The 243,793-nt window shown below is 38.5% G+C and overlaps 1 protein-coding gene, 2 long non-coding RNA genes, 1 other non-coding gene and 1 pseudogene across 8 annotated transcripts; 3 read left to right on the top strand and 2 right to left on the bottom strand.

Moving 5' to 3' along the window:
- Positions 1-1,272: 1,272 nt before the first annotated feature.
- Positions 1,273-12,684, top strand: LOC123848512 (cytochrome c oxidase assembly protein COX18, mitochondrial). 4 transcript variants are annotated; one of them, XM_045881034.3, is made up of 6 exons: positions 1,273-1,790; positions 2,951-3,051; positions 5,147-5,310; positions 6,805-6,929; positions 9,058-9,126; positions 11,766-12,684. In XM_045881034.3, exons 1-6 carry the CDS (start codon positions 1,449-1,451, stop codon positions 11,937-11,939), a joined length of 975 nt encoding a protein of 324 aa, XP_045736990.1. In that variant the 5' UTR covers positions 1,273-1,448; the 3' UTR covers positions 11,940-12,684. The 4 variants fall into 4 exon arrangements, with proteins under 4 accessions (XP_045736990.1, XP_045736989.1, XP_045736988.1 ...); XM_045881033.3 differs by having other exon boundaries at positions 1,274-1,790; positions 6,808-6,929; positions 9,019-9,126; XM_045881032.3 differs by having other exon boundaries at positions 1,274-1,790; positions 9,019-9,126.
- LOC123849041 (U4 spliceosomal RNA) lies at positions 4,168-4,308 on the bottom strand. Its single transcript, XR_006791900.1, has one exon. It is a non-coding gene; the product is annotated as a U4 spliceosomal RNA (small nuclear RNA).
- A 3,690-nt stretch (positions 12,685-16,374) lies between the features above and the next one.
- Positions 16,375-89,407, top strand: LOC123848513 (uncharacterized). 2 transcript variants are annotated; one of them, XR_010409417.1, is made up of 3 exons: positions 16,375-19,342; positions 80,268-80,470; positions 88,900-89,407. It is a non-coding gene; the product is annotated as an uncharacterized LOC123848513 (long non-coding RNA). The 2 variants fall into 2 exon arrangements; XR_006791811.2 differs by lacking the exon at positions 16,375-19,342 and adding an exon at positions 47,512-48,005.
- Positions 89,408-100,476: 11,069 nt separating this feature from the next.
- LOC123848514 (uncharacterized) lies at positions 100,477-166,443 on the top strand. The gene is made up of 3 exons (XR_008506592.2): positions 100,477-102,859; positions 165,226-165,438; positions 165,938-166,443. It is a non-coding gene; the product is annotated as an uncharacterized LOC123848514 (long non-coding RNA).
- Positions 166,444-217,063: 50,620 nt separating this feature from the next.
- LOC123847615 (large ribosomal subunit protein uL23-like) lies at positions 217,064-217,547 on the bottom strand (annotated as a pseudogene).
- Positions 217,548-243,793: the final 26,246 nt, after the last annotated feature.

Here is a 243,793-nt window from a genome sequence, read left to right as displayed (position 1 = left end):
GTTTCCACTTCGAAGTAGTCACTAGCTACCGGTTGCTTTTGTTTTTTGCTTTTTTTAAATATTTTTTAAAGATTTATTCATTTATTTGAAAGAGAGAATGTGAGTTGGGGGAGGAGCAAAGGGAGAAGGAAAGCGAATCCTCAAGCAGACTCCCCACTGAGCACGGAGCCTAAGCGGGGGCTCCATCCCAGGACCTCCACCGGATCCGCTGTGAGCCACACAGGCGCCCTGGTTGCTTTTTTTTTTAACTTAACAAATGCATAGGGAGATAGATTTGTACGTTTTTTCTTTTAAAAAGGAACAGCACTGTATAGCGTAAATTGGGATATGTGTGTTTAAACACATTTCAAAATTCGTGTAGGTGCGTAATGAAACAAGAACCATAGTTGCAATTTAGCATTATCCCAACATTTGCCGGAGGCTTGTTTTAACCAGCATTTTATTCCGCACAACACAATTTGGGCTCTAGGTTTAGGGCTGACCCTTACGTAATTAAACTCCTTCACTCCATTCCAGTTTGTATACTGTTGCCAGGAACACAGAAGTCAAAACTAGTCCGTATAGATTTGGCGTATTCTTTTTAAGCCGAAGACGCTTAATGTTACTGTTCAGGCTCTTGAACCTTTATATAGGATACATGTAATCTCTAGTGAAGAATTGACCTCCCTACCAGTGATAACGCCTCAAGTAAGAAGATGGCATAGTACCCTGGAGTTTTGCTCTTTATATTGGAAGATGAAACACTGCAGGACACTCAGTTTGCAGTTGGGTTTAAAAATGTTAACTGAACAGATGAGCCAATTAAATCTTTATACCACAGATTGAACTATGCCTACTGCATAATGGATGCTCATTAAAACTCAGGTCAGCCAGAAACGCATGCCTTTCTCCAACCTGGCAGTTCAGCAACGTGTTGATTCTTTGGCAGTGTAATCCATTTCAGTCTCCAGCAGAAGCAATCCGATTGCACGTAAAGAGGTGGGGGACTACCTTCTGGTCACAAAAACCACCTACCCAGTTTAATCCACTACAAATCAAACGACTAGTTTGAAGTAGAGGAATGCAAAGGCACACGCTTAAGACCGACTTAAAAAGGCGAGAGCTTCTAGAGACCGCCCAGTCGGGTGCGAGGCAGCAAGCCCCGCCCCTAGCTCTGCAATTCCGGTCCGGCCTCTGAGGAGCTCCAGGCCCGCAGCGGGGAAGTTTCGTGTCTGCGCTGTAGGCCTGCCCCGTGCCGCGTGGGAAAGGCGGGACTTTCCTAGCAACTGCGTCATCGCCAGTGCGACGCCAGACAGCACTGCCTTGACTGGGAAGGTCAATAGTGCCCGAGGGAAGGCGCGTGCCGACTTTTCGCCTGGGGTTACGGGCGCGTGCGCGTGGCTTCCCTGGCAGAGCGGAGCCCACAGTAATCTGTGAGGTCCGTGGTTTGGCTCAGCCCTGGCGCAGACATGCTGTGCCGGCTGGGCGGTAGGTGGCTGAGGCCGCTGCCTGCACTGCAGCATGGGGCCCGGGACCGGCCGCTTGCGCCAGCCTCAACGGGCGGCGTTAAGCACTCTGCTCTGCCGGTGTGGGCGGTGGCGTCAGTCTCTGCAGTTGGCTCCGGCGGCCCTGGCAGCTGGTACGAGGCCCTGGCCACGTCGGCGCCGGTGCATGGCACGGAGGAGGTGCTCCTGGGCGTGCACACCGCCACAGGTCTGCCCTGGTGGGCCTGCATCGGTCTCACCACCGTGGCCCTCCGCGGCGCCGTCACGCTACCCCTGGCCGCCTACCAACACTACATTCTGGCCAAGGTGAGGGGCACCAGCACCCTGCGCATCCGCTTTGGCGGTGAGGTGTGGTAGACGTCTACCGGGGGCTAAAATCGCCGGGTGCTTCCGGAGTGCCTAGTGTAAATCATCGTGACCACTTTCTTGCTAAGAAATTTAACTAGCACTGGATATGTGAATTAAGAGATGTTTGGTGACACATGGACTTGTCATTTCGTTTACCCTACTGGGTTTGTGCTCAAAGCCCAAGTGGTTACTAAGCTTGCTGTTAGAGAAAGAGAAATAAAGGAAGCGGTAGCAGAGTTGTTGTATGGAGAAACCTGTAAAACTGCTGTCTTAAAGACTGTAACAGTCTGTATGTCTGCAGCATCTTTTGTCCCCAAGTATTCCAATTCATCTTTCTTACTAGAAAAAAACTGCTGAGCTAGCCATTTGCAAACTTGATTTCCTTCTTCAGGCTGTACCACCTACAACTCTGGTAAGTCGCAGCCACTTGGACTTCAGTGCTTCTATCTCTTCTGTGGAATCGGTATAGTAATACCGTCCAGGCCTACTTCACAATGTTAAGAGATCAAATCAGATAATATGGGTTAAAATATTATTCAAATGTGAGACTTCAAAAATAATGGTTTCCATGTTTTCAGATTATTATAGGGGATGGGGGACCCAGAAACAAAGGGAATCATCACCATTGAGGCAGTGAGGTACTTTACAGAAAGAATTCCCACAGAGCAGAAATAAATGCAAACTTTTTGTGACTCTGTGGCTGTCAGAGAGCATATTAAAAACTTAATTAATAATAGACTTCTGTTTTTTCAGTTACCATTACTCAGAAGTCCAAGGATGAAACACTAAAGTATAGGGTTCAGTTCTTATTTAATCCTTATAAGAATTCTGTGAAGTAGGTGCTATTAAACATTTTATATATGAGGGAACAGGGTTTTAGAACTTAAGTAACTTGCCCAGGATCACATAGCTAAGAGTATAAGCTGGAATTCGAATTTGGTTGTAACTGAAGATATCTTACGCAAATTTAACACCTTATCCTTAGACTTAAATTTTTTTGAGATGATCAGTAAACCACATTTTTCAGTGAGTTAGAAGAATAGAGGGTAAAATTATGAGTGGTTATGAATAAAGATCCTTTATGTGCTCGTAACAAATTCTACTTTTTCTTTAGCTAGGTGGAAAATTTACAGCCAGAAATAAAAAACATTGCAAGGCATCTTAACCAAGAAGTTGCAGTTCGTGCAAATCAGTTGAGATGGTCCAAAAGAGTTGCCAGGTAAGCTAATTCTATGAATATAGACTATATATATATGAATGAATATATACTGCATAAGTGATTATATTAATTATAGGTTTGGGTGTTCTATAGCTTTAGCAGCAAAGTAGTCCTTCCACTCCTTAATATTTTAATAAGTTTGTGTGGTATGAGTTTTTGTATAGTGAAAGCAAGAAATGGAGAAACAGAGCAAGTTCCTTCTTGAGGGACTCCAGCGTCCTGAAAAAAGACCTGTAATCAAATAATGACTAAATTAAGTACTATAAAAAAGGTTATGTACAAGGAGTTCAGTCATAGTGGAAAGTCAGGGAAGGCTTCATGGATGAAGATACTGTGCCACTCTGTTGGGATTTTAGTCAGTAAATGATACAGATTATTTACACACTTGACCATTTTGGAAAGAAGGGTACAGCAGCCCATAAGAAAGGGGAGGTAGAAAATGTGAATGCTCTGGTAGAAGAAAGTAGATAGCCAAGGTGCTGTCTGTCCACTGTGGTTACCCTGTGTAGTTGTCTGTCTGGGCTCTTCGAAAGCCCTTAGAAGGTGCTTGACCATGCATGCTGCAGTTCTGTGTCTGTAGTCATCCATTGGGAACGTCTAAGTCCTCCTGCTTCAATCAGCCTAAGTTAGTACTTAGTCAAATTATAATCCTTACCAGGCTGTGACTAAGTGTTCACCGGTTCACAGCAATGAGAAAAATAAGGGCTTTATATTATGTATATATAATATATATATGGTTATTGTATATTTTTACCTATATGTGTATAAATGTGCCAACTCTCTTCAATATGAAATTGCTTTTCTCTTTAATGTTAAAAAGATCTGACATTTAAAAAAATCATTATGGTAGCTTAATATCTTCACTTAATAAAATAAAAGTTGACAAACTTAACAGTTTTGAAGTTTTACTGATCAGAGAAATCTAAGAGTGACAACTCCAGGCCAAAAGAACAGATTAGTAAGCTGCTCATCTGAATTATAAATGCAGCCTAGACACGACTGGTACCTTGTTTATGCAGCATTGGCAGGATGATTGTCCAGACACATCCTTGCACAGATAGATGACTTTCTAGGAAGACACATCTAAGAGTTTCTTGGATTTTCAATGGAACTGAGTCTTGTAGGGTTAAAGAGAGTTTGTCAGGTGGACAGCCAGGTAAGTGGACTGTCCACACAGATGACTTAATGACTTCCAATTAGCAACAATCACGCCTCGGATAAACCTCATTGGCTATGATACTGCCACTGCGCAAAGCTTGACTTAATGACTTCCAAAAGCATGCTGATGTAGAAGTCTGATTTATTGGGTAGCCTGTGCGTGTAGGCACCAAATATACAGGTGTCTGTAGAAGAGTAACAAGAGATAAAGTTGGAAGAGTAGGCAGACTCTAAATTATAAAGCCTGGAATGTCTGTGTACTGTCTTAGTGCAATAATACACTATAATTCTATTGGCTTCAAGTGCCTTGGATGTCTACATTGTAAAAGACATGCTACAGGAGATTTAAAGATGAGTAAGATCCAACACTTGATCTTCAAGGGGCCTATGGAAAGTGGGACTTAAGACGAGAACGGGAATAACGAATAAGGTTAACAGAGAAACAGATTAAGAAAATCTTCATAAAAGAGTTGGCTGAAGGATGTAAACCATTTTGATAGGTCAAGAGCATACATATTACAAAACCACATTGCTACAAAAAGTATATTCAGGGATCAAGTAATTGAGCTTGGCTGGAATGGAGGGATTTGAGTTAAATTTGCTTTCACCTCTAGAATTTTTGATACAAACTGTAGTTATACCATGCCAGTAGTAAAATTTCGCTTATTAAAACCTAATTAGCCAAAGACCACCAGAGCCAAAGCTTGTAGTTTGATAATGTCAGATTTATCAAATTGCTATGTAATTTGTGTACATGCTAGACTTTTTTGCCTTTTGTAAGGCAACCCTTTAGTAAAATCTATGACAACTAAAAATCCGACACAAAATTTTAGCTAATAACCACAACATGGGTGTGTTTGTGCTACAGGTATGAAGCACTATTAATAGTCAAATAATATTTTCTCCTTTCCCTTTTTCCCCCCTTCCCTCAAACTAGGCTCACTTATCTAAAGAATATGCGGAGGCTTGTTTCAGAGCTGTATGTTCGGGATAACTGCCACCCTTTCAAAGCCACTGTTTTGGTCTGGATTCAGTTTCCCATGTGGATCTTCATGTCTGTTGCTCTCCGGAATTTTAGCACAGGGGCAACACATTCAGAAGGTAGTTATTATAGAAGTCTGTTTCCCCCAAATAAGTTATCTAACATTGTCTTTGTACTCTAAAGAAAAAAAAAAAAGGCAAAAAAAAAAAAAATCCCTATGCTTTTCATAATTAGAATGTTTTTACCATCTTTCTTACAAGAATATAGATTTTAAAATATTAAGTGTAAGCAAACTAGCCGTGTTGAGAAAACATGAATGTAAGAAGGACAACAGTAATACAGTTGACCCTTGAACAACACAGATTTGAACTGGGCAGGTCCACTTACAGGTATATTTTTTACAGTCCCACACTGTAAACGTATTTTCTCTTCATTATGATTTTTTTTTTTTAATTTGGGGGGGCAGAAGGATAGGGAAAGACAGAACCTCAAGCGGACTCCCCGCTGAGCGCAGAGCCCCACCCAGGGCTGGATCTCACAACCCTGAGATCATGACTTGAGCCAAAATCAGGAGTCAAACACTTAACCGACTGAGCCACCCAGGTGCCTCTCATTATGATTTTCTTAATAACATTTACTTTTCTTTAGCTTTCTTGTAAGAATACAGTATATGATACTTACAGCATATAAATGCTATTGATGAGGCTTCCAGACAACAATAGGCTTTCTGTAGTTCTTGGAGAGTCAAAAGTTATGCAGAGGGTTTTTTTTAAGATTTTATTTTTAAGGGGCTCCTGGGTGACTCAGTCATTAAGCATCCCTTCAGCTCAGGTCATGATCCCAGGGTCCTGGGATCAAGCCCCGCATCGGGCTCCCTGCTCTACCAGAAGCCTGTTTCTCCCTCTCCCACTCCCCCTCTCCCCCTGCTTGTGTTCCCTCTCACTGTGTCTCTCTCTGTCAAAAAAATAAAATCTTAAAAAAAAAAAAAAAAAGATTTTATTTTTAAGTAATCTCATACCCAATGTGGGGCGTGGACTCACAACCTTGAGATCAAGAGTCACCCGCTTTACCACTGAACCAGCCATGCGCCCCGTACACAGATTTTCAACTGCTCAGAGGGTCTGCACCCTTAAGCCCTGAGTTGTTTAACGGTCAATTATACTTCTTCATGGAAGTCATAATAAAATTCGTGTTACAATTCCATGATTCAGTTTCCTGGCCAAGAATTTTTTCCATTTATAAAATTAAGGGACCAGAAAAGCATTCACAGTTATAAATGTAAACATTTATTAAGAAACTATAAACTAAAGCATTTGCTTAAAGGCATTTCCAACCAGAAAATATCTGAACAGACTTGAAAGAAAGTAGCCTATGGACAAATAGTTATATAAATATAAGTTTGAAAAGAGTACTGCTATGTATCTTTATGCTCCTACATCTGTTTGCTACAGAGAGCTTCTTCTTTCTCAGTACAGGAAAACTAATTTATGTTGTGGATTGAAAGTGAATAAAACCAATGCAAGTCTTTAGTGTGAAGGACACCTTATTTGATTTAGACTACTAATGTGTTGTATGTTTCCTTCTGCTATGTTTTATTTATAAAACTGTCTTAGCAGGTTTTTCTGTTCAGGAACAGTTAGCTACTGATGGAATCCTGTGGTTTCCTGACCTCACTGCACTGGATTCTACTTGGATTCTGCCTATCTCCGTTGGTATCGTCAATTTATTAATAGTGGAGGTCAGTGGTTTTAAATGAGATTTGTTTGCCATTTAAATTATTGGGATTTTTGTTGCTGTTCCAACATCAAATATAAATGTGTTTGAGTTGGTAGTGATATTCTAGCTTTGAGCCATAATTGAGATTCCTTGGTTTCTGGTCATAGATCAGCTGTTGGCAAGTCTTAGGCCAGTTCCTTAACCTCTCTGGGGGCCAGAATGCTCAAAATTAAAATGGAAGAGCTGAATTAGAACACTTCTAAAGTCTCTTTCAGCTTTACAGTTACATGAATCTAATACACACAATTTTGTGATTTGTTTTTGGTAAAGACAGTAATTAAAATGGTTAAGCAGTCTGGTTTTATTCTCACATTAGATTGGTATTTTGTGTATATGTTTAAAATGTAAATTTGCAAGTAGGAAACATAGTATCTGACTTTTTTTTTTTTTTTTTTTTAGCTGTATGACCCTAGAAAAGTCAGTACTTCATGTGATGGAGTAGAAAAACACATACATATAAAACATGATCTGTCAACTATGTCTTACCATTATCCCATGCTGTGTTACTCAACAGTTTAGGGGAAGCAAGCCTTTAATTGTATAAGGAGCTATTCTCAGTTGAGTAGACCATAGACTCTTTGAACTAGAAGAAACCTTAGAAAAGATCCTTAGAACCTCATCTCAGAGACCCATCACTGGTCTCTGTTTCAGAAATCAAATACACCCCTTATTTATTTTTTTTTTTAAGATTTTCTTTATTTATTTGAGAGAGAGAGAGAGAGCACAAGCAGGGGGAGCGGCAGAGTGAGAGGGAGAAGCAGACCCCGACGTGGGGCTCCATCCCAGGACTCCGGGATCACGACCTGAGCCAAAGGCAGATGCTTAACTGACTGAGCCACCCAGGTGCCTCAAACCCTTTATTTTTTCAAATGAGAAGAATGAAGATGATACTCTAATGTTTTGGGTTAGGGTTTCTTGAGAAAAGACTCCATGTGTAGTCTTAAGTGTGTTTCCCTAAGGTCACCTAGCACCATTGAATGTGGTTGGTACTTAGTGAATATTTGTTAGAATGAAGAAAATGATCAGCACAAGGTCACAGTGAATTAATGTCAGTCTTCTAGTCTTTCCTTGTACCAACTAACAACCCAGTATACGTAAGTTTAATAAAAACTTATTCTTGGGACGCCTGGGTGGCTCAGTCGGTTCAGCATCTGCCTTTGGCTCAGGTCATGATCCCAGGGTCCAGGGATCGAGTCCTGCATCCGGCTCCTTACTCGGTGGGGAGTCTGCTTCTCCCTCTGCTTGCCACTCCCCCTGCTTGTGTGAGTGCTTGCTGTCTGTCTCTCTCTCTCTCTCTGACAAGTAAATAAATAAACTATTTTTAAAAAAAAACTTATTCTTACACAATATACACCATGTGCCAGGCACTATTTTAAACAATTTATGTGAGTTAACTCATTTAATTCTTAGACTAATCCTGTGATATAGGTACTAATATTATACCCATATTAAAGTAGAGAAAGCAAGACACAGAAAGGTTAAGTAACTTACACAAAATCGCATAACTATTAAATGCAGGGCTGCCATGTGAATCTAGGTAGTTTGGACCTGGAGTCTGTGCTCAAAATCATTTCATTATTCTATCTCTTAAATAAGTTATTTATAAGTCATAACTGCTTTTCCTAACCTGGTTCTTCCCCTTATTCCATATAGCCAGATCACAAACCTTTGAGATTCCTATTACGATCCTTCTTTATGCCAGCCACTGTGTTTAAGTACCAAAACAAGGGTAACGATTCATACATAGCACCTATCTTGAAAGGACTTTCAGTCTTACAATCTTTAAAAAACATTGACTTGTAAAAATTATGCTCTTTAATATAGCTGAATCCCCTTTATTGCTATTGATTAAAGCTCCATTTAATAATTCTGCATAATTATTAAATTTTTCAGAAACATAGATCGTCAACTCTACATTTATCAATGTTTTAATTTTTTTGCTTCTATTAAAATATAGGTGGAGGCCAGTCAAAAACAAATTGTATTTTAAAGCTTGTCTGATTTAATATGCTCAATAATTATTGTGTGTATTTATTATTCTACCCTCTCAGATTTTTGCTCTGCAAAAAATTGGAATGTCTCGTTTTCAGATATATATTACATACTTTGTTCGTGCGGTATCAGTGTTGATGATTCCAGTTGCTGCAACCATACCTTCAGTGAGTAAGCACCCACATTGTGTGTAGCATGTGCTAAATCTTCTCTGTGCTTAGACTGGCTAGGATTCTGTGTCTTCTGTTGAGCTTCCTTTGACTGCTAAGTCCCTTATTGGTTTCCGAGTTTCTGTAGTAATTAATATCACCAAGTGACACTTCATATTTTTGGGGATTAGTTAATCTTCCTTTGTGTGAATGTGAGTTAACTCTCAAACTCCTTTTTCTTTCTTTCTTTCTTTTTAAATCTTGCACAGTGCTTTAAACAGTATTTGTTCTGTTTGATTAGTTGAAATACTGAATTCCTTCTGTCTGCATAGACTGGGCCAAGGAATTTAGCTCTTAAAAAAGAAACAAAACTTTGTGCCAAGTCCATATGGGATCATATGTGATATTATTTAACCTCAACAATTCAGTGAGGTAGGTACACCTGCCTCCATTTATATGTCAATACACTTTGATAGAAATAGAAAAAAAATAGTTATGTTTGCAGTTATTTCACATTTTTAGCCTTTTGCTTATTTCCCAATGATACTTAGTGCAAAGAGGGCAAAAGCTGTCTTAGGTATTATCTCTCTCTGCTCAGGGCCAACACCTTGACCATGAAGTCGAATTCATTTACTGGGGATAGATAGGGTTCATTAGCATATATCAAAGTACTTCATTGTCTTAGGAATCTGAAACAGTGCATTTTCAGCATCAAAAATGTATTTTTTAAAGCTGTCTCTTGGTCTAATACTGTCACTAATCCTGTGTAAAATAAGTCAGTTTCCACATTTCTGAAGTAGACCTCATAATGTCTGTGAGAACTAATAAAGTAGCATCAAGTGCTTATTATAGTACTTTTCATGTGAAAATAGAACAGTGCAGATTCACTGCATTTCTGGGGAGAAATAATACCAGTTTATATATTATCAGGAAACTCCCTGATCAAATGAAATAGGAGCAGTGAATTTTCAGTGAGGGATTGGGTTTAAAGTGAATATCAGAGATCTCAAAAGCAATGTCTTAAATACCCCAAGTTTATTCTCTCAAATATAGGAAATTCCGAGTTAGGCAGTTTAATGTAGAGCTGATGTGGCAGCTCCATGAAGATACATGAGGAACGCAGCCTGCTTCTCTCATTATGTTCCACCATCCACTGCCTGTAATTTCTGTCCTTAAGGCCACAGTTTGGTCATGGTGGCTGCTGGAACTTATCTTGCAGGAATGGTAAAAGGGTACTTCAAGGCTCCTTTAAGGAGCCTTGACAGATGTCACACCAAACACTTGTGCTAACATCCTAGTTATCTGGGCGACACTTGGTTGCAGAAGAGACTGGGAATTAGTCCTTTTTTTTTTTTTTCTCCCTGATGGCAGTATACCCAGATTAAAATGAGAATTTTACTACTAAGGAAGAAGAATTATTCTTAGGCAGTTCATAGTCTACCATAGTTGGTTTCAGAGTACTTTTTTCGTACTGGATGAGTCAAATGATGATGATGGCTAATAATCAATATTGACTTCGTGCCAGGCACTGTTTTAAAAGGTTTACATGTATTAGCTCATATAATTCATCCAGTGTGCACTGAAGTAGGTGCTATTACAGTCTCCACTTTAGTGATGAGGAAACAGACACAGAGAGGGTAAGTAGCTTATCCAAGGTCACTCATCCATTAAGCGACATGTAATATCACTCAATTATCTAAGACCCATCCAGGCAGTTTAGCTCCTGCCCGTAACTACTATGCTAATCTGCTCTGAGGATGTGGTACTTTCTGCCCCGAAAAATTTGCTTTGGAACAAATCCAAGTGCTTAATATAGGCCACCTACTGTGCTTACCAGTCTGTGTGAGTTATCTCCCTTTTTCCTCACAGCAGCCTTCTGAGGCAGGTATAGTTCAGTCCCCATTTTATAGATGAGGAGACTGAAACAGAAGGAAAATAACTTCCCTGCAGTCAAATAAATGGAATTCACATTCAGGCAGTTCAGCTCCAGGGCCTGGACTCAACCACCACAGGCTCATGCCTCTGGGGCCTGATCACATTCTGATGCCAAAGAAAAGTTTGCAACTCCCAACTGTGGGAATATTTCAAAAGGCTATAGAACTTAGTCAACCTAAATAAATCACTCTGAATGGAAGTACAAAAGAAAGTTGAAGATAATGCTGAGACTGTTCATCTCTGAAAAAGGCAAAGATAATTCATTCCTAAGAAACCAGTTACTGGGAAAATTTGGGGTGATAGATCACTATATAGAGGAAAACGGGGTCTAGGGAGCCTAAATGGCTGTGCCCCCAGTACCCCAACTCCAGTATAGCAGCTTGTCAGGCCTCTTGATGGGGAAAAAGGGTGCTTACTTGCCAAAGAGGGGAGGGGAGATCTCTCTTGAGCCTCTGCCTGGGCGCTGCTCTCTGTCATCCACTTGCTATCATGAATACCTCTCCTCTTGGCTTTCTTTTCACTTTTTAGTCCTTTTAGCCTTCTTTCTTACCTAGTAGAATCGTCACAGGTATCAGATAGCTGCCACAGGTCTTGTTCAGTCCCTGTCCACGGTTGCTTCCCCACGTTGTCATTTTCTCTTGTACTGCCTACCCGTCTCTGGACGTCAGTGTCCTTGCAGAGTTGAGAAGTACTAACATTCATGTCCTTTCTTCTCTTTCTAGTCGATTGTGCTCTACTGGTTGTGCTCCAGCCTCATGGGCCTTTCACAGAACTTGCTGCTGCGCTCTCCTCGGTTTCGTCAACTTTGCCGAATACCGTTGACCAAGTCAGATTCAGGCACTCCTTATAAGGACCTCTTTGCTGCCTTTTACGCCAAGTTCATTTCAAAAAAATGACATGCTTTCCATTAATTTTGAAACAATTGCCAGTGTCATTATCACAATATATTTAGGTTTAGAAATTCAGATTTGATTTAATTTATCTTTAAAACCATGAACTGTGTAAAGTACTATGGGTTAAAATATAATCCAAATATATTTGACAATACTTAAAATCCTTTAAGTGCTAGAAATATATGTTTAATTGTATCTTAAAAATACAAAAGTAGAATCAAAGTGCCTTGTTCTGCTTATAAAATTACAACTTGGTAGAGGTGCCAGAACTTTGGAAAAAAGGATTAGATACTGAATGATGTCGAATTATACTGACCAATCTCATACATTAAAGTTTTTTAAAGAGAATACAGTGAGGTGATTCTTAAAATTTTGGAGATGTGGAGGATCATAGACCCGTTTGCACGTCTGCTAAGGCTATGGTTTTCTTTTCAGAAAAATCCTGGGACTCAGAACATGGGTGCCTTGGTTGATGAGCCTCCCTTCCCATGCCCCGAGGCTTTCTGGTAATTCCTGGTTGAGAAATCTTATTCTAATGGAACACACAATGATGATGAGTTAATGTGTGACTTTTAAAAAATGGACTTGAGATACATGCAGTAGAGTAATCCTTAAAGGAAGTACCTAATATGGTAGGTGATACTGCCTTTCAGCCCTGCTCTGAAAGAATACAAGAAGGGTACATTCCTTTTTCTGTATCTTAAGACTGAAAAAAAAAAAAAAGACTGGACTAGAGTATAGCACTAAGTACTGATAGAGCCCAAAGTGGAAAATCTTAAGCATTAAGTTTGTTTTAGTCAAAGGAAGAAAAACTGAAGGGCAGCTATCTGTTATGGAGGTGATTTTATAAACTTCTTTATTTGGAAGGATTAAGTATTCTAATGGGTTTAGACTATGGTAGATGGAAAAACTAACAGGTAATACAAATTGTGGATCCAGTTTTTTGTTTGTTTGATTTGAAAGGATGATAAAACTAATGTGTGGTTGGGATATTTATGTCATTTGAAAAGATTATAAATTACAAGTTTTCATTGAGTTGGAATATGAAGCTCATTTTTGAGAGGCCCTGTATCCCATCTCGTGTTTTACAATAAAGAAAAAACTAAAGCAGAATTAGTCATTTTTTGAATAATGTCTATTAAATCTTAGCCATTTTGGTTGTCACCTCACCGGGTATTTAAAGGTAGCTCTTGGGACCTGGTTCTCTTTTCCTGACTTCCCAGTCCTGGTTCGTGACTGCCCTATTGAGGTAACTATCTTTCTAATCACAGTGAAGGAATTGAAGCCTCCATACAGTAAATCCTCATTATTCTCAGACTTTGTATTTGCCAATTTGCCTACATGCTAAAATTTATTTGTAACCTCCAAATCAGTACAGGGCTTTTGATGTCATTCTTGGACAAACATGGAGTGCCAAAAAATTTGAGTCATTCGAGGTATGTGTTCCCAGATAGGTCAAGCAGGGCAACACTGTGGCTTGTTTCAGCTGTCAGACTGTATAATAACCAAGTGTCCTTTTCATGGTCTAGTGCCATGTTTTTTCTCATTCAAGGGCTTTTTGTTGGTGATTTTGCTATTTAAAATGGCCTCCAAGTGTTGTCACGCTGAAGTGCTGTCTAGTTTACCTAGGCACAAGAATCCTGTGGTGTTCTTTAAGGAGAAAGTAATACCTAAATAAACTTCATTCAGGCATGAATTACGATGCTGTTGGCCATGAGTTTACCATTAATGAATCAACAATATATTGTATTGATGGGTTGACAAAAATGTGACAAGAGGCTCACAGAAATGTACCCCTGTAAATTCTCTAGGAGCAATGGTTTAGTGTTGACTAATTCAGAGTTTGTGGTAATTTTATAGAATATAACTACCCCAGATAACAAGAATTGACCTTTCGGAACATGTACAATCAGGGAAGGAAAGGCAGAAATGTGTGTGCTGGTTGTATTACACAAAAAGAGGAAAGAGAATTTGAGAAAAATTTTGGCTATCTCGAACAAGTTGTCTCGCCACATGTATCATTGGGTACTGATTCATATATTTTTCTCATAATGGGATGAAGGAAATCAGCCCTCTTCCCCCCATTTTACTCAAAGAAGTTTGTCACTTTCTGAAAGTAAGAAATAAAGGAATGCTGTGACTCCCTTTTCCAGTAGGTGAATCTTCTTTCCATGAGCATGCTTTACCTTGTTTACTTGGATTCCCCTCGATTTCTAAATGTACATTTAACATCTTTTTTCAAGGGATAGTTTACCTTGTTTCCTATTGCTTTCCTGTTTTCAGACATTTTGAATTGCTTTGAAAATGTATGTAAATTTATTTGAAAATACAAGGTCCGGGCGCCTGGGTGGCTCAGTTGGTTAAGCGACTGCCTTTGGCTCAGGTCATGATCCTGGAGTCCCGGGATCGAGTCCCGCATCGGGCTCCCTGCTCAGCAGGGAGTCTGCTTCTCCCTCTGACCCTCCCCCCCAATGTGCTCTCTCTCTCTCTCTCGAATAAATAAATAAAATCTTTAAAAAAAAAAAAAAGAAAATACAAGGTCCTTCCTCCCATATCTCAAAATAATTTCTGGTAGAGCTGAAGGTGGCTGGGATCTTAGAAAATACTCATGAATAAAGAAAACTGATACATTATGAACTGAGGTGAATTAGTCACCTGACTTCAAGCTGGTAAATATTCCTCTCATTTCTTTCTCCAGGCAGATTTTTTAGTAAATAGCAAGTCATGGTTCAGAAATCCCAAGTCTGTGGTCTTTGATCTTATTTCCCCAGCAGTTTGTCATAGTCAGGAGCACTTCCAGAGCCTAAGATTAGGGGAGGTGGGTAGTGGATGGGAACAAGAGGACACACACACACTGTAAAGATCCCTTGACAACTTCCTGCTGGATGCTTCTCCCTCCTCTGCTGCTGAGGGACTGGCAGAGCTCTGTCTTGGACCCTACAGAGTTCAGGAAATCTTTTTTGTTTTTTTTTCAGATGGAGACCATAGTCTATTTGTCTGTGACACCCTTCCTCCTCTCTTGAAAGGGAGTATTTTTTTTTCTTTCCTCCAGGTGGGCCTTATTTTTGTCTCTAGGCCAGATTCACTTTTTTATCAGTGTGTCTCAGCCCAAGAGTTAGGAAAGGAAACTCCCTCCTGGATCAATTTATATTCTACCATGATACCAGTGCTCAAACATGTGTTAGGAGATGGAACTGGCATAACCAAACAACCCAAGTTTTCCCTGGAAGCATTGTAAGAAAACCTGAAGAGTCCTATCTGGGCCAGATGTCACAGGTGGGAAGATTTAAAAGCAAAATCCTTGATTGCCACCTTCACAGATAACGCAGGAGAGGTTTCCAAACCTCTTGGAGAGCAAGCCTTGCTAAGGTACCTTTAGAAGTACTCAAGAACTAAAAACCAAACCTTCACATCTCAGAAGAGGTACAGCCAGTTCTCCTAGACCATAGTGGGGAAATTGTTTCTGGGGAAAAGTGGAAAAAATGAGGGCCCAAATGAACCTCCATAATTTCTCTATTTTCCACCTGTGCTTAATTCATCCACATGTCTTCATAGGTTCCTCCTCTGAGGATTCCAGGAATATTTATCTATCTATCTATCTATCTATCTATCTATCTATCTATCTATCTGTCTATCTATCTATCTGTCTATCTATCTATCTATTTTTGAGAATCACCTTTTAAATTGCTTCAATACCACATTAAGCACCAAAAGCAGTAGGAACTCAGATCTTAGAAACAAAGAATGTTGTTTGTTTTTCCCCTGGGTGATAAGTGAAGTTACCACAGAATGCAAAATTTAAGATTTCAGGTAATGACCTATGAATCCATGCAAGAATTTAGGTTCCTGTCTTAAAGCTAAATATGCAAATGTGACATAAAACATGAGACTAGTTACAATAGGCCATCATTATTGATGCTCTCTTCTTTTATGAGCTGATTCTACCAGGACACAGATTATCTGGAAATTATAGGAATCCATAGAAAGTTTTCCATTTGAACCTTATGAATATAGTTTAAAGTTGTAATAATGGATATTTTTCTAATTATTGTTTTCCTTATATTTTTAAATACCGAATTTCGTGGAATCAATATTAGCTTTGGGACATTTGAATTTGTGAAGTAATAAAACCATAGATATTTCTGAAATTTTAGATTTCTGTACTGTGTTTCAACAAGTACAATAAGAATTTATATTCATATATGTTTTTAATGTATTCATACATACGAATTTTCATCCATGAACATTTCAAGCAAAACCTAAGGACTGAATTTACATGCATTTTTTTTTTTTAAGATTTTATTTATTTATTTGATAGAGACACAGCGAGAGAGGGAACACAAGCAGGGGGAGTGGGAGAGGGAGAAGCAGGCTCCCCAAGGAGCAGGGAGCCCAATGCGGGGCTCAATCCCAGGACCCTGGGATCATGACCTGAGCCGAAGGCAGACCCTTAACTGACTGAGCCACCCAGGTGCCCTGAATTTCCATGTATTCTTTGTAATCATATGAAAGACAAAGATACCAGGTATAATCTAAGAAAGTGAAAAACTAGTAACTAGGGTCAGGCTAATGCTAATTGGGGGAATCCTTTATTTTATTTTATTGTTTGTCATGTTTTGTATTTTCATGATATTGGTCAAATTATTTTACGTTTGTATAATTCTTTTATTGTTTAAGATGTTTCTGTATCCACATATTTTTTAAAATTTTAATTCCAGTATAATTAACATACAGTGTTATATTGGTTTCAGGCATACAATATAGTGATTCAGCAATTCTGTTCGGGATGCCTGGGTGGCTCAGTTGGTTAAGCATCTGCCTTTGAATCAGGTCATGATCTCAGGGTCCTGGGGTTGAGTCCCACATTGGGCTCCCTGCTCAGTAGGGAGCCTGCTTCTCCCTCTGCCTACCATTCCCCCTGCTTGTGCTCTAGCTCTCTCTCTGATAAAAAAATTAAAAAAAGAAAAAAAAAATTCTATCCATTTTTCAGTGCTCATCACAACAGGTGTACTCTTAATCTTTAATTGGGGGAATCCTTTTAGACCTGTAAACCGTGGTATGATAATACATAACATTAAGGTGGTATAGGGATGGATCTTAATATTACAAGATTTGTAATATGGCTTGGAAAAAGCAATTAAATTTAAAAAGCTTGGAAGATCAGGATAGTACTTAGCAAATTTTTTAAAATAATGACTATATAAAAGTACATTGATTTTACTACTCCTAGAAATTAAATAATAGGTGAAGAATTAGCTTATTCAGCCAGAGAGTATGCATATGAATCATGTATTTATAACTATGTAGTCCGTCATTAAAAAATGTACATAGATCACATAATTATGAAATAAGATTGTTTTGCAGATTCTGGAGACAGAGTTTTTTTGCGTGTTTTACATCATCTCAAAGTACAGTAGACCCGGGCGCCTGGGTGGCTCAGTTGGTTAAGCGACTGCCTTCGGCTCAGGTCATGATCCTGGAGTCCCGGGATCGAGTCCCGCATTGGGCTCCCTGCTTGGCAGGGAGTCTGCTTCTCCCTCTGACCCTCCCCCGTCTCATGTACTCGCTCGCTCTCATTCTCTCTCCCTCAAATAAATAAATAAAATCTTTAAAAAAAAAATTAAAAAAAAAAGTACAGTAGGCCCTTCTCTGTCCTGGCTGCAGCAGACAGCCATAAAAGAAAGCCACCTTGTAAGAGCTTTGAACTAATCACACTCCTATAATGCCAAGAAACAAAGCAAACTGAAACCTCATCAGATAAGGACGGACACTGCCACAGAGAGGGAGCGATTTGGTGAACAAATTTACTTGAGGATCATTAGTGGACTGTAGTCTAAAAGCAAAAGGAATTATTAGAAAATTTTTAACTTGGGGCGCCTGGGTGGCTCCGTTGGTTAAGTGACTGCCTTCGGCTCAGGTCATGATCCTGGAGTCCCGGGATCGAGTCCTGCATCGGGCTCCCTGCTCGGCGGGGAGCCTGCTTCTCCCTCTGACCCTCCTCCCTCTCATGCTCTCTCTCATTCTCTCTCTCTAAAATAAATAAATAAAATCTTTAAAAAAAAAAAAAGAAAAGAAAATTTTTAACTTTATTCAGTAATTGTATTCTCTTATTAATATTGCAGTGTTATTTTGGAACTTATTGTTAGGTAAAACATATAATGTCTAGTAGGTATCTTAGTTTTCTTTGGATGCTGTAACAAATTCCTTTATGCTGCTTATGCTACCAAAGGGAAAATATTATTGAATGTATTTTTTGGAGTTTTTTTTTTTAAACATTTTTAAGTGAAGCATAGTTGACATGCACATATTAGTTTCACGATATTGCAACACAGTGGAGATACAGAAGATACTTTTTTTTCAAGTTTTTCTTTTAAGATAGCTTCAGGGATTGCCCCTGAGTAAGAAACTGGCCCCACAGAGGGTCCTCTCTCCCCATAGTTCTCCACCCCCACACCCCCACAGATATGAAGCCTAGCCTTCATATCTGTTTCACCTAAGACCTTCCACGATCTCAATTAGGAGCAATACATAAAAGCATTTTGATCCTGGTTGATTCCCATCTCTAGGAACCCCAAGGCTTGGCCAATATCACAAGAGAAAGAAAAAGTTACCAGCTGAGATATGGCAGCAAAATCCCCAGGAATCCACTAAATCAAAGTGTGTTCATACAGAGGCCTTGCCTAGTTCTTAGAACAGTAACTTTTTGCTTTGCTGTAACTTGAGCATGAGGGAGATACTGACACACTATCCCAAAGAAATAGGTGCTGAGAGAACCTTGGCCCCTAGTGTTCTACCACTGACTGCCTTCTTGACCGCCTTGTATTTTGGTAAGTTTTACAAAGTAGCCTTACCTTTAGTTGCCTGGTCCTGTACTGCTGGTTTCATTTAATAAAATGGACTTCTGGGTGTTTGGCAACAAAAGCATTAAAGGACAGACCTGAAATAAAACTAAAAGTGCTCCAAGAAAACAGTCACTGAGTTATTCTACCTAAGGTAACGAAAAGAAATTTCTATCCTTGAGAATCTCTGCTAACTCCAGAGGGCCAAGAATTTCATGAAAAAGAGGCCTCTTGGAAAGTGCCCAGTTTCTATCTTTTCCATTTTGAGAAAATATCACAGGTGTGCTTCTTTCTCTTTGTATCCCTAAAAAGGCAATTTACATTTGTTTTGCCTTGGTTGTGAAGGCAGCACTGAATTTAATTTAGCTCTGATTTTTGTCTTCTGGCTAAATTGTAGCTCTCCAGGGAAACTTAAAAATATGGATTGTGAAATATACCTAACCATATTCTTTTCATTGCAGCTGCATTTCTGCATGTTCCAACCATAGCACAAATAATTTGAGGAATTTCTTCTAATTATAACCTCAAGCTTCCTGGATCATCTTTGAGTGATGGATGCTTCTGAGGGTAAGGAGTATTAAAAATACTCTGAAAGAATTTGCAGTTTCATATTCCATGCTATTTAAAATTTATCCTATGTGTTGCTACAGGTAAGAAACTCTCAAAGTTTTATTATAAAAGCTTCAGTTGTGCTTGAGTTTTCAAATACAAAATGGTCTATTTTGGAGTCCAAATTAAAAACTATGGTTCCCATTTAAAATTATAGTTGCAACCAAGTATAAATTTTGAAATGAATTATTTTCTTCCTCATCCTTAACTCTCACCTATCTGATAGTTATTTTACTTAAAATACAGCTGATCCACATTATTCACAGATTCATATTTGTGGGTTCATCTACTCACTAAAAGGCATTTGTAATATCCTCATGATGCTTTTTCTGGTATTAGCAGACATGCATGCATGCTCAGAGCAGCCAAAAATACGAATGGTGGGGCGCCTGGCTGGTATGTGACTCTTGATCTCAGGGTCCTGAGTTCAAGTTCCACACTGGGTATGGAGTCTACTTGAAAAAACAACAAAAAAACCCAAACTGTCCAATGCTCACACTCAGCTGAGATCAAATGAGGTGACGCTCTGCCTTTTTGTTTCACTTCGCGTACTGTAAATAAGTATCTTTCTCACGGTCTATTTAGTGCCATGTTTTCCTCATTTTTTTTTTTTTTTATTGATGATTTCTCTGTTTAAAATGGCCCCCAAACACTAAGTGTAAGAAAGGTATGGTGGTCTCACAGAGAGAATATGTATGTTCGATAAGTTTTGTTCAAGCATGAGTTATAGTGCTATTGGCCAGGAGTTCAGTGTTAATGAATCAGCGATATATATTAAATAAGATGTCTTTAAACAGAAACACACACATAGGACAAGATTATGTCTTGATTGGTTGATGAAAATGTTACGAACACAGGCTTACAGGAACCTAACCCTGTGTTTCCTTTAGGAATAACTGTATTGATGCTGGATGGGCAAGGCCCCGAGAGGGCCTCAGGCCCCTCTCCAAGAGGGTTCTTGGCTTTGCACAAAAAAGAATTCAAGAACAAGCCATTTGGAGAAAGGGACAAGGATTTATTAAATATATAAAAGTAAGAAAGGAGCTGCTTCACAGACAAAGTTGTTCTGTCCTCCCAGGTGAGGAAGAGGACCCCCCCCTTTGCCTCTAATGAAGGTTTTTTTTTTTTTTTTAAGATTTTATTTATTTATTTGACAGAGAGATAGCGAGAGCAGGAACACAAGCAGGGGGAGTAGGAGAAGCAGGTTTCCCGTGGAGCAGGGAGCCCGATGCGGGGCTCGATCCTAGGACCCTTGGATCACAACCTGAGCTGAAGGCAGACACTTAACAACTGAGCCACCCTGGTGCCCCTCTAATGAAGGGTTTTATAAATTTTTTTAAAATTAGCTAACTGGATAGGAGGGGCTTACTCTTTAACTTTGGGTTTATCACTTACATTGGGTGGTTGGTTTTTCCAGTGTCTTTGGGTTGTGGAATTACCCACAGGGAGCAATTTTAAGAATGTCCAGCTTTTATGACTTTTACTGTCAGAGGGAGTGGGGTCTTGTGGTCTTCAATGAGTTGGATCTCATGACTCTTTTTATGACCTGCTGACTTTTAGGTTAAGGGTCAGCCTAAAAACCAAAATGGCTTTACTTTGATTGACTTGCCCAAGCCTCCTTTGCCTCCTGCATTAGTACAGTAGTCACGAATTCAGTGTTCCCAGTGGCTTTACAGAACAATACTACCATGTGTAATGAAAATTTACTATACTTCAACCTGTGTCTAGGGTATGATATTCATATGATAGTCTAAATCAGGGGTCCTCAAATTATGACACTGGGGCCAAATCCACCTCACCGCCATTTCTTGTACAGTTTAAAAGCTAAGAATGGTTTTTACATTTTTAAATACTTGAAAAAATCAAAAGAGTAATTTGTGACGTACAAGAATGATATGAAATTCATATTTCAGTATCTATAAATAAAGTTTTATTGGAATACAGCTGTGCTTATTTGTTAACATATTTCTGTGGCTTTCACCCTTCAGCTGCAGAGCTGACTGGTTGTCACTCTGCTCAGCTCACTCCAGTTTCAGTGATGCAGCTTTTATTCCACAGCATTCAGAGTGCTGTGTGTACCGCCCTACTCTGACATTTTATTTATTATTTTAACCAGTTCATATTCAGTCAAAATAAGAAACGTAGACTTCAGATGTCATGCATTTAAGGCACAGTACAGTGTGGATTATGGTATCAAATTAGATGGCAAACATTGTGTTTATTATGCAGTGATACTATCATTGTGCTAAAAGTATACAGTATACATTGACATTACCAGGCATCACGGTATTCCCAATTTACAGGAAAGTAATGGTTAGAAAAATAGAAAATTTAAAATGGGACAGCTCATTATAGCAGAATGGTTTTAAAAGAAAAATTCCAACTAACGGAAAATTCTGCTTCTCTCTACTACCCTCAGAACGCTTCTAGCCCCCAAATATGTGTATTTTTTCCCCACAACAAGCAATTCTCGCAGTTCTCTGCACCAATTGGGTGTCCTACAGTTCAGTTCCAACACTTCCTCGAGTTAGTGTCAGATTGCACAGGTTAAGAGCTCAGTCCCATAAGACTGCTGCCCCTCCTCAGACACCAGTCTCAAGTAGTGGATCTTCAGGTTACCCACAGCTTCTGTCTGATTTGGTTGCAAATCGAGGGTTTCCATAGCCTCTGCCTTGGGTTCCATAATATGCTAAAATGGCTCACAAAACTCAGGAAAGCACTTAGTATTATCCATTTATAATAAAGGGTACAACTCAGGAAAAGATGGATAGAGCAATGTATGGGACAGGGTGCACAGAGCTTCCATGCTCAGTATGGAGGCATCATTATGTAGGCACCATTGATTAAATCATTGACCACTCATTGGTGATTGAATTCAATCTCCAGCCCTGCCCTCCTGTGAGGTTAAGGGATGGGGCTGAAAGTTCCAAGTTTCTGGTTACCTTGTTGGTTCCCATGGCAACCAGCCCCCATTCTGTGGTTATCAAGGAGGGGTTTTCCTTTTTTTTTTTTTTAAGATTTTATTTACTTATTTGACAGAGCGCAAGGACAAGTAGGCAGAGCGGCAGGCAGAGGGAGAGGGAGAAGCAGGCTTCCCACTGAGCAGGGGGCCCAATGCGGGGGCTCAATTCCAGGACCCTGGGATCATGACCTGAGCCGAAGGCAGACACTTAACCAACTGAGCCACCCAGGCACCCCAAGGAGGGGCATTCAAAAATTGCCTCATTAATATACATTTAGGTGTGGTCAAAAGGGCCTTTTTATTATGAATAACAAACTCAGCTCCTTTAAGAGCTGTTTCAGGAGCACAGAAGGCCAAATGTAACAAAAGATGCTTCTATCACTTTTCACTTAAGAAATTACAATGAGCGGGGTGCCTGGGTGGCTCAGTCCTTAAGCATCTTCTGCTCAGGTCATGATCTCAGGGTCCTGGGATCGAGCCCCATATAGGGCTCCCTGCTCAGCAGGGGGTCTGCTTCTCCCTCTCCCACTCCCCCTGCTTGTGCTCCCTCTCTCACTGTGTCTCACTCTGTCAAATAAATAAATAAAATCTTTTTAAAAAAATTACAAAAATAATTACAACAATTTTAGAAACTGTGTGCCAGGAACCATGGATGAAGACCAAATATGTGTTTCTTATTTTATCACAATATCACAGGGTTTTAGTTGATGAAATTGGCATTTTGCTCAGACAATGGATTATTTAAAATGGATTCTCGTTGGTCAGATTAGTTGTATGAAGGCATTTGGATTGATTGAGATGTATTTAAGGGACATGCCTATATTTGAATGAATAGGGGATAAGAATCTGGTAAATCCTCAGGGATGGTCCTGAGGCTTAATCTGTATAAATTATTCTGTTCCTTCTAAGGATAACAGAATCCTGCCGGTATTTAGTCTTCATACAAGATGGGATGAGATCACCTAAAGGGGAGGGGCAGGGTTTTCTTTGAGTTCAGAGCACAGAATTTTGAACTGTTTTTGTCTACACACCCTGCCTAAGGCACTGACATTAACATCCCACACAAAAATCGATTACTCTAAATAAAAAAGCTGCCCTTCTCTCCCTACCACCACCATTGTAAGCAAACTGGGGGCTAAAGATAGAGAAAGGGAGGAGATAGAGATGGAGGGACTCCTTGCATCTGGAGAGTGCGGGATTATCTACCACTGTGACATGGAAGACAGAGTAGCTTTTCACCAGGTGATGACAATTTGTACTCTGCAGGCCATAGATAACTGGATCTGGGTTGTTCATGTAGCCCAAGTAGGACCATCAGAGCTCTCTAAAATTTGACCTAAGAGATACGAAGAGACCAGGTCAATTGGGTAAGTGATTCATGCTAGACCAGCCATCACACCAGCCTAAACCCACAGGCATTATACAGCGAGGATGTTACTTAGAAAACAAGGGTAGCAGAGAAGGTTTACATAAGAAGAGAAGAGACAAAATAACACCATCTTGAAAAGCTGAGACTGAGAGACCCCACAGTCTACCCCCATAAGAGACAGAGTGGCCAAAATTCTAAAATTTGACATTGCAACCACTCATTACTTTCCTATTGCTGCTGCAGCATGTTACCATAAACTTAGTGACTTGAAAACATACAAATTTATTATCTGACAAGTTCTTGAGGTCAGAGATCTGACGAGGGTTCCATAGGGCTGTGTTCATTCTGGAGACCGTAGGCAAGAATCTGGTTTCTTAAGTTTTCCAGCTTCTGAAGTTTCCTTGGCTCCTGACCTGCCTCACTCTGTCCTTTCTTTCTGTTGTTGCATCTCCTTTCACTCTCACCCTCCTGCCTCCCCCTTATTTTTTTAAAATTTTTTTATTATTTATTTTTTTATTTTTTATTTGACAGAGAGAGACACAGCGAGGGAGGGAACACAAGCAGGGGGAGTGGGAGAGGGAGAAGCAGGCCTCCCGCTGAGCAGGGAGCCTGATGTAGGGCTCGATCCCAGGACCCTGGGATCATGACCTGAGCTGAAGGCAGACACTTAACTAGACTGAGCCACCCAGGCGCCCCCCCCTTATTTTTTTTTTAAAGATTTTATTTATTTATTTGACAGAGCACAAGCAGGGGAAGCGGCAGGCAAAGGGAGAAGGAGAAGCAGTCTCCCTGCTGAGCAGGGAGCCTGACTCGGGGTTCCATCCCAGGACCCTGGGATCATGACCTGAGCTGAAAGCAGCCACTTACTGACTGAGCCACCCCTGCCTCCCTCTTATAAGGACTCTTGTGATTATATGTGGCCACCCTGATAATCCAGGATAATCCTCCCATCTCAGAATGCTTATTCACATTTTAATCCTCCCATCTCAAAATGCTTAGTCACATTTATTGATCTTGTTCTTCAGGTCCAAGCACTTTTTGATTCAGATCTGTGGAGATGAACATGCTTCTCTATCTTCCACACCACAGTGGTAGATAATCCCGCACTCTCTAGATGCAAGGAGTCCCTCCATCTCTATCTTCTCCCTTTTTCTATCTTTAGCCCCCTGTTTGCTTATAATGGTGGTGGTAGGGAGAGCAGGGCAGCTTTTTTATTTAGAGTAATCCCTCCAATTTTTGTGTTGGATGTTAATGTCAGTGCCTTACTGCACTGGTGTGTTCTCTTCCTTGGGCAGGAGGTTATTAAAATGCCTTATTACCAAGATAATCCTGACCTTGATCTCTGATGCCGTCCATCTCAGGGAGACTGCCCCATTCTACCACATGTATAATGAGCTTCCAGTGGTCAGTTATTTTTTATGTCTGTAATGTACAAATGCCATAATCTGTCTTGCCATACCTGGTGCTACACCTGAGTGACAGGTATCATCTATATATAATATATTGGCTGCAGGAGTCACATCTTAGTCAAAATGGTCAGTTCTCTTTGGCCTGAAGAGTCATTCCTACATGAGCTCACAGTGTTCATTTGCTCCCCTACTTACACACAGAATGCTTGCCTTCAGGCTTCCTCCCCCAACAGGACCAGGATAGAGTGACTCCACTCCTCCTCCAGTGCCCATGGCCTTCAGGGGTCATCAGGAGAGAGAAGACAAGGCGAAAGGGTAACCTCAAGTCAAAATAGAGAAATTAGAAATCCAAATTCTTGAAGAAAAAATAAAAAAACCCACCTGTAACTCCCAGATGTAATATCTCTAGTTCTCTAAAGTGAATGGGACAGGGCCAGTGTTTGAACAGAGGTCTAAGGGACTGTGTTTGTCCTTGGCTGAGATCACGCTGCCCCACATACTTCACAGGGCAACAGTGTAATTGACAACCACTGTGGGAAAGTTTCAGATTTGCCTCTTGAAGGTGGTCTGCTGCTTAGAGTCTCCTCTTGTTCTTCCAAAGACTTACCAAATATAATGAGATTGTTTAGATATACCATTATGTCCATGGAATTTATATCCCCAAGCACTCTCTCTAGCTCAGCTGCTAAAAGAGATACAACTTCGAGATTTGGTGTTTTTGTTCCACCTTAAGTAGGGTTAGCACCTTTTTTCTGAGCTAGACCTTTATTTTATTTTAAGTTTCTTTTCTTTCCATAAGACTTCTGTTGATTGGTCTATAGGGTTATTCTTTTATTTGCAGGTATGTTCAGATACTAAATGCATACTGCCCTCTGTCTAAGGCAGGCGTCTTCAAACAGGTCTAAAATGGTGTCAGTTCAATTGGTCTGAAGGGTCAGGTCTCAGGCCTGCCACCATCAGTCAGTCCTTTGTGTGCTGCTGGAAGAAAGTGTTCTTTCTTGCATTCTTTCAGAAAGAAAGAATAGACCTGGGGAGATATTAAGTCAAAATGTTCTTACCTTATTCAGTATCCTGAAGCAAAAAGGCTTTCCCCTCTCCTTCTCTTGTAGACAGTAACCACGCAGAGAGCACCATTAGCATAAATCTTGATTCGAAAATGCTGGGCCTAAGAAGAACATTCTAACTTGGGGGGAGGGGACAGGGCATAAACTTTTTATTGAGGTTTACAGGAAGGGGCACTTGACAATTAGGTAGTTCTGAGAACTAGGCAAAGATGTTCTCCTAAGAGGGAGGAATAGTCTGTAGAATAGTAGCTATGGTTTGGGCAAGTTGGATTTGATCAAGAGGAGTGGAGAACAGTGAGGGGTTAAGTCATTGTGTAGGAGGGAGTAGAGAAGAATAGTGGCAGGGACTCAGTGGAAACTTCTCAGTTCTTCAGGGTCTCTTGGACTATTTTTAACATAAAAGAAAACAAAAATGTTTTGCAGATAAAAAGAAGGCTATTTCATAATATTTTTGCAAGCATTATATATTCCCTTTCCTTGTAGCATAGGTACCTCTGGCAGGGACATACATATCCCTGTAGTATATTTTTGAAGAACAAGAAACCGTATTCACAGTCTACCAACTCATTTAATTTCCATGCAAGGAAAGAACTGTCATATGGTAATAGCTGAGTATCCCAGTGTTTCCCATAACAATAGGATGAGTCCTCTGGGAAAAGACCCATTTCTTAAGTTTAGAAATGCCGCTACCACCAATCACCACAAATGCCACTACTAACATCCCCGCCACCACCACTGAGCACCTGGCTCAGCAGTTAGAGCATTTTGAATTCCCAACATGAAATACTAATCTATTTTAGCCAATTTGTCACATGCCATATTCTACATATATCGTAATTTTGCAGGCCTCCAAAATCTAAATACTCTGACATTAATGCATTATTAATATGGTTTTTAAGTCAGCAATTTTTTCTAATGAAACAGTTTTTTTCTAGGATACTCCCTAAAAAGTGGAGGGACTTCATATTACTAATGTTCTTTCTCTTTAACACATATCAGATTCAGTGGTGGATAAATGATGATGGGTAAATTCTAATTGATCATTTACTTTTCCATTAGTTCGATCACAAAGCCTCTTCTTATTATAATGGATAGCAGCCTAATTCAATCTAACTTCGGCAAAAAGGGAATATTCATGTAGCTATAGAGTCTATAGGTAATGTTGGTTTTCGGCATGGGTGGTCCTGGGAGCTTAAACAGTATTCTCAAGACTATTTTCCTTTATCTTTCAACTTTACTTTCCCTTTGGTTGGCCTGATTCTTGAATCTCAAATGGAAAATACGGGCACTGGTAGCTCTAGGCTCATGATATCCCTTCAGTTAGTGCTTTTTATACTTCTAGAAAATGTTCTAGGAAAGACTTTGATAGGCTTGCATAGTAGGTGGAATAATGGCTTCCCAAAGATATCCATGTCCCCATTTCTAGAACCTGTGAATATGTTATCTTACATGGCAAAAGGAATTTTGAAGGTGTGATTAAGTTACGGCTCATAAGATGGGTGATGATCCTGGAGTATCCAGATGGGCCTGAATTAGTCCTAGGAGGGAGGCAGGAGGTCAGAGAAGAGAAAAGATGCTAGCTTTGAAGATGGAAGAAGGGGGCCATGAATCAAGGAATGCAAGTGGCCTCTAGAAGCTGGAAAAGGCAAGAAAACACACTCCCTCCTAGAGACTCCAGAAGAACACAGACCTGAGGAACCATTATAGATAATGATCTTCAGAACTATAAAATAATAACTTCTTTTCTAAGTCACTAAGTTTGTGGTAATTTCTTACAACAGCGATAGGAAACAAATACAGCTTTTGATGATTGCCCATCCCTGAAGCAACTGGTCAGACCTCGGTATGGGAGTGTTAGGATAGTACACTGCTCAGATATGGGTTATGTGCACTCCCAGAGCCAGGGCTGGGGTAAGTCCAACCTAAACCATATGCATGGAGTTTGGGGAAGGAATGAATCCAGCATGCTTCTTAGCTGCTCTGCAGCATGCATATACATACATGTGTGTGTGTGTGTGTGTTTATATATTTATAGTCTCATGATCTAATTAGCAGTCTCTTTGTCCTCTCTTGCTGAGTGATCAGGTGGTATGAAATTTCTCAATATTCTTTAGTCTTATATGAAGGCCACCAGTCCATTGCTCATCAAGGCCAATACATTTGTGGCATTTAACCCACATATAACTTTGAAGGCAGAAGCTGCCAATGTTTCATAGCCCTCTTCTGTTTATAGTTCTGATATATTTTATTCTTACTCCTTATTCTTACCACAGCCCATAGTTTAGATTTAGCCCATCTGAGAACTATTTTGTGCTCCTGACAAATACCTTTAGCTTTCTCTATCTAGTAGCATACAACATAAGCAACCTTACCTCTTCCCCTGACGATCACAGGCCATCACATTGGTTCTGATATAATCACTGCATTTCTATCCCCTGGTCAGGTTGTGTGGATGGATCTTCTCTTTCTAGAAGTGATCCAGATTTCAAAAACAAATTATTAGTCTGATAATGAGGCTCTATATACTACTTTCCATATATTGCAAGAAAACTCAGTATTGGGTTTGCATAAGGCATGGTTCCAGTCTTCTCAATTTATATACTCACTTACTGGTTCCAGTGACCAGATCATAAATGATATACTATTTCTCTTTCCCTCTGTCTGAAAATTCTAAACCCCCAAACCACTTTATTCTGGAGCCACTTCTCTTGGTACCATTTTGCTAATATTTTGGCTGCCATGGTGGATTATCTCTTAGCTCAGTTCCTTTTTATTATTTGATTCAGGTACAACTGGACACTCAAAATGCCCCTGGAGACACCCCTGTGGGAAGCCGTGAACTATAACTCGGTCTCTCTGCCTATTATCTTGGGGGTGGAGGACTGTGATGGTAAGGTGAAATTGTTAAAAGAAAGGCATTTGTTCCAACATATGGTTTTTTTCCACTGGAGAAATGCAGGCATTTAATTGATGAAGGAAATTAAATGTTAATTGATGAAGGAAAGCATGCCCTACCTCTTTCTCAGCTGGAAAAACACATAACAGAGTTGCAAAGGAAGTCCATTCCATTCTTAGTTTAGGTTTGCACTATATTTTAACCCATATAATATCCATAGGGGGTGAGAATTTAGGAATGGCTTTATTTTACTCATTTCATTCTGCATTCATGTAAGTGAGCTTTCACTTATAAACTCTAGGAGGTGGCTATAGGGTCTCTCTTCTGGACTCTCCTTCTTGAGCTATCCCCATAGACCTTGATCCTCATTAACTACTTCTCTTTCATCCCAATCCCAGCCTACTCTGCTCTGGGTGCCCCTGAAATAGGTGTCCTTTTCTGTTCCACAAGATTTCTGTGCTGGACAGAAGATAGGAGAGGTAGGTAAAAGTGCTAGTCTGACCTGAAAGTAGAATATAAATTTTAAAAACATCTGACACTTTATATTATAGACATTTAACTCCTGTCAGCACATCCCTTTTCTCTTACATCTTATGTTAAGAGACTGTCCTCTGCCCACCAGACAGCCACCATTCTATCACCTAGGTGTAGAAGCCTTCAGCTTCCAGGAAGTAGGGGTGGGTGGAAGAAAAACTCATCTCACTATGGGTTTTGTTGTTTTTTTTTTTTTAAGATTTTTATTTATTCATTTGAGAGAGAGCATGAGCAGGGAGGGGGAGGGGTGGAAGGGGGAAAGGGAGAAAGAACCTGAAGCAGATTCTGCATTGAGCCCAGAGCCCACACGGAGCTTGATCCCACGACTGGGAGACCATGACCTGAGCCGAAACCAAGAGTTGGATGCTCAACCAACTGTGCCACCCAGGCGCCCCAAAACCTCATCTCACTATGTTAAAAAAAAACAAGGTGGTATATGTTAGTTTCCACAACTTCCTGACACCAATTTACAAACTTCATATCCTCTATCTTCCCCCCTCTTTCTCTCCTGTACTCTAAAACATAAGTCTTTTTTGTTACCCATTTTTGCTTATCATTAGTTATTCCTCCAGCAGGGACCTCTGCTTAACTTTATGGTGCTCCTCCATCATCCAACACTCCTTAATTCTGCACCTCTCAGTATTTCTATGTCATTCTCTCTCTCCTTCCATCTCTCTTCTCCCACTCAGAGTCCTTTCATTTATAAGTCATTCTTACCAGCTGCCTCCACTCTCTCATTCTTCACTCCCTCCCACTTTTCATCACTTTGACCTTTGGATTTGTGCTCTGGTTTACTAATTTGTTCTTCAGCTGTGTCTGTTCTTCAGGCGCATCTACTGTGTTTTATTTCAGTTCAGTATTTTAAATTTTAATTATTCTAATCAGTTTTTACAACAGCCTATTTTGCTACATGGATGTGATATCTCTTTTATTAATGCTTCTGAAGATATTAATTATCCTTTAAAAACCACTCTCAGTTTGTTGTATTGTTTTTTCCCCTCAGGAGTTAGTTCTGCATATTTAGGTTGATGCTTATATTTTAGGGTGTGATTTTCTTAACTATTTGGTTATTCTTGGTTGTGTTCTTGCCTTTGACTTAACTTTCTCTGCTAGCTTCTGTTATTGTAGAACCTTCCAGTAATTGTGAGGAAAAGATATGCTATAAGGTAGAGGGTGTCAATAACAAGTCTTCTACAGAGAGTGCTCCTTGTGCCTCTTGGGTGTAGCTGGCCACTCAAGACACAGCTTTACTTTGTGTGTGGATATGGCAAGAAGACAGCTGTCTGGGAACCAGGAAGTAGGCTCTCACCAGGCACGGAATCTCTTGGTGCCTCATCTAATCTTGAATTTCCCAGCCTCCAGAACTGTGAGAAATAAATTTCTATTGTTTATAAGCCACCCAGTCCATGTATTCTGTTATAGCAGCAGAATGGACTAAGACAGCATCTGAGTTGGTGTAAGTCAAGATTAGAAAACTCTCACCACCAGGCTTCTTCAAATATTCAGGAATCTACTTAAAGCAGTCTGTCTGAGACAAGGACATCTGAACTTTGAAATGACTGGAATTGTTGCCCAGTTTTTAAACTTACAGTTATGCTCAGATGGCAAAGATGTATCAGAGGCTTATCAGTAAGGATATTCATTTCTGTGTTGTGAAATTAGAAATATCTTAAGTTTACAAAAAGGCAGTTGACTCAGTTTTTTTTCTATCTCCATAATGTAATACTGTGCAGACACTAACAAGGCTGATGGAAAAGATAATGTCATGGAAATATTCATGACATAATTAATGGGGGAAAAGCACATTATAGAACAATATGTGCAGAGATTCTTTAAAAGCAAAAGTTAAATGCTTATACAAAGGAAAAACCACAAAACATAAAGTATTTTCAAAATGTTAAGATTTGGTTGGATTTATATAGCCTTTTCCATGAAGTTAAAATTCACTGAGTGAAATGTATTACTTTTGTCATCATAAAAAGTGTTATACCCATCTTTTCAGAAACACATCTATTTGGATAAAGCAAGAACCTATATAATCGCTCTAGATCATTAAATAAGATACTAATTATTTCTTGAACACTTGTGGTTTTAATGAATTGATATAATAATTGAAGTGATTAATTAAAGAAGGAACTAAAAACAGTAGAGTGGAGTGGAGACTAATGATCAACTTACGGTGGAAAAAAACCCCAAATTCTAATGTTGAGCCTTTTATTCTTTAAATTTTGGTTGGTGTTTGTATATAGCAAACACAGGGTAGCGATTGCAGCAGTGGGTAGGTGGGCTGCAGACAATGCTGAGAAAAATATTGCAGAAGTTATTCTCCAGTGCTAGAGAAATCTCATTGCTCACCTTGCGGGTGTCTTAGGCAGATAGCCCAACACTGCCCACTAGTGATTTGTAGGAACAAAGCATCAATGCCAAAAAAGGGTAGGTGTTTTTGTCTAAGCTTTTTTATACCTAAGACTTTTGAATTATAATGAACAATTTTTTATGCTTATAGAGTTTTACAATTCATAATAAACATCCTCTTTATTTTATATATGAGAAAAACTGAGGAGGTAAATGAATAGCCTTAGATCCCACAGCTACATCGTGACAAAGATGGGACTAGAACCGGGGACTCCATTGTCCCTTGCCAACATAATTTTTGCCCATCTGAGCTGCCTCAGCTTTAAATTAGTTTGCTGGTATCCTGGAAGTCCAAGGTATTTGTCAAACATATTTCTGAACTGCAGACTCAATTATGCATCGGAAGCTAATAGCTCCTCATTAGTTTCAACTCTCCCTTAACTTTGCCTGGTGATCTGTGATACTTTGGTTATAGATAGGCCTTTGAACTTGGGACACCTATTTATTTATTCCAGTTAATGTTACATAGGTAAGATGTGCAGATGGTTAATTTAAAACATCACCCAGATATTTGGTTATTGCTAATGAGATAAAGCCAACACGTGAAGGCTGAACTTTCTGGAAATGCATTCCTTGTCCCTGATAGCAATGGTAACCGACAGGATCTAGTATCATTTATTGCAGACATATTTTCATTATTAAAAGGGCATGTTGTTTATTGAGTTAAGCCTTGTGGTTTCAGTTTCTTGATCTCCTTGACACCCAAAGGTAGAATTGTGGCCTTTATGTCATGCATTTTCTTGTGAACTAGGCAGCAAGTGAAACCACAGAGGTGTTAATAAATAAGATGGTGATACAGTAAGTCTAACAATTTGACAGGATGTGTATATCTGCACATCTCCTCTTCATTTGGTCTTACTCCCTCCCCTTGACTGCATTTAGGTATGAGAGCACTTTACTTGATTAATTTTCAAGTCTGTGACTGGAAGGAAACTCACCTGCATTTTGAACTGATTTGTATCAGAGTTCACTGAAATGAGAGACTTATGATTAATGCCTCTAGGTGGTGCCTGTGACCTGTATTTGGATTCAGTAGCTTTGTATGTCAGGCAGAGGAAGAACACTATAAAGGAGAGAAAGAGAGAGAGGGGGAGGGAGAGGGAGAGAACGAGTGTGTGTGTGTGTGTGTGTGTATGTGTGTGTTCCACTTTCCAAACTCTGTAGGGAGGCAGTGTTAAAGACCAACGAGTGAGCTTGGGTACCCTACGTGATTATTCAGTCCTCATTTTCCCAATATCCTTTGTTTTTTCCCTCCTTGGAAAGAGAGTTCACAAAGTTGACCTAAATAAGGGGGTGAAACCCAAGGAGGAAGTTTGGAATTTTTAAAACTTATGACTAGCAATTTATGTTTTTAGGGGTGATAAAATGACTCTTTCATGTATATATCGCATATAAAATTTGTCTAATGAGCATACACAGTAGGCATTCTGTTAGCATTTTACTGTCTTTCTTTGTAATGCATATGCATAGCCAGTCTTTTCCTCTCCCTTTATGTTTTAGCCCTCTTCACTGCAGCTTGGGGAGGTTGATTTGATCACTCAGGTGTTTTTTCTAAGTTGACATCATGTGATCAGAGGTTCTGTTAGTGTTACAGTGTAACTAAGGTGAATGTCCATGTGTCACTTTAAAAAGCAGAGCTGGAAGGACCTTTAGAGATCAGCAAGGAAAGGAGTTTTCAAATCTTTGGTTTTTGTGATCAATAACCTTTCAAGCACAGACTGCCTAATCACATCTTGGGCTTAGAATAATTAAACAAACAAGGTCATGTAAGTCTGTAATTAACAGAGCCTGGTCAACTGTCTCCAGATTTCACTGTCTTTCTACCATATCCACTCTTTCAGTTGATTTCAGTGGATTTTCAGTGATTTTATAGACCCCAAATTTGGGGGGTCAGTTTAGGATTGGCAGTGTTTTACTTAGTAAGGACATTAAAGCCACCCCTAATATCATGTCACCACTGTTTCATGGAAGGATTTTTTTTTAAGATTTATTTATTTATTTGCGAGAACAAGAGAGTGAGAAAGAACACGAGCTGGTTGGGGAGGGGCAGAGGGAAAAGGAGAGAGAGAATCCCAAGTAGACGGGCTGGGTGTGGAGCCCAACATAGTTTGAAACGGGGCTTGACTTGGGGCTCAGTCTCAGGACCCTGAGATCATGACCCTGAGATCATGACCTGAGCTGAAATCAAGAGTCAGATGCTCAACTTACCTGAGCCACCCAGGTGCCCCAAAAGAAGGGATATTTTAACACCATGTGGGTAAGAAGGATTGAATCTCAGAATCGATGGCAATCTTTTAATTTAATAATTTAACTTTATGTAAAACTCTGCATTGTTCATTTTACCAAGGACAAATGAGCTCCTCTTAGTTTGTTGGTAATCCATGAACAGCAGTGGAGAACTACTGATCTAGGACAATCTCTTCATTTTTTGGATGGAGAAATTGAGGTCCAAATAAATTAAGTGATTTGTTTAAGGTCATATGTCTTGCATGTAGCAGAGAACTGAGTTTTTCTTATTAGTTCAATAGATAGAAACTTGGATGGCTCTCTCCCCATTTTTCTCTTTTTTCAACTTTTGCTGAGTGAAGTACACACACAAAAGCTAAGAAGAGGCAGTATATATCAGGCAGAAAATAGACCCCATAATGAACTTTTCAATTCTGTGATATAATGGCATTTTTATTTTTGTGAAATCTAACTTGTTTCTCTTTTCTACTTGTCCTGTTTGCTTCTTTTCCATTTTTTCCTTCCCTGGCTTCATAGAGGTATATAATTGAAAAATAGAAGTGGGTATATTTAAAGTGGACAACATGATGATTTGATATGCATACACAATGTGAAATGATTATCATAATCAAGATAATGAACATACCCATCACCTCACATAGAGACCATTTTTGTGTGTGTGGTCCATTTTGTTTCTGAGTCCTATTTAGAAATACATCAGTATGAATTCAAGGGAAAGGAATAATGTTTACTGAGTACTTGCCCTGTGACAGCGATTTTGCTGGGTGTTTTGCATGGTTATTTAATCTTTGCCTGTCTCACAGCGACGACTGAGATCTGGTGAATAGCATTAAATGCCAAAATTTTCCACACCATTGAGTTTCCTCGTATTTGTTCTTTTCTTTAGAAATACAGAACATACAGAACAGTATCTTCTTGCCATCTGGAATTAATGATATTATTGCCTATGTATCTACAAATTGTCCCTTGTTTTTCATTTTACTATAGCTCTGGTCAAAAGAGGGGCTTTTTAGAATTACCAAACAGTGCTGGTGGAGGGAACTAAATCTAGATGAGCCACATTTGTATGCAAATTAATGAAGGAGAAGGAGAATCAAGTCATTGAATGCCATTTCATCTTTTGAAATCATTTCCCATATAGAAAAATGGGTGAAAATTCCCAAGTAGCCAGTCTTTACTAATATGACCACCAGGGGGTGTTCAATACTGTCAGATTTTGGTGGTTCTGTCTCCAGTAGAATCACAGCACCACAGGTTTCCTGTAATTACGCCTTTTCTCTCTGTCCATCCTTTCTTCTTCAGAATGTCCATCCTTTCTAGGCAGATATTTTATCTTTAGTGTGTTGACTTTTGGAGCTTCAATAATATTCCATGGAAAATAAATAGTCCTCTTATGAGATTAGACTATACATTATATATCAAGTATTGAACTTACTGGTTACCTTGACCATTGCTTCTCAAGATAACCTTTCTAGAGCCTTCCATGAAATGATATAGGATAAACATGCCACAGGAATGCCCTCTGCCTCTCACCTCTAATTTTCTCATTTTCTTTGGTTCCAGCCCATCCTTTACAGCCAAATTTAAATTCCTTTCTCCTTAAGAAAATGTTTTCTGGCTGTTTGACTCTAGGGAACTTTCTTCTAAATTCTTACAGCATTTAGGGGTCAGTTCCTAATTCCCCACTTAGTCCTATATTGTCTAACACCATTAACGTCTTCATTGCTTTCCTTCCTCTGTAGGGTTAAGAACTCCTAAAGGAGAAGCGATTGAAACCCTTCTCCCCAGGGCACAACGGTATCAGAGTGAAACTAGGGTCTCAATGACAGTGGTAAAACGTACATCAGGCTCCATCCTCACCCACTGTGTGGGAACCCTAGCTGCCCCGGATTCTTCCAAACTAGCTCTATGAGTCGGCCTGGGTTTCCTTCCACGGGCGCATCTCAGTCAGTTGCTGTCAGGACGAGTTGGTGCCCCTGGCCCCCCGGCAATGATGCTATTGTTGCTGCCCCCCAAAGCCTCTAGAGTCTCTGCTGTGCAGTCTCAGTGCTGCCCATCAAACTGGCCCCCTCTCTGGCTCCTTTTGCAGGAAAATATCTTAGTGTTTGTTGCCTTCTATTCACCCTTTTTATAAATGAAAAGCCGTGTTTTATTTTTTCCCCCCAATTTACAAAATCCAAGGTCCTTGAAAGGTTTTAAATACAGAAATGTTTTTCTCTATGTTGAGATATAAGTGTATGTGTATGTGTATATACTTGTGTGTGTTTACGTTAGACTTTTTGTTTTTACAAAACAGATGTATTACTGTATAATTTAAATAATTTATTTCACAAAAGTCTGTGTCCACAAAATAAAACAATCTGTCTTTGAAACATCCAAATAACAATGGCTTGGGCACCAACCAGAGGAGCAAAGAGTTCATGCTTTTCCCTGGGTGGTTTTTTTCCCCTAGTGTCCTGAAACTCACCCAGGTCACTCACACCCCTACCTCAATTCTGTCTCCTAGTTGCTCACCTGCAACTAACTGCAGCCCTGAGGGCCATAGGCTGCATCCCCCTAAACCCAGGAGAATTCTGCCAGGAACTCAGCTGCCCCCAGGCATTTCCTCAGTGTGGAGGCACCACTGTCATGGTGTTCCTCAGACCCTACTTGCTCCTGGTGAAAATATCTACGGATCCACACTTTGAGGTGTGAAAGAGGATACTTCTCAGCATCCTGCTTCATGGAGGTGCCCACAAAAAAAATGCCTGCCTTAAGGTGGACAATTTTTGATTTACTTGATTCGTTGACTCACTCATTTTTTTCTTTCCTTCAAGGAAAATGTTTGTTGGGTACTAACTCCGTGTCAGGGACAATGCTAGAGCTGGATAGACATTTCCCACCTGGTGTCCTCAGAGGGCCTGAGGCGGGTGGGGAGTGGTGGTGAGAGTCTGTGTTGGAACAGGTTCCAGCATTAAGTACACACTGGTCCTGAAACCCACATTCCCTTCAGTGACTTTGGCCCTAGGTCTCAGTTCTGGTGATCTGTGGCCTAAGCTTTCTTATGTGGGTTTCCTTGTGGGCAGCAGCTTATCTTGTTGACATCTGGCTTTGGTTTAGATATCTCCCATCCTAGTTCATCAGACAAGTTTTTATATCTTTGACTCTCAAGAGTATGGCTTTGGGATTCGTGTCATTTTTTACCAGGAGGCACCTTTTATTTCATACACATTTATAAAAGCAGATAGTTCTACTCAACTCCACCAAACAGACCAGAGCTCTAAATTCAATTGCTATGTTGAGAGAGAAACATAATTCTTTTAATCTACAGAATCTGAGCTGTGAGTCAGCTGTAATATCCTGTAATAACTATATATATATGTAATTTTGAATTATTCTCTCCTCCTCCTCCTCTTCCTCCTAACTTAACTTTATATATAATAAATGCTAGCAGATATTACTAAATATTCCTTGAAAACAGATTTCAAAACCTGTATAATCACCCATTGTGTGAATGTCCCATAAATGATTTCACCATATTTTTGGGGAGCTTGTGTTTTGTTTATAAATTTTTGCCGTTATATAAAATGTTGTGATGAGAAACTTCAGATATAAATCTCAGTCCACATTTGTTTCTTTAGGAATGGCTTTTATGAGTAGAATTACTGGGTCTTATTAAACAGGAAATTTTCTTTCCATTATTTTTCACCAATTTTCCTTTCTCAGTAATGTATGAGAACTATCCCACTGTATCTTTACTAACAATGACTTTTAGCATTTATTATTTTGGCATTTTGATAGAAGCATTGTTTTAATTTATATTTTTTGGTTACCATTGAGAATGTACTATTTAATATGCCTGTTGGCTATTATATTTCTATTAGCTTTAATGCTTTTCGTGATGGTTTGTGAAATTGTTTTATATGGTAAGCATAATGGCCCTTTGTCATAATTGTGCCAAGAGTTCTTTCTCCGTTATGTTGTCTTTTCATATTGGCTATAGCATTTTTGATAGGTATAAACTTAACATTTTTATATGTCCATTTTTTTCATATTTTTTGTGATATCCTAGCAAGTATCATTCACATCCAGATATCAGCAAAATATTCACATATATTTTTCCATTTAATTGTTTTATTTTAAAGCATTTTAAAAACATGAAGTTTATTAGATTTTATAGAATAGCCTCTTTTTTTTTCTCAAAGGTTGAAGTAGTATACCTTACATTCTTTGTTGAATGATTAATTTTTCCTCTTGTCTTATGATGTTGCCTTTGTGATATATTACGTTCTTTTATGAACTATGGTCATTTTGGGTTTGTCAGTTTTGTTTGACTCTTCGTTTGTCTCTTTCCCAGTACAACATTGACTCAATTACTCTGATTTTAAAATAAATGTTAAGACTCCTTTATTACTGCATTAAAAAATTATTCTGCATTCTTGTCTATTTATAATTCTAGGCTAAACTTAGAATAATTTTGTAATGTTATCCAGTTAGGATTTTTCAGTACTCCATTTGATAACTTTTTATGGAGTCCTTCACTGTGCCAGGCATTCTTATTCTAGGTGCTGGGGTTGGAATGCAATTGTGTACAAGATAGGCAATCACTGCCGTCATGGGGTTCCCAGTCTCTTCGAGGAGAGAGATGATAGACAAAAACAGGAGTAGCTATATAGCGCAATGTCAGGTGGTGAGAGGTGGGACAAACAAAAAAGCAGGGCAAAACAGAGAATTACGGAGATGGTATTAGGTAACGTTGTTCGAGAGCATTTCTGTGAGGAGATGGTATTTGAATAAAGTGAGAGAGAGTGCATGGAAAAGAGTAGCCACAGGCAGAGGGGTCACAGGTGCCCGGTGGTCAGAGGAACAGGAGGAAGACTTATGTGATCCGAGGGAGTGACGGGTGTGGTGATGAGGTCAGAGATGTAGTCAAGTGCCAGATCATGTGCAGCCCTGTAGGGCCTGGAAAACACCTTGGATTTTAGCCAGGGAATGGATGTATTTTCAGAATTACATTTTTCCATTAAAGAGAAACCATAAGAGACTCTTAACTCTAGGAAACAAACTGAGGGTTGCTGGAGGGGAGGTGGGGGGGGTTGGGGGAACTGGATGGTGGGCATTAAGGAGGGTAGGTGATGTGATGAGCACTGTGTGTTCTATGCAACTGATGAATCACAAAGCTCTACCTCTGAAACTAATAATACACTATATGTTAATTGATTGTAAATTAAAAAAAAAAGAAAATATGTCTCTCACCATTTTTTCTTTTCCTCTTATTCCCTCCACTTCCTTCTTTTTCACACTTTATAGTAAAAATATGTCATGTTTTGAGGCACCTGGGTGGCTCAGTAGGTTAAGCTTCGGACTCTTGGTTTTGGCTCAGGTCATGATCTCAGGGTCCTGGGATGGAGCCCCTGCCTCAGGCTCTGGGATCAGCAGGGGAGTCTGTTTGGGTTTCTCTTCCTCTCCCTCTGCCCCTCCCCCACTCTCTCTCGCTCGCTCTTTAAAAGTAAATACATAAATCTTTTAAAAAAATGTCATTTTTTTATGTAGTTCCTCATATTTTTAGGGTATTTCTAGATATTTTATATGTGTTTAATAGCACTGTCAGTAGAATATATATTCTATTGCATTTTTCTAACATACTTTCTGGTATACAAGAAAATGCGGATATATGTTGTATCTTAGACTTGAATACTAAATTTGAGATTTTCAATTAATTATCTACCACTTTTGTGTAAACAATTTTATTTATTTTTATTTTTTTAAGGTTTTATTTATTTGAGAGAGAGCACACATGCTTGCCCATGAGCTGGGGGAGGAGCAGAGCAGGAGGGAAAGGGAGGGAAAGGGAGGGGGAAAGAATCTCAAGCTGACTCCCTGCTGAGCCCAGACCAGTCAAGGGCTTGATCTCATGACCCTGAGATCATGACCTGAGCTGAAACCAATAGTTAGACATTTAACTGACTGAGCCACCCAGGCACCCTTATGTAAACAGTTCTGATTTCATCTTCTAGTATAATGATAATTTGTCCTCTCCATTAGCATAGCTCTACTAGATCAAGGGTGATAGTGGGTAGATATCTTTGCTTATTTATTATTTATAGAAATGATTCTAAATATATGTTTAACATAAGGTTATTATTTTAAAATATTTGCACATTAATTTCCTTCTAGTTCTAGGGCTTTTTTTTTTTTTTAATTATTTTTGCGAGAGAGAGAGAGAGAGAGCACGCGCGCCTATGAGCATGAGCGGGGGTGGGGAGGCGGCAGAGGGAGAGGGAGAAGCAGACTCCCCGCTGAGCAGGGAGCCTAATATGGGACTGGATCCCAGGACCCTAGGATCATGACCTAAGCTAAAGGCAGACGTTTAACCGACTGAGCCACCCAGGCACCCTAATTCTAGTTTTTAAGTTACTTTTTTTTGCCTTAAGAATGGGTTTCTGACATTCAGATTCCTTGTTAGTTATCTTCTGATGATTGTATGATTTTGTTCTTTGACTTGTAGGTTTAAGGAAAAATTTATAGATTTTCTAATATTAAACAAGTATTGGACTCTTTAAATGTTATTCGATTATGTTAGATGTTTGCTTCAGTCTCCTGATCAATTTACTTTGTTTTTACTTTGCCCTTTTCTAATCCATATAAGTAAGACTGATTTATAACTTGTATTTTGGACTCTCTTTGGTCACCTTTGCTATTTTGGTCATACTAGCTTAATAAAATGAACTGGATTACTTACCAGTAAAAATATCTGGTCCTAAAATCTTTTACTGGAGATAATTAGGTAATACCTTTTAATTTCTTCAAAGCTTATTCATTTTTTCTTGTTTGATATTTGATTACATATATTTTCCCTCTCAACCTTTTATTTCATTGAGATTTTGAGATTTATCAGCATGGACTTATACATAGTAATTATCTAATTTCAGGAAAATTCCTTTTCATTGTAAGGCCCTTCCTGTCCTTGTGATTTAGGCATGAGAGCACAGAGAGGCAGGATTGGGGCAATCTGAGACTAAAATTGGCTCTACTCATTTGTCCTTATTTCATTATCTATGAATGAATATATTCAGATGGAAGCAAAGGGAGGCAAAAGTAGATGTTTCATTATTCAACATGGATTTCAAAAAGATGCATATTCTGAATATTTTAACACCACAAGGGCTGGTACATGATGTAGACTAGCATGAGATTAAGATTGAGGGTTTTGTTGGCAGACCGCCTGGGTTTGAAACCAGACTTCATCACCGACTGTTTGACTTTGGGAAAATTACTGTGCTCCTCTGGGCTTCAGGTTTTTCGTTTGTGAAATGAAAATGAATTCATCTACTGATTCAACAAATATTATATTTATTGAGAGTAGGCACTGTTTTAAGATCTACAAATTCAGCAGTAAAAAAAAAAATACTTGATCTTTGAGTGTATCCTACTTGGAGTTCTTGGGCTTGTTGGATATGTAGATTAATTTTCCCCAAATTTATTGAGCTATAATTGACGTATAACATTGTGTAATTTTAAGGTGTATAATGTATTGATTTGATGTATTTACATATTGTAATATGATCACCATGATATTGTTAGCTAACACCTCCATCATGTCACATAATTACCATTTCTTTTTTGTGGTGAGAATATTTAAGATGTACCATTTCAGCAATTTTCAAGTGTACGTCATAGAATCACAATGCTGTGCATTAGATCCCCAGAACTTATTCATCTTCTAAGTTTGTACCCATTGACCAGCACCTCCCTATTTCCCCTACCTCCCAGCCCCTGTTAACTACCATTCTACTCTTTGTTTCTATAAGCTCAGCTTTTTTAGATTCCGTGTACATCATACAATATTTTTCTTTTGTGTCTGACTTATTTCACTTAGCTAATGTCCTCAAGGAACATTCATGTTGTTGCAAATGAAAGGATTTCCTTCTTTCTCATGGCTGAATAATATTTTATTATGTATAAATATAATATTTATATATCATTAAATATATTTAATAAATAAATTTAATATATTACAGAAATATACTAAATATGTTTAACATATAAATACATACACATATAAATATATTTAATTATATATTTAATACATCTTCTTTATCCATTCATATATCAGTGTTCACTTAGATTGTTTCCATATCTTGGCTACTATAAATAATGCTGCAATGAACATGGAAGTGCAGTATCTCTTCAAAATCCTGTTTTCATTTCCTTTGGACATAGACCCAGAGTGGGATTGCTGGATCATATGGTAGTTCTATTTTTAATTTTTTGAGGAACCTCCACACTGTTTTCCTTAGTGGTGGGACCATTTTACATTTCCACCAGCAGTACACAACGGTTCTCTTTTCCTCACATCCTCACCAAGGATTTTCTTGAGGATAGCCATTCTAACAGGAATGAGGTGATATCTCATTGTGGTTGTGATTTGCATTTCCCTGATGATGAGTGATGTTGATCAGTTTTTCATACTTGTTGGCCATCTGTGTGCTTTCATTGGGAAAAATGTCTATTCAGTTCCTCTGCCCATTTTCTAATCAGATTGTTTGCTTTTTGCTATTGATTTATATGATTTATTTGTATATTCTGGATATTAACTTCTTATCTGATATGTGGTTTGCAAATAGTCTCTCCCATCCCATAGGTTGCCCTTTCACTTTGTTGATGGTTTCTTTGCAGAAGCTTTTTAGTTTGATGTAGTCCCACTTGTTTATTTTTGCCTTTGTTGCTTGTGCTTTTGGTGTCATATCCAAGAAATCATTGTCATATCCAAGACTTATGTCAAGGAGATTTTCCCTATGTTTTTTTTCTAGGAGTTTTAGTTTCAAGTCTTAAATTTATGTCTTTAATTCATTTCAAGTTAATTTTTTGAGTGCTGTAAGACACTCAATTTCATTTTTCTGCTTGTGGCTGCTTGGTTTCCCAGCACCATTTATGGAAGAGACTATCCTTTCCCCATTGATTATTCTTGGCTCCCTTGTCAAATAGTAGTTGAACATTAGATCAACTTTTTTTAAAAATCGAATTTGAGAAGTTATTGGCCACTATTTCTTCACATTTTTTCTGCCCCTTACATTCTATTCTTTCCTCTGTGATTCCTATTGTACATACATTGGTAGCTTGAGAGTTCCCACAGCTGTCAGAGGCTCTGTTCATTTTTTTTCATTCATCTTCCTTTCTGTATAATCTCAGATGACCTACTTTCAAGTTTTCTGATTCTTCTACCAGTTCTACTATGAAAAAGCAGTTGAGAGTCACTTTGATGTGGGCACTACTTTACCTATAATGTATACGGAAGGCCTCTGAGGAGGCGACGTTTGAGTTGAGGCTTGGTCATAATAAAATCTGTTTCCTAAAGATGGTGGGCTATTCTCCAACTGAAATGCAGACTCTGCTTCCATGGGTTGGAGAAGGGTTGATCCTTCCCTGGGCATCTCCATAAACCAGTGCACTTGATGGGAATTTCTGTGTTCCTACTTTAGCTCTCCAGATGTGCAAAACAGATAAATATTCTAGTCCTGAGAACTTAATTTTTTTAATAACTCATTGCCAGTTGTTCTAAATCCCCTTCCATTTGCAAAGGAACCTTCATTATTTAGGCAGTCTTGAATTTTTCATGGAGAAGTCGGAGGACTTAATTATAGTTTCAACACACGTTCGCATGCTTGGAACTATTCAAAACGAAGTCAAAGAATTTTGAGAATTTAAGCCAAGATACTTATTTCATTTTAATAATATTGTGACTTGATGTTTATTTTACCAGTAAATATTCCCATAAGTATCAGGTAATTGGGCTTTATTCTATGGCCTGAAGGCCAATATTCCTGAACTTGGTGAAACCAACTGAAAAAGTGAATTCCAAAGATGGACTTTCTCCATGGAAAATATGTTGCTTCCAGCCCTTGGTATTCACACCTAAGGCCTGTTGGCAGCTGTTCTTTGGCCAGCTGAAACAGGCATGGTGGTACATAAAGGCAGTTTCTATGGAAACCTGAACCCAAATGATATCGGGGCTTTGAAGATCAAATTGTTTGGAGAGACCAGTGAAGGTTTCAGAACTTTATTGTTCTCCACAGAAAACACTATAGCCAAGACTTTGAAATGTTTTCTTCTCCAGGTGCATTAGAACTATGTGCACAGAAGAGAAATTTCTAGTTTGCTCATGAATTTATCTGTTCTAATTATTTTACCAGGTATTTTACAACATCCATCTCTGCCATAAAAAAAATTATCTTCCGTTTTTACTTTTCTCATCTTTATTTTAATAAATAGGTGAAGCAATAAGACACACAGAATATGCTGAGCCTATAAATTTGGTAGCAGATATTGATTTCTTTTCATAAATCACGGATAATCTATTCAGTATATTATTTTTCCACACACTCTTCTTAATATATACAAATGACCATGTTGCCAGATGCACATACAGCTAAATTGCAGTTCTACCTGTAAAGATTCCTTGTTTCTTTTTTTAGTATTTTGGTACAAACCCCATTATCACAACACTAGTAGAAATTAAAGTGGCAGAAAATATTTTCCCATGAATGTGTCTTCCAAGAGTGCATTTTGTTTTTTATTTTGTGGAGCTTGATTTAGACTTGTTTCTTCTGATAAGTTCCCATTTTATAAAAGTCCTAATGAATGACAATGGGGCATTTTCTTCTTGGCTGGTGGAGACTGTCAAGATAAACTATCTGAACATACCACATTTGTCTGTGGGGATATGCATCCTTGGTTTCAAGGATTTTAGAGTCAACTGGATAGATTATGGTTAGTTGCAGTAGTCAAAAGCATCATATTCATCATGAAAACTGGATATATTACACCAAGATTTATAATTATATTAATCTGTACACATGAAATATGGAGAGAGGGGATGGTATAATTTGAAGAAGCTCTCTATGAAGTATTTATTTAAACTTTCAAGGCCTTTCCTTCTCACAGACATCCGGAACCAAAGTAATGAAGCTATCTGGACTATATTTACTAAAGTCTACTTTTCTTACCATTCCTGAAGGGAGCATGCCATCTCTGCTCCTCCTCTCTGAGACAGATCCATTTACTGCCAGCCACGTTTCCAGGCTAGTTCTACACATTTTCTTTACTTTTCACTCCTACTTTCTTCCCTCACCTGTGGGAGTGCACAATTGCCAGAAATCTCCTCGCATCGTACTTGTTTCTTCCTTTCCCCACCATAAAGAAAGGACTTTTGACTAGGATTGTGATATACCTCAATCAGGGATTTTACCTTCTCTCCATGCAAAGCATTATGTTTTAATAGTGAGCTATAACTAGGGTTTAAATCAAACTGGCAAACTTGCTGTTTTCCATTTAATACAGAAGAATCATAGGATGAAAAGATATAGAAAGGATTTTGGAGAGTATCAGTATTTTGCCATCATTTTTCACTAGAGGACTTCTATTGCAGAGGAAAAAGAGCCAATTCAGCAGATGTATGGAGGCACAGAGAAAGTTCCACTCAGAATGAGCATAATATATAATGTCTTTGAAGTTCACTATTTTATCTTTAAGTATTTCTGCAACTTTAAGTTGATGTCAAATTATATCTTTACTTGTTTTCTAATAAAAGTAGTTTTTAAAATTACTTACCATTAAGTATAATGGTCCCTATTTATCCTTCACCTTTGTGTAGCATCTAGCACATATCCATATACCTTGAAGAGTTTGTAAACACTGATACAAAAAATACAGACTGGACAATTATGTCCTATGGTAGGTGAGTGAATTAAGATTTAGAAATGTAGAAATTTGCTTTAAGATCACCATAGTAGAATCAACATGAGAATTCAAGTCCAGTGACTTCCAGCCCAATGAATTTCTCATAAAACTCAGACATATGTTTCAACCTGATAACTTTTTCATCTGGGTTCCTAAGAAACTAAGGTTCCTGTAAGTCAGGAAAAGTTTTGGAACCTGACTGACCCTATTTAGCCTGGTTCCGTGCTATGTAAGTATACCTGAAAAACTACTGTAAGAGTAATTGTGCATCTGTATATGCCTCTGTCAGCAGCCTTGCTCAAAAGGGGAGATGCAAGGACGTGTGTGTGTGTGTGTGTGTGTGTGTGTGTGTGTGTGTGTGTGTGACAGTAGATGAGAAGGGGACTGGTGAGTGGTGGTAGTGGCAGCAGGGATGGGTAGCATTCAACACTATATCATCATATTTTCTCATTTTCTGAAACCACGACTCTTTCCTGAAACCCATTAGACTGGTTTTGGCTTTAAGCTGCTGAAGGAAAGCATTATTATTTTTTTTAATTTTTATTATGTTATGTTAGTCATCATACAATACATCATTGGGGTTTGTTCTCAGAGTCCATAGTCTCTCATGATTCATCTCTCGCTCCAATCCCCCCCCCTCATTTTTCCCTTCCTTCTCCTAATGTCCTCCATGCTATTCCTTATGTTCCACAAATAAGTGAAACCATATGATAATTGACTTTCTGTGCTTGACTTATTTCACTTAGCATAATCTCCTCCAATCCCATCCATGTTGATGTAAAAGTTGGGTATTCATCCTTTCTGATGGCTGAGTAATATTCCATTGTACATATGGACCACATCTTCTTTATCCATTCATCTGTTGAAGGGCATCTTGGCTCTTTCCACAGTTTGGCTATTGCGGACATTGCTGCTATGAACATTAGGGTGCATATGGCCCTTCTTTTCACTACATCTGTGTCTTTGGGGTAAATACCCAGAAGTGCAATTGCTGGGTCATAGGGTAGCTCTATTTTTCGATTTTTGAGGAACCTCCACACTGTTTTCCAAAGTGGCTGTACCAACTTGCATTCCCACCAACAGTGTGAGAGGGTTCCCCTTTCTCCACAACCTCTCCAACATTTGTTGTTTCTTTCTAAGGAAAGCATTATTTAGTGAGAACTGCAGGGGCTGATTCTTGTGGAACTCATGAGACTTAGATTTGGCTGATATCAAAATTTTCATAAGATTTTGAATTTTCAGAGACATTTTGTACTCTACTTGTGAGATTGATATTAATAGTCTTGTTCTCTGTCTCCCAGATAAAACTCATGGATAAAAAGAAGAATTTCATTTGTTCCACATGGAAGATACAAAATATATTTGAGTGACTGAATAGATGGATGAATCTGTGGATAATCATTAATCAAACTTATGTAGCATTTTCATGACTAAGGGAAAATATGCTCTTCTAAACTAAATTGATTAGAAGAGGTTAAATTATGTCCCTTGAAAAATTATAATACAAGTAAAATGTACACACTCTCACCAACCAAGCAGAAATAAGGAAAACCCTTATTGCTTCCTTTCACAGATGAGATTAGAGAGTTCTGGCTCCTCTCTTTGGTCAGGTGAACTACTCATAGGTATTGATTATGTGAATGCATTTATCAAACAATCCTGGACTTCTCAGGATACCTATTTCAGTGCCAGCCACCCAGGTAGAAGTTGGGAATATAAAAATAACTAAGGTCAGTTGGCCCCAAGCTTCTTACAGTCCAGTGGAAAGACAGCTACGTGAATAATAACACAACAAAGTTTCATGCTGGTGATAAAACCAGAAGAGGGATTGCATTAATTGCTGTTATCTTGGGGGGCTAAGGAGGGTTTCACTGAGAAGATAAGTTGAAATGCAAGGATGTATAAACACTTTCTTCCAGGCAGAAGAGGGGAAAGTGGAAGGAGGAAAAGTGATCGTTGGAAGTGGGAGAGTGCCATGATCTATTGGGGGAACGACAAAGAGAAAAGGTAAGTGCAGGTCAGATTGAGAAGGGTGCTTATGGCATGCCAGCATAAACCTGGGAGCCAGCCAAAGTTTTCAACCAAAAAAATACATTGAGTGGGTTTGGGCTCTTTAAAAAGATATCTCTAAGAGGAGCTTGTAGAATTGATTGGGTGGTGTGAAAAGATTGGAGAGAAGGGGACCAGTATTACCTAATTCTGCAACTCTTTCTTTCATACAGACTCAAAAAAAGTTGCTAAAAATAAAGGCAGGTTTTAGAAAAGCTGATTTCATCTCTTGACTATTAGGCAATGTGACAATACATGGAGACAAGTTGCATGCAATGAGGAGAAGTGTAGGTGCAGGAAATGTGTGAGAAAAGACTACAAATCTCTTTAAAACAAGACATTCAGAAACAGTGATTTTTCCAGGGATGCCTGGGTGGCTCAGTTGTTAAGCATCTGCCTTCGGCCCAGGTCATGATCCCAGGGTCCTGGGATGGAGCCCCACATCCGGCTCCCTGCTCAGCAGGAAGCCTGCTTCTCCCTCTTCCTCTCCCTTTCCCCCTGCTTGTGTTCCCTCTCTCGCTGTCTCTCTGTCAAATAAGTAAATAAAGTATTAACAAAAAAAAAAAAAAAGAAAGTGATTTGTCCAAAGTTGTAGGGATGTTGGAAGCCATCACAATGTGATCCCTTAGCCATTTAGAGAAGAGTTTGAGAGCAGCGAGAAGACATAATGTAGTTTATTCCATATAATGTAATATTAAGTGAAAAAATATCCAGATAGAAAACTTTTTTTTTAAGTAGATGTACTCCCTGTCCTCCCATACTCACAGCCTCCCCCAGTATGAGTATCCCACGTAGAGTGGCATGTTTCTTGCAGTTGATGAACCTGCACTGATACATCATTGTCACCCAAAGTTTTATGGTCTACATTAGGATCCACTCTTGGTGCTGTACATTCTGTGGGTTTGGGCAAATGTACAATGACGTGTATCTACTATTACAGTTTCTTACAGAATAGTTTCACTGCCCTAAAAATCTGTGCTTTGTAAACTTTTAAATAATAATCATAACATTTTAAAGACATATATATGGCAGATGAGAATTAAATTCAGCTGCATGTTTTAAGAATGCTGACTCAGATTTCCTGCTCACGTATAGATTCATATTTCTTGCTTGCCCACAGGGCATACTACTGTCTTTTCCTATGATCTGGCGCTTTACTAGATCACTCTAGGCCCATTGGGCATGTTTTATCATTTGACCTAAATAACAGTGAAATAGGATTACTCGTGTCAGGAGATAGTTCTGTTTTTTCATGAAAATTTACAATTCATTAAAACTTACTATATGCTGACTAACTGAACATAATAAAAAAAAAGTGGGGGATGAGGCTTCACTTGATTCAAGAGCAGTGAAATAAACGTGTTAAGAATGTCTAAATAATTTCAATGTATTCATATTTGTGTTGGGGGAGGGCAGTCATTTAGAGTCCCAGACTCTCATATCTCCCATACTCTCAGACCCTACAGCAGCAGTGTGAATGTGTTAAGAAATCCCAGCACACCTGTTCTCCACAAAGCAACTATGGTAGTGTTGTGGTGGTATGGAGGGGATTGTATATGTGAAAAATTAGGTTCTATGATTTTTTTTAAAAAGTGTAGTTATCTAAATGGGAGCAAAAAAAATTGAGACTTTTTAAAAATTTTTAAATGATTTTATTTATTTACTTGAAAGAGAAAGAGTGAGCGCAGGAGTGGGGGGAAAAGCAGAGAGAGAGGTGAAGTAGAAGGCTGGATCCCACAACCCCAAGATCATGACCCTAGCCCAAATCAAGAGTCAGAAGCTCAACCAACTGAGCCACCCAGACGCCCCTTAATTTTTTATTTAAATTCAATTTAGTTAACATATAGTGTATGATTAGTTTCAGGGATAGAATTTAGTGATTCCTCAGTTGCATGTAACACCCACTGCTCATTACATCAGTTGCCCTCCTTAATGCCCATCACCCAGTTACCCCATCCCCCATCCACCTCCCCTCCAGCACCCATCAGTTTGTTCCCTACAGTTAAGAATCTCATGCCTCCCTCTCTGTTTTTATCTTATTTTATTTTTCCTTCCCTTCCCCTATGTTCATCTGTTTTGTTCTTAAATTCCACATGACTGAAATCATATGGTTTTTGTCTTTGACTGACTTATTTTGCTTAGCATAATACCCTCTAGTTCCATCCATGTCGTTGCAAATGGCAAGATTTCATCCTTTTGATGGCTGAGTAATATTCCATTGTGTATATATACTGCATCTTCTTTATCCATTCATCTGTCGATGGACATCTGAGCTCTTTCCATAGTTTGTCTATTGTGGACATTGCTGCTGTAAACAGTGGGGTGCATATGCCCCTTCAAATCACTATTTTTGTATCCTTTGGATAAATACCTAGTAGTGCGATTGCTGGGCTTTAGGGTAGTTCTATTTTTAACTTTTTGAGGAAACTCCATGCTGTTTTCCACAGTGGCTGCACCAGTTTGCATCCCTACCAACAGTGTAAGAGGGTTCCCCTTCCTCTGCATCTTCACCAGCATCTTTTGTTTCCTGAGTTGTTAATTTTAGCCATTCTGACAGGTGTGAGGTAGTATGTCATTGCGGTTTTGATTTGTATTTCCCTGATGCCGAGTGATGTTGAGCATTTTTCATATGTCTGTTAGCCATTTGTATGTCTTCTTTGGAGAAATGTCTGTTAATTTAAATTAATTAAATTAAATTAAAAAAACATTTAAAGGGAAAAAATGGTGCAGATTAAAAAACATTCTAGGAAAAAAACCCTAATGATCTAAATAAAGCCTATCTCAGACTCTCATCATCGTTTGATCCTTTTAGTTTTGGGAGTATGCTCACTGGACCAAGAGAATAAAAATGAAGAATAAAATATTGTTCAGTAATGAATGGGGCAAAAAAGGATTTCCATAGCATTCTTTAAATAGGAATGATAGATTTATCTGAAGATAGATGGACAGTTGTAGGGTTACAGCTGGGATAGACCATGTTCAGGGGTAGTTTTGGAAAATAAAAGGCTGATAATTTTAATTAAATACAAAATTGGAAGGTTAAAAAAAGAGGAAATGATTGGTTCTGTTTTGCTGCAAGAAAGAAACGGAATACTTTTCTTTTGTTTATTTACCATCCACTTTCCTCTGAATTAAATATGGGTACAGTTGTCTTCCTCAGAGACATTGGACAGACACAGACATTGGAATGCCACTTTTTGGAATAATTTCCATTTTTTGGTAATGAGAAAGCAGGAAAGATTTGGCTATATGGAAATTTATATTTAGCTATAAATCCAGTATCTTTATCTCTTGATTTTTAAAGGCAGTGGTGAAAGGAAGCACAGCATATGGTGAATTATGAATGAAGACATGAAAGGACTTCTTGGTCTGATTTGAAGCCAGTTCCTCCCCCCCGACCCCATTTCTGGAGTTGTCTTGAGTCCACTATAAATATGACTCTAGTGAACCATACAAATATGTCCTTTGGAGTGTGGTACACGGGCTTAATATGTATTCTATCCCTGAGATGCTTTCATGCAAATAAGAAGTGCTACTTAATAAAAATCAATGTGTACAAGGGTATAAACTAAATATCAAGTCTTCAAAATTCCTTCATGACTTAGATTACCAATGATGACTCTAACTCATTATTTATGTAGCAAAAGCATGTGGATATGAGTATGTGTGAGCAGCCCTAGAGGAGTGGAGAGAATCTTTCTGTTCACATCAAAGATGTTAGGGTATCAGGGACTGTTATCAGGACTCCTTCTCCAAGACTTTTGGGGAAAGCTAATTAACTAACTAGCCAACTAACTAACAACGGTGAATGGATTCACTGAACTGGACACTTTGTTGTGAGTACTTTTCTGAATATACATTATACTTACCAAAGTTTACAGTAAAAAATAGTGGAGAATGATTAACAGGCACCCAAGCAATTAAGAAAGACAATTATTGATTGCTAGTTTCTGGTGAAAATAGGTAGGCAACTCAGATGGAGATAGCTAACAACTGGTCCTAAAGCTTAGGATCTGGTTTGTTACAGGGGAGAAATGTTTTTGAGAATATCAATTTATATATACTCTCCAACATAGCTCTGGGTGAATGTGTCCCACATTCCACCAGGAAGGGGACTGTAAAAATTGAAAGAGCAGTTTTGCCCTTTAGTTGCCAAACAAATACTTTTACACTTGGGGATGGATGCTTTTATGCTGGAAAGAGGAATTTATCAAAGGTGAGATAGGCGAATTAGTTAAAAAAGTGAGCCAACAATGATGGTAGAAGCATGGCTGCCAGGAGAAAAGAATGCAAGTGACAGTAGCAAAACCAGAAGTGGTTGGAGGATATAATCCAAGGAGAAAATGATCCCTGCAGGACTGAGTGAGACCGAGAAGTGTTAAGGATTTGAAAGAATAATCCAGAGCTCAATACTCAAACACCACTAGGATTCTTTTTTTTTTTTTAATTTAAATTCAGTAGCCAACACATAGTATATCATCAGTTTCAGATGTAGTGTTCAGTGATTCATCAGTTGCATGTAACACCCAGTGCTCATCACATCACGTGCCCTCCTTAATACCCATCACCCAGATACCCCATTCCCCCACCCCCCTTCCCTTCCCTAGCCCTCAGTTTATTTCCCAGAGTCAAGAGTCTCTCTCTCTCATGGTTTGTCTCCCTCTGTGATTTCTTTCCATTCCATTTTCCCTCCTTTCCCCTGTGATCCTCTGTGCTGTTTCTTATATTCCACATATGGGTGACACCATATGATAATTGTCTTTCTCTGACTGACTTATTTTACCTAGCATAATACCCTACAGTTCCAGCCATGTCGATGTAAATGGTAGGTATTCATCCTTTCTGATGGCTGAGTAATATTCCATTGTATGTATGAACCACATCTTCTTTATCCATTCATCTGTTGAAGGACATCTTGGCTCTTTCCATAGTTTGGCTATTGTGGACATTGCTGCTATGAACATTGGGGTGCAGATGCCCCTTCGTTTCACTACGTCTCTATCTTTGGGGTAAATACCTAGTAGTGCAATTGCTGAATTGTAGGTTAGCTCTATTTTTAACTTCTTGAGGAACCTCCATACTGTTTTCAGTGGCTGCACCAGCTTGCATTCCCACCAACAGTGTAAGAGGGTTCCCCTTTCTCCACATCCTCACCAACACTTGTTGTTTCCTGTCTTATTAATTTTAGCCATCCTAACTGGTGTAAGGTGGTGTCTTATTGTGGTTTTGATTTGTACCCTGATGACAAGTGATGTGGAGCACTTTTTCATGTGTCTGTTAGCCATTTGGATGTCTTCATTGGAGAAATGTCTGTTCATGTCTCCTGCCCATTTCTTGACTGGATTATTTGTTTTTGGGGTGTTGAGTTTGATAAGTTCTTTATAGATGTTGGATACCAGCCCTTAATCCAATATATGATTTGCAATATCTTCTCCCATTCCATAGGTTGCCTTTTAGTTTTGTCGACTGTTTCCTTTGCTGTGCAGCAGCTTTTTATCTTGATGAAGTCCCAATAGTTCTTTTGCTTTTGTTTCCCTTGCCTTTAGAGACATGTCTTGCAAGAAGTTGCTGCGGCCGAGGTTGAAGAGGTTGCTGCCTGTGTTCTCCTCTAGGATTTTGATGGATTGCTGTCTCACATTTAGGTCTTTCATCCATTTTGAGTCTATCTTTGTGTATGGTGTAAGAGAATGGTCCAGTTTCATTCTTCTGCATGTGACTGTCCAATTTTCCCAGCACCATTTTTTGAAGAGACTATCTTTTTTCCATTGGATATTCTTTCCTGCTTTGTTGAAGATTAGTTGACCATAGAGTTGAGGGTCCATTTCCATTGCTGTATGTGTCTGTTTTTGTGCCAGTACCATGCTGTCTTGATGATCACAGCTTTTTAATATAGCTTGAAGTCCGGAATTGTGATGCCTCTGTCTTTGGTTTTCTTTTTCAGCATTCCCCTGGCTATTTGGGGTCTTTTCTGGTTCCATACAAATTTTAGGATTATTTGTTCCAGCTCTGTGAAAAATGTCGATGGTATTTTGGTAGGGATGGCATTGAATGCACCACTAGGATTCTTATCTATACACTTGATTGTCTCTATAACTTCCTTCTTCCCATGATAGCCCTTCTCCTACAAGTGACCTGGGAAAACAGGGATCACATTCTGATTGCCATTTTAATTGTCATCAAATCTTGGTTGTGTCCTGAATTGGAATGATTTCAGAAAATAAGGTTTATATTTTAAATTAAAATAGAGTATGGAGAATGGACTTTATTTAAAATATGTATGTGTTTAATAAATATAAATATATTTTATATATTTATAAATAAAATATAACATTTATATTATAAATATACTTATTTAGGGTATTGTGCTAGGTGATGAGTGGAATATCAGGAAATTAGGACCTAGTCTTATCTTTCAAGAAATCTAGTGAAAGAACTGGTAACTATTAATCTGCTTCCAGGTTTTCAGTTCTAGATTGGGTGGTAATTAGTGTGGTGAATTATTCAAGATAGGTTAACTGCTGTAAAAACAAAACAAAACAACTCCCAAATTGAACTGCTTACATATCATACTTTATTGCAGATCGGTGAGGGTGGAAGGATAATTTAGGACCTTACGCTCCTGTTCCATGCCTCTATTTTTTTTTTTAAGATTTTATTTATTTATTTATTTGAGAGAGAGAGAGAGAAACAGCATGAGAGGGGAGAGGGTCAGAGGGAGAAGCAGGCTCCCCGCTGAGCTGGGGGCCTGATGTGGGACTCGATCCCAGGACTCTGGGATCATGACCTGAGCCGAAGGCAGTCTCTTAACCAACTGAGCCACCCAGGTGCCCTGTTCCATGCCTCTAACATCACATAGGGCTTTGGAGTGTTCTGTTGGATCCTCTGCATTCAGATAGGGGCCAGGACTGGAAGATTTTTATAGAGGCTAAGCCTGAATGTCACTTCTATATTCTAATGGCTGCATGGCCCACTGACTACAAGGAGGTCTGAGAAATGCAGTCTTTCTGCATTCCCAGAGGAAAACAAAGTGGGATCTAGATGATACACAGCATAGTCTGTGCCATCAGAAGGGATCTCTCAGGCTGACCTTTTCTAATTTCTGGGAGATTGAATTGGAATTGGTCATCAGCCATTAAATTTCCCACCTCTTAAATGAAACGGAAGCAGGGAAGACAATAAACACTTATCAGATAAGTCAATTAGCCCTTAAACAATCTACTGAGATGGGTATGTTTCTGGATTACAGAAGTAGTTACTGAGGCTGGGAGAGGTAGGCAGCTTGCTCAAGGACACCTAGCTAGAGATCAGTGGAATAAGTATTTAGATCCACATGTCTATTTCCAAGGCATTTATTCTCTCATTGTCTCTGAAGTAGAAGTTTGGCTAAGGATGAACAAATATTTGTTGAATTAATTAAAAAGATAAAAGAAGTTATACAGAAATGCAAAAGTAAGCAATGAAGAAAAAAATTTAAGAAACATTTATGGGGTTTAATAATTTTTTAAGAAAGTAAACGTGTGTGCTTAGAATTATAAGAAAAGGTACTCAGCACTTAGCTATTGTCCCACACTAAATTAAACCTAGGGAGCAGTGATTGGTTCTTTTTGTTTTTTTGAACCATTCATTCATGCATTCAACAACTATTTAATGAAAGCCTAGCGTGTGTGCTTCATGAGAATCAGGGATGAAGAAGACAAACATAGTTCTTTCACGAAGCAAGCTTATACACACATGTGCCTTAAAAACCACTCTCATGTAGCTTTTGTTGTGTTTGGGTAGCCCTTTCCTTTTTTTACGTGCTGCATTGAAATCTGCTAAGTAATATCTTTGTTCTTTTCAAGCCAGTGGGAGAACTCCTTCTTATAAAGTAGTATTTTGAGAATTCTTTCTGTGGGGAAGCACAGTAGTAAGTTGTTCCGCATTACTGAAGGCTTCCAAATACCAGTCTGCTTTTCTAGAAATTGTTGGATGACTCCTCCCAGGCACAGGGGGGAGCTCAACATTTAAGTATCATACCAAAAAGCATCTTTGGAATGAGGTGGTTCAGTAGGTTCTCAGAGGTCGAAATGTGTCTTTTCAGCTTTGCAAAATCAGCTTCCTTCACGCTTATATTCCTCCTTCTCAACCAAATGCTGTGATTTTGCACTTGCTAAACTTATCTGTGGCAGAAAGGAGACTGTCCCTAAAGCTGGGTATAAAGAGGAGGAAATGTCAGGCACTAGGCAAGATATTTTCATTAACTCTGCAGCTAGTGAGTCCCTGAAAAAAAACCATACAAGCAAAATTCAACATTACAAAAGAATTGTCATTATTTGTTTTAAAGATAAGATTCTAATTATAATTTTAATACATATTGAGGTACTAAAGTAATCTATAATACCATTTTTTTTTTTTAAAGATTTTACCCATTTATTCATGAGAGACAGAGAGAGAGAGAAGCAGAGGGAGAAGCAGGCTCCCAAGGAGCAGAGAGCCCGATGCGGGACTTGATCCCAGGACCCTGGGATCATGACCTGAGCCAAAGGCAGACGCTTAACCGTCTGAGCCACCCAGGCGCCCTATAATACCATTTTTAAGTCACATTATGTTTAATATACTCAGTAGCCAATGTAGATAATCCTTCTAGATATAGGCTGTCTCTTCCTGAAGTTTTCTAAAATGTCAGTTTGGAAAAGCACTTTTCTCCTATTGAAATAATAATCAGATGTAATTAACATTTCTGTCGCTTTTACAAATTATTAAATCCTACCAGCATTTCTTGAATTTTCCCAGAGTCACTTTGTTTTATTGTATAGTTAAGTTATTACTTCTTTTTCAGTCATTCAACAAATAATCATTCAGCATTTCCTCTGTCTCAAGTCCTGTACTATTTGCTTGGGAGCCATCTATGAGCCAATTGGAAAAAGTCCTCATCCATTATCTTGGTTCCAGCAGAGGGAGATAGACAATAAACAATAAAGGTATTAGGTAGATGACATAGTTCACTTATTTCGGGGTAAGCCTCCTTCATTGAAAAGATGACTGTAGAGCAAAATCTTGAAGACAATGAAGAAATGGCCCAGTGGATACATTGAGGGAGAGACTTCCAGACAGCAAGAGCACTCCTTGCAAAGGCCCTGAGGCAGGAGGATGCTTGGCATACTTGAGGGACAGTGAGGAGATGAGTGCCCAGATCAGAGAGCCAGGGGAGATGAGCTCAGAGTGGTAAAGTGGGCTGGATGGAGGGATTAGATGGGTGTAGGCCACTGTAAAGATCTTGGCTTTTGTTCTAAAGGGAATGAGGACTCATTGCAGGTTTTATTTTCTTTTTTAAATATCTATTTATTTACTTTGGAGAGGGAAAAAGAGAACAAGCGGAGGTAGGGGCAGAAGGAGAGGGAGACACGCAGACTCCCTGCTGAGTAGGGGCCCAAAGACACTGGCTTGATCCCAGGACCGTGAGATCATGATCTGAGCCGAAATCAAGAGTCGGTGCTTAACCGACTGAGCACCCAGGTGCCCCTCATCGCAAGTTTTTGACCATAATAGGAACATGATCTTTCCCTGTTTTCCTCTATTCTTATGATTGTTTGCTTTTGGACATTTTAATAATATTTATAATAGTGTTATTAGTAGTCTCATTTTTATAGTTGTTATAGTTAGTAGTCTCTAGTCATGAGTAAATTCACATTTTTATCTGGTATGTTGCCTACAAAATGCAAAACCAGATATTGTGACAGCTTAGTTATGTAAACAAACGATTCTTTTGTTCTGTGGATTCTAAGTGGTTAGGGAATTTTTGTGTTCTGATTGGTTGACTTTGTGACTCAGTTTGTCCAAATATCAGCTCTGATGCACATTTGCAGAGTGCAGATTTTAGTAACCAATCTTACAGTGAAGTGATGTCTGTAAAAAGATTTTATTTATTTGTCAGAGAGAGAGAGTGAACACAAGCAGGGGGGAGTGGCAGGCAGAGAGGGAGAAGCAGACTCCCCGCTGAGCAGGGAGCCCAGTGAGGGACTCCTTCCCAGGACCCTGGGACCATGACCTGAGCCGAAGGCAGACGCTTAACTGACTGAGCCACTGATGTTTGTATTATTGTATAATTTTTCTGATTCTTTTTTATCTAGATTGATCTCTGAGCATTTACATTTTAATAAACCCCCTCAGATGAATGCATTCTTCCCGTACACAGTGGCTCCCTTACATGTTTGCAAATATGAGCAAGTTTATATTTTGTATTTGATGGCCACTGCCCGTCTGTCAGTGAAGTGTGTGACTTCACATTCTGTATTTTCCAGCTAGGTTCGGAGGGTGTTTTTGGATCTTGCCCTAGGCCCGTGGTCTGGAGAGGTAGTGGCCTGGTTCACCTCACAGTAATGGCTCATAGTAAGGTGTGTGGACTGAAGTGCTCCTGACTTGGAGCACTGGGCCTGTCCAAGAAGAGAAGTTTAATTTAATATAATTCCGTTTTCATAGAAGGAGTCGAATGATTAGAGTATTGAACTAGGTCTTAGATATTTCTAGTAATGGAAGCAATTTTATTTTGGTAGCTGGTAAGATAAAGTGGTGTAGGGAAGGAAAAAGGTTTTCCCAATCCTCTTAGGATACCCGGCTTGGTCTGAAAAGTAAACTGATAAAGACAGATTAATAGGATAAAAGCATACTTATCTATTAACTTTTTACATGTATATAGAAGCCCTTACGAGAGACTGAGTACTGGAAGAAATGACCAGAGCAGGAAGCTTTTATACCTTTGAGGCAAAGAAACAATAAATTTGTGAAGAATTGAGGAAACAGAGGGGTTTGGGCTTGGGGTAGTCCTCCTGGGGCTAGGTAGTTCTTATCTTCCTTAAGTAGGGCTAATTTAATAAGGTTTGTTTACAGATTCCTCTGGTACCAACTCTGGGCTGATAGGAGTTTGTCTCTAGTAAAAGGAGAATTTATTTTCTGCCTTTAGAAAGTAGAAAACAGGGAGCTTCCCCCCCCCCCGTATTTACTGCTTAATTGCCTTTAATTCAAGATAATTTTTATGTTAAAGAGGCATATTTTGAGGTGACATATTCTGGTTTCCTTTGCTGACAATCCCTGTACAAGTCTCAGACAAAGGGTAAGAGGAGCCTCAGTCTGCCCATCTGCAGGCCTTAGGCCAGAAGCGTGGAAGCAATCCTTATGGAACCATATAGAAAACCATATGGAAATATGGTTCAACCCTCTCACCAGGAGTAGGGGCTCCATCAAGGTCCAGAGGTAGTGAGATCATCCCAACTCCTTAGCCTTGTTCTCTATGCATATATCACTTTTGAGACGCTCAGACGCTTTTGATTTCAAAAGAAATTAAAACATGTTCATGGGCTTCTAAACCTGTTGTGGACCCTGGGCACTGAGCTACTACAGGACCTAATGGGTAAATTGGTCCTGACCCTCCAGGGATGGCCCTTGTTGTGGAAAGAGGTTAAGGATTCAGGATCCTGGTCTCAGCTAAGTATACTCTGATAATCACTAACAAGTTGAGCATGAGAAGAGTCTAAAGGATTAAGCAAGATCAAGCTTCCATAGATTGTTAAAAAATAGCAGAATCTTTTAACAACTGTGAAGGGAAGTGTTTTTGTTGCTGTTCATCTTTTATCCCAGTTTCTTTCTTTATGCAATAGCTGCAATGAATTTGTCTTTTGCCAAAGTATAACTACATATAAATGGTCAAGGGGTAAATAGGAGGATTTTGGGAATCAGCACCTGAGCCAAAGACTTTTCTACCTCCACTCCTGCAGCATGGGATATTTTAATTGACTAATAGACTGATTGAATCAACAAACACTGAGCACTTTGCATATGCTTTTTGTATGGTGTTAGGGTCATGGTGAGCAATATAGGCATGCTCCTTGATCTTAGGGCATGTAGTCCTGGGTTGGGGAGGCGGGTGGAGAGGATTAGACAGAGATGAGTGATGGACAATTATAACACAGAGTGTTAACACTTTATGGAAGGAGAAAGTGAGGGTTCTGAGAAAGAGCATGGGAAGGGAACTTAACCCAGATTTGCAAAGCACAGGGGCAGATCAGGCTCTCCAGATAAAGTGAAATTGGAATTGAGGACCAGCAGGATAAGTAGGAGTTAGCAAATGATGAGAAGAAAGAAAAGGAGGAGAGGGAAGAGAAGGAGGAGGAGAAGTTGGGAAGATCTTAAGCAACCAGGAGAGAGCTTAAAGAGTGCAGTGGGAGTCAAGGGAGGGGTCAGGGGAGAACCAGGACACACTGGAGAAACTACAAGGAGTTTGGCATGGATGAATCATAGAATGCATGTGGGAAGAAGAGAAGAAGCTGGAGAATTAGGCAGAAGCCATAGAGGCAGGGTCTTGAAGGCCCTTTATTATAAAAGTATCAGGGAGCCATGAAGGTTTTTTAAATTTTATTTAAATTCAATTAATTACCATATGATGTATTATTTGTTTCAGGGGTACAGGTCTGTGATTCATCAGTCTTATATAATACCCAGTGCTCATTACAACACATGCCCTCCCCAATGTCCAACTCCTAGTTACCCCAACCCTCCACCCCCCTCCCCTCCAGCAACCCTCAATTTGTTTCCTATGAATAAGAGTCTCCTATGGTTTGATTCCCTCTCTGGTTTTGTCTTATTTCATTTTTTCCTCTCTTCCCCTATGATCCTCTGCCTGTTTCCTAAATTCCACATATGAGTGAGATCATATGATAATTGTCTTTCTCTGATTGACTTATTTAACTTAGCATAATACCCTACAGTTCCATCCATGTCATTGCAAACGGCAAGATTTCATTTTTGATGGCTGCGTAATATTTCGTTGTGTGTGTGTGTGTGTGAGTGTGTGTGTGTGTGTGTGTGTATACCACATCTTCTTTATCCATTCATGTGTCGATGGACATCTGGGTTCTTTCCATAGTTTGGCTGTCGTGGACATTGCTGCTATGAACATTGGGGTGCAGGTGCCCCTTCGGATCATTACATTTGTATCTTTGGGGTAAATACCCAGTAGTGCAATTGCTGGGTCATAGGGTAGCTCTATTTTCAACTTCTTGAGGAACCTCCATACTGTTTTCCAGAGTGGCTGCACCAGCTTGCATTTCCACCAACAGTGTAGGAGGGTTCCCCTTTTTTTTTTTTTTTAAAGATTTTTTTTTTTTTTTTTTTTTAATTCATGAGAGACAGAGCGAGAGAGAAAGGCAGAGGGAGAAACAGGCTCCCAAGGAGCAGGGAGCCTGATGCGGGACTCGATCCCAGGACCCTGAGATCATGACCTGAGCCGAAGGCAGACGCTTAACCATCTGAGCCACCCAGGCGCCCCTAGGGTTCCCCTTTCTCCGCATCCTCGCCAACATCTGTTGTTTCCTGACTTGTTAATTTTGCCATTCTGACTGGTGTGAGGTGGTATCTCATTAAGGTTTTGATTTGGATTTCCCTGATGCCAAGCGATGTTGAGCACTTTTTCATGTGTCTGTTGGCCATTGGGATGTCTTCTTTGGAAAAATGTCTGTTCATGTCTTCTGCCCATTTCTTTTTCTTGATTGGCTTATTTGTTCTTTGGGTGTTGAGTTTGAGAAGTTCTTTATAGATTTTGGATACTAGCCCTTTATCTGATATGTCATTTGCAAATATCTTCTCCCAGTCTGTCGGTTGTCTTTTGGTTTTGTTGACTGTTTCCTTTGCTGTGCAAAAGCTTTTTATCTTGAAGTCCCAATAGTTCATTTTTGCCTTTGTTTCCCTTGCTTTTGGTGATGTTTCTAGGAAGAATTTGCTGTGCTTGAGGTTGAAGAGGTTGCTGCCTGTGTTCTCCTCTAGATTTTGATGGATTCCTGTCTCACATTTACGTCTTTCATCCATTTTGAGTCTATTTTTGTGTATGGGTTTTAAGCAGTCAAATGATATGTTTATGTTTGCATTTGAGAAAGACCATCTTGATTATAAAATAAATTAGAAAGAAATAAAAGTGTGGGAGGAAGGAAGGGAAGGAATGAGAAGGGACCATTATCATTAATTCAAGTGAAAGAAGATGCTGATGACTAGAGGTACACTGATGGCAATGGTTATGAAGGAAAACAGATGTATCTGAGAGAGTTACTTAGTAGCTCTTATTGACAGGACTTGTAATAGACTGGAGGTGGAAGCTAGGGATACCATTTAACTTAATGGGAAGAAATAGGGGCAGAATTGAAATAAAGATCACAGAGAAGATCCTCTTTGCAGGTTAATACTGACCACAGACTGTTCACATCTTGGTATGATACCCTATAAAACTGCTGCCCAATTTGGTCTTTGTTATGACCACATTGATGGAAGCAGCATATCTAGTGACAGTTACCCTCTCTTCTTCTTCCTCTGCTTTTTACCCTATAACCCTCCAAATTTTTGTCCCAACTCTCATCGCTTTCTAGAAGAAACAGCCCTGGAATGCCAATCTCATGGGACTGTGTTTCAGCAGGAGACTTGACCTGCAGTCTCCGGCGGCACCTTGCTTTGGCTCTTGGATGAGAAACAAGAATGTGCTGTAGTTTATTTGGGCATCACCTGATTTTTGAATTAGCCAAGGAACACCATTGCCTCAGCAATTTGCAGAGAAAAGCAGATTGTTACTAAGGTGTCACCGTTCAACCCCGAAAGCTGCCAAACTTGCCTTCGTCTGGACTAGAAGTGATTCCATCTCTTAGGCTAATTTTAGGGACAAGAGCCCTGGAATGGTGGGGAAGAGGAAGGTGTGTGGAAGTTTGAGCGACAAATCCTATCAGATGTTCTCTCTGAAGAGGATGTTCTTCTCTGAAGAAGATTTTTCTTCTTTTTTTACACATACTCTCCACCTCCTCTAATTGTAAAGCCATGCAATCCACAGATGTTGGCTTGGCAAGTGTGACGATGCAGTCAGAAAAGTGAAGCAGCAGAGGGTTCATTTTGCCAGGTACCAGGGCATGAGTTTTCAAGGAAGCAATACCTTCCCAGTGCACTGGTGAACAGTCAAAACATTTTACCCTCTCTCCTCGTTTTTCCTTTGGGGTGCTAGAAAAGGGTTGGGTTGGAAAGACTGCAGAGGCATTTTTCTGTAGAACAGCTGAGGTCTCTGTATCATGTCTTGTGTTTGGTTTGGTTTTTATGGGTCCACAGTTGAAATACAGAAAAGCATAGGTGCCAAAAGGATTGAAAAGTCATTTGGAATAAGAATAGGAGCTTGAACATGACCTCATGGGAAGAATGTTGCTCAGTGGAGACAAGTGGGAAACTTACATAGATGTGGGGGGCTGACACATTGTTCACTTTCCAGGGGAGGATTGGTGGGGCAGCATGCCAAATGCTGGTAAAAATGTTCTGGAGGGCAGGGCGCCTGGGTGGCTCAGTTGGTTAAGCGACTGCCTTCGGCTCAGGAGTCCTGGGATCCTGGGATCGAGTCCCGCATTGGGCTCCCTGCTCTGCAGGGAGCCTGCTTCTCCCTCTGACCCTCCCCCCTCTCATGTGCTCTCTGTCTCTCTCATTCTCTCTGTCTCAAATAAATAAATAAATATAATCTTAAAAAAAAAATGTTCTGGAGGGCAAACCTTACGTGGCCTGAGCATTTGGAATTTTTTGTTGGCTTCTTTCTACTGCTATATTTTCCAACTCTTTGGGCATAGGAAAGCTCTTTCCATTCCCTTGCAGGCTGTTAATTCCCTAATATGTAGGCCTTTGTCTCATTGACTAATTCCAAGCCAAAGGTAAGCAAATGAGAAATTTATCATCTCACAGTTCTGTGAAGATTGGAATTCCGGTGCCACAGGCCAGAAAAGTATCAGAAGGGAGGAAAGAGGCGGGGAACTGATCCTTCCCTAGCCCCTTCAGAGGGAGCATGGCCAAGCTGACACCTTGATCTCAAACTTCTGGCCTCCAGGAATGTGAGACAATACGTTTCTGGTATTTAAGCTATTCATTTTGAGATACTTTGTTACAGCAGCCCTAGGAAACTAACACACCATCTGAACCCCTTTAACAAATTGAGTGCCTGAATCTAGCTTCAAGAGCCTTTCTTGCTGCCTCTTTTGCAAATGTTTTTTTACTAGATCATAAAGATACTAGCTCAGATGGAGTCTGTTTACAGTATCACTCCCAGTGGTTATGTTTCTGTGTGTACTCTGCATTTGTGGTTAAGGTGAGCTTTGCTGAGTTACATGAATCTAAGTGTTTCAAAATGGACCTCAACATGAACTCTGGATGTCCTTTATTTTTGAATCAAGAGAAATAGTCTTTAAAAGATTTAAAAAATACTTTTACATTTTTAGATAGATTTCAAGGAATCAAATGTTTCCCACATTAACTGTCTGTTAGAATGAGTGTAATTGGGCAACCTCAGATAAGTCATTTACCTCTCTGAGTCACGTATTTTAAAAATGGTGGTAACAACAGTTCCCTGTTTCATCAGAGAGTTGCTTTAAAAAAATCAAACTAAAGAGTGTGAAACTGCAAAATACTATATACTTGTGTTGACATTAACCAAATTTATGATTATGGTTTTATTTATAATTTGCACTCTGCATTCATTTAAAATAAACTTGAGACATAATGAAATACAGATAATTAAAATAGAAAATAAAATACAAAACCATCTAGGGGAAAGAGAACACAAATATACCGTAAGTCCTAAACTAAAGTAGTATGGTGGAAACTGCCTTAGCAAACAGGTAAATTACAATTCCCAGCCTTCTTTGCAGTCAGATGTGGCCGTGTGATTTGGTTCTAGCCACTGGGTCCTAGTAAATGGAAATGATCTGTGCCACTTCCAGATTTGACTCAGAAAGCGTCCCACAGGGTGTTTTTCACACCATAACCCATTCACAAAGGATGGAAAGGTGACCTGAAGACCAGAGTGATCTTGGAAGCCATGTGTTGAATATGGTAGAGGTGTGTTAGCCTAGAATGCATGTGTGAGGAGCGGATAGAGCCTTTCTTTTCTCCAAAGGTAGTAGAAGTACCCGCCCTGGGCTCCTCTCTGAGTGTGTAATGAACCTCTGCTGTCGTTATATTTTGGATCTGTTTTGTTATAGTAGTTTAGTTCAACTGATACATACAGTTACTGTATTTGAGTATTAAATTCAGCTTTCAACATTTCTAAATCACAGACTGCTAAACCTGGGACACCTTAGAGATCTAGTCCACCCCACTCATTTTTCAGGTTATCATCTTTCTCTGTTAGTCCTACAGTGTCTCTAGATTGCCTTCAAAATGAAATTCAAAATCCTTAACATGGTTCACAAAACATATTCTGATTTCTCCCTACTTTTCCACCTTGTTTCTTGCCATTATTTATTTTGCAGATACTTCTCCAATTAAACAGAAAAACTTGCCTTTCCTCTAACTTTCTTATTTCTGGGTTTCTTGCTGTCCCTGAACTGCTTTCTTTTTTTCTTGCCTATTTTGAGATTATCTCAATTATCACCTCTGGAAAGCTCTTCCTAATTCTCCCTACTCTCCTCACTATTTATCTTATATTTTCTTGTATTTTCCCACAGCACTCCATGCTGTTCCTATAATACTTACTTTGCTCTATTGTAATCGTTGGTTTGATTTAGGGACTTGTCAACTAGACAGGAGTTCATTAATGGAGAAGACTTTCTTTGAAACTTTTTTTTTCCCCCCCCTGGGAAGGTGGCATTTTATTTTTATTTTTTTTATTCTTATGTTAATCCCATACATTACATCATTAGTTTTAGATGAAGTGTTCCATGATTCATTGTTTGTGCATAACACCCAGTGCTCCATGCAGAATGTGCCCTCCTCAATACCCACCACCAGGCTAACCCATCCTCCCACCCCCCTCCCCTCTAGAACCCTGTTTGTTTTTCAGAGTCCATCGTCTCTCATGGTTCGTCTACCCCTCCGATTTCCCCCGCTTCATTCTTCCCCTCCCGCTATCCCTGGTTTCTACCACAATACCTAGAATGTTTTGTTTTGTTTTGTTTTTAAAGATTTTATTTATTTGACAGAGAGAGACACAGCGAGAGAGGGAACACAAGCAGGGGGAGTGGGAGAGGGAGAAGCAGGCTTTTCGCAGAGCAGGGAGCCTGACACGGGGCTCAATCCCAGGACCCTGGGATCATGACCTGAGCGGAAGGCAGATGCTTAACGACTGAGCCACCCAGGCACCCCAATACCTAGAATGTTTTTCAAATAAGTGAGCAAATTATTTCAGCAATATTTATTGAGTGCTTCACATGTGCCAGGTTCTTTAAGTGCTAGGGATCTGAAAATTGACAAGGCCCTGCCTTCATGGAGATTACAGTCTAGTGGAGGAGATAGACATTAAACAGATAATCATACAAAAAAATATGACCTTGGTAATGCTGCACATATACACATATCAGCCATTAGTAATGTACTGTCTGATTTCTCAGCACTTGACTACAAGAAATTTGTGATTTGGCACTCAAAATTACCATAGTTTCAGATGTTGCAAAATTATTGAATCCTGTAAGTAACAATCAAACCTATCACATATTGAGCCCTTATTATGGGTGAGGCACTTCAAAAGGATTATCACCTTAAGATTTTGTTGAATCCTCAGGAAAACCCTCTCAGTTATAGACTATTATTACAGAGGAATGAATTTATAATTATGGTCTCTAGACCAAACTCAGAATCAGAACCATCTACCCAAAGGTGTAGTCAGGCACAGGTTGGGTTAGTTTTCAGCCATGACTTGTACCAAGCTCTGATCTGGGTAATACCCAGCGTTGTCTGGAATTGATCTACAACTTGCTTTTCTTCACAGAGGGAATTAAAAAGTGAGCTATTTCTTGGATCTAGTGAAATTTCAACTCCAAACCATTGGAATCTGTGTATTCCTGTGAGTACTTGGGGAAGCCTGGGAAAATGTACCTACATGTGAGGGTTTACTGCATGTTTCCTCCCCCACCTTTCTTTTCTTTTTTCCCCACTGTCTCATTACAATCATCCCCCATTTTCAGATAGGAAAGTTGGGGCTTAGTGGGATAATAAGTGCTATATCCAGAGATGTGATGTGATTTGCCTAAATTCAGCTATGAAAAATAAAGCTCTGTTTTCATATATATAAGAATCAATGACTTATAGAGACAATTAGAAAAAATATAGGCTTATAATTTCAGATGTTTAAAAAAAGGAAGCAGTCAAGTTTTTCAGGTGATACATTTCTGGCCTTTAATTGTAGAAGAAATTGTTTGGAATTTTATGATCATTCATTCATTTACATATGGGAGTCAAAATGTTTCCTGGGACACTGTCCTTGCTTTGGATTAGAATGGAACAGATATACCAGCACATGTAGAAAAAGTACTAATTACTATGACAGAGTAGCTATTATATATTATGAACATGCATAGAAAGTGGTAGCTATATTTCCATGGATGGTCAGGAACAGTGTTACTGAGGAGGTGACATTTGATCTGGTCTCATTAGTTTGAGTAGAAATTCGTGGAACTGAGAGAGAGAAGGTATATACAGAGCAGAAGTACAGAGTGTGCAAGAGCTTGGAAGTGTTACAGGGCACATAGGAAAAGAGCAAAGAGTTGAGTTTGCTTATTATAGAGGATGCATGCTGGGAGAGTGGTGGTGATGAGAGAATGGCCAGAGGGAAGGTAGACCAAATCACAGAAGGCTTTGTGGGCTATGACTAGAAGTGCAGATATCATCTTATGTAAAATATAAAATGTGAGGTTAATGAAAACATCTAAGACAGGGAAAGGACATAAATATATTGGTGTTTTCAAATGGTAACAGTGAAGATAGGAAAGCAGAACTGCTTTGAGAAGGCTCTTCTCAAGAAAAATTTAGGAGATAGAAACTATGAGAACTAATGGCAAAAATAATTTAGGTGAGAAGAAGAACTGGAGCTGTGCTTTCCAGTAGGATAGCCGCATGTGGCTATGTAAATTAACACTAAATACATTAAAAAGTCATTTCCTCAGCCATACTAGCCACATTTCAAATGCTCTATAACCATGAGAGTCTTGGACACCACATTGGGCAGCACAGACACAGAACATTTTCATCATCACAGAAAGTTCTATTGGGCAGCACTGGATTAAAGACTGTTTTAAATTTGGGCAGTGAATGACAATAGCACTTAAATAGGGAGTATAAGAGAAAGTTGAAAGAAAAAGAAAAGGACTTCCATTTTGACACAATGCATTTAAGATATTGTTGGGCATCCAGGTGAAAATGTTAAGCAAGCTGTTGGAAATTAGGTCTGATACTCAGGATTAGAGACAGATATTTCAGGGCCTCCAATTTATAACTACAGGCTGAAGCCATGGAAGTGGTTTGAAAAGAGGACTAGGAATACCCCCATAGACCTCCCTCACTTAAAGGGAAGCAGAGAAATAGTAATACAGTATGAAAAGTGATCTAAGGAGGGCAATTTGAAAAGGCAGAGAAGAATTCTGAGGGAGTGATAAAGTCAGGATTGACAAATTAGGCAAAAATGTCAAAGCTGGGGTACTTGGGTGGCTCAGTTGCTTGGGGTTCTCTCTCTCCCTCTTCTTTTGCCCCTCCCCCCCACTCTCAAATAAATAAAATCTTTAAAAAAAATGTTCAAAGCCTTAGAGCATCCAAATAGGATTAACCCTAAAAAGACTCCTCTGGTTTGGAGGTCAGGAAGTCATTAGTAATCTTGCCTATAGTGGTTTCAGTGAGTGGTGGGAGAAGAAACCAGATTTCAGCAGAGCTGGAATGAAATTGGTGTACCTGGGGGAGGGGTGGTATAGAAGAGACCAGCCCTCCCTCCTTTGACAAATTTGGCTGTGAGGATGGCAAAGAGACGTAATTATCTTGAGGGACAGGAAAGGATAAAGAAAAATTCTTATTTTTTAGGAAGTGTGAAACTTGAATTTTTTTTACCTGTAAGGAAGGAGTGGGCAGAGTGGAAAAGACTTAAATGGCCTTGGAGTGAAGGTATAAATACTGAGCCAAGTGTCAGAGATAGTGGAAGGAAAGATGGGTGAACCTTGGGAAGGGAAAAAAGATACTTCTGTTTCTCAGAGCCAGGATGGATGGAGAGAGTGATTAATAGTTGGGGGTGGAGGTAGAGAAATTTGGAACTGTTCACATCTTAGTTTTGTAATGTAATGTTCTCAACTATGATTTATAGACTATACAGAAATAGTATGTATGTGGCTGATATTGAACCTTGATAAAAGCCAAAGGCATGTCAACAGTGTGTAACTCAATTCGTATGATTTTGTATTGGGGGAAGCTAATGAAGTCTAAATGGACAATTTTCCAGACTGGAATGACTTATAGTAAATCCATTAAGCTAGCTTCTGATATGTCCGTGTCTAAATAGGACTTCTGTAGAATAGGTTAATAATCAGCTCAGGGTTGAATTTTGTGGTAAATAAGCTCCAAGGAAGACAAAATAAATAAATGAATAAGTCTGTACTTAATACATCAGAGTCAGACTGCAGAGACCAAATACAGAAAATAAAAGAAAACCTAAAACACTAACAGAGAAGAAAAAAACATTAACTACAAGGGTAGTTAATTAAATTAGATTTGCAACAGACTTCTCAGTGGCAACAATAGAAGACAGAAGAAAGAAGAGAAATATCTTTAAAGAAAACATAGTTGCCAATCTAGTATACCCAACTAAACTATGATTTAAGGGCAAAGGTAAAATGAAGACATTGAAAAGTAATCTTGAAAGAATTTACTAGTTAAACATTCTCATGGAAAAAATGACTCAAGAACACACTTTAGGAATAAAGACTTGTGAATGTATAGAAGGAAAATATGAGAAGCAAGAGGCAATGTGATAAAAAGAAACTGGTAAATATGGCAGTATCTACATAATCGCTAACTCTATAAAACAATAAAAACAGTACTGATTAGTTTAAAGATAAAACATATGTGGAGGTAAAATACTAAACAATAATAATGTGTAAAATAGGAGGAATGTGAGTAGAGTGAAAAGTTCTGCAGACCTTTTATTACCCAGGAAGAAGAGAGAGAAATTATTTCAGATTTTAAGTCAAATTATGCATGTAGAAACTATAAGGGTAACCACTAAAGTTATAGAAATAGAATATATAAAATTCAAATAACTCAAAATCTGAAAACAAAGATCAAACTTAAGCCAAGTAAGAGAATAAAAAAAGAGAGGTGTAGAGAATTTTTCATATTGTGCCTACTGGCTCTTTTTTATTTTACTTTAAAGATGTTTCACTATCAGTTGTGAATGTCTTTGAGTTTACGGGTTTAGGAAAAGGGAGACTATGTAGTTTCCTCCATACCTGTGACATGCCAGCCAACATAGTGCTAAATGTTAGTGTCACATAGTGTCATTTTGGTGGTGAAATGATCATATACATAGAAATTCCAACAGAATTAAGAGAAATCTATTAGAACTGAAAAGAGTTCAGCAAATAGGTATACGACCTATTTATAAAAATCAATAGTATTTTCCTATGCAATTATCCACTAGAAAATATAATTGAAATATGATGCTTTTTATAATATTACCCAAAATGAATAAATATCTAGAAACCAACCTAAAAAAGAAAGCCAGTATCTTTGTGTAGAAATACTTAAAGCTCCATTAAAAACATAAAAGAAATTTTGAATAAATGGATAGGCTGATTTAATGTGGTACAGATGTCAATTTTCCTCAAACAAATCTACAAGCTCAATACAATTCCAGTCAAAGTTCCATTTATATTTTTTGAAGAACTTGAAAAATCTTTATAAAATCTGGGAGAATAAAAGTCTATGAATAGCTAAGCCACATTTGAAAAAGAAGAGAAAAGAGAGAGGATTTACTCTATCGGATATTAAGACACTTGACAATTATGTGGTTTAAATTTTTTTTTAATTATTGGTTATGGAACAGACAAACAGATCAGTGAAATGGGATATAGACTCAGAAATTGAACTGCGTATATGGGGAATTTATATAGCTGAGAGATAAAGTGACATATTAAAAAAGGATGAAAGAACAGATTATTTTAGCGTCACTGGAAAAATCCTCACATACAAAGAAGAAATTGGATCCCTGTTTTACACTGTTTAAGAGGCAATTCTGCATGAATTAAAGACATCACTTTGAAGGTTAAAAATTCTAAAGCTAATAGATAAAAATATTTATAGAAACATTTATAGAAAAACAACCACAAAAAATAGGTTAAGGATATGAAAAGGCAATATAAAGAGGGAAATCTGAATGGCTAACAGAGTCATAAAGAGCAATTTCAAATGTTGTAATCAGAGATGTTAAAGCGACAGTGAGATGCCATATTAAAGCTATCAGAACAGCAAACATTAGAAATGTACATACAAGTATAGGTCAGGATATGTCACAATAGATACTTTAATGTTCTCCCATGGATATGTGGAGTGGTATGTTCATTGCTGTTATGCCATATGGCCTGGCAGATTCTTGGGTGTTTAAACCCAGAGAATTTATTGCACATATCTATGAAGATACATATAAGTAATGTTAAAATAGGAAATAACGTGTGTGTTAGAACTGATGAAAACATAAAATATTTGTAGAGAAGAGAAAGTAGGGCAGCAGGTTGGTGAGATGTCTATAAGCTTGTTTATTCTTTCTTTTGGGTTTGAGTTTTGACGGAAGGCTATAAAGCCATCTGGATAGGTATGGGGGAATCAAAGTGACTAGGCTGTCTGTGCAGATTTTTATGCAAAGCCTTGCCTTTGGCCTGAGCCACATCTAACATGGTGAGAGAAGGAAATAAACACAGATGGAGGATGGTGTCTAGAGGAATGACCCTGAGGTCTTGTGCCTGATTCCACACTGTAGATGATATGGGGGCAATGAGAGGACTGGAGACATGGGCTTAGGACAAAGAGGCAGCAATGTGCAGGGACGTCCTGAGAACAAACTAATGGCTGTGCAGTGGGTGTCTGCATGATGCTCTGTAGGGCTAGGAGTGATCAGCCACATTTCAGGAGATGTCATCATAGAATTCCCAGGGGCCAAACCATATCCAACTACTTCATAAACCCAGATACCAAGAAAAGGCATAAAGACCTACAGGTGAGGAATGTAAGCACCCCTTCCTCTGATAGTTAAAATCACAAGATTTCCCTCATACTCACAGATGACATATTGGAGAGCAGAAAGGGGGAAAGGAGGTTGGCTACAAAGATGAATAACTTACCCCAAAGAGAGTTAACCTGAAAGAAATAGTTAAGCAGGAAGAGATGTCTTTAATTGGCATGGGAGATTAGAGCAGTTTTAAAATAAGATGCTGTGTTTCCCCCCCTGCATATCTGGGTGTGAAGTTTGTGGCATGACCTTGTTACGTTGCCATATGAATTGTCATTGCACCAAATTAAGTATGGGATTCAAGCAGTTCTTTTTCACACTTGATCTAAACAAATGGAAACCCTGTGGAGCAGATTACAGGATGATTCAGAGCAGGAAACACACTTTCACAAGGAAACAAGAATCATAAGGCCATGGTAATCGTGTGTAATGGGTTCACCCACGACTATTAAACAGAGGCCATTGTGGGATAAAAGCAGCTTCTATGACTCTTAATGGTTTTGACAACCTGAGAAACTTGAGTCAGCCTCACTCAGGTGATTTCAGGACTCCAATGGCTTTCCTCATGCCCCCGCCTTTTTTTTTTTTAAATCTCCTGACAGATGCTACTCTTTGCTTTTTGGTTCTTGGCTACTGCCTCTTTTTTTCCCTTAAAATGCACATACCTTAATTTAACACTGATTTAAAGCAGTTTTCCCCCATTTCTTTTTGGTCACCAAATTTTCCTCTGATTATTTCTTCCTACCTTGTTTTGAGTAATAATGTCTACCAGCAGGGAGAACTTATTATAAGATAGTTGTTTCTCATTCTTAATTGATCAAAGATAAAGAACAGTTCAATTTAGAACTTCTGGTCTGCTTATAGAGCTAGCCACTACCACGTCACTGCCTAAGGATATTCTAGGCTTACAGTTTCCCTTTATGCTCATTTATCACTTCCGAGACCTCCAAAATGGAGACACAGTAAACGAATAAGGCAGTACAGTATAGTTTGGGTGAAAGACGTGACTGGTTATTGAATGAGTTCATATCCTAGTTTTGTTTTTCACTTAGGCAAGATACTAAACTGAGCCTCATTCATTTAAAAGATGTCGGAGGGGATGTGGAGAAAGGGGAACTCTCCTACACTGTTGGTATGAATGCAAGCTGGTGCAGCCACTCTGGAAAACTGTATGGAGGTTCCTCAAAAAGTTGAAAATAGAGCTACCATATGATCCACAATTGTACTACTGGGTATTTACCCCAAAGATACAAGTGCAGTGATCCGAAGGGGTACATGCAGCCCGATGTTTATAGCAGCAATGTCCACAATAGCCAAACTGTGGAAAGAGCCAAGATGTCCATCGACAGATGAATGGATAAAGAAAATGTGGTATATATATACAATGGAATATTACTCAGCCATCAAAAAGGAATGAGATCTTGCCATTTGCAACGACATGGATGGAACTGGAGGGTATTATGCTGAGCAAAATAAGTCAATCAGAGAAAGACATGTATCATATGATCTCACTGATATGAGGAATTCTTAATCTCAGGAAACAAACTGAGGGTTGCTGGAGTGGTGGGGGGTGGGAGGGATGGGATGACTGGGTGATAGACACTGGGGAGGGTATGTGCTATGGTGAGCACTATGAATTGTGTAAGACTGTTGAATCACAGACCTATAACCCTGAAACAAATAATACATTATATGTTAAAGAAAAAAAAAAGAAGATAGTAGGAAGGGAAAAATGAAGGGGGGAAATCAGAGGAGGAGATGAACCATGAGAGACTATGGACTCTGAGAAACAAACTGAGAGTTCTAGAGGGGAGGGGGGTGGGGGGATGGGTTAGCCTGGTGATGGGTATTAAAGAGGGCATGTATTGAATGGAGCACTGGGTGTTATACTCAAACAATGAATCATGGAACACTAAAAAAACAACAAAAAAAGATAAGACTTTCTGCATTATTGTGGGAAAATTTAGATGGTTCAATATGTGTAACAGTGAGGAGGGGGAAGCTATTTAATTTCCAATATTTAGGGTTATTTTACCATAGTTTTATCTAACTCTAGCTCTGTAAACAAGAAGTTTCCAAATAAGAAAAAAAGGTAAAGTTAATAGTTACTTGAGAAGTTTGGGTAGATTCTTTGGTGGAATTCCTCCCAGAAAGTGAGAAAATGAATGACTCAAGTGAGTAACAAATGTTTCTCAAAGTAAGGTAGTTTCTAATTTTTTAACAAATCGGCTGATAGATCATTAAGCAAATTTGGGTGATAGACCGCTGTATTAGTTTCCAGGGCTGCTATAAGAAAGTACCAAAACTGAGTAGCTTAAACAACAGAAATTCATTGTCTCGTAGTTCTAGAGAAATCTGAAATCAAGGTGTCAGTAAGGCCATATTCTCTCAGATCTGTGGTGGAGAGTCCTTCCTTGCCTCTCCCAGCTTCTGCTGTGTCAGTAATCCTTGGCACTCCTTGGCTTTAGGTGAATCATTCCAATCTCTATTATCAGATGGCTATCTTCTTCCTGTGTCTTTACCTCATCTTCCTTCTGTGAGTGTTGGATCCAAATTTCGCCTTTTTATTTTTTTAAAAGATTTTATTTATTTATTTGAGAGAGAGGGCACAAGCACGAGCTGGGGGAGGGGCAGAGGAAGAGAAAGGGGGGACAAACAGACTCCCTACTGAGCAGGGAGCCCAATGTGGGGCTCAATCCCAGGACCCTGAGATCATGACCTGAGCCAAAGGCAGCCGCTTAATCAACTGAGCCACCCAGGTGCTCCTCCCCTTTTTATAAGGGCACCAGTCTTATTGGATAAGGGGCCCATCCTGTTCCAGCATGACCTTATCTTAACCAATTATACTTGCAACAACCCTATTTCCAAATAAGGTCACATTCTAATGTATTGGGAGTTAGAGCTTCAACATATGAATTTTGGGGGACACAATTCAACCCATAACAAGAAGAAAGAATTCTAGAGGAAAGAAATTGCTAACTCATAGCCAGAGAACCTTGGTAAGTTTGTATATTCTGTTTTCCTTTAGTCCCGAGTCAATAAAAATTGGGGGTTCAACCGAGGCTTTGGGTATTCATTGCTTGTTGGAGAGCTGTTTGGAGGCCGGGTAGGTCCATCAGAAGCATAATTCCTTTCCAGAGGTGGCTTGGCATATGGAGCTCACTAGGGGTAAAGGCAGTCGTAATGTGTAGATGAGCCAGCAGGAGAGGTAGACAAGTCCAGACACAAGTTGAAAAGAACCTTTCTATTATGGACTCACTTGCCAACATATTATAGAAAGCAGTTCCTACTGGACCTAGGGAAAGCGCCTTCTCAATAGAATGTGACCTTCTCCTTCCAGAATCACAGATTTATGAATTTTCCTGTTGGTTTCTTTATTTTTATCTCCCTAGTTGCTCAGAGGAAAATCAGGGTAATTCTGACAGTAGAACTTTCAACCTAAGGCCTTTTATTGCTCCTGGGTTTGTGGTTTTGGGTATTACTCATACATTTACATCCACAAAGTAACCTTGAGTTGTTGAAATGTAGTCTTTAATTAATCAAGTAATCTAAGTAAAACCTTCCCTGTTAGGCATTTCTTGTATCATTTTTCCAGTGAATTTTGAAACTGGGTTTCCAATAATTTTCTGATCATGAAGGATCCTCTGGCTTCGGACTCACAGTAGAAAAGTTCGTGGAAAGCCTAGGGTGTTAACTTCTTTCTGGGCTGTATTCCAGCTGGTTTTAAATCACTCTGCTTGCTTTGGCTTTACCACATTCCCTCTTTATGTGGGTGTTATAGGAACCTTCACTAGTGTCCAGTAAAACTCACCCCTCGCCTCTCAATCTTGCTACAAAAGGTTGGAAAAAACCTGGTGGTAATCTTACCTTAAAACTCGGGCCAAAGGATAGACAGAGGTAACTGGAGGGGAAGTGAGGTGTGGTGGTCATTTTTCACACTTAACTGTTTGTGAGGAACAATCAGGAAAGAGCTCCACAGAGGGAATGGCCCTTATGTAGTGAGCCCTCTGGAGGAAATACGAGTCCCATGAGAATTCGAGGTTCACCTAGATGTTTAAGAAAGGATTAGTAATTCATGTGTGCTACCAGCCAAAGGCAAAAAGGAAGTTATTCTTGTGTTGTGGGTGGCCAATGTCCATGGAGCTATGGGATTATCTGACAGAGATAAATAACAATGAAGAAAAACAAATGAGGGATTATTTCTAAGCAGACAGCTCTACTATTAAGACATCTAGGTAAGCAATGAGCACATAGGGGGATGTTCAAGTGTAGAGAGCATCACACCTCTCATAATATATTTTCATTAAAAAATTATTTTACCTCCCTTTTATAATTATGAAGGTAATACATGTACGTTGAAGAATAATCAGACTGTATGGGAAGAAAATTAAGGAACTTAGAAAAAATATAAACCTACCACAATTATTTTCATCATTGTGCATTACCTTCTAGTTTTTGTCTAATGCTTTCATTTGCCTTGAGTTGTAATCTGCTTAATATTAAATCATAAACATTTTCCCGTGTTGTTACATAGTCTTTATCATTCTCATTTTACAAGGCAATATACCAGTTCATCGTATTGCGTCTGTTAAACCATTTTCCTATGGTGAGATATTAAGAAACATGTACTTTTATGGATAAGTTGAATTATATTCTTCATAGATGGTATTTTGATTCATTGCATTTGGGGGGAATACATTTTCTAGGAACCATCTTGGGTTCATTAGACATAAGAATTTATTAAAAATGAGAATTACCCAGTACCTGTTCCACCAGCCATTTGTAGAAGTTGATACCATGGAGTTGGTATTCAAAAAAAAAAAAAGAAAGAGAGAGAGAGAGAGAAAGAAAGAAAGAAAGAAAGAAAGAAAGAAAGAAAGAAAGAAAGAAAGAAAGAAAGAAAAGAAAAGAAAGAAAGAGGAAGGAAGGAAGAGAAAGAAAGAAAGAAAGAAAGAAAGAAAGAGAGAGAGAGACAGAGAGAGAAAGAAAGAAAGAAAAGAAAGAAAGAAAGAAAGAAAGAAAGAAAGAAAGAAAGAAAGAAAGAAAAAAAGAAAGAAAGAAGGAAAGAAAAAAGAAAGGAATGAAAAGTGCTCTTTGGGTGTCAAAGAGAGTCAAAGAGAAATTTAAGGCGTTAGTAGAGAGATTAGTGACTATAATAACGTATTTCTGTGTTCTGGATAGGAAGGCATTCAGCATGGTCCGTGCAAAATGAAGCCAGAATTAATTCCAAGTAGAAATGCAATTAACGTTAAGAAAACTTTTCTTGGCATTATAAACTAACACATGTACTTTTATATGCTGCAAAGTTGAAAAAAAGTTAAAATTCTGAAGTATTGAGGCCACAGCTATAAAAAATTAAGGTTTTAAACTAGATTTATGAAAGTAAGAAAATATATGTTATGGTATGCTAAATGCTATTCTAAATAGTGCTGGCAAATGTTCAACTTCTGCCAATGTGAACAATTATTTTTGCTGGCCAAAACAGTTCAAACAAAAACAGAAGTAAGCCACCATTTCTTAACATAGTAAAGTTGAAAATTTCAAACATTTAATGGAAATTATTTTCACGTTTATTTCATTGGTATTCAAAGGAAGTAGTAGCAATTCCTTAAAAGTTTGTGTTTATAACAAAAGTAAATTGCTAGTGTAAAGTTATTTGGAGGTTAGAAGTATGATAAATGGAGACGGTTTAGAAAGAATCAAGTATATCTATTTTAAAAACATTATTATTAGCTTCTTCCTTCTTTGGCCCTCAGACTGTGTAAGGGTCTGAAAAGGATGCGGTGAGTGGACTACCAAATATTCGCTCTTTTTTCATGTTTAACAGAAACTGAATTGTTCTCAGTGACTTCCATGGATCCAGCTAAAATACTTCCCCAGACTTGCTCACAGTTTGGGGTAGTGGCATGACATTTCAGCTGATGAAATAATTGACAAAAATCTCCTAGATTCTACTTCTTTACTCTTCTTTCCTTCTTGTTCTTGCCTGGAAAGCACATAGTGAGGTTGAAGGTAACAGCCAACTGGACACATCCCACAGTAAGGATGAGGAATTAGGCTACGTAATGAGAATGAGGAGTGAAAAGGAAGTAGGATCCTGGGGCACTGATGGCACCATGGAGCCACTGGGCTGTTTGTCTCTGCACTTTTTTATGTGAGACAAATTATGCAAGGCTGTTTGGTTAAGCCACTGTCATCAGATTTCTGTTACATACAGTGCACACAAATGCTAAATGATGCAAAGCCCTTGATATAGCCTCTTTTTGTATCCTGTACTTTTTTTTTTTTTTTAAAGATTTTGTTTATTTATTTGACAGAGAGAGATAGTGAGAGCAGGAACACAAGCAGGGGGAGTGGGAGAGGGAGAAGCAGGCTTCTGCAGAGCAGGGAGCCTGATGCGGGGCTTGATCCCATGACACTGGGATCATGACCTGAGCCAAAGGCAGACGCTTAACGACTGAGCCACCCAGGCGCCCTGTATCCTGTACTTTTATTTACAAACTATCCATAATGGATAATAATGTGCTTAATGGTTTTTGTCCTCAAATACTCTTGAGTTATTAATTACATTAATGACAATATTTGTAAAGCATTCTCTCTTGCTCATCATTGTATTAAATGCTTATAAGTTTCTGACACATTGTGTGCACTTAATAAATATATATTTCCAGGTAATTTGGAAAGCTGTTTTGATTCCAAAATGCACACCCACACACCCACACCCCCCCCACACACATGCACATCTTTACATAAATGTATGTATGTGCAAACATTCTATATAAGTTATGTGTTTTAAAACACTTCTATGGCTTTGAAATACTTAGATATTAAAGAAACACTCTATGAGAATAATTGTCACTATTTCTTTTCCAACTAGGTTTTGTATATTACTGTAATGATGGACATTTATGTGTCTCACTGAACTCTAAGGTCTTAGGGAAATGTAAGGGAACTGATGTGGCTGAAAGGGAGATAAGGAAACAGTGACTTTAAATCTCCAGCAGCATTTGTCAGGCCACCTGAATAAGCATTCTGTAAAAACAAAACAAAACAAACACACAGGATTTTAAACTCAAGGAACTTTTGGAAATACAGCATGTTACACCATCTTTTTCCTGGTGATTTATGGGTCCATTAAAGTTGCCTACAGTAGAGAAATCTGTTTACAATTGTGTAATCTGGCATTTTCCAATCTTATGTGCCATGAAACCCTTCTATTCAAGTTATTCCTATTAATAATGCCCAGTGGAAATACTTCTGTGACACATACTCTGGGAAACCCTGCAATATAGGGACCAGAAACATGAAAAATCACCATTATTCTGTGGTATTGATCTAGATTTTTTAGTGCAATTGGTTAGTAATCAGCAATAAAACATATGACTTTTGGAAAAGAGAAGAAAAATGAAGCCTTTTACAGAAGACCGAAATACCTAGTTTACTATAAAGGTGAGACATTTATTTTGTTCCTCATTTTAGCTCTGGTGGCCAGAGTATCTATGTGTAACACAAATGTGTTCAATAAGTTCTTATTGATGGAAGGAAGGCTTCATGGGAGGAAGGATTGATGGAGAGAGGGTAATGAATCTCATGGGATACCAGTATTCTAGAGAAACACCCTGGGGAAGCTGCCTAAGAGCCATGGTTTGATAAGCTTTCTGGAGACTTGAACATGCCTCACATATTGCTTTTTCTCCAAATTCTCATTGCTTAAAATTTTGAGTTTTGCGCCAATGACAGAAAATACGTGTACTTGATATCTGTCAATCAGAATTTTCTCAACATAGTACTCCAAGCAACTACTACCAGTTGATTGGCATAAGCAAGAGAGCTAAAATCATTTCTAATATAATAGCTGCCATCCCTAATGTAAGCCTTAATATTCCTTTTTCCCCAGTCAAGTAACTTATACTTATTTCATAATCACTAGCCTCATGCCCCTAGCATTATCTGAAGACAGATTATTTACTTTTTCCCTCAAGTACTATTGTGGTGGTTTTAAAATGACCACAAATTTCATATTTATCTTCACTAGATGGAAGATAATTCCTTGTCCACCTAATGTTGGCTGGGGTAGACTTAGTGAATCTCTTCTAATGCAAAGAATATAATGAAAGTGATGGTGTGAGACTTGAAAGACAGGATATAAAAGACACTGTGACTTCCTGCTTATTTTTTCTCTTTCTCTTTCTCTTTCTACTTTTCTCAAGCTCAGATAATTCACTGTGGAGGAAGCTAGTAGCCAGGCTAGAAGCCCATGTGGTGAGGAACTGAGGCGTCCCACAGACAGCCATGTGAGTGAACAATCTGAAAGTGGCACCTTCAGCCCCAGTCAAGCCATCAGATGAAACTGCAGTATCAGCCAGTATCCTAACTACAACCTCCTGAGAGGCTCTGAGCCAGCGCCCCCCAGGTGAGTGACTTCTGGTCTCCTGACCCATAGAAACTAAGCAATACATGATTCCTATTTAAACCATTAGCCTTCCTAATGGTTTAAATAGGAATTTTAGGAGTTAGGAGCTTTAGGATAATATTTAATATATAAATGGATAACTAATTCAGCAATTTGAAGAACTTTTAAAGAATTAGGACTCATTTACAGCCGCTTTTAAAACCCACCCTCCTCTACTCCCAATTTCTCCACTTCAGTATGACCAAGTTAGCTAGTTTCCATCAATTCCTGTTTTTTTTGTTTTTCTTTCTTTCTTCTAAAGCAAATGTCAGAAAGTTCTTTTAATACATGGCCAGATAGTAAATATTTTAGGCCTTGTGGGCAATGTGGTTTTTGTCACAACTACTGAACTCTGCCCTTGTAGCATGAAAGCAGCTGTAGATAATATTTAAATGAATGAGTATGGCTGTGTTCTAATAAAAGCTTATCTATGGACACTGAAATTTGAATTTCACATAATTTTCACATCATGAAGTATTATTCTCCTTTTGATTTTTTTTCAACCACTTAAAAATGTAAAAATCATTCTTAGCTTATAGGTCACTTAAACCCAGGCAGTGGGCCAGATTTGGCCCATGGGTATAAGTTTGCTGATTCTTGTATTAATAGAATTCTTGATATTTAACTGTCACATAGTGCCCAAAATAAATACATATTTCAGACAATAATCATGTGACCAAATTATGGTTAAGGGGATGTAGGTGAAAATGATGTGTGCAAATTCTGAGTCATGCTCTTAAGGGAAGTGGTGGACTTCCCTACCCTTCCCCCACCTTTATTCCCTTTTCCACTTCTCATTGGCTACAGTGAAGATCATCTTGGACCATGTAGATGACAGAAATGTCCTTGGGATGGTGGAACAAACAGAAAGAGCCAGCATTTCTAGCTTTGGATCATGTTGAGTCATACTGTTATAAGGGTGAGAAATAGACTATGTTTTTAGATCCTTTTCACACCTCATCAAATGTTAGTTCTCACTAATTTAGCTGGTTAGTCTTTGGCTACCATCTCTTAAGTAATAACGTTAATGTGTTATACGTTCAAGAATCACTGCAGACAGTGGTTAACAGCTATGTGTGGAATTAAAATTCATTCTAGGTTACTTATCAAGTCAGAGTAGCCTGGACATAGGATAGCTTTAACTTTTTTAAAAACCCAGAATTTCTAAAAAATTGCAGGTATTTGCCTTTTCTTCTGATTGTTGATTTCCTGCAATTGGACCTGAACAAATGTGCCTTTGTATCCCTTTTCTCCCACTTCTATCATATTATGGCCAAGAGTGGAACATTATTAATCGAGAGAAACATAAACAGTTCACTCTTTATAATCCCTGAGGAAGAATTAATTCATATTGTCCTTTGTGGAGCTTATTTATATAAATGAATGGGTTTAAAATCCACCCCCCCCCAAGATCCCATGGTTCTATGGATTTTCTCATTCATATCACTGAAAGAAAATGTAGTCATAATAGATATACTTATTTTGTAAACACTTTTTTATTTTCCATAGCAGAACTTGGGGGTCCCAGGCTGTGAACCACAGTGAACAAAAATCCCACAGCCAAAGTCTGCAAACCACTATGAGAATCATCAGCCATCACTTGGCAGCACCAAAGCATCAGGCATTGTCCAAACACAATTGTTTGAGTTCTTGTGCCGACACAGTGTTTCCCATTCATCCGCCCACCGTGCCCCCCTCCACCCCCCCGCACCGCCACCCCTTCTCTCCCTGCCAAAAACCCAACTCGGTTTAAGTAGGCACAAGCTTCCAAGTCCTGGCTGTTAGTGTCCCCAAGAGATTTCAGGGAGATGCACCCTTGGCTGAGGGTTAGAGCCAGAGGTCAGGCAGTGAAGGGAACAGTGTCTGGGTTTTGAGAACAGCTGGAGCTTCGGAGGGAGAAAAGCAGTTTGGCAAATGAGGAAAGAATGTACTTGTCACTTCAAGAGGCAAGAAACTTGGATTTCTCTCCTGCTTCTGCCAGCAAGTGTTTATTGGAAAGGAGAGTGGTGGTGATGGCAGGTGAGTTTTGCTTAGGACTTGATGGAATGTTTCATGTTTATTTTACCTTTTCAAAGAGCAGATAAATGTACAAATCCCACAGTATAACTATTCTGAATTCTGCTCTTGTTTTTATTGGATAAGTGAGTGTTGTTTTCAGAGTTATTTTTAAGAATGCTGCCCCTGGCCCATTTTGAAACTCTGCTTGCTTTCCTTGTATGTGAGCTAATATTTGTTGTAGGGATTTTGGAGAAAAGTAGCAGAGGGTATTAAATGGAAGGTGAAGGCCTAAGGGAGAAAAAATGCTGTTCTGAGAACATAAGCTGAATTTATGGATGGGGGAATCAGATGGGCCTGTTCAGACAAAATAGGGACGTGTTAGCTGATACCAAAGGTGAGCTTATGAAAAGTTTGATTGATGAAGTTGGGGGCAAATAAAGTTTTTAAGATGTCATATTCTTTGGTTGTGTCTTGAGTTCTCTGATTTTCTTGGATTCTTATGGAAATGGATAGAACAACAGAGACTATTTTCTCTCTCTGAATTCCCCTTGTTAGACTTGGAAAGTGTCACCTAATTTTAAGTATCACTTACAAAATGAACAAGAAGTTCAATATTAATATTCAAAAAATAATAATTGTTACCATCTTAAGGTCTCTTATCTCCCTTTCTCAATTCCCAACATTTTTGTCTACTTCAGGATTCTTCTTTTAACTGTATCTGCTGTGTTTTTCTTTTGTTGTTGTTGTTGTTTTTTAATTTGGCAGTGAGAAAGTTTGTTAGCTAGGTTTGGGGGCACAAATACATCTAAAGTTAAAATAGGGAATCAGTGGGAGTATTGGAAGGGCAACAAATATTTCTTGAGTTCTGTCTGTGTGACAGACCCCTGTACTAGTTCCTTTTCTTGTAAGAATCTGTGAAGTATAAAATATTATGCCCCTGTTAAAGAAAGGGAGACTGAGGCTCATAAAGGTCCTCATAAATTGCCTGATATTATCTGATGTTCTGTTAAATGGTAAAGTCAAGGTATCTGGATTTAAGCATGATTTTTATTCTGAAGTCCATATTATTTCCACTGCCACACTTTTTCTACATGATAAAAATCTGGGTTTATTATGTTTAAATTGATTAATCACTAAAAACTGATTGGTCACAAGTAATCTGTATATTACTCTTCTCTTGCTAGTGCGTTGTGATTCTAGGTAATGAGACTTAGTTGCAAGGATGCAAGGGACCACAGAGTCTTCAACTATATAGTCCCTTTGTGTCCCCAAATTTTCCCCAACTAGTAGTACTTCTTGAGAGAAAAATAATACACCATGGTCTATTTGTCACTAACCACAGTGAATTTCCTGGCCTGGCAAGGTTCATGCAAGCCAATTCAGAGGTATGGTCTCCTCCACATCAAACTGTGTGGTAGCCTAACCTTTAACTTGGGTACTCCTCTCTGAGGCCAAAGTGCCAGGTTTCACTCAGCATCCATAGAATGAATCGTAGCAACTGTTTTCAAAGTATCTTTTGGGCTGCTCTTCTTAGAAGGGGCTTGTGAGCAAAGCAGGAACTTAGAATTTCATAGACTCCTTCCCAGCACAAGAACAGACAATGGGCATGTGAAGAAGTCAGTGAACTTCAGGGAATATCCTTGTAGCAACATCTTTCGCAGTCTTCTTTCTCCATTCACCAGTATCAAGAACATCACCAGTGGGTTGATGTATTGTTGTTTTTCTTTTTAATTTTTAATTTTTAAAAATGTTTAAATATTATTTCCTTATCTATTAATTAGATTTTTCATTTTAATTCCAGTATAGTTAACATACAGTGTTATGTTAGTTTCAGGTGTACAATATAGTGATTCAACACTTCCAGTCAACACACGATGCTCATCACAAGTGCCCTCCTTCATCCCCATCACCTATTTCACCCATTCCCCCCACCCACCTCCCCTCTGGTAACCATCAGTTTGTTCTCTAGAGTTAAGAGTCTGTTTCTTGGTTTGTCTATCTTTCTCTCTCTTTTTTTCCTTTACTTGTTTGTTTTGTTTCTTAAATTCCATGTATGAGTGAGAGCATATGGTATTTGTCTTTCTTTGACTGACTCATTTTGCTTAGCATTATACTCTCTAGTTCCATCCATGTTGCTGTAAATGGCAAGATTTCATTCTTTTTATGACTGAATAATATTCCATTGTACATATATACCACATCTTCTTTAGCCTTCATCTATCAATGGACATTTGGGCTGCTTCCATATCTTGGCTATTGTAAATAATGCTGCAGTAAACATAGGAGTGTATGTATCCCTTTGAATTAGTGTTTTTGTATTTTGGGGATAAACACCCAGATTGCTGGACTGCAGGGTAGTTCTATTGTTAACCTCTTGAGGAACTTCCATACTGTTTCCCACAGTGGCTGCCCCAGTTTGCATTCCCACCAGCAGTACACAAGAGTTCCTTTTCCTCCACATCCTTGCCAACACTTGTTATTTCTGTGTTTTTTATTTTAACCATTCTGACAGATGTAAGGTAGTTTTACTGTAGTTTTGATTTGCATTTCCCTGATGATGAGTGATGTTGAGTATCTTTTCATGTGTCTGTTGGCCGTCTATATGTCTTCTTTGGGGAAATGTCTGTTCATGTCTTCTGCCTGTTTTTTAATTGGATTACTTAGTTTTTTTGGTGTTGAGTTGTATACATTCTTTATATATTTTGGATACTAAACCTTTATCAGATATGTTATTTGCAAATATCTTCTCCCATTCAAAAGGTTGTCTTTTAGCTTTGTTGGTGGTTTCCTTTGCTGTGCAGAAGCCTTTTATTTTGATGTAGTCCCAATAGTTTATTTTTGTTTTTATTTGTCTTGCCTCAGGAGACATATCTAGAAAGATGTTGCTATGGCTAATGTCAGAGAAATTACTGCCTGTGCTCTCTTATAAGATTTTTATGGTTTCATGTCTCATATTTAGGTCTTTAATTCATTTTGGGTTTATTTTTGTGTATGGTAGAAGAAACTGGTCCAGTCTTATTCTTTTGCATGTAGCTGTCCAATTTTCCCAATATCATTAGTTGAAGAGACTGTCTTTTTCCCATTGCATATTATTTCCTCCTTCGTTGAAGATTGACCAAATAATTGTGGGTTTATTTCTGGGTTTTCTATTATGTTCTATTGATCTATCAAAAACATGTCTGTTTTTGTGCCAGTACCATACTGTTTTGATCACTACAGCTTTGTAATATAACTTGAAGTCTAGAACTATGATACCTCCAGTTTTGTTTTTCTTTTTCAAGATTGCTTTGGCTATTCAGGGTCTTTTGTAGTTCCATACAAATTTTAGGGTTGTTTGTTCTAGTTCTGTGAAAAATGCTATTGGTATTTTGATAGAGATTGCATTAAATCTATAGATTGCTTTGAGTAATGTAGGTATTTTAACAATATTCTTTCAGTCCATAAGCATGGAATATCTTTATATTTCTTTGTGTCCGCTGATGTATTGTTTTGAGTGTCTACTTTGTGCTAATCATGGTGAGAATATTAATAATTTTTAGAAATTAGAAAAATACTTAACTCTCAGAGATTGTCACTTTGCTGTGTTCACAAATATAGTAGTCAACACAAATACTGCCTAAGGAGTCGCTCAACCACTATAGAAATGTAGAAGTATTTCTTATAATCCAGGATGTTTAATTAATCAGAAATCTTATTTTCCAGGCATTCTGAGTAATCAATACTTCCTATCATTTGCACTATGACACATCTGGGTTGTTCAGTACACTTTATTCTGAATCTTTAACATTATGTGAGATATATACAATAAATATGCATTTAAATAGTCACAGCAGTGATCATAATAAATTCCAAGTGGGGATGGTGTGCTCTAATTCTCATGAATTGAGGGATAATACTTCTATATTATTGTTTTCTATAGCGAGACCTAAACACAGCTGCATGTGTCTGGCAATTTAAAAGTTTCAGTACACTGGGGCACCTGGGTGGCTCAGTCAGTTAAGCATCTGACTCTTGATTTTGGCTCAGGTCATGATCTCAGGGTCTCATTGATTGAGCCCCACATTGGTCTCCACACTCAGTGGGGAGTCATCTTGAGATTCTCTCCCTCTCCCCCTGCCCCTCCTGCTGCATGCTCTCTCTCTCTCCCCGTCTCTCTCTAAAATAAAAATAAATAATCTTTTTTAAAAGTTCCAACAAACTAATCCTTGATAATAATACTTATTTCTCTTAAGGATTAAATAACTGGAAGTTTAATTTTGCAACTACATTTAAAAATAGCGTATATCATATAGAATTGCTGATATGGGTACAGTAGAACTTTGATATTAAATCTACTGGATAAAATATGTAAAAAGATTTGTCTCTTGACCAAACTGTACTTATAGGGCAAAGTGGATCAGAGGAGTTATCCAGGGTAACACAACTCTACAGGCTCACATTGCTGTTGCTTTATTGTAAAACTGAATCTATTATAATAGATATACTTTTATGTGTCTAAAATTGAAGAACCTGTTTATAGATATTATACTCCAATGTGTTAGTTATTCACTGAATTATTAAATAAAAGAATATTTATTAAAGGACTATTTTTAATAGGTTTCCTAGTTTGGGAGAAGATAATTTGCAAATGGTATATCTGATAAGGATATAAAGAACTTATATAAAGAATTTGCACAACTTAACACACATAAAAAATCGAATTAAAAAATAGGCAGAGGGCGCCTGGGTGGCTCAGTTGGTTAAGCGACTGCCTTCAGCTCAGGTCATGATCCTGGAGTCCCTGGATCGAGTCCCGCATCGGGCTCCCTGCTTGGCGGAGAGTCTGCTTCTCCCTCTGACCCTAACCCCTCTCATATGCTCTCTCTCATTCTCTCTCTCTCAAATAAATAAATAAATACTTTAAAAAATAAAAATAAAAAAATAAAAAAATAAAAAATAGGCAGAGCTTAACTATACTTCAATTAAAAAACATGGGCAGAGGACCTGAACAGGTATTTCTCCAAAGAAGACATACAGATGGCCAACAGACACATGAAAAGATGCTCAACATCATTAATCATCAGGGAAATGCAAATCAAAACCATGATGAGATATCACCTTACACCTGTCAGAATGGCTGGAAAAAAAAGACAAGAGATAAGTGTTGGCAAGGGTGTGGAGAAAAGGGAACCCTTATGCAGTATTGGTGGGAATGTAAATTGATGCAGCCACTGTGGAACATAGTATGGAGGTTCCTCAAAACATTAAAAATAGAAATACCATATGATCCACTAGTTCTACTACTGGGTATTTACCCAAAGAAAACAAAACACTAATTTGAGAAGATATATGCACTCCCATTTTTATTGCAGCATTATTTACAATAGCCAAGATATGGAAGCAACCCAAGTATCCACCAATAGATGAATGCATAAAGAAGATGTGGATATATACACAATGGAAAATATTACTCAGCCATAAAAAGAATGAAATCTTGCCATTTGTGATAACGTGGGTGGATCTAGAGGGTATTATGCTAAGTGAAATAAGGCAGAGAAAGACAAATACCACATAATTCCACTTATATGTGGAATCTAAGAAACAAAACAAAGCAGAACAGACCCATAAATACAGAGAACAAACTGATGGTTGCCAGAGGGGAGGATGATGGGAGGATGGACAAAATGGATGAAGGGGAGTGGAAAGTGCAGGCTTACAGTTATGGAATGAATAAGACATGGGAATAAAAGGTACAGCATCGGAGGGGATAGTGTCAATGGTATTGTATTAGCATGGTATGGTAACAGATGGTAGCTACACTTACGGTGAGCATAGCATCAGGTATAGACTTGTTGAATCATTATGTTACACATCTGAAACTGATATAGCATTGTGTGTCAACTATACTTCAATTTATTTATTTTTTTAAATTTTTTTATTTTTTAAAGATTTTTTTATTTATTTGACAGAGAGAGATACAGCGAGAGAGGGAACACAAGCAGGGGGAGTGGGAGAGGGAGAAGCAGGCCTCCCGCGGAGCAGGGAGACCGATGCGGGGCTCGATCCCAGGACCCTGGGATCATGACCTGAGCCGAAGGCAGATGCTTAACAACTGAGCCACCCAGGCGCCCCCTATACTTCAATTTAAAAAAAAATATAAATGTTGGGTATATCAAGTAGTCAAAACCAAGTCTGGGCTTTTCTAGGACTCTGGATTACCACCAAATGTGGTCTGGACCTCGCCTTTTGGCCTAGGTACTCAGTTTTGTTAATGCTTGAATTTCCTGTCATCCAGGAAACAGAGCTTAGCAAATCCACCAAAGCTTTGTGTATAGCGGCATAGCAGAGAGATTAACCATGTGGGTTGCTGGAGATAGATTGCTTGATTAAACCTTGACTTTGCTTTTTACTAGATTTTGAACTTGGTCACAGTATTTGACCTCTGAGTCTCAGTGTCATCATCTGGAAAAGGTAGGGTAATAATAGTACCTCATATATTACGATTGTAGTGAAATAATGTGAATAAAATGTGAAGTGTGAATGAAATGATGCTTCTCAAGCACTTAGCCCATTTCTGGCAATACTAACCACTCAGTAAATGTTAGATGGCTACAATTATGTTGTGGATTTTCATCGTTTTGTTATTATCATGACTATTTTTATTATGTAAAGCAGAAAGTTAATATATAAATTTATAATAAAACGTAGTATAGTACCTGGAATGCTTGGGTAGCCTCTCAGTAGTACTTAATTTCTTGGTTTAAGGATAATTTAGATATAGAACCGGTAGTTAGAAAGCTGTCTGATTAATGAGGTCAGAACAGATGAACATAGGGGAAGGGAAGGAAAAATAAAATAAGATAAAAACAGAGAGGGAGGCAAACCATAAGAGACTCTTAACTATAGGAAAAAAAAACTGAGGGTCGCTGGAGGGGAGGTGGGTGGGGGGAAGGGATAATTGAATGATGGGCATTAAGGCGGGAACTTGATGTAATGAGCACTGGGTGTTATATGCAACTGAGGAATCACTAAATTCTACCCCTGGAACTAATAATACACTATATGTTAACTAAATTGAATTTAAATAAAAAATAAAAAATAATCTTTAAAAAAGATTAGCTTATATACAAATTAAAGCCTAATTTTTTTGTTTATTTGTTTTGTTTCATTTTTTGCTTTTAGCTGCCATTACCTCACCTTAACATAGTAATCTCTGGTTATCCCTGCTGGTAGAATGCTGATTGGCCACTATATTTATTGAGGTGAAATTCATATAACATAAAGTTAACCATTTTAGAGTGTATAATTTATTGGCACTTACTATATTCATAAGGTGCAAACGCTTCCTCCTAGTAGTTACAAAACATTTTTATCACTCCAAATAAAACCTCATACCCAGTAAGTAGTCACTCCCTATTTCCTGCTCCCCCTAGCCCCAGGCAACCACCAATCTACTTTCTGTCTTTTGGGATTTATTTATTTTGGATATTAAATGTAGATGGAGTCATACAATATGTGACCTTTTATATCTAACTTCTGTCATTAAGCCTAATATTTTTGAGGTTCATCTGCACTGTAGCCCGTATAGGTACTCCATTTCTTTTTATGGCTGAGTAATATTCCGTTGTATGTATAGACAATATTTTGTTTATCTGCTTATCTGTTGATGGTCTTTGATTAATTTTTAAAAGTAGAAAATTACTTAATAAATACAGCCCAGTAGAAAGATACTTTCTTTTTTTTTTTTTTTAAGATTTTATTTATTTATTTGAGAGAGAGAATGAGATAGAGAGAGCATGAGAGTGGGGAGGGCCAGAGGGAGAAGCAGACTCCCTGCCGAGCAGGGAGCCCGATGTGGGACTCGATCCCAGGACTCCAGGATCATGACCTGAGCCGAAGGCAGTCGCTTAACCAACTGAGCCACCCAGGCGCCCAAAAGATACTTTCAACATGGGATTCAAAAGCGAAAATGTTAGGATCATGAAACATAAGTGCTACATTTACCTAGCAACCATTGGATCTCCAGTGACTAGTACAGAATGTGACACACAGGAGGGACTCAATAGATATTTATTCTATGCACGAATGAATAAACTACTGTAGTATGATGTTAAAAACTGACTTATAGGTAGAATCAGTGCTCCCCATTGCACAAAGCAGAGGGTGAGGGAGCTCATTGATAGAGTCCCTGCAAGCCAGCCATAGAGGCACAGAGCAGTAGGGAGAAAGGGATCTGGAGGGGCAAACTAAGAAAGCCATCATATGCACCAAAAGTCACTCACGTCAGAGAGGGGCAAGTAGCTGCATCTCTCATCTTATCAGGGCCATAGAAGAATGAGTGATGAGTACCATACACTTACCCATGCTTGTGCTTTCCTCCATTAAACCTTACATTCTGGTTATAATACAGGAAAGCCAAAAAAGTAATATATAACAACTAATGATTTTAATTAGTATACAGTTACAATTTTGGAAATTGCTGAAATTTAAGATCCACGGAGTGACAGTAATGATGCTAAATTTTAAGAAAAATTGAAACTTGCCACACTATATATATCATATGCCCTGGATCTGATTGCAAAGAAGTAAAATAAACTTTATAGAAACTGTGCCAGTTTAAGGAGTCTGGGAAAGGATCCTTGCTGAAAGAGCTCACCACGCATTTGCAAACATAAATCAACTTTAAGACAAAATTTTCCTTGAATGTGGTAGTTGAAGAATGAATTTTCTTTGTTAGCCTATTTATGAGCATAATCAGAATACTTTCACCACCCAAAGCACCATTTAGTTATTCTCAAGATTATAATGAATTTACTCTGCTTCAGGATTGCTTTATGTCCTACATGCTATCATTTTTTTTTAAATCTGGGAGTAATACTTTTATCTGGCTAGCATAATTCAAGATTGGAACATAAGTGCTTATGCATAGTTTTCAATAATAGTTTTGTGATTTATGGACTTGCCAGGAATTAGATGAGGTCTTCACACCCAGCAGTTTGACATATTTTATTAAACAATATAAAAAATTAAGAGGTGGGGAGACAGAAACATATGTGAGTAGAAGACAGGAAAGTAAGTTCTATGAGGAATGGCTAAAGCAATGAATATAATTTAACTTAAAGAAGGGGTATTTGAAGAAAATGCTGACTAACTGGATCTTTCTCTTTATTGAGCACATGGGATAATGAACTTAATCAGTATAAGTTAAGAATATGAATACTGGATTCGAAGAGACTTAGGTGAGAGTCCCATCTCCAAACACTTATTAGCAGTCTATATAACTTTGGGCAGTTTCCTTAACTTATCTGATTTCGGTTTTCTGATATGAAAAATCAGATATAACAATAATTATCTGATAAGGTGGCTGTGAGGATTAAATGAGCTCAGCTTTGCACCCTGATGCACAGTAAATGTCCACGAAGCTATTTTTATTGTTCGAAGTCAAGGACATTTAAATATTGGACTAGATCATCAAAGGAATGGATGCTTCCCTTGAGAGCCGTGAGACTATGAGGGGGTCCCCTCTGCCTGCAAGCAACATTCTCCACATAATCCATTTATGTATTTTTCTAGCTCACAATCCTAGCAGCAAACTATAAATAAGGAGCAGCTGCTGTAAAAATCCTTTTTACTCTTTCATGTTGGCTTGCTATCTCTGGGAAGAAAATTTTTGCTATTTAAATTCCTTGTTTGTCACCCTGAATGTGGGTTGGAATCGGGGCCTTGCTCCTGATGGGGCTATACCAAAGCTTCCAGGGGGGAGCCACTACTGAGAGGTAGTCTGCTCTTGATGCCCTGCTCTTATTTCTCAGGCAAGCCTCACACCTCAGTAAGACAGATCAACTCTGCCTGATACTTTCTTTAAAGCCAAGGGTGGTTACTCTGCCAAGGCATGGGCCAGGGACTTGACATTCTCCAGGAGCAATCTCCCCCAGTGACTGTCAGAGTTGGTGGATGAGTTCTTGAGCTCCTTTACTCGTCAGGTGAGACATTTTTCTTTTACACTGTTTTCTCATAGGACTCCACCCTGGGCACCCACGTGGGATTCACTTTTATTTGCCGCTTCCTCTTTCTTGTCTCACTTCACCCACTTTCCTCTTGGTGTTTTGGGGATTACCTCTCAAATAAATTGCTTGCATTAAAAATTCTTGTTTCAGAGTCTGCTTTTGGGGGAGCCAAAGTGAGGCAGGGTGTCAGTGGCTATCTTTCATGATTTGTTGATTTGTGTTTTCCAGCTTTACTGAGATACAATGGACACATAATTGTGTAAGTTTTAGGTGTATAAAGTGTTCATTCGGTACACATATATAGTGTGTCTTTCATCTTTTCAGAGCAGTGAACATCAAGATAGAGATTATGGGAGATTTGATGTGAATGGGAAAGGATGGGATTTACTGGGGCAACTGAGAAGATGAGTGTCCATTTACTTTAATTACAAACATCTTAGTAAATATTAAGTGCCAGACACTGGTCTAAATCCCACTAGCATAAAAGATGGGTGCTGTCCTGGACAGATTCACACTCTTCTAGGAAAGACAATCCTAGCAATTCATCATTAAATTCCAAGATGATCCAAGACTTAGAAAGCTGAAAACAAAGTGCTAGGGGAGTACAGAAGAGAGAGAAGCTCAGAAGGCTGACGGAGATGTACTTCACATTCACAAAAGGAGTCTATTTTTGCTAAAGGATGAGTAGGACTTTGGTGGACTCAAGTTGGGAAGTGCCTTTGAGGCAGGAAGAGCAACCTGCACCAGCATAAAGTTTGAAGTTGCATGGAGTGTTTGCGTGGACAGTTGGAGAAAAGCTCATTGTGGGGTGGAGAAAAGGCAGGAGACCAGGGTGAGAGAATGTGAAAGGTCTGATTATGAAAAGTCTTGTCTCCTTCAACTGTAGAACAGATGACAGGAGAGGGAAGGGCTTCATGCATCAGAAAATGCAAGTGCGATGCCTTGTCCCAGCACTTCCTTTTCTGCATGTCTCTAGTGCAAGAAGAAAAGAGAGAGAAGAGACTCAGGAGAGAGGCTGTGTATTTTCAGTTACATTCATTACTGATTATCACATGCCAGACACTATGCTAGTGTGTCCTTTCCAAACCTTATCCCATTTCATCCTCATGGTAAGCCTGTGAGGTAGGACTATTAAGCTGTTTTGCTGGGGAAGACACTGAGGCTTGGAAGAGGTCCAGAAAATTGTAAGATTTGGCATCATGACTACCCGATTCAAAAGCCCTTAAACACTGTACCGTACTACTTCTCTCTTGGAAGAAGCAAATGTAGAGTGGGCAGAAGCTGCTGAGGTCACCTTTCCAAGATTGGGGTGACAGCTAACTGAAGGCAGAGGCCCACTTGCTGAGTTCTGCTCATCTGGAGCCCCAAAAGTCAGAAGACACCAGAAGGAGTAGCCATCATGTTGAAAGGCATTTGTTTTGTTATTTACTTTGGCGAAGTCTCCAGAAAATATTTTGGATTTGGAGTATTTGTTTTTTCATTGGATTCATCCTTAACAACTGCTAAAAGCATCCAACAGACGACAAGAGAATAAAAAAATCACTTCAGCCACCAACAGTGGCAATGCCAGTGCCACAGAGCAAGTGACTGTTGGCTTTGGTTAACCATTTCCTGCACTTGCCCTCATACAGCACTGTCATAATTCTGTAACACCTCAGAGTTGGTCTTTTCTTTTGCAAAAGTAAACAAAATTGTGGCTTTTCTGCTATGCTCCCAGCATTTTTGAACTACGTAATTTTTGTGAACTTTAACATTTGTCTTAAGAACACAGTTACTTGAATGAAAATGTTTGTCATTAACCTGTCATTTAACACTTGAGAAAGTTGGGCCTAATTGGTGTGACTTAAAGTTTTTTCTACAAAGGGAATTCTGAAATCTAGATAGATGAGACATATAAGATGGATCCTATGTTTTCGTAAATAAATAATGGAAACCAGACATATAAATGGTTTTGAAAATTTTAAGCACTGTGCATTCTCTTGCTATGCTAGAATAGAAGAGGGAAGGAGTACGGAGACAATCTAGAAAAGGTCAAAGTACTAAAGTACTTTTTTTTTTTAAAATAGGCTCCATGCCTAGCATGGAGCACAACACAGGGCTTGATCTCAGGACCCTGAGATCAAGACCTGAGCTGAAATCAAGAGTCGGACACTTAACCAATTGAGCCTCCCAGGTGCCCCCCAAAAGCCAAAGCATCTTTTAAACATGTGACTGAAGCATTAATGAAAAAGCTCTAAATTTCAGAATAATCAATTATTAATCTTCTTCTAGATTAACAATCTTATTTTTAACAGAAGTCTCACAGTGGGGGCACCTGGAGTGGCTCAGTCAGTTAAACGTCTGCCTTCAGCTCAGGTCATGATCTCAGGGTCCTGGGATCCAGCCCCGCATTGGGCTCCCTGCTCACTGGGGAGTCTGCTTCTCCACCTGCCCCTCCCCCCCCATGCTCTCTCTCTGAAATAAGTAAAATCTTAAAAAAAAAAAAAAAAAAAGGATTCTTACAGTGGTCAGTGCAATGTAAAACTATTTTTTTTTCAAATAAAACATTATTTGAAACATCCCATTTCTGTAATGGATGTTAAAACACCCACATCATCCAATTCCCTAAAAACTGCCACCCACAGTTATAAGACCATAGCATATGGGGACTGGACATTTTGAGCAGTGATTGTTTCGGGCAACAATCTTATAAAAAGGATTTAAGTCATTTTTCCATCAGCTACTTGACCCCTGTCTCTCTGTTAGAACCGGAACAATGTTTACTCTGTATCAGACTCCCAGTGGTCTTTGAGAATCAACCTGAAAATGTTAACTGGTGATGCTTGATGGCTATTCCTCTTTAGACTGAAGAGGGGAAAATCTAATGCATTCATCTAAAAACTTTATTTGCTATGGGAATTTGCTTTGGCTAATGCAATGTTTAAGACCTGCTGGTTCACTCAAAGGTCAAGGAACATTTATGTAAGGAATCTTCAATAACATTCTTTCAGCTTGGCGAGCAGAGAATACCCTGATGCCAGTTTTCCCCTCTTTTGAGTATTAAATTTGTGTGTGCCTTCATTTAAATTCCCACTGAATAGTGAAATTGTTTTCAAAATAGACAGATAACATCATGTAAAGTTAGAGCATTTGTTTTACTTTCATTTCCTTTTCAGTGATTTTTTTTTTTTTGGTTTATCAAAAGCACTGTTTTTGAAACATTGATCATAACCAAAGCCTGCATTATGAAAACATCTTTTACCAAACAAGTCAGTTTGCATTAAAATGCTCCCTAAGAGGATGTTTACCTGCATTTCCCAAAGTATGTTCTGCAAACTTCTAATTCTAAACCCTGGTTATTAGGATGGTAACAGTTGTCCTTCAATGAAAATATTCCTTCTGTGATTAAATAAGTTTGAGTGACTCTAGGAACAGGGTGACACAGCTTGCTTTCTTCCACTTCCAATTTGAAACTACTTGACTCCCCTGAGCCAGGTATCTGTTGAGCCTGTGGGCCTTGGGGTGTGGGTGAGGCTTTAGGCACTGTCAGCTCCTTTTGGTGAGAATTGGTACAGGGCTTGCCTGGATTACAGAGCACCTTGTAAGCACGTGGCAAGCACAGGGCACTTAATCCTCAGAAAATCTTGGGGGAACATCCACCTCAGTTTCAGGTGAGTGTGCTAAGTCTCCCCTTCCCTAAGTGTCCACAGACCAAGAGAGAGCTGAAAGGCTAATTTGCATCTTCCCTGCCATTCAGAGTGGGAGATGACAGGGAAATTCTGCAGGACTGGTAACCTATTTTTCATCACATGCCCCAGGTCCTGAGAATGCTTTGCCTATCACTGCCCATGGGTCTCACTGCCTTTTATGCTTTCTCAACAATAAAATCCAAGTCCCAAAGATGCTACAAAGAAAGATAGCAGCCTAGCTGAGAGCCATCCAAGAGAGAAGGAACAAGTGGATCTATCAGAACAAATGCCACAGAAGTACAGAAATAGAAGCACTGGGGAGGAGATTCCGGTTCAAGATGGTGGTGTAGGAGGCTACCCGGCTCCCGACCTCCCATGGACAAACCCAGCCTGCAGCTACATATGGAACAAATTCTTCTGGGGGAAAAAAACAAAAAAACCTAAAAATTATCTGAGCAACTCCTGTGCATCTGGTGAGTGAGAGAAGTCCCACCTCAAAGCAGGTAGGAGAAGCTAGGACACAATCTTGCCATAAGCCCTGTCCCCAGTGCAGTGACCCACAATTGGGAGGGAACTCCAAACCCTGAGTTTCCTCCTGAGGAGGAGGGGTTGAAACCCACACTGGGCACCACAACTTTTAAGACCTGAGAAACAAGCCCCAAAACATCTAGCTTTGAAAAATACCAGGGCTTATGTCCATGGGACCCACAGGCTGTGAGGTTCTGAGAAACAGCTTCTGAAGGGTTTGACCACTTGGACTTACCTGCCTTGGGGCTCAGTGCAGAGGCAGCCGATAGAGAGGTACCCAGACTTTGTGTTCATGAGGCTCATTTGCTAATTTTAAGGCCTTGGTCTGAGGGGCAAGCATCTAATTCATTACACATCTAGGGGCCTGCTGGCTGGTGGGTACCGTCTTCACCCTCTTCCTCTGCCTCCCTCTAGCCAGCAGGCACTATCTTTTTTTCTTTTTTTACTCTTTTTATTTATTTTTTTCCCCTGCAGTCACCATCTGTATGCTTCCCTTGTGTCTCATTATGGCTGGCAGGTGCCGCCTTCTTCTTCTTCTTCTTTCCCCTTTCTCCCCAGCAGGCAACATTTATATGTTCTCTCTCTGCCTCATTCCAGCCAGTGGGCGCCATCTTGGTGCTCTCCCTCTGCCTTACTCCAGAGCATCAGTATTTTCTGGAAGGGAGCTTTTACACGTGTCTGGTGCGCCTGGTTTTATAGGTGCCAACCAGGGGACACCCCTTGATCACCTGGCTCTGGAGGCCAGGCGTGCTTATGATCCTGAGTCCCATGGGACTGTACAGATCAGAGAGACAGTTCTTGGCAGGCTACCACTCCTGGGTCACTGCACAGACAGCAAACAGAGACACACTCCAGTCTTTCTGTCAGAGAGGCCTGCTTGCTTGTGCTGGTCCTGGAGCTTTGGTCTGAGGGGCAGGAGTCTGGTTTAGCACACAACTAGAGGCCAGCAGAGGTGCTCTCAGGGAATGGAGACTGATGAACATCATCCTCGAACTCTTCCTCTGCCCGTATCTCCCCCAAACAAGATATGCTTATCTGGTGCCCTGATTTTTGCAGCTTGCCACCAGGGGACATCTGTACATTGCCTGACTCTGGTGGCCAGTGGGGCTTACGCTTGCAGTCCCACAGTACTGTATATATTTGCATACTTTAAAAGCTGCTGCCTGAGGGTCTGGCTTGTAATCAGCTAGATGGAAATTATGATGGAAAAGATAAAATATTGGAGGGTAAATCCAGGAAACTGAACATATGGGTAGTAGGTATTCAGAAGCGGAAAAGAAAACAGATGGAGGAGACACTGTCAAATTCTAGGGGAACGTTTTTCAAGGCTGAGCTGTCTGGAGTCAGCAGATTTAAAGCACTCACAGGGTTCCAGGCTGAACTGTTAAGAAAACCCAATTATTTTCTGGTAAAAACTTCTTACAGTCTTCCAGGAAGAAAGATTAAATTATCCACTGAGAAAAAAGAATCATAACACCACTAAAATACCATCTGTAAACAAAAGAAACTAAAAGACAATTGAATAACATCAGAGAAAAAGAATAATACCTCAAGAATGCTATATCCAGCCAAGATATTATTCACCTGAATAAAGACATTCAAGGATAGGTGACAAAATAGAGTCATCCAAATAACCTCTCTGAGAAAAATACTTGAGATAGTCTAACTGAGATATAAATGAACTCAAATTAAGAACGCAAGCCAGAAGAAAGATGAAGAGGACAGGAATAAATGATGAACAATGAGCCTTGCCATATGAACAGATTCACTCATTCAGTTGACAGGTATTTACTGTGTGCCTAATACGTGCCAACATAATTGTTGACAAGGGGGATACTGCAGTGAATAAGATAAACAAGAATTAAATCTTAATGGGTGAATATAATCTATCTGAGAATAAATAACATAATGTTTAATTAAAGATGGCTGAAACACAGGGAATACATTGTAATGGGTTTTAAAATAAATACTAAAATATGCCCACAAAGCCTAAGAGAAGGGGGTGGGGAAGAATGAATGCATTATGAAATCCTCATGGGGGAGAGGGAAATGACAGGTGTTGGGGACTGGGAGGGTGAAATTAAAAATAAAGAACTTTTTCTACTGGGGAAGAGTGACAAAGCAGTTGTTTTAATTGCAGATATCAACTGTGGTTGGCTAGAATCTAAAGATGACTTTAGACATCTCTTGCCCTAATCTCTTATACTGAACATCGTGTGTGTGATTCTGTTATCTTACATGGCAAAGACATTTTGCAGATGTAATTAAGGTTGCTAATTAGTTGGTTCTGAGTTAATCAAAAGAGAGATCATCAAGGTAGACCTAATGTAATCACGTGAGCACTTTTTTTTTTTTTTTTAGGGAGGGAGGGACAGAAGGAGAGGGAGAGAGGATGCTAAGCAGATTCCATGCACAGAGCAGAGCCCAATGTGGGGCTCAATCCCACAACCCTGAGATCATGACCCCAACCAAAATCAAGAGTCAGACTGAGCCACCCAGGCCCCCCAAATCACAAGAGCACTTTAAAAGCAGAGTTTTCTCCACCTGATGGCAAAAGAGGAAGTCAGATAGATTGAAAGCTCAGGAAGGATTTGATGCACCATTGATGGCTTTGAAGATGGGAGGGGCCACATGCAAGAACTGAAGGGTGGTTTCAACCTGCTGAGGATGACCTTTGGCCAACAGCCAGGAGGTAAATGAGGACCTCAGTCCTGCACAGGCAAGAACTCGATTCTACCAACAATGTGAAAGGGCCTGGATGCAGGTTCTCCTCAGACCTTCCAGATAAGATCCCACCATGGCCCTCACCTTGACGTCTGCCTGTGAAACTCCAAGCAGAGATTCCAGGTATCCAGACTTCTGACATATAGAACTGCAAGCTAATAAATGGATATTGTCTTACACTGCTGAGTTTGTGGTAATTTGTAATGCAGCAATACAAAACTAATATGTCAGCTTGTGAAAATATTAACTGATACTTGACCTTTCTTACATCGTCTTGATGCTTTTGACTAATCACAATTTTATAACAAACTTAATTTAATAACAGTTAAATAGTTTATAATAATTTGATAACGAATATCTAAGCTGAAATAAATAATAAAGTAATGTATTTGGAAGCCCTTTATAGACCATAGAGTGGCCTATAGTCTCTAGAGGCATATATAGAACTTTAGGAAATGCATACAGAGCATTATTCTTGAGTTTGTTGGCTGTTTTCCCTCAGCATGACACTTAGTAACATTAAGTGTGTTAACTCAAATGGAAAGTGGCCTTTAAGTTAATACGAAGTGTTTTCATGCAAACCTATAATTAACACAGAAAAATGTTAAATGCCTTTTACAGAGATTTGCCTGGTTAATAGATTTTTCTCATGCTTTATTACTGTTGTCTTTTATATTTAAGTATATATTTTATTTAAATTTTCATCCTGTCATTCTCTTATCATCTTCAGCTTTGTTTTCACTGTAATGGTTTATAGCCTCCTCAATTTTTACAAATGCAAATTAACCTTATTATTATTTCTCTCTGGAATCTGGAGTATAGTATTTCTTAAATAACTAATATACAATTTCTGGGTTTACCTAATCTCATGGCTCCTTAATTCAAAGACCTTCCAAAGTTATCCAAAGCTCAAGAGGTAGTGTGAAATGGCAGAAAGAATACTGTACTATATTAGAAGCTGGAGAACTGAGTTCAGTCTTCAGACTTCCATTAGCTAGTATTGCCATCTTTGGCAAATGTCTTCTCTTCTCTCTCAGGCTCTACCTTTTAACATTTGCAATTCAGATCTCCATTTCTTTCTTTCTTTCTTTTTAAGTAGGCTCCATGCCCAACGTGGGCCTTGAACTTACGACCTCGAGATCAAGAGCCTCATACTCTACCCACTAAGCCAGCCAGACACCCCTTCACATTTCCAATTCAAAGGAGTGACTTCCACACTGTAGAACCTGAGGCCCTTCTTGGAGGTCCCCACGTTTGCTCTAGAAATCAGTCAGGAGCCCGGGGGGGGGTGGGGAAGGGCTTGTGAACGTCTGCTCCTGTTTTAGTTGGTAAAGTTCTTTTATGCACTTCATGTAGTGGCTTCTGTATCACATTTCATTTTGAGAAATAGCTGTATAGCTTTTCAAAAATGAACACCAGAGTATTAGATGATTTCTAAGATTTATCCTGGTTTAAATACAAGTTCCCTCCTCCACCTGCATTTTCTTTTCTGAATTCAGTAACTGAATAGATTCAGATAGCAAGGAGTATACATTATAGTATATATCAGTCATACCCCTAGAAACAGAACCAACAGGGTGTGTTCATCTTGAGGCATTGGCTCACCTGATCACAGAGGCTTTATGCATCCAAAATCATCAGAGTAGGCCAGGAGGCTACAGACTGCACTTTGAGCCAAGGAAAGAGCTGTACTTTGAGTCCAGGCTGTTGACAGAATTCCCTCTTGTCTGGGACAGGATGGTGCTGGTGAGGGTTTCTGTCTTTGTGCTCTTAAGACCTTCAGATGATTGGATGAGGCCCAATCCAAAGGGTAATCTGCTTTACCTGAAGTCCACCCATTTAAGTGTCCACCTCATCCAAAAAACTCCTTCACGGAAGAAACATCCAGGAGAATGTGTGACCAATTTCTAGGCACTGTGGCCTAGCCAAGTTGACACATACAACTAACCAACACATACTATGAAGGGAAGAAATAGGACATTATAGCTATATAATTACTCTCTTGCCAATGAAGAGGAGAATATACACTAATAAAAGATAAAATAATGCATTTTATTTTGTGGAAGATGACAGAATTAGAAAAATCAAAGTTCCACTTGGAGAAGTAAAGCATGCTATTTTGGGCAGCTAAAATGACTGTGGATTTTTAAGTTAAATTGCTTGGACAAAAATTTCTCCTCTTTGAGTAAATGTTGGGCATAGTGTTATAAAGAAATAGCTCCTCCTAAATGATACCTATTTCTTTCAGTAAAGAACTGTCTCTGTGTTCCTTAGACATCATGGATTCATGATGTCCCAGTCTTTACTTCATCTCTATTTCTAAGTCTCTGCTTCCTATATCTGCTTACTCTTTCCCTTTGTCATTCCTCCCATCTTTGTTCATTTGTTGCTACTGTCTTCAGCAACTTTTCAGTAAATCAGGGCATTCTGAAGAAATAAATGGACATGCTCTTATAGATTGTTCTATGTAAAGAATGTATGTATCTTTTTAATATTTGTTTATTGGTAATTGTCTTTGAGGCAAAACAAAGGGGCAAGGCACATTCATCTTACAGAACAACAGAGAAATGGAGCATTTGTTCAAATTTAGTGATAAACATAATGAATTTATTATTCAAAAGGTTCCCTTTTCTCTGAGGGCCAAATGAAATTTACATAATTTAGCAATGTATATCATAGAATAAAAATAGGTTGTGTAGTACTGTAGCTCCCCTTGAAATAGGTTTTCCCCCACAGAATGACATTTTATTGCTATTTTTTTAAAGATTTTATTTATTTATTTGACAGAGAGAGACACAGCGAGAGAGGGAACACAAGCAGGGGGACTGGGAGAGGGAGAAGCAGGCTTCCCGTGGAGCAAGGAGCCCGATGTGGGGCTTGATCCCAGGAGTCTGGGATCATGATTTTGGATGCATAAAGCCTCTGCAATCAGGTGAGCCAATTCCTCAAAATGAACACATCCTGTTGGTTCTGTTTCTAGGGGTATGACTGATATATAGATCATGACCAAAGGCAGACCCTTAACTGACTGAGCCACCCAGGCACTCCATTTTGTTGCTAATTTAATTATTCTCTTCTCTGTACCTTAAGAGTTCTAGTGCTATCCGGATGTTAAATATGCCTTAAAGAAGTGTTTCATTATGGCAGGACGTAGTTGCTTATAATGACACCATAAAGCCAAATTCCCAAAGCAGCAACAAGGAAGTTTCTTAGGCCCTCCTAACAACTCATTCGTATTCTTTCAACATGATTCCTTGCTTATATGCTGCTTCCTTGTGTTGGGCCAAGGTTATAACTGATTTATCTATTTTGCAGCCTCAGGTAGAGACTGATATTTTATCTCTAAAAAAAAAGATGATGAATGAGACTTTCAGCATTTTTTAAAGACCGAAAAGATTGGACATAAAACTCTGGAATAGAGAGTACAACTTTTTCATGCTTCCAAAGTAAGTAAATGCAAGGAAAAATACTTGGTCAGATTGAGTTGTGAAGACAACAGTCTGATGAGCAAGAGTGATATTCCAACTGTCAGGAAGTGGCCAAGGAGCCAACTCAAAACATCACCAGCTTTTAAGAAAGACACCATCACCTGTTAACTATATTGATTTGAGGTTCCTTTGGAGATGAAAATGGTATACTCACAGTTATCTTTGAGATTGTTCTAGAAAAAAAAAAAAGAATTTACCCATTGCCAGAGGTTCAAGGAAAGAGGAGCCGATCTTCAACTTGGCCACTACTGATGGGAGCTGAGCAGCTGTTTTTACTTTAGAAAAGGCATGTTCTTTCCAACACACCATAATCCTTCAATATTATACCCAGTTTGTTTCACTCAATTACATGACTTGTTCATCTCTTATAAGCATTAAGTTATAGAGAGTTTGGAAAGTAAGAAATTTACTGAAGATTCAGAATCAAAAAAAGATCATTCTTTTACCTACTGAATTTGTCATGTGTCTCCTCAAGTTGTTTTTTCTATGCTACTTTGTTCACCATTTAATTGCTTAAAGCATGGGATAAATTGTTATTCCTGAGAATATCATCATTATCCAAATAAGAAACTCCCAGAAGATTACTCTGGAGCAAGTTTTCAAAATTTTTTAGTCCAGTGATGACTGCAACAAAGTAAATATAGATCATCTACTTTTTCTAACCTTACTCATCCTTTTCTCCTAAACTACCCTTACCTGAATCAAGGAAATAAATATTGTTTCTTATTTTAGTAAGATTTTATTCAATATCACATAGAAATTTTAGCTTGGAAGCCAGGACATAAACTTTTAGGCTACATATGGCCACTTTTTATTGGGACCTGGTCTCAGTTAATGCCCTATAACTTGACTACTAGGTTAGAATGAAAGCAATTTGCGAACAAAAATGCCACATATTCAGGTACTTCTTAAATAAATGTTCTTTAGAAAATAGGTACAAAACATGGGGCACCTGGGTGACACAGTCGGTTAAGCATCTGACTCTTGGTTTCAGCTCAGGTCATGATCTCAGGGTTGTGGGGTTGAGCCTCGCATTAGGCTCTGGGCTCTGTGTGGAGTCTGCTTAAGACTCTTTTTCCCTCTCCCTCTGCTCTCCCACCCTCCCAAATAAATCTTAAAAAAAAGAAAAGAAAATAGGTACAAATCATTTTATATTCTTTGCTTGGTAAGCTTGATGCAGTCCCAGCTCTGTGTCCTTTTAGAAGCTTTGGCTGCCTCATTACAAGAACAGTTTGCTCAAAGCACACATCCATCAGTACAGAGGCAGGAATAACGCTACTGAATTCCTTCTAATCCAATGGCTCAGATCAAGCCTTAGCATTCCCCATAGGGGTGCAGCTATAGTCTGAATTTTATAGAGTAATTGCTTGCCTTAGAGTTGAAGCTTAAACTAACTGGCACATCCATAATTCCATATCATCTCTGCTGAATTATTTTAAAGTAAATTACTAATATCTTAACACCTTTCCAGATTTCTAGTGATGATGATTACCTGTTGAGGGAGTAGATATCATATGATCTGTCTCCTAGTCCAAAGCAGGAGTTGCACTTAAAATATCCATGTGTACAGGTATCTGTCATATCCTTAAACTTCTGTGGGCATTATGGAGGAAGTAGAGACTTTATTAGTGGGTTGGTGGTTATTATACTTTAATTCTTTTGCTGAAACTCAATTTGAGAGGAAAAACATGCCAGTTTTCCAAACTTAAAAAGTAATGATTAATAAAGGACCATGACTTACATTACATAGAATATATGGATATGTGGTCATAATGAAAATGAATGTAGGGGTAAAAAAACCTCTTTGCTTGCAGCAGCTCAATTGACTGGCTTTGAGATTTGTTCTTTTATCTTTTTTTTTTTTTTTATTTTACTTAACATTTTATTATGAAAATTTTTTAAAATATAGAAAACGTCAAAGAATTTTGCAGTGATCCCCCACATAGTCACCACTTGGATTCTACAATTAACACCTTAGTGTACTGGATTTATCACACTTCTATCCATCCAGCTAATCCCCTACCCATCCATCAATCCATTTTATTTTTTGATGCATTTCAAGGAAGTTGCAGACATCAGTATACTTCCTCTCAAGTACTTCAGAATGCATAACATTAACTAGAGCTGTGAAAATCTTTTTTTTTAATTTATTTTTATTTTTTTATTTATTTTATTTATTTTATTCTTATGTTAATCCCCATACATTACATCATTAGTTTTAGATGAAGTGTTCCATGATTCATTGTTTGCACATAACACCCAGTGCTCCATGCAGAATGTGCCCTCCTCAATACCCACCACCAGGCTAACCCCTCCTCCCACCCCCCTCCCCTCTAGAACCCTGTTTGTTTTTCAGAGTCCATCGTCTCTCATGGTTCGTCTACCCCTCCGATTTCCCCCCGCTTCATTCTTCCCCTCCCGCTACCTTCTTCTTCTTCTTTTTTTTTCTTAACATATATTGCATTATTTGTTTCAGAGGTACAGAGCTGAGATTCAACAGTCTTGCACAATTCACAGTGCTTACCAGAGCACATACCCTCCCCAGTGTCTATCATCCAGTCACCCCATCCCTCCCACCCCACCCCCCACTCCAACAACACTCAGTTTGTTTCCTGTGATTAAGAATTCCTCATATCAGTGAGATCATATGATACATGTCTTTCTCTGTTTGACTTATTTCACTCAACATAATACCCTCCAGTTCCATCCACGTCGTTGCAAATGGCAAGATCTCATTCCTTTTGATGGCTGCATAATATTCCATTGTGTATATATACCACATCTTCTTTATCCATTTATCTGTCGATGGACATCTTGGCTCTTTCCACAGTTTGGCTATTGTGGACATTGCTGCTATAAACATCAGGGTGCACGTACCCCTTCGGATCCCTACTTTTGTATCTTTGGGGTAAATACCCAGTAGTGCAATTGCTGGATCATATGGTAGCTCTATTTTCAACTTTTTGAGGAACCTCCATACAGTTTTCCAGAGTGGCTGCACCAGCTTGCATTCCCACCAACAGTGTAGGAGGGTTCCCCTTTCTCCGCATCCCTGCCAACATCTGTCGTTTCCTGACTTGTTAATTTTAGCCATTCTGACTGGTGTGAGGTGGTATCTCTTTGAGGTTTTGATTTGGATTTCCCTGATGCTGAGCAATATTGAGCACTTTTTCATGTGTCTGTTGGCCATTTGGATGTCTTCTTTGGAAAAATGTCTGTTCATGTCTTCTGCCCATTTCTTGATTGGATTCTTTGTTCTTTGGGTGTTGAGTTTGATGAGTTCTTTATAGATTTTGGATACTAGCCCTTTATCTGATATGTCATTTGCAAATATCTTCTCCCATTCTGTCGGTTGTCTTTTGGTTTTGTTGACTGTTTCCTTTGCTTTGCAAAAGCTTTTTATCTTGATGAAGTCCCGATAGTTCATTTTTGCCCTTGCTTCCCTTGCCTTTGGCGATGTTTCTAGGAAGAAGTTGCTTCGGCTGAGGTCAAAGAGGTTGCTGCCTGTGTTCTCCTTTAGGATGTTGATGGACTCCTGTCTCACATTGAGGTCTTTCAACCATTTGGAATCTATTTTTGTGTGTGGTGTAAGGAAATGGTCCAGTTTCATTCTTCTGCATGTGGCTATCCAATTTTCCCAACACCATTTGTTGAAGAGACTGTCTTTGTTCCATTGGATATTCTTTCCTGCTTTGTCAAAGATTAGTTGACCATAGAGTTGAGGGTCCATTTCTGGGCTCTCTATTCTGTTCCATTGATCTATGTGTCTGTTTTTGTGCCAGTACCATGCTGTCTTGATGATGACAGCTTTGTAATAGAGCTTGAAGTCCGGAATTGTGATGCCCCCGGCTTTGCTTTTCTTTTTCAACATTCCTCTGGCTATGCAGGGTCTTTTCTGGTTCCATACAAATTTTAGGATTATTTGTTCCATTTCTTTGAAAAAAGTGGATGGTATTTTGATGGGGATCGCATTGAATGTGTAGATTGCTCTAGGTAGCATTGACATCTTCACAATATTTGTTCTTCCAATCCATGAGCATGGAACGTTTTTCCATTTCTTTGTGTCTTCCTCAATTTCTTTCATGAGTATTTTATAGTTTTCTGAGTACAGATCCTTTGTCTCTTTGGTTAGATTTATTCCTAGGTATCTTATGGTTTTGGGTGCAATTGTAAATGGGATCGACTCCTTCATTTCTCTTTCTGCTGTCTTGTTGTTGGTGTATAGGAATGCCACTGACTTCTGTGCACTGATTTTATATCCTGCCACTTGACTGAATTCCTGTATGAGTTCTAGCAGTTTTGGGGTGGAGTCTTTTGGGTTTTCCACATAAAGTATCATATCATCTGCAAAGAGTGAGAGTTTGACTTCTTCTTTGCCAATTTGGATGCCTTTGATTTCTTTTTGTTGTCTGACTGCTGTGGCTAGGACTTCCAATACTATGTTGAATAGCAGTGGTGATAGTGGACATCCGTGCCGCGTTCCCGACCTTAGGGGGAAAGCTCTCAGTTTTTCCCCATTGAGAATGATATTCGCTGTAGGTTTTTCATAGATGGCTTTATGATATTGAGGTATGTACCCTTGATCCCTATACTCTGAAGAGTTTTGATCAAGAAAGGATGCTGTACTTTGTCAAAATCTTTTTCTGCATCTATTGAGAGGATCATATGATTCTTGTTCTTTCTTTTATTAATGTATTGTATCACATTGATTGATTTGCGGATGTTGAACTAACCTTGCAGCCCAGGGATAAATCCCACTTGGTCGTGGTGAATAATCCTTTTAATGTACTGTTGGATCCTATTGGCTAGTATTTTGGTGAGAATTTTTGCATCCATGTTCATCAGGGATATTGGTCTGTAATTCTCCTTTTTGATGGGGTCTTTGTCTGGTTTTGGGATCAAGGTAATGCTGGCCTCATAAAATGAGTTTGGACGTTTTCCTTCCGTTTCTATTTTTTGGAACAGTTTCAGAAGAATAGGTATTAATTCTTCTTGAAATGTTTGGTAGAATTCCCCTGGGAAGCCATCTGGCCCTGGGCTTTTGTTTTTTGGGAGATTTTTGATGACTGCTTCAATTTCCTTAGTGGTTATAGGTCTGTTCAGGTTTTCTATTTCATCCTGGTTCAGTTTTGGTAGTTGATACATCTCTAGGAATGCATCCATCTCTTCCAGGTTATCTAATTTGCTGGCATAGAGTTGCTCATAATATGTTCTTATAATTGTTTGTATTTCTTTGGTGTTGGTTCTGATCTCTCCTCTTTCATTCATGATTTTGTTGATTTGGGTCATTTCTCTTCTCTTTTTGATACGTCTGGCCAGGGGTTTATCAATCTTGTTAATTCTTTCAAAGAACCAGCTCCTAGTTTCGTTGATCTGTTCTACTGTTCTTTTAGTTTCTATTTCATTGATTTCTGCTCTGATCTTTATTATTTCTCTTCTCCTGCTGGGTTTAGGCTTTATTTGCTGTTCTTTCTCCAGCTCCTTTAGGTGTAGGGTTAGGTTGTGTACTTGAGACCTTTCTTGTGTCTTGAGAAAGGCTTGTATTACTATATACTTTCCTCTTAGGACTGCCTTTGCTGCATCCCAAAGATTTTGAACAGTTGTGTTTTCATTTTCATTGGTTTCCATGTATTTTTTTAATTCTTCTTTAATTTCCTGGTTGACCCATTCATTCTTCAGTAGGATGCTCTTTAGCCTCCATGTATTTGAGTTCTTTCCGACTTTCCTCTTGTGATTGAGTTTTAGTTTCAAAGCATTGTGGCCTGAAAATAGGCAGGGAATGATCCCAATCTTTTGGTACCGGTTGAGACCTGATTTATGACCTAGGATGTGATCTATTCTGGAGAATGTTCCATGGGCACTAGAGAAGATTGTGTATTCCGTCGCTTTGGGGTGGAATGTTCTGAATATGTCTGTGAAGTCCATTTGGTCCAGTGTGTCATTTAAAGTCTTTATTTCCTTGTTGATCTTTTGCTTAGACGATCTGTCCATTTCAGTGAGGGGGATGTTAAAGTCCCCCACTATTATTGTATTGTTGTCGATGTGTTTCTTTGCTTTTGTTATTAATTGCCTTATATAATTGGCTGCTCCCATGTTAGGGGCATAGATATTTACAATTGTTAGATCTTCTTGTTGGATAGATCCTTTAAGTATGATATAGTGTCCTTCCTCATCTCTTATTACAGTCTTTGGTTTAAAATCTAATTTGTCTGATATAAGGATTGGCACCCCAGCTTTCTTTTGGTGTCCATTAGCATGGTAAATGGTTTTCCACCCCCTCACTTTCAATCTGGGGGTGTCTTTGGTTCTAAAATGAGTCTCTTGCAGACAGCATATCGATGGGTCTTGTTTTTTAATCCAGTCTGATAGCCTGTGTCTTTTGATTGGGGCATTTAGCCCATTTACATTCAGGGTAACTATTGAAAGATAGGAATTTAGTGCCATTGTATTGCCTGTAAGGTGACTGTTACCGTATATTGTCTGTGTTCCTTTCTGGTCTATGTTGCTTTTAGGCTCTCTCTTTGCTTAGAGGACCCCTTTCAAGATTTCCTGTAGGGCTGGTTTTGTGTTTGCAAATTCCTTTAGTTTTTGTTTGTCCTGGAAGCTTTTTATCTCTCCTTCAATTTTCAATGACAGCCTAGCTGGATAGAGTATTCTTGGCTGCATATTTTTCTCATTTAGTGCTCTGAATATATCCTGCCAGTCCTTTCTGGCCTGCCAGGTCTCTGTGGATAGGTCTGTTGCCAATCTAATGTTTCTACCATTGCAGGTTACATATCTCTTCTCCCGAGCTGCTTTCAGGATTTTCTCTTTGTCTATGAGACTCGTAAGTTTTACTATTAGATGTCGGGGTGTTGACCTATTTTTATTGATTTTGAGAGGGGTTCTCTGTGCTTCCTGGATTTTCATGCCTGTTCCTTTCCCCAAATTAGGGAAGTTCTCTGCTATAATTTGCTCCATTATACCTTCTGCCCCTCTCTCTCTTTCTTCTTCTTCTGGGATCCCAATTATTCTAATGTTGTTTCGTCTTATGGTATCACTTATCTCTCGAATTCTGCCCTCGTGATCCAGTAGTTGTTTATCTCTCTTTTTCTCAGCTTCTTTATTTTCCATCATTTCATCTTCTATATTACTGATTCTCTCTTCTGCCTCATTTATTCTAGCACTTAGTGCCCCCATTTTTGATTGCACCTCATTAATAGCCTTTTTGATTTCTACTTGGTTGGATTTTAGCTCTTTTACTTCTCCAGAAAGGGTTTCTCTAATAACTTCCATATTTTTTTCAAGCCCAGCTAGTATCTTTAAAGTGATGATTCTGAACTCTAGATCTGACATCGTAGTAATGTCCGTATTGAGTAGGTCCCTGGCAGTCGGTACTACCTCTTGTTCTTTTTGTTGAGGTGATTTTTTCCATCTTGTCATTTTGTGCAGAGGAGAATAAATTAATGAGAGAACAAAATGCTAGCAGAGTAACCACATCCCCAGAAAATATACTCTAAACAAATCAGAAAAGACCTGAAGCAGTGGGATAAGAAAGGGAAAGAGAGAAAAAAGAAAAAGATAAAAACAAAAACAAACAAAACAAAACAACAACAACAACAACAACAAAAAAACCAGAATGTGATCAAATATGATCAGGCTGGCATATAGATCAGTGGCACACACTAGATTTGGGGTGTATTTTGGTCTTTTGGAAGAAAGTGCCTCCCAAAATTTTAAAGAAAGAAAAACTTATATATGTACAAAAATAAGGGTTGATATGATGAAGGGATGGAATATGACTGTAAAAATGGAAAGTATAAAAAATTTTATAAAAGGAATTGATAAGAAGTTGTTTGAAAAAAGAAAGAAGAGGATTTAAAAAAAGAAAAAAGAAAAAGAAAAAAAAAGGGAGAGGATGTGATCAGGCAGGGTAATAGAAAACACCATATACTAGAGATTTAGGGTATATTTCAATCTGTTAGAAGAAACTATCTCAAAATTTTAAAGAGAGAACAACTTATATATATAAGCCAAAAATATGGGTAACTACTATGAAGGGATAGAATATGACTCTAAAAATGAAAAATAAATTTTTTTTTTTTAAAAAGGGATTGATAAGATGTTGGTTGAAAAAGGGAAAAAGAAAAATTCAAAAAGAAATAAAAAGACAAAAAGACAGTTAAAAAAAATTAACTTTAAAAGACTAAAGAATCATGGTAAAAAAGCCGTGAATTCTATGTGCAGTAGTCCCCTAGCGCTGGAGTTCTGCCGTTCTCATTGATCTCTAAACTTGGTCTTGCCTGGCTGTGCTCGCTGATCTTCTGGGGAGGGGCCTGTTGCCGTGGTTTCCAAATGTCTCTGCCGGAGGCGGAATTGCCCCGCCCTTGCCCCCTCCCGGCTAAGTAATCTGCTCGGGTTTGCTCTCCGGGGCTTTTGTTCCCTGCGAGCTTTCCGTACAGCTTTGGAGGCGGAGAGTGAAAATGGCGGCCTCCCAATCTCCGCCCCAGAGGAGCCGAGAACTTGGGGCCCCGCTCCTCAGTGAGCCCCCAGAGAAAAGCCGTCAGTCACTCCCGTCTCCCCGGTCTCCGGCTGCACTCCGTGCTCGCCCGGCCTGTGACCGCGCGCCTCTGTCTCTGGCACCCGACCCCGGGTGGAGTCTCCAAACCCAGCAGATCCCTGCGGTGCACTCCCGCGCGGCTCCTCCCGGGGGAGGAAGGTGAGTCTCCCCGGATCCGCCGCTTGTTGGGTCCCTGCTGGAGGAGCAGGGCCCGACTGTGCCGCGGATCACGGTCAATGGCCACCCCGAGCTGAGAGCCCGCGCCTGGGCTCCGCCTCTGCAGCCGGCTTCCCTGCTCCGATACCTGGGAGCTCTGCCACACTCAGGCACCCCCAGTCTTTCTGTGACCCCGAGGGTCCTGAGACCACACTGTCCCGGAGGGTTCCACCCCCCGCTTAGCCACCAGAGTGACGTCCCTCAGTGGAGCAGACTTTTAAAAGTTCCGATTTTGTGCTCCGCGGCTCAATCACTTGCCAGAAGCGGCCGACGGAGGCCCTTCCCCCGCCGTCTATCCTCCCAAATATCGGCTCGGATTCACTTCTCCGCACGTCCTACCTTCCAGAAAGTGGTCGCTTTTCTGTTCAGAGAGTTGTTGCTCTTCTTTTCTTCGATCTCCTGTTGGGTTTGTAGGTGTTCAGAATGGTTTGATCCCTATCCAGCTGAATTCCTGAGAGGAGACGAAATCCAGGTCTCCTACTCCTCCGCCATCTTGCTCCGCCCTCTTTGAGATTTGTTCTTAATAGGCAAAACCCTATAAAAATCTAAGAAATACTGTGTTAATCAGTGCAACATTATAAAAGCACAGTCTTTCTCTTGAGTTAGTAATTATCAAGAATTGGAAGTTCCATTTATAGCTATATATATATAGCTTAGAGCCATTAAAAAGTCAACTTTATTACTGAGAGTCCTATAGGAAAACTAAATTCGTTGTTAAGGCTCTTAAACTCTCTAGCTCCCAATCTCTTTTCCCTCCACTGAAACAATTGTTTTTATAGCATGATTTTAGATAACTAAGGTTTCTTAGGAACATAAGGATCACATTATAACAGAATAGATGGTATTTAATGCAACACTAATAGTATATATGGGACTAGTAAGAGACAGGTGGGAGGATTTGTGAATATCTGAGCCATTTCCTTTAACCCTGTGATTCTGTTTCACATGCAGGCTTTTAGCTTATTAAGCATTCATTCTTTTGATGTTTAAAAACAGAATGATGATTTTTCTTTGTTTAAAATTTATATCAAACAAGTACTTGAGCTTACTCTTCTCTGTGGACATAAATTGTTACATTCTGTGTATGTGTGTACTTACTGTACCCAATATACATATAGTTCTACATGTACTGATTCTGAAGGCTCTTTTCTTCTCTCAGAAGTTCTCCCTGCACATACTCAAATTGTATCCATCTTAGGGATTCTTTTCTTTACCTACTCATGCAGCAACACTCCTGAAAGGGTTGAAAGATAAATGTGATTGGGAACATGCATAAAAATACAGTTGGCAAAGGAGCAGGGGAAAAAAGAGACACAGAAAGAAATTCTGTGTCAGGGAAAGGGATATTTTATGTGAAGAAACTACAGAAGGCAATAAGATGCTGGGTAGTATTTCTCCATCGTTCGAAGGAATGTCATAAAATGTGTTAATCATTAAAGGAGCCAAATGCTTTTAGATACCTCATTCATGTGTTATCTTTAAATAAATCTGAAGCTGGTGCTTGTGCTGCTAGTGATTTTCTGTCTACAATGAGGAGAAACAAGTTACTATTCTTAATTATATGATAGTGAAACCCTTAGTCAGTAGGGCACATTGCCTTCATTTGAGAACTGTTTTATTGTTTTTATTACAGGGATGTTAACAGCACATTTTGTCAGTTTTGAAAGTTTTCCAGTTAAAGGTTTAATGATGGGTGGGGTGAGGGTGAGGGGTAAAAGGGCCAAAATAGAATAGGTCTCAAAATTCTCTTTCTAGTGCTACCCAGAAAGTACTCTGTATTTTGAATTCTCTACCTCTAGACAGAGAATCAGGGGAAATGAGGTATGTATTTTTAAAAATATTCATTAACTGAATAGGAAAAAAATTAATAGGGTATCAGTTATTTTTATTTTTTCAAATATGAAGATGCAGAGTCCCAACTTTTAGAGAGAACTCTCAGTTCTCAATTAAGCCCAATCAATGCCTATTCATTGCTTATATTTTAAATTTTGATACTCTCCTAAGTATGCCCTTTTATATAATCATAATGTTATTCAAATGTATATCCTGAAAACTTCTAGCACATAAACACAATTGGCAGTCATTTGTGAAATTTTTAAGCGTTCCATTAAAGAGCAGGGGACAAGACTGTGAGCTCAGAGAATGAGTACTGTCTGCATCATCTTCCTTGCTGTATTCCTAGCACCTGGGATGGTGCCTGGTGTGTAGATAGCAGGAGTTTAATACTTGTTTTAGTTTGAATAACTGGAAAAGAAGATCACGTAAATGCTGTGATTGACATACACAATGCATTATCTCATTTTTTCCTCAAACCCCTCAAGTAGATACCATTTTTATATGTTTTATTAATGACCCTAATAACTTAATGACTGGTGAGTGAGTGTGGCTTGTGAAAGGTCACAGAACATAACAAGTGGTAGAGCTGAAATTTGAAGGCAAATTCTTTAACCTTCTGCTGCAATAATGTGCCTTTGCCACAGAGTTCTGAATACCTAAACTGTTTTAGAAGGAAAGGAGAAGTTCAAGATTTGCAGCCAGAGTGCTCTTGAGACCCAGTGGTTTTGCTGTCCCAGCGCAGTGATTGTTGCCTAGAATGTACCCGAAAGATTTTAAACGGATATAGGAGTGCTCTGAGTTTTTGCTTTGGGCAGGAGACTTTTTTTTTTAATACAAATATTTCCAAATGGGAGAGAAGAAAAAAAATCTTAGAAATCTTTATTCTTTCGTGAAAAGCCTTTTGAATACATGGGAAGAAAAATCTCAGCAACGTGAGGCAGGGGCTCAAATGGGGATGCCGATGACTGTTGATAGGTCACAATTACACCATTTATTCTAATAATGACACCAACTTATTTTCTTTTAATTTTCTACTCAATTTTCTGTTCTAAGTTTAGATTTTTGTAACATTAAACTGTTTCTGAAGCAGTTTCTAAGGAAACCTCTCAGGCGAGGCACTTAAATCAGTAATTAGAAAGTCGTTATGTGTAAATTAAGTGAAACAGGCTGCGTGCCTAGAGGAACAGATGGGAAGGGGCAGTTGCAGAGATTTCAGCTAGAGTGGCCTGCGTGTTTTATTCCTTTTCTGACAGCACCCTGGAAAACAAACTTTCCAAGGTCCCCAAGGATGTTCAAGGTCAAAATGTATGAACAATTTTTTAGTTATCAAAACTATCTCTGCCCGCCTCCCCCCTCCACACCCCCTGCAGTGCTCTTGCAGCCCCACCTTGTCCCCAGAACTTTGTACCATCCCTGATCCCTCTCTCTGCCACCCTCCTGCACATGTGCGATTTCAGCAGTCAGAAGGGGCTGCAGTGTCCCAGGCTTGGATCCTCTCCAAGTACTCCAGCTTTCTGGGATTACTTTACCTGTCAGATTTAACTGAAATTGATGCAACTCCCTTGCTGTAATCTTGCATCACATGTTGGTGGAAACTCAAGACTGGTCCTGATATTTTGGGCAAAACCATCTTCTTTTTTGTTTTTTTTTTAAGTGCCAGGGTTGGGAGGTATGGAGTACGGTTTCCCTGACTTCCTCTCTGGCTCTGAATGCCGAGCACTGCTCTGTGGAACCCTGTCTGCTCTGCATTTTGCTCCTCTCCACTCCATCCTTTGCTGACTGTCCCCAGATCAAAAATTCATCCTATTCTATTATTCAGAGCAATTCCACTTTCTTCAACCATGACTGCAAACTTAAGCCCAGACCTACATTTGCATACTCAAAAGAGTCAAAAAGCTTGCTAAAACAGAGCCTCTGTGCTCTGTTAGCAGCATGAAGTACCCTCAGAGGCTTTGCAAGGAGAGATTTTCCTTCATCTTAGGCCAGCTCACGTTCTTGGGTATGGCCTCTGGAAGGTAGAAGGCTACCTACCTTTGTTAATGCAGTATGCTTATCCCCCAGGTTTCTTTTTTCCAGGCAGAGGGACATTCATTTAAGTAACACATTTGGCCTCTCCTTGTCCCTTTGTCCTGTCCTTTGGCGAATCTGGGACAAGAGACTGGGCACGTGCAGCCCATAGCCTTCCTGCTCCTGAGTCTTGGTGTTTGCCTGCCTGGAGGGAGTGCACATTCTGCACCATGCTTCCGGAACGTGAATTTTAAGGGGCAGGTTCTCCCCCCTCACTTTTTTTTGTTTTTTTACTCTGCTCACCTAAGGCATGTTCTCACATAGCTCCCAAAGTAATTTTTAAAGGGAACATTCTGATCTCAGTTTATTTGACTTTTACATGTCACTCTCTCAGTTATTTTCAAACCTATGTGGAGAAAGGAGGGACTATTTGTTGGTTCCCTCAAAACCCATCTGGCTTATTTTTTTTTAAGATTTATTTATTTACTTTAGAGAGCGAGCGAGCACAGTGGAGGGAAGGGCAGAGAGAGAATTCCCAGCAGATTCTGTGCTGAGTGAGGAGCACTCAGCCCCCCAACATGGGGCCCGATCCCACAATCCTGAGATCAACACTGCAGCTGAGATCAAGAGTTGGGCGCTTAACCGACTGAGCCATCCAGACAACCCAAACTCCATCTGTTTTAAATAGCACATTGCCCCTCACCACTAATGTCATGTTTCCCTTTTAACCAATATCCGAAATCCCTAAAGCCTGACCCTGGTATCCATCAGTCTCAGAAGACAATATAACTTCCTACTTTACAAGAAAAATTAAGCCAGCTGCCTCTTCCTTTGCCTCGAATCATGAACCTCCTTCCTGTCTTTCCTCTAGTCTTCAGAGAAGGTGTTTCACCCTGAGAGTAACCACTTTACATCACTTTTTTTTTTTTTTAGAGCAAGAGAGAGAGAGAAAGAGAGAGGGTGGGGCAGAGGGAGAGAGAGAGAGATTCTTTTTTAAGATTTTTTTTAATTTATTTGACAGAGAGAGCGAGCGAGCACAAGCCGGAGCAGGGAGCAGCAGAGGGAGAAGCAGGCTCCCTGCTGAGCAAGGACCCGACGTGGGACTCCATCCCAGGACTCTGGGATAATGACCTGAGCCCAAGGCAGACGCTTAACTGACTGAGCCACCCAGGCGCCAAGAGAGAGATCTTAAGCAGGCTGCATGCCCAGGGTGGAGCCAGATGCAGGACTTGATCTCATGACCCAGAGATCATGACCTGAGCTGAAATCAAGAGTCAGACACTTAACTGACTGAGCCACACAGGCACCCTCCATTGAATTCTTAGTTACAAAATCCAATGAATCTTTTTCATTTATCATTCACTTTTCCTCGCTGCATCATTTAAAAGGTTAACCAATTCCTTGAAATTCTTTCTTGGATTTCATGGCACTACTCTATAGTGCAGCCTCTGGAATCTACGAGACCGAGTTTTGTGTTCTGCCTCTGCTACTTACTCACTGTGAGGCTTTGCACAGGATTCTCAACCTTGCAAAACCCCAGTTTCACCATTTGTACGATAAAGGTAGTAACAGTATCCTCCTCACAGGGCAGGTGTGAGTAAAATAGAGAACAATACGTGCTAAGCTCTTTACCCTCGTTCGGGGCACTAAAGTCTTCAGACCCAAGCTTCCCTGCAATGACTCGCCCAGTACAGTTTGCGATTCTGTGTCCAGAAATTCCAGGCATTGTTCCTTCTCATCTTCTTGAACTCTCACAATACTCAATAATTTTGACCCCTCTATCTTTATGTCACTTGCTTCTCTTGGCTTCCTGGACACCATACTCTCTTTTTTCACTTAGCTCTCTGCCCCTCCTCCACTTTCAGTCACCTTTTCCGGCTCATCCTTTTTTTATTTTGTATTTAAGTGGCTGGAGTTTCTTGAAAGCCTCTTCTCATGTTTTATTCTTTCCCTGGGTGATTTCATCCATGCCCACAGATTCAGTTCTTATCTATCCATTGATGACTCCCAGATTCATTTTTCTAGCTCGGGCTGTCCTCTGAGCTACACAGTCACCTATCCACCTATGTGTGGTCACAGGCGCCCACAAACTCTGTGTGCCTCAAACGAAACTCCAGGTGTTCCCTTTCCTCACCAAACCCCGACTTGGATCCGAGTTTTCGAACATCCGAGAAATCCTTCCCAAACCTACTAGGCTGGGCCAGGCTCCCTGGTAGGGCTCCCTGTTTCCCTGTCAGACTGCTCCCACAGTTACAATCATGTAACTAGTTCCTCCCCAGGTTGTACAAGCTCCAGGACAGCAGACGTGTCTGTCTTGTTAACAACTGAATAGACAGCTCGAGGCATTTTACCTCACATAAATAAACATTTCATGAGTAGATACAATATATTGTGTGAAGAAACAGTTAATAGAATCCCTGGCACGTAGCCAGCACTTGAAAATGTTAGCGATTGCAGTTTTAGCCACCAGTCTGTAACTTCTCTCTATCCCTTCAAACACTGGTGTTTTCCAGGGTTTCTATCGCTCATGTCATACTTTACACATCTTTTTTAAGCAATATAATCCTCTGGTTTTACCTATCCCCTATGTGCTGACATTTTAGTGGGGCACTTAATTTATACCAAAATACTAGGGAGATTCTCTTTGAGGAGTGACATTAAGTCCTGAGACCTTCAGAATAAGTCTGAGACCCTCAGGGTAAGTATGGGCCAGAGGTCTTTATGACCACTATAGGAAATTAGTTCTAAAAGGTTACCCTGCCTTTAAGTCAGCCACCAAGCACAAGGTATCTGAAACGCGGCATTTCAAATGCATTCGTCACTTACTGCCTCTGTCTCTTCTTGTGTTGAAGTCCTATCCTCTTTGATTTGGTGAAGCAATGTCGCTGGGCTTGACTCTGCCTTCATCTTCTATTTCTACTCATGCAGGCCATTCATTAAACTGCAGTGATTCTGCTAATCTGGAACACAGACAAAAGAGAAAGAAATGTTAAATGTTCATGTAAAGAAATATTACTATATACCCTGAATGATGTAGATCAAGGCTTGCCAACTTGTTCTGTAAAGAGGCAGAGAGTAAATTATTTTAAGCTTTTCAGGGCCAAAAAAAAAAAGAAGAATAAAAATAAATAAATAAAATGCATGCCCAGTGGCCAACAGGAAAAAAAACAACAACAAACTTGGCAGTGATTCTTCCAGATGTTGGGAGGAAAAATTCTCACCCATGGTCAGTGCTATAAACAGTCAAAGTGAGACATATCCATATTGTTCTGGGTTCCCAGTGTTAAATCTCTTTAACTGATAGTCATACACATAGCCATTTTTAGCAAAGCAAAAATTAGTAGTAGTATCCCCTTTCACTCTCAGAAATATCTTGATTTGGATAATAAATTATATGATCACCTTCCTTAAAGTTCACCCAACCTAGAGTGATAGGGTGATTGATCCCATAGGGGGGATGGGTTCTAATTTTGGCTTTTTGACAAGCTCAAACCCCACCTCCCTCATGACAACTGAGGTCCTGGCATTGAGCCAAGTTCACCAATCCTTGACCATGTTTTGTCACCCTTAATGACTTCTTCACAGCCCTTAGTATACTTTGTAGAGAGAACTGGCCTAAACTGGGACCTCCTCAGTACTGCAGAGATGTTCTATTTACATTTAATTCTAAGAGATGGAGAATCAGTTTCAATCTCTTTCATACAGGGATGCTCTCAAACTCCTAATGTGAATTCAAGCATCTTTTCTCTGGTATTCTCAGATTCAGCATACTAGGGAATGTAACTTGGCCAAACCTGGAAACTCCAGTTCTACTTTTACCTTACATCATATGATCAAAATAGTCCACTGATAAGATTCAACTAAGAATGAAGATTTGTCCAAGGTGACAGGTCATCATCACTGAGAGACTTCAAAGCAGCTCACAACTTTAAAATATCAACCTTTTGAGCTTTCCTTATGCACACATATTCACACACACATTCATAAATGCATAGAAATAAGCATAGAGGTCTGGAGGGTTATTCATTAAGTAATAATTATAAAAACTGTTTGTTTTCAAGTCAAACTGAAGAATGAAAAAAACATAAAAATCATTCTGGTTACATTTTCATCAACAAGCATACCTGGAGTAGCAGCTGTATGCCAGGCACCATGTAACTATTTTGAAATAGCATAAGCAATAAAATGATGTAATCTGAAAAAAAGTTGGGTTTTTTTGGTAGTTTGTAGCTCTCTGACCAAGTTAATTGCACATTTATCCTTCTCCCATAGGACATCATACTCCCTTCTAGTATGGCATGCATCACCCTACATTATAGCTCTCTGCATCCATTTTTATTGCCTCTGTCAGACTGATCTCTTTGAAGGGAAACTCTATCTTTTCATCTTTATAATGCCAACTATTGGCCCAATGCCTGGCTTATAATTGGTGTACTATTTTTTTTTTCTCTTGTTGCTATTTTTTTTTTTAACTTTTCCTTATATAAAGTCAATTTAGAGCTAAAATAATTGAGTGGAGTTGAAATCTGTGTGGCATGATTTCAATAGCAGGCTAAGAAAAAAGATAGTTCCAGAAATACTTTCCTAAGTGAACTGAATTGAAAATAAACTCCCAGAACTTGATGTGAAATTAGCTTAAGTTTAGAGAACAATGTGTAAGTTTCAGAATGATTATAGGTTCCAGCAAACTTATCAGAGTTGGCATATGATGAACTTTAAGTTTATTTTGAGTAAGAACCATATCTCATCAGGGACACCTTGGTGGCTCAGTTGGTTAAGCGGCCACCTCTTGATTTCAGCTCAGGTCATGATCTCAGTGTCCTGGGATTGAGCCCCCTGTAGGCAGGCTTTGTGCCCAGAGAGGAGTCTGCTTCAGGATTCTCTCTCCATCTGCCTCTCCCCCCTGCTCGCGAATGCTCTTGTATGCACTCTCTCTCAAATAAATAAATCTTAAAAAAAAAGAACCATATCTCATTGTATCTGTCTAGTCCATCTAGATAATACCTTAAAGTAGGTGTTAAGCAAATGCTCATAGAATGAATGGGTCTACATTTATCACAGAATTTGTATTAAATATTCTATTAGAAGTAGTATTTGTTTTGATGTTTAGACATTATCTTCCCATTGAGGTGTTACATCTCACAAAGTTGTTTTGGCCCTTTGTCACTGGCCTGTACTCTGAGTTAAGTACAATTACTTTGATTAAAATGCTGACTGATATTATCTTCAAGAAATTAGGAAGTATGCTCAATGAAAAAATTAAAAAAAGAAAATTTAAATCTGTTCATGATTTGTGCCAGAGACAGAGATGCTCACCAAAGCTTCCATCTGCTCCCTAACATTTACCAGCCCCCTGCATGAGGCAGGCCATGTGACCAGTTCTGGCCAATTGACTGTGGGCAAAAGTGACATGTGTTGGTTTCATGCAGAAGTATAGAAAAATTGGAGTCTGACTCACCAAATACTTTTCCTCTGCTGTAGGGACCGTGGCATTTGCATGTTCCAGATGGTGAAGCTACAAAACAGTAAAATTTCCTTTAGTCTGGAGTTTTGAGTGACTCTTTGGAGAAGAGTCTCTACGAGCCCACAATAGGCATATAGCATGAATTATAAATACATTTGTTTTTTTCCTTAAGCCACTGGGATTTGGAAGTTACTATAGCATAATTCAGCCTATGCTGCATTCTCATTAGTTACGGGATGCAGTCCTGAATTACTGATGAAGCAGTGAATGATTCTGAACATACCTGCCAGTCTCCATTTTCATCACCGCTCAGTCACTCTGATTTTTATCTGTCGAATATTCTTTCCTTCTTAGGCTACTGCAATATCCTGGCAGCTTTGAGGGTAACTGGGAGTGTCATCTTTTGTATACTCTTAGTCACTGTGATTGTGCTAACGGATTGGGGTAATTATAGCATGTCAGCATATATTGAGTGAAATTTTTATCAAATTGTGTATTTTTCTTGGCTGTTATAGAAGTGGCCTTGTGAGGCCATGAGCTGACATAAATAGTTCATAGGGGAGGATGGGAAACACAGTATAACATGCGTTTTTAATGAATAAAGCCAATCTGAGATAGTTCAAAAAATCAATATCAAGAAAAAGAATGTATTGGAAAATATTTTGCTATTTCATAGAACCCAAGAATATCTGCACATATGGCCTACTGGAGCAGGAATTGAAAAGATAAATCTGTAATCCAGGCAACACTCTTTCTCTTCAGTCTCTGATCTCTGATCTGCTCATCATTCTGCTTTATTCTTTTCTATTAACTGCTTCTAGTGTGCATGGGGGGAGATGGCTACCCCCAGTTCTTAAGTTGGCATTATCTTGGTTCTAGTCATGTGGCAGAAGTTAATTCGCTGTGTCTGAGCCTTTATTGCAAATTCCTAAGAAAAGTATGATTGGCTAACATAGGGTCAGAAGTGTGTGTGTGTGTGTGTGTGTGTATTGGAAAGGTGGTGTGGTGTAATAAGCGGTTCTTAAAGAAGTCAAATCACTGTGAAGTGAGCAGAGACCCTGAAGTTATTTCCATCCATTTGAGATATGGGAAGCAGTCTCAAGAGCAAATCAAGGAGTTGGTAGACAAAATTCACCAAAAGCTTACCTAGAAAAAATGAAAAATCTTAAAATTAGCAACAGTTTATTTAAGAATGAAGGGAATTGAATTATCAATCATTAACTACAGGAGCAGAGGATGAGATACGTAGTAAATTTTGCTTAATTTATAGAGGCTTGTCTCGATTGGCGAAATGCTTATTAATTTAATGAGCTAGAAGAAGCAAAATGCGTGTCATGGAGAAAACATTCCTTAGTTTTACTTCCCCTCTCACACTCCTCTAACTTGGCTTGTCTTAAGGGAGATGCATAAATGCTGCAAGGGCTATTGGTTATGTGGATAGTAAAAACAACCTCCCCACCCAAAAAAAAAACCAAAGGAGAGAATTAACAGTCTTTAGAGTCTCCAAGAAAGGAATTATGGTGAAGGTGAGCCTGATATTTTAGCCGGGGGGCTCCAAGATGGGTGCAGACCCTGAAGAAGGATGAAATGCTGGGACACCAAAAGAAAATATTCACTTTCTACTTATACTTATTCTTTACCTAAAAATTAAGAAAGAAATGAAGCTTTGCTGATATATAAATCAAAGCTGGTAGCCTAACTTGGATTGCATGTTGGACTTGAGGTACCATGTCTGATACATGAGGTAGATACTGTGCATCATGGTTAGGATCACAGACTCTGCAACCCTATGTCTGGGTTTTAGTCCGTCTCTTAGAGCAACTACTTATGGGACCTTACGTGAATTCTTTAACTCCCTGTGCTTCTTTTTGTCTCACCTATAAAAGAGGAATAAAAACAGTAGTATTTGTTTCATAGAATTGTTCTGAAGGTAAATAAGCTGATGCATGTAAAGTACTTGGAAGAGTTGCTGATACACAGAAGCATGATGTGAGTGTTAGAAATAACTTTGATCCTGAGAAAAGAAGGGGAGTACCGCAGTATGGAGGAACTGATGGTGGTACCTCCCCTCATTTGTTCAATTTCAGCAATATGTAACATCCTGCCATTCAGATGCACTTTATTAAATACCACAGATTACATCATTTAGTTCCAATGAGGGCAAAAAGGCTTTTAGTACCATTAATATATAGAAATAAGCAACAAATCATTTTTTTCATGTGAGCTTAGGATAAGAACTCTTGATTTTGGCTTTCAGTGATACTTCCTAAATTCCTTTCTTTCTCAAAATGATAGTTTATAGGCTACCATTTGTCATTCATATTCTCTTTATTTGGGATATATTTTAAGGCATTTCACCTAATGCAAGGAAAGATATTGGAAAAGAATGCAATCACCTTTATCTATGAATCAGACTGATTGTGTCAGGCATCAGGACTATGATGGAATTTTTCATTTGGGGTCAAATTGAAGAACAGACATCATCTTTTCCTTGAAAAATGAAAACAGACTTCAAGGATAGAATGTGTACATGTAATTGTAATGATTAGGAGGGCCAGAATGGGTTGGATTGTTCAGAGTTTGTTCTGCCTGGTTCGGAGTAGGAGCTGGGAATTACCTGCTAAGGGAAGCCTGTGCTTGCTAAACCCCTGGGTGCCCATGGTGTTGTGGCATAGACAGGTAGGCGAGGAAACATTTCATGTTTTGTAGAAAAGATAAAAACTCAGCAGAACTCAGGATGCCTGGGTGGCTCAGTGGGTTAAGCGTCTGCCTTCAGCTCAGGTCATGATCCTGGGGTCCTGGGGTCCTGGGATCGAGCCCCGTGTCGGGCTCTCTTGCTCAGTGGGGAGGCTGCTTCTCCCTCTCCCTCTGCCTGCCACTCCCCCTGCTAGTGTGCTCTCTGACATAAATAAATAAAATCTTAAGAAAAAAAACAACTCAGCAGACCTGATATTGAGAAGTCTGGAAAATAGTAGAAAGTATTTTTACATGGTTTCCGAAGATTAAGGATCAGGGAGACCATTCTGGGTTGCTGTCCCTGTGTGGCCCTGCCATTTTCCTCCATGAGCAGAAAAACTAGAATTTGGTTCTTGGGAAGAAGAACCAAATCAAAGGATGTGCTCAAATGTTGTGATGGTCAATTCTGTGTGTCAACTCGATGGAGCCTCCGGGTGCCCAAATATTTGGTCCAACATTATTCTAGGTGTGTCTAGGAGGGTGTTTTCTGATGAGATTAACCCCTGAATTGGTAGACTGAGTAAAGCTGATTGCCTTCCCTTGTGTGGGTGGCCCTCGTCCCATCTGAAGTCCTGAAGAGAACAAAGAGATTGATCTTCCCAAGAACAACATGGAGCTCCTCCTCCCTGACTGTTGAGCTGGAACATTAGTCTTTTTTCCTACCTTTGAACTTAAATTGAAACATCAGCTCTTCTTGGGTCTCAAGCCTGCCAGCTTTCAGACTAGAAGTAACACCTTCAGCTCTCTTGGGTCTGTAGCTGACTGCAGGTCCTGGGACTTCTTAGCCTCCTTATGTGAGTCCCTTCCTTATAATATGTGTCTTCATATAATAAAACATACATATGTAATATGTTATATATGTTATATATATATATATATATATTCTATCAGTTTTGTTTCTCTTAAAAACCCTGACTAACACAAGTGTCAATAGTACTAAGAATGATGATTTTCATTCTAATACATTCTGATAGGATTAGAATGAAGAAAAATGGCCTACATACTGGCTTAGGCAAGATCCACTTAAGAAATTTAATTTAGTGTAGAGATCTGAAAAACAAAAAACAAACAAACAAAAATAATTCTGAATCAAGAATACAAGGCATTCCAGAATACTGCTTTTCATGCTAAATAACACATCTTGGTGTTAAAAACAGCATATGACTGCTTAAATCATTTTATAGTATATTGATAAATAGAGAAAAGGAATGTAAGTCAAGCTTAAATGAAATCTATATGTGTATAAAAAGTGAATAACTTGATCTTTTTTTTTTTTTAAAGATTTTATTTATTTATTTGACAGAGAGAGACACAGCGAGAGAGGGAACACAAGCAGGGGGAGGGGGAGAGGGAGAAGCAGGCTTCCCGCGGAGCCGGGAGCCCGATGTGGGGCTCAATCCCAGAATCCTGGGATCATGACCTGAGCCGAAGGCAGACGCTTAACAACTGAGCCACGCAGATGCCCCAGAATAACTTGATCTTTTAATAAGACAGGCTACTCTTCAGAATCACACCTTATATTTTTTGTGCATTTTATGGAGTTGAATGTTAAGAATAGTATTATTTTTTATTTGACTTTGTCTTTTAACAATTAATATGGATTTCACTGTTCGCTTAACAATATGGCACTGTGGATTTGGCAGTGCAGGAAATAAACACTCGTACCGTGGCTTTTATTATTCCCTAGGCAGCCATGAAACCGAATAAAGCAAAGATAAGACCCTGTGCTTTGAATTTTACCTCTTTTCCTATGTGTAAAATGGTCTGGGTTTAGTGAAAAAATGTTCCCCTGAAACCTCAGAAAATGTTTGCTTGGACTGAGCCTCAAGAAAATTTAGAGTTAGAGAAGGAAAAAGATGCATATTAATAATTTAAGTGAAAAAAAAAAAAGCCTAGATCCAATAAGCTCTCAAACGGGGCATATTGCATGTTTTCTATGACTTCTTTTATCTTGGCCTTTGAAATAATTTGGGTAGGGGCCTTGATAAGCAGCCAGACAATGGTGTTAGCGAAATTGATCATGTGGGCACTAACTCCAACTCCAGCTTTACCAGTTGTACTTGCCCGGGCTTTTCCACCATCTCAGGTATGCTTGTAATAGCTGGAGATTCTGGGATCGATTTCCTACGCTTCACGTAGCCAAAAGCCAAATAGTGTTCATATTTCATTCCCAGCTTCACCACAAGTCCAAGCATTTGCCAAATATCCCAGTACCTGAATCCAGAATGTATTCCTTACAGACTTTCTTTCTCATAAGGCTAAGTTATTTATGTGACTGTCTTGGGGTTGGATAACATGACTTTTAATTTAACCAAAAGGCAATGGCATTGCAACTCAATGCTACTTGTGAGACAGTGTCTATATGAGAACAGGGGTCTCTGGAGGAAGAATTAGACATGCATGTGTAGGAATAGGCTGCCTGACCATAACATAGTTATTCCTAACAATCAAGTCAGACTTCTTGGCAAACGAGCTCTGGGTAATATGTAGCTTACAGTGTCCTTTTACTTACAGATTGGCAGGGCCCAGCTGATCTGCCTGCTGATACATTACATTCCTCTTGAATAATAAGGAAAATCAATCCAGGAAAATAGAGTGTGGAGGAGATTGTTGCTATTTTCCCCAAATAGGCAACTACAAAGTACCAGCGCCAATGGGAATGCTCCACCCTGAGAGCCACTTTAGTTTCTTGGTGGGGCCTAAGACACAAAAGTCAGGTAGGATATTTAATGCCAGAGACTGAAGTTGAATAGAGTTAGACTGGATGGACCTCATGGGGAAGGAGGAGCCAGGGCTTGCAATTTCATTTGTTACAGAATCTCTGCCCTATTTTTAAAGATATAATGATGATTATATGGAGCAAGAAATAATTAAAATCATGGGTAAAAGAGCAAATTGATCAAGTAATTTTCCTAAGCTTCTTTCTCCTTTACAAAGCTCTACTCTCCTTTCCTGTTACCCCGAGGCATTACCCTTCATCATAATTACTCTTCCTGTGTCATTTTCCCCGAGGCTCTTCCAGATTCCAATGATAAAACTGAAAATTCTATTTTGGTGACAGTGTCAGTGATCGATGATCATTCAATGTGTTGTTCCTCCTAGGTAAGATTTGTAATTTAAACAATAGTTTTCTGCATCTCTATCCATGATAAGCAGTTTGGGCTCATTTTTAGTGTTATTCTAAATACCACACCTTGACCCTGGAAAGCAGATAGATTAAAATATTCTTCTGGGTCTTAGGATGAATTCAACACAAGTTTAATAAAAACTACCATTTCCCAGAGACTGTTCTAGTCACATGACAACAAAGATGAATAAAATACAACCCCTTGCCCTCAGTGAGCCACCGAAGATTTTACTAGAAAGGAAGTGTCATATCTTCTGTGCATGGTCTGAGTCCCCAAGTTGGAAGGAAGTCATGAGCTGTGAGGAGACGAAGCACCTAAGCTAGAGGTAAGAGTTGTGAGGTCCGATGGGATATGCTAATCGCTCCTCTGCTTACCACCGCGCCCCCTCCACCACATCCTCCACGCCGCGCTGGGAGGTCCTTGCTCAGGAAGCAAGTTACTCACCTTCACACTTTTGGTACTTGCTGTCAGAGAGCCAATCTGATAGTTCAAACCTTGGATCTACAGCTTACCAACTATGACCTTGAACACATTTATTTACCTCCGCAAGCCTCAATTTCCTCATCTGTGAAAATGAGGAAATGAAAATCTCTAAATGGCTTATTTTGGGGGAGGATTTAATGGGATAATTCATGCAAAGCACTTAGTGCAGTTCCTGGCACATAGGAAGCTCTCAAAGAATGTTGGCAAATGTAACATAAATAAAAATCGATGTACCACGTGGCTCAAACTTTACATGGAATTAAATAAAAGGAAATAGAAGAGGCATCCAGAAGCCTTGATGAATAATGTAGGCATTTGGGGTCATTTTCTGAAAGAAGCAGGCCCAGAGATCTTAGAGGGTCTAATGCATAAAGACGCTTCTAAGAAATACTCTAGAATATTCCAGTCATTTGTTCCATTGTCTCTCCAAATTCCATGCCATTCATGACAGCTGCTAAGAGCCTCTCTCACTCTCTCAGCTAAATGTGTCTTCCCATTAATTTCCCCCTGCGCTCTTCCCTGAAGAGCCAAGTCACAGATCATGTGATCATGCTCATGAGCACACTTCCCATGCTCAGGCACTGCCCCCACCCCTGAAGTGTGACCATGCCTATGAGGTGCAGCCCCTGGGGAACTTAGGTTTTTCTCACATTCAGATTTATTTTCTCATAAGTGTTATTTCTCTTGAAATTGTGATGAATCAAATGTTATATATTACTGCATAGTACTAATAACATTATTATGAAATGAATAATCAATGCATGACTCTGCCATTGTAGCATGAAAGAAGCCTCAGACAATATGTGAATGAATGGGTTATGGCTGTGTCCAAAACAGAGCAGGTGGATTATAATTTGCTGATCCCTGATGTAGCCATGCTGGGGACTTTGGCTTTTACTCTGAAGACAGAAGATGCTAGTAGAAGTTTCAGGGCAGACGGGTGACACGATCTTACATTTGAAAAGGATCCTTCTGGATCTGTGCTGAGGAGTGGCTGTGGGGAAACAAAGGTAGAAGGTGGAGAACAGGTAGGGGGATTATTGCAACAGAGAATGATAGCATGAAAGTGAGAAACTGGGATTCTGGAGATATTTTGAAGATAAACATTTGTTTATGGATGTGTTTATAGATTGCATGTGGGGCTAGAAGTAGTAAAAGTCTGGGAGTGGGATGGCCAGTTAGAAAAGCAGTTAGGTAATCCAGATGAGGGGTGTTGCAGGCCGGAACTAAGGTGTGGTTTATGGGTTTTATGCAAAAAGCTGGCTATGTGTAGTTGTAAAAGGGTGTGGATACTGCGGGGAGGTATTCCCTGATACTCTTTACGTGGTAAAACTAGTCATCTGTCTCACTTCATACCTAAGCTTTCTTCTGGGCTGCCAAAGCACCTTGAAGAGACTAAAGAGAGAATGTGAGGGGTTCTTAATAACATCCCTCCTAGTTCCGCGCCTGCAAATTCTAGTCAGAGTGGAGAGAATCTTCTTAGCCTGTAGGGGGTGATGGTTGTCTGCCTAATAAAAAGGGAGTCAGCTAATGTTGACTTGGTTTCTTGTCTTTATTCCACAGTTTAGTATATGGAGTTCTGAACCTTAGTCACATTCCTAAGACATTATCTAAATATTATCAAATTTATGATCCTTTGCTTATGTGAGGCTCCTTTATTTTTTACCCACTACAAAAGAAAAAAAAACACTGGTAATTGAAACACAATGCTTCCTATCACCTCAGTTGTGAGACACATCCTGATTTTAGAGCTGCCAAAATGTTAAAAATACGAATCTTAAAGATCAATGAAATATAGCATGCTATAAAAAACAATTGTGGGGGCGCCTGGGTGGCTCAGTCGTTAAGCGTCTGCCTTTGGCTTGGGTCATGATCCCAGGGTCCTGGGATCAAGCCCCGCATCGGGCTCCCTGCTCGGCGGGAAGCCTGCTTCTCCCTCTGCCACTCCCCCTGCTTGTGTTCCCTCTCTCGCTGTCTCTCTCTCTCTGTCAAATAAATAAATAAAATCTTTTAAATAAATAAATAACAACTGTGTAAGCTGAAAGCCGAATAAAAATAAGGGACTTCTGTACTGGGTGCCCATATTACATCAGAGCACTGTTTGGAAACTCCAGTATTCACCATCTATGAATTTTCAAAATAACTGGGATAATTTATAAAGCCTACTTAAATTATATTTTAGTGAATATCTTTTTTAAAAAAGGATTTTATTTATTCGTTTGAGAGAGAGCACATGAGTTGGAGGGGAGTGAGAGACGCAGAGTCCCCACTGAGCAGGAAGCCCGATGCGGGGCTCCATCCCAGGACCCCAAGATCATGACCTGAGCCGAAGGCAGATGCTTAACGGACTTAACCACCCAAGTGTCCCTATTTTAGTGAATATCTTGTTAAAATGTAGATGTATTTTAACTAACCCCACCATTATATCTTAAAAAGAGCATACTGAATAATATTCCATCTTTTTATCAGTGGCTTAAAGTCATGATTATACATAACTTTGGTTTCCAAGACCCCACTCTCTTTGTTTGACTCCAGGTTTAGTGGCTTCTCTGTCTCCTCTGAGGGTTCCTTCTTGTTTCCCCAAGTCCTAAACTTTCAAATGCCCTAGGCTCAGCCCTTCTGTGTCATCTTCTCTTGGTGAAGCTTCCTAACTTCGTGGGTTTTAAGCACTTTAAACACCGCCAGCCAGAACCTCCCTCTGAACTTCTCTCTTATGTTCAGTTACACAGTTGTCTCTTTCACTTGATGCCTAATGAACATCTCATACCTGACCTCTCCAAACGAGCCCCTCTCTTTTCCTTCTAAAAGCTCTTCCTCCTACTGTCATTTTTATTTCAGCAAATGACATTTCCACTCTTCCAGGTGCTCAGGTCAAAACATTTGGAGTCATCTTTGGCACCTCTGTCTCTCACCCCACATATCTAAGCCATCAGTAAATTCATTCTATCTTCAAAATATATTCAGAAGCCCACCCCTTCTCACCACCTCCACCAGCACCACCATTCTTTCTCTGTTGGAGTTCAATAGCTAACCCCTGCTGCCACCCTTGTCTCCCTAGCACCCATTCTCTACATTCTCTAGGGTTCCTTTAAAAATGTCATCAGACTATGCCACCCTTCCGGTCAAAACCCTGCAATGGCTTTCCAATTGTTGCAGAGTAAAATCCAAAGTCCTTACCATGATCTACAAGGTTCTGCGTGACCTTGGCCTCTGCCTCCTCTCTGACTTCATCTTCAGTCTCTCCTCCACTGGCTTTCTCTGTGTGCTTCTAATACAGAGTTTCTCCATCTTGGCACTATTCGCATATGCTTTGTTCTGGAGGGGTTGTCCTGTACATTGTAAAATGTTTGCTAGGGTCCCGGCTTCTACTCAGTAGATGACAGTAACATCCCTGCACTGTGACGATAAAAAGTATCTGCAGATGTTGCCAAATGGTCTCCAAGGGTTGGGGGGAAAATGGATCCTGATGGAGAACCACTGCTCTAACATATCAAACACGTTTCTTCCTCAGGACCTTTGCATCGTCTGTTCTCTCTGCCTTCTTCCAGATACCACACAGCTTGCTCCCCTACTTGGCCAGGTCTCTGTTTCAAGTATCATGTAGCCAATGAGAGTAGCCATCCTACTCTCATTCCTTTTGTGTGTGTGTGTTTAAGAGAGAGAGAGAGAGAGAGCACGAGCCCATGGGGGGGAGGGGCATAGGGAAAGGGAGAGAGAGAACCTCAAGCAGGCTCCATACCCAGTGTGGAGGCCAATGTGGGGCTCGATCTCATGATCCTGAGGTCATGACCTGAGCCAAAATCAGGAAGCAGGCGCTGAACTGACTGAGCCACTCAGGCGCCCCTCACTAGCATTCCTTATCAAGCTGACATGGTTTTATTTCCTTTGTTCCATTTACTGTTGCCTTGTTTTAGCCACTTACTCTATCCAGGTGTTTCCTTTAATGTGGAGGGAGCACAATTAGGGTAAAACTCTTGTCCTCTTTGTTCACTCCACCCCAGGGAAGGTGGGATGGCTTAACTGATTGGCATATTGGGTAAGAACAAACTGGGTGTTTTTGGCTCATCTCATTTATTTTTTTTTCTCTTGGTGCGTTTCTCTCCAAGAGCAGGTGAGGTAACCTGCTCCCTTTAGTGCTGTCTGTGACGGTGTGGGTAAGTTTGCCTCAATCTGAGGTTCAATGACTTTTTGGCCTGTTTAGCCAGACCCTCTTATTTAGCCCTTATCAGTAACAAAGGTGCTATTTCAGCCTCTGTCTGCTTTGTCATTATATATGTTAATTTGTTCAGAATTTAGGGGAAAAGAGTGATATTTCCCGGACCCCTTGAGACCCTAATGTTTGATGCACTGAGAAATAAAGAAAGGACTGGAAACTGGGGGAAGCACAGTAATATGTGAACAATTGAGGTTTCTGGTGTGGTGAGAGTCTGCAGCTTTTTTTTTTTTTAAGATTTATTTGTTTGAGAGAGAGCACACACGTGCGCACACACGAGTTGGGGGAGGGGCAGAGGGAGAGACTCTTCAAGCAGACTCCCTGCTGAGCACCGAGCCCCATGCAGGGTTCAATTCTCCCACCCCCACCACTACCCATGAGATCATGACCTGAGCCAAAACCAAGGGTCAGACGCTTAACCGACGCTTAGCGGACTGAGCCACCCAGGCACCCCAGAGAGCATGCAGCTTTTGATTGGGGATTTTATTGTGTGGATAGCGTATAATGACTTTAGCTATTTGTAGAGGATTATACTTGGGCAGTTTTTAACTGCTGTGGCTGAGGCAAGAGGCTTTCAGCCTTAGGCCATGCAATATTTTACCTTAGGTGGATGATTCCCTTGTAGACAGGTATTTCCAGAGTCCATTCTCTTTCTACAGTGTCAAGACTGTGGGTTGTAGGTCTCTGAAAAGAAGGGCTAAATAGGGGCCTCAGCAAGGGCACCGGGCTCTCGTGGGCCTTGGCACATGCTGACTGTGTTAGCCCTCACCAAAGTGGCAAGCAAAAGGGTAGGAGGTGCGGGCCCTCCTCAGGTGCGGGCAAGCTCGAGGACCTCAGCGGATCTGTGGGGCTCTGGTGTAGGCCACTGCCACTCAGCACACAGGTGCAAGGTGCAGCTCTGCCTTGCATAGCGCTGGAGCGAGGATCCCGCAGTGTAAGCGCTGGAGCGAGGATCCTGCAGTAGGCTGAAGTGGTTTTCCAAGTGGTAGTCCTTTATGACATTAGGGGAAGGGAGCACATTCATTACCTTTAAACAGCAAAGCAACCAAGTCCCATGGACACTACGGAGCATTACTGGGGGAGGGGAGGGCGGAGGGCTGGGTCTAGTTTTAATTGTTAGTGCCAGGCCTGACAGGCAGTATGACATTCAAGGCCCCAAATTCCATTCAGGAAGGGATTGTGGAAGGTTAAGTTTGGATGTATGTGTTCTTTCCATACATAGGTCAAGAGTGCCCTCTCACTCCCTGGTCTCAAGTTGGTTCTTGATCGGTTAATTTTGTTTGAGGGAGACATATTCTCCAGGAGGCAGCTTTTTCAGGTCTAACAATCCTTTGATGAGAAGTAGAGGAAACAGCTATTGTGGCCTAGGACCAAAAAATATCTGATTTCAAGGGCCTGTGAATGTGACGATCCTGGGTTCTATCTAATGGGGTGCCATAATTGGGGTTCAAAGGGAAATGGAAATTAGATATGTACAAAGGGAAAATAAGGGTCTTTGACAGAGAACTGGTGTCTGGTTCTCTCACCAGCATAAAATTTCAGCCTTGTGAGAAGACAGTAACTTCTCAATGCCACATACCTCTCTCCTCCTCCTCGTGCTAAATGTTTAATGCCAAAATTAACCAAACTTAAGTTCTCCTGACCCAAGGTAAGTCTCCAGGTCTGGGGCTTTGGGTACCAGGTTTAGCTGACTAACATTCTGGGAAAACTAGCCTCATTTTTTAAAGATAACATTGAGTCTTTGCAACACTAAATATTTAGTTTCAGAAACATAATTTGTCTTAAGATAACAGTTTTGGGGGTGGGGGTGGGGATTTGTTTATTTTCTAATTTAGTGGGTGCTGGCTGGTGCCGTGATATACTTATGTGTCCAATTAACTTTTTGGACTCTATAATAAGGGAAGTACATCAAAGACTTGGCATTGCGCTGAGCAGCCCTGAGGCAACCACTCTCTTCCCGTAAGAGACAGCACACGCTGCGGCTGATTAAAGGACCCCCAACTTCACCCACGCAACAAGAACCCCTTCAAAGCAGAGTGAGACACTTTGGAGGAAAAATTTGGATCTGAATTTTGTTGACCTTTAACTTACATGGGCGAGAGTCTTTGGTTCCACTGAATTTTAGTACTTTTGGACACTAAGTCACAGAGTTTTAATCTCTGAAGTTTGCATTTTTCTCTGAAATTACACAACAGAAAGGAGTTTATATCTAATTGTGGGGCATCTCCGTGTTGGCATATTATTATAGAGTGCTTTAAATTGTTTATTTTTACTAAAAAATCTCTGATACGCTTTGTTTTAGATAATGTGGCTAATCACAGTTGGGTATGAGAAATCAAATAGGGAGCTGCCAACCTTAGTACAGAGTGACTTGGAGTTGGTTTAATTATATTGTTGTAACCCGTTTTAGGGTTTTCTGGGAGAAAATTCTAAACCTCCCAAAAATATCCTCAAAAAAGTGGCTGGTATTGGAGGTGTGGCCTCAAGAAGCCAACAGCAGGACTGTTCTAGTAAATTTCTTTTCTTTTTTTTTTTTTTAAAGATTTTATTTATTATTTGACAAAGAGAGAGAGCACATTAAAAGGGGGAGGGTCAGAGGGAGAAGCAGACTCCCTGTAGAGCAGGGAGCCCGATGCGGGACTCGATCCCGGGACTCCAGGATCATGACCTGAGCCGAAGGCAGTCACTTAACCAACTGAGCCACCCAGGCGCCCCATGTTCTAGTAAATTTCTTACCATGACTCTGAGAGAGAGAGCAAAACCCATGGTTGACCATAGGCTTACTGGTTAAGCCTAAGATTAAAAGATCAAAAAGTGAGCAACTGCTGGAGAAAAAGGTAGCAAGTGCTTTTTCTTTAATGCTGATGTTGCCTTCCATGTTGAGGGAGTTAAATTAGTATAATACTAACAGTGCCTCTCCAGTCCTCTGCTCAGAGCACAGCTAAGGAGGAAGAAATGACTTACCTAACTTGAACATTTGGAAAGAATAAACTGTGCATGTGTGGGGTTCAGCTCCTACACTTCTCTCTTGGGAGACAGATTCCTACTCAGCAGTCAGCTTTGTCCTGGTTCTACATGCCCTAAGTCTTAGCCTAAGCACTTCCCCCACAAGACGATGCCTTCCCTTGTCTAGGCTTGCCTGTGACTGTGTGGGGAATGCCTGTCCGATTTGGGGGCTTAGAATTACTGGCTTATTTACTTGTCAGCCACATCCCACAACTTAGTCTTTATCCATAATAAAGGTGATACTTGACCTATTCTCAATCTCTCATTTTTGTCTTATTTTTCCATTTCCTCAGAACCACAGCAGAGGGAAATACTCACACTTGAAAATATCCCTATTTAGCACTTTCTGACATATTTTTTCTTTATGTAATGTCTCTCTTTTGTAGAAGACGAGTTCTAAGGTAGGAATGTGTTTTCTTCTCTGTTGTATCCACAGTGTCCCCAACTAACACAAGGCAGGCTCTCAATAAATATTTGCTAAATGAGGACCTCAATTATGATGACTTATGAACTAGGGTGATGACCTCAGGGATGATTGAGTTTTTTTCTGCATTAAATATCTCCATGTAAATTATGGATTTTTAATTTCCTATCTCTGTTCTTTCTTATGAGTACTATAGAAGGGCATTCTTTTTCTCGCTCCCCACATCTTATTTTCTAATCTTCTATATACTCAGGGTAAACAATTTTAAAAGAAGAGCCCAGTGGGGCATCTGGGTGGCTCAGTCAGTTGGGCTGAGCTTTTTCTTTAATGCTGATGTCGCCTTCAGCTCAGGTCATGATTTTGGGGTCCTGGGATTGAGCCCTGCATTGAGCTCTCCGCTCAGCGGTGGGTCTGCTTCTCCCTCTCCTTCTGTGATCTCTCTCACTTTTGCTCTCTCTCAAATAAATAAATAAAATCTTTAAAAAAAAAAATAAAGTAAAATAAGAGCCCAAGAATCTTTCTTAGTAAAGTACATGCACCTTGTATATTTACTGAGGCTGTTCTGTAGTATTTCTCTTTCTGGTGTTTTGTTGAGTTTCAATGACTTCAGTTTGTTGGATAAATGACATCTGGGTAAGCGAGGTGTTCCATTTCATTATGGTGAAATGGAGAATGGCGCATACATGATCGTAAGTTAACAAGAAGGAGATTGTTTTGTCTCCATCAAGGCCAGCAAGCAGTTATCTTACCATATTTACATGTTTGGCTTCCATTCACACTGGGCTTTGTCTTTCAAATGTCCTCTTAAAACTCTCTTTGTCAGACTCGTTTCCTCTTTTGTTTTCTGGATTTAGGCATATATAGTATTTCCCCCTTATCCACAGAGGATAGTTCCAAAATCTCCAGTGGATGCCTGAACCCATGGAGAGTACTGAACCCTATATATACTGTTTTTTCCTATACATACATACCTATGATAAGGTTTAATTTATAAAATAGGCACAGTAAGAGATTAACAACAATAATAAAATAGAGTAATTATAACATTACACTGTAATAAAAGTTAAGTGAATGTTGTCTTTCTCTCAAGCTACCTTGTTGTATTGTATTCACCCTTTTTCTTATGATGATGTGAGATGATAAAATGCCTACGTGATCAAATAGCATGAGGTAAGTGACATAAGTATTGTGATGTGACGGTAAGCTACTGTTGACCTTCCTACTATTTGTCAGAAGAAGGATCATTTGCTTCTGAACTGTGGTTTCAGCTTTGTTGTCCGAGTTTCCAGTTATCTGTTTAGTTATCACAGTTCAGAAGCAGATGATCCTCCTTCTGATTTATCATGAGAAGGTTAACAGTAGGCTAACGTTTTGTCACAATAACTATGTCATTTGCCTCATGTTATCTGGTCATGTATGCATTTTAACATCTTATATCATCACAAGAAGAAGGGTGAGTACAGCAGAATAAGATGTTGAGAGAGACCACATTCGCCTAACTTTTATTACAGTATATTGTTCTTATTGTACTATTAGTTGTTCTTAATCTCTTGCTGTGCTTAATTTAGAAATTAAACTTTATCATAGGTATGTATGTAAAGAAAAAAAAACAGTATTTATAGGGTTTGGTACTCTCCATGATTTCAGGTACCCACTGGGGGTCTTGGAACGTGTCCCCCGTGGTTAGGGGGACTATTGTATAAATTTGGGCATGCTCATGAGTACTCTCAGGTACTTTCATCTCTTCACTTTTCCTTTCTTCCTACATGGCCAACTCTTAGTAATGTTAGGGTTTTGAATTAGGAATTATTTTGAGGCAAAACCATAAGCTTAAACTTACTAGAGTGTGTGTGTATGTTTGTGTGTGTGTGTGTGTATATGTGTATGTGTCTAGGGGTTTCCAATTCAAGTTCAGTTAAGAAAAAAATTTTACATTGCCTTTTTGTTGTCTTTGTTATTGTCCCTGAAGCTTATAATTCCATTTGGAACATCAGGAAAGGGGTAGTTCAGGGCGCCTGGGTGGTTTAGTTGGTTAAGCGACTGCCTTTGGCTCGGGTCATGATCCTGGAGTCCCAGGATCGAGTCCTGCATCGGGCTCCCTGCTTAGCAGGGAGTCTTCTTCTCCCTCTGACCCTCCCCCCTCTCATGCTCTCTCTATCTCATCCTCTCTCTTAAATAAATAAATAAAATCTTAAAAAAAAAAAAGGAAAGGGGTAGCTCTGTTAGAATCTGGTATTCCTACATTTCAGTGGGGTCATGATGCCAACTTAATATCATCAAAACTCCACAGCAAACTAAATTAGACCATTGTTGTTGTGGTTATTAAAAACAACAGAAACAAATCTGTGGTAGGCAGCTTTTAAGATAGTCCCAACTGACTCCCACCTCCCAACATTCACACCTTGTGTGGTCCCTTCCTCTTGAGTGCAGGCTAAACAGTGACTTGCTTCTAATGAATGGAATGACAAAAGTGATGTGGATCACTTCTGAGATTAGGTCATAAAGGACCGTGACTTCCATCTGGCACTCTCCCACTCTCTCACTCACTCACTCTGATGAAGCCAGTTGCCATGCTAAGAGCTGTCCTAAAGAGAGGCTCACATGGCAAGGAACCACAGCAGCCTCTGGCTGAGAGCCAGTGAGGAACAGAGGCCCTTAGTCCAGTAGCCTCCAAGGAACTAAATCCTGCCAACAAGCACTAAATGAGCATGAAAGTGGATTCTGCCCCAGTTGATTCTTCAAGATGACATTAGCATTGCTGACACTTCGATTGCAGCCTCTTGAGATGCCCTCAGCTGGAGGACCCAGCTAAGCCATGCTTGGACTCCAGACCCATAGAAACTTTGAGCTAATGTATGGTGTCTCAAGCCACCAAGTTTGGGGGAAATTTATCACTCAGCAATAGATAGCTAATATACATCCTAAAATCTATCATGAAAAATTCTGTGTTAGATTATATCTCTTTCGGGCGCCTGGGTGGCTCAGTTGGTTAAGCGACTGCCTTTGGCTCAGGTCATGATCCTGGAGTCCCTGGATCGAGTCCCGCATCGGGCTTCCTGCTCGGCGGGGAGTCTGCTTCTCCCTCTGACCCTCCCCTCTCTCCTGTGCTCTCTCTCATTCTCTCTCTCTCAAATAAATAAATAAAATCTTTAAAAAAAAAAAAAAGATTATATCTCTTTCAACTTTAGTTAAAAGCAAAGACTAAGAAATCACTTAACTTGTAAAAGGATTTGTTATCCAGTCATTAGAATCATTTACTTTCTCAGTTCCTGGGAGTTCTACCCCAAAAGGCTCTACCAAGACTTACCAAATAATTATCAGTAGTATATGCTGCTTTTTAAGTTAGAAGCTCCTTGTTTAATCCAGTATACTAAAAAGGTGGGAAATTTAGAATGTTAGTTTTATGCATCTTTGCCAAAATAACATTTTTTAAAATTGAAGTATAGTTGACATGCAATATTATATTAGGTTTAAGTGTACAACATGGTGATTTGACAATTACATACACTACAAAATGCTCATCATGCTGTGTGTACTCACCATCTATCACCATACAAAGTTATTACAATTTATTGAGTATATTCCCTGTGCTGTACTTACCATCCCCGTGACTTCTTTATTTTGTAACTGGAAGTTTGTACCTCTTAGTACCTATTTAGCTCATTCTCCCCACCCCTGGCAACCACGAATTTGTTCTCCATATTTATGAGTCTCTTTCTGTTTCCTTTGTTCTCGTTTTATTTTTTAGATTCCACATGTAAGTGGAATTATATGGTATTTTCCTTTTTCTGTCTGACTTATTTTGTTTAACATATCTTCTAGGTCCACCCATTTTGTCACAAATGGTAGGATTTAATTTTTTTTATGGCTGAGCAATATTCCAGTGTGTGTGTGTGTTTATGATGTATCACATCCTTTTTTATTTAAGGAAGAATGTTTATTTATTGTCTCTTTTATTGAAGTATAATTGACACACAATGTTACATTAGTTATTGGTGTACAACATAGTGATTCAACAAGTTTATACATTATGCTATGCTCACCCACAAGTGTAGCTACCGTCTGTCACCATACAACTTTATAATAATACCATCGACTATATTCTGTATGCTGTACCTTTTACTCCCATGACTTATTCATTCCACGATTGGAAGCCTGTACCTTACACTCTCTTTCACCCATTTTGTCCATCCTCCCATCCCCTTACCCCTGGCAACTATCAGTTTGTTCTCTGTATTTACAGGTCTGTTTCTGCTTTGTTTGTTTTGTTTTTTAGATTCCACGTATAAGTGAAATCACATGGTATTTGTCTTTTTCTGACTGACTTATTTCACTTAGCATAATACCTTCTAGGTCCACCCATGTTGTTGCAAATGGTAAAATTTTATATATGTATCTATCTATCTATCTATAGATATATATATAATTATCACATCATCTTTATCTGTTCATCTATCAGTTGACACTTGGGTGGCTTCCACATCTTGGCTATTGTAAATACTGCTGCAATAAACATAGGGGTGCATATATATTTTTGAATTAGTGCTTTCATTTTCTTTGGGTAAATACCCAGTAGTGGAATTCTGGATCATATGTTATTTGTATTTTTAATTTTTGACCTCCATACTGTTTTCCACAGTGGCTGTGCCAACTTACATTCCTACCAACAGTGCAGGAGGGTTCCTTTTTCTCCACATCCTTGCCAACATTTGTTATTTCTTGTCTTTTTGATATTAGCCATTCTCATTGGTAGGAGGGGTTATCTCATTGTGGTGTTGATTTGAATTTTCCTGATGATTAATGAGGTTGAGCATCTTTTCACATGTCTATTGGCCATCTATATATCTTTGGAAAAATGCCTATTTGGGTTCTCTGCCCATTTTTTTAATTGGACTGTTTGTCTTTTGGTGTTGAGTTGTGTAAGTTCTTTATATATTTTGGATATTAACCCCTTATCAGATATATCATTTGTAAATATCTTCTCCCATTCAGTATGTTGCCTTTTTGTTTTGTTGATGGTTTCCTTCACTGTGTAAAAGCTTTTTGTTTTGAAGTAGTCCCAACACTTTATCTTTGCTTTTATTTCCTTTGCCTGAGGAGACATGTCTAGAAAAATATTGACAAGGCTGATGTCCAAGAGATTACTGCCTATGTTTTCTTTTAAGAGTTTTATGGTTTTAGGACTTGAAAAAATATTCTAATCTTTTCACATTGCCTTAAATATATATTCCCCAAAATGTTGAAGTTGCAAATTTAGCTCATTTAATTTATAGAACATATTTGCCAAAATCTTAATTTGCAAAGTCATCTTTATGTTCAAATTAATTAACCAAACTGGATTTACTTTCTGTTGGAAAAAGCCTGACTTTATTTTAAAATTTTAAGCATGATAGTACACATTTAAAGAATATTATATAAAGTACTGAGAAATAAATTGTGGTGCACATCTTACAAGATCCTATTCAAGAAGCAACTAGAGGGTGCTGGGTTTCTTTTTGCCTCAAACAGCAAAAAGATAGATGGATTTCTGATGGAAGAAGAAGAGTTTCTGCGGGCATTTACTTGGGAAAATGAGCTCCAGGAAGAATTTCTCAGTTGGGTAATAGAGACTATTACGTTTCTTTTCTTATCACCAGTGTCACAATGTATAACTTTTCATAGTGACGGTCAAATCTCTTTGACATTTCTGTCATTGGGGAAAATAAAATTGTTGTGTAAAAAATAATACCATTAATCTTATTCATAAAAATAAATTATTATACCTATTCTGTGGAGAAAGATATCCCTTATGGAATAGGAAGACATCCTCCAAAGAATATATATAATATTTTTTTCTCATTAGGTGTATGAATTAGGTGGGATGCTCTATGTGAAAATGCCTAGTGTAAGTCCTAACACTTTGTAGATACTAGTTTTTCTTTAATTAAGTTTTCAATTTATTTTAATTTAAATTTTAATCTAAATTTAATTTAATTTTTAAATTTAATTCCAGTATAGTTAACATATAGTGTTATATTAGTTCCAGGTGTACAATACAGTGATTCAACAATTCTCTACATTGCTCATTGTTCATCATGATAAGTGCATTCTTTAATCCCTATCCCCTATTTTGCCCATCCCCCCACCCACCTCCCCTCTGGTGACCATCAGTTTGTTCTCTGCAGTTAAGAGTCAGTTTCTTGGTTTGTCACTCTCTCTCTTTTTTCCTTTTCTCATTTGTTTTGTTTTTTAATTCTAAATACTACATGATTTCATGTAGTGTTTATCTTTCTCTGACTGACTTATTTCACTTAGCCTTATACCCTCTAGGTCCATCAATGTTACAAATGGCACAATTTCATTCTCTTTTATGGCTGAATAATATTCCATTGTATGCATATACTACATCTTCTTTATCCTTTCATCTGTTGATGGACACTTGGACTGCTTCCATAATTTAGCTATTGTAAATAATGTTGCAATAAACATAGGGGTGTATGTATCCCTTTGAATTAGTGCTTTTTTAAAATATCTGTGTCTCTATCTATCTATCTCTAGTTCCTTGTTTCTTGGCACAGGAGTATCTTTTGTTCTTTTTTTTTTTTTAATTTTTAAAATTTAAATTCAATTAATTAACATGTAGTATATTATTAGTTTCAGAGATAGAGTTCAGTGATTCATCAGTCTTATATAACACCCAGGGCTCCTTCCATCCTGTACCCTCCTTAATATCCATCATCCAGGTACCCCCTCCCCCACCATCCTCCCCCCCAAATTAGTGCTTTTGTATTTTTTTGGGATAAATACCCAATAGTGTGATTATGTTGTTTTGTTTTTTATGCATTGATTTAAGGCCATTAGTCTGTGTTCTACAGGTAAAGATGATGGCAGCAAGGGGTTAGGATGTCTGGGGGCCAAAGGTTCTGAGTGAAGCTTTGAGGTTTCTGAGGATATTTCAATCTCCATAGTTTATAACCAATATACATATGATGTCCAAGAGCCTAGGCTTTTTTTCCTCTAGAAAGAACAAAACACTGGCCATAAGATAGTGTGGGAGAGAAAACTGGCTGACCCAATGGACTGTTAAACTTTGGAGTGAACTACTGAGGTTGTGAAATCCCATCCTCTGGCTGCCTACAGAAGTGGAGTATTTTCTCATCTGTCTGGTATGTTAAGACAGAGATGGGGTAAGGGTGTAGGACAATGGCAATGACCTCTCAAGGTCTATCCAATACTAAAAGTGACTAATTTTTGCAAAGGAATGAATAGTATTGGGCAGTAGGGAAATAAAAACATCTATCTAGAAGACATGATATGAATTAGAATTTGTAATTCTTGGGGATTTTTTCAGGAACTGATGAGTAAAATACCTATAATATATCATTACCTTTATTTGTAATCTCAATTTTAAAATGGTAGTGCCTATTTTATACCTTGCACATGTGTTTGTACATAATTTGTATAGTGCATCTTATTGCATTAGTATATACACAGATCCCTTTTCTCTACTAGCCTCTGTGCACTTCTAGGAAGGCACCATGTCTTTATCTTTACATTCCTAGAACCTGACATAAATCCTGGAATGTAAGGGGCTGAATGAACTTTTGATGGACCGAACTGATCTCGTCAGACCTGTTCTGAGCCTACCCTATAACACTCTGTACCTTTTCTTGTAGCATTTATTTTACTCATTTTGGGGTCATTGTCATTTCTATTTACTTTATCTTCAACATTAAGTTTTGCTCTTCTTTCGTCTAAGAGAAACAGTATATTTTAGTGGCAAAGACACATACTCCACCAGACTAAAAATCTGCTTGGGTAATCTGCTGTGTAACTTTGTGCAAATTACTTAATCTCTCTATGCCTCAATATCTTCATCTGCAAAATGGAGTATTGACAGTACCCGTCTCGTAGGGTTTTGTGGAGGACTAAATGTGATGAAGCATCTAACAAGTTTAGCACAAGACTTGGCAGATGGCAAGTGCTCAACAAATGATGCCTATTTTCAATTTACCCTGTAGGCATACAAGCCCCTAATTCCCTATGGATGAGAGGCATGTAATCCAGGTTGAATTCAAATAAATCAGAATCTGGGGGAGAAATAGTCAATGGTTGCATTAGGTAGAGATTTGTAAGAGATGATTACTAAGTTAACATTTGACTTAGTGTTCAATATATTTTAATTAAATGTGTTTTAGTTATTATCATGATAATCACTACTTGTTTAAAAAGTTGCCCTTACCTAAACTATCAGTCTTTTCTATATTCTACAAAATATATACAACCACACTTCACCTCATGTGTTTCCATGTGAGCTTTCTGAAGTTAGTACCTTATGCTTTCATATGCGATCCATTCTCCCAGGCTATTATGGAATGCAAGATTTTCATTTCAGAGAAGCATAATTGCTATAACATATGGGTACATTTATGATGCTACATAAATTTTTAAAAATGCTGGGGTATATTTTCCCATGGCTGTACTCTGGGAGTAGCTTTAAAACAGTTTTTGTTTCTAAGATAGGAATACTCCATATATAAGAACTGCTGATTCATTCATTAATCTTTAAAACTTAAATTAAGCTCCATGTATCCCATTGCATTTTAATGTCCCCAAAAGCATTAAAAACAAAAATTAGGATGAAAAGTGAGATGACTTCTACCATAGAAGTGTTATCAACAATGAGCTGCTCAGAGTGGCCTATTTGTTCTCAGATCCATTTTCCCAACTCCCTTCTACCCACTCCATTTTTTTCCTTGCAGACACTTTCTGGCTAGTTTTGGCCAATGGAAGATACTGGTGGGAGATTGGAGGACAAGATGCCTGGGCATTTACACCTCCCTCATTTGCTTGGGTTGGGGAGAATCCCCTCTGGCAGGGGTTGTGTCTCATCATGGTTACAGGCTTTTGTAGGATGGCCCTCCATCATTGTTCCAGCTAATCCTGGGCAGTCAGCTCATGAAACCAGCCCTTACTGCATAGCTTGGCTTTTGGGATTGGTCCCCTCATCTTCTCCTCTTCTAGTCCCTCTAGACCTAAAGGTGGTCACAGATTCCTTCTGTTGCTAATTTCTGGGTTGTCTCAAGGACCCATCCTTGGTTTTTCAGCTCTTCCAAACACATTTACATCTTTCTGTTGGATTATTTGACATAGACCTTGATCTTTACAGCAGGGTGTTTAGTGGTTTTAGCAATTTGGATAGATAAGCAGAGACCTTTGAGTTTTTTTCTATATGTAGCAAGTACATAGTAGGTGCCTTAGCCCATTTGGGCTGCTGTAACAAAGTGTCACAGACTAGGTGGCTTATAAACAACAGAAATTTATTTCATGCAGTTCTAGAAAGCTAGGAAGTCCAAGTCAGAGTGCCTGTATGGTCATGTTCTGGTGAGGACCTTATTCCTTGTTCATAGCTGACGGCTTCTCACTGTGTCCTCACATGTTGGAAAGGGCTAAGGAGCTCTATCAGGTTTCTTTAATAAAAGTGCTGATCCCATTCATGAGGGCCTGACCATTATGACCTAGGCACCTCTCAAAGGCCCCCCCTCCTAATACAGTCACATTGGGCATTAGGATTTCAACATGTATTTGGGGGTACACAAACATTTAGACCATAACAGTAGGCAATGCAGAAGTTTCTGGAATCTTATTGCTTTGAATGCAGGGAGTAAAACTTTGTTTCTTAGATCACTTCTAAGGACTTGCATGCTTTAGACAAAGATTTATTAGACTCTAGCTCTTTCCTTATCAAAATTCTTACACTCCTTCTCTGTAGCTGAAATTTACACAACAATTTTTTTTAGTTGATAAGCAAAAGGACAGAGGAAGAGAACATGAAGGTTCTGTACATCCCTCTTGTCAGCTCGGAAAATTTCCTTCAACTCAGGCTCTTCTGCATGGATTTGTAACTTCATGGAATAATGAACAGCTCTTTTCAAAAAGTAGTAGGAGTGTTGGTGGACTAACAGGTGCTGTTAGCTATAATAAATTCTAGGGAGGAGGCTCATCATAGGTATGAAAGATCTTTCTCCTCCTGCTCTGATCTTCTCTTTCACAGGGGAAATATTAAAAGTATTGATTTATGCCATGAGAATGTTATCAATAATGAGTTGCTCAAAGTGTCCTGTACATGTAATAATCTTAAGCAGTGAAAGTGCCAGAGGAATGTTCAAGAACACCAGGTTACTTCTTGGCCAAATAATTCCCTTATTTACTGTTATTTGATAGCTATAATCCCAGGGATTGGATTGAGCGCATTTGCTGCCAGGCTCTACTTTTGATTGCTTCTAATTTCTTTAGGCTCCTTTGAAATAGCACAAAATCAGTTAATTAGGCAATGGTGATTCCAAGCAGATGAGGATTAATTTCTTCCAATAGTATCATTCTTGATAAAAGAGGATGCTATTTTGGAGATAAAGGGCCAGAGAGACAGCATCTGTTAATTTCCAAGATGCTCAAGATTCACAGCCCAGCACATAATTTCCTGTGTAAAGAGAAACTCACAACAACTATGACAACACAATTCTCCTAAGTTTCAATGAGAGAATATTTCCTGCCAGTAACTTCATGACCCTCACATAACTTAAATTTATGGTTTGAGATCATTTTTTTGAAGGGAAAAATAAATTGGTACTAAACTCTGGTATTGGCTCCATGTTTCTTGGACATACTCTGTAAACGTTTTACAAAGATGTTTTGGAAATGTTCTTCACAACTTTATATACATATTTTTTACTAGTTTCATTGCCAAAATAAATTAGCCCAGGGTCAATAGCTGTCCTTCAGTCTCTGTCTTCTTTTTATTTTTTTCAAACATTTGGGAAACTTATCTGGGGAAGTTACCCAGAAAACTAGAGGTGTTTTTATTGAATTAAAGACTTGGAAGCTAAAGTTTCAGCTCAGTAAACATTTGCTTATCGTCTACTTTGTGTTAGGTATTTGGGATATGAGTAAAGCAAGTCCTTAGGACAGTAGGTTCTCAAATTTTAGCATTAATCAAAATCACATGGAGAGCTTGCTAGGCCCCAGCCCCAGAATTTTTGATTCAGCAGCTCTAAGGTGAGAATCCCAAATTTGCAAATCTAAAAAGTTCCCCAGTAATGCTGGTGCTGTTGGCCTACAACTCACAAAAAGAACATAACATGTGATTAAAATGTGATTTGTATGCTTGAAAATTCACAAGGATATAAAGTGGGATAAATGAAGGAATAATTAAATCCATTGTAGGAGGGGGATGTTGATCAGGAAAAGCTTCAGGAAAGGATGACACCTGAGCAGGATTTGGTAGCATGAATGGGAATTCAGAGAGGAACAATGGAGGATAGAGAGGGAATTTTTTTAAGCACCAACATATAGAAATATGCAGAGGCATTCCAGAGCATGATTTATTCATTCATTTAACACATTTTAGTACTATCCATTATATCTTGAGAATAAATAGTAAAAAATAATGTGTTTACAAAAATACTCAATGATAGATCACTTGGCTGAAGCATGAGTAGCTGAGCAGCATGATAGGAGATGAGCCTGGAAAAATGGTTGAGGGCCATTAGGGATTCATGGATGACATGAACCATGCTAAGGAGCTTGGATTTCACCTTGTAGGTAGTAAGGTGTATTTTGGGGAGATTACTTTGGTAGCAGTGGAGAATGGATTGGAGGGAAACAGAATAAGACCAAAGTAAGAAAGATCAGTAGGAAGGTTATTGCAGTAATCTGATCAAGAGATGATGAAGGACCCAGTAAAGTTTTATTTCATTTTCAAGTTATATGACATATAAACATAGTTTTTGTGAATTTTCTTTCTCCGTAAACTCACCACCTAGTTTCCTCTCCCATTAGAATATAAATTGTTTAGCGGCTAGGTGATGAGTTTTTTATTAAAGCCTACACGGTTACACATGTGTTCAATCAGTATAAAGGAAAGAGTATTCTTGCATAACCACCTAAGCAAGTAATATGGAGTAATTTAGACAATAAGGAAAATAAAATTGACTAGGGATATTTTTTGAAAACCGCCTTTAAAGAAGTTATTTCCTGTTAAGTTCTTGACCCTAAATTTAGCCAGTGGCCTATTGTCATTCTAAATTTAAAACTGTCTTCAGATTTATGGAATAGCTGAGGCCTTTGGTAAAATGCTATGTAGAGTACAGAACAGAGTCTGTCTTTCCTCCTGCTAACTCCAAAGAATATCCAATCAGGGTGATGAGAACCACATGGGAGACTGTCCTCATACCCAAATTCTTCTAGGTCAATTCATGTCTGATTATATTTTTTATTTTTGCCATGCCAAAACGTCCCATTTGATGAAAATGTAGCTTCAGTATTTGTGGTAAGCAGAATTTGTAAAATGATGTTCCAAAGATGTCCTGCTCTAATCCCTGGAATCTGTGCGTAGGAGTTGTCACTCTGACTATACTATGCCATGCGGCATAGTTGGCCTTAAGATAGGGAGAGTATCTTTTTGGACCTGATCTAATCACACAAACCCTTAAAAGCAGAGAGTTTTTTCTCCAGCTGATTGCAGTAGGAAAAGCCAGGGGAATTCAAGGTATGAGAAATATTCAAGGACCAAATGCTGGTTTGAAGATGAAAAGAACTACATGAGAAGGAATATGGGTGGCCTTTAGGAGCAGAGAGTGGCCCCTTGTTGACAGCCACTAAGGAAAAGGGAGCCTCAGGCATACAAATACAAAGAACTGGAATCAACAGCAACCTGAATTAGCTTTGTTATGGCCTGAATTGTGTCCCCCAAGATTATATACTGAAGTCCTATCCCTTAGTGCCTCAGAATGTGACTGTATTTAGAGATAGGATCTTTAAAGAGGTAATTAAATTAAAATGACATTATTAGGGTGGGCCCTGATATGGTGTTCTTACAAAAGGAAATTGGGACACCAACAGGCACATGGAGAAAACCAAATGAAGACAAGTAGAAGATGGCCATCTGTAAACCACCCCTGACAGCACTGTGATCTTCGACTTCTAGCTTCTAGAGCTATGAAGAAAATAAATTTCTGTTGTTTAAGCCACTCAGTCTGGTGAATCTTTGTTATTGCAGGTTTACCAAACTTGGAAATGGATTTCTCCCCAGCCAGGCTGACACCATGATTTTGGTCTTGGGAGACCATGAGCAGAGAACATAAAAAAACCCATCTGGACTTCTGACCTATAGAACTGTGAGATAATAAAAGGATATTTTAAGCCCCTAAATTTGTGGTAACTTGTTATACAGCAATAGAAGACTAATACAATATCCTAAATTATTAATTCATGAATATGCAATTTAAATATTTTAAATTGTATTTTAAGATTTTTACATCTTGAAAATGTGAATAAAATGTATTATTTACTTTGGGTAGAAACTTAACTGACTTTAGAATTAGTAGACTTGTTCAAATTAAAAAATATGTTGACATTTTTCTCTGTGGTGAGAACAAAGGGAATCCCATAGTGATCTTTATTGCTGTAAAACAAGTTTATGCTCAGGCTTCTTATGGAAGGTGGTGATGCCAGGACTGAATCCAGGTTGAATTGAAGTAAGTCAGGATTTGAGGGAGAAAGAGTCAGTGGCTACAGTTGGTAGAGATTGGGACTAGATGATTGCTAAATTAATGTTTAACTCTCTGTAATTCAACATATTTTAATTCTCATAATCTAATTATTACTTTTTAGAGATGTAACTCAGAAAATCACAAGTTACTGGATCAATTAAAAACACATACTGGAGTGAGTATCTTTGCCGAGGCCCACGAATCCGAATCCCAGGACAAATTCAGCAAAGTTATACCATGAAGTGTATCACCTATGACCTGTAGCTTTCCAAGAATTTCCTTCTAAAATGTATTACAGCCATGAGGATTGAATTGGCCCCTCCTAAATGGTTGACTGACCATACCAAGTTAAAGATAAATTTGTAGTTTTAGAAATGAAAACCAGTGATCAAGGAGCACTTTTAATTCTGGTATAAATCACCACTACAGAGGAGATAGACAGCGTCAAGTGCCAAATTTGTAGGACTGTGGGGAATATTTGAGTTTTTGTCACATACTGCAATTTCCTCTGAACAATTTTGGAGCCTGAGTAAGCAAGTCATAGACATTTATCAAAATAACATGTCTGTCTCATTTTTCCTAAAATATGACTTATCTTTTGACTTATATTTAGGAGTAACTAATTTTCTCACTTCCTGATCATTGTTCACTTACTCATAAAGTTGATGAATTTCAGTTAACTAGTCCCATATGTTTATCTACTTTGTGGATTATTATGCATAATTGCTCATTTCTCATATTCTGTCTTTTTTTTTTTTTTCTAAAGATTTTATTTATTTATTTGACAGAGAGATAGACAGAAGAGCACAAGCAGAGGGAGTGGCAGAGGGAGAGGGAGAAGCAGGCTCTGCACTGAGCAGGGAACCCGATGCGGGACTCCATCCCAGGACCCTGAGATCATGACCCGAGCCGAAGGCAGACGCTTAACCATCTGAGCCACCCAGGCGCCCCTCTCATATTCTGTCTTTGAATACTTTCCTAATCCTAAACTTTTCTCACAAGATTTCAGGAAAGAATAAAAAAATGAGAGTGAGAAATATACCTGGCTGTTGTGAGGATTAATGACAGCTCTAGAAGAGATCTGAGATAGAGAGTGATATCATTGGCTTACCTTTGTTTACTTTGTTTATTATTATCACCTAACATAGCACATAGAAGGCACATGGCATTTATTGCACCAATGAATGGGAATTCTGGGTTACTTATGGGCCTTATTTCATTATTGAGCTTGAATTGTTTCTCAGATATATATTGGCTTGTATGTATATTTTCTTTTTTGTGAATTTTCTATTCACGTATTTTGTCATTCTACTGATTGATGTTTTTACCATTAACCTGTAAAACATTACATATATATATATATAGTAAAACTGTACCACAAATGTTACAAATATTTCCTTTAGCTTAGTTTATGTCATTATTTTTTAAATTATAGAACTCTTTTATTCATGTAAGAAATTTTTACTCGACATCCAAGAAAGACCTTCCCTATTCAGAGATCAGATATTTGCCTATATTTTTCTCATTTTAAATATATTATTTTTAAACAGTTAATCCATTCATCCATTTGATATTTGGTGTATGCTTTGACATTAGGATCTAAATTGACCCTTTTTTGGTAAATCAGCTAATGTATGTAGTTGCAGGAAATTCACTCTGGCTGTTTGAGCAGAGAAGCAATTTATTAAATGGCTATTGGGTAAATCACAGAATCACCAAGAGGTTTGGAGAACCAGTGTGGAAGCTGTGCAGATAGCAAAGTCCAATACTAGGCTTCAAATCTTTCTAAGGGCCTACTGCTTCTCTGGCTGAGTGCTGAAACCTGTAGGTCCCACAATTAAACGACGAGCACTGAACATTGGATATTCCAGTCACTTGCAGACTAGGACACTCAATCTTGCTGCAGAAGCACTGCCACGAGAGAGAATTCTCTATGTTTCCTATTTCTTTGGTGTACTGGTTCTCCGTTCAAAATCTAGGGCAAGCATGTGTATTATCTACCAGAGTCTAGGGCATAGCTCATACCCTAGCCCAAGGGAAATTAGTAAATGCCTGCATTTTCAATCACAATAGTGGGAGGTAGTTTTTCCCTGTCTCCAAAACTCATATGGTGGAGAGATTCAGGTGCTGAGATTATATACAGTTGACCCCTGAACAACATGGGTTTGACTGTGTGGATCCATTTTTACATGGATTTTTTTTCCAATACAGTACAGTACTGTAAATGCGTTTTCCTTATGTTTTTCTTAATAGCATTTTCTTTTCTCTAGCCTTCTTGTAAGAATATGGTATAGAATACATATAACAAAATATGCGTCAATCAACTGTTTATGTTATCAGTAAGGATTCTGGCTAATCGTAGGCTATTAGTAGTCAAGTTTTGGGGGAGTCCAAAGTTACAAATGGATTTTTGGCTGCACAGGGGTTGGCACCCCTAACCCCTGTGTTGTTCAAGGGTCAGCTGTAGTTTTCTTTCTTGAAACTATAGATAAGCACATCATAATATACATTCACCATACTTGCAAAACACTTTTTAAAAAGGATTTTATTTACTTATTTGAGAGAGAGCGAGAGAGCACAAGCAGGGGGGAGGGGAGAGGGAGAGGGAGAACCAGACTCCCCCGATGAGCAGGGAGCCCGATGCGGGACTCGATCCCAGGACCCTGAGATCAGGACCCCGAGATCAGGACCTGAGCCGAAGGCAGACGCTTAACGGACTGAGCCACCCAGGCTCCCCTTCTTTTTTAGTTTGCGTGGAATACTGGGTTGTAGGGAAGGGGACCATGGATTTGAGTATATGCTACCCCTAGTGAAGAGTTGAAAATAGGATCTTTGTACTATAACTTCTGGCTTTGAATTCTGTCTCTGCCATATACTAGCTCTGTGGTCTTAACCAAATTAATTAACATCTCTCTTAGCTGCAGTTTATCTGTTAACCAGATATATCAATATGCATTATGTTGTGATGATTATAATTGAAATGAGGGTGAAGTGCATCATAGCACAGTGCCTGGCACAGAATATGCACTTAATGAACGTTATCATTATAAGTTACAATCATTATGGGTTCTGTTTCTTTCTGCTGCAGCTGGACTATTGTCTTTGGTCATCTACTTTGTCCTATTAAAAATATCAATGAAAGATGCAATTCTTTTTTTTTTGAAGGGTGGGGAGGGGCAGTGGGAGAGGGAGAGAGAGAATCTTAAGCAGACTCTACGCCCAGTACAGAGGCTGATGCCAGGCTCAATCTCACAATCCTAAGATCATAACCTGAGCCGAAATCATGAGTTGGACGCTTAACCACCTGAACCACCCAGGCGCCCTGAAAGATGCAAGTCTTATTGTGAGAAGCTGGTGACAATTCCAACAGATACCAGATTCAAAAATCACTTCTCTCATAGTGTTTTAAGGTCTGTGTAACCTCGTCATGCCATCATGGGGCCATATTTGGGGGTTTTAAGATATATAGGAATATAAGATGTATCCCAATTCTGCATGACAGTTATTTTTAATTACAAAATTTTCAACTATACACAAAATTAGAAAAACTAGTACAGTGAATCACTCTCTATTTTTCACCCAGATTTAATGACTACCAAGATTGTGCTATATTTGCTTTATCTAAGTTAAATTAATATATTACATTTGATCGGAAGTTAGCTCTAGAAGTTTTCATAGATACATGTTTAATTTTTTTGGTAAGAATATTTCAGAAGTGGAGCTGAATGCTTCATATTGTATCATGGCAGGAAGCATACAACATCTGGTTGTCTCACTTTTATAATGCTCAGATTGATCATTGATTTCAGGTGGTGACAGCCTGATGCCTCCATTATAATTCTTATGAACACTGTCATCTAATGGTTTAACACACTGATGACTTTTTCCTGACAAATACTACTTAAAAGGTACAAAATGGTGATTTTTCTAATTCTATGCTTTCTTGCATGTTTAATAGTTGGAATTTTCTTATCATTTAGAGCTATTTGGCTACTCTGATATACAGGAAAATGGCAAGATAAATGCTCAGTATTTTATTTAGTAGCTAATATTCAGATAGTTAAAATAAGGAGTTAGTGTCCTAGTTGCTTTCACTGGTGTCCAGTATGGTGTTTGTTTGCTTGTTTGTTGATTTTTCAGTAAGATATAGAGAGAAATTTATTTACAAGGCAAATAACAAACCATTCAATAAACTTTTATACTTTTTTCCCTGGTTTTTGTTTTGCTTTCCAATCGTGTTTATTCATTTACATATATACATCCTATGATTCTTTTTTTATTGAGATACATTTGACATATAACATTATATCAGTTTCAAGTGTATAACATAATGGTTCAATATTTGTATACATTGTGAAATGATCACCACAGTAAGTCTAGTTAACATCCGTCAACAGGCCTAGTTACAAACATGTGTTTTTCTTGTGATGAAGACTTTAAAGATCTGCTCTTTTAACAGTTTCAAATATGCAATACAGTATTATTAACTATAGTCACCATGCTGGACATACTGTCCCTAGGACTTATTTATTTTATAATTGGAAGTTTGTACCTTTTGATCACCTTTACACATTTTACCCACCCTCCACCTTGCCTACCAACACCTGCAGCCTCTGTTCTCTGTGTCTATGTTTCTTATTTGTTTTGTTCTGGTTTTCTTTTAGAGTCCATATATAAGTAAGATTATATAGTATTTGTCTTTCTCTGTCTAAGTTATTTCACTTAGCATAATGCCCTCCACGCCCATCCATGTTGTTAACTGGCAGGATTTCCTTCTTCATAATGGCAGAGTAGTATTCCATTGTATATATACCTACCTCTTCTTTATCCATTCATCCAGCTATGGACACTCAGGTTGTTTCCAAGTCTTAGCCATTGTAAATAATGCTGCAGTGAACGTGAGGGTGTTCATTACTAATTGGTGATCTAACTAGTAATTTCTTTTTGAAATAGTGCTTTTAGTCCCTTTGAATATATTCCCAGAAGTAAAATTGCTGGGGCGAGCCTCCATACTGTTTTCCATAGCAGCTATTATCAGTTCACATTCCCACCAACCGTGCACAGGGTTTTCTTTTTCTCACATCCATGCTAACACTTGCTATTTTGTCTTTTGGTAAGAGTCATTTTAATAGGTATGAGGTGATATCTCATTGTGACTTTGATTTGCATTTCTTTGGTGATTAGTGGTCTTGCATACCTTTTCCTATACGTGTTGGCCATTTATATGTCTGCTTTGGAAAAATGTCTATTCAGATCCTCTGTGTATTTTTAAATTGGATTGTTTGTTTTTTTGCTATTGAGTTACATGTGTTTTTTAAAAAGTACATTTTGGATATTAACCCCTTATCAGATGCATGATTTGCAAATATTTTCTCCCATTCCATAGGTTGCCTTTTCATTCTGTTGATTGTTTCCTTTGCTGTGCAAAAGCTTTTTAGTTTGATATACTCCTATTTTATTTTTGCTTTTATTGCCTTTGCTTTTGGTATTAAGTCCAAAAAGTCATCATCAAGATCAACGTCAAGGAGCTCACTACCTATGTTTTCTTTTAGATAGTAGTTTTATGGTTTTAGACCTTCTTATGTTTATATCTTTAATCCATTTTGAGTTGATTTTTGTGTATGGTGTAAGAGAGTGATGCAGTTTCATTCTTTTGCATGTGACTGTCCAGTTTTCCCAATGCCATTTATTGGAGAGACTATCCTTTCCCCATTGTGTATTCTTGGCTCCTTTGTCATAAATTAACTGACTATATATGGGTGGGTGTATTTCTGGGCTCTTTATCCTGTTCTGTTAATCTATGCATCTGTTTTTATGCCAAAACCATACTGTTTTTCTATAGCTTTGTAATATAGTTTGAAATTAGGAAGTGTGATGCTTCTAGCTTTGTTCTTCTTTCTCAAGATTGCTTGTCTATTCAGAGTCTTTTGTGATTCCATACAAATTTTAGGATAGCTTGTTCTACTTTTTTTATTTTGGGAGGGGAGTAGCTTTCTCTCTTTTATATGAATTTTTATATAGTTGATGTGTTTTAGTCAATAGCATTCAAAGTTTTTTTGATGCTCAGATTGTTCCATCTTTGGTTAATGGGAGCTGTTTCATATTGACTCCCGTGTTCTTTTGATATGGCCTATTAGAAATGAATTACATTGTACAGTATACCAGAGTCTAGTAGTAAGTAATAAATTCTGAGTATGCAGTAATTTTCGATAAATTAGACAAAAGTATAAAATCACATAGTTAAAAAGAAATATATTTGTAGTAACACATAACAGTCAATAAAATGTAACAGATTTACTGATAAATTGAGTTCCACGGCACACATAGTACACATTCTAACACTATCTCAGTGAATATTGGTGACTAAAAAGCAATCCACAAGATAAAATAAATGTGGACAAGTCTACATAAATTATGCAAGTAATGAAATACCTCAGTAAACTTTGTTACACATTAAATAGCAAAATAAAATACATTTACATGAATACACAGTCAGCAAAAGTATGTGAAAACAAATGATTATTCTTTAAAGATTTCTTTATTTTAGAAAGAGAGAGTGCATGCATGCATGTGCAAGTGTGGGAAGGGTTAGAAGGAGTGGGAAAGGAGACTCCTCACTGAGCTTGGAGCCCTATGTGCGGCTTGAACACATGACCCCAAGACCATGACCTGAGCCAAAACCAAGAGTTGGTTGCTCAACCTACCAAGTCACCCAGGCACCCCAGAAAACAAATTATTTGCTGAAATAACAGGTACAAAATATAAAGCAAAAAATAATTTTGAAGGAATTACAGTGCTATTCTCATGCATACACTAAAGGCAAATATTGCAAGATATATCAGAATATTTCATTGAATATTAGTATGAAGCCAAAAAAGGAAAAATGTTAGAATTCTAATGGAAATTTGTGTTCAGTGAAGATCATGCTATGTAACAAACAGTAAACAATAAAGATTTTAATTATATTCAAAAACTAGAATACAGTAATCTTCAAAACCATATATAATTCCAATCACAAAGCTAGAAAATCCATCATCTCTGTAGAAATTCTGTCATCACTATCTTCAAACTACTGTTTTGTAAGTATTCTCACTGTGTCCAATTGAAAAATCTATACCAATAAACCGGAATGTAATTTTATAGTATATCTCATTACTTTTGAGAGCTGGATAATAGGGATGATAAATAATAAACCTAAATATAGCGGAAAAATCCAAATCTAATTTTGATGAGTTGTTTGGTTTATAGCTTGCTATTTTTGGTGAAAACAACAATACAAACTTATACTAAAGAATGTGAATTTCTTTCTTTGCTGTGATGTTTTCCATTGCTCTGTTCCTCTTTTAAAGATTTTATTTATTTTAAAGAGAGAGAGGGAGTGCATGAGCAGGGGGAGGGGCAGAGGGGAAGAGGGAGATGGAGCCCACAAAGGGGGAAATTTAAGGGGGGGCAACGGGGCAGTGGGGGGGTTTCAATCACACAACCCTGAGATCATGATCTGAGCCGAAACCAAGAGTTGGGCACTTAACTGACTGAGCCACCCAGGCGCCCCATGATCTGCTCTCCTTTTAGAGGTAATATTATCACTGTGATTTTGGAATTAGTGGGTTAGTAGTCTTTGATGACCATCCCAGACCTATCAGCTGTGGATGGCCTTCCAACCATAATACGAGCTTTTCACATGCAGTTTTTGTACTTATTGTTGAAAATACTGGTGGTATGCTGGAAGATAGAACTATTTTCTTCAAAGTATCCAGATGTAGATCTTGTCAGGGATAATCATATATTCCCTAGTCTCATACAAATTAGCCCTGTATGCAGTAAGTTCCAAAGTCAGTGTTCCCCAGAACAGTATATAAAACACCCTCTTTAAACTTATGAAGAAGATTTTTTAAATATTATTACAAAAAATATTATTACACTATCAAGGCACATCAGACTCTTAGCTTTAAACAATTTCTGATACTCCTGTGAACCTTCTCATTTTGGTTTAAGATAGTGTATTAGTAAGGGTTCTCCAGAGAAACAGAACCAATAGGATACACATACAAAGCAATTTATTATGGAGAATTGGCTCACAGGGTTATGGAGGCTAAGAAGTCCCATGATCTGCCATCTGGAAACCCAGGACAACTGGTGGTGTATTTCCCGTCTGGGTCTGAAGTCTTGAGACCCAGGAGTGCTGTTGGTGTAAGTCTCAGTCTGAGGGCAGGAAAAGACGGATGTCCCAGCTCCTTCAGTCAGGCTGAGAGAGCAAATTCTCCCTTTCTCAGCCTTTTTTGTCTTATTCAGGCCCTCAACTGATTGTATGTTGCCCACCCATATTGGAGATGGCAATCTGATTTACTCAGTCTACCATTCCAAACACTGATCTCATTCAGAAACACCCTCACAGATATGCCCCCAAATAATGTTTAACTAAATATTTGGGTACTTTATGACCAGTCAGGTTGACCTATAAAATTAATCATCACAATTAGGTTGATTAAGTTAAACACAGTAAGATGTATATGTACTCCTATGTTATTTTCCACGTCTAGATCATCCTGAGAATTTTTAAGCTCTGGAATATTTGCTAACAAATTCTGAAACTGCAATGCATCCTACAAGTTCAGGGCTTCCTCATTCTCTGTGTATCTTTACAAACATGGTATTCTAGGGAAATCCAGTGATTCATCAACTTTGATGCAAATGAATTGTTCTCACATTATCACTCAATATAGTGGGGGTTATTTGTGTGAGTATATGTTCATGTTTATATACATTCTTTTGGGGGTGGGGGGATATCATGGAGAAATTGATGACTTCTGAGTGGAAAAGCATGCAAATCAATTCAAATTGCACAAATAAAACCAAAAGTGAATTTTCATTCTTAGTAATACATTTCCAAAATAAGGAACCTCCATACTGTTTTCCAGAATGGCTGTACCAACTTGCATTTCCAGCAACAGTGTAAGAGGGTTCTCCTTTCTCTGCATCCTCACCAACATCTGTCATTTCCTGACTTGTTAATTTTAGCCATTCCAACTGGTGTGAGGTGGTATCTCATTGTGGTTTTGATTTGTGTTTCCCTGAGGCCGAGTGATAGTAACACATGTGATTTTAATTTTTTGGTCCACAAATCAGCTCAACAATATATATGGCACATGTGTTAACACAGTCTCTAATCATGATCTGATGCTTTTATCGGTCCATGTGATCAGTAACTTTGAGGGTTGCTTCAAAACAAACTTTGGGTGTTGGGGCAAATTGATGTTTCAGTAAAACAGTATTCTTTTCAAATTGAGTCTTCTTTTCATGGTAAATCCACTCTGCCCTTTGTACTTTCAGGATGGTGGTCACGGAGAATCATCTCTGCTTCTCTGGCTAAGTACCAGTACAACCTCCCAAATCTCCATAGCTCAACAATATACATTCATTTTTCTCCTTAACAGTTCTGCAAGTCAGCTGAGGCAACTGTTTTGCAGACTGCAGAGCGGGTTTGGCTTTGCTCTACTTGTTCTTCATTCTGGGACCAGTAGCTCCCCAGAGCCTGATCTTTTTATGGCAGATGTCAGGGGCACTACAGGCCAAGACAAACTATGAACGCCCTTTAAAGCCTCTGCTGGAGGCATGCTGGCTAACACTCCATGCATGACTTTACCTCTTAACATTCTCCCCTCCTCTTCGTTGTCTTAATTATTTTAATTAGTGTAGCTATATATTCAAGTCTTATCAAGTAATGTGATTCCTCCCACCTTATTCATTTTCAGAATGTTTGGGCTGTTGTAGTTCCTTTACAGTTCCTTTCCTTTAGAAATTGCATTGATCCTCTGGATCGTTTAGGGAAGTGACACCTTTATTATGTATTAATGTGCTATGTATGAAATACCTAAGCTATGACAAAGACCTCTGATTTCTTTCATCAGGGTTTTGTGATTTTCAGCATACAGACTCTATTCTTGCTTAGTTAGGTTTATATCTAAGAATTTTGTTTTCTTTGGAGTGATTGTATATGGCATTGTTTTCAGTTTTATTTCAGTTGCTTAGGAGCTTGTTTCTCAAACTTTTGCTGTATACTATAGGGTTTATAAATATATATAATATATATATAATGTGATCACACAATAAGGCCTATATAATTTTTACTCGTTTGAATTTAGGTAATTTTTCTGGCCTGGTACTTAATAGTTATGTATGTTCTCTAGATGTTTGCAAAGAAGGTATAAATCTGTTTATAGGATATAAAACTGAATCTGATCATTTTGAATCTGACATTATCACTTAATAAACTTCTTTGTGATCTTAAAATATGGTCTTACCTATTTCTAAATACAATCTATAAACCAGAGTGATAGGTTCAAGTACCTGATTAAAATTAGTTTTGTTTTATTTATAAATTTTATTTCACAAATCTAATGTCTTGCTTTCTGCATGGCTTCTTTTTCATACGGTAATAATACATGTATTTCAACCAGTGAGTATCATTTGGTTTGTGCCTATTTTTTATAAACACATGTATTTGTATCTTATTCTTGCTTTTCTCTCAAAGCCTATGTCATATACCTACGAGTTTAAGCTCTTTTAGTTATTATATTTATAATCAAAATTTACAGGTTAAATTTTTTCCTCTTTGTACTTGATGTGTTTTCTTTTCCACATTGCCATTGATTGCCAACTTTCCATCTTTTTATGTAGGGACAACAGTTGCTTCTTTATTTTTGAATGATATGAAAGATGTCTACTCGTAGTTCTCTCTATGGTTACCATGAAGTTTTCCAAAAAAGTAATTAAGCTTTCATTTTTCCAAAAAATAAAGACATCCCTACAGGACAGGATATTTATTCACCCATGTATCCCTCTTTCAACTTTCTTTTTCCCCTCTGTTTCCTGGTCATTGAGATAATCAGTAAATATAAATCTAGATTTTGTTAATGATGTTAATACTTTATTTTCTGCATTATTATCTTTAAAAGTATACTATTTCATATTTTCATTCATTATGTAACCATTTTAACTATAATAACTACTTCAAACTAATCTTATGACTAAGACTTTATTGTTCACCACTCGCCCTTTGTAACCTGAATTCCCTATTTTTGAATTCTTCATTTTAATCCGTCCCTTGATTGACTGGAAGTACATTTTTGAGTAATTTAAGAGTGGTACATATCCGGCCTATTTATGAAAGTAAAAGGAATTTTTTTCTATTGTCCTCACATGACTGATTTCTTACCTGAGTATATCTTTTTGGCAGCTCTGCAAACACAACTTTGTTGTCTTCTGAAATATTGATAAGGAGACATAGTGTTACATAGTCTACGGTGAGATTAATTTTGTTGCCTTTTCCATTTGGCCGTCTGGATATAAGAGAGAGACAGAAGAGCAGAAAGGGAGAGAGAGAGAGACAGAGAAGGGGAGGGAGAGGAAAAGTGGGGAGGAGAGAGATTTATTCTTGTATATTTTTATATAAACTATTTTGCTAGAATTTATCTAGGGATAGGTTACTTTTTGTCATCAGTTTTGACAAACAAATAGAGAGCATTTCTAATCTGGCCTCTTTTTCTTCTTAGGAAAGTTGTTTGTTTTTTTAACCTATAATAATAATTCTATTTTATTAATTTCTAGGATCTTCTTTAGGACTCAGTAGTACCTCACAGGTTGGGTGTTTGTTCTCCTTTTCCCCTATCTTTCATCTTCTCTCTCAGATTTTTCCCCTTTACCTTTGTCTTCTCTGTGCTGGGAGAACTTTATAAGCTATACATTGACAGTACCTTTGACTTTTGACACGTGTAATTTCTACTCTTCAGTCCCGTCATTAAGATTTCAATTATTGAGTGTACTTTTATCTCCTTGTGGATGGAATTTCTTTGTGTCATCCGTCTTCTTTTTCATGTCTGTTTCTATCTTTGCTTCTGAGCCAATGGTCTCTTTTTCTCATCTTGTTTTTTCCATATAAGAAATTCCTATTTGGGGGCATGCTTTCCTTTTCCTTAATTAAATATGAAGCAGTTCGTTTCTAAAAACTAATTTCTGGGTTTTATAACAAATCAATTTCAAAAGTAATCTTTTTGCTCTGAACCTTCTTACCTTTTTTTCAACCCATGGTAGATTGTTTTCTGTTTACTCACTTAATTGCCCATGCATGAGGAAAGATTTACACAGATTCAGTATTTGTGAAAGCACAGTTTGTAGCTATTTCAAAATGGCCCACTGTCTGAATAATGGGCATAATTTCCATGCCATTTTTTTCCCCATCAAAGATTCAACCTTTTCAGGTCTTCAGGACAGGGATGTGTAAACTCTCTAATTCTCACTGTACAGTTCTCTGAATCTGTGAGTAGATGGAGTGTGTTGAATACCTCAGCCGGCAGCACACATTGCCCTAAATACTCTTCTAGTCTATTCCTCAGGCCATTTTGGTTGTCTGTGAGGATTACAAATTGCAGAGTAGTAACACCCACCATGTTCCTCCACCTCTGGCCAATAATGCCAGGAATGCATTTTCTGAATGTATATAAAAAGAGAGATTCTGAGAGCACATGGAAAGGAAAAGGAATGTATCACTGAATGCCCCACCAGTGCAATTTTCATATGGTAAGGTAATGGCTCTTCCTTTTTCTGTTTGGAACAGACCCAGCATCTGAGTTGTGATTAGATGGTGGAGGACTGGTGATGGTGGGGTTTAAGTAGACAGATGTGAGCTGATTAAAGCTTCCTTCAACCCAATTTTAGGATAGCTAGCTTCTACCCTTTGAGCCTATGAAGCATGCATAAACCTTTTATTGTGTTTCTCAACCTGGGTACACCAGCGTTATACTTAGAAATTCATCCCAACTTCTGAATTAGTGTCTCTTCCCTTACAATTCACTGGGGCAGTGAATATTTTTTATTGTACTATTTTAGGTATTTTACTGGAAATTTGAAATAGGGGCTATTAATGAAATGCCATTGTTCAGATGTCTTCAAAAGTTTAAAACATTTGCTCCATTTCTGAACTGAGATTTTTTTTCTCTGAAAGAAGTCTCTAGGTTTAGTTCATCTGGATGGCATAGACTTATATAATTTTCTCCTAAAAAAATTTCCCCCTTGATTTATAGTGTAATTGAATTTAAATCGACTGGTTCTGGGCTTACACAAAACTTTCATATCCTGTCAGCAGTTAACTGTTGCTTGCTCTTTCTGAAGAGCCATGGGATTGACTCCACAGTGGTTTGCCAGATTTGACCTTAGAATTAGCCCCCACTGGATGTGTGATACGAGCTAATTCAACCACGACTGACATCCCAGATTCTCTTGCTCATTATTGCAAATGTAGTCTCCTCTGTGAGCTCTTTTCTTCTCCTTGTTTCTCTTCATATTACCTTATGCTTTTTCTTCCCAAGTAGCTATTCCCCTAATTTTCACACAGTTGTACATTCTGGAAGCACTATTTCTTAGTAGCAAATTCTCCTCTATTTGCAACCTTTTCCCTGAGTGCTAGAAAGAAGAAATTTCTTTTATTTTCTTGCTTTAATTATTTAGTAATCAGAAGGTTGTTTCAAACACATATCCCCCCCCCCCCACACACACACAAGCTTCATGTTAGCCATTTATGAACTCATGGGATGGCTCATCCACTCTAGTCATTTCTGTAATGAGTGAGCATTTATAATCAGAGAAATTGGCCTGTTTCTCATCATAAAGAGATATTAAAGGGATACTCAGCAAAAGTTAAGCAGGCCATATAATTCTTTCATACGCTTCTGATTTGAATGCTGCATTCTTAACTACTTTAGTGCTTTCTTATGGCATTTGTTAGTGTGCAGTGTAGCCTTGGCAACAGCCCTAACTTTCTCTGCCGTATTAAGCCTTGCTAAAGGCCCAAGTCCACCATTATTTATGTGTTAGCTAGCAATTACAAGAACATTTGCTTGGATTGACCAAATAAAAAGTGGCCAGGGAACAGTTCTATAGATTACCACCCCCCCACCCCCCAACATACACTGTGGTTATAACTGGGACCTTATTCTCCTTATGTCATCTTACTTAAGGGCATCTGTGTGATCTTGTGATTTATAAGAAATATATATTTGGGCTTTGTCCTCATTTCTGGTGCAGAGCTTCTAAAACCCTTGGTATTTCCTAAGCGCTGAGAGCAATAAAGGTGTCTTTTGTTTTGTTAATGAGGTGACTTTGGAAAGCACCTAAGGGTGGGGGCTGGTTGTCAGAAGAGCCAATCCTGTAATTAGAGGGTTAGAAATTTCACTCCCACCTTCGACCTCTGTGTAGAAGAGAGGGGCTAGAGGCTGAATCAATTGCCAATGGCCAATGATTTAATCAACTATGCCTACATGCCCCTCCCCATACTTTGCCCTATGCACTTCTTCAATCTGGCTGTTCCTGAGTTGTGTCCTTTTATAATAAACAGTGATCTGGTAAATAAAATGTTTCCCTGAGTTCTGTGAGCCACTCTAGCAAATTAATCAAACCTGGGGAGGGGGTTCCTGGGAACCTCTGATTTATAGCCAGTTATTCCGAAGTATGGCTATGTGACTGGCATCTGAAGACCAAGGAGAGGGGTCATTGGAACCTCCAATCTATAGCTAGTCAAAAGCATAGGTGATAACCAGGCTTGTGATTGGCATCTGAAGGGTAGGGGATGGCCTTGTAGGATTGAGCCCTTAACCTGTGGGGTCCTATGTTATCTCCAGGAAGATAGTGTCAGAACTGAATGAAACTCGACACCCAGCTGGTGTAGAAGCATTGCTTGCTTGGTGGTGTGATGGGAAACCCCATTCCATACAATGGAATTGGTGACCAGAACCTTTTAAATCTGCCTTTGTATTCTCTTCTTGGCTGAAATCCAGTGGCTGGGTGCTGGTTAGCTGACAACTTTAGTAAGGACCAACTTTTGTTTCACTCCCTGCACTTCTGCTTGGACATTTGTTGTCCTGACTGAAATGAAAATCTCTGTTAACTTGATGGTTAATCACCCCTCCTTCTTGAAAATTGACTCTCTTGGTTTCCATGGTATTACATTCTCATGGTACACTACTCAACAGAAGGACTATTTTTTTCCAGGCATGTCTCCTTTCTTAAACATTGGTGGTTGTTGGGGTTTGGGGAGTGATAATCATGTCTCTTTCCAATGTGGCTTCTGAACCACTGGAGAGGTAGACACAGGACACAGATGGAGATCAACATACCAGTTTTATTCGGATAAGGCTGAATTGGCAAATGCAGCCTGAGACCACAATTGCATGACTCAGTCTTTTGACAGAATTGGATCAACCTTTTCACCCAGTTCTAGGCAGTGAAGCAGGAAACCCTCAGGCCTCCCTTTGCAAGGCAAAGCCTGTCTCTGCAGCTTCTAACAGGAGAAGTAAGAATCTGTACCCACGCGATACACCAATTAGTCTGAAGGTAAAGGAAGGTAGGACCCTGGGCCATACTTGTGCAGTCAGATATTTTGTTTTCTCAATCTGATAAATCACTACTCCTTCCTTGATGACTTCTCTGAAAGTGTGTGAGAAATACATTTTTAACTTTGTAGGAGGTCCAGCCTGATATGCAGATATTCTCCAAATATCTAATTAATTAATTCCACTCCTTATTCCATAATAATAAGTCATGAATTCTTCATACACTCCCAATGATGGTGTCTGCCCCAACCCTAACTCCTCATGTTTACATCTAAGCTTGATGATCGTTCCTTTAGGTCTTTCATATTTATGTAGTCATCATTCCAGATTTTATTCAGGTGTAATATGAGGATGTTTTCTTGTGAGATTATGCCATACTTTCCTAGGGACCCTTGTGCTAGGGTTTCTAATGGAAAGAGAATCTCATCAGGCCCCAGAATATTGGCATTGATGGAGCCTTGTATTTTACATGAATCTGAAGCTAAATTTGGGAGGAGTATTCTGAAATCTGGAAAGATTTGTGATTCTGAGTAGAAAGTATGATATAACTAGGATATTTTTTAGTATTCCCAAATGAGTGTCAGCTGAGCTGGAGAAAGGATTCTGAATCACCTTTTTCTTAAAGACTGAGACATTGAATTACATTTTAACCTTTTTGCTTATAAGGCTTTTTTTTTTAGACTCCAAACATGAGCACATCCATGCATGTGTAGGATTTGAGCAATTTCCTCCATGTTGGAAATGCCCTTCCCAATGTGAGATCCTTTTGTTGACATGCAGTAGGATAGAGACCTACTTTGTATGGGGCAAAAAGCAAAAGACAATGAGCACTTTATGGCAGTTCAGGCCTGGAAGGCAGGAAATTACTGAGTGGCTGAATCAACATTTAATGAGCTTCTCCTGTGTGCAGAGAATGATTCAAGCCCTGAGGGGAATATAGAATACTCCATTAGTTCATGTTCTCTTCGTGTCAAATGCCTATTTTCTAATTGAAAATTTACATAAAGAGAAATTCTTATAAGTCTCTGTATTTATCACTCTGTCCATTAATATTCTCAGATGTGGGTTAATGTACTAACTCCAGAAAAATATGTGCCATCTACCCAATCTGCAACACCACTCAACTTCTTGTAGTATTCAGGGTTTCCCCCCTCTAGATTCATGGATGCTTTTTAGATGAGCCATAAGAACAAATAAGCCATTTGAATGTTTCTTTTATTCTCTTGGTTGGAAACATATCTACAATCATTAGGACTAAATTTGACTTTCCATTGCCTGACCAAAATTCAAGGTCTGCCTTTCACTAAGTTGCTAGATACCATACTGGTTGTATAACACCTCTTTCCCATTCTTTTTCCAGGAAATCCATTCAAATATTGACATATATGCTGAACAATTCACTGATTTCTTCATTCATTCATTCAATAGTATTTATTGAGTATCTTTTGTGCCTGGGCACTAGGGTTACCAAGATATTACTATATATGGCCCCTGACTTTGAGACACCATCTATGAGGGAAACAGACATAGAAACCAGCAGCGACAGGATGATTTGATGTGTAGGTTAACAAAGGTATGTACAAAGGTGAAGGAGTCAGCTGCCTTGGGATGAGAAGGGGAAATGGGATATTTTAATCTCATCTTAGACCACATATATGGAGTTTCCCAGGTGGAAGGAGGAACCTAAGGAAAGGAAAATGTGCTAAGGAATCAAGTAATTATTGAGCCTGTCATAGTGTTTCTTTGGGAATAAACAACAAGTGTTTAATTTACAAATTTGTAAACACTGAATGACAGATTTTCTTCTCAGTAGAGTGAGATCTCTAGAGCAAAAGGGGAGAAGAATGGTTTTTATCCAGAGAAACATTGCAAAATCAAGTCAGCTAAAGACAGTTTCATATTTGTGCATTTGAATACTTGTTTTGCACTTAAGTTTGTTTATCAAGTTCTAATTTAAAATTACTTCAAGGCCCAAATATTCCTCTGGTTGTGCATATATTATTGAACTGGGACAGCATGACCAGGATAATCTTGGTTTGACCATATCTTTGATTTTTCTTTCCTTCTTCCAGGATTATACACTGAGTATGAGCAGCCAGACCAAAACCTCTGATGTGGCCAAGAACAAGGACTGGGTGAGCCAAAAGTGAAGGGGCGAGATGTTCGATGACTCTGTGGTCAAGCCAACAGCATGTTTGGCCTCGTTGCCATGAATGATTGCTGAATTCCTTAGAATAGGGGAACTCGGGTAAATGAGCGCTCTTGTACTCAATTGACAACTCTGGAGATTCATGTGGCCACTAGCCCTCAGCTATCTTGGATAGACTGAGAAACCCAAAGAACAGAGGAAGTGGGGACTTGGTACTGTTTGGGTTTTCTTTGTACAGTGAATTTGTTGTTGTTTACATTTGTTTTTAAAGATCTTCCCCAATCCTGAGATTTCTCTCTACTTTCCTATTGAAATGGAAATTCTCCACATAATTGTGTAGGTCATTGGATATTGCTAAGGAGACAAGCAACATCCAGTGTTTTGTAACAAAATTTAATGCTTGTTGTCATAAAATATAATATAGTTCTCATTTTGGGTGGTCAGTAAGGTAGATCAACTAGCACACTTGCCTATGAACATTTTTGCTCTAAATGTATTAGTTGAGGTGGGAACGTAATATGTCACAGAATTCATAAGTTGCTTTTACTTCTAAAAAGATGCTGGTGCACTACATTGGTGATATCAGCAACAAAAATTTCTATGTGAAGTATTTTTCAGTCTTTCCATCCTCTTTATCTCTAAGCATATTTTTGTTTACCCTGCATGATTGTAATGAGACTCCATAATCTCCCTGTTTACATAAACACAGGTAAAAATTGCTTCAATAATCCATGGTACCTTTCATTTAATAAATGATAGATATATTCTGGCCATTCTTTCTCTCCTCTTTATTAGTACAGCCATCATTTCTATCCCCTAAGAAAAATTGATAAAGAGAATGAGGAATCAGAATCAAGGCGCCAAAGCACTTTGCAAGACCTGCAGTGGAAATACACACTTTTCAGTAAGCAGGATCAGATGACACACTCCTGGAAGAACTCTACATTTATTAATTCAATTCCTATAACAACCCTAACTCCCAATTTATAACTCCTAATTTTCAGATGAGGAAACTGAAGGCCAGAGATTTTAAGTAACTTTCTAAAGACACAATGGATTTGGGGAAGCTTGAACTCAGGCACCCTGGTCTCTCAACCATTATGCTACAAATAGCTTTTGATTTTAGTGGAAAAAAAACCCACATTACTTTGCTTGATTGAGTTAACTGGTGAAAAAATCATTACCTTTTAAATCTATTTTTATTGTAATTCTTCTGATTTTATAAAGAGGACTAATTTAAGTGTACTTACAGCTACTGGACTTAGTTTCAGAGATATGAAATCAGGTGGCTTGTACTCTATGGTGAACTAAGCAACTGTATTGAGGCTCAAATGACTAACACTTGGCTGGACCTCACATCTGGTACTGGGCCACAGTAAACATGCCCCCCTGGCTGAACTCAGAGATTCAAAACATTCACTCTTTGCACATTAGCAGATTCTTGCTTCTTTCACACAAGTGGGGATTTTGCATAAAGTACAATGCAAATATGTGTGATATTTTTCAGAGAGAGATTGTATTCTAGGGATATTTATCTTCAGATTATATTAAATTGGACACTATTAAGTATTTAGTTAGAACAAATGAGAACTTACATATACTGTGTAAATTCAAAATTGTGCAAAACAATACAAGAGTGGCTATCACAACTCCCATAGAAAGAAAACATTAAATGGTATATAATAAAGGGTGATATGATTGGATCCTTGGCTCAAAGTCCATCTAACACTTGCTGGCTATGTGTTATTGACATCATTTAGCCTCTGTGACTTAGTTTCTTCATGTGTAAAGTAAAGATTATAATAGCAACAATATCATGCAGTTATTGTGAAGATTAAACCAGGTAATATATAAAAAGCCTGAGCAGAATGCCTGGTACATAGTAAGCCCTCAGTAAATATTAGCAATTGTTGCATTCTTGAGAATGTGTATTACAGATTGCTATTTGTCTTAGTTAAGCCATAAGTGACTTCAACCAATAAGAATTTATTCATGAGTCCTTTTTTAATACCAGCCATCAATACTCAGCCAATTAAACAGAGGTGATAGTTGGTGTTCTATAGATATGTTTACAGAGTAAATTACCATAGTGAGTGCTTATGATATAACTAAAAGGGCATATTCCCTCCCATAGAGTTCTATAATGAGGCCAGAAAAAAATTGAATTGGTATATGTGAAATGTGAAAGTAAGGTAAGTTTGGGAAAATGCAATTTGTCTCATGTCAGATTTTTGCCCAAGGCTAGGCTGGTTGTAGAGTTGACTCCAGCTTTAATTATTTTAGTCTATATTCCACTGGACAGGGAGGCATTTTGAGCTCAAAGATATTTTGGCTTAGAAGATGATAATAATTTATAGGCCTTAAAAGTGTTCTCTTAACCATCCCAGAAAAATATACTTCCAGTAGTGCTAGTATTTGTGAGCAATCTATGAGAAATAGAATAGGCTTGTTTATCTGTTAAAGCCCTTACTTAAAAGTGGATTAGAGGTGACTATACTAAAAAAGACTGCAATGTTCCATATTTTGTGCATTGGTAATCAGTCCACTTTAAAACTTCAGACTCCATTTTAAATGTTACATATTTTATCTGCTATTCATTAACATTTGCCAATGGTTACTACATAAATAAATAAATGAATGAAAAGAACAAAAAGGGTTTCATATGCCACAAGTGTATTCCGAAAAAGTTGGCCAAGTCGCCTGAAAATTCAGACTACTAATAGAAAGTATTGAAAATAATAAACTTTTATAGAATTCTTGCCTTATTGTACTTCTTTGAATTTTACTAAAATGCTTGCCACATGTAACTTATTAGAATCTTTGGATCTTGGTCAGCATACTGATTTTTCTCTTGTATTAGGAAGTTAGTCACCCCAATACCCAGGTGGGAGATACAACTCCTGTTTACTTGAACTTCTCAGAATTAATTTTGTATAAGCTGTGGATTTATAGCTCCTTGCCAGATTATAGGAAAGCATCTGGAATGCAAAAGTTAAGTGATTTCTGTAACAAAATTGAGCCATATATTGAAGGTGAGAGTGGGCTGGTCCCTTACAGGACATACCAGACTTGGGATGTGTTCTGCATGCCCTCCCAGAATGGCTTAAAGACTTCTTTTCCAGACCCCGCTATTGTTGTGCCTGTTCACATTTTAACTGTTGTCATTTTATGGGTGTGGGGTGCATTTGCTAATTTGGAGAAGAGAGAAACTGAGAAACAATTCACACCGTCTAAACCAGTGTTCCGTAAACAACATTATTCTTGAAAGGAGAGATGAGGACTAAGTTGTACCAAATGGAACGTGTATGGAGAAACCTGCCGACCCCATTGTTTGTGTGTGTTCTTTAGTAGACAGAACAGAAAAATGAAGACTTTTCCTTCAATGCTGAACTACTTAATTGCATACGCAAAACTTTGTGTGAAAAATTGACAGCCTTAATCTGAATAGACTCATCTACAAAGGGATGGAAGCCTAAAGTATGTGATTCAATGCATGGAGAAATTGATTCAGGACTGTTGCTTATTCTCTCAGCAAGCCAGCAGGAATATTTTCCAGGTTTCTTTAGTAAAGCCATATGCTCTTGAAGGGAAAAAGTATCTTTTTGTAGTCATGTAACTGTAATGCTATACATTACCACATACAGTTGTAGGGTCTCACTTTGTATACATACTACCAAAACAGGATAACGATGATCTTATGGTGAAAAACCAAGGAAAGCAAAAAAAAAAAAAAAAAAAAAAAAAGTCTAACAATCCTCTGCCTACTTTGGTCACACACTGTGCTAAGTGCTTTTATCTTCTATTTCAGTATATCCTCAGTATAAAAGGCCTATTATATTTCTCACAAGTAGCTGATGTATTAGCATTATTGGATCTATTTTTTCAGTTTAGGAAATATTTGTATGGGGTATAAATTATTGTTCTAGGCAGTAAAGGCTACTGCTAATCACATTTTACAAATGAAGGCACTGAAGCTAAGAATAATAAGAATAACTAGAGATAGCTAGTGTTTGATTCTGAGACTGGATGGACAATAGCCAGACTATATATAACAATTGAACTCTGACCCACAACTTGTAACAACCAGCTCAGGAAGCCAAATCACTCTCTGTAGGACTGCAGACTCGTAAAGATTTATTCTTAAATTCTCTTCTAAAGGTTTTATAGTTTTATTTTCTACATTTATATCTATGATACATTTTGAGTTAATTTTGTGTATGTTGTCAGAAAGGGTTCCAACTTTTTTTGAATGTAGATATCCAGTTCTAGCAGCATTGATGAGAAGACTATTTTTCCTCATTGAATTGTCTTGGTACCCTTGCTGAAAAAATCAGTTGATAGTAAATGTGAGCTTTTATTTCTGGATTCTCAATTTATTCTACTGATCTATATGTCTAACCTTGTTCTCGTACCACACTTGTTTGATTACTATAACTTGTGATAAGTTTTGAAATTGAGAAGTGTATGCTCTCCAAATTGTTTTTGTCATTCAAATAATTTTTTTTCTTCTTTTTGGCTATTCTGGGTCTCCTGAATTTTCCATATAGATTTTAGGATCAGCTTGTCAATTTCTGAAAAAAGAAAAAAAAGCTAGGTGAAATTTTGACAGAGATTGCATTGACTCTATAGACCAATTTGGTGAATACTGACAATATTAAGTCTGATCCATGAACATGGGACATCTTTCTATTTATTTTTGTTTTCATTAACTTCTATCAGCAGTACTTATAGTTTTCATAGCTAAATTTTGCACTTACATTGGTAAATTTATTCTAAAGAGTTTTGTTGTTTTGATGCTATTATAAATAAAATTATTTTCTTAATTTTACTGTAGGGTTATTAATTGCTAGATGTAGAAATCCAATTAATTTATGTATATTGATTCTTTACCTTACAAGTCTGATGAACTTATTAATTAGTTCTATTTTTTTTTTTTGGTGGATTCCTTAGGATTTTTTTATATAAATGATCATGTCATTAGTAAATAGAGATAGCTTTACTTTTTCATTTCAAGTCTGGATGCTTTTTATTTCTTTTTCCTGCCTAATTGTGCTGGTTAGAACCAGCAGTAGAATGTTGAATACAAGTAACAAGAGTAGACTTCCTTGTAATGTTCTTGAATGTAGAGTGAAACATTCAGTCTTTCACCATTAAGTTTGATGTTAACTCTATATTTTTTATAAACATCCTTTATCAGGTTAAGAAACTTTCCTTCTTTTCCTGGTTGAGGTTTTTTAAATCATGAGAGACAATTGGATTTTGTTAAATGCTTTTTCTGCATCTATGCAGATAATCATGTAATTTTTGTCCTTTATTCTACATATGTTTTATTATATTGATTGATTTCTAGATATTAAGCAAACCTCACATTCCTGGAGTAATTTCCGTTTGATCATAGTATATAATTATTTTTATATGCTGCTGGATTCAGTTTGCTGATATTTTGTCAGGGTTTTTTGTATCTATATTCATAAGAGATATTGATCTGTAGTTTTCTTTTCTTGAGATGTTTTTGTATCAGTGTAATAATACTGGATTTACAGAGGAAGTTGGGAATTGTTTTCTCCTATTGCATATTTAGATGAGTTTGTGAAACATTGGTGTTAATTCTTCTTTAAGTGTTTGGTAGAACTCGTCAGTAAAGTCATATGGGCTTGGGATATCCTTGTAGAAAGTTTTTTCATTACTAATTCAATTTCTTTATTTGTTATAGGTCTACTCGGATTTTTTGTTTCTTCCCAAGGAGTTTCAGTAACTTGTACCTTTCTCAGAATTTGTCTATTTCATCAGTTATTTAATTTGTTGACATATTTTTTTAGTTTTCCATTACTCTTCTTATTTCTTAAGGTTGGTGATGAACTTTTTATTCTGGAGTTTAGTAATTTAAGTGTTTTATCTTTTTTTCTTGACTTACCTAAAAGTTTGTTATGTCGATTTTTTTCAAAGAACCAAATTTTGGTTTTGCTAATTTTCTCCATTTTTTTCTCCATTCCATTGATTTCTTACTTTTGTTTGCTTTAGGTTCAGTTTGCAATTTTTTCCAATGTCTTTAAAAGTTATTGATTTGAGAGCTTTCTTCTTTTTAAAAAATATAGTCATTTATAGCTATAAATTTCCTTCTAAACACTGCTTTAAATACACTCCATAAGTTTTGGTTTGTTGTATCTTAATTTTTATTCATCTCAAAGTATATTTCTGATTTCACTTGTGATTTCTTCTTTGACTTATTGCACTGGTTATTTAGGAGTGAGCTGTTTAATTTCCACATATTTATGAATTTCCTCAATTTCTCTTTACTGTTGATTCCTAATTTCATTTCATGTCAGTTGGAGAACATACTTGGAATTATTTCATCTTTTAAAATATACAGAATCTTGTTTTATTGCCGAGCATATACTCTATGCTAGAGAATGTTTCATGGGCACTTATCCTGCTGTTCCAGAATGGAGGCTGTTAGGTTGAATTGGTTTACACTGTTGTTCAAGGCTTCACTTTCATTGTTGATCTTCTGTCTTATTATTGTAGCTATTACTGGAAGTGTGGTATTGAAGTCTTCAACTATTAATGTTTATGTATTTTCCCCCTTCAATTCTGTCAGTTTTTGCTTCATGTATTTTGGGGCTCTGTTGTTAGGTAGCATATGGTTTGTAATGGTTATATCTTCCTGATGGTTTGACCCTGTTATCATTATAAAATGTCCTTCTTTATCTCTAGTGCCATTTTTAATTTTAAGTTTATTATTTCTGATAGTAATACAACTTCTTTTAATTATTGTCTGGGATTACTTGCTCTCAGCATAAAGAATTTTCTATAGTGTTTATTATAAGCAGAGTCTACTAGCAATGAATTTTCTGTTTTGGGAATGTCTTTATTTTACATTAATTTTGGAAAGAGTTTTACATGGTATAAGATTCTTAGTTTCTTGCTTCATAATCTTTTATGCTTTTCAACACTTTGAAAAATGCTATCCCATGGACTTCTGGCTTTCATTATTTCTGATGTGATGTTAGATGTTAATTTTATGGTGGTTTCCTTGTTTTGTTTTTTTCTCTTGCTGCTTTCAAGTTTTTTGTTTGTTTGTTTTTGTCTTTAGCTTTCAACATTTTTATGATGACATGTCTGGGTATGGATCTCTTTTTTTTTTTTTTTTTTAATTTTATTTATTTATTTGAAGGAGAGAGCGAGAGAGCACAAGCAGGGAGAACAGTAGAGGGAGAGAGAGAAGCAGACTCCCCGCCAAACAGGGAGCCCAATGTGGGGCTCGATCCCAGGACGGTGAGATCATGACCTGAGCTGAAGGCAGACGCTTAACCATCTGAGCCACCCAGGCGCCCCTGGATCTCTTTGTTTTTATCCTATTTGGAGTTTAATAAGCTTCTTGGATATGTAGATTGTTTAAAAAATCAAATTGGGAAGTTTAAGCCATTATTCTTCAAATATATGTCTCTCTCTATATATTATTTTGCTGCTTTCTCTCTCTCCTCTCCTCTGGCACTCCCATTATGTGTATGCTGGTGTGCTTAATGGCATTTCACATTTCTCTGAAGCTCTGTTTATTTTCTTCATTTTCTTTTCTTTCTGTCCTTCAGATTGCATAATTTCTATTGACTGTCTTCAAGTTTGCTGATTATTTCTTCTGCTGGGTCAAAGCTACTGTTGAGCCCCTCTAATGAGTATTTCACTTCAGTTATTGAGTTTTCAAGTCCAGAATTTCAACTTATTTTTTAAAATATAATTTCTTTATTTTAATTGATATTCCCAATTTAATGAGGCAGTATCATCATTACCTCTTCCATTACCTCTTTACTTAATTATAGTTGCTTCAAAGTCTTTTTGCTACATCTGGGCTCTTCTCAAAGCACTTTCACGTGCCTGCTTTCTCCCCCTTGTGTATGGGTCATACTTTTCTGTTTGCTTATACATTTTCATTGAAAACCAAGTATTTTAGATAATATATTATAACACCTCTGTATACAGATTCTTTTTCTTCCCCTGACACTTACTCTATGGAGTTTGTTGTTGCTTCTTTATTTATTTAGTGACTTTATTGGAATATTTTAATGTAGCACTTTTCTTCCCACACTGCACTACTTGTCTCTTTCCATTGCCTTTCTGTTAGCCTGTCTGCCTATGTGGATATCACACCTAGCAGTTAAGCTTCACTGATTATGTTCTTGTTTTTGATAATGTCCTGGGACATAAATTGCTTCACAATTTGATCCAATTAAATGTGGGCCCCTTGGAAGGGGAAGTTTTTGAGGTTGGTCTTTCAAGTTTGTTTTGACCCCAGGAAGGCTTTTCCTTGCTCTATTTTTCTCTGGTTTTCTCTGATTAACTTCTAGCTGACCTATGGTTTAACTTGTTGCTCTATGATGCTACTAGCCTATTCTTAATTCCTTACTACCAGAATCCCTGTCACTTTTGAGAGTACCCTCAGGTCTGAACTTCCCACTCTCTATTCCTAGTAAAGTCCATTCCCTTAGGGAGCAATTTGGAACTGTTTGTTCTTATATCTTGTCTCTCTCCTGGGCAAAACCTCTGCACCACTGCTCCAGAATGGGGGGAGGAGATAATGGCTTGATTCTCTAGGAATGACACCCCGGGTTTACAAGTGGCATGCAGTGCATGGGCTGTGCCTCTGGTTTTTCTCAGGCTACCTCTCCTGGCTTGGCATCTTTGCCCTATGAGTGAACTGGAGCAATAATCTTGGTCTGCTGCACCTGAGGTAGAATTTCTGTCATATGAATAAATATTGGGTAGAGAAAGCGAACCTCACACCCTTCAACTATTCTTATCTATGATAGAGCTTTTGCAACATGGATTTGAGGGAGATGGGGATGAGAAATGCTAGTGGCCTGCTTTCCTGGGACATACTGTATCCCTTGGCTGGGAGCTTGACAGGGAAGAGAGCCCTCTGTTCTTGGCTGCTCCCACCCAGAATGGATTTTCTGTCACAATGAGCTGGGAGGGAGGTAAGGATGGAACAGATTGTGGTTCAAATGCTACAGACTCTCATTGTTGTTACTGAGATTCAGTAGATTTTTTTTTCCAATAAATATGTCTTCATTTGCTGTATGTCCTTAAGACAATTTCTATAGAGTTTAAGTGGTATTGATTTTTTTCTTTTTGACAGTTATTATTGTTTTGCTGGGGATTATGTCTATGGAAATCCTCATGCTGCCCTTCTAGAACTTATTTGTCTCTAGTCCTTATTGATTTTTCTCTTTTCACTTTTTTGGCAGTCCCATTCTCATTGATTGTCTAGTCCTTGTCAGTGCAAGTTCATTGTAAAGTATATTCACTTGTCTTCTTCCAAGATAGTCCATCCACCTATTAATTGATATGTAGAAGATTTTTATAAAGATTGAGAATATGTAAACATTTAATAATTCAAATATCTTGTATTATGTCGTAATTTTCCCTTGAATAATTTGATGTTACTGGGATTAACTTGGTTAAAGATACAGTTGAGTGGGGCACCTGGGTGGCTCAGTCGTTAAACATCTGCCTTCGGCTCAGGTCATGATCCCAGGGTCCTGGGATCGAGCCCCACGTTGGGCTCCCTGCTCCATTGGAAGCCTGCTTCTCCCTCTCCCACTCCCCCTGCTTGTGTTCCTGCTCTTGCTATCTCTCCCTCTGTCAAATAAATAAATAAAAATAAAAATAAAAAAATAAAATATTCCTTCTAAAGATACAGTTGAGTAAGAAAGTAGAAGAGATTTTAAAACCTCAAATAAAACTGGAACTCCCAATCTAAGGAAATACTTCATATATTATTGAAACACTCCTGTGGCTTGTGAGTTTACAAAATGATCAGAGGAGCATTCAAGTAGAAAGAAGAAATGACCCAAAAAAAAAAAAAAAAATGTTGGAGGAGTATATCAGTTTGGTGTTGCATAACAAGCTATGTCAAAACTTAAAACAGTAATTATTATTTTTTATGACTCTGCCAGTCACCTTATCCAAGCTGAGCTCAGCTGGACAGTTTGGCTGGTCTTGGCTGGATTCATTCTCATGTCTACAGTTGGCTAGAGGTGGCTCTGCTCATGTATGTCTCTTTGTCCTCTTCCTATGACCAACAGATAGCCCCAAGATGCTTCTTATAATGATGGAAGAGACGTAAGAGAGTAACTGGAAGCATGTAAGACCTTGAGGCTTAGGTTTGGAACTGGGCACCATGATTTCTACCTCATTCTTCTGGCCAAAGCAAGTCACATTGGGTATGGAAATGTACTTTGCTTTAATGGAGGAACTCCAAACTCACATAATAGAGAAGTAAAGAATTAGGGTCAGCAGTGCAGTCAGTCTACCAAAAGGAATTAGGGAGGAAGTAAAGAGAGTTTTTCCAGTTCAGTTATTTCTGTCAAATATAAGAGTTCCATTTGTGTTATATTAGAAAAGAAAGGAACAGCCTTTTGCAATATACACTAATTCTGTCTTGTTGAGGGAATATATACAATATAGGGAACTAGAGGAGCATGGAATGGAGCTCACCAACCATCATACAAGTGAGCAGACTGATTCTTACAACATGTGCCCTTTCATGATAACAGATGCTTATTTTGTGCTTTCTTATGTGGCCATCTTTTATATGGGCATAGAGCAGGTTACTTTGGGAAGCAGATAACTAAGCTTTTCTAATTCTTGGGAGGTTTAATCTTTACTTCTCTCAGGAATGTGCAGCATTAGCAGGTTTTGTTTGTCTTGAAAATGGGGAGGAGTCTAGTGAAGCTGACTTGTTACTCCCCAAATAACTTAAAACTGTAGAACCTTCCCTCTGGAATTGTATGTGAATGGATTCCTACATTTTACAATGGAAAAGCATGAAATCATAGCCGGCTTGGCTACTACTATTATTCATTTAGCAGGTTTTTTTCTTTTAACAGTTAAACTTCCATTATGTTTTACTATTTGTTACATACCATTTTTATGTGTTTCACAGTTTTATGCATTCTGCAGTTAACTATTTGAAAGGATGGGTTCAGACCTTGAAAGCAAGAGCGATTTACCATTCTTGTGTTTTTGTCCTTACTAATGCTGTATTTTTAAAAAGGTAATGATAAATTTTGCTATCAAAACACGTCTAAATGACACTTTATTTTATTTTTTGCTACCAATAAGTCCTAATGTTTTAAATATGGTGGCTGTGTGTTGGGAATGTATATATAACAACATACATATCTGCAAATGTTAGATGCTGTATCAGCATACAGACAGCCCCAGGTGAGAAGGAACAGAAAGCTCTGTTAATCATTACACAAATCTTTAAAAAACACACACATACACACACAAACAAAAAGCTAAGTCGATAGTGGTATTCTATAATGCTAAGTATAGCAGAAAATAGATACAATTTTGAAGGAATTCTTATTTATCAGAAGTTTGTTATTTATAATTAAAGACAGAATGAAATTTTTAAAAAGATTTTATTTATTTATTTGACAGAGAGAGAGAGCATGCCTAAGCAGGGGGAGCAGCAAGCAGAAGGAGAGGGAAAAGCAGGCTTCTTGCTGAGTGGGAAGCCCCATATGGGGCTCAATCCCAGGACCCTGGGATCATGACCTGAGCTGAAGGCAGACGCTTAACCGACTGAGCTACCCAGGCGCCCCGTGAATTTTAAAAGCAGGCTAATTCTGATATTAGAAACAACTTGTTTACTTAGAGAATTCATGTTTTTATGCATTAGTAACAATAATTTGTAAAATTGTAGAAAAGTGAAGGGTTACTTTCTTCTGTTAGCTTTATTTTTACACGTTAATATATGTAAGCTATGACCCTAAGGTAATGAGAATATTGTACTTGTTAAAAAGAACAAACATCCTAGCATGTATACTTCAAAGTATGTGTTGTCATCAGTCTATCAAGGAAGAAATCAAATCTTTTCTAAAAAAGAATTTTTAAATTGTCCATGAAGAATTAATTTGTGGGTTTCATAAGAGAATTGCTCTCATTTCCTTATTTTCAGTCTCATTCATAAATATGTATTTTTAAAGATTTTATTTATTTATTTGTCAGAGAGAGAGAGAGAGAGAGCACAGGCAGGGGGAGTGGCAGGCAGAGGGAGAAGCAGGCTCCTCACTGAGCAGGAAGCCCAATGCGGGACCAGATTCCAGGACCCTGGGATCATGACCTGAGCCGAAGGCAGATGCTTAACCGACTGAGCCACCCGGGCGTCCCCCCCTCCTTTTCTTTTAAAAAAATTTTATTTATTTATTTGACACACAGAGAGAGATAGCGAGAGCAGGAACACAAGCAGGGGGAGTGGGAGAGGGAGAAGCAGGCTTCCCGCTAAGCAGGGAGCCCAATGTGGGACTTGATCCCAGTACCCTGAGATCATGACCTGAGCTGAAGGCAGATGCTTAACAACTAAGCCACCCAGGCACCCTCATTCATAAATATTATTTAGCTTGCTTTCTTCACTTTATTCTTCAGACTTTATTTGTAAAAACAAAACAAAACAAAACAAAAACCCCTTGATTTCATTAATAGTGAATACATTTACAAATGTTTGCTGTGTTTAAGAGAATCTGACATGTTAACTTTGTGATTTTGATCTTTTAAAAAGTGTAAGAGAATGGGATGCCCAGGTGGCTCAGGTCATGATCCCAGGGCCCTGGGATTGAGTCCCACATTGGGCTCCCTCCTCAGTGGGGAGTCTGCTTCTCCCTCTGCCTGCCGCTCCCCCTGCTTGTGCACGCTCTCTCTCTATCTATCTCTGACAAATAAATTAATAAAATCTTAAAAACAAAACAAAAAAGTGTAAGAGAATGAATATTTTAAAAAGTATTGGAATAGAAACTATTTAATACAGTTAAGAATTTAATTTATTAATTTAAAAAGAGTTACCTGACTACTTTGGGAAGTTCTGGTTGTTATAATTGTTAAGTTTGTCCTGTCTGATACATTATAAAAATGTCATGATGTGGGTTTATTTTTATCCACTGTCCTGGGAACTTTCTAAGTCATTTTAATCTAAAAACTTATATGGGGAATTTTCTTGAGTTATTTCATTAATAATTTCCTCCTATTGTTTTCATTCTTCTCTCTTTCTTGGGCTCTTATTATTGAATATTGAATATTTTCCTATTTGTCATTTAATTTTATCTTCTATTTTTCCTCTATTTTCTATTCTTTGTCTTTTTGATTTACTTTCTGGAAACCTTCCTCTACTTTACCCTCCAACTTCTCTATTGAGTTTTCAGTTATGCTATCGTATTTTTAATTTCCAGGGTCTCTTTTTATATTTGGAATTTAAAGAATCATTATGTTCTTATTTCATGAATGCCAACTCTTCTCTTAGCTCTTTGGAGACATTAGTGATAGAATTTGATTAGTTCATAGTCTATATTTCCTTCAAGTCACATATTTCTGTTAGTTCAGGCTTCTGTTTTACACATTAGAGACTTTCTTCAAATGCCTATGCATATTGGCTGGCAGCCAAATCTTTGGCTGTTTTGTGAGGTATTCAAGTGCTAATTGGGACCTCTGTGCCTGTAGGTAGGTCTTGTTGATCTGGTTCCATTGTCAGGTGATTGATCCAGATCATTTCAAAGGAGAGCTTCAATGTCAGTACTTGCAGGCCTTTTTTTCTTGGGCAAGCAGGTTCTCCAAGGAAGATTCTCTTGAACCTTTGTCTGGAGATCAGAATCTTCACTGCCAACAACAAGGGTGTCCTGTGCCTGGTGTGGCCTGGCTTCATAGAACTTTCCAGAGAAGAAACCTTCAGTCTTGTGTGGAAGAGAATTGTCAAAAAGATCTGGTTGTTTAATTGCTTCTTAGATCTTCAGCAATATTTAGTTCTACTTCTACTGTCTCATTTAGCAGTATCTGCATGCCACAAAATTGTAATATTTTAGGGGCCATGTTTTCTTTCTAAGGTCTACATTCTTGTGTCTGTTAAGGCAGTTGCCACTTTCTATCTCTTTTTTGTTTCACTATAGACTCCTCTTCTATTCTCTTGGTCCTTGTAGATTTTTATTTTATCACTTTACTATCACTTTAGTGAAGTTTTATGACTGAGCATGAGTTTATCCATCTATTTTTTTAAAAGACTTTTTATTTATTTAACAGAGAGAGACAGCCAAGGAGAGAACACAAGCTGGGGAGCAGGAGAGGGAGAAGCAGGTTTCCCGCTGAGCAGGGAGCCCAACGCGGGGCTCGATCCCAGGACCCTGGGATCATGACCTGAGCCAAAGGCAGACGCTTAAGACTGAGCCACCCAGGCACCCCTTATCCATCATATTTTTTTTTTTCAATAGCATTTCTTTTTTTTTTTTATGGTTTCATTTTTTTTTTTTAATTTTATTATGTTATGTTAGTCACCATACAATACATCATTGATTTTTGATGTGGTGATCCACGATCCATTGTTTTCATATAACACCCAGTGCTCCATGTAGTACTTGCCCTCCTTAATACCCATCACCTGGCTAACCAATCCCTCCTCCCCACTCACCTCTAAAACCCTATTTGTTTCTCAGAGTCCATAGTCTCTCATGGTTCATCTCTCCCTCCAATCCCCCCCCCATTTTTCCCTTCCTTCTCCTAATGTCCTCCATGCTATTCCTTATGTTCCACAAATAAGTGAAACCATATGATAATTGACTTTCTCTGCTTGACTTATTTCACTTAGCATAATCTCCTCCAGTCCCATTCATGTTGATGTAAAAGTTGGGTATCCATCCTTTCTGATGGCTGAGTAATATTCCATTGTATGTATGGACCACATCTTCTTTATCCATTCATCTGTTGAAGGGCATCTCGGCTCTTTCCACAGTTTGGATATTGTGGACATTGCTGCTATGAACATTGGGGTGCATACGGTTCTTCTTTTCACTACATCTGTGTCTTTGGGGTAAATACCCAGTAGTGCAATTGCTGGGTCATAGGGTAGCTCTATTTTTAAATTTTTGAGGCACCTCCACACTGTTTTCCAAAGTGGCTGTACCAACTTGCATTGCCACCAACAGTGTAAGAGGGTTCCCTTTTCTCCACAACCTCTCCAACATTTGTTGTTTCTTGCCCTGTCCATTTTTGCCATTCTAACTGGTGTAAGGTAGTATCTCAATGTGGTTTTGATTTGGATTTTCCTGATGGCTAATGATGAACATTTTTTCATGTGTCTGTTAGCCATTTGTATGTCTTCTTCAGAGAAGTGTCTTTTCATATCTTCTGCCCACTTTTTGACTTGATTATTTGTTTTTTGGGTGTTGAGTTTGAAAAGTTCTTTATAGATCTTGGATACCAGCTCTTTATCTGTAGTGTCATTTGCAAATATCTTCTCCCATTCTGTGGGTTGCCTCTTTGTTTTGTTGACTGTTTCCTTTGCTGTACAGAAGCTTTTTATCTTGATGAAGTCTCAAAAGTTCATTTTTGCTTTTGTTTCACTAGCCTTTGGAGATGCATCTTGAAAGAAGTTGCTGTGGCCGATGTCAAAGAGATTACTGCCTATGTTCTCCTCTAGGATTTTGATGGATTCCTGTCTCACATTGAGGTCTTTCATTCACTTTGAGTTTATCTTTGTGAATGGTGTTAGAGAATGGTCGAGTTTCATTCTTCTGCATGTGGCTGTCCAATTTTCCCAGCACCATTTAGTGAAGAGACTGTCGTTTTTCCATTGCATGTTTTTCCTGCTTTGTCAAAGATTATTTGAGCATAGAGTTGAGGGTCCATATCTGGGTTCTCTAATCTGTCCCATTGGTCTATATGTCTGTTTTTGTGCCAGTACCATGCTGTCTTGGTGATCACAACTTTGTAATATAGCTTGAAATAGGGCAATGTGATGCCCCCAGCTTTGTTTTTCTTTTTCAACATTTCCTTGGCGATTCGGGGTCTTTTCTGATTGCATACAAATTTTAGGATTGTTTGTTCCAGCACTTTGAAAAATGTCATTGGAATTTTGATCGGGATGGCATTGAAGGTATAGATTGCTCTGGGTAGCATAGACATTTTAACAATGTTTATTCTTCCGATCCATGAGCATGGAATATTTTTCCATCTTTTTGTGTCTTCTTCAATTTCTTTCATGAGTGTTCTGTAGTTCCTAGAGTATAGATCCTTTACCTCTTTGGTTAGGTTTATTCCGAGGTATCTTATGGATTTTGGTGCTATTGTAAATGGAATCGTTTCTCTAATTTCACTTTCTACAGTTGTGTTGTTAGTGTATAAGAAAGCAACTGATTTCTGTGCATTGATTTTGTATCCTGCCACATTACTGATTTGCTGTATGAGTTCTAGTAATTTGGGGGTGGAGTCTTTTGGGTTTTCCACATAAAGTATCATGTCATCTGTGAAAAGAGAGAGTTTGACTTCTTCTTTGCCAATTTGAATACCTTTTATTTCTTTTTGTTGTCTGATTGCTGTTGCTAGGACTTCTAGTACTATGTTGAACAACAGTGGTGAGAGTGGGCACCCTTGATGTGTTCCTGATCTTAATGGAAAGGCTCTCAGCTTTTCCCCATTGAGGATGATATTCACTGTGGGTTTTTCATAGATGGATTTTATGAACTTGAGGAATGTTCCCTCTATCCCTATACTCTGGAGAGTTTTAATCAGGAAAGGTTGTTGTATTTTGTTAAATGCTTTTTCTGCATCAGTTGAGAGGACCATATGATTCTTCTCCCTCCTCTTATTAATGTGTTCTATCACATTGATTGATTTGCGAATGTTGAACCACCCTTGCATCCCGGGGATAAATCCCACTTGGTCGTGGTGGATGATCCTTTTAATGTATTGTTGGATCCTATTAGCTAGGATTTTGTTGAGGATTTTGGAATCCGTATTCATCAGGGATATCCATCTGAAATTCTCCTTTTTGATGGGGTCTTTGCCTGGTTTGGGGATTAAGGTAATGCTGGCCTCATAGAATGAGTCTGGAAGCTTTCCTTCTGTTTCTATTTTTTGAAACATCTTCAGGAGAATAGGTATTATTTCTTCTTTGAATGTTTGGTAGAATTCCCCAGGGAGTCCATCAGGCCCTGGACTCTTGTTTTTTGGGGAGGTTTTTGATCACTGCTTCAATCTCGTTACTGGTTATTGGCCTATTCAGGTTGTCAATTTCTTCCTGTTTCAGTCTTGGCAGCTTATAGGTTTCCAGGAAGGCCTCCGTTTCATCCAGACTGCTCAGTTCATTGGCATATAGTTGTTGATAATAATTTCTAATAATTGTTTCTATTTCCTTGGTGTTAGTCGTGATCTCTCCCTTTTCATTCATAATTTTATTAATTTGGGTCCTTTCTCTTTTCTTTTGGACAAGTCTGGCCAGTGGTTTATCGATCTTATTAATTCTTTCAAAGATCCAACTTCTAGTTTCATTGATCTGATCTACTGTGTTTCTGGTTTCTAATTCATTGATTTCTGCTCTAATTTTAATTATTTCTCTTCTAATGTGTGGCTTAAGCTTCGTTTGTTGCTTTTTCTCTAGTTCTTTAAGGTGTAGGGTTACTTGGTGAATTCGGGATTTTTCTATTTTTTTGAGTGAGGCTTGGATGGCTATGTATTTCCCCCTTAGGACTGCCTTTGCAGTATTCTATAGGTTTTGGACCAATGTGTTTTCATTCTCATTAATTTCCATGAATTGTTTAAGTTCTTCTTTGATTTCCTGGTTGACCCAAACATTCTTGAGCAGAGTGGTCTTTAGCTTCCAAGTGTTTGAATTTCTGCCAAATTTTTTCTTGTGATTGAGTTCCAGTTTTAGAGCATTGTGGTCTGAGAATATGCAGGGAATAATCTCAATCTTTTGGTATCAGTTGAAACCTGATTTGTGACCCAGTATGTGGTCTTTTCTGGAGAAAGTTCCATGTGCGCTCGAGAAGAATGAGTATTCTGTTGTTTTAGGGTGGAATGTTCTGTAAATATCTATGAGGTCCATCTGGTCCAATGTATCATTCAAAACTCTTGTTTCCTTGTTGATTTTCTGCTTAGATGATCTGTCCATTGCTGAGAGTGGAGTATTGAGGTCTCCTACAATTAACGTATTGTTACCAATATGACTCTTTATTTTGGTTAACAGTTGGCTTATGTAGATGGCTGCTCCCATGTTGGGGGCATAGATATTTACAATTGTTAGATCTTCTTGTTGGATAGACCCTTTAAGAATGATATAGTGTCCTTCTGTGTCTGTAATACAGACTTTAGTTTAAAATCTAATTTGTCTGATATAAGAATTGCTACCCCAGCTTTCTTTTGAGGTCTGCTAGCATGGAAGATGGATCTCTTCAGTTTCAGTCTGGATGTATCTTTAGGTTCAAAATGAGTCTCTTGTAGACAGCATATGGATGGGTCCTGTCTTTTTATCCAGTCTGAAACCCTGTGCTGTTTTATGGGAGCATTTAGGCCATTCACGTTGAGAGTGATTATTGAAAGATATGAATTGTCATCATGTTGCCTGTGAAGACGTTGTTTTTATAGATTGTCCCTGTAAATTTCTGTTGTAGATCACTCTTGGGGTCTTTCTCCTTTTATAGAACCCCCCTTAATATTTCTTGCAGGGCTGGCTTAGTGGTCACATATTCTTTCAGTTTCTGCCGGTCATGGAAGCTCTGCATCTCTCCATCCATTCTAAATGAAAGCCTTGCCAGATAAAGTATTCTTGGCTGCATGTTCTTCTCATTTAGTACCCTGAATATGTCTTGCCAGGACTTTCTGGCTTGCCAGGTCTCTGTGGATAGGTCTGACGTTATTCTGATGTCCCTCCCTCTGTACGTAAGGAATCTCTTCCCCCAACTGCCCTTAAGATGGTTTCCTTGGTTCTAAGATTTGCAAGTTTTACTATTACATGCCGGGGTGTTGGCCTGTTTTCCTTGATCTTAGGAGGGGTCCTCTCTGCCTCTAGGACTTGAATGTTTGTTTCGTTCCCCAGATTAGGGAAGTTCTCAGCTACGATTTGCTCAAATACATCTTCTAGTCCTCTCTCTCTCCAATCCCTCCGGGATTCCAATTATTCTGACATTGGAACGCTTCATGGTGTCACTTATGCCTCTGATTCTATTTTCATGGATTCTGAGTTGTTTTTCCCTGGCCTCCTCTTTTCCCTTTTTATCTATTATATTGTCTTCCAGGTCACTTATTCGTTCTTCTGCCTCAGTTACCCTAGCTGTTAGATTATCTAGATTGGATTGGATCTCATTGATAGCATTTTTAAGGTCTGCCAATTCACCTTTCATTTCTGCCCTTAGAGACTCTATGTTGCCATTAATTGATTTCTCCATTCTAGCCATTGTCTTCACAATTGCTAGCCTGAATTTCATCTCTGACATCTTGGTTATATCTGCATCCATTTGTAAATCTGCAGCATAAGTCATAATCTCTGAGTCTTTTCTATTTTGGGGGCTCCTCCTCCTAGTCATTCTGTTGATGGGTGTTTGAGGGAATGTATAGAGTCCAAATTATTGACCAGAACCCAAGCAAGATGCACCTGTTTTCTTGGGACCTTAGGGTTGCTGGCCTTTTGTTTTTCCAGCCTATCTTCTGCGGGAGGGGCCTGCCGTGCTGTTACTCAGGCAACCCTGTTTGGGCGGAGTTGCCCTGCCCCCCTGTGGTGGGGGATGGGCTCGCGGGAATCAGTCTTTGGGGCTTTTGTTCTCTGGAGACTTTCCCTGGAGGCTTTCCACGTCTCTTCCGCGAGTCAGAGCAGAAGAGACCATTTCCAACCCTCTGCCTCAGAGCAGAGAGACCACAGTCTGTTCTTCAGTGAGCTCTCCAGGCCATACCGTCTCCGTTTCTGTCCATGCCGCTAAAAACTGCAGCATCCTGGGTTGTGCACCCCTCCGCAGCGCCCCCAGTCCTGCCCCCAGGTCAGGGCACGTCTCTGCCCTTTGTGCTTCTAAAACCGCCAGCGGCTCCCAGTTCGCTCGCGGGACCCTGCCGCTCCGGGTTTTCCTCCCGGGGGCTGCAGTTTGCAGGCGCGACCCCGCCGCTCTGGGTTTCCGCCCCGGGGGCTGCCCTAAAGTCCTTTCCCCTCCACTACCAGTCTGCGAGTCTATGCCCGGTCAGCAGTGTGCGAGGCTGTCACTTACCAGCAGTGTAGGATCCCCATGGCCAGGCACCCTCCCGCTGCCGTTTATCCTCCGATATCTGCCCGCGGAATCACAGCTCCCCGCTTGGTACCTCAAAACCAACCACATGTGATATTCTGTTTGTAGAGATCCAGATCTTCTTACATCTCAGGCTGGTTTCATGGGTGCTCAGAGTGTCTGGTAGATATCCAGCTCAATTCCGGGGACCAGTTGAAATAGGGTCCCCTACTCCTCCGCCATCATTCCCATCAATTCCTTATCCATCATATTTATTAGGAAGTTTCACAGTACTTTTCAGACATGCTCATATTTATGAATAAAGAGATTTCCTAGCTAGTCGTGATGACATTTACTTCATTAACAACACCAATTGTAAAGACTAATATTTATTGTTTTGCATTTTCTCAATGCTACTTGTATACTTGGCAGTAGCCCATATATCTGTGGACATGCACAATGTGTTAGACTTATGTGAATGGTCATGTCAACATGATTGATGAGCGGTATTTTCATCAGTCATTTGAATGATGGCCAAATGTATGCAGTGCCCGTGCATTAAATTCACTGACAGCGTGGGTCATTGGATTCTTGGACAGTAGTGTCAAGAGGCAGAAACAAACATATAACTAGTCGAAAAGAGAGTCAAAGGACAGAAGACCATAAAAAATAAAAAAAATCCATATTCATTGGTTATTGGACATTGGTTGTATTTGAGAATAGAAGGAAAAGCTTGTAACTGATGACAAACTAAACAAATCAACAATATATAAATTTTCACATATTTTTATAGATTAAAGCAAGTTATTGGTTTTTGTCATCAAGAAAACAGTTTGATTTTTTTAAAAAAAGCTCATTAATTCTTCTAGAATCAGCAATAGTCAGACCTTTATCACAATTTTGTTTAGGAGCCCACTCTTTCAGAAAGATGTGGAAGCTTTGGAAAGACTTCGGAAGAAAGTTGTGAAAAGACTTAATCTGTCTAGAACTACAGTTGAAGAGGAAAGCATAAATGATTTGTGGTCATTTAGTCTGGTAAGGGAAAGGCTGAGAAGGCAAAGATCAACAGTGTTTATATAAGTAAAAGAATTTGGTTTTAGGGATGCAAAGCATTATTTCCCCCCCACTTACATCATGGATTGGATACGAGGGAAATTTCTAGCCTATAGTCTCCTAACTTTGTCTTCAAATAAGGGATGCATAGTTCTCTCAGAGCAACGAGTGTTTAATGAGTTATTGACTGAGTTGGGGTGGCTGGAGAGGTATGAAGCCATCAGATGCAAAGGACACTGAGCACGAGACTGAGGAGGCTCATATCAATTGCCTTCTCAGGCGTTAACAAATTTCATGATCTTTCATGAACCACTTGACCTTCCAGTGCCTGAGTTTTTTCTACTGCAATGCAAGAAACATCCCTACATCCCCATTTGTATACCATCATTGTGAGAGAAATGAGATGACAGCGACGGAATCCCATCTCTGTCACCTGCCAGAAATACAGAAAGCCATCCCTTTTTTGGGACAGGCTTTGGATAGGCATCCCAACTCAATGGAGACTTTCCCAAACTAGGCAGTACAGTTAAGCATGTAGGCTCTGTGTGCTTAACTGATATATGTTCTACCTAGCTGTATCTATATCTGTATCTATCTATGTAGTATATATGTATCATCTATGTAGCATATCTATTCTATATATAAAATCATGTCATCTGCAAATGAGACAATTTTACTTCTTCCTTTCCAATTCTGATATCTTTTATTTCTTTTTCTTGCCTGTTTTGTCTAGCTGGGACTTTTAATTGAATAGGAGTAGTGAGAGTGGACACCCTTGTCTTGTTTCTGATCATAGAGGAAAAGCTTTCAAGCTTTCACCCTTGAGTATGATGTTAGCTGTGGGCTTGTCATATATGGCCTTTACTACATTGAGGTATGTTTATTCTATGCCTAATTTGTTAAGAGTTTTTATTTTGTATGAATGTATATTGTGTATGAATGTTGAATTTTATCAATGCTTTTTCTGTATCTATTGAGGTAATATGGTTCTTTTATTCTATTAACATGATGTATCACATTGATTGATATGCATATGTTCAACCATCCTTGCGCCCCATGGATAAATATCACTTGATCATGTGCTGTTGAATTTGATTTGCTAGTTTTTTACTGAGAATTTTTGCATCTATATTCATCAGTGATATTGGCTTATAGTTTTCTTTATTAGTACTATCCTTTTCTGCTTTTGGTATCAAGATAATGCTGGTCTCATAAAATGAGTTTGGGAATGTTCCCTCCTTTTCAATTATTTGGAAGAGTTTGAGGAAGATTGGTGTTGAATCTTTAAATGTTTGGTAAAATTCACCAGTGAAGCCATTTGTTCCTGGGATTTTCTTCATTGGGAGATCTTAGATTACTGACTCAATCTTCTTACTAGTAATTGATCTATTCAGATTTCCTATCTCTTTCTGCTTCAGTCTTGTTAAGTTGTATATTTCTAAGAATGTTTCTATTTCTTCTAGATTGTCCAGTTTGTTGGCATATAGTTCTGCATAGTAGCTTCTTACAATCCTCTGAATTTGTGTGGTATCAGTTATATCTCCTTTTTCATTTATAATTTTGTTGACTTGGATCCTTTCACTTTTCTTTCTTGGTTAGTCTAGCTAAGGATTTGTCAACATTTTTTATCTTTTCAAAGACCTCTTATCTTTTCTATTGTTTTGCTGTTCTCTATTTCATTTATTTCTACTCTAATTGCTATTATTTCCATTCTTCTGGTAGCCTTGGGCTCAGTTTGCTCCTTTATCTAGTTCCTTAAGGCATAGAGTTGTTTATATGAGGTCTTTTTTTTTTTTTGCTTCTTAATTGTAGACGTTTATTGCTATGAATTTCCCCCTTAGAACTACTTTTGTTACAGGGTGCCTGGGTGGCTCAGTTGGTTGGTTAAGCATCAAACTCCTGATTTTGGCTCAGGTCATGATCTCAGGGTCATGAGATTGAGTTCTGTGACAGGCTCCACGCTGGGCATGGAGTCTACTTAAGATAGTCTGTCTCCCTCTAGGTCTTCCCCTCTCCCCCATGCATGTGCACCCACACCTGCACACGTTCTCTCTCTCTCAAAAAAAAAAAAAAAAGAACTGCTTTTGCTTCATCCCACAAATTCTGCTTCTATTTGTATGTTGAGTCCGTTTTTATTTCTCTTAAGAAACTTTTTCTTTGCCTTTTAATTTCTTCTTTGGTTCTTTTGTTGTTTAGGAGAGTGTTGTTAATTTCCATGTCTTTGTGAATTTTCCAGTTTTCCTGTTATTGATTTCTAGTTTCATGCCATTGTGGTTAGAGAAGATACTTGGTATGATTTCAGTCTTCTTGAATTTGCTAAGACTTGTTTTGTGGCCTAACGTATGGTCCATCCTAGAAAATGTTACATGTGCACTTGAAAAGAATGTGTATTTTGCTATTGTTTGGATAGAATTTTCTATATATGTCTGTTAGGTTCATTTGGTCTATATTGTTATTCAAATCCAGTTTCCTCATTGATTCTCTGTATGAAGGATTTAGCCATTGTTGAGAGCGAGGTATTAAAGTCTCCCACTATTATTGTATTACTGTTTATTTCTCCTTTTAGCTCTGTTAGTTTTGCTTTATATTTTTAGGTGTGCCAATATTGGGCATATAAATATTTTCATTTGTTGTATCTTCTTGATGTATTAACTCCTCTATCATTATACAATAACTTTCTTTGTCTCTTTTTACCATTTTCAGTTTAAAGTCTATTTTTTTTCTGAAATAAATATCACAACCCCCACTTTTTGGGGGGCAGGGGGAGGTTACCATTTGCTTGAAATATCTTTTTCCATCTCTTCATTCTCAGTCGATGTGTGTCTTTAAGGCTAAAGTGAGTTCTTGTAGGCCCTATATTGTGGATCTTGTCTTTTTTTAAATCCAATTTAATCTGGTTATGTTTAAAGTAATTATTGATAGGTAAGGAGTTACTATTGCCATTTTGATCATTGTTTTCAGGCTATTTCTTGCAGATCCACTGTTGCTTGTTTTTTTGTCCTGCTGTCTTTTTGTGTGTGTGTTTGATGTCTTTTGGTATCAGTATGCTTTGACTTCTTTATCATGTTCTTTTGTGTAATTACTATAGGATTTTCCCTTACGGTTACCATGAGGCTAACAAAAAATAACTTAAACTTATAGCACCCTATTTTAAACTGATAACAGCTTAACTTCAATAGAATTCATAAACGTTATACTTTTATTCCCCCCCATCACATTTTAGGTTACTGCTGTTACAATTTACATGTTTTTTAATATTGTATAACTCACAACAGATTATTGTAATGGTTATTTTTACTATGTTCCTTTTTTAGCTTTCAAAGTAGAGTTTTGAGTGAATTAAATGAATTTTAAGTAAATTATGTAACACTATTAACTGTACTACAAAATCTCAATGACAATATATTTACCATTACTCAAGTGAGATTTACACTCCCTTTTTATATTTTACGATGTTAATTAAATTCTTCTACTTCCACTCAAAGAACTTCCTTTAACATTTCATGTAAGTCAGGTCTAGTGATCATGAACACCCTCAGCTTTTGTTTAAAAAAGCCTTCATCCATTTTTCATTTCTAAAGGACAGCTTCACCAGGTTTAGAGTTCTTGGCTGACAATTATTTTCTTTCTGTATTTTGAACATGTCATCTCATTCTCTCCTGGCCCAAAAAGTTTCTGTTGAGAAATCCACCAATAGTTTTATAGGGGTTCCCTTGTATGTAACTTCTCTCTTTTCTCTTGCTACTCTTCAAATTCTTTCTTTGTCTTTGAGTTTTGATGATTAATTATAATGTATCTCAATGTGCCCTATTTGAGTTCAACCCATTTGAGGTCTTTTGGGCCTCATGGACCTTCCCAGGTTTGGGAAGTTTGCAGCCATTATTGGAGCTTTCTTAGTTTATAGTGGTGTCATATTTATCTGATTTTTTGTGATTCTTGATTTCTTATGTTGGTATCTGTTCACTTGAGTAAACAGCCTCTTCCAGACTTTACAGTTCAATTTGGCAGAGAAATTTTTCACCAGTCAGCTCAGTTTGGGTTTCTGGGTGTGTCTGCTGGTAATATTCTTGGTCAGGTGGGGTCTGCTATTAAGGTCTATTTTGGGGTGAGGCAGCTGCTCAAGCTCTGAGGATAGGGATGGTGGTTGTGCTGCTAGCTGAGAACAGGTGAATAGGACTGCTGGTTTGGTTCCCTACCCAAGTAAGGCTGTAGGCTGGGTTCTGTGGTTGCCTGGATTCTCTGGTCAGGCTTAGTAACTCCTTGGGCCTAGGTACTATTATTCAGTAGCTGGGGTTATGAATTAGCTTTCCTGTCCTGTCAGGGCAGCGGGACAAAACCCAGGGCCTCTAGCTCATTCTTTGGGCACCCAAATCAGTCCAGAGTGTACACTGAATTCTCGGGTCAGATGAGGCCACTAGCTTTGGTCTACAGATGAGGGAAGCCACAGGCTGTGCTCTCCGTTAAGTGCCACTGTACATAGTACTGTTGAATAGGTGATGAAGCTTCCCATGTGCTCTGGTTAGGTTCCCTGGTTGGAGAGACTGAAGTCTGTATTCAGGGATGAGCAGGGCTCTGAATTAGATTCCCTGCCTGGGCACAGCAGGGAAAGCAGCTCTAAAGCCAGTAAAGCTCTTTGTTTCTTATCTTAATTTAAGCCAATGTGAACTCCAAGCTCCCTGACCACACAGGGCCAGTGGCTTTGCTTGGCCCATCTGTCACTCAAGAGCTGCTGGGCCGCACACCCTCCAGGAGTTGTTTCCAGCCTTTCTGGGCAGATGGGGCTGGAAGACACTCTCCACAGTGGGTGGGGCTGTGCTTCAGCTCCTTGCCTGGGTGTGGGCAAACTGGGCTCTAGGGCTGCCAAAAGTCCTTGTTTGAAGATTTGAATTAGGCAGATCTGAGCCCTGCCACGAGAGTGTACCACTGGTTTGGTTCTGGAGAGGAGCAAAGCGTCTGGTTGGGATTACTACTTGGGCACTGCAGGTATGAATTTGGTCTGCCAAGATCCATGTGCTGATTGTTGTAAGCCCCTCCCCACTTCTCTGCCACAGTCAGATTCCCAGTGACTGAGCCCTGTGGATTCCGTTGCAATTTCTCTGGTGCGAGATCAGAGTAGGGGCTCCTGTAAAGCCCCTAAAATGCCCCTACGATGCTGTTTGGTCACTGGTTGTCCTCACAGGTTCTTCTGTCCAACTGAAGGAACCGGAGGCTCTGGGGAGACCTCTCTGTGTGGTGCGGCGCTGGCCTGCAGGAGGGCGGTGCAGTCAACACGGGGCCACTTCTCTTACTGTTCTAATGCAGTCTGTCTTAGTCTCTGTGGTGCACAGTGAGTGCTTCAGTCTCACCGGCATATTCTAGGATTCTCTCATTGGTGTCTTATTCTTGAATAGTTGTTAGTTGTTCTTCTTGTTGGGGGTGGGGGGGACTCCAGTCAGAAACAACCTATGTCATCATTTTGGTGATATCACTTCTCAAAGTACTTTAAGGACGTGTGAAAGTGCTGCTGAAAGGAATTTCACTTGCTGGAGGAAAGCACTCCCTGAATGCCGAGTATGACATCAGAAGGTGGTCACAGATGTGTGTCAAGTGCCACTTTTACTTAATACTTCAGTATTTGCTGTTTACGTAGCAGCCATTTTATTTTATTTATTTATTTGTTTGTTTGTTTATTTATTTATTTATTTTTTCACAGCAGCCATTTTATTTTTTTATGAGAAAGTTTAGCAGGAGAAAGAAAATGCATGTAGTTTCAGTGATGTGTTTATTCATATATTAGGAACTTGAGGTAGATATTTATCCCTGGAGTGTAAGTAATTGTGGACTTTCAAAAACATTTAAATTTAAAAGAAACTTTTAATTGTTTGGTCCTTATGTTACTTTCCTTCTCTGTTGTTTTAAATTATTATAATTTGTGGAACTGCCATTTCACCTAAATTTTTTTTTTAACTGTCAGAAAAACGTTGGAATTTGTGAGGAAAAGCAATAAATATTTCATATGCAGTTATTTTATAAAAGTTGACATTCTAGTTGTGAAAAGAATGCAAAATCCTTGTTAACTCCAAAGGGAAGGAGAGGACACATTTAGATCTGAGTGTAATTTAAGGCAGAATACTAGAAGCAAAATAAGCCATGTGCAAGGAGACTGGTATATTCGGAAGTAGTTCATTTTCTGTATCCTTTTTGGTTCCTGAGACCTGAAGTAAATTTGTCCTCTGACTTGGAGGTGAGGCAGGAAATAAGAGGTGTGAGAGTGCTTTCTCCCTCTCCAGCCATCGCTAGAGCAGTCCGGGCACTGACCTTGTGGAAACCACACTGCCAGTGGTCTGGAGACATCAGCCAGAGCTTCACAAACAGCACATCTGAAAAAAAAGATAAGGAAGATGTTGGCAATGGTTGAAGTTGGGTGATGGCTCATGAGGGGTCTCTATGCTACCCCTCTTTACTTCTGTGTAGGTTTGAAGGTTTCCATAATGGAGGGAAAAAAGGGGGGGCAGCCTCAGGGAACCTGGTACTTGCTATGAGAGAGCACATTTTCTTCGAACTTCTATACCAGGCTCAAAAGTACTTATGGGGGAGAATGGTGTTTGCTTCCTGTCCCCGCATAAAGCCCCAGGAGATGGCAGCATGGTCCTCTGAGGGCCAATGACAGCCCTCTCTTGCCCTGTAGTTATGAGATTGGCTGGTTGATACTTTGTTAATGGAGTTTACATCTTATCTGTAGAGTCTGTGATGCAGCAGGTAAAGCACGACATTGGGAACTGGAAGACTTGGCTTCCAAGCCCTGTTCTGCCACTTGCCAGCAAATTTTGGAGGACATGAAACACAGTTTACTGTGTACTCCCTCTGGGCCAGATGCTGTTCTCTAGGAAATGGTCATATATTACCTTGTACGTGACATTTGTAGACTAGAGATCACCTCCACTTACATCAATGGATTGTTTTGTGGCCCAAGCAAGGTAATACATGTAAATGATTAGAAAATTCATACACCTCACAGCTTATAAATATATAAGATATAAAGATTAACATTAGCATGTATTATTTATTAGAAGTTGAATATTTTAAAATAGCCTATAAATAGAAACTTGCCAGTAAATAGTTCTTCAAAATAACTAATGTCACATCCTGAAGTTTCCACATGGTCTTATTGAAAGGGTTTTCTTTTCAAGTCACAAACCAGTAGGTATGAATGATGACTAATTAAGCTCTTATATATTTTAATGAAAGCATCATTACATATATGGGTAGTAAAATGGACTTAACTAAGAGTTTTCTAAGGATTTATTTCACAAAATTGTAGAGCATGCTTGATTTGCATGTAATACGTTATTCTTGTCCCAGAGACCTTGGCAGAAGCTTCATCCTGCTGGTGTTGCTCAGTGATTTTTCTTTAGTTGAAAGGAAGAGGAGGAAGCCAGCTGCAGCTTTGACACTTATAATTGCACCCCATGTAATAGCAATAGTTATGTATGGGCTGTTTAATTTGAAAGCAACATCCATCAGTCATGCAAATTTCACATCAATTGAAAAAGAAAGGAGAAAAATTTCTGTCAAACAGCAAAAGAGTTAAATTACCAGGATTAAGTGAAGGAAATTATTTCTAATATTCTGTGAAAGTGTAGCTAGCAAGTAATGCAAAATAAAAAATTAAAAAGTATTTTGATGTAAAGTTAAATGATACCTAATTACTAAATTGGGCTCATTTCCATTTAGCAATTCAGAAAAATCTGGTAACTCTGGCTGGTGTGTGCAGCATTTCTCAGCGAAAATTTTAATCCCTGTTTGGAAAAATACCAGTTGTTATGATGTTTCTCCTTAACATAAATTGGCTGTGGACAATAAGATTCTGAAGCCAGCTAAACCCACACTGATGTGAGGGTGATTATTTGGAGACATTCTATTGAGCTCTGGGGGTTGGAGAGTGATGGTAGCATGAATCTGTGAATCAAGTTTATGTATCTTGGTATACAATCTTTTGTTTCCTTGCTTAGAAAAGTTACTGTATTTTTCATTTTATAAGTGTATCTAGTTGGGCTGAAAATATTACATGTGTCTGTAATTTAAAAGAAATTTTCTTAATCTTACAGGAAATCAGATAATAATAAAAATGAAATCTGCAAACCATGGAGAAACAAAACTTAGTGCAGGTACATGGTTCACTCAAGGTCATCCAGCTCATTAGTACTAAAGCTGGGCCTCAGAATGAGAGGGTTGGACTGTAGCCTGGCGAGGCCTCACTTGCCTTCACTGCTATGTGAATACTGAGGTCCTTTCTTGTTATTAGAGTACTATAGCCCACAGTGTAAAGCTCTCTTTCTTCTTACTGCTCTTCTTTCTTTCTTTTCCTTCCTTCCTTCCTTCCTCCCTTCTTTCCTTCTTTTTTTCTCTTTCTCTTTCTCTCCTTTTTCTTTTTTTTTTAATGTGGAACCCAGTGCAGGGCTTGAATTCACAACCCTGAGATCAAGACCTGAGCCGAGATCAAGAGTTGGACACTCAACTGACTGAGCCACCCAGGCATCCTCTGCTTTAGTTTCATTTTTAAAAGAATGTATTTTGAAAGAAATTATACTTAGATTGTACTTACTGTAAAATAATGCCTTCTTTTATAACTCAGGGAGAGAGACGGAGAGGCTGGTCCTCACCTTTGGAGGATAGAATGTGCAACAAATCCATGTCTTCTGTATTTAGAATACAATAGTGAATCAGATAATTCAGCTTAAACAAGGAAATTACTTGGGTCTTATTACCAAATATCTAGGTGATGCTAGATTAAAGAAAACTCTGAACAGTTTATCATAGACGCACAGTGGTTTAGAATTTATCATTCTGGGTCTATAGACAAAGACTTTGTTTCTTTTGAAAATCATTTAAACTGTAAGAGATTCAGTTTCCTCATTTGTAAAATGAGGGTCTCAAATTAGTTGACTTTAACATTTCTTCCAGGTCTGTGATTTGGGAGTTTTGGGATTTATATCAAATTAGAACGCTGTAGTATAATGATATTTATTACGGATATTTATTTTTCATTTATTTTTGAACTTAATTATTGATACCTTTATCTTTAAAACTGACAACAGGAGCGCCTGGGTGGTTCAGTTGGTTAAGTGTCTACCTTCAGCTCGGATCATGATCCCAGGGTCTTGGGATCAAGTCCCACATCGGACTCCCTGCTCGGCAGGAGCCTGCTTCTCCCTCTCCCTCTCCCTCTGCCGCTACCCCCTGCTTGTGCTCTCTCTCTCTGTCAAATAAATAAATAAAATCATTTAAAAATAATAAAAAAATAAAAGTGACAACAGAATATTTTTAAAAGTGACTTCAGGATATAGTTGAAAGGACTCCTTCCACATATGCGTTGTCAGAGCCTCATGCACTCTTCTTTCTCCATGAATCTATGGGACAGGGAGGTGCCTCTTGAGCCCTAAGGGACTCCCTTTGAAATTAGGAACAATGGGTGCTCGCTTTGGCAGCACATATACTAAAATTGAAATTGGGAACAATGGTAGATCTTTAATACAAGCTTCCATGTTATAGAAGATTCTTTAATTAGAATAAAATAGAGTTTTACATATCTTATGTTGGGCACAATGAAGCAAGTCAAATTTCAGAAGCTTCAAGTTTGAGTTAGAAACAGGAGGCTAGATAGAAGTGAAGGCTGAAATAACCTGGATGCTTACAAGACCAGAAGAGGAAGACTCAGACCCAAATACCCAAGTGCTCACACACGTACACACAGACACCACCTACAAAATAATAAAAAAGGGAAAAAACTTACTCTAGCATTTGCCCCAGGATAGAGACACAGAAGAGTAACTCTCACAGCCTGCCTGGAGTCCAGGGAATTAGGACGTCCCACAGGGAAGGGTGAAGGCTGGTGTCTGTGAGCATGCCCCAGCAAGTGTCACATATTGACTGCCATCTACTCTGATCATTAGTACTCTTGCTGCACTTGTCTTCTTTGTTCATATCACCTCATGGTCTAGGGGAAGAATTCCCTTGCCTCCAGTGGTAAGCTCTATTCACTCATCAAGTTGTCTTTATTGTTCCTCTCTTACAATCATCAGGTACTGGCTAGAGTAACCAGAACGATCATCTGGGTGAATAAGATTCTCAAACACAACGAAAAGCAAACAACTGAGAATTGCAAACAACTGAAGAGACACTATTATCACAAGAGCTGCCAGATTCACAAGTGGAGAAACTAACATTGAGGAAAGGGAGATAATAGAGGAGTAAAGAAACCTAAATAATAAGCACAATTAATATTCTTAGATTTGAATGGATAATGCATCCATAAAAGACAAATTGTCCCCTAAAGGGGGGAGGACCAGTTAGAGTTCTTGCAAATAAAAGCAATCATCACCAAAACACAACATTTCCATTGATAGGTTAAATAGCTGAAAGGACAGAGCTGAAAACCAAATGCAACAGTAAGGTATGAAACAAGTATTCCTGTAGAATGCAATGCAGAGTAACAAAGGGTTGATTAGAAAGTACTTTAGTTTCCTATTCCTGGTGTAACAAAGGGCCACAAACTTTGTGGCTTAAAATAGACCAAATGTATTATCTTACAGTTCTGGGGGCTGCATTCCTTCTGGGGGCTCTAGGAGACAGTCTTTCCCAGCTTTTAGAGGGCACCTGCATTCCTTGCCTTGTGGTCCCTTCCTCCGTCTTCAAATCTCTCTCTCCTTTTGTCTCTGATCTCTGCCTCCATTGTCACATCTTCTCTGGCTCTGGTACTACTGCCTCCTTCTTTGAAGAACTCTTAGGAGTATATTGAATCTACCCACATGATCGTGGATAATCTTCCCATTTTAAGATATTTAACTTAATCACAACTGCAGAGTCCCATTTTCCATGTAAGGGCACATATTTGTAGATTCGGATAGCACTTTGGTAGGGGGGTCGGGGACCTTATTTTGTCTACTGTAGAAACTATGAGAAAAACATTGAAAGGATAGAATATAGATCTTGAATACCCATATCCGTGTAATAGCAATGCCCAGGAAGGTGAGGAGAGAACAGATGGGAGAAAAGGATGAATTAAATAAGAGGAGAAAATTTTCCAGACCTGGAGAAAGCAATAAGACTTTAGATCGAAAGGACCATGCAATACCAAACAGGATGTATAAAAAGAGACCTACAACTAGACACTAGTGAAATGTTAGATCTCCAAGGATAAGAGATGTCTCAAAGCTTTCACAGACAGAAGCTTAAACACAAATGAGTGAAAATCAGATTGTCACCAGGCTTTTATTAAGCAATACTGAGTATAATAAGCAAAGAAATAAGGTCTTCAAAATTATTTTAAACTTAGAATTCTATTCCCAAAGTAGCATTCATGAGTGAAGCCTGAGAATATTTTTGGGCATGCTTAGAAAATTTTCCACCCACAGATTCCATTTGAAAGAATTACTTGAGGCTGTATTCTAGTAAAAACAAAAGGAAGTAAAAGAAAGAAAAAGACAAGGGATGCAAATAACACTGGAGAGCAAAGGTACCCGCAAATCTTATAAAGTCTAAAAGTTTGGTGCATATGACAAAAATAATAACAATCTGAAATTTAAACCACAGATGATTCTAACATGGATGCTGGCAGAACTGGTAGGAGTGGGGTAGGAGGGAAGTGAAATAAAGCCAAGTTATTTTTTGTCTTGCTGGGGGTGAAAAAATACCTTAATATGGTTTATTTTTGCATTTTTCTTGATTAAAATTTTAAAAATTAAAAAGATTGGATTGATATTATTCTGTGTTAGTATATTTTGAAAGAGATATTCTCATATGCTGTTGGAAGGTGTATATTTTGTTTAGTTTTTTAGGAGGGAAATTTGGTAGTTTCTTTCAAATTTTAAAATGAAGATATAGGGCGCCTGGGTGGCTCAGTTGGTTAAGCGACTGCCTTCGGCTCAGGTCATGATCCTGGAGTCCCTGGATCGAGTCCCGCATCGGGCTCCCTGCTCGGCAGGGAGTCTGCTTCTCCCTCTGACCCTCCTCCCTCTCATGCTCTCTGTCTCTCATTCTCTCTCTCTCTCAAATAAATAAATAAAATCTTTAAAAAATAAAAAAAATAAAAAAATAAAATGAAGATATACTTTGCTCTAGCACTTAAATCTCTAAGAATTTATCCTGTAGCAGTTTTTTTTTAAGATTTTATTTATTTGTTTGACAGAGAGAGACACAGCGAGAGAGGGAACATAAGCAGGGGGAGTGGGAGAGGGAGAAGCAGGCCTCCCACTGAGCAGGGAGCCCAATGTGGGGCTCGATCCCAGGACCCTGGGATCATGACCTGAGCCGAAGGCAGACCCTTAACTGACTGAGCCACCCAGGCACCCCTGTAGAAGTATTTTTATATCTCTGAAAAGATTTGCAAGAATCTGTATATGGCATTGTTCATGACTGTAAAAAAACGGGCAGTTATCTAAACCTATATGGACTAATTATGGACAACTATGTTCTGATTTTAAAAATCAAATAGTTTTGGGGTGCCTGGATGGCTCAGTCGTTAAGCGTCTTTCACCATTGAGTATCATGTTAGCAGTAGAATTTTTGTGAATATTCTTTATCAAGTTTAGGAAGTTACTCTATTAGTTTTCTGAGATTTTTTTAAAAATCATGAATTGGTGTTAAATTTTGTCAAGTGCTTCTGCTGAATCAATTAATATATATGATTTTCTTTCTTTTTTTTTAAGATTTTATTTATTTATTTGACAGAGAGCGACATAGCGAGAGAGGGAACACAAGCAGGGGGAGGGGGAGAGGGAGAAGCAGGCTTCCCGTGGATCAGGGAGCCCGATGCGGGGCTCAATCCCAGGACCCCGAGGTCATGACCAGAGCAGAAGGCAGACGCCAACAACTGAGCCACCCAGGCATCCCTATGATTTTTTCTTTAATCTGCCAATATTATAGATTATATTGATTGATTTTCAACTATTGAACCAGACTTGCATCACTGGAATATACTCTTTTTTAACTTAGTGTATAGTCCTTTAATATTATACTATAATAATAGAATAATATTAGAATATTACTTAATTCTATTTGCTAACATTTAATTAGGGATCATCTACATTGATAAGAGCTACTGGTCTATAGTTTTCCTTTTTTCTTTTTGTATTGTTTTTGTCAAATTTTGGTATGAGCTTCATGAAATGAATTAGGAAGTCCTTGCTCCCTCCTATTCTGTTTTTGGAGAGTTTGTTTTTCTTTTTAATTGGTTTTACTTCTTTAAATGTTTGGTAGCATTCTATAGTGAAAACATCTGAGCCTGGAAATGGCTATTTGGGGGAAGTTTTTAAATTATGATTTAAAAGTATCTATTTAAATTGTGTTTTAAATTATGATTTCAAAATATCTATTTCACACTGGTTAGGTTGTATTTTTTGAGGAAGTGGTCCATTGTGTCTAAGTCAAATTTAGATGTGTAGAGTTTTTTGTAGTATTTACTTATTATCATCTTGATGTTTGCAAGATCTGTGGTGATAATCCTGTTACATTGATAGTACCCATGATTTGTATCTTCTCCTTTTTTATTTGTCAGTCTTGCTGGAGGTTTGCAATTTTACTGTTTTTGTTTGTTTGTTTGTTTGTTTTTGGAAGAAACAGCTTCGTTTCACTGATTATTTTCTATTGTCTTTTTATTTTCCATTTATTGATTCTACTCTTATTATTTTCTTTCATTTGCTGACTTTGTGTTAATTTTGCTCTTTTTATACTTCCTTGTGGTGGGAGCATAGATTATTGATTTGAAACTTTTCTTCTTTTTTAATGTATGCATTTAGTTCTAAATATTTATTCCTCAGCACTGCTTTAGCTATGTCTCCCATATTTTGACATGTTGTATTTTCATTTTCATTCAGTTCTGTCTTCTTTAAATTTACTTCGAGACTTCCTCTTTGATTATGGTTTATTTAGAAATGTGTTGTTTAGTTTTCAAGTGTTTGGTGATCCTCCTGTTACCTTTTTGTTCCTTAATTTCTAGTTTGAAAAAAATAATGATAATTTATAGTTTGATTCTATTGTGTTCAGAGAACATAGTATGCATGATTTCAATTTTTCTAAATTTGTTGAGGATTGTATTATCACCCGGGATATGAATTTGTCTTGGTATATATTCCAAGGGCTCTTGAAAAGAATATACATTTTGTTGTTGTTTACTTATAAATGACTTTATAACCTGTTTGTTGATGGTGTTGTTGTTTTTCTCTGTCCTTTCTGGTTTTCTGTCCAATTGTCCTACCAGTTTTTGAGAGAGGGGTGTTAAGGTTTCTAACTATAATGTGCATCTGTCTGTTCTTCCTTTCCGTTCCACCCGTTCCACCAGTTTTTGCTTCATAAATTTTACAACTTTGTATTTGGTGCGTTCACATTTAGGAATGATATGTCTTCTTGGTGAACTGATCCTTTTATCATGATATAATATTCCCCTCTGCCTGTGGTAATGTTTTTCTCTGAAGACTACTTTAGTATTAATATAACCATTTTTTTTTTAAAGATTTTATTTATTTATTTGACAGAGAGAGACACAGTTTGAGAGGGAACACAAGCAGGGGGAGTGGGAGAGGGAGAAGCAGGCTTCCCGCAGAGCAGGGAGCCCGATGTAGGACTCAATCCCAGGACCCTGGGATCATGACCTGAGCCGAAGGCAGACGCTTAACAACTGAGCCACCCAGGCGCCCCAATATAACCATTTTTTAAATTTCCTTTGATGTTTGCATAATTTATTTTTCCCAGCCTTTGACTTTAAACCTACCTATATCATTATATTTTAAGTAACTTACATGTAGATAGCATTTAATCTACTTCACTAATCTGTCATTTAATTACAATATGCAGAGCATCTACATTTAATGTAATTATTGATACGTTAAGGCTTAATTCTGTCATTTTGCTTTTCTTTCTTGTTTGTTCTCTCTGTTTTTCATTTTTCTGATTTTTTTTTCCTGCTCACTGTGAGTTATTGGAACATTTAGTTTAATTCAATTTTGATTTATTTAAAATGCTTTCAAGTGTATCTCTTTATATAGCTTTTTTTAGTGATTGCTTCCCCTCTCCTCAATCCACTGGTCTTGTTATTTTACCAATTTTAATGAAGTATAGTGGCCCTACCTCCATTTATGTCCCTTTACCTTCCCCCATTTATAATTACCTTAAATATTTCCTGTTCATATATTTAGAAATACATCAGATAGTGTTATAATTTTTGCTTCAGCCATCAAGTATTCAAAAAATGCAAGAGAAGGAAAATATTGTGTTTACCCACATTTTTGCTTACTATGTTCTTTCTGCTTTTCTGATATTCCAAGGTTCTTCTTTTATCATTTCCTTTTTGTTTAGAGAACTCCCTTCAGCCTTTCTTTTAGGATAGGTCTGATGGTAACAAATTTCTCTTCTCCTTCATCAGCAAATGTGTTGATTTCTGCATTTCTGAAGGATGTTTTTACTGGGCGTAAGATTCTAGGTTGCCAATTCTTTTCTTTCAGCAAGTAAAAAATATTACAGCACTTCATTCTCACCTCCAAGGTTTCTGATGAAAAATCTGCTGTCAGTCTCATTTTTTTTTTCCCCTGAGAGCTCATCTCTTTTTCACTACTTTCAAGATTTTTTCTTTGTATTTAGTTTTTAGAAGGTTGATTATAGTATGTCTTGGTGTGGATTTTCTTTGGTTTTTACAATCTGGGATTTGCTCATCTTCTTTAATCTCCACGTTTACATTTCTGGCTAAATTTTGGAATTGTTAGCCATCACTTTTTCAGGTACTTTTCTAGCCCTGCTTTCTTTCCTCTCTGTGTTAGATAATTGTAACATCTTGGTTGAGTCAGTATTGGCATCTCATTGATTGTCTTTTTTATTTAGTGTGAGATTTCCTTGGTTGTTGGTATTATGAGTACGTTTTTACAAGAAACCTGGTCTTTTTCATATTATGTTTTGAGTACTGTGTTTTGTATGCTGTGTCTTATTTAAACTTTCTGTTTTAACTAACTTCTTTGGATACTGCTTCAGTGGGGGAAGGGTGACTCCACTTCATTACAGTCTCATGCCAGGTGGAGGTAGAAGCTCAAGTTCCCCATTTGGTCTGTGTTGATACCCAACAGTGATGATACTTTTCCTTACTACTGGGCAGGGGTAGAAATTCTGGCTTTTCTGTGGTCTCCACCGACTCCTTGGTAGGGGTGGCCTTATTACTGCCGAGGGAGTGACAGTGAAAGTCCTGAGTCTCTCCTAGACCTCCTAGAAAGAGATAAGGGGTGACTCATTAATGCTAGAGGGAAGATGGAGGTAGGTTCCCCACATGATACCTACTGTCATCACAGTGAGTGGGCCTCATTATCAGCCAGCAAGGGCAAAGTTCTTTACCTGACCTTCTTTAACACTTGGTGAAGTATTGGAGAGATTCATTATAGTCTCCTAAAGCTAGAAATCTAGAGTCCTCATTCCACTTTTACTGCCATGTGTAGTGGCGGGATCAGAAGTTTTCTGTTGTGTTTGACTGGAGGAGAGCAGTATTTGTCTAAAAGTTTTGCTCTTGATTGGCTGCCCCTTTCCTGGTAATTTGGCCAGAGAGAATAGGTATTTGTTGAGGCTATTTTTGTGTGCAGCCATTGACATTATTGGATTGCTGGGTTTTTCTGCTCCAAATCTGAGATGAGGCAAAAAGAAAATTCAGGGACCTCACCATTGTGTACTTTCTGGGTCCTGGTATCCTCAGATTGTCTGACTTCTTTCCATTTTTCAGAATCTTATTATGTTTGTTTTATTTATAATGTACAGGGTTTTTCATTTTATTTAGAAGGAGGAATAGGGAAAAGTATGTCTACTCCATCATCCTAGAAATAAAAATCCTGATAATAAATCCTGATAAAGCAAAATCCATTTCGCAACCAAGTTTTCACTCAAAAATATGTTGTGAAGATCTTTTTATTCCAATGACTACTGGTAGACATTTCAGTAGATAAATATTCCATAGTTTCCTTTTAACTAACCCAGTAGTAATATACATTTAGTGACATAATAGAAAGTGCAGTGATGGACATATCTTAATTTTGAGGCCACATTCTCTGGTCTATATTTCTGAAATCCAATAAGCTATGTAAACAAAAATATTTTACAATGTTTGGTGCAAATTTATTTTGTACAAATCTTACTAGAATTCACATAACGCTGTTTATCAACTTAATTCATCCAACTTGCTCCAGTACTTTATGGTTGCTAAAAAATATTAAGTTGTTTGATTATGGTTTGCTCTCCAGCCTGCTGGGGTTGTCAAGAAACATGTGATCTATGTATCTTATTACTTTCTAAGATGCAAATATTTTTTTTTTTAGATTTTACTTATTTTTTTGACAGAGAGAGACACAGCGAGAGCAGGAACACAAGCAGGGGGAGTGGGAGAGGGAGAAGCAGGCCTCCTGCCGAGCAGGGAACCCGATGCGGGACTCGATCCCAGGACCCTGGGATCATGACCTGAGCCGAAGGCAGACGCTTAACGACTGAGCCACCCAGGCACCCTAAGATGCAAATATTTTAAATCTAACACACGTCTTTCAAATTGTCTTTTCACATTATCCCAGGAAAGTGCTTGTTAAATTTTGGGCTATGCTGTCAAATTGTACCCTAAAATGTTGTAGTATGTGTTCTTAACAGAACATAAGAGTACCCATCATTTCTTCATGTTTTTGACAACACTGGATATTGTCATACAGTAGTTTAAACTTAACTTTATTCTTTGCAGGATTATAAATAGAATCTATAAATGTGCATTTCAGAAAAATCTAGAAAATAAAGAGCAGTATGAAGATGAAAATTAAAAGCACTTTAAAACATTTCATTTTGGAGGTAATAACTTTTAATATTTTGGCTTATTTTCATTGTATCTACTTTTAAAATACAAAATTGGAATTACATGTAGTTTACTTCTATCTTTTCATTAGTGTTGTATTGTGAACAATTTCCTCTTTCTCTAAATATTTTTATAAAGTATAATTTAAATGATTGCATAGCTTTATTGAATAGATATACCATAATTCATGTAACCAATTCCTTATTGTTGGGCAAATGGATTGTTTCCAGATTTTCCCCCATGTAATTACATTGTAATAAATGTGGTTATATACATTCCAAAGCATGAGAGTTAAAAGAATGAGGGTTGGCCTCTTGAAACTGAAATTCTTATCTTTTCCAAAGATGTTCCAGTTCACTCTGATTATGGTACTGTTATTTTCATATGTAACCCAGAGTGCAAATCGAAAGAAATTAGTTTTAGTTTCTTTCTCTCTCACTCCCTTTCTTCTTTCCCCTTTCTCTCCATCTGTCCCTCCTTCCAGAAATGTTTAAATACAAGTAACTGATTTCTTTTGTCAAAAAGCTGAACAAAGAAAAGAAGAGGAGATAGCCTTTTGGTTCTCACAATAACTCATCTTGGAACTGGGGAAAATTATTCGAATTTCTTCATGTTCTTCAACTATAAAGTGAAAAAGTTGAGTTTTAGTAGCTATCTAAGGTTATCCCTAGCTCCTACACCCTCATGTTTGTCCTTTTGTTAGGCCATCATAATGTCACCGAGGTGATATCTCCACCATTTTTCCAGTTTTTTCTGTTCATTTGTATGATTGGTGGGGGGGAATTATTGTTTTTTCTTTTCTTTACCACTAGTTTTCAGTTTTCTGGCAGGATTGTTTTGTGTGTGAGGAATATAAGCAGAATATTCCTCAGTTACCATGTAAAGATTTTTCTATATTTTACTTCATCTATCCTGGGATTTGGTTGGAGAGTCAATTACCACCCCGAATTTTCCAATATGCCATGTATATACTGCCTTACAGAGTATGGAATATGAACCAGCTCTCTCCTTTTGTAGCGATTCAGTTTCCTTATTGGTAAAACAGAGAAAATTATCTTGCTCACAGCTTTCCCTTAAGAAGTAAATGAGGCACTGAGTGGGAAAACCAACCCTTCATGAAAAGAATAGAAGTGGAGACAGAGCAGGAGCTGAATAACAGGCTAGAGGGACTTCTCACCACTAGATGGCAGAGTGGAGGCATCAAGTTTGTCCATCCTGCATTGAACCAGGTTGACCTTAGCTATTCCATACTCTTAGACCAGCATCTCTTTCTTTTCCCACCTTCATTAATCCACCCTTTGATTCTACCTCCTTAGCTCCCAAGACCTCCAGACTGGTATTTTGAAGTTCTCCTCCCATTAAGCTGTCAAAGGAAGAATTTTTAGTCACATGTTTGCAATTGTCTATCCCTACTCCCCAGATACTTTGTTGGCTCACTAGCCTTGACTACTCAGGGAGGAGGCCAAGCATCTCAAGCCAGAAGGACTTGCTGCCATTCCTGCCAAGTTAAGGGCCAATGCCATAAAGCTTTCTCACATATGCCCATGTGGCTCCTGGCATTTTTTTGGAGGTCTGACATCAAGGATAGCCCTGAGGGACACAGTGTCAAGGTAAAGAACACTCTACTCCCAGCACTTGGGAAGTCAGTTCACATTCAACCTGATCTCACTGGAATGTGGGTGGTTTAGTACTTTATAACAGATTCCAAAACCTTCTGTAGTTTATGTGTAATTAGGACAGTTGCAGACAGAGTTTTCCACTGTTTGTTTTTTAGATAAACTTCTCATTGGCAATCAATACAATTAAAGCATAAATGGAAGAATACAGTTGCTTTTTATTTGCTATGGTTAGAAGACATGCAGATATTCAGTGGTAACTGTTAGTCCTGGATCAGGGCTGAACACTGACAAAAGTGCTCCAAACCAAGGGCTGTCTGTCCAAAAAGGCAGAGTAAGATGGTCCCCCAAAGATATGACCTACAAAAGAAGTGCTAAAAATTTCATTTCTAAAAATGTCTTCCTCATAGTAGAGCTGGGATACTCAAATTTCCACTATTTGAGTTTAAGGCGTTATTTCTGTTTGTGTGCCCCATAAAAGTGCATAACTCTTGGGGTTATGTTTTCATATGAATTTTTTTTTCTAGATTTACTATGTTAGCATGAGGAACTGAATCCATGGATCTAGTAAGCTAAATAAATTAAGCTAAGTAATAGCTAAGCTCAAGTTAAGGTCTTGTAAACACAGTTAAAAGCTGTGTTTTGATGGGGTAAGAGCACAGGATATTTCAGAGGAAGAAGAGAAATCAGAGCACCAGATGGTATCCAACAACACTGAGTGTCTACAAGGAAGCAGAGTAGTGTAGGCTTAACAGTTATCAGCAAGTTAAATAAGATAATGTATATGAAGTCTTTAGCCTGGAACCTGACACAAGGTACATCCTCAATAAATGTTATTGTTACAACAATGTGCCCTGTACATTGATGCTAGGATGACAACAGAGAACAGTACAGACTTGGTTCTAGCCCTCAGGAAGCTAAAGTTGAGTAGATGAGCAACTAACTAAAAATCATAGTAGAGTGAATGGTAAATACCCCTCCAGAGGAAGGTCAGAGTGGAGTGCTTGAGGAGCATGGAGCAAGGCACACAATTCAGTATTCTGATGAGGAGGACTTTCCACAGCAGCTGATTTTCTATTCTGTGACCTCAGTTAGGAATGGGTGATATGGGGAAGGGAAGAGAGGAGAGTTTCAAACACAGAGAACACGCACATGAAAATCCAGAACTGAGACCAAGCAAGGCATGTGCTGAGAGCTGAAAGGAGTTTAGTTGTATTCAATACAATGGGTCATTGTACCGAATGAGGCTGAAGAGGTTGGCAGCAGAAGGGAGAGTGGAAAGCAGCAGACATAAAGGACATACCTATAGTTGGTGGAAACTGGAACTGGCTGCTCCAGAGTGAGAAGAACCTTAGTCACCAGCACAAATCTGCTAATTGTTTCTGGAACTTTGATGTGGCAGTCAGCTTTTATTGAATTTGGGAGAAAACTGTGTATTCTGATTACCACTTTTATGCTCTGAATTATGTGCCACAATTGGAATGTTGGTGCTTTTCCCCTTGCAAATCTTCCTTTTCTCCTCTCCTCAGAAGGGTGAGAGCGATCAAAGGTCACTTCACTTGTATTTCTCAATGTCCACCATGTGTGGAACTACAGAGAAGAACAAGCAAGTGTAGAGGAGACACAGCTGTGGGGTACCTGGGAGGTGCTGTTGGTTGGGCGTCCGACTCTTCATTTTGGCTCAGGTCATGATCTTAGGGTCATGAGAAAGTAAATAATATAATTCATCTCACCTTCACTCCTATCTTCTTGCTGAGTAAAGCAATGTGACTAGATTGGTGTGTATCCTTTTATACCTTTCTCCAAGACCAAATACATATAAAACTATGCATATAGAGGGGCACCTGGGTGGCTCAGTTGGTTAAGCACCTGCCTTTGGCTCAGGTCATGATCCCAGGGTCCTGGGGTCGAGCCCCACATCGGGCTCCCTGCTCGGCAGGAAGCCTTCTTCTTCCTCTCCCACCCCCTCTGCTTGTGTTCCCTCTCTCGCTGTGTCTCTCTCTATCAAATAAATAAATAAATAAATAAATAAAAAAACCTATACATATATAGAGAGCTATTTCCCTGTTTTTAAAAGGGGCTAAACTTCACACATTATTTTGAAACTTGCATTCTCATTTAATAATACATCATGGATAACATTCCAGTTTTGGACACAAAGATTTATTCCAATCTTTTTAATGCTGCATACTATTTTATAGTATAATGTGCTGTAATTTAATTAACCACTACACTCCCGATAGACCTTCAGATTTTTCTCAGGTCATGCTATAAAAATGCTATAATAGGGGCATCTGGGTGGATCAGTCATTAAGTGTCTGCCTTCGGCTCAGGTCATGATCCCAGGGTCCTGGGATTGAGCCCCACATTGGGCTCCCTGCTCCATGGGAAGCCTGTTTCTCCCTCTCCCACTCCCCTGCTTGTGTTTCCTCTCTTGCTGTGTCTCTCTCTGTCAAATAAATAAATAAAATCTTAAAAAAGAAATAAAAATAAAAATGCTGTAATAGTGGGTATATTTATAAATTCTTAGTTTTTGATTGGGTTGTCATAGTGGGTGCCAAAAAGTGGGTTGAATGAGTCAATGTGTGTATAGGAACTCCATATTTTCTCTTTTGAAGGTGCCAAGGGCTTTTCTTTCTTCTGAATCTTTAGGAGCAGCCAATACTTCAGTTTTGGGTGGAGGGAGTAGTGATTTTCAGCTTTGACTCTATTCAAGGCATCCTATAAGCCAGCAGCACCCATACTTGGTCTCAGGACGCTTATGCTCTCAAAAATTAATGAGAACACTAAAGAGCTTTTTTTTTGTTAATAGGAGTAATATCTATCAATATTTACCATACTAGAAGTTAAAGCTGAGAAATTTAAAAATATTTATGATTTTCTTTAAAAATAACAATAATAAATACATTACATATTAACATAAATAATATATTTTTATGAAAATAAGTTATGATTTAGTTAGATTTCCAAAACAAAAGAAAGCGAAAAGAATGGCATTTTTTTTCTTTTGCACATTTCTTTAATATTTAGCTTAATAAAAGACAGCTGGATTCTGATAATCTGCTTCTGCATTTTGGTAAGTTGTTTTGGTTGAATGATATTAAGAAAATTGGACTCACACAAATATGTAGCAGGAAAAGAGGAGTACTTTAATAGAAAATTCAGATTGTTGTGGATATTCTCCTTTGATACTACATCAAAACTTGACAAACAGTAGTTTCATAAAAGTTATATGCAATGTGGAATCTGAAATCATATCAATAAATGTATACTCTGTTACATTAAGGTTCATTATTCTATTTTGCTTTTTGAATGGATCTCTTACTCATACATTGGTCATTTAAAAAAATATTGGTTCCCTGAGTTATTTAGGGCTTTCAAATGCAGCTGTCAAGCTCACCACCAATCTTATCGGAAAAGTCTTATAGTAGTTGGAAGATGTCAAGATGCTTGCAGTAAATACTAGTTTTCTAAAATCCTAATTTCCACTTTAAATCTCAAAGGTTATCATTGGAAACATATACTGTTAATTATTTTCCTTGAAGCTACAGACTATTCATTTTGAATAAAATATTTGCCAAATGCCCAATTATGAATAACCATAGTTTGTCTATCATTGGTTCTTTCAAACAAATGCTCCACAGAAAAGAGGCTAGTTTAGCTTGTAACTCAAACAATCTCATGAGTGCTTTTTCTTCAGTCAATCTTTATACTTCCATGCTTTAAGCATACTTGTTTATTTCTTCCCACAGAATATGAAAAAGATGTCTATTCAGTGGTCAAGATTTAAGAAAATCTGTATGTTTTCCTGCATCATAAAGAACATTTTTAACTGTAACTAGGTTTTGTTTTTGTTTTCTTCCTGAAAGGGTGTAACAGTGAAGAAATTAATGATTACTTTAGTGGTTTGGTGCCAGTGCTTTGATTCATGCTAAGGCTTCAAAAGTTTTATATTCCATTGCTTTTATACCATCAGTGCAAATGCCAATAGAATGAAAAAGGCAATGGATTTTGGCCTTATTTTGAAAATATTTTGACTTCATTAACCCCTGAAAAGATTTTAGGCTTCCTCAAGGGTGCATCCAGTGTTGAAAACCACTCTTTTAGATCAGTGCTTCTCAAATATTAATGCACACACAAATTGCTTGGGGATCTTATTAAAATACAAATTTGAGGAGTGCCTGGGTGGCTCAGTCAGTTAAGCCTCTGACTCTTGATTTCAGCTCAGGTCATGATCTCAGGGCTATGAGATGGAGCCTTGCATCGGGCTCCACGCTGGGCATGGAGCCTGCTTAAGATTCTCTCTCTCGGGCGCCTGGGTGGCTCAGTCATTAAGCGTCTGCCTTCGGCTCAGGTCATGGTCCCAGGGTCCTGGGATCGAGCTCCGCATTGGGCTCCCTGCTCCGCGGGAAGCCTGCTTCAACCTCTCCCACTCCCCCTGCTTGTGTTCCTGCTCTCGCTGTGTCTCTCTCTGTCAAAAAAATTAATAAAATCTTTAAAAAAAAAAAAAAAAGATTCTCTATCTCTCTCCTTCTCCCTCTGCCATGCCCCCCCCTCAATAATACAGATTTGAATTCAGTAGTCTTGAAGTGGGACCTGAAAGTTGCTTTTGTAACAAGTTCCCAGGTGAAGATGATACTTCCTGTAGATGGCACACTTTGAGTGGCAAGAACCTAGACCTGCACAGTTTTAAAGTAATTAAAATAAAATAAAATAAAATATTCAGTTAATCAGTCATATTAGGCACATTTTGAGCACTCCAAGCCACGTGAGGCTAGTGGCTTTCATATTGGCCAGAATAGAGAGTATTTCCATCATCACAGAAAGTCATTGGGTGGTTCTGCTCTAGATTGTTTACATGGAGTTAATAATGACAGGCTCATGTAACTGAGTTCATTCAAATATTAATCAGAAGCTATTCTTCAAAACATATGTGGGGATAACTTCAGTATTTTTCTGATCAGTGCAATAGAGGCAAATAATTTAGAATTTTAAAAAATGGTTTAAACTCAATAGCTTCAAGTTGCCTGATGAATTTCTTACAAACTCCCTCGTGCCATGCCGTGTTCTTTATGAGCTGTGTGAACTGATATTGCCAAGACTGGTGCATGATATTCCACGTTTGTGGAAGAAAGGAATCTATTTAAAAGATAAAATGATTGGGCGCCTGGGTGGCTCAGTTGGTTAAGCGACTGCCTTCGGCTCAGGTCATGATCCTGGAGTCCTGGGATAGAGTCCCACATCGGGCTCCCTGCTCAGCTGGGGGTCTGCTTCTCCCTCTGCCCTCTTCCCTCTCGTGCTCTCTGTCTCTCATTCTCTCTCTCTCAAATAAATAAATAAAATCTTTAAAAAAAATAATAATAAAATGATTAAGAGTAACCGATATGGAGATAGAAAAATCCTTACTCCCTGTAAATGATTTTCATAATAAAAACACAGTCCTGCATACAACTCTCAAGTACCAAGTTCAGTGAAAACTCTCCACTGGGGAGAATAAAAGGCTGTGCCTCAGAGGTAAGCGGGCGGGGTAGTGTTTCTCCTGGGCAAACGCCAGTGCAGAGAGCGTGCTGAGAGGCATTTCTTGGAGTTCACTTGGGCAGCTCTTGATCTGATGAGAGCTGGCCAAACTCTGCATACCCCACCTGCCTCAAGGAAACATTCCAAGGTAGGCTTTCCAGAAGCATTCCTCGTCTGCAAAGTTCGCAAGCTGAGACGAGCCTAGTTGGAGGGAAGAGCAAGTAAAAGCTAACAAAAATAAGAAGAGGGAAGTCAGGGAGGCTGTTCTGACTGCACCATGGGCTCTTCTCTAGGTTATTTTCTGTCACGTCTGTATCCATAAGTATAGTTTACTATAGACTCGTAAGGAGTAAGTTGCAAATGTAGCACGCCTGAAATGTAGCTGGTTATTTAGGGTGATAAGAACATCCCAACAGCAAAGCAAGAAGGCTTTTGTCAAACATTCCAGTTTTAAAAAAGTGAATATGGTGCTGGATGTCCTGGGAGAAATGAAAATTCCTACCCTGCTGTTGGTCTCTCTTTATGTACCTAACATACTTCCATTAAATTCTTCAGTGAGAACTAAGAGGAGGAAAAGAGAGTGTTCCATCCATCTTGGTACTGATTTGCCGGTGTCCAGAAGCATGAGATTAGCAGCCCTTGTAATTTCATCCTCCAGGGTAGGTGCAGATGTTGTTCTTGTCAGTTCAGTTCTCATTTGGGTAGATGTGTCTTGGCTTCAAAACTTCTCAGACATCAGTAAAATACCCCCATGAGGAACTAACTGATGAACTCCGCTGGAATTTATGTCTAGGAAACATGTTTTTCTGCTGCCGCATTAGCTGTCACTCTGTGGTTTTGAGAGTCTGGTACCACCATTCCCTCAGTCTCTTGGCTCCCACATTCACAACTTCAGAGCCAAGACTTAACTCTGGGTTCTGTCTTGGACCCTGGAGTCAAATCTCAGTGGTCACCATGAATGTGAGAGACCGGGCAGGGGGCATTGTTTTTATTTACTTGAGACAAAAATAGGGACATTTTAGGTGAAAAGCAGGATTTCCTTTTGCTCTCTGGTGTGGAGGTGGGGGATGATGGGAGGCCGGTGGGCTGGCATGTTTACAGACAACCAGCTGGAGGAGCTCTGCGCACGGTGCCTGCCCCTCTCAGGCAAGTGTGGCCCCTGGTTCCCACTAGTTCCCACCTGGGTCACTTGCCTCAGTTACTCTATCTGCCTGGGCCCCACATTTGCTTGTGTGATTCCTGAATTTAGTGAAACACCGATCTCTTGTCAGTTTCATAATCTAATCTGCCTCTGGGTATCAGAGTGACAACTGTTCAGCAGTGATGTGGTAAGAAAGGCCAGTTTGTAAAGACAAGGAATTGGTGGCTAAGTTGTCCTCTGCAATTTCTCAATGAACAATTGGCATTTACTAAGAACACACTATGTGCCAGGCCATGAGTTAGGTGCCAGCAGACCTTTCAAACTTATTTGTCAAAAGAAAGAAAAAAATAATGAAGGGATATCTTGTGGAATTTTTACAGCAACCAAATCCATGAATGTGTATTAGGACCAGAAAGGCTTAATGTTAAATATAGTGGAAAATAAACCCTGAAGGCAAGCAGGAACATTTTTAGAACCCTCCACCTTTTTCTTTTTAAAGACAAAATGGTTTGAGAGTTCACATGTCTACATACAGAATTTTCTTTTGTTTCTTGTTGGTTCAGCATCATTATCTTAAGCTTTAATGTGCTTAAAAATATTGTATAGAATAGTGTATAAAACCAGGGATTCTCAGACTTTATAGTCTACTTAAGGGATTATGCAAGGGTAATTTTCTCCCTACCCAAGTTTTGCCTTAAAAGATAATTTTCATTTCTACCCTTGAGTAAGGTGCTATTACACTATATTTATGAAAGATTCTAGGCATTAGCATTACTTTAAAACTGTATTTGGAGAGATTAGACAAGATTCTTGGAATAAATGAAATTTTAATCCTAAGTAGTTTGAAATGAGACTGTTAGTCCTTCTCCCCTTCCCAAAGTTTACATCACTTGGTACAATTATTAGATAAATGTGCTTGTTTTCCAGCTGAAACCAAAACACCATAAGCGTTCTCTACACTTGCAAATGGGTTTAATTTTTTTTCAGTTAGGAACAAATGCCATAAAATACTTCTGTTCAGAAAGAGCAGCTCATCATCAGCGATAGAAAAACAAAGATGACAGAATTTGTGAATGTGTTAAGTGATTGTTCTAATATATTTCTACCATAAAAGCAATTTATTCAACTACTTAAGAGTGTGTTTTGGGGCGCCTGGGTGGCTCAGTTGGTTAAGTGACTGCCTTCGGCTTAGGTCATGATCCTGGAGTCCCAGAATCGAGTCCCGCATCAGGCTCCCTGCTCGGCAGGGAGTCTGCTTCTCCCTCTGAACCTCCTCCCTCTCATGCTCTCTGTCTCTCATTCTCTCTCTCTCTCAAATAAATAAATAGAATCTTTAAAAAAAAAAAAAGTGTGTTTTGCAACCATTTCAGTCTTCAAAGATGAAGTTCTCCCTAACTTTGATAGATCTCCAGGAGGCACTCTTGAGGTCATTTTGGCCAATGCAGTTGATTGGTAGTGGAAGCTCTTAAAATGTTCTAGGAGAAAAATCATCCCTTTCAGTTTCAACCAAATCCTTGTCTACTGCTCACTCCACTCTAAGAGCTCATTTCTTAGTTACAGCCATGTGTAGTAGGTTGAAATGAAACTGGTTCTACCTGAAGGAGCACTTACAGGGCACCTTCAGGGGCCAACGAAGGTGTGCTAGGAGGACTTCACATTTAGACTTTTGCTGTCATCTTTAAATAATGTTGCACATCATTTAAAGGAAAATGAATGAAGGTGTGTGTCATTTATGTCCTTTGACTAGACAACATTGCCTAAGGTGATATTAACCTATTCTCTTGAAACTTGCTATTCACTTGTTAATAGCACAGTTATATTGCATTGAGTTTTTCTGTGTTAGAGATGTTACTTTGTCTACCATAAAGACTTGAAATATATCATAGTTTTTGAACCATATTTTATTATTATTTTTTTATTATTTTTATTTATTTTTTTTATTATTAAATATGAATGACCTCAAAAAATAGAAATGCCGTGAGCCCCTCTAGACCTCTAAGTAGCCCTGCTTGTGATCTAAAGCAGGCAAAGTTATTTTCATTTTGTATTTTTATTTATTTATTATTATTATTTTTAAATTTAATTTAATTTTATTATGTTACGTTAGTCACCATGCATGATTAGTTCTTTTTAATTTTATTACGTTATGTTAATCACCATACATTACATCATTAGTTTTTGATGTAGTGTTCCATGATTCATTGTTTTCGTATAATATCCAGTGCTCCATGCAGTACGTGCCCTCCCTGATACCCATCACCAGGCTAACCCATCCCCCCACCCCCCTCACCTCTAAAACCCTCAGTTTGTTTCTCAGAGTCCATAGTCTCTCATGGTTCGTCTCCCCCTCCAATTTTTTTTTAAGATTTTATTAATTTATTTGACAGAGAGAGACACAGTGATAGAGGGAACACAAGCAGGGGGAGTGGGAGAGGGAGAAGCAGGTTTCCCGCCGAGCAGGGAGCCTGATGTGGGCTCGATCCCAGGACCCCAGGATCATGACCTGAGCTGAAGGCAGATGCTTAACGACTGAGCCACCCAGGTGCCCCACTCCCTCCGATTCCCCCCCCTTCATTTTTCCCTTCCTTCTCCTAATGTCCTCCATCCTATTCCTTATGTTCCACAAATAAGTGAAACCATATGATAATCGATTTCTCTGCTTGACTTATTTCACTTAGCATAATTTCCTCCAGTCCCATTCATGTTGATGTAAGAGTTGGGTATTCATCCTTTCTGATGGCTGAGTAATATTCCATTGTATATATGGACCACATCTTCTTTATCCATTCATTTGCTGAAGGGCATCTCGGCTCTTTCCACAGTGCGGCTATTGTGGACATTGCTGCTATAAACACTGGGGTGCATATGGCCCTTCTTTTCACTACATCTGTGTCTTTGGGGTAAATACCCAGTAGTGCAATTGCTGGGTCAAAGGGTAGCTCTATTTTTAGCTTTTTGAGGAACCTCCACACTGTTTTCTAAAGTGGCTGTACCAACCTGCATTCCCAGCAACAGTGTAAACCGGTTCCCCTTCCTCCACAACCTCTCCAACATTTGTTGTTTCTTGCCTTGTCAATTTTTGCCATTCTAACTGGTGTAAGATTGTATCTCAATGTGGTTTTTGATTTGAATTTCCCTGATCGCTAATGATGATGAACATTTTTTCATGTGTCTGTTAGCCATTTGTATGTCTTCTTTGAAGAAGTGTCTGTTCATGTCTTCTGCCCATTTTTTGACTTGATTATTTGTTTTTTGGGTGTTGAGTTTGAGAAGTTCTTTATAGATCTTGGATATCAGCCCTTTGTCTGTAGTGTTATTTGCAAAAATCTTCTCTCATTCTGTGGGTTGCCTCTGTTTTGTTGACTTTTTCCTTTGGGCTGTGCAGAAGCTTTTTGTCTTGATGAAGTCCCAAAAGTTCATTTTTGCTTTTGTTTCACTAGCCTTTGGAGATGCATCTTGAAAGAAGTTGCTGTGGCCGATGTCAAAGAGGTTACTGCCTATGTTCTCCTCTAGGATTTTGATGGATTCCTGCCTCACATTGAGGTCTTTCAACCACTTTGAGTTTATCTTTGTGAATGGTGTTAGAGAATGGTCGAGTTTCATTCTTCTGCATGTGGCGTTCCAATTTTTCCAGCACCATTTATTGAAGAGACTGTCTTTTTTCCATTGCATGTTTTTTCCTGCTTTGTCAAAGATTATTTGACCACAGAGTTGAGGGTCCATATCTGGGTTCTCTATTCTGTTCCATTGGTCTATATGTCTGTTTTTGTGCCAGTACCATGCTATCTTGGTGATCACTGTTTTGTAATATAGCTTGAGGTTTTATGGTGAAAAAATTTATATTTATATTTATTTATTTATTTATTAGATTTATTTAGATTTGGCCAGCTGGACGCAGTTTAGATGATCCCAATTTTATTGGCAACACCCAAAGCATCATAGTCAGGAGCCAGTCGAACATATGCCTTCTTCTCTCCATCAGGTCTGATCAAGGTGTTGACCTTGGCCACATCAATGTCATAGAGCTTCTTCACAGCCTGTTTGATCTGGTGCTTGTTGGCCTTGACATCCACAATGAACACAAGCATGTTGTTGTCTTCTATTTTCTTCATGGCTGACTCAGTAGTCAGAGAAACAAGCATAATGATCAAGCTTGTTTCTCCTGGGGGCACTCTTTCAAAGATATTTGGGCTGCCTTCCGAGACACAGTGTCTTGGGTTGTCGGAATGTAGGTGATGGGCAGGTCTTTTTTATTTGTGACTGTGTACACCTTTCAGCACCACTTTCTTGGCCTTCAAAGCCTTTGCTTTGGCTTCCACTTTGGGAGGGGCAGGGGCTTCCTTCTTAGCCTTTGGTGCCATCTTCATGGAAGGGATCCAGGCAAAGTTATTTTTAATTGACAACTTAGTATATTAGTGTCTAAGGTACATTTAAATAATTTAGCCACAAATTAATTACCATATATTTCTTGCCAGAAGCTCTTTTAGAGGCAGCCTAATGAACATGTTAACTCTCTCCAACTTTGTTCTTTAGCTTTGTCCCTAAGCTACCTGAGTAACAGTGATGTCAGCCAGGCTATGTTATTCCTGAAGAATTGTGTTAAGATTTCTTGGCTCTCAGCTTTTGTAGGATGCTAGAGACTCATAGATATCATTTATTCCAGTTCCTACATTTTAGAAATAAAGAAATTGATGTCCAGAGATGTGAAATAACTTATTCAAAAATCACAAAGGTAGTAAGTGGCAGAATCAATACTAGAAATTCATCTTCCTTTTCCTTTATGTGGCAACCCATTGGAAATGGCAGGCTCTCTTGCTCTCCTCCACCGTGTTTCCTTCCTCCCCCATGCACCTTATCTGTAGCTTCTGGTTTTGAACACCTTGAGTTAGCAGTGATGAGTAGAAAACATTCATTCTGCTAAATGTTTAGGAAATTCTTTAAGATTTTCCACATATCCTTGTTCATTCATTGCCAACAGTTACTTCCAAAAGGAATCTACACTCCACACATTGAGGGGAAACTTTTGACTGGAGAGTCTGTGTTGGGCCAGGTACTATGCAATATGTTTCTTTGCTTGACTTTGAAATTAGTAAAAATTAAATGGAGCATAAAACTTAATATCACCATTGCCTCTATAATGAAACCATTCTAATATAAGCAGTACGACCAGACTATGTGGCTTCAGATATATTCTATCACATTAGGCTTGGGATCCTGAGTAAGTTACTTAACTTTTCTGTGACTCAGTTTCCTTTCATAAAGTGGGGCTATTAATAGTTTTTATCTAATAGAATTGACGTAAGGAATAGAGTAAATATTACATGCAAAGCTTTTGGAATAGTGCCTGGCACCTAGCCATTATTGGTATTTTTATAGTCCAATACAGGTTTTCTTACTGCAAGGCATGCATAATGGGAATTTTGGAGTATGCATCTCAAATCAATATTTATATTTATAGCATTGTATTTTTATGTGTCTTATATAAACTACAAAAATAGCACTTAAAATTGGTGAGATAAAAATTAAATCTTTTTGGATGACTGTCTTGCATATCCATTCCTACTGGAAACTCTGGACACCAGTGGTATATTCTCATGCCTTTTGTTTTATGTTATTGCTTGCTTTAACTTTATTTCACAGTCTACCATCAACCACAAAAAGTCTTTCCCAAAGCAATCGTGACTATGATAATATTGTTAACTTTAATCAAATTTAGTGGTTTAAAGTGCTGATAACCTTACAACATATATCTTCAGTAATTAAGGATTTTTCTCTCCATCTGGTACCAGTGGAATTATTCTGTGGTGATTAGTCATAGGCTGTAACAAATTACATTGTATGCTTAGTGGTTAGGGTTTTTTTTTTTATTGCTTAAATATGAAGGCTATAATAGTTTTTTTCAGTGTCTTTGTTTTTTTCTACAATGTTTTGTTTATAGATGGAAATGCATCAAAATTTTTTCTCTCTCTCTTTTTTTTTTTCATATGTTAGTTTGTCAGTGGAGGATTGTGCATATGGTCCTAGTTACCACAGGGAACCAGAGACATTCTACTGAGGTCTTGGATATTCCATATGTCAGAGTCCCAGATGGGCTGCAGATGACACTAAAATGAAGGTTGTCTTTGCATATCTTTCTACTAAGACATATCAAACACAAATTGTAGGATGATTAATGTTATAGGGGTTATTTTTCTAATTTTTATGTGGTATGGAAGTTGTTGGTATATCGCCAAGATGATAAGCAATTAAAAAATTCAAATCCATTTTTTATTTAAAGATTTAAGTTGAATACTCATTTTCATTTTGGAGGAAGAAAAAACACTCTCCACTTAATAATGATATAGTAAGTATGAATGTGTTATTGGGATTGTTAGGAAGTTTATTTCAAAACTTGTCTTAGCCACAGTTTTAAAAAGCAATTATTCCATACTATTTTAGAATTATCCTATACTAGGATTATCCTAGATTTTATGTATATTATTTCATAAATAATATTCTACCTCATGTTACTTTAAGATAAAAAAGTTTTTAGTTAGCTAAGATTAATTCAATTATTGCAATGATAAATATTTTTGGGGAATTCTATGGAGTTTACAAAGAATGTAGAAGATGGGGCACCTGGGTGGCTCAGTCGTTAAGTGTCTGTCTTCAGCCCAGGTCATGATCCCAGGGTCCTGGGATCGAGCCCCACATCAGGCTCCCTGCTCTGCGGGAAGCCTGCTCTCCCTCTCCCTCTGCTGCTCCCCCTCCTTGTGCTCTCTCTGTCAAATAAATAAATAAAATCTTAAAAAAAAAAGAATGTAGAAGACATAGTACACAACCTCATGTGAGTAAAAATTATGTACAGAGATAAAATGCTTAGAAATACAAATAAACAGAATCTAAAAACATACACATAATTACATGTAATGATGATTATCTAAGTGCAGAAAGCAGAAAGGTGGTTGGTTCAGACAGTGAATTGAGAATATAGTTAATGGAAACATTTGAATACAGCTATGATTAAACTAGAATGACTTTATGACTGAGGAGGATTTTTAATAAGTATATTTATGGTTTAGAGGAGAAGAAGAAACAAATACCTCTGCCCTTAGAGAGTTCATATAATCTAGTGTGGCCCAGGACTTAAATTTGTGCAGACCTCATATGTTGGATATGATTTGGTGCCAGTCTTGCATAGGAAGGCAAGAGTAGGCTCCATCACAAATGTTGATATTCGCGTGAAACTATATTCTCCATTTAGTTATCTAGGCACCATATTACAAAAAATTATGGTGTTGTTGCTAAGCATTCATAAATAATCATAAATGGTGATCCAACTTTGTTGGAGAAGATCAACGTAAGCCTCGGTCTCATTTTAAGGATAGTTTATGTGGTGATTAGTTTTACACGTCAGCTTGGCTAGACTATGGTACTGAGTTGTTTGATCAAACATAAGTCTAGATGTTTCCGTGAAGGTACATTTTAGATGTGATTAATATTTAAATCAGTAGACTTTGAACAAAACAGATTATTCTCCATGATATGGATGGTTCTATCCAATCAGTTGAAGGCCTTAAGAGAAGAGATAGATCCCATGAGGAAGAAAGAATTCTGCATCCATCCTGCCTTCACACTTGCCACTGCAGTATCACCTCCTCCCTGGGTCTCAAGCCTGCCCTGCAGATTTTGGGTTTGCTACCTTCCACAATTGCATGAACCAGTTTCTTCAACTGAACCAATCACTCTTTCTCTCTTTTTTTGTATATGTATCTTATTGGTTCTGTTTCTCTGAACATTTGCTATTACTCGTGGTGATTGGTCTTTCCCCCAAAGCACAGTAAGATTTTATCTTTTAGTGATCATACTACCTCCATCTATTCAAGAAACAATGTCAAAAAAGCAATCACTCAGTGACCTCAGTGACCTCTAAAAGTATATATTTCTTAGTTATAATTTGATATTTATTTGTAGCATGCCCCATAAAAATGTATTCCTTGAAATTAAAAAATATTTGATATCATCTATATGTGTTTTTATTACTTTTCAACTTAAGTCACATAGAATAGAAGCATTATGTATTCACATTTTATTTAATTGTACATGGAACTGTAGTTATATTTTTCCTTCCTTCCCTTTTTCCTTCCTTCCCTCTCCTCTCCCCTTCCTTCCTTCCTTCCTTCCCTTCATCAGTTCTGTAATAATATTCTGAGGTCTGTTTATCATTTTTTAATATATGAACATTTTATTTGCCATTAATAGAATACAACATATTTTAATCACAACTTAATTTCCTGATTTTAGTTCTTATTTAAGAAATAATTTACTGGAAAAGTATGGAATCATAGATGATCAAGTTTCAAAGATTTTATTCTACCAATAATATACAAGTCCCCTGATTTGTTACTTTGAATTTTATCCTCAAATTTACTATGTTGAACCATATGAAATTGCTGATATTTAACCATTTATTATCTACAATTTTTTATTACAAAAAATGGCTTTTTTGTAATAAAAAATTGGTTAAAAAATTGGTAGTAATAAAAAATTCCAAATATTTGCTTTGGGATGGTTATTTATTTATGTTTCCTTTTTTTAATTAATTAATTAATTTTTATTATGTTATGTTAATCACCATACATTACATCATTAGTTTTTGATATTTATTTTTCTTTACTAATTATTGTCTTCCTCAACTTAAATCACTTTATTAGTCCACACACAAAAAGAATGTTCTAAAAAAGATAAATAGGGTGGGAGTGAAATAAGAAAAAGATGATTATGTTATAATGTAATACAGTGTAAGTTTCCTTTTGGGGTCAGATAGGGTGCTGCTCTGAAAATATGTGGGTGAGCTATAATATTTGTGTTAAAATAATGCTCTTAATTTTGTTGTACTAAAACTCATCATGTAACATGTGGTTCACTGAGGGTCAATTCCCTCAAGTACATGATGTGCTGTGTGAAGTTTGAAACTAGTAATCTTAACGGTACATAAAATGGTAGGATTGAAATGCGGTCTGGACAAGATGCCACAAGATGAAATACCAGAAGGAAAGATGTTACCACAGTGCTGTTTGCCTTGTAATCATCCCTATATCCATTTACTTTAGTTTTTTGTTCGTTTGTTTGTTTGTTTGTTTTTAACTCAAGTATAACCTAAATATTTGAGTTAATCTAGTAGATTCTTAAAGCTATCTGCTTATTTGATTTTTGCCATATAAAAAATATAGCATAATTGTAAAATGTTTACATTAGCCAAGGAAATATAGATTAAGAAAAGAAAATTAGGAGAGATATCGTAAATATTTTTAAATTCTGGATCCTCCAAGGGAAGATGGAGAAGGCTTTTTTATGATGCTTTGGACTAGAAGTTTATCAACCAACAGTCTTCAAGTTTTGATGTAGCCATATAGGGTTTTTTAAATGGAGACATTTCCCATAAAAATCTGTTCTTCAAGCTTCTCTTGAAACCGAGAACACTTTGGCAACATTCAGTCTGCTTCCTTTCATGGCAACAATCATCAATTTTGGAATGGTAGTGACCTGCTTTAGACTAGGCAAGTGCTCTCTTGTTTGCCCCAATGCCACCACTCCTGGCCAACTTCACATAACTATTATTTAACTGATTTCTGTAGATATCTGAGTTTGTGACTCAGAAAAGAGGCATATTTTAGTTTAGCATGACAACTTTATTTTTTGAGGCATAATTGACATATAACATTATATTAGTTTCAAGTATACAACATAATGATTTGATATTTGCATATATTGTGAAATAATCATCATAGTAAGTTCCATCACCATATGTAGTTACAGAACTTTTTTTCTTGTGATGAGAACTTTTAAGTTCTACTCTATTAGCAACTTTCAAATATGCAGTGCAGTATTATTAACAATAGTCACCATAGCTTGATGACTTTAGCCTTCTAACAGTGAGACAGACTGCCTTATGAGGTAGTGGGTGCCCCTGCTCTAAAGTGTTAAAGAGGGTCTGGTATAGTGGGAATCAAGAAATAAGTGTGAGTGGGGCGCCTGGGTGGCTCAGTTGTTTGAGTGACTGCCTTCGGTTCAGGTCATGATTCTGGAGTCCCGGGATCGAGTCCCGCATCGGGCTCCCTGCTCGGCGAGGAGTCTGCTTCTCCCTCTGACCCTTCCCCTCTCTCATGCTCTCTCTCATTCTCTCTCTCAAAATAAATTTTTAAAAATCTTAAAAAAAAAAAAAAGAAAAAAGTGTGAGATTTGGTAGATGGCCTCTTAAAATTCTTTTCATTTCTAAACTCCTTTAATTCACTTCATTAGCATAGCATCATTTTCTGAGAAGTGTTAGTCTTTACAAATTTCTTGTCATTTATTTAATACTTTTTTTTCAAGGAAGATAGTAATTTTATATATAAGAAATCAAAACATACGACTAGCATTTTTTTTTTTTTAAGATTTTTTATTTATTTTTTGACAGAGAGAGACATAGCGAGAGAGGGAACACAAGCAGGGGAATGGGAGAGGAGAAGCAGGCTCCCCGCGGAGCAGGGAGTCCGATGCAGAGCTGGATCCCAGGACCCTGGGATCGTGACCTGAGCTGAAGGCAGATGTTTAACGACAGAGCCCCCCAGGCGCCCCTAGCATATGTTTCAGATAATGAATGGAAAGTGTCTATCCATGAACCCAGGACCTATTGTCCCACATACATATTTGTTCATTTGGCATTTATTCATTGAGCACCTTATATGTGTTCAAGATCCTGTGGATGTAGGGCTACAGTGAATAGACAAAGTATATGCTTTTATGGGAATTTATATTTGGGCATGAGAAATAGAAAACACATGAGTATATAATTTCAGAGAATAGTAGGTGCTATGAAGAAAATAAAACAGAGTGAGACAATCTGTGTGCTCCTTTAGAAAAGGTGGTCAGAAATGCCCCCGAGGAAGTAACATTTGCTCTGCGAGTGAATGATTAGAAAGGGGGAGCTATGCAAGGATATAGGATTAAGGAACAGGAATGAGTTGACTTCTTCAATTCACAACAGGAAAGCTCTCATAGATGTTCCCTAGTGAGCAAGGGAAAAGGGGAAGAAATGAAGCCAAACTGTAGGGAATGTTCTGAGTACAATGGGAAGACATTAGAAGATTTTAGTCTGGGGAATGATGTGATCTGATTAGGGTTTGAAGGATTACTTTGGCTGACCTATAAAGAATAAACTCCCAGGGACAAAAGAGGATGCAGGGAGACCAACTGGGAAAACTGTTCCTGTAATCTAGGATGGGTGGTAATAGTGAAGTGGTGAGAAATGATGGTACAAGATTTACACTGAATATGGAACCAACAGGAATTGATCAAGGATGAACTGGGAAGAGAAAGAGAAAGAAAAGAATCAGGGATGACTCCTATATTTTTGGATTGAGCAACTGGATGAATGATTGCTAGTAAGTGAAATAGTGAAGATTGAGAGAAGCAAGTTCTCCCAACAAAAACCAAGTAACACACTAAATCTTTGCTGGAAATGGCAGGACATAAATACACAAGAGAAATATATTGGGTACTAAACACAAATATACAGTAAGAATATGGCACAGTCCCTGGGCCTGGAGGGCTCACAGTCTAGTAGAGGAAATACATGTCAAAAAAAGTCAATAAAAATTTATATCCAGGGATGCCTGAGTGGCTCAGTCGGTTAAGCATCTGCCTTCGGCTCAGGTCATGATCCCAGGGTCCTGGGATCGAGTCCTGCATGGGGTTCCTTGCTCAGCAGGGAGCCTGCTTCTCCCTTTTTCTGCTGCTCCCCCTGTTTGTGCTCTCTTGCTCACTCTCTCTCTGACAAATAAATAAAGTCTTTAAAAAAATTATATCATATGACAGAGATGTGAACAAAGTGGAAGAGGAAGGAGCTTTCAGGATTCTCATTTCCTTATGATAAAAGAGGTAAGCAGGCAGTTTTAACAATGAGCTTGATTGGATGTCTCAGAAATGGCTAGCAGCACGACTTGTGAACTTTCAAAAAACATTATTAATCACTGTTAAGCTATTCTTTTATGGAGAAAAGATTGGATTTCATTTAGTCTTTTACCAGAGGCCTTATTTTCTCACACATCAATTATCCCAGTAATTCTCTGATTATCCCTTTACATCACATCATGGAAAGAATATGAAACATTAAAAAAAAAAAATTATTTCAGTCTGTTTCTTTCCTCTACAAATTCTAATCATGTTGCCACTCCCCTATCTCTTTTCTGTCTCAACAGCAACCAAAGCCTACCAAGTGTTTCTTAAGAATCCATTATGAGCTAACTACTTGTTTCTTTCCACATTCTCTTTACTTTCTGGCACTTTAAACTTTGAGTATGCTAAAATTTCCAGCTGTTATTTTAAAAGCATTCTTAGACTTCCTCTCTTCCTGACTTGAAGTTTTATTTTCCTCACCATCTCTTATCTGTCTCTTTCATCTTGTTCTTCATTTCCCTCTTTTGGCTTAAGTCACCAATAACCTGATAGTCAGCCATGGTTTTGCTTCCTGTGATTAAGCCCACTCCTTTACCCCTGCCCCCATGCTCATCTTTCCCATTTCTTATTCTTCAGTTGGAGCTTCCATATACTCCTTAGTTACCATTTCTCTTTATTTTTCTAGGTTGTTCCCTGTCCATATCACTTAATTCTGTTTTCTCTAACATGCTCTCTGCCAACCATTTCTTCAGTAAATCCATAATAAAAAATTAATACATGAACTTTTCATGCAACTTAAAATAATTTGATACATCGATTAAAGATGTTATGAACATCATCATGAATAGTTAATAATGCCAAACAGCAATGCCTACATTTTTTCCTTCTTGCTCACTGGGGTTTCCACTGATGTATTTTCTTAAAAAAAAAAAAAAATCTTACAAACAACTGATCTATTTGTCTACTTGGCTGGTTTTAGTTGGGCAGGGGCTGAGTACAGACTGTAATTAAGTGTGATCCAATAGTACCCCAAAAAAATCCAAATAAAAGGCTAACAAAATTAGATTTAGAGAATATAAAATGATATAAATGAAGACACACATGAAGAAAAAAGAAAACAAAGAGTGAAGTACATTTCCAAGGTCCTTACTTTTTTTTTAAATTTAATTTTATTATGTTATGTTAATCACCATACAGTACATCATTAGTCCTTGATAGTGTTCCATGATTCATTGTTTGCATATAACACCCAGTGCTCCATGCAGAACGTGCCCTCTTTAATACCCATCACCAGGCTAACTCATCCCCCCACTCCCCTCCCCTCTAGAACCCTCAGTTTGTTTCTCAGAGTCCACAGTCTCTCATGGCTCGTCTCCCCCTCCAATTTCCCCCCCTACATTTTTCCCTTCCTACTATCTTTTTTTTTTTTTTTAACATATAATGTATTATTTGTTTCAGAGGTACAGGGTCCTTACTTTTTAATGGATATTTAAGAGAGCTCTTTACTGGAAATTGCTGTAGATTCAGGAAGAATTACGTTTCTTTGTAACTGAAGAGTTTTCCTCTTTTCCTATGCACAGCTATAAAGACTAAAGTTGAATTAGTGGTTCAAATGATCTATTTATGTTTCCACTACCCTGAAGACATTTTAAACCTAAATAATTTGGGGGGTTTTCTTTCTCAGTTTACTTATTTTTAGTGAGTTTTTAGTGAGTTTTTTTCTTTAACCTTAGTTGACACACAATGTTGCATTTATTTCAGGTGTACAATGTAGTGATTCAGCTGCTCTCTGTCACCATAGTATAGTACCATTGACTCTACTCCCTACGCTCTGCCTTTTATTCCCTTGAATCCCATTAGGGCCCCAAATACTTTGTTTCCTTATCTATTGCCTACTTTTACTTTGTTATCTTGTTGCACAATATTTATCTCTTTAAGCCCCCCTCCCCCAATCATTTCTGAGGAGAGATGGGATATAAACACCCTTTCTTAATAAACACCCTTTTCTAACCATTTGGTGTCACTGTTCACCCTGTTTCTACTTCAGTCTTAACTGACTAGAATATGAGCCATTTGGTTAGAAAATCTGTCACATTTGGAAGGCAGGAGCCAGTCAGAGAGAAATTAAATTGTTTTTCTTTGTCTGCCTACTGTTCCAAGTTTCTGCTGGTGTTGCCAGTCATTTGGAGAGAGAAGTGTGGAGCTTGTTCAGCTGTCAGTGAGTGTGAAGGAGCTTGGGTGGAAGCATGCCAACCTCCACTTTTTGCCATGGAGTCAATAGCTGAAGGCTGGGGAGGCTCTCGGGAGGCTCCACCAGGTCATTCTTGAAGAAAGCAGCTGATGCTTTCTGAGGAAAGAATGCTTTGTCACTATTGTGAAACTGATGGCGCTGGTCTACTAGGCAAAGCTCATATTTTCCACTTTCATATCTCTGCCTTTGAAAGTCTTTGTGGACAAAACAACCCTAAGGAAGACTATTCACTGAAGCTGAATTTGCCATATGGTTAGTTCAGTCGTCCGACATTGAGGAGATGCTGAAATAGTAAGAATTTCTTTGTGTGAGTCAGTCCCTTAAGATGGCCCGGGAGCTTTAGGTCAGATCCCTTTGTATTTGTGTGAGGAGAATGTGGCAGATATTAGAGGTGTAGCTCTCAAGTGTGAGGTGGGAATGAGAAAGGCATGGATGGAGTGAATACACACTGGATTGAGAGAAGTTATTGAGGAAAATCTAGTCCTGTGGAGAATCGTGAAAAATACATGAACAGTGGAGCTCACTAAAAAAAATACAGAAAGCTAATACGTGATATTTAAATTCAGAGACCAGTTTGTCAGACATTCAGTGTTAATGTATATTTATTTTCAGATCTGTAGCAGCAGTGACTCAATTGTTGGGAAATTTGTCTTGTTGGCTTTAGGACTGTGACTCTTCCTATAGGTGAAGCATGTGTTGGAAAACTACTGTGGGGAGAAATTTCTCTCCCCCTTCCTTTTTTTTTTTTTTTTTTTAAGATTTTATTTATTTATTTGCGAGAGAGAATGAGATAGAGAGAGAGAGCATGAGAGGGGGGAGGGCCAGAGGGAGAAGCAGACTCCCTGCCGAGCAGGGAGCCCGATGCGGGACTCGATCCCGGGACTCCAGGATCATGACCTGAGCCGAAGGCAGTCGCTTAACCAACTGAGCCACCCAGGCGCCACTCTCCCCCTTCCTTTTCATGTTTATTTAGTGATTATCTGTATTATTATTCTAAGGGCTTTGGATGCATTATATCATTTAATACTTAGAGAAAGTTTAAGAAATCAACTCTGCTATCACCTCCATTTTCTGAATGAAGAAATTGAAGCAACTTGCCCAAGGTTATAGCTGGAAAATGGCCGAGCCAGGTTCAAACCCAGGCACCACTCAGGTTGTTAACCTTTGTGCTATATACTTTCCTTCATGATATAGGTGCAAAAATGAAGGTAGAAAGTTAATCTTACCCCTAAATCTGTTAGTCATAAACTAACATTTGAAAGGGATCATTGAGACATTGATACATTGCTAAGGAACTGATGAGACACAGAGGAAAATGCCCTCAGCATAGAACTTTGCAAGACAATGTCAAACATGACTGCAAGATAAAACAGTTTTCATGCAGATGTTGGAGCTTGGCAAGGTATCATATACAACATTTATTAAGACCTACTCATGTACTAGGCTTATCTGCATCAGGTTTCATGGTTTTGAAAATGGATTCTATCACTTATTAGATGTGTGGCCTTGTTCAGTTTACTTCATTTCTCTGGATTTTATTTTTCTCGTTTGTAAAATAAGGATAGTAACTAGACAATGCTTTAGAAGGTTGTTGTGATGATTAAATGAGGTCGTATATGGTCTGATGCCTGGCAGGTTCTCAAGTGTTAGCTACCATCATTTTTAGCATCATCATCATCATCTCACTTAATTCCTTTTAATTCTCACAACGTTCCTTACTACACGACAGGCAGCATTCTAAGCACTTCGTATTTATTAACTCAGTTCATGCCTGTGACCTGTGTGGTGGGTGCTCTTATCATGTCCATTTTATAAGTAAGAATACTGAGGCAGCGCTTCAAGATGTTTGGCTCTGGAGTCAGGTATTTTAACCACCACCTACGGCTCGCAGATACTATAAGCAGTCATTCCAACCTCAGACGGCTAGAAAGGGCTAGAACTGGAAATGGACTAGTATTTTCCCACTATGAGTCTAGACTCTGCAGCTTTTTGCTATAATTTGGAGACCGATGAGAGTTGAAGAATTAAAAGTGAGATTCTCCCTAACAATCAGAGATGTACTAACATTGAATTCCAACACATGGTACCTCCCAGCATGCCCAAATCAGATTGTCTGGAAAAGAGAAATTAAATACACAGAAAAAATTAGCAAATAAAATACTCAAAACAAACAAGAAGATAAATTGTATTAATGAAACAACATAAACTAACAAGATGGATCAAAGTAATCTAAACAGATTCCCAAATCTAAACCCTAGAAGCTCATTTTAACATGGCAAACCAAAGCAGAAGTAAAATAATTATATTCTGTTTGTTTGCTTTTTTAAAAAAATTTAATTCCAGTAAACATATAGTGTTATATTAGTTTCAGGCGTACAATACAGTGACACTTCAACAATTCTATACATTGTTGCTCAGTGCTCATAATGATAAGTGTACTCTTAATCCCCTTCACCGATTTCACCCATCCCTCCACTGAACTCCCCTCTGGAGGTATCTGGCAATCACCAGCTTATGCTCTACAGTTAAGGGTCTATTATTTGGTTTGTCTCTTTTTTTCTTTGTCCATTTGTTTAGTTTCTTAAATTTCACATGTGAGTGAAATCATATGGTATTTGTCTTTCTCTGACTTATTTCACTTAGCATTATACCCTCTAGATCCATCCATGTTGTTGCAAATGGCAAGATCTCGTTCTTTTTTATGGCTGAGTATATTCCATTATATATTTCAATATAATATACCACATCTTCTTTATCCATTCATCTATCAATGGATACTTGGTTGCTTCCATAATTTGGCTATTATAAATAATGCTGCAATAAACATAGGGGTGCATTTATCTCTTTTAATTTGTGTTTTTTAGTCTTTGAGTAAATATCCTATTTGTTTGCTATTATGTTTTGTTTTTCAGATGATACTGAGTAAGAATATCAAGTTGTAACAGTCTTACGGAGACACAAAATAATTCAATTCTTAGATCAGTTTTTGTAACAGTTCAAATTCATTGAAAATGCCTTCCCTCTACCTTTGTGAAGATTAGAATTAGAAATTTCTGGGGCGCCTGGGTGGCTCAGTCGTTAAGTGTCTGCCTTCGGCTCAGGTCATGATCCCAGGGTCCTGGGATCGAGCCCCACATCAGGCTCCCTGTTCAGCGGGAAGCCTGCTTCTCCCTCTCCCACTCCCCCTGCTTGTGCTCTCTCTCTATGTCTCTCTCTGTCATATAAATAAATAAAATCTTTAAAAAAAAAATTAAAAAAAAAAAAAGAAATTTCTTGATGTTCTCTTTAGACCAATTGGCACTTACTGAGTGTTCAGAAGACTATCAAAATTTCTCCAAATATAGTGTCTACAAAAACCAATATATAAATAAGACAAATGATTCTTTTACTCCAGATTTCTGTCTCCCTTTTCTGTCTTTGACTCTACTCTGCAAAACCGGGAAAGATTATTTTTTAGACATTTTCTTTTGTGTTGTTATAGAGGCTGGGGATCCAGTGATAAAAAAGACAAAGACAAACCAAGTCCCTGCTCTCCTAAAATGAAGGAGATAAATAAAGCACTGAAAAAAATGTCTAAATGCAAGACAACAGTAACAAAAATGCAGGCAGTAATCTTTTTAATGCTGCAACTACTGAAAATAAGAATAATAAGATATAATATATATATAAGAATAATAGTATTAATAATAATAATAAATGATAGGTAACATTTATTGAGGACTTAGCCCTGCAAAGTACTGCTAAGCATTTTATATACATTATGTCTTTGAATACTCACAATTCATTCATTTAGTAAATACCTGTTGAGAGCCTGCTTTATGCCAGGAACTCTTCTAGAATCTCAGCCTTCCTCAGTGAACAAACGAAAGATTGTGCTCTCCTGAAGTTTATATTCTGGGACTAATAGTAGTAAAAAATGTTTTTTTAAAAAGATCTTATGATAAGTGTTCTTATTACACACACAAAAATAATAAAAGAGGAAACTTTGGGAGGTAATGGGTTATGTCTACAGCCTTGACGATGGTGATGGTTTTATGGGTGTACACTTATCCCCAAACTCATTGAGTTATGTATATTAAATATGCACAAATTTTTACAGGTCCCTCATACCTCATTAAAGTGGTTTGATAAAAGATGTTTTGTGAGTTGGCAAGCTGAACTAATGGTGAAATCAAGGAGAGAAGTGGAGTGCTGGGAAGGAGAATTAATCTGGAGAAAAGATGAGGAGGTCAGTTTCTAATAGGTTGATGGTTGAATTTAAGATTATAGCAGGTCATACAAATGGAAATGCCCTGTGGCTGTTTGTAAGGAGGGGCTGGTGGGAAAATAAATGGAGATGAAGACTTGGGGATTATCTTCTCAGGAGATAGTTGATGGTGTTATAAACTCACTGACTGAAACAGTATGAGAGAAAAGTATGGAGCACAAAGGACCTTGAGAAACGAGAAACAGCAGGATTGAGGAGCGGAGGACTATCTAAGAAGAGAGAAACAGAGCAGTCATCAGAGAAAAAGGAAGAAATCAAGAGAGTTTTGAATGCATCAGGAAACTTAAGAGTAGAGAAGATAGGGGAACATCATTATTTTTTGGCAAGAAAATGGCTGCTGGTAACATCAAAAGAGCACTTTATGTTGAAGGGAAGCAGAGGAGTGCAGAAACCGAACGCCAGGGATGGAAGGGGGTGGGCAGGCAGGAAATGGAGGCATCCAGTACCAGGAAGCAGAGGTAGGATAATAGCTAGAAAGAGTAGAAGGACCCATTCCAAGAACAAAGTGGCACCATTCTCTTTACATCTAGTTTCTGGGTACATAAGGCGATTGAGACAGAAATTGGTATTAGCTCAATGAACACAGTTCCTAATGAAATATTGAAAAATCCTTTTTTTTTTCCCTGTATAGTACTTGGCTTTCAGAACACAGCCAAACCCCCAGAAGAGACCTAGGTATCAGTTCTTGAATATGAATTGGAAATCTGTGCCCTCCATTGTGAAAGCTTTATTTTCCCATCTCCCTTCGCATAGAGATTTATTTTTGCTGTCAGTCAGAAGGGAAAATTGTCCTCTGGTAGCTAGCAGGGTTTGCAATAAGGGAGAAAATGAAACATACTCTGTCACAAGGTTGCATTTGTTTTAGGAAAATGTCATTTTGACGGGAGAGACAGTGTAATTTGTCAAGCAGATTAATCTCAGGAATGGAAAGTCCTGATCAAATGACAAAGACTTTAATAGATCCCTTGGATAGATAGATTGGCCACAGCTCTGTACCTGCTATGGTAGTGAAACGAGACTATCTGTAAGACTCTAATGGGTGGAAATCATGATAAATTTGGAGAATCTATATAATTAGATTTGTTCAGAGTTGGTTCATTCCCACTTTCAGCAATGCAGTAGAGCATGTAGAAAATGCTCGTTTAAAGCATGGCCTATGTATAAAACATTCACATCCCTTCGATCTATCTATAGGTTCTTAATGGCTGGAAAAGTAGAGAAATAATCAGAATAATTTTTTCTCTTTCACCCTTAGTTATATTTGTTATATTTTTACAATAAGCAAAAACTAACTGATGGAGAAAATTCAAAACAACACACAGAGCTAATTTTTTTCTCAAACATTTTAGTGCTATTCCAACCAAAACTACATATTATTGGCAAACTGATACCAATTTTACTCTCTAATCGTTGTCTCGTTAGGAAGTCTTTCAGGAAATATTTGTTTACTGATAGATGCACAAAAGCTATGCTTTATATGCGAGCACTTTTCCTCTTTTTAATTACTAAAATGGTGGTAGAGGTAGAGGTAGAGGTAAGTGGCTCTAGACCGCTGAGGTACTTGGCTTTGTCAGTTTCATTTCATCTCCTCAAGGTTAATGCCAACTTCTGTGTATCCTCCTGGTAGTTAGCAGAGTACTTTATGGGTAGTAAATAGTCAGAAAGCATAGTTCAGCGTATTATCACAAAGAACACTGTCACATTTTCAACTGTAATAAAAATAGTTTAAAAATCCTATAAAGAAGCCAAATGGACAGAATTTGAGAGCTCAATATGTATTGCTAATTACAACATAATCATTATCCAATTCCTAGTTATTGCTGATTTGGGGATATTAAATTACAATTTGAATACAGACAGATCATATCCAGTGTTTCCAGTTCACTGCAGACAGAAATGTGACACTATTTGAGGGATGGAGCCCCTGGGGGGCAGGAGGAAGTCTACGGGAATACAATACATTCGCTGGGTGTTGCCTTAATGTCCAGGAACGGCCACTACTTTATCAAATTGTAGTATCTCTCCTTTCAAAATCTTAGACAGCTTGTGCATACCATCTGCTCTTTGTCTGTATTCCTTCTGTGCTTTTCTTCATCTAGAAGAATGGTTCTTGAAATTCTTACAGGACTCTTTAAAACGTTTGCCACATATTTTGAGAAGCATCTGGTTGGAAGAAGTCCTGCTTTCTGTATTTGTTCCCAGTTGTCTGATGTGTGCCATGTTTCTTGTGAATCTAGTTTTGTTAACTTTGGGGGTAAATGTTTTTGCATCTGCTTCAGCACATATTTACGGTGAGACTAATAGCCCAAAGCAAGTTGCTAAGGGTTGTGTAAGTGAAAGACTCAGTGTCAGGAAAACTTGATTAATTTACCTGCCATCTAATTTGCACAAGGTTACCTGGAAATTGGTGTTTGTTTCTTTTGCTTGATGATTTCAAGATGGACCTTGTCCCTTTAAGGGATCCTGGATACCCTGAATACTTTCTCAAACATCTGCTCTGGTTTCATCAGGGAGACTTTGGGAAAGCTATAATTCACATAGCTTTCCTTCAGCAAACAAGGCAACTTACCTGTCAGTAGTAAGACAAATTTTCCAAGGAGCTAAAAAATGGAGAGCATTATAAAGGAACTCTGAATCTTAATAGGGACAGAACTTTCAGTTAAAGTAGAGTGGAAGGATGTCTGTTGCTGGTTACTTTTTATTATTTTCATAGTTGTTTTTTTTAAGATTTTATTTATTTGCAATAGAGAGAGAGAGAGAGAGGGTGAGCATGAGCGGGGGGGAGGGGAGGGTCAGAGAGAGGGAGAAGCAGGCTCTCCACTGAGCAGGGAGACCAATGCAGGGCTCAATCCCAGGACTCTGGGTTCATGACCTGAGCTGAAGGCAGACTCTTAACTGACTGAGCCACCCAGGCGCCCCTATTTTCATAGGTTTTTTTTATTATTAAATCATTAAATTAACATACATATATTCAAAATTTGGAAATTTCAAAGTATGTAATGAGGAAAATTAAAATAATATGTATTGCCTAAAAATAATCATCACTATAGGATGATAGCTAGCACTTATATGGTATTACCATGTAACAAGCACTGTTCTAAATTCTTATATTAATTCTTTTAACTCTCATGATGATTTTAATGAGATAGATACTATCATTGTCCTCATTATAAAGATGAGGACATGGAAGCACAGGTTAAGTTACTTGCCCAGTGCTCATTTGGTTAATCAGTGGTGTGACCAGGATTCAAATGGAGGCAGCCTAATTCTCAGGTCTCACGCTTAACTGCTATGCTGTGCCATCAACCCTTATTTATCACTATTCACACTTGGGTGAAATTCCTTCCAGACTGCTTTCAATCAAGTTTTTAAAATAAGGTTGAAATCAGAGACCATGTTTAATTATTTGTCTTAATTTTGTTTGTTTAATCTTATAACAAGTTTTCCCCTATGCTATCTACAAACTTTTGGTAAGCATCTTTGTAATAAAGATATTTTAATTCAGTAAGGCTGCTGAGACCCCCTTCTTCACATATCACCTATTTACAAAAGTTTGCTTTGCCTACTGAGCAGTAACAGCACAGAAAAAACAGTGCAGCAAGCCCAGTCAGTCAGTGCAGGGCGGGCTGAGTGAATGACCTTTGGTCAATCCCTCAGCCTCGTTAAGTCTCAGTTTTCTCATCTTAAAATGGGGCAGTGATATTGATAACCTGGAATACAAGGTTGTCATGGCAACTGAGATATACCTGAGAAGTGTGTTTAGGAAAGTGTATAGCCATTTACAAATGTCAGTGATTACTTTTAATAAAAATGAACTTTTGCTGTGTCTCTCTCTGTCAAATAAATAAATAAAATCTTTTAAAAAAAATGAACATGTTGAACCATAGCTGGCAATATCTAGAGGAAATTCTTAGGCAAAGGAGGTAAGAGAGGTTTATTAAAGAAATGAACATAAAACATTGTCAGAAACGACTGTAGAATACTTTGATAATGATGATGGAAGCACTGAAAAGAAAAATCACCAGCATAAATAAGATTTCCAAGTATTTCCTTCCAGCCTTTTTTCTATCAACTTATAAAACTTTTTAATTAAAAATTTTTTATTCAAGTATAGTTAACATATAGTGTTATATTAGTTTGAGGTGTACAATATCATGATTCAACAATTCTATACATTTCTCAGTGCTCATCAAGGTAAGTGCACTCTTATTTCCCTTCACTCATTTCCCTTCACTCATTTCACCCATCCCCCGCTCACCTCCCTTCTGGTAAGCATCAGTTTGTACTCTGTATTTGAGTCTGTTTTTTTTTGTTTGTCTCTTTTCTTCCTTGTTGTTCATTTGTTTTATTTCTTAAATTCTACATATGAGTGAAATTATATGGTATTTGTCTTTCTCTGACTTATTTCACTTAGCATTATACCTTCTAGATCCATCTATGTTGTTGCAAATGGCAAGGTTTCATTCTTTTTTATGGCTGACTAATATTCTATTGTGTGTATATATCACATCTTCTTTATCCATTCATCTATCAATGGACACTTGGATTGCTTCCATATCTTGGCTATTGTAAACATGAAATAAATACAGGGGTGCATATATATTTGAATATATATATGATATATATATGAATTAGTGTTTTTGTTTTCTTTGGGTAAATACCTAGTAGTGGAATTACTGGACATATAGTAATTCTAATTTTAATTTTTAAAGGAACCTCCATACTGTTTTCCACAATGACTGCCCCAATTTGCATTCCCACTAAAAGTGCTCGAGAGTCCCCTTTCTCCACATCCTTGCCAACACTTGTTATTTTTTGTGTTTTTGACTTAAGCCATTCTGACAGGTGTAAAGTGATACCTCGTTGTGGTTTTGATTTGCATTTCCCTGATGATTAGTGATGTTGAACATCTTTTCATGTGTCTGTTGGCCATCTGTATGTCTTCTTCAGAAAAACATCTGTTTAGGTCCTCTGACCATTTTTTAAAGAAGATTTTATTTATTTATTTGAGAGAGAGAGAGAGGAAAACCGAGAGAATGAGCAAGGGGTGAGACGCAGAGGGAGAGGGAGAAACAGACTCCCCACAGACTCCTCGCTGAACAGGGAGCCCAATGCGGGACTCAATCCCAGGACCCCAAGATCATGACCTGAGCCAAAGGCAGATGCTTAACCGACTGAGCCACCCAGGCACACCCCTGACCATTTTTTAATAGAACTGTTTTTTGGGGGTGTTGAGTTGTATACATTCTTCATATATTTTGGATAGTAATCCCTTATTGGATGTATCATTTGCAAATACCTTCTCCGAGTCAGTAGGTTGCTTCTTCGCTTTGTTGATGGTTTCCTTTGCTGTGCAAAAGCTTTTTATTTTGGTGTACCCCAATAGCTTAATTTTGCTTTTGTTTCCCTGGTGAGAGGAGACATATTTAGAAAAATGTTGCTGTGGCTGATATCAAGAAAAATAAAATAAAAATAAAATTATGGCCTATGTTTTCTCCTAGGAATTTTATGATTTCAGGTCTCACATTAGGTCTTTAATCCATGTGAGTTTATTTTTCTTTATGATGTAAGAAAGTGTTTCAGTTTTATTCTTTTTTTTTTTTTTAAGATTTTATTTATTTATTTGAGAGAGAGAGAATGAGAGACAGAGAGCATGAGAGGGAGGAGGGTCAGAGGGAGAAAGACTCCCCGCCGAGCAGGGAGCCCGACGCGGGACTCGATCCCGGGACTCCAGGATCATGACCTGAGCTGAAGGCAGTCGCTTAACCAACTGAGCCACCCAGGCGCCCTCAGTTTTATTCTTTTGGTGTAACTTTCCAATTTCCCCAACACCCTTTATTGAAGAGACTATCTTTTCCCCATTGTATATTCTTGCCTCCTTTGTCATAAATTGATTGACCCATATAAGCATGGGTTTATTTCTGGACTCTATTTTGTTCCATTGATCTACATGTCTCTTTTTGTGCCAGTAGTATACTGTTTTGATTACTACAGTTTTGATTATTACAGCTACTATATTTTGAAATCTGGGATTATGATACTCCAGCTTCATTCTTCTTTTTCAAGACTGCTTTGACTATTTGGGGTCTTTTGTAGTTCCATACAAATTTTAAGATTATTTGTTTTAGTTGTGTGAAAAATGCTGTCGATATTTTGATAGGGATTGCATTGAGTCTGTAGATTGCTTTGGGTAGTATGGACATTTTAACAATATTGGTTCTCCCAATCCTTGAGTATGGAATATCCTTCTGTTCGTTTGTGTCATCTTCAATTTCTTCCATCAATGTTTTATAGTTTTCGAAGTATAGGTCTTTTATCTCCTTGGTTAAGTTTATTCCTAGGTATTTTATTCTTTTTGGTGCAAAAAAAATGAGATTGTTTTCTTAATTTCTCTTTCTTCTACTTCATTGTTAGTTTATAGAAATGCAATAGATTTCTGTATATTGATTGTATCCTGTGACCTAACTGAATTCATTTTTCAGTTCTGGTGGTTTTTTGGTGGAGTCTTCAGGGTTTTCTGTATATAGTATCATGTCATCTGCAAATAGAGACAGTTTTACTTCTTCTTTACCAATTTAGGTGGCTTTTATTTCTTTTTCTTGTCTGATTGCTGTGGCTAGGACTTCCAGTACTATGTTGAATAAAAGTGGCAAGAATGGACATCCTTATCTTCTAGCAACATTTTTTAAACTTGTTATTTGGCTCCTTTCAACTATATGGTCAATAAATTGCTGAATCAACTGCTTTGATTTTCCTCCCTTTTTAATTTGCTACTGGCCTTTTAATTTCTCCCATTTCTCCCTTTTTAAATTTGTTCCTTGCTTACCTAATTTCTCCCTTTTCTCTTCTTCCCTACCCTTCCCAGCATCATCAGTGTACGAAGTGCTTCTGTTTGTAGGCAAACCAGGTTAGGACCTGCAGTTTTGTCATTGACCTTTGAGAGGTGCTTGTCCATTCCTCTTCTCCACGTTTGCACAGGACCACACCCAAGTGGTTTCAGACAAAAAAGGCTGGGCGCTTGTTATTGAGCCCTCTGGGGAAGGAGGCCTGACTCTACTCCCAAAGTACAGCAGCAGCAAGCAACCTATAACCACAAGAATCAACTTGATTTGTAACTGACCTGGCTTACCAACTTAAGGTGATAATATCCAAAATGCTAATAAAATAATGAAGAGGATGGATTGTTTTTAACTTCCAGTTTCTTCTAAAATTGGTTGAAAATAGCTATAAAAATTGCAGTAAGGACATTTTATATGAAACATTCTATTCTAATTCTCCAGCTTTTGCCATCTTTGGATATTGTTGGTAGTAGCTTAGCACATATGAACATGCTTTTATATTTTCTTTTCATTTGGGGCTTGACACTTGCCTTAGAAATACTAGCAAAACTGAATGGTAGATCCAACTGAGGAGGAATACCTGTTTTATAAACTTGTTATGGAGATATGCTTGAGGATATGTGAAAAGAGAACCTACCTTCTGGGATTATACCATCAGTGCCTGCCCACTGCCTTAGATCCGTGTTGCCCTGTCCAAAGAATGTACCATAGAAAATTTTGCAGTGGGTAAGTCTAGACAAAATATTTTTGGATGCTTTGAGTATATCCCTCCAGATTAAACACTGTTGCCAAAGGGTTAATTGGATTCAAAGATCCCTCCCATGAGGTTTGAGAGTCTGTGATATAAATTCCATCTGTTTCTTGAAGCAGTTTATGGGTTTGGCAATATGATGTGTTGGCCTGGCAATTGTTTAAAAAATCCTTTTTAGCCTGATACAGGTATAGTTTTTTTTATAGTGTCCAGATTTATTTTCTTCAACATCTAATTTTAAATTAGAAACCACTCCAGCTCTGTGTCTGGGATACAAAATTTGTTCTGAACGTGAGTACTACATAGCCATCTCTTGACCAAAGAGGTGTTAACTTTTATACGGTAGTGTAGGAGTAGAAAAATCTTTCTCCAACTTTAATGCTATGAGAATTGGAATATTATAAACAGTGAAAGTCAGTCCTGAAATATTTTTTGATTATACTTTCTTTGCTGCAAGGGATTATCTACAAATTGTCTTCAGTTGATTATGGGATCTGAGATGACCTCTAGGCTTATGTAGACTATATGTGCTCATTTTTCATGAGTAACTCTCAAATAGCTAAAGCCAGGTTTAAACAAATAAGTAAAGCCAGATTTAAAAACAAAACAAGAAACTCAACCTTAAAGGGTTAAAACTGGGAAAAGTCAGCCTGAGGGAGGGTGAATGTTGGAAGAGGAAAGAGATGGTTTCATCTCTTTGCCTTAGTCATGGAAGGGATCTACTTCCTTTTTGCCCCTTCATCACCGATAATCCTGGCTTTGAATTGACATAATGAGCTACCCTGGACATATTAATTCTTGGATAGGGAATTCCTTTACATCTGTCTGTTTCACCTTCTTCGTTTTCTATGAAACACTGAGTTTTTTCTCATGCCTCCTCTCCTCTTATACAGACCTATTTAGGCACGTGATCAGAGTATAAACCTTTGTTTTGACCTGACTTCCCCTTAAATTGTAATTCTAATCAAATAATCTTTCCCTGGCTCCACATACCTCCACTGCTGGCAAGGGGTTCTGTTCCTTCAATCTTCAGCAACCACTCAGGAGGTTTGCTGTCTGGACTGATATCAACCCTTAGGCTTCATTTATATGAAGAAGAAGATTAGAGAACATTCACTAATTGCTGTTCAGTTCTCAGAGAGATAGGGTCCCTGGGTTTTGAGAACAGTGTACCAACTTCTTTAACTGCTTACCCTACCAACAAAAGGTAAGAAGCCTTAGGTCTCCCTCTGTACCACAGGATGTATCATGTTCCATTATTTAGAACTAGGGGTAGCCAGCTTTAGAACAAGATGATGATGATCTCAGGAGACTCAGCTAGTTTTTTGAAACAAGTAAATAAACCTGGAACATCAATTTCTGGGAGAAATATTTGACTCTAACCCCTTACAGATACATGAGGGTGCCCTATTAAGGACTAGTGCCCCTTGAACTCCTGTCCCCTTCTGGTCTTTTTAACGTATCTCTTCTTCTTTAGATCATAATTTGACATTAGCAATATTTCCTCACCATCAGTCCCAATTCCAGGATTTCAGATTAATATGTTTAGACCTATAAAAGGAAGAAAACAGTGTCCTTAACTCTATAAAGACTATTAGAACCATGACAGCGTTAGCATCTGGAACTGTAACCTGCTTTTGTGGATGCCTCTTGGGCTAATGTTTATTCCACCAGATGCCCTTTTTAACATGCCCAGCCTCCCAAGAGCCAGATAAAAAAGCTCTGTGTCCACCTGCTTTTTGACTCAGAACTGTCTCCTGGCTCCATTCCTTGTCATCTCCTCCAAACCTCTCTCTTATTGGCCATCACCAGTCTCCATGTTCTTCAAATGTCACTAGGCTCCCCCTCTTTTCCTAGCTCTCCTTTGAAATAGTAGCTGGATTTAATACTGTCATGCTGGCTCTCATCTAATATCCCTTTGAGGTGGTGTTTTGGTAAATGCCTCCAACAACAAGTCTCAGATCCATGATGCTATAACTATGCCTTTGGCTTCTTTGTGACTTTAGACACCAATTGAATACTGTGTTCTTTTATTGGTTAACTAAAAAATACAGTGCTGAAAATCATATGGCAGTTTCTGCCTCTAGGTCTAAGTGACAATCTACTCCAGGGCACTGATTCTATGTGATCAGCTGCATCTAGTGTGAGCAGACATTAAACTTCTGTGTGGCAATGGTTTTTATATGCCCGTCACCCAGTGTACTGTCTGGCAGACAGAATGTCAGCTGAACAGCTTCTGAATGAACAAACATATCCCAGGGACAGTTTGAGGGCATATGTGGAACTGTAGACTGAGCTCTGCATTCTATCAAAAACCTTAATTATGAATTTATAAAAAGATGATAAAAACTGAAGCTTCAACTCCAGTGAAATTGATATTCATCAGACATCAAAGTGAGTATGAAACAGATCTCCATATGCAGCTTTACAATTTTATTAAAATTATACCTGGGATTTAATTTATAGAGGCATGACTGAGGGATGAAAAAGAATGGCCAATGCCATTGAAAGAAAATTTATTATTTATGTTTCCCAAGGAAAGGCTGCGTACCATGCCTCCTAAGGTCATAAGCAAAACATCAGGTTTTGGTCAGGAGGCAAAGGAGAAAGCCTAAGTCAGAACCTTTACTGGGGTTTCTGGAAGAACAGCCAAGTGGGGTAGGGTAAATAGCTCATAATTGGCTATTTTGTATAATGTCAGTGGGCTCTGGGCTGTAGGGATGGTCTCTAGTTACCTGGTCATGGGTTACTTAATGCAGGAAAAATAATGGCTTGACGGGTGAGAGTTTGATAAGGAGATGATTGAGGGTATAGGCTCTGAATTGGTTTGTTTGAATATGAACAATGTTCTTCCAGGTAAGTTGTTTACCATATTTAGGAATTGGCTAGCCTGGAAGGGGCAGTTTCTTCCCATGTCTGTAGGTCTCCCCAGGAAGTCAAAATGTCACACCACAGAAAATAAAAAAAACATGATCAATACTATGGAAATGGTTGCTCGCCTGTTCTATGATCCTTGAACCCCTCAGCCAAATCAGAGCTCTTAGAAGAGATCAGGAAGTGACCTTTGAAGATATTTGTTTGGAGAGGAAACTGTTACTATAAAGTGATCGTTCCCTTGCCCCCACATACATGCACACAAAAGAGGTGGAAGGATTAAGGGGTTCTGCTTTCTTCCCCTCAAACACAGTGCAAGGAGCTGCTACAAGATCCCTCTGAGGGCTTGTGGCGGATGTTCACAGAAGATGGGTGCCTGACCCATGTCTGAGAAAACCAAAGCATTCTGTGTCCAATTTTTCAGGTCAAAGAAGCATGTAGACTTTGCTATGGAGCAGATGTGGGCAGACAGGAGAGAGAGCCAGGGTGGTATCATCTTAGGGCCTCTCCAGTGGGGCTGCCTGGAGGAAAGGAGGACTCTAGCAGCAAGAAGTTCCAGGTGAGCCTTGAATTCCAAAGGGCTGCAGAATGAGTTGCAAGGACTACCCAAAACAGAGACACATCTGCCTAGGTCAAGAGAACTGCAGGACAGGGGCTCTGAGAGATGGAAATCACCACAGAACCCTCACACACACCCACTGAAAAAAGACCTTCAAATATCTGCCAGTCCCAAGGAGCCTGAAGGCAGCTTATAAGAGTATCTATTTAAATAAGACCATTCTCCCTTAATACTTCCTTCTTTCTGTATCTCACCTGAAAGGATCCAGAAGTGGTTAGTAAGCCAGGCAGGGTGGAGACTGAGTACAGGGAAGTAGGGAGGAGGCCATTCACTTCACCCCATTTCCACTGCAAGTTTCTAGCCTGAAGCATACTAGGAACCCAATTCTGATTAATTTCCTGACAGGACACTTCTAATTTCTGAATGAAGACTATGTTTTTTATTTTAAAGTGACTGTAGTACTTTCCATTACCAAAAAGCAAGCAGACAAGTCATGAGACCTACCAAAGTTGTCATTAAAGGACAAGAGGATCAAAGCAACAGAGGACACAAGGAAATAATCTGCCATATAAAAAAAGAGGTACAGTACCTTAACAGAGTTGAGGTAAAACGTGTTTTTGACAAAGATCTGCCACAGGAAGGAGAAGAGACCAATAGAAGGTTCTGCTTGTGCCTCCAATGAAATACCAAGAAAATGTGATCTCTCTGAAAGCAAAAAATTAATTGAAAAAACAATAAATTGGGAAGCAGGTTGAGAGAGGTAAGAGATGAGTGAAGGAATCAACTGAAGAATTAGAGAATTAAAATACCAAAAGAGTATATAAAGAACCAAAATCACATGCAGAAAACAAAATTGGTGAGGTAGAGGACTAACTGGAAGTGCTCAAAGAATACTGAGAAAAGAGGGCAATGATGGCTTCTGTTGAATGACTACTTCCTGGACACCAATGCGTTACAGAGGAAGAAGCAGAGACCTGGGGAGGTCACCTAATGGGTCCAGGAAAATAGCCAGGAGGTGACAGAGCGGAATTCAAACTGAAGTCTGTCAGACTCCAACACACGTCTGTTAACCATGACACTTTGCTAAACACAAGGATGAGACATTTAGATCTGAGGGAGAATGAACAAAGAGCCAACTCATAGTTGA

This window comes from Mirounga angustirostris, unplaced genomic scaffold (genome assembly GCF_029215605.1).
Source record: "Mirounga angustirostris isolate CCGP_5_RB_7025 unplaced genomic scaffold, mMirAng1.0.hap1 SCAF_2, whole genome shotgun sequence".
Classification (NCBI taxonomy): Eukaryota; Metazoa; Chordata; class Mammalia; order Carnivora; family Phocidae; genus Mirounga; species Mirounga angustirostris.
The sequence above is the reverse complement of the archived record's forward strand: the minus strand, read 5'-3'. Positions and strand labels throughout refer to the sequence as shown.

Coding starts and splice junctions, on each gene's coding strand:
- LOC123848512 (XM_045881032.3), top strand. CDS start 1,449: ATGCTGTGCCGGCTGGGCGGTAGGTGGCTGAGGCCGCTGCCTGCACTG. Junction 6,930..9,018: donor TCAATTTATTAATAGTGGAG/GTCAGTGGTTTT, acceptor CTACCCTCTCAG/ATTTTTGCTCTGCAAAAAAT. Junction 9,127..11,765: donor TTGCTGCAACCATACCTTCA/GTGAGTAAGCAC, acceptor TTCTCTTTCTAG/TCGATTGTGCTCTACTGGTT.